The sequence below is a fragment of the Phascolarctos cinereus genome, unplaced genomic scaffold, assembly GCF_003287225.1.
Source record: "Phascolarctos cinereus isolate Bilbo 61053 unplaced genomic scaffold, phaCin_HiC Scaffold_726;HRSCAF=1367, whole genome shotgun sequence".
Lineage (NCBI taxonomy): Eukaryota > Metazoa > Chordata > Mammalia > Diprotodontia > Phascolarctidae > Phascolarctos > Phascolarctos cinereus.
In genome coordinates, this window is record NW_027556098.1 from 282087316 (window position 1) to 282375673 (window position 288358).

The 288358-nt window shown below is 38.3% G+C and overlaps 2 protein-coding genes and 1 pseudogene across 2 annotated transcripts; all 3 read right to left on the reverse strand.

Moving 5' to 3' along the window:
* Positions 1-80783: 80783 nt before the first annotated feature.
* On the reverse strand, positions 80784-99322 carry LOC110218179 (uncharacterized). Its single transcript, XM_021000747.2, has 5 exons — positions 98855-99322; positions 97850-98085; positions 94171-94297; positions 92975-93043; positions 80784-86171 (listed from the first exon to the last, which is right to left on the reverse strand). Exons 2-5 carry the CDS (start codon positions 97880-97882, stop codon positions 84703-84705), a joined length of 1698 nt encoding a protein of 565 aa, XP_020856406.1. The 5' UTR covers positions 97883-98085; positions 98855-99322; the 3' UTR covers positions 80784-84702.
* Positions 99323-121692: 22370 nt separating this feature from the next.
* Positions 121693-202957, reverse strand: SLC36A4 (solute carrier family 36 member 4). Its single transcript, XM_021000749.2, has 11 exons — positions 202724-202957; positions 172351-172474; positions 166989-167079; positions 164538-164626; positions 163099-163194; positions 153331-153415; positions 140837-141061; positions 138410-138508; positions 131771-131940; positions 130287-130456; positions 121693-122182 (listed from the first exon to the last, which is right to left on the reverse strand). The coding sequence occupies exons 1-11, from the start codon at positions 202770-202772 to the stop codon at positions 121875-121877; spliced, it is 1506 nt and encodes a 501-aa protein (XP_020856408.1). The 5' UTR covers positions 202773-202957; the 3' UTR covers positions 121693-121874.
* LOC110218055 (mitochondrial inner membrane protease subunit 1 pseudogene) lies at positions 202936-237328 on the reverse strand (annotated as a pseudogene).
* Between the last annotated feature and the right edge of the window lie 51030 nt (positions 237329-288358).

Below are 288358 nucleotides of genomic sequence, written 5' to 3' on the forward strand. Positions count from 1 at the left end.
ATTACTATTTCTGATGGTTCAGGGTGGCCTGACCTGCATGAACAAGCACAACTTCCACATTGTCAAAAAGTCTTCCTATCCATCACCGGAATCTTAGTATGAATCTTAGTCATTGTGTAAGGGCAGGCCCTCAGTCGATTTAGTCACAGAATGCCCAGAATGCAATCACAAAGAGTTAATGAATTACAAAATGTTTATAGAGATGCAGCCACATCCTGATTCCTTAGTGGGGGAGTTTTGTTTGGGAGCTGGGGGTGGGGGGAAGAGACCTCTGTAAGATTGAGTCAAGAAAGTGACAACATAATTGGGTGAGCAAACAGACTCTGAGAACTTTAATAGCTCAGCCCTATCTAGATTTCAGAGTTTGAGTGAAAGGCTTAGAGTTATTATAAACCAGGGGATCTCTGTGAGGGGGTGGGAGTGAAGATTAGGCGAAGTGAGGAGGAGATTTTTTCTTTCTTCTCTGCACATTGGCTATGTAGGCTATGAAGGAGAGCTAGTGGCGTGGAGTGGTAGCATTAATAAATTATAAGCATTAATAAATACTTGTTGTTTGATGATGGCAATGATGATGAATACAGTTGGTTACCAGAGGGAGAAAGCAGCTTCAAGAGACACAAATCCTGGTAGTAGAATCAGACTGTGGAAAGGTGTAGATCCTGGGAATCTAGCTGAGTGACCCACCCCCAGAGTCGCAGCATCCAAGGGGAACTTCCAAAGACTCTAATGAAAGCAAGGATTTCCAGGTCCGGTAGCCCTAGGAATAGCGAATTGCCTTTGCCACACATGTATCACTTACCATTTGTGAAGGAGTTCACTTTTCTTAGTTTGAACTCACTTTTCCCATGTGTTTGTGAGAAAGTACAGGTTAAGAGGCAGAATGTTTTGTACCTACTGTCCTTATTTTGCCACTTGAATGAAAATCTGTGTTAAGAGCTAACTGAGTCTACTGGCTTACTATTAATGGGAAATATGCTGATGATAAGTCACGGACAAGTGACTTAAAAATTCAGAACCACAAAACCACCCCTAGAACCTAAAACCTAGCTGTTGCCCTTTGGGGACTCAATGTGTGAGTATAAGCTAAGGGAGTAGGCCGAAGCCGGGACTACATTACTCTAGCTTTTGGATGGGAATTTGTCTTTTAAGTTTTATCTCCAGTTAAACCACAGAAAAGTAGAAATTGAACCTGGAAGAAGCCCTAAAAATTACTGGACCCAAACCAATTATTCTTTGACCCAAATTTTATAGATGGGCAAACTGCCATAACTCTCTTGGTATCAGTTTTCTCAAGGTAATACAAATAGTTAATAACAAAGCAGAGACTAGAACCCAGGTCTCCTCTAATGTTCTTTCCAAAGTCTTTATTCTCAATGGTAGGAATTATAAACATTAGTGAGCATGGATAGATTGGTGGTATGTAAGATAAAGTATCTCATAACCTTGATATCATACCACATAAGCTATAGCCAATTCCACCCATATGTGGACCTTTCTTAACCACATTCACATCTAGTGTATTAGGCTGTCAAACTCAAATAGTAATGGAGTCACAGATTGTCAGATGTATATTGACTTAGAAAACCACATATTAACATTTTCTATATTCTATTGTATTTTTATTTATTGTATTAAATATTTCCCAATTATATTTTAATTTGGTTCCAGCTATACTAGGGAATTGTGACCCTATGTTTGACACCTCTATTCTGCATAGAAGTACTATAATAAACTATTAGCTGATACGTATATAGAACTTTGAGTTTTACCAAGTGCTTTCTATGCACTATCTTTTTTGACCCTTACAACTTTGTGGGTAAATATTATTATCCCTAGCTCATTATTATCACATTTTATCCTCCTATCAACTTTGGAGATAGGGGTTACTAAGTATCCCCATTTTACAGATAAGGAAACCAAGGCAGATAGATTAAGTGACTTGCTCAGTGTCACACATATAGTAAATATCTGAGGCTGTATTCTCGGGTCTTCCTTACTCCAGACCCAGTGTTCTAACCACTGTGCTACCTGCCTCGGATTTGCCCAGGGCCACACAGTAGGTGTAGGAAGCAGGCTTTAAACTCTGGTCTTCTTGATCCAAAGTCCAGTATTCCACCTATTATGATGAGTCCATTCTATTCATTGAATTGTTCAATGAAAACAATGTATTAACAGGTGGGAGGTGAACCTAAGGTTAGGGATTATATAATGTCTAGCCCAAGCCTTTTCTTCTTCCTGACTGTCAACAGGTTGGCCTAAGAGCTTTTGCCTAGACTCAAAAACCTTCCCCATTCCAAGAACTCTCCAAGTTTTTCCTTAGAAACTAATTGCACTTCAGACTCAGCATCCAGATTGTTACTGAAGTCACTCCTCTTTGTAGCCTAGAAAATGGGTTTAGCCCCATTTCAAACAAAAGCTTCTTAATAGGCTGTCAATACATCATAGACTAATTATCTTTCCTCTTGAAGATTATGAACCATCATTAATTCTTTTTGAAGAGAAAGTAAGCAAACTACTTAATCTCTTGTTTGGGGGGGGAGTGTGAATGTCTAAATAGACACCTCACAGCCCCTTTGGTTGAAAGAAAAGCTAATTATGCTTATTATTTCTGCAGCTGGTTTTTAAAGGCCAAAGGAAAAAGGAAGTAGCAAACACACATTTTAAACTCTCTTTGGATTTCACATGCAAATACATATTTCTTTTCCCTCACTTCCCATTTGTGGGACATTCAACCCGAAAATGTTCTTCATATCCCACATGGCTGTCTTCCTCTGGATTTCTCTGTCATGCCCCAGGACCCTCTTCATTCTGCAAATCATTACCCTCTGGCCTTGGTATCCTTCTCTCTGAATCTCAGAGGGTGGAGAGCTCCTCCTAGAACCTCCATTTAAGGAGAGTAACCAGGTCAGCCATCTCTTTGTTTCCCACCGAGCTGCCCTTCTCTGGATTTCTCCATCATTCCCCCATTCCCAAACCCTTCAAGTACCTTCTCCTCCCCTTCAGTTCTCTATTTTTTTGTTGTCATATTTTGAGTTTCAAGTTATCTCTCTCCCTCCCTCCCAATCCCACATTAGAGAAGGCCGATATTTGACATACATATATGGAGCCACACAATGCATACTTTCATATAGGAGTACTTTCTCTGGAGGTGGATAGCCTCTTTTTTCATAAGTCCTCCATAGTTGATTTGAATGATCATATTATCCAGAGTAGCTTAGTCATTCAGTTGCTCTTCAGACAATATTGCTGTTACTGTATACAACGTCCTCTTGGTTCTGCTCATTTCACTCTGCATTAGTTTATGCAAGTCTTCCCATGTTTTTCTAAAACCAACCTGATCATCGTTTCTTATAGCTCAGCAGGATTCCATCACGATCATATACTACAACCTATTTATCTGTTTCACAGTTGATGGCCATCACTTCACTTTCCAATTCTTTGCACCACGTTAGAGATGCTATAAATATTTTAGAACATATAGAACATTGCCTTTATCCCTGATCACCTTGGGAAACAGACCTAATAGTTGTATTGTTGGGTCAAAAAGTATACACAGTTTTAGAACTCTTTGGGCACAATTCCAAATTGCTTTCCAAAACTGTTGAATCAGTTTACAATTCCACCAACAGTGCATTAGTCTCCCAATTTTTCATATCCCCTCCAGCATTCGTCATTTTCCCCTTCTATCATTTTAGACAACCCAATAGGTATGAGATGGTTCTTCAGAGTTATTTTAATTTTCATATCTCTAATCAATAATGATTTAGAGCATTTTTTATAAGACTATATATAGCTTTGGTTTCTTCTTCCACAAACTGCCTGTTCTTATCCTTTGATGATTTATCAATTGGGGAATGACTCATATTCTTATAAATTTAACTCAATTCTCTCTATATATTTGAGATATGAGGCCTTTATCTGACAAAATGGCTATAAAATCTATCCCCTGCCCATAGTTTTTTGCTTTCTCCTAAACTTGGCTATGATGGTTTTATTTGCACAAACCCTTTTTAATTTAATGTGATTAAAACTATCCATTTTATATTCCACAATGCTCTCTATTTCTTGTTTATTCATAAATTCTTCTCCTATTCATAAATCTGATAGGTGATGTTCCATGCTCCTCTAATGTACTTATGATATGTCCCTTTAAGTCTAGGTCATGTATCCATTTTGACCTTATCTTGGTAAACAGTATAAGATATTGATCTATACCTAGTTTCTGTCAGACTGCTTTGCAGTTTTCCCAGTAATTTCTACAAATAATGAGTTCTCATCCCAAGAGCTTAGATCTTTGCATTTGTCAAACATAAGGTTACTATAATCATTTATTACTGTACATTGTATACTTACTCTATTCCAGTGATCACTATTCTATTTCTTAGCCAGTACCAGATAGTTGCGATAATTATGGGCTTATAGTATAGTTTAAGATCTGGCACTAATAGACCTCCTTTGTTTATGTTTTTTTTTTCATTAATTCCTTTGCTATTCTTGCCCTTTTGTTCTTCCAAGTGAATTTTGTCATTATTTTTTTCTAGCTTAATAAAAAAATGACTTTTTAATGTTTTTTTTTCTTTTTGTGACTTTTCAAGTTACAAACTTCAGGGAAATTTTATTATGAGAAATGACATTCCAGGCATTATTTTAAGGGCAAATGAAATGCACCAATATCTATAACTGAGTTTGAATTTTGAGTTCACAAAAGTCACTAATACTTTGAAATGCTCACAATCTCAGAATCATAAATCAAAAAAAAATTTCAAATTGGAAGAGACTTCAGTGACATTTACTCTCACTCATACCCAGAAAGGAATACCCACTCTGACATATCAGACAAATTTTACCAAGCCTTTGCTTGAACTTCTCTAATGAAGAAGAAATTGCTATAACCTAAAACAGCTGACCGGATCTCTGAGAATATGCTTAAAAATGTGTTATAAACTCTGAGCAAATGAGGGGGTTGGACTGGATTATCTCTAGTCCCCTTATTTTCTATCCATCCTATTCCCACTATACAGACAGGTTGGCTTGGTAGATAGAGAACTGGCTTTGGATTCAGGAGGACCTGAGTTCAAATCTGGCCTCAGACATATAACGCTTACTAGCTGTGTGACCCTGGGCAAGTCACTTAACCCCATTGCCTAGCCAAAAAAAAAAAAAAGAGAGAGAGAGGAAGAGAAAGAAACAGACTCAGAGAGATTCAGTTTTTGGATAGAAGAGCTTTTATTACTTCCCTCACAGGGTTGTAAGGAAACATCTTGCAAAGTGTCAAGCTCTGTAACCTTGCATAGCTATTTCTCCTGAGCAGATGTATAGATAAAGATTAAAAATAACATTATTTGCTCCTTAGTCAAATTGTTGTCCAGGTCTGGCTATGTCACATTGGAGTTTGTTATTTGTTTGTTTTTTAAATAGGGATAGATGGTTGGCCAACACAATCTGCCCAGTATATTTGAAGAACATGGAGAGAAATAACACAGGATGAGAAGGCATATGTGCGTGTGCGTGTGTGTTGTGATCCATACCTACAAACAGAATACCCACATTGCTGATATCATGAATCTACTGAAGTATTGAACTGTTTTGTCGAGTTATACAAAATACTTTCATTAGTAGAAAAAACAAGAGCAGCTAAGTGGCATGATGGCTAGAGCTCCAGCCTTGGAGTCAGGAGAACCCAAATTCAAATCCGGCCTCAGACACTTGACACTTACTAGCTGTGTGACCCTGGGCAAGTCACTTAACCCCATTGCCTCATGAAAAAATTTTTTGAAAAAAGAAACCCGTTATCTCTATACTATTGGTTATTCTAGGGGCAGCTAGATGGCGCAGCGGATAGAGCACCAGCCGCATAATACTCACTAGCTGTGTGACTCTGGGCAAGTCATTTAACCCCAATTGCCTCACAAAATTAAAAAAACAAAACAAAACAGGATAATGAAGGGGAGATGCCAGAGACCATTACAAAGGCAAATTAATTGGAATGATTGCCCACAAGGGGAAATTTTTGCCTACTGTCTGCCATTATCTGCCTCAGGATTTCTTGTCCTTAACTCCAAAAAGAAAGAAAACATAGAATAGTATATATTTTCTTTCTTGATTTAATTTTCCTTAACTTAATTCCTTCCCTATCACCTCTAGCCTTTCTATTTCTCTTGTCCAATTACCTCTTCTTCACTCTTATTCCTTATTCTGCTCTTTGATTCTTCATTAAAAACAGGGAAGTATAGTACTCCATAAGACAGGTATAGTATTGCCATGTTGGGAGTTAGAAGACCTGGGTTATAGTCCCTGCATTCCTATTAACTCACTATATAACCACGAGCAAGTCACCACCTACCTAGGCTCAGTTTTCCCATTTTTTGGACTAGATGCTCCTTAAGGCTGACTTTCTAACTTCCAATGTTGCCTTCCCTCTTACTCTTTAAGCACACCTACTCTCTCCTATCTCAGTGCTTGCCATTTGCGCACCCTCCCACCACTATTTACATATCAGTTAGTCAACTAACATTTATTAAGAACCTAGTATATATCAGGCACTGTGTTAAGCAATGGGGATAGGCAAAAAACAAAGTCCCTAAGAGTGTGTCTCCAGGAGCTCATAGTTTTATGGGGGACACAACATACAAATAATTACGTATAAGCAAGATGTGTCTAGATAAAATGTGGGTAGTCTCAGAAGAAAGGCATTGAGTTTAAGGAGGACTGGGAAAGGCTTCTTGCAGAAAGTGAGACTTTAAAGTTGAAGGAAGCAAGGGAAGGCAGAGGCGAAGTGGAAGAACACTTCAGGCATTCATTTCTACCTTCACTAACATCTCTAGCATAGCCTCCCTTTTCTCATGTTGACTTGTCTCTCCTCCCTTCAATGCATCTTCCACTCAGGTACCAAACTGATCCTCCTTACAGTGCAGATCTGACCATGTCATCCCCACCCAATCTACTCCAGTGGCTCCCTATAGCCTTCAGGATCAAATATAAAATCATCTGTTTAGTATCTAAAGCTTTTCGTAAGCTAGCCCTTCCTACCTTTTCAGTGTTCTTACACCTTACTGTCCTCCAAGTACTCTATGATCCAGTGACATTGACCTCTTTGCTATTCCTCATGCAAAACAATCCACTTCCCCACAATGAGCATTTTCCATCAGTTATTCCCCATGCCTGAAATTATCTCCATTTTACAGGTGAGGAAATTGAGGCAGATAGAGGTTAAGTGACTTGCCCAGGGTCACAGAGCTAGTATCAGACACGGGATTTGAACTCAGAGCTTCCTGACTGTATCCACTGTACTACCTGTCTGCCTTTGTCTCTATTACAAAATGAGAAGATATTCCTCCTGCAGAGAAATGCCCACAATATTTTAACTCAGAATTCTAAAGTGGAGAACCATCAAAAATGTTGGTTACACCCAACTGCCAGGGTCATCGTGAGGATGAGATGAAATAATGTTTGGAAAGTGCTTTGAAACCTTAAAATGCTATATAAATACTTGCTATTATTATTAGTGAAATATTAAATTAAATAATTTAATTAATTAATTAAAATAAAAAGAAGCTGCCTTAGATTTGTGGCTTCCTTTATCACTCCAGGTAAGTATTCCAAAATTAGATGCATAATACTTTTATTTGATTTATAGGATTGAATTAAGAATTGAAGTACCTGATAGATGAAACCAGAATTAATTAATGTCATCTCCCATAGAAAACAGTCACAATGAGATGAAAAATGAAATTAGAGTAATAGATAATACAAATTATCATTACTCTTTCTCTAACAAGCAGAAAGAAAAGCAAATCTCTTATGTGAAGAAAGCAAACAGAGGTTGGAGATAAAGTCATCATTTTTTTCCTTTTCAACCCAATCCCATAAGTTTCTTGTCAAGACCATCACCATCCTTCTAGTCACCCACCTTCACAATCTTGACTTCTGAAAGCGGTCAGTGCTACAACATGGGAAATGAAAAGTGGGGGAAAGGTGTTGTTTTCTTCTCGTCTTTAATTTAGGGAAATGGTAAAAAATTAATGGGCAGCTAGGTGGTGCAGTGCATAGAGTGCTGGGCATGGAGTCCGGAAGACTCATCAGGAAGACAAATCTGGCCTCAAAAACTTATTAGCTATATGGCCCTGGCCAAGTCACTTAACCCTGTTTGCCTCAGTTTTCTCATCTGTAAAATGACCTGGAGAAGGAAGCGACAAATCACTCCAGTATCTTTGCCAAGAAACACCCAAATGGGGTCACTAAGAGTCAGACATGACTGAAAAACAACTGAAAAAATCAGCATTCAATCAGAAGGTTAGTGAATGGTCTTTCTGTATACAGAAAGCTGACTTTGGAGTGACTCCCACCATTTGTTTACTGTCTGACAAGTAATGTCAGTTTCATTTTTATGTTATTTTGGTAGTCTCCTGATCAGTGCCTTCTTAGTCAAGTCTAGAAGAAAGAATCATGATCCCTATAGGTGCAAGTTGTTTGAGTGGCCTAAAACCTTTGTTCTCTTTTGTTTCTGAAATCTGAGCCATATTCGACAACAACAATTTTGCCATTCTTCTGTATTCAACCTTTCTATTGAAGCCACAGAGAGTCACAATATATTTCCTGGGTTTGGAGTCTCTTGTCATTTCCTTCACTTTTTAGAACTGCTTCAACATCTGCAACATATTGGAACACAAACTGAAATTGCATTTGAAACTTCCTTTTGGCTTCAGGTTTCTCTTCATCATGAGAATGTCATTACTGATGTACAGCATGGCCATTCACTGGTCATTGTACATAGGCCTTCTATTAAGAATATCTACAACTAAGCTGATGTTTATAGATGGTAACCAAAAAAATTATTTTTTTTGTCACCCTATTTTCCACTGTGACTGCAGAAATGGAAGAGGGCAGCCCAAGACTTACAGCCGATTTTTATTTTTCTTTGTTTCATAGATTACAATGACCAATGACTGGTAGTGATGAGCATGTTCTAATTTAGCTGAAGATTAGCTCAACTGCTGCAAGGATGTTAGAACCTGCCAGACCTTCTGTTCCATTACTTGTCGAATGGGATGAACCCACGAATACGATCCAGGAAGCCAGAAGTGCCTTCATGACAACATGAGGCACTGGAAGAGAAATTTGTAGAGATCTCAAGGCACATTAACCTTTGATCAGCTTCCCCTCAAACTCACCGTCTAATCTGGAACCAATAATCTCTAATCCTTCTTCCTCCTCCACAAGAGGAATTGTTCAACTCCAACCCTGCACTCCTTGTTTTACAAGGTAGTTAAAGCAAATCAATCCTGACCAATCATTTGAAATGAATTCATTCAGTCTCATTATCCAATCAACATTAGCACAGCAGTAAATGTGGATAGAAAACCAGTATTTGGCATGGATTCATGGGAGAAAAGAGATGAAGAGGTTTGGGGGGACTGAATTATTTGAGGGCAATACTGTGTATTAGCTGCTTATCTGCCCTTCTCCCTCTTTAAATTCTTTCCGTTCTTAACTACAGGTTTAAAGTAGTGATCTCCAATTTTCTTTTTGCTAGGCAATGGGGTTAAGTGACTTGCCCAGGGTCACACAGCTAGTAAGTGTTATGTGTCTGAGGCTGGATTTGAACTCAGGTACTCCAGTCTTCAGGGCTGGTGCTCTATCCACTGTGCCACCTAGCTGCCCCCCAATTTTTTTTAATCACACATCCTTATTGGTAATATTTTTGAGCATGTGCTCTTCCCCAATTTGTGTATCATTGCTTATTTATAAATTATACTATTTATGTATTACTGTACTAATAATTATGTACATTATAAAATATGCATAAAATAACAAAATATAAATTTTAAAAGGATGAGATAAAGATAAAAAAAATTGATCCTACAGCCAATTGGGAACTACTAGCATTTGAGTAGGGGAATGACCTGGTCATTTCTTTGGGAAATCATTTTGGCAACTGTATGGAGGAAGGATTGGAGTAGAGGGCAACTTGAAGCAAGAGACCAGTCAGAAGGTTACTGCCATAGTCCAGATGAGAGATAAGGATGGACTGAACTAAGGTGATGATTGTATGAGTGAAAGGAAAGAGAGAAATATTAGAGTGAGGCTTTGAAGGTAGAAACCACAAGATTTGGCAAATAATTGGAATTTGTGGGATGCGGGAGAGTGAGTACTCAAAGATGATACAGAGATGGGTGACTGGAAGGATGGTGGAACAATAATAGGGAAATTTGGAAGAGTGGTGTGTGACTAGCATGCTTATCAAACTTGTAGATGCTACAAAGCTGGGAGTATGAAGGATCTCAGATAACTGAAGAAACACAGATATGTGCATTGCTCCCTCATTCTAGTACCAAAGGGGTAGGCTCCAAGGAAGACATAAAAACCCAAATCAATGAACACAAGGGAGAGATTTCCCAATGCCATGGGAGAAAGGGGGCTTGCATAATCACACAATTGGAATGTTGGTGAAATATGTGAGCCAAGTTTCTCAATGTCTCATTTTGAGCAGAAGCAAATACCCAGCTCCCATGATCAGCCAAAAGGTTTACCTGCTACTGGTTCTTACAGATTTTATCATAGATAGTGTTTTTATCTTAGCTGTGTGCCTAAAGCCATATATTCTCCCTATCTCTTTGGTAGCTGCCTCCCAATTTGTACTTGCAGATTTGTAGGTTGGCTCCCCAGAGCATGGCTGCTACTTTGGGTTTTGTGCTAACCCTAGAATTCATTCTTCCCTACCCTGCTACCCTGCTACATTCTTCCCTACTACGCTTCCTAGTAATTGTCAGCCAGTAGACTCAATTAGTTCCTGGCATAGGCTTTTGCTCAAATGGTATTAACAAGAACAATAGATAGAAAACCTTTCCCCAAGAAGCCTGGAGTGAACTTAACCACAAATATACCCAGTACCCATGGAAAGAGTGGCCATGAACTTGGAGTAGAATGGTAGTGAGTCACATGTATAAGATATACATACAGCAAAGGCAATGCACAATTGCTGGTATTTCAGAGCCTGGAAGACTTTTCTCTCATCACAGAGTACTCACAAGGCTCCCCTTGAGTGCACCCTCTCTGCTCAATGGATTGCTCCACTAGGTTCCCAGGATCTACTCCTTACCACAGGTTGACTCATCACCAGGACTAGCTCCTTAGACTGCTTTCTCTCTCAGTTGACTACCTTGTTGTCTGTGTATGTCCAGAGTGTATGTGTGTGTTTCTGCTTCCTACTGAATGCAATGTCTTCTACTGGTGCATCAGTTTTCCTTCAAAGATACATGACTGACATGGAGATGTCAGCCTGGGAATCCCTTCACCCTGGTCGCATGAGCACAGCACAATGCAGGGTGTGGGATGGATGGAAATAAACTGCTGTGATGATGGTTCATGGTGTCCCAACAATCAAACCTCAAAGAATCCAGAACCAAAATGTTGTCCACTGCCTGGAGCATCCATGCATCAGGCTAGGCAAAGCTGGTACCCACCCATTCAGGGCTATACTTATATAAGAACAGATATAAAAACTCATATGAGGACAGAGCTATTTCAGTACAGCAACAGACCATTCATCTCTTCCAGGTCACTCCTGAGGGCACCTTTATTGATGTGCATACCATTGGTTGATTCTGCTATGAGGATGACCTGCTTACCCTATCAGCTGTCTACCCTGAGGTACAGGGAGACAGCCAAACAGGCATGGTCAACTCCTACAAGGAGCCCTTCATTAATTCATTCATTAATTAATTCCCTAAAGCACCGGCTATTGGTATTCTATCGGGCAGAGCAGGAGGGCAGTGCCATGACCAAGAGGCATGGCTTCTTCCAATATTTTGATCAGCAAGGACAGTTGCACTGTGGAATATGTAGCTTGTAGATGAAAGTCACCTCTTTATCAAGTGCTCTGGTGAAGAGGCAGTGACACTACAAGTCACAGCCCCATCATAGATATTGGATGACATTCAGCCTTATTGAGATACTTCAAGTGAGGGCCCATACATGTCTACTGTAAGATCGTAGAATCCTAGCTCTAGATAGAAAGAACTCAAGAGAAGATCTAGTCCAGCCTCTCACACTTTAGAAATGAAGAAATTAAAGCCCAGGCAAGTTAAGGGATTTGCCCAAGGTCACATAGGTGATGAACTTCAGAAGTGGGATTTGAATCCAGGTCCTCTGACTCCTGAATGTGTTCCTTCCATTATGTCTACCTTTGCATCATTCATTGCCATATTTTCCCATTGCTAGGTCAGAGGGCCTGGAGTTGTGCTAAGTTTTCATAGTCTTAAATTTTGTTTACCTGTGGTTTTACAAAAGCCAAAATCAAGTTTATATTTCCCTAGTTATATTTATTTTCTTCAGTGGAGTAGATCTCTAGAAATTCCTTTTTCTTCCAAAGATTCTGGGAGATATCTATTCTGGGAGATATAATGAAGACAGATGCTGAAGTTCTATCCTTTTGAGATTTTGGTGGTCTAATTTCATTTTGATGCCTCTGGGATGATTGCATTTTCAGGGTTTTCTAGAGAAAGGCAAAAATTCATTAGCAGTTAAGTTTCTGCTACCCAAGGATAATTTGTCCACCATGACTGATTTAGCTCTGCTAATAGGGACAGACTATCAAGGCAAAATGAAATGTTCCAATAATTGGAAATCTCATTTTCACATTTCAGTAATTAAAATGTCAACTCCCTCACTAGACTTTTCTATAAAGCAATTAATAAATATAATTGGATTGAAAAAAAATCCTTTTCTTTTGGTCAGATAGTAAGACATTATATTTAGGGTTATTGTTTCTAGATCAATGGGATGTTCCTCTATTAGATCCATAAAAGAGACAGCTTCTTCTTTTCCATTAGCTTCATTGCTAGTGCTATTAAACCCAAATATTTATACTGTAATTAAGCACAACATGTTCAAGTTCATTTCCCCAAAAGACTTAGAATGCAAAGATCGGCAAACTGAATTGATTTGTTAGTTACAAACTTCATTACATTTCCTACTTGAGGTTAATAATTCAGGTGAACCTTGCAGTGTATTGGGACATACTAATTAATACATTAAAAGAATTAATGGAACTCAAGTGTCAAAACCAGAAATATTCAAGCAGGATGGGAGAGGCAGAGGCCCCCCCCAAAAAAGGGAAGATGGTTGCTCTGAAATCAGTGACAGTTGGAAAGAAGTACAAAATAGGCTAATAGTAAATAATTTAGATGGAGGTAGTTCTTTAGATAATGACTCTGTCTAGCTAATCTGGATTTTGAGCCATTAGGGCAGAAACTTGCTCTCTAATTCCTATAAAATATTGAGAATATAGCTGAATTCAGATGATTATCAATAGTTCTCACTGCTTGAGGAAATTGATGATGATACGTGAAAGCCATTGGTTTCATGACTTACCCCAGAGTTATCTATATATACACAAAGTTCATTTATTCTTGTGCTTCTGTTTTGCTGACTCTTCATTCATGTCATGCCCAATCATTGTGGGTCCTGAGCCCTCTTTTCTCCATTTACCCTCTCACTTAATGGTCTTATTATATCTCATGGATTCAATTAGCATACTTATATGCAGGTGATTCTCACATTTCCTTACCTAGCCCCAGTCCCACTTTGCCATATGTTGAACATTTGGAACTAGATGGAAGAAAAGAGAAAGATCAAGGCAGGTCACAGGGAGTTGATTCACAAGATAAATAAGCAGATAATATGTGCAACCCAGGATGATCTGGGCATGCCCAGTTTGGATAACATGGAGGCCTGAGTACCCTGCCACATGGATGGGTGTATATTTATTAGCTGCCTGTCTTTTTTATTTTTATTTATTTTTTGCCTTTGTTTTTAAAATCGGTGACACTAACACTGATCCACTCAGCCTTTTTTCAGTTGAAATCATTTCTGCCAACCTCTCTGCTGCACTCTTTTGGGTAACTCTTATCTGCTGTGTCCAGCATGGACATCATGAACCAAACCAGTGAGAGGGAAAGGACCCTCCTTCCCCTGCTCCCTGTATTTTAACATGGCACCAAGAAATCTGCTTGGAGTGTTTGTTTCTGTTCTGTGGTTTGCCTCAGTTACCAGTGCTATAAGTGATTCCCGTGGGACTAGGGGCTTGAAACCTGGTGATGTTGGAGCCAGGATTGCATCAAGATTCCATGTTACTCGACCAGACCAGCATGGGTTAAATATGAGAATAGTGAGAACTCCTTGATGAATTCAAATCATCTGACTCAAATGAACTACATCCTTGGGTACAGAAAGAAATAGCAGATAATTGCTAGGTCACTGTCACTGAACTCTGAAATGTCACAGAAAATGGGAGAGGTATTACATGAGAAGAGCAAATGGCCCAACTTTTTTTAGAAAAGGAAAGAGAGCAGTATCTACCAACAATAGGCCAAAGAGCTTAATTTCCATTCCTGGACAAATTTCATCTTTTATTCTCAAAAGGATGGTTAGTGAGCATTTCAAAAAGGAAGCAGGGGTTTCAAAGAGAGAGTATAGCTTTATTGAGAGCACGCCAGACTAACTTTATTTCCTTTTCTATAGGGTTGCTAAGCTGGTAGATCAAGATAAGGTTGTAGAAACAGCTTCCCTCGATTTTAGCAAAGCATTTAACAAAACAGGTTATGTTTTTCTTGTGGAGAAGATGGAGGGATTCAGGCTAGATAAGAAGTTCTTAACTTTTTTGAATTATAGAACCCTTTGGCAGTCTGGTAAACCCTTTTCTCATTATAATGTTTTGTTCCCTATATTCATAATTGAAGGAAATGCAAAATTTCAGTTAGAGGTTAGTGAAAATGAAAATGTAATTTTTCCTATTAAAGTTAATGGACCCCCTGAAATGTGTGCATGGATTATAAATTAAAACCCCTAGGTTAGATGATAGTACACTTAGCTTATTAGTTGAATGACTAAAACTAAAGGGTAGTCATTAATTTTTCCATGTCAACATGGAAGGAGGTCTCTAGAGGATTGGCCCTGTGCTGTTCAATCTTTTAAGCAATGACCTGGATAAAGATGTGGCTGGCATGATTATGAAATTTGCAGAATACACAAATACTTAATACACTAAATGAGAGTCAGGTTTCAAAAACATCTTGAAAGGCTGGAGCATTGAACTGAATCAAGTAAGATAAAATCTATTGTGGATACTTGTAAAGTTCAGTTTTTGAACCTAATGGGAGATGGGAGAGGCATGATTAGATAGCAGGCTATCTGAAAAATGTCTAGGGATTTTAGTGCATTGTAAGCTTAATATGAATCAACAGCGTGATATGCCAAGAAAGCTAATGAATTGTAGCCTTCATTAAGAGAGACATACCTTCTAGGGAGAGTTAATTATCCCACTATAATCTTCCCTGGTCAGACCACTTCTGGAGTACTATCCTCAGTTCTTGAAGTCAAATTTTAGGAAGGATACACTGGAGAATATCCATAGAAGGGCAACCAGGATGGTGAAGATTCTGCCATGTGAGGATATGTTGAAAAACTGAAGGGGTTGATAAGCAACATGGTATAGAAGATAGAGCGGTAGATTTGGAGTCAGGAAGACCTGATCATTTAACTAGCTAAGTTACCATATGCTAGTCATTTAACCTCTCAAACTCTTCATTAATTAGAGTTATTTCAAAGTGGAGACAGGATACGTTCAGGGAGGTAGTAGATTCTTCCTGAGGTCCTTAAGCAGAGACTGGCTAACCACTTGCTGTGTGTGTTGCAGAGAGGATTCTAAATCAGGTACAGGTTGAACTAGATGGTCCCCAAAGTTTCTTTTGATACCATTATTTTAGAATTATAGATCTAGATCTGGAAGGGGCCCCAGAAACCATCTAGTACTTCATTTTACTAAGAAGCAAACTGAGTCTCAGAGAAATTAAATGACTTGTCCAAAGTCACATAGGTTGTCAGAGGTAGAATTTGAACCCAGATTCTCTGTCTCCAGAGCCATAATTCTTTCCACTGTAGGAATATCCATGCAAACCTCTCCTTTCACATGAGGAAATGGAGGCATAGAGAGGCTAAGTGACTTGCTTAAGGTTATATATGTAGTAAACGTTAGAGGTGAAAGCAAATCTATGTTCTTAGTTACATATGGCAAATGTTATTGACTTTGGAGACAGTCATCTTTAGCTTTAAATCTTATGAGACAGCTATGTGGTGGGATGGATAGAATGTTGAGCCTTGGAATCAGGAAGAACTGAGTTCAACTCTGGCCTCAAGTACTTACTAGATGTGTGACCGTGGGCAAGTCACTTAACTTTTATTTGCCTCAGTTTTCTCAACTGTAAAATGGGAATCATAATAGCACCTCCCTCACAGGGTGTTGTGAGAAGCAAATGAGATGTTCGTAAAGTCTAGTACATAATAAGGACTTAACAAATGCTTGTTTTCTTCCTTATAATCTTAAGAACTCCATACTGGCCATTACGTTTCTCTATCTTGTAACCACTATACAGAAATAAAAGTGTTAAGAATCGCTAGTAATTTTGATTATTGTGCTCACCCAGGAAATACATTGCACCAGTATCATTTAGCTCAGAGGGTACATTCAATCAATATGGCACAGAGAAAACAGATTTAAATTGGAATTGGATTTAAGGAATTAATTCTGTAAGATGTGAGAGCTCTTGGATTAGATGGAACAATTCCATTTAATGTGTACTTTTAACCCTGACTTTGACCATTAAGAAAATAGAATTGCTACATTTTTTATGCATTTCCCTGGGCTACTAAGTGCTTTCATGGGGATCAAGATATTACTAGGAATTTTGCTGCAATAGAAGAGGAAAATGTTGGTTTAGAAAATGAAATCTACTTGCAAAGAAACTTCAAGGTTAGAGAAAAATGTAGGCAACACTCAGACTTTTCATTAAGTATCTAATGCAAGCTAAGGGCAGGAGTAGCCTGAATGGACTTTGCAGCCCAGGGCTTGTCCTCTAGCTCACAATAGCTACAGAGAGACTATGAAGCATGGTAAAACTGGTCTTGGTACCCCTCTCCTCCCTGTTACACAGACATTTGTTCCCTTGTGAAGCCCTTACCTCCCAATCTCCTTCCTCGCTAATGCCTCAGTCTCTCTCCTTAGTAGTGTTTTTTTTTCTCATGGGTCACTAATGCCCCAGTGAGAATCAATTTAAGGGGTTACTCATCCCAGCAATATTTGCATGTTAGTAGTAAGAGAGCCCAAATGAATTCATTGCTGGGAATGGAATTGCAGACAATTCAGTAGGGGGGCACTAGGATTGAAAAGGCCTTTTGAGTCATACCATCAGGCCACTGTTTATTCTACAAAAAACCTGTATGACCAGTCCTGGCCGTAGTTCTAAATTAACATAATCTAACATCTCAGTGCCGATGACCTTCAGATCCATCTATAACAACCCCAGACCTTTCCCCCAAGCTTTTGTCCTTCATCATTAATTCACTATTGTACTTTTCAAACTGGCTGTCCCAGAGATGTCTCAGACTCAACATTGTCTAAAACTCATCTTTCCTCCTAAACCTGCCCCTCTTCCAGGCTTCTTTTTTCTGTTGAAGACACTACCATCTTTCCAGTGTCTCAGGTTTGTCATTTCTGGCATCATCCTTAACATCTCACAGTCCCTACCCCCCGTATCCAATCAATTATCAAATCTTGCCATTTCTACCTTCCCTGTGTCTTTTTGTATCTGACTGTATCTCTTTACTTACAAAGCTAGGAATTTGCCACCTTAGGCAGCTAGGGAATGAAGTGGATAGAGCACTGAATCTGGAGTCAGGAAGACCCGAGTTCAAATCCAGCCTCGGACAATTATTAGCTAGTTGTTTGACCATAAGCAAGTCTCTTAACCTATGTTTGCCTTGGTTTCCTCAACTGTAATAGCAGTTACATCCCAGGGTTGTGCAGAACAAATGAAGCATTTGTAAAGCACTTTACAAACCTTACCATGCTATAGAAATACTAGCTCTTAGTATTAGTTCACTTCCTCATCAGTTCTTACCTAATTCTTGCAATAGCCTTCTAATTATTCTCTCTCTCTCAAGTCTCTCCCCAACCTAGTCAATCCTACACTCTGCTACCAAAGAAATTATTCTTAAGAACATATGTATTCATGTGATTCCCCTACTCAAACATCTCTAGTTGCTTCCTATTACCTCCAGGATAAAGTATTAAGTCCTCTGCGGCATTTAGCTTTTAAATCCTTACCTAACCTGGCCCCAACCCATGTTTCCAGACTCTTTAGAAATTACTTCACTTCCTGCACTCTGTGGTCATGCCATATTGGCCTCCCCTCACACATGATACTCATCTCCCATCTCTTTGCACTGGCCAATTCCCTGACTAGAATGCTGTCTCTTCTTACCTTTACTTCACAGGGCCTTTCCCTCCCTTAAAAGTACAAGCTGAGTACCATATCCTACATCAAGTCTTTCCTGGTCTCCCCAACTTCTAGTGCCCTGTCTCAAACTACCTTCTATTTAACCACTTTATATATATTTGTATTTATTAACTTTTATGTTTATGCTTTATGTATACACATACATTTGTTTTTACTTATTATCTCCCCCATCAGAATAAAAGCTCATTAGGAATAGGGATTGTTTCATGCTTTGTTCTTTGATGTTACTATTGTAATTGTTTTGGGGCACCATGAATCACTCCCATCTAAGATGGCAAACTTAAACAACAAATGTTGTGTACATTCTGACTGCTCTACTGACTGTTCCCCCATCTCTCTCCCTTTCCTGAGGCTCCCTATTCCCTGAGACACAGCAATATTGAAGAATATCCTCCACCAGCAAAAACCTTATGACCTCATGAAGGTTCAGAAGATGGTTAGCATTTTTTATCAATAAAATAATTAGGGTAGCTGGGTGGCATGGTGGATAGAGTGCCAGGCCTGGAGTCAGAAAGACTCATCTTTCTGAGTTCAAATCTGGCTTCAGACACTTCCTATCTGTGTGACCCTGGGCAAGTCACTAAACCTTATTTGCTTCAGCTTCCTCATTTGTAAAATGAGCTGGAGAAGGAAATGGCAAACCACTCCAGTATCTTTGCCAAGAAAACCCCAAATGGGGTCACAAAGAGTTGGATATGACTGAACCTGAATTTTTAAATTAAAGTATATACATTGGGGGGTTTTTTAGACACAGTACTGTTGCATATTAATAGACTTAATAGACTACAGTATATAGTAAACTTAACTTTTATATAGACTGAGAAACCAAAAATTTTGTTTGACTCATTTTATTGCAAAATTTACTTTATTGCAGTGGTCTAGAACTGAACCCACAATATCTCTGAGGTATGCCTGTGGATTGTAAGGACTGGTAGTCCTCCATCTCACTTGATGAATTATAGTAGGTGACTCCCTGCTTGTCCAAGTGGAGTGAACAGTCATGTTGTTTCTCTTTTCATCTGGCTAACTCCTGGGTGACACTGGGCTATGGGGAGGGATAGCATTATTGAAGGTTCTTCCCTAGAAAGAAAAAAAAAGTGAAAAGCAGGATTTGTTCCTTGTGCTGGTGAAAGAGGTGGCCACCAACATGGCATGCTTTAAGGAGTTCCAGGAGGTGACTTCCCCTCCCAACTGCTCCCAAAAAGACCAAGCTCAGGTCCTGCTCTGATATATTCTAGTTGTGTGGAAGAAGACAAATCTTTAACTTCTCAGTCCTCCAAGCATCTCTCTTTCTTTCTCTCTCTCTCTCTCTCTCTCTCTCTCTCTCTCTCTCTCTCTCTCTCTCTCTCTCTTTCTCTCTCTGGATTGGTAGAGGGAGTTTCATCCTCAAAGAGGCTTCTATCCTTTCCTACTATGGGTGTAACCATTGTTGAGATCTTCCTCTCCTCACTGCTGACTTAGAAGGGCAGTGCCAGCTGGAGAGCCCATACTGGAGACAAAGCCCAGCCAGGAGATAGGCCTGTTAATTAGTGGATTCTAGAGTGAAAGAAGGGAGAGAAAGGAGAATAAACCAAGAGAGGAGAGCAGCGGTTCCAGTGAGACAAGGAGACAAAGTTTTCAGGCTTTAATTTCTCATATTTTCAAATCGGGGAGGAGGCAGTGGGGGAGGGAAGAAGAATAACAGTAAACGATGGAGAACCAGGAGAATATCTCTCCTCATCAACTATAGTGCTTGAAACATAGCAGTATTTAATAAATGCTCATTCATTCATCTGTAATGTTTTCCCACTAAAAATCATATCTATCTTTTGTTTTCATAACACCTTCATTTCCAACAATAACCACCCCCTCCATCCCTACTCATTGAGTCATCATTTGTAAAAAAAAAAAAAATTAATGGGAAAAAGGCAATTCAGCAAAACTAGCCAACACATTAACTGAGTCTGATGGAATATACAATATTCTCACATCTCTGAAAAGAAGGAAAGGTCATGAAAGAAGCCAAGCTTGGTCAAAATTCAACAACATCCAGTTTCTTTTTATTGCTGTTCTTTGTGTTTATGTTGTTAGAGCCACTGGGCATATTGTTTTCCCTTGTCTATTGCTTTCATGGTGTATATTGCTTACTTCTGCATGAGTTTGTCTAAGTACCTTTGTATTCTTTATCTCATTTGATTCCTCACAACCCTAAGTAGTAGTTAATATAAGTATTTTAACTTCTATTTTACAGATAAGAAAACAAAGGATCAACTTTCTTCTGTCTAGAGAACCTAAGAGATCCAGGGTTCATACAGTAGCTTGTAAGGGACTTGTCCACAGATCACAGGTAGTGACAGAATAGGCTCAAACCCAGATTTTTGAATCCAAAGCTGTGACCTTTTTCTACCATAGACATTGCTTCCCCAGAAGATGCAAAGTCTCTAACTGTATACCCTTTGCCAGGGTATTTGGGGTTATGGGGCACTCCTCAAAGAATGCTGTGTAAGTAGCCTCTCTTTTACCTAGTAATGAGTCTAGTCTTTGCTTTCTATTCCTGGTGCAGAATGGATATATGCAGCTCCATCTTCATGTACTATTTTTCCTTCTCTACAGGCATCCTGAAAGTTTCTTTCTCAAGAGCAGTGAGGCTGACTGGAGTCATGCAGTGCCCTTCTTCTGGAGGGATGAGAAGATAAGCCATTGGCTTCTTCCAACAACATGAATTCCATACCCTGGGAAGGCAGGAAAGGAACAAAAAGGGTTACTCTCCTACAAAGTCACTCAACACTAATTAGAACAGAAGCCTTCCTGCCCCATCAAACAACAGAAGACCCAGTGTGTTCAATAGGAAAAGTCACCAAGACTAGTGGGCTGAGATTCCAGCCAAGTGTAAATTTATAACTACTGGTGGAGCTCTGCAGTTTGTTAAAGTTAGACTATGCCAGTTACATAAACCTCTAATTGAATCACTGTTGGGAAAAAACAACTGCTACCAAATGCTTGTCAGAACAAGATTTCTATTTCACTTCAAACTCCCTCTTTGCAAAATATGTGCATATCTATATGCATCTAACACATATGGGCTGTGTGACCCTAGGGAAGCCACCCAATCTCTCTGTGCTCTAGGCAACTCTCTAACACTTAGTTACAAAGATGCAACAACTCTGTAAAATAGATGTGATTATTATTCCCATTTTACAGATGAGGAAACTGAGGCACAGAGAGGTTCCGTTATTTGCCCAGAGTCACAGTTAAATGTGCAAGGCAAGATTTCAACTCAGGCCTTCCTGATTTCGAGTCTTGCATTCTATTCACTGTATCATCTAACTGCTCCAGATATGAGCTTTGTTGGTAGGTAACACATAGGTTGAAATTCTGGCCCAGTTCATGTCAAATTTTCATATATTTTAAACCATTAGTTTAAATCTGAAAAATTCTTCTGCTGTGTTATTAAGATATTTCACCCCAGACTTCTTTAAAAACAGCATTAAACATATCTTCTAAAATGTTAGGTGAAGAAAGTACCTCAGAGATCAATTAATTACTCCTTTGGTTGTGCTTTCCTTTTGCTTCTGCTAATTATGAAATTAAACTATTTTTTCCTATTTGAAGTGTTCACCCTCGATTAGCCAAAAAGTCAGAGAAGGGTTCATAGTTTAGCTGTTAAATTTTCACTGGCTGTCCTTTGACTAGAATGTGTATGCAATATATTTATTGAAGCTTTTTTTTTCTTTTAGAATGAGATATCTACTGACAAGATATAGTACCAACATGTAAGTTACAACCACTTCTCTCTACCTCTATACGATCTTGGTCTCTTAGACTTAAAGCAGTTTCTACAGCAGGTTTGCCTCTACCTTTGGCATAGCCACCGGCTGAACTGCTATAGCTCTCTTGGCTGCCTTTGAAATAGGACCAACTATAAAATCCTATGTGTAGTTTTTAAATCCCTTCATAAAAAGACCCCTTCCTACTATTCCAGTCATCTTATATCTTACTCCCCTACACTCTTTGATGCAGCAACACTGGCCTTCTTGCTGTTCCTCACACAAAAGACCCCAATACCTGACTCTGCATTTTCACTGGCTGCCCCTCCTACCTGGAATTCTAAACCTTTTCCTCTCTGCCTTCTAGCTTCCCTGGACTCCCCCAGGTCCCAAATAAATTCTCACCTTCTACATAGAGGTTTTCCTGATCCCTCTTGATGTTCTTGACTTCTCTCCAATTACCTCCAACTTAACCTGCCTGGATCTTGTTTGCATATAACGTTTTGTGTATTATTCTCCCCATTAGATCATGAGTTCTTTGAGACAAGGCACTATTGTTTTTGGTCTTTCCCCTTTATTTTCATCCCTAGTGCTTAGCCCAGTTCTTGGAGTATAGTAAGCACTTAATAAATGCTTATTGACTTAACTGGGTCAAACAGGTCAATTGGGATTTTACTACTCATTTTCTGAGCTGGTCATAAAATCCAGTGGGAACTCCAGCTCTTAAATCTCTGGTAGTTTACCATTCATTCTGACCTTTGTAGTTCAGAAGATCATAGTCATCTTTAACACTCCATAAAACAAAGACAGAAACAGTAGCAGGTGATGGGGTGCTCAGACCCTAGCCCTAGGATTGTGTCTCTCCCCAGCCCAAAGACCTTATTTCTGACAATAACTCATGCGTGGGCCCCAGTGAGGCAAACCATCCCTCCCTGTTACAAGAACAATCTGGCCTCTGTAGAATTTCCCTTGTATGAACCAGATGGACTATCTTGTACCAGCAGAACTATCATATACTGATTACTGATTCCCACAGTTACTGTATGCAATCCAGATGTCAAGCCATAGACATGTTCATGGTCACTTGGTGGTGGTAGTCCTGGTGAGCAGATGAAGGTCTGAGGTCTCTCCCCACTTGGAGGTTTATAGCATCCTCTGCTTCAGATTCACCTTCAAGTCTAGAATCATCTTTACCCTTCTAGTTCTGAGGGTCACTCTGGATTCCTGCACCTCTTACTCCTAAAGTAATTGCTACTTCCACACCCTCAATGAGACGTCCTCACTCAACAAATCTCATGATGGAGCGACTTTTTCCTCCTGTGCTCTCCAGGCAAACTCAACTTCCAAAATAGTGACCCAATCATAAGAGTCTTTTCCAGGACAACAATCATTTCCTTCCTCCTCTTCACCTAAACCCCTAGATTCTAAGTTCTTGAAGAGTAGAATTTTCCTCTACTCATCTTTGTATGCCCAGTGTCAAATCCACAAACAAATGAGATAATAATTGTAAAACACTTAGCACAGTGCCTGGCACATTTGTCATTATCGTCCAGTTATTTTTCAGTTGTGTCTGACTCTTTGTGATACCACTTTGGGTTTTCTTGGCAAAGATATTGGAGTGATTTGCCTTTTCCTTCTCCAGCTCATTTTATAGAAGAGGAAACCGAGACAAACAGGGTTAAGTGACTTGCCTGGGGTCACACAGCTAATAAGTATCTGAGGTCATATTTGAACTCAAGAAGATGAATCTTCCTGACTCTGGGCCTTGCACTTTATCCATCATGCCACCTAGCTGCCTACATAAAAGTTATTATTATTATTAATATTAATATAGAAGAAACTAGGTAGACAGTGGATCCAGTAGACAGTGGAACTTAGGAAGACCTGAATTCAAATTCAGCCTCACACACTTACTAGCTGGGGAATCCTAGGTAAGTTACTTTACCTCTGTCTGCCTCAGTTCATCAACTATAAAAAATATGGCTCATAATAGCACGCATCTCACAGATTTTTGTAAGGACCAAAAAGATATCTGTGAAGTGCTTAGCATAGTGCCTGGCACGTAGCAGATGCTTTATAAATAGTTGTTCCTTTTCCTCCTTCCCCCTCCTCTCAACCCCATCAGTGTTTATTGATTTAGACTTAGGTGATCATCACCAGTTAAAGGACCCTGATTTCAGAACAGATCCAAATCTGCCTTCAAGCCAGAGCTAGACCCTGTGATAGTCAGGGCGGGGGAAAGCCTTTGAGGGTACAACACACAGGATGACACAAGAAGAGCCATGATTTAGTATGACTTTTTACAGAAGCACATATTTTCAATGACAGAAAACCCCACTTCCATAGCATGCTGATATTTATGTTGTGATATTTCTTCTCTGATCTGCTAAGTCAAATTGCATACATTCTAGTTAAAGCTCAAAGGAGGAGGGAAGGAAAAAAGGCATATGGCAGGAATCCACGGAGGCACAATTTTTTATTGCAAGGTGAGTGGGGAAAATTTTTCAGACCTTGTCTAGGGCACACAAACTTCTTGTCCTGGGCCTGCTTCAGGCTGCTTTTACTTCTCTAGAAGAAATATAAAACAATGTCCCCAGAAACTGTCAGGAAGAAAATCACTACACATAACAACAATCACTCTATAGTGATTTAGAAATAGAAATATTGTTGGAAGGGAGACTCAAAGGCTGTAAAGATTTGCCAGCCATCTTCTTGTTGTTCATCCTTTGTTCTCAAAGAGAACCAATGACATCATGAGGGTGATGTCTTGACTTGTGAGTGAATTGGATACCAGTGGAGCAGAACTGCACAAAGTCATCAGTTTTACTCTCTTCTCCAGAGTCATCAAAGTCCAGTGGCAAGCAAAGGTCAAGATCAGTGGCAATGGCCTCTGCCAGCCATGTATACACATATGAAAGGTGGGGATTTCAGAAAGTCTAGGGAAAGGCAAACCTTCACTCTTGAGTTAGTTTTATTCTTTTGCCTTCTGCTCTCACTCATTAGCATGGGAAAATGAGTTTTAGAATTGAGTAACTAGAGGGATTCTAGATTTTGACAATCCTTGGCAGTTTTGATGAAAGAGTTGTTGTTTGCCCCTCATTTCAAAGATGAACAATGACATTATAGGGTGATGTCTTGACTCATGAATAATTGGATTCAGGGTAAAGTTGCACAAAGTCGTCGGCCTCACTCTCCCTTCCAGTGTCATCCAAGTTCAGTGGCAAGACAAAAGTCAGGACTACTAATGATGGCCTGGGATGCAGTGGATGACTTTGCATCTTCTGTGTCTGATCTACCTCTAAGTGCTCCACAGCACTTGCTTTAGCCACCCTCCTAGCCATTAAAACAAATTGTTCTCATCTGCCCATTCCACCAAGGAAAGTCTTCACATACTTGGGGTAGACACTCCCCTAACACTCAGACAGTTTTGAGGCTTGTGGGTTATCCTGAACCTGATGATGCATGCTATAGCTTCCTGGAGCCACGAGGAGTTTAGTGCCATGTAGATAGTGAAGGTGGATGAGCAGCCCTGAAAATGGCTCAGCAAGCCCCCGTCCCAGGGGTGCTGGTCATGCTTGAACACCCCATGTGCCCCATCATGTTCAGTAGAGTAGCAAGGAAGAGATTATATATGATATGAGTATGGAATCCGCTCAACAGGAGCAGTGATGGCATCACAAGAGGACATTAGTGGTTCCACAGCATCAGAAGCAAAGCTGTCCTTCCATGCAAGTGCCCTGACGATCTATGTTCATTATGTGAGTGCCGGTAAGTATATGTTTCCTGTGTGTTTCCATTATTTCTGCTGATAATGTATGTATTTGTATGAATGTGTATCTTTGGTTCATAGGGGAATTATTTTATTACTACTTTTCTCACTATTCTATCTCATCAAATTACTTTCATTTGGATTATGTCCTTTGGTTGACTAGTAGAGGTAAATGCGTGGATGGGGGCTTATGAACTATTGTTTTCATTCAGTGGGTAATCATTGAATACTTTGAACTTGGGGAAGTATTGTCTGGGGTACCCAAGGTGTGAGTTAGAGTGGGGAGGAAGGTAAAGAACAGATACTACATATCATTATCCTTGGAGACAGCACAGTGAAGTAGAAGGAATGGGAGTCAGGATATCAAATTTTTACATTTAGTAATTGTGAAAATTTGGGCAAAGCACATCACCTCTCTGGAACTGAGTTGCCTCATCTATAAAATGAGGTAGTTGGACTTTATCTCCAAGGTTAGAATTTCACAGAATCCTAGAGCTGAAAGTTACCCCAGAGGCTACATAAGCCAATCTATAGAATCATCTTTACAGCACCACCCCTCCCCCATGCACACATTCAAGTGGTCATCCAGCCTCTGTTGCTCTTTCAACTTTAATATTCCATGGTTCTATGTTCCAAATAGTGGATCTATCCTTGCCTTGTTCAAATTCTTTCTGTGAAAATATTTCAAAAAATCCCTTTTTACTTTTGAAATTTATATCAAAATGCCAATAAAGTATAATGATGGGGGGGGGATCTCTTAGCTTATGTTGTCTTTTCCTTTAGAATGCCACCCCTTTTGCCTCCACCCATCTAAATCCCATCTACCCTTCAAAGCCTAGCTCAAACCTCACCTTCTTTATGAGTTTTCCTGATTATTCAAGTCTTAATAATGCTTCTCACCTAAACAAGATACTACAGCACTGAAAGTCTGAACCATATAGATTGACACTTAATATTATTCTGTACCGTATTGTTCCCTAAGAGGCAATGGTGGCCTACTGGACAGAGAGCTAGCCTTGAAACCAGGAAGACCTGGGTTCAGGTCCTGCCCCAGCACATACAGGAGTGTCCCTGGGAACGAAGAGTAGCTAGACAACTAAGACTAGAAGTTTCAGAGAAGATGCCCACCTGTACCTTCTCTGTCCCTATTCCTACCATTCCCAAGTATTATCTAGTATTAGTCATCTCAATTGGACTGTAAGTTCCTTGAGGATAGGACTATGTCTTATATTTTTTCTGTATCTCCCATAGCACCTCATACACTTCTAGATTCATAGAAGTCACTCAGGAAATATTTGTTAATTGCTGTGTTATATGGACCATTTGTCTAAATGTCTGAATTGATCGGTATCTATGGACAAGTGAGTGTATAGGCAGGTAATTGCTCAAAATATAGCTCTTTCCAAATGCTAAATGATCTAATCTATAAGAGAAAAGAAAGATGTCAAAGACTGGCTGGATTGAAAGGTAAAAAGACACTTGAGACTATATATCCTAGGTAGAAATTGGTTTTTGTGGAAATGTAGAAAAGTGGAGGAGTCACTGATGCTGGCTAGTAAGATTGCAGATGAGTCCAACTCAGCATCAAAAGTCTCCATAAAATCTATAAATTGGGGGCTGTGGAGGAAAAAAAAAGAAGCAGTAGTGATGTATGTGTCCGTTGGGGAAAACACTTTGATGGCAAATGACATTAATTTTTTTAGTGGTATCTAATTTTCCCCTATGGCCAAGTTCAGAGGAAATGAAGTTGGATTTCTGTTTACAAATACAGTAAGAAGTATTTAGCCTCTGGAACTGAGTGGTTTATTATTAAAATGATAAATTCTCATCTAGAAAAGTAAAAGGATTCTAGATGTCAAGATATGAATTGAGGCTTCTGAAGCATGCTGAACATAAACCTGGTGTACAAACCTGTTGACTTCTGACTTTGAACACAAACGATTTCAGAAGGGAAAAAAAAAGTCTCACTAGATATTCAGGGCTCTTCAGCACAGACACTGGTATGAGGCACTCCATCTCTGCTGTGACCTCCTTCAGCTTTATTTTCCCCACTGGGGCTCATGAGGGCACTCCTTCTTGGTTTTTATATAGTCGTTCTATTTTGTCTCACTTTCCCTCTTCTCAGACTGTGAGGTTCAATGTTGGAGCAATCAGCAAACATTTATTATCTCCTACGTCCTAGGGCCTGGTAATTATAACCTGGACTATGCTGGGGCTAAAATGTAAAATCAGTGACATTTATCCTTGGCACACTTCTCCTTCCATTTTCAAGATCCTTCTCTCATCTGTTGGAATTGCCCACTTGTAGGGTCTTAGAGTTCTCATGCTAACCCCTGGCTCCCTTTCCTCCCTCCAATACACTGCATATTTTAAACCCGCTCCTCTCTCTCTGGGCAAGGCTCTATGCTCTGGATTTCTCTTTATTCTCTCTCTGTCAATAGGTTGGCTGGAAACCAAAGATAAGAAGGAGCTAAGCCAGCTAGGGAAGGGAAGATAGAGAAGGCAACCTGAGAATGTGACAACAGAAAGGGCTGAGAGAAAAATCTGGTCAAGAACATGGAGTGGTAGGGGCATCTACTGTCAGGTAATAGATTGAGGTACAGGCAAGTGGTCAGCATCAGGAAGACCCAGTAAGATTTATTGGGGGAATTCTCCCAGAAGGTGGGAGGAGCTATGATGCCAGAGTCATCTGGAGAAAGAGGGAAGGTTAAGGCCTGAGCGGATGAGTATCAAGGCTGAAGGAAGATGAAGATTGTAGCAGAGATGTGATTTGTAGAAAGATCAACAAGAAAAAGACCAAGTCCTAGAGGAACTGTCTCCCGGGGCAGGATACTGAGATGGACCTCATTCCCTAGTTCTAGGAAAAGAGTCCCTAACTTGTTCATTGAGAACTGGGGCCCAATTCTCACCCTCCCATGCCTCAGGTCCAAAGGAGAACCATGATCAAGGATGATTAGATCCTTATCCAACTCATCTATGTAGCTTTGCATCAATATATCTCCTCTGCCTAGGAACCACATTGGTCTCAGAACCTGAGGCAGAGCTAAGCTTGAAGTGGCCTTAATGTCACTTTACAGAAGGCTGAACAAAACATGTCTCTGCCTGAACCTGGCCAATGGAAGACCTTTATTTGTCTCTGTGTGTTATATAAGCCCTAAGTATTGAACCAGCTGGCAGTTAGGTAGTGCAGTGGATAGAGTGCTGGGCCTGGAGTCAGGAAGACTCATCTTCCTGAGTTCAAATCTGGCCTCAGACATTATGTGACCATGGGCAAATCATTTAACTCTGTTTGCCACAGTTTCCTCATCTATGAAATGATCTAGAGAGGGAAATGGCAAACCATTCCAATATCTTTGCTAAGAAAAGACCAAATGGGGTCATGAAATGGGGTCATACATGACTAAAATGACTGAACAACAAAATTGAACCAATGGGCAATATACTGGCTGTGCAAGATCTAGTTGCTAAGACTGTTCCTAGAAAATGAACTCAATATCCCATGAAAATTATTGCTTTAGGAAGCCTTCTGTATACATTAGACTCATGATTTAGGAACTTCCCATGCAGCTAAGCGCTGGGAATTTGATGGGGACCTTCCTTTGCTGTTAAAAAAAAAAATAATAATGGGAGGGGAGAGCTTAGGTTTCTATTATCTAATAATGTATGTTACAGCTGTTGTTGCCCCAGAGCTCCTTAGGAGCCCTGAAACTCAGACTTTGCTTGGTCAACATGGCACTAGCTGGAGGAATGCCAGAGAAGGAAATCAAGTCAGTCAATTATATTCTCTCGTCATTAAGGTTTGCCTGTCTTTTCTACCATTTTTCTAAGGCTTTATACTCATTGATTCATTAATAGTCAATACTTACCTTACTGTGCTGTCTCTCACAGGATCATAGATTTATTTTTAAAAATTTTAATTCTGAAGTTAACACCAAAATAAAATAGGTATTTCCATAAACATATAGAATGTAAAGAGGATTTTACATGAAACTCTATTATGTACAGCTTGCTTTTCTTATAAAGTATGTAATACATTTAATATGTAATTTTCATGCCATTCTGCTTGTCTATAATTCTTTCTGTCCTTCCTCTTGTTTCCTTCCATGCAGTGTAAAATAATGCTTCAATGACCCTCTTTTCTTCTTCTGGCTGCCCTATCTCTAATAGCTTCCTCTGCCCACCCCACTCCCCAACTTCTCTCCCCAAACTGAAAGAAAAAAATAGGGAAAGAAAGCCCTTGTATAAAATATTCACAATTAAGCAAAACACATTCCCATGTTGGCCATGACCAAAAATGTACGTCTGTATTCTTTAGCTTGAGTGCATCATTTCTCTGTCAGGAGGTGGGTAGAGTGCTTCATCTGGTCAATCCATTGATCAGAGTTCTTAAAGTCTATCAAAGGTATATGCATGTCTTTGTAATGCTATCATAGAAATTGTTCTCTTGATTCTACCATAGATGCATATTAATAGGAAACACTGACATTTTGGGGCAGCGTGAGAAGCTGGTGGAGAAGTCTTTCCATTTTCTAATCATAACACATGGCTGTTTACTGAGTTATCAGGCTGATCCAAAGTAAAGTAACTCCCTTGGAAATGCTGCCCCTACAAGTTGCTATGCAGGAGAAGTGCTATTTCTTTTTTTTTCTTTTTTTTGGTGAGGTAATTGGGGTTAAGTGACTTGCCCAAGGTCACACAGCTAGTACATGTCAAGTGTTTGGTCTGAGGCTGGATTTGAACTCAGGCCCTCCTGACTTCAGGGCCGGCGCTCTATCCACTGGGCCACCTAGCTGCCCCGAGAAGTGCTATTTCTTATTGTGGTCGTTCCTATTGGTTGTTCTTAGCTCCCTCTTGGTCCCAGTATTCAGAGAATCATAGGATATTGGAGTGAGGAGAGAACTGAGTCAGGGTTGCACAGCAGATAATACACTGGACTTGGAGTCAGGAAGACTTCGATTTAAATTTCACCTTAGATAGTTACTACCTATATGACCTTGGGTAAGCCATTTAATCTCTTTGAGACTGAAATGAGTTTTCTCATCTATAATGGGGATAATCCTCCTCATGGGATAGTATGAGGATAAAGTGAGATAATGTATGCAAAGTGCCCTACAAACCTTAATATGCTGCATAAACATGAGCTGTTATTATTAACTCAGATCCATTGGTCCAATCTCCTACCCACACAGAAATCAGACCTGCTATGTTAATGTCTGCCATCTCATCTTTGCTAGAACAATTAGTGACAGGAACTTAGTATTTAACAGAGCAGACTGTTCATCTGCTGTTGCTGTTCAGTTGTTTTAGTTGTGTTGGATTCTTTGTGACCCCATGTGGAGTTTTCCTAGCAAAGATACTGAAGTGGTTTGCCATTTGCTTCTCCAGCTCATTTTGAGGAAACTGAGGCAAACAGGGTGAAGTGGCTTGCCCAGCTAGTAAGTGTCTGAGGCCATATTTGAACTCAGAAAGATGAGTCTTCCTGACTTCAGGCCTGGCACTCTATCAGGTGAACTGTACCACCTGGCTGTCCCATTCCTATGTTGGGTACCTCTATTTTTAGGAAGTTCTTCCTTAGGTCTAACCCAAAATGGTTTTCTATAACTCTATCCAGTGCTTCTGGTTCTTTACTCTGGGGCTACTCAAAATACATTTTTCTTGTCTGGTTCTGTGAGGGCTCTTGAGAGGCATGAGAAAAGCTCAGCCTTTGGGGCACAAGAGAGTCTCAGGCCATTAGCTAAATGTTAGTAACGCCGTGGGGACTAGCCGGCATGAGAAAGTCTCAGCCTTTTGAGCATGAAGTTCTCACTGTCTGAATGGGGGCCAGAGTGGAATTTTTATACACTGAAGTATGGGTGGCCAGAGAAGGAGGCTGGGAAAAGGGTCTAGGTGAGAATTCCGATTGGAAGATCTGAGAGATTGAATAGACAATGGGAATAGCTAATGGAGGGAACAGAAAAGCAGAAGTTTGAAAGGCATCTGCACAAGAAAAAAGGGTGGGGCTAGGACTTTCAAAGGGAGATGAGGGGAATCAATAAGGAACCGTTTGAGACCACAGTAAGGCCTATCTGGGGCTCATAGACAAAAGGGGAGCCAGACTCTTTTTAGTGCAAGGGGCAAAGGCGAATCTGAATAAGATTAAAAGGTAAGGCTAAGGCTTTCAAAGGGAGATGAGGGGCTGGGGCCTGTAGACAAAAGGGAGCCAGATTCCCTTTGGTGCAAGGGGTGAAGACCTCTCTCTTGGGCCACACCCTATCAAAATAAATAGGAAATAATCAACAGAGGGAAGGCACTATAATTAAGAGGAATTTGGAAAGGCTTTCTGTAGAAGGTGGGATTTGAGCTTGAAAGAAGCCAGAGAAGCCAGAAGGTAGAGATGAGGAGAGAGAGCATGGGGGACAGCCAGAGAAAATGCCCAGAGCCAAGAGAGAGAGTGTCTTTAGATTTCAAAAGCTGGTGTTTGCTGATGATTCAATTCACAATTAAAAAAAAAAGAAATTTATTTTAAAACAGTTCACAGTTTTTTATACAACCTCTTTTCTTGCTTGCCTATTACATATATTTTGCTTTTACAAATATATAAATATATGGACATCCAGATATCTAGATATAAATATGCATATCTAGATATCTGGATATCCATATATTTATATATCAATGTTTATACGACATAGCTATATATCTACAAAAACAAAGCATATGTAACAGGCAAGCAAGAAAAAAACACACATGTGCGTATGTGTGCATATATATGTATATACATATGCCATGTGATGGTGAACAGGCAGCAGGTACCAGCAGGAGTAGCCTGTGCTGTCTCTGATAAAGACTTCTATCAAAAACATGGATATAAGAAATGATGTTAAACTATCTGTGGAGAATAAAATTGTAAATGGTGGCATTTGGTGGAAGTGTCCTTTCATTGTTTTGAATAATGATGGGAACTGAATTAACTGGAATAGAATGAGAAGCTATATTTCAGTTTCCTTATCTACAAAAAGGAAAAGGTTAGACTGGATAATCTTCAAGGTCCCTTCTTGCTCTAAATCCCATAATCCTATAATCCTGGAATGAGAATTGGGTTCATTTATTTGCACGAGACACCCACTCCTACTGGATAAGGCCACTTTTAATTTGGAGGCCAAATTACAAATCAAAAGGTTGCTTGGAAAGTAAAAATTGTTCTTAAGAAAAATTTCCAATAAGCCACAGTAGCTTCTTGAATCACCCTTTTCCACTGGCAATACTCCTGTCTAAAAATGTGGTCCTCTAAAATTAAAACGGTCCTATGGAGGGTATTAAGTAAATCTTTGATAATTGATATTGATTGATCATAATCTTCTGACTGTGAGTGAGAGAACAAAAATTGTTAGTTGAGAATTGAAACTAAGTAAATAACTCAATGTTTTGAGTTCAGTTTACCAGATCTTATAAGAAGCTGTAAATGTGACACACAAGCTATTTTTGTTCATCTTTGAAAAATCTTGGAGATTGAAAGAGATGGCTCAGTCCTGGAAGTGAGAAAATGTCTTTTTTTTTTTTTCAAAAGGGGGAACAAGGCAGCATAAAATATTCTGTCTCTGGCCCTTTTTCATAAGGAGCAGTTAATGCTAAAAGATATAGAAAGTGTGTTTTTGTTCAAAATAATAGATTTCTATTCCTTGTCCAAGAGTATGGGATATTGAGACTATTATGAACATTCTGATACCTAATAGGAGTAGAAAAATAACTTTGTTTTAACATCTGCTGTTTATATATATATGTATGCATGTGTATATATATACATATATACACAAACACATGTGCATATACACATATATACATATATGCACACATATGTGTGCGTATGTGTATGAAGAAAGCTTTCAGAAGGTATTTTGGATCATTTCAGAGAGAAAATTATTTGTAGCACAGCTGGGTGGTGCAGTGGATAGAACGCTGGATTTGAAGTCATGAAGAGTTGTTGTACCAAGAAATCAGCGAGCAAGACCCAGACGTAATTTAAAATGTGGATTTATTTGGCTGCAAGGGGTATGCACACCCAAATCAAGCAGCCCCAATCAGGGGTCAAGCTAGGGTTTATATGGAAAAGAGCATGGTAAAGAAATGCCAGGAACACTGATGAGGTAATCCAAAGGTACAGGTGTCTCTGGGGGCTATGGATGGGAAAGTACAGGGAGTACACCAGACAGGGAGGGAAATGACAGAGGTATGGATCTTTGGAGTCTGGCAGGAGGAAGAGTCCTTGGGCTGGCCAAGGACACCCCTCTCCCTCTGTCTTGATGAAAGAATGCTGTGCAACAAGGGAAAGCTTTCTCACAATACAGGAACTTACTAAGGAATTGGGAGGCTTCCAGAGACATGATCTGAGGGCTGGGGCCTCAGCAGCCCAGCTCTGTGTAGCTGTACCAGGGAGAGAGATAAGGGTCATGCTGAGGCCCATGCATGAATAACTGCTAGGCACAGTGTCCTTGGGCTGGGGCGTGGTTGTCAGAGACAGTGTTTCTGAGACTAGGGAGAATTGGGGCACAAGTACAAGCACCTGAGCACCCCATCATTACAGGTCAGAGATCACACAAACTAGACCAGGTGTCCTGGTCTCTGGTATAAATGTAATTATCTAAAGCAATTATATTGCAAGCTTTTTTATCCATTTGTGTTGGAGGTATGGGCTATGCTGAGCTATGCAAGAATACATTTCACTATTGTTTAGATTTAGGAGAAAGGAGGTCTGGGGCAAGATTAAGCAGTAATTTCTGCTTTCCATGACTTGAAGGGCCCTACTACCTAAATGGTAAAATAATGTTCTGCATTACAGAGTCACTTTGAAATCCAGCCTCAGTCTCTTCCTAATTGAGTGACAATGAGGAGACAATTAGTGTCTCTCAGGCTCAGTTTCTTCATCTGTAAAATGGGGATACTAATACTACCTATATCACAAGGTTGTTGTGAGGATTAAATGAGAACATTTGCACAGCGATTTTTTTTCAAATTTTAAAGGGTTATTATTTGAAAACTTGAATCTCTTTGCTAATAAAGTGGAGTGATGCTTTGCTTGTATGGGAACAGTTTAATGTTATAAAGAGGCAGAGAAAGATCCTTTATTAAAAATGAGAGAAATGGGAATGTGAAGAAACTAATCCAGGAGCACCAAAGAGACAGACTGCCTTGTTGGAGACCTAAAAGGGGCATTATGGGTACCTTCTCTAACTCACACATCCATATTTTATAATTAAAGAGGATAAACATAAGAAAATGGGAAATCATATAAACATTTGGAGATTGAGGCACAATCTAAAAAAGACTGTCAATTTGATTGGAGAAGTGAGTAGTTGTGATTTTTAAAGAAAAAGTAAATCATTGCAAGTCAGATAGCTTTTATTTAAAGCCAATGAACATAGCAGGGGAGGAGGGCAAGCTTCACAACAGCAGTAGCAGCAGCAGCAGAAGCTGAGAAGTTGAGGACATAGTAGATAGGCTGAAAAGCTGCTTATCCTGAGCTGTGACATTCAGGTGCAGTCAGCTGAGGGAAGGCTAGAGTTGATTGATGTCTGGTAGGTCTGAGGAAGAAATGACGTCATTGGTCAAGAGTTCCAGTGCTAGATGTTTCCCTGCACCACCACCCCAGAGTAGGATAAAGGTAAAGGTTTACGTAAGGGCTTGTTGCTCTCTGCTGCCACCTCTGACTTGAGAAGAAAAAGCAGGCAGAGTTTTACCGCTACTGTGGAGTCCTGCTGAGCAGGCTTAAAAGAGTAAACATGAATTGTGTTGCTGTGAGATCCATCCTGATTGAACAGTGCATCATCCAGATGAGTAAATAACTGTCTGGTCTGGTCTGTAGAGCTCAGAGACATTCAGTTTGATGAGCTGCTTTATAGTTCTTTCTTTAAAAGAATTGTAATTCACATTAAGAGCTAACACTTTCTAAACACCCCTTTAAAGATTATGATTAATTGAAAGAGTTTGTAAAGCTCTATGATCCAGTAGAGAAGAGGGTTTGCCCTGTTGAAGACTGATGAGGATCAAGAGTCAAGAAGTCCATGGAGAAGCAATTTTGTGTGGTGCAGATGTTCCCTAATGGGACCAATAATATTGAAGCCTACAGTCTACGGTTGTGAGTTACCCTAAGCTTTCTGCCCTCATGGGTTTCCATTCAAGGGTCGTATAAGTGTGGATCCACCTTCATGATAGCTATTGAGTGCGTTAGTGGAAGAGTGTAATCTGAGTTTATGTGGAGGTTGGAAAGATTTTTATTATTTATGTATTTGCTCTACTGTATTAGTATCTATACTTTAAGTAAATGGTTATGTTTAAGGTCTAAAAATGCCATTATTATGGTTGTATGGCTAGAAAACACATTGGATGGAGGCTCAATAGTTATAGTGGTGAATAGGGCAAGTATATTTTTCCTCAGCAATTATCCCTAGGATCCTGAGAGAGTCTGAGTGTAACAGATTAGAGAAATGGTTCAAACCCAGAAAGAAGTGTAGTGTTTTCACACATCTAGGTAAAAAGTGTGAGTTCCTAAGTGTGACAATATGAAAGTATTTACACTTCATGGTGTCTGTAGTGACTACACACAACTATGACACATTTGTGTTATTATATTGTGGAGGCACTGAAAGAGATTAAACATGCCTTAGAGGTTTTACAGCAGTTTCTAGACTACCTAGAGAATATATGGTGTTACATTGTCGGGGCTTTGGAGGAGACCACCCCATTTTTCTTATTATAATACATTCATTCAATTATACTATGGTGAATTTGACTTTGATTCCTGGCAAAATTATGGAAAGTAATTTCAGAAAGATGGTTGGAAAACTTTTAGAGAGTAGCAATCACTAAAAGCCAACATGGCTTAATTAAGAATATTGATCATGCCAAATTATCCTTTTTTCCTGTTGTGACAAGCTTATTCGACAACTGAATTTCATAGATATGGTATATCTGGATCTCAGCAAGAAATGTGGCAAAATCTATCAAAATATCTTTGTAGGTAAAACAGATAATACAACAAGAAAGATTTAGAACTAATTGAACACCTGGTCTAACACCTCTACTCTTTGGGTCCAATTTCATCCTGAAAGATGGTCTCTAGTGAAGTGGCCCAGAAATCTGTTCTTGATCCTCCTCTGTTCAACACTTTTATAAATGACTTGTATGAAGGAATAGATAGCATGCTTGCTAAAGAATAGCGTTAACAGGTGAACTACCAGAATGTTGAGGGGACTTAAAGCCTTACTACATGAGGACTGGTTTAAGGAACTGGGAATCACAGGAACATAGCTTTAAAGCTGAAAAGGATATGAAGATTCATCTTGCCCAAACCCCTCATTTTACACATGAGGAAAACAACTTAAGAGAAGCTTAATAACTTACATAAAATCAACAGAGTAATGGACAGAGCCGGCATCTGAAGTCCAAAATTCTAATGGTCAATCTGGTCTTTCTACAACTGCTGTCATATGGAAAGGAAATTACCCACATTCTACTTAATCCTAGAGGTCAGGAGTAGGGACAAGGGATAGAAGTTGCAGAGAGGTATACTTCAACTCAATATAATGAAAAACTTCCAAACACAGCAAGTAAGCTGTCTTGGAGAATAGGAATTTATTCATTACTGAAGGTCTTCAAACAGAGATTGTTTGACAACTTGTTTGACAACTGCTTTTTTGACAACTTGTAGAGGGGATTCCTGTTCAGATACAGATGGCTAAGGTGACCTCTTGGGCCCTTCTACTTTTGCAATGCTATGATTTCATTCTATAAATGCTTATCCTGTAACTTTCCTTTTTATATTTTCTATGCTGACCACTAACTCTCTTTCATTACAACATCATCTTGGACTTACTTCAGTAGAATAACAATGTTGGAAGTCTATAAAGTGCTTTATTTTTTAGCACTTTAATGGTCTAATAGGGTGAAGGTACATTATAACCCTTTGCCATTATTATTATTATTAACAGGAACTCTTGACATACTCTGGATGTGAAATCCTTAAGCATGAGCTTTTCCATTATACAAATCATGAATAAGTATTACTCATATGTATATAGTGCTTCATAAAGCACTTTTCTCACAGTTCTGTGAAATAAGCAGTGTAATTATTATTTCCATTTTACAAATGGGGAAACTAAGGCTGAAAGAGCTTGGTTGATTTGACCAGTGTTTCATGGCTAATAAGTTTCAGAGATCTGAACTCAGCTTTCCTGGTTCTAGGGTGTGAGCTCTTCCCCCTTTCCTCTCCTCATCCCCTTATACTATTTTGTTGATGTCTGTAAGTTCCTAAAACTGTATGTAGTATTGAGTTTACTTGCATGAGCTACATTTATAAATATTGATCCTGAGATCAAAATGCTCCATGCCAGCACCCAATGGTGCCCAGTACTTAGATCGATATTAGATAGCAACATCATCATAGAACCATACTGTAGTAGCTTTAGAATTAGAAGGGATCTGAGAAGACTCATGGAAGCTCAGAGGGGTGAACTGAATTACTTGCCCAAGGTCAGATCAGTATTAAAAGGTCAAGCCAGGCTTCTGTGATTAAACATAGGGAAAGGGAGAAGAACTAAACATCTCATTTCATTGGTATAGCTGCTGACCTAAAGGAGGATCATCATCCAGAGTAAATTTCTTGAGTCATAAAATTGCCTAGAACCCTGAGAGATTAAAGGAGAGAAACAGTATTCAAACCCAATCTTCTAGGTTAAGGCCAATTCTCTATCCAGTATGCCATGTTGCCTCTGATGATTAAATAATGTTGAGCAAAAAGTTAGTTTCCATGTTCTTTACCAATAGTTAGCATGACATCACCATGAAACTGAAGAGATCAGTGAATGTTATCCTTCAGTATATTTATTTAGTATTTTCTTCTTTTAGAAAAAGCTCATTAATTGTGAGAATAACACCAAAAGTAATTAGAGTTCTAATTGAAGCAGACTAATTAGATGTCTCAATGCTAATGAGATAATGCTCATTGTCATTCACTCAATCATAGCATTTGGGCTTCCTCAGTGATAATGCAAAGGATGAGTTCTATTAAATCCAGGAGGCGGGCAAACTTGTGCAGATTGTAAAAGCATTGTTCAGGATACATGGAGCAGGTCTGGGCAAGAATAGAAAGGATCTGGCTTCTTCTCAAAAGGTAAATTCTGTCTCACACTATAAGCTGGGCCTGACCCCCAGTGAGTCATCTGACGTCTGGCTGCAGTAGTAGGATGAAAGGCAGTTGGGAAAGGAAATCTGAGCCCCTTAAAGATTTAGTTAAGAACATTTGCTAGAGGAAAATGGAGATGCTTTGGGCTACCTGCCTCACAGATTTGCTTTGAGGAAAGTGCTTTGTAAATATTAAAGACATAAAATTGTATATATGTGATTGTGATGACTATTATTGTTATTGTTCCCATTACTACTACTATTACTACTAATATTTTAGTTTCTTTTGAACCAAAGGACTGACATCTCTAATTCCACACTCATGAAATAACAGGTAATTTTCTTCCTTTGCTCATTCAGAACAAACAAAAAGGAAGATTTATTTAACATCTATTATGTGAAGTTCTTTGGCCTAGGCTCTGTGAGGTGGGAGATACAGAGAAAGGCAGACATGGCCCCTGCCCTCAAGGAACTGAATATCTGAGGGGGAAGGGTGAATATTATTTGAACAGTTTCAATTGCCTGTCAGGGCAGGCTCTGTCTTTGGTACATTTAAGCATAGTGTAGTTAATCTGTCTGTCTCATACTGTTGGCTTTGTCTGAGCATATGCTCCCCTGCTTTTTTGTTGTTCATCTGAAGCACAGTAGATTTTGCTCTAGCCCCTCATTTTAACTCTGAGTGAATCTTTGTATTTCAAGTATGTCCTGTTTATATGAATTTGCATTCATACCTTCTGTTTTTACATTGCCCACATTTCCTCTTGAATTCACCTCTTTCTCTTTTGCCCTCCTAGAAAACTACACCTTATAAGAAAATAAATAAATTTACCAAAACTAAACATTGCATATAATGACAGATTTGTAAAATGTTTCACACTTGTAGAACTCTACTTCTGCAAAGCAGTAAGAGAAGCAACTTCTACTTGTTCTTTTGGGCCAGCCTTGATCTTTATAATTTCATAACATTCGATTGGATTATTTTGTGGTTGCTGTTCTTTCCATTTATGTTGTTGTACTCATGGTATATATTGTTTTCTTGGCACTGCTTACTTCACTTTGCATCAGTTCATAGAACTCGTTCCATGCTTCTCTGTCTTCCTCATGTTTGTTGTTTCTTATATCAGTTGTGTTTCTTAAAAGTCAAATACATATTATTAGATTCTGCTTTCTCACCCATTCTGCTACCACCCTCCATTTTGTGAAGGAGTTCATCCCATTAATGGTAACAGTCATGACTGTTAACTGTTTATTTCCCTCCATCCTCTCCTCTTGTACATTTTTTTTGTCTCCCACTCCCCTTTACTAGAGATCTGTAAATGATATATAATCTGCCTTCATCCCACTGCCTTTTTTCTCTTCCCCTCTCCTAATGCCAAATCACAGGTTCTCACCCTATCTTGTTTTGTTTTTAGTCTCTCCTTCATTTTGTGATATAGCTTCCAAAATCGGAGGCTGTCTTACTTATGACTAACCCTCCTACTGACTCCTAGGATCTACTTTCACTCTTAATCTCTCTACTCCCCATTCCTGCCTGAAGCTTCCCTGTTTAGTTTAATGTATTTCCAATACCAAACTCTGTGTGTGTGCATATGTTCATTTGTGTGAATTCAACCCTCCTTTGCCTGGTTTAGATATAAGTGAGATTCATGTAAATACCCCTTCTCTTTCCTCCATATCTATAAATCCTCTTCTTGTACTCCCTCATTAGGCAAGGTTATTAAGTTCTTCCCCTTCCTCCCAATTTCTTCCCTATTGTATTCCTTTCTCACTCTTTTCTTTCTTTTCCTTTTTTCTTCTTTAGAATTTTTTTACTTAAGAAAGAAATTATTTATATTTTTAAAATTAATTTATTTTTAGTTTTCAACATTTGTGTCCATGTCCAAAGACTTTGAGTTCCAAATTTTCTCCCCATCTCACCCCTCCCCCCAAGACATGCATTCTGAATACCCCTTTCCCCAATCTACCCTCCCTTCTATCACTCCCCCCATTTCTCTTATCTCTTTCCCCTTTTATTTTCCTGTAGGTCAGGATAGATTTCTATACTCCATTGCCTGTATATCTTACTTCCCAGCTGCATATAAAAACAATTTTTAACATTTGTTTCTAAAGCTTTGGGTTCCAAATTCTCTCTTTTCCTCCCTCCCTCCCTACCCTAATTCAGATGATAAACATCTCAATACAGGTTATACACATGTAGTCATGCAAAACACTTCCATAGTAATCATGTTGTGAAAAACTAACTATATTTCCCTTCATCCTATCCCACCCTGTTTATTCTATTCTCGTTTTTGACCCTGTCCCTCTTCAGAAGTATTTGCTTCTGATTACCCCCTCCCCCAATCTGCCCTCCTTTCTATCATCCCCCTCTTATCCCCTTTCTTCCTATTTTCCTGTAGGGTAAGATAGATTCCCATACCCAATTGAGTGTGTATGTTATTCCCTCCTTAAGCCAAATCCAATGAGAATAATGTTCTCTCATTCCCTCTCACCTTCCCCCACTTCCCCTCCACTGTAAAAGCTTTTTCTTTTCTGTTTCATGTAAGATAATTTACCCCATTCTATTTCTCCCTTCCTCCTTCTGCCAGCATAATCCTCTCTCACCCCTTAATTTTTTTAGATATCATCCCTTCATCTTCAACTCACCCTGTGACCTCTAACTACCTATCTATCTATACATAAAATTGTTTTCCCTCCAACTACTCTAATACTGACAAAGATCTCATGAGTTACAAATATCATCTTTCCATGTAGGAATGTAAACAATTCAACTTACATAAGTCCCTTATGACTTCTCTTTCTTGTTTACCTTTTCATGCTTCTCTTGAGTCTGGTATTTGAAAGTCAAATTTTCTATTCAGCTCTGGGGTTTTCATCAAGAATGCTTGAAAGTCCTCTATTTCACTGAATATTCATTTTTCCCCCTGAAGAATTATACTCAGTTTTGCTGGGTAGGTGATTCTTGGTTGAATCCTATCTCCTTTGCCCTCTGAAATATCATATTACAAGCCCTGTCCCTTAATGTGGAAGTTATTAAATCTTGTGTTATCCTGATTGTCTTTCCACAATACTTGAATTGTTTCTTTCTGGCTGCTTGCAATATTTTCTCCTTCACCTGGGCACTCTGGAATTTGGCTATAATATTCCTAGGAGTTTTTCTTTGGGGATCTCTTTCAGGAGGTGATTGGTGGATTCTTTACATTTCTATTTTACCCTCTGGTTCTAGACTATCAGGGCAGTTTTCCTTGATAATTTCTTGAAAGATGATGCTTAGGCTCTTTTTTTGATTCTGGCTTTCAGGTAGTCCAATAATTTTTAAATGATCTCTCCTGGATCTATTTTCCAGGTCAGTTGTTTTTCCAATGAGATATTTTACATTGTCTTCTATTTTTTCATTCTTTTGGTTTTGTTTTACAATGTTTTTATTTCTCATAAAGTCATTAGCTTCCATTTGCTCAATTCTAATTTTTAAGGAAGTATTTTCTTCAGTGAGCATTTGGACTTCCTTTTCCATTTGGCCAATTCTGCTTTTAAGGCATTCTTTCCTCATTGGCTTTTTGGACCTCTTTTGCCATTTGGGTTAGGCTATTTTTTAAGGTGTTATTTTCAGTATTTTTTGGGTTTTTAGCAAGCTGTTGACTTGTTTTTCATGATTTTCTTGCTTCACTTTCATTTCTCTTCCCAGTTTTTCTTCTACTTCTCTTACTTGCTTCTCAAAATCCTTTTTGAGTTCTTCCATGGCCTGGGACCAATTCATATTTTTCTTGGAGGCTTTGGATGTAGGAGCTTTGACTTTGTTGTCTTCTTCTGGTTGTATGCTTTGATTTTCTTTGTTATCAAAGTAAGATTCTATGGTCTGACTTTTTTGTGCTGTTTGCACATGATCCCAGCCAATTGCTTGAGTTTTAAACTCTTTGTTAAGGTAGGGGTCTGTTTCAAGTGTGGAGAATGTACTGTCCGAAGCTTCAGGGGTTTTGTGCAGCTATTTTCAGAGATACTTCTAGGGACCTACAAATTTTCAGTTCTTCCAAGGTGGTATGATGAAAGGCAAGGTGTTTACTCTTTTCCTGGCCTGTGCTCTGGTCTATGAGTTACCACAAGCATACTTTTCTGCCTTGCAACTGTGAGGAGGATTCTCTCTGCACAGTGACCACAAGCTCCACCAAGCCAGTGTTCCTCCTTGCCCCAGGACCACCACCCATTAGTTTGACCCAGATCCAAGCATGAGCAAAGCAAGAGTATCCTGCCTCAGCACCAGCAAAGAGATCCCTAAAATCCCCTTCTGATCAGACGCTTTATCCCCACTTCATCTGTGGGCCAAGAGCTCTGAAAGCAGCCACCACCCTGGGGCTGCACCAGGACTCAGGCCAGACTGAGTTCCTCTCTTATCAAGGTCCACAGACCTTTCCTACTGACCTTCTAAGTTGTCTTTGGCATTTGTGGGTTGAGAAGTCTGGAAAGTGCCACAGCTGCCCAAGATGCAGTCCCCTGAGGCTTGCTCCAGGTTCACTGAGGCCTAGTCTTTGCCTGTGTGTATGCTCCTCCCCCAGCTCAGCGCAACAGACCTTTCTCATCAACCATCCAGGTTGTGTTGGGCTGGAAATTTGTTTCACTCTGTCTTTTTGTGGGTTCTACTGCTCTAGAATTTGTTTAGAGCCATTTTTTACAGGTATTTAGATGGGTTTGGGGGAGAACTCAAGCAAGTCACTGTTTTTACTCCACCATCTTAGCTCTGCCCCCTTTTCTTAATATCATCAAAACAAACCACTCCCAGGACATCTGTCTTAAGGAACTCCAAGACCCATTAATGCATTAGGGTTTTGAGGGAAAACTTGTTCCTTCTTTCCCTGTTTGAATGTAAGCACTTAATTACCATATATTTGCTCCCCTTTCTATGTTTCTCTTGACTTCTGTTCTTGCATTTCAAAGTACTGACTCAGAAAACTTCCAAGTATTCCTGATGAAAACACCAGAACTATTTCATTAAAATGATGTTTTTTTATTGTGTTGGCTTATACTGAGTTTTACAGATTTAGTTATCCTTGGTTATAAGTCTTTATCTTTTTTCCTTTTGGAATACTGCATTTTAAGAACTTTCCTTTATGTGATACTGATGACTTCTTAATACTTGAACTCTCTCTCTCTCTCTCTCACTCTCTCTCTCTCTCTCTCTCTCTCTCTCTCTCTCTCTCTCTCCCTCTCCCTCTCTCTCTCTCCCTCTCTCTCTGTTCTGGCTGCTTGCAGTATTTTTGTTTCTTTGACTTGAAAGCTCTGGATTTTGGCTAGGTTATTGCTGGGAGTTTTCATTTGGGGGTTTCTTTTATCAGGTGGCCAGTAGATTCTTTCTGTTTTCCCTTTCCCCTCTGGTTTTTAATGGGTTTGGACAGTTCTCATTCATGATTTCTTGAAATAAGGTATTCAAGTTTCTACTCTGATCGTGGTTTTCAGGTAGTCTGTGATTCCATAATTATTTCTCCTTCAACTGTTTTCCAGATCAGTTGCTTTTGATAGGAGATATCAAAATATTTTCTTCTATTTTTTTTCCAGTCATTTGATTTTGTTCTAATATTTCTTGTTTTCTCATGGATTCATTGATTTCTTTTTTGGTTGATTCTAACTCTTATTTCATTTCTTCCAGGAATTCTAGTAGATCTTTAGGCAAAGCTCTATTTTTGTCTGAGTCCTTTCTTGTACATGCTATGGAGTTTAAATACTCTTCCTGGGTTTATGTCTCAGCTTTCCACAAATCCATGATTTTTCTTTACAACAGACATCTACTGTATATCTTCATAGACTCCCAAGTATGTATGTATGTGTATATATTATACACACACACACACATACATATATGTGTAGTTATTGTAAATGGAATTCCTATTTCTATCTCTTCTGGCTGTGTTTTATTGATATTATATAAAATTAAATTTAAATGTTACTATACAAAAATTAAATAAAAATATTGGCCTTATATAAAAATGCTGATGATTTGTGTCTATTTATTTTATGTCCTGCAATTTTGCTGTACTCATGTTTTCAATTAACTTTTCGTTTACTCTAAAGTTATGTACATTATTATATCATCTGTAAAAAGTGATAATATTTTTCTTATCATTCCTTATGTCCTCAATTTTTTTGGTCTTATTGCTTTAGTCAGCATTTTTTGGTACAATGTCAAACTGAAATGAGATAGTTGATGTCCTCATTTCACTCTTAATTTTGTTGGAATGGATTTTAGTTTTTTCTTGCATATAATGCTAGCTTTTGGTTTTAGATAGATTTTTCATTTTTTAAAAGGCCCATTTATTTCCATGTTTTCAAAATGTTTTAACAGAAATGAGTGTTGTATTTTGTCAAAAGCTTTAACAGGTTGATATGATCAGATGATTTTTTATTTTGTTGCATATGTCTTTGTTATTGATATAGTTAATTAAGTTTGTAGTTTTCCCAATATGAAACCAACCTGGCATTGTTGTTATAAATCCAATCTGGTCATAGAGTATAATCTTTGTATAAATCCAACCTGGTCATAGTGTATAATCTTTGTGATGTGATAATTTAGCCTCTCTGCTAATGTTAACATTTTAAATTAATGTTCATTAGAGATATTTGTCTATAGTTTTCTTTTTCTGTTTTGTCTCTCCCTCGTTTATGTACCAAGACCTTGTCTGTGTCATAGGAGGAATTTGATAGGATTCCTTCTTCTTCTATTTTTGCAAATAGTTTATGTAACAGTTCCTACAATATAATATTAGAATTTTGTGTTAGGTCTAGGTTCTGCACATTTCTAGGAGGAGAAGTAGGGTTCTGTTTGGTCTTGGATCTGTATTATCTGGAATCCTGCCACTGCTTCCTCTAGGTATAAAGGACTCTATACAAAGACATCAGAGACCACTCAGAGCACCAAAAGTTTGTTGTTTGCTGGTCTAAGTGATCTGATCTAGAGTAAGGTCTGATTACTGCCTCTCACTCTCTGCTTTTCAGGCTCCTGTCTTTGGCCCAGAATCAGAGGGATACAACTTCAGTCCCTGAATGTTCCAGGCTCACTCCCCCCACTGTGCTGGAAAGCTTCAGTGAGTTATGCTCCTGTGGTTTTTCTGACTGGCCCCCCTTCCCCAGTGCCTGCAGGCTTCTGGATATCTCTTTGTACATCTCTGAGATTAAAAAAAAAATGCAATTACAATTCAAGTTTCTCCATAGAGTATCATACTGAGTAATGATCAAGAAATTTTTTTCATCCTTATGGGAGTAGTTGTAAGAAATTTGTACTGTTCTGCTTTGATTTCCTCTGTCTTCTTAGTTGGAAGTCAGGTCCTTATTTCTTTAAACCTCAAAAACATTATCTTCCCTCTCCCTTCATCCTATTTTAAGCTGCAGGCTCCTTCCTTTTCACTAGCTCTTAGCCCCTGCCCTCTAATACACTGAAAGTTGCTATCCTGAGTTTGTGGAGATTAGAAGATTCTAATTTTGATCTTTTACTGCAACATAGTGTAGTTTGAACTAGATGATGATTCCTAGTTTACAATTTACCCTCTCAGTTTACAGAGGAAGAAACTGAGAACTGGCCAAAGAAGTAAAGTGATTTGTGGAAAGTAACTCAATCAGTAAGTGATAGAGCTGGGGCTGGAAGAATATGAAACAAGCAGATTGATGGTTTAGCTTGGAGAAGACTAGGACTGGGGAACATGAAAGCAGTCAAATCTCTGAAAGGCATGGAAGAGGGATTAGCCTTGTTCTGCATGGCCCCACAGAGCAGAACTAGGAACAAATTATGGAAGCTGTAGATAGGCAGATTTAGGCTTGATGTAAGGGAAGTTCCTAAAGGTTAAAGGTTTCCAGAGACTCTGCCCCAGGAGGTGTTTGGCTTTACTTCCCCAGAGTTCTTTACCAGAGGCTGGATGACTTTGTCAAGTGTGTTGTGGAGGCCAGTACAAATTGTACCAGAAGACCAACTGTTCTGTTCAACTCTGAGGTCCTGCAATTTTGTGAATTGTCCTTAGCAATTTTATTTTTAAAACTGTTCAATGAATGTGACATTGGGTGGTTTTCCTATAGGACAGTCCTATGACACTACATGCTGTATACACAGAAAGAAAAATTATTCCTGATCTGTAGAGGTAGACAAAAAGCCTCCTTTGGATGACTAGCAGGAGCTCTTAGAGTTGCAGACATGTAAGGATAGATGGTCTCTCCAAATATCCCTTGGCTTGCAATGCTACAACCCCAGAGAATGAAAAGCCTGTATTCCCTTTAATAAGATCTCTTGGCTGAACTGAGAGCTTATAGTAGCTAAAGAACTCCTTTATTCTTGGATATTCTTTGGTCTATTCTAATCTGTACAACTTCCCTGATTTCTACTTACTACTTGCTTTGATAAAGATATATGCTAGCTATTTGTGATGGCATTTTGCATAACCAGTGTTTGATTGGAGAGAGCTGAACAGGCAACAGTAAGCTAAGTATTACCCTCCCCTTGAGAGTAATAAGGGAAAAGTGGCATAGATACTGGCCGTCAATGTATCATATCCCTAGATTACCAATATTTAAGGTACAATGGACAGATAATTCTGGCTCAATATCCCACTTAGGGACAGGCAAGGGAAGGAGCAAGCACTCAGCCATGACCCTCTTCCTGCTCCCTACAAAGATGGAAATCTCAGCCTCCCCTTGGACACAGGGTTGGCCAGATCCCAGATCAATTATCAATCCATGTCACTTGTGACCTAAATCATCTTTACACTAGATAGCAACCACATCTATACCTCACATGAATTTGCCACTCTTCCTCCTGTCTTTGTTAAGAATATAATTAGCATGGTTAGATTTGTAGGATTGCTAGAGCTGGTGGAGCCTTAAATGAACATCTTGATCAACCTGCTTGTTTTACAGATGAAGAAACTAAAGTTCAGAAAAGTTAAGCAATTTGCCCAGGGTCATACAACTAGTTAATGAGGAAGGGAGGGAACTCTCTCAGTACTTTTCCCCTTAGAGCATCACAGTGCTCTAAATCTTGTGCCCATCTTTTCTTCTCCAGGGGAATGGTATTGGTTTTTACCTACTCTTTGTGGAAATAAGAGGAGGTTATTGTGGAAGGGGAAAGAATACCCACCAACTTATTCTAAGGTCAAACCTACTAAAGCTGTGGTAAATCCTAATGGATTCCCATGCAAAGCTGATGGTTTCCCATGCAGAAAGCCAAATAGACATTCACTGGGGAGACAAAAGCATTCATGCCTGTAGTGAAAAGCTACAAACAGAGCAACTGTGAGAAGATAATAGAGGCATTGTAAGTTCTCAAAAATAACACTAGCTTCAGGACAGAAACATGTGAGACAGCAGGCAAGCAAGGCATTTCTGAAAATGGCTACATAGGCATTGCCAAGGACAAAATCATGTGCATTTTTTGCAGTGGTATGAGACAGAGAAAAGGAGAAACAGAGGCAGAGAGATAGAGACAGAGTGATGAAAACATCAGTTTCCTTATATGTAAAATGAAGGGGAGAGAGTTGTTTAAACTCAATGGCCTCTGAGGGCCCTTCTAGCTGTAACTCTGAAACAAAGAGATTAAGTGACTTTTTTAGGGTTGCACAGCTAATGTCTGAGGTAAGATTTGAACTCGTCTTCCTGTCTCCAAGTCCAGTCCTCTATCCATTACATCACCTGGTTCACAATAGAGGAGTGGTTGACATCTTGTCAATTACTAACAGTCCACAATAGGTGTAATGATAACATATCCTAGAAATAATTAAACAGGCAGTGTACAGAAATAGTTGCTATAGAAGTTCATAAAGTATTTCCTCAGGGGGAAAGGTTTGTTTTTGTTTTTTTTTAAAGGATTGAAGTTGACCTTGATACTCAAGATGTCTGGATATCAAGGAACCTGAACAAGGGTCCTGTAGGATATGTTCAATATCTTACTGTCTAAAGTTGAAAACAATTACAAACACTGCAAATGGAACCAGCTTCTCAATGGGGAAACTAATGAAAGAATTTGTAGAATGCTTCTTTACATTCCAGCTCATCAAGGATGAGGGGTTTGTGAACAGAATGGAAGAGAAAATTGTGAAAGAAATCCAGGAAGAAAAAGCTTTCAAGTGGGCAGAAGGCAGGATGTAGCACACTCCATCTTACTTATCCTGTAGCGTTACACACAGTTTTGTAAGGCAAGTTATTCCTGATTATAAGCCTCTCCCTCTGCCTTTTAGAATACTGCATCTCAAGATCTCCTCTCATTTATAGAAGTTGCTGGGTCTTGTGTAATACTGACTGTAATCCTTTGATACTCAAACTCCTTCTTTCTGACTGCTTAGACTATGACGGATATGGGGTTTTCATTTAGGAGTTTCTTTCAGAATGTGATTGGTGGATTCTATCTTTGTCCTCTGGTTCCAAGAGACTGGACAGGTTTTCATTTAAGATTTCTTAAGGGGCAGCTAGGTGGCCCAGTATTTCAAGAAACTTTTTTTTTTCAAGGCAATCGGGATTAAGTGACTTGCCCAGGGTGAGAAAGCTAGTATCATGTATCTGAGACTAGATTTGAACTCAGGTCCTCCTGACTCCAGGGCCAGTGCTCTATCCACTGTTCCACCTAGCTGCCCCACATCCATTGTGTTTTAAATGGATCTACTTAACTATGCCTTTAAACTCAAATCATTCTGGCTTTAATTAAGTGAGCAAGCCTCTGCTGAAAATTGTTTAGGTTTTGATGGTTTAGAATGAGTGTAAATAGCATTTGTTTTCTGTTCTGCCCGAAGAGTCTTCCCTTCCCAGAATGATATCTTTGGGATGGAAAACTGGGCTATATTTGTCTCAATTTTTACCTAGCCCTGGATCATCAAATGGGCCTGGACTCAGACAAACTAGGACCTGGGAAAGGCCTTAATTTAGAAAGGCCAAGATCACTCACTGAATCCTGTGCCATTGCCAGTCCTCTTGACCTTTATCTTGCCAGTGACTCCGTGTAGCTCTGCCTCACTCTGATCCAATTGATGAACAAGTTAGGACATCACATTTGTGATGTCATTGGTCCTCTTTGAGAATGAAGGAGGAACAACAACAATAATCCAGCCAACATTCCTGTTTTAATGCTTACTTTAGCTTTTTGGGCTGCCTGGTCATACCATTGATGTTTATTGACACAAAACCCTCCATTCCACCCATCCCCCACCCACACACAATTTTTTCCACATGAATGCCCATAATGTTATATCTTCCTTAACCTGTATTTTGGTTCTACTTTTTTTTTCTTCCCTACACTATTAAGGAAAAAAAGAGACTATGGGTGAACAACTAGAATGAAAATGATTTACCATGAAAGTGACATTACCATTATGATGGAAAAGGACTTGGGATCTTGCCTACTGTATAGTGTCCTGGATACATAGAGAAATGATAAACAGTATACTGGAGAACATAATAGAACTTACACTTACATGGATCTTTTGAAAACTCAATCATGTACTTAGAGAAAAAGGAATCAAAACTAGGGAAAAGGAGTACAAAATTTGTTTCTCTAAGCAATTGACAAACATCAGTTCCTCACAGTAGTAATTTTCTTCAAGAAAGGAAATCAATGAACAGCAGCCCAAGAATAAAAAATTCCACTAGTCCATTTTGATTAGCAAATGTTTCTTTCCTCAAGTCATAGACATGAAGCAGTAATGAGTTTTATCACAGAAAAACACACTCCATCTTTCTACTCTGTATTTTTATTATTGATATCTTTCCTGTGCACAGTCATGATAAAAGCACTGAGCTGTGCCTCATTAATTATGTAGCTTAGTTTGAAATAATTCTTTATTTTTACTTAAAGAGCATAATCTCAGTATATTTTAAAACCTCTTGGATAATTTCTTCATTACCAATTTTCAAGGTTTGTACTGCTTCCTGCTGACAAGAGGCAGAGCTGTCCCTGCCTCGAGGGGGTGCCAAAGATAGGATTGACTGGAATGGAGCACAGGCTGTATCCAGGGGAAAATGGGGGCACATTGGCTGATACTCACTGTTTGCTACCAACTGTAGGTGAATGGCCTGTAAGTCTGGAAGACACAAATCTGACAAGTAAGTCCAAAGGCCCAGATACAGGGAAAAGTAAAAGTGCAAAGACTCTGTTAAAATCATTTACATGTGACCTGCAGGATTATCTGATCTTGTTACTGCCCCAAGCTTCCACTCTGATTCCAAATTCCTTTGTTCTCCAAATCAAACTGAAAATGTTTCTGATTTAATTTCAGTAATTTGGAATATGGAATGACTACACGTTCAGGTCAAAACAGCAAGATCCCATACACTTGCTTTGTGCTTATATCTGTTACTGACCACTTGCTCTGATTGTAGAAATATGCTATAAAATGATAAAGCAGGGACAAGATTTATACCAAATATGACAGGATAAAATATCCTCAGATCTATTTGAATTCACAGTTTTCCAACCATGCAGTATCAATTCCACCTCATAGCCAGACTCAGGAATAGCCAGGTGGCTAACATTACTTTTCAAAGGAACATAATGGGGAAACTGAGCCAGGAGGATCCATCTTAGATTGAGTCTAAAATTGTCCTCTCAGCTTTTCCTGATGCAGACCTCCCATCTGTATCACATTCTCTTTGAATAGCTTGTGGCATTTCTTTCAGATGATGGATTGTTGTTGAGTTATTGATTATTGATGGATTATTATGATCCATCAGACAACTCAAAATAAAATCAGTTACGATCCCAAGAGCTTTTGCCTCAAATAGCAAGTTTCACTAATTACAGCTTTGGGAAAAAATTTCCAGGACTTACATCTCAAATTTAAATTTGTCCTGGTGTAAAAGCCAATAGTTAGAGATCATTTTTACATACTTACAAATTCTCAGCAACCCAAGTTCATAGTTTAGAACTCTAAAACCCAAACAAGATGAGGTTTTCACCTCATCCCCTCCTTTCCATACACACAGTAATAAATTACTGGTTTTAGGTTTCAGCATTAAAACAATAACCAACAATCTTACAATTTTCATAAGTGATAGCCAAATTCTTTTTAGCTGTAACCTAACTATGAAAAGTTGCTTGACAAAACTGATATAAAAGTTTACCAATTTGAAACTTAAAACAAACCCATTACCAATTAGATGACTTCAATTTTGTTGAATGCATTTCCAAATTATTTTACACAGAGAATCGACATCTTATCATTAACGTGTTAAAACTACAACTTTAAAAGAGCAGGCTTACGCAAGTTCGGAGGCTGGCTAGTTTCTTTACTTTGACCCATCCTCCTTCCTTCTGTCCCCATAGCTGCTGGGGGTTGAGGTGGGCGAATGGTGGTGAGCCAGAAGTGCTGAACCTGGGTGACACTTCCAGGCTTTCAGGGTTGCCCCAGGGCCTAAGGCCATCACCAGTGGGGTCCACTGTAGCTGCTTCACCTCCCCCCTCCTTTTTTCACCAGGTCAGGGAGGGCGAATTCAAAGGTGGGGGAGGAAGAGTGAAACTCTCTTACCCTAGTCTGATCTGGGATGTGAGGAGTTAACATAAAACCCTGAGGCTGTTTGCAATCCCTGAACTGAGATACCCTTGACTCAAGGGAAGGAAGTGGAAGAAGGGAGTGACCAGGGTTGTAAGGAGGTGTTTCAAAACTCCTTGATGATCAATCACAAAACCTCCAGAATCTGCTAAGATGTCTTTAGCTGTTCTAACTTTTCCGTGTAGCCTCAATTTGGTCAGAGCCAGGGCTACAGGAAGAAGAATATTAAGGATTTTTCTTTGAACTTCTACAATTTATCTTGGTCTTCTAGATCATAGAGGTCAGGCATAAAGCTTTCCTTTTCAAGGTCTTGGGGACCAAACTTTTTTCCAGTTCCAACCTAGGGGCAAATCTCGGGGAAGTCCTGCTGGGTCTGGCTGCAAGGATCAGGTGGCCATGAGGCTGTGAGAGAAGGGAGATCTTGCAATCACAGGTGTGGGGATAGGGAGTCATAGGGTATGGGGGGAAGGGAGTAAGTAAGCCTCAGTGAACTAAAAAGCACCTGCAGTTTTCCCAATTCCCTAATGCCAACAGAATTGACAAAATTGGTCATACACTTCTGGATAGGGCATCTGTCTTTATCCTTTATGCTGGTGAAGGTGTGCCCAGGTCCATGGCCTCGAACCAAACCGATGGACTGAGAGCCTGAGACAGCCTCATAACTGTCTGACTTAAATTAGACCTGAGCATCAGGCCTGAAAAGCATCTCCAAGCCTTCCCAGGTGCTTGGAGAGTGACCCCAAATGCAGGTCAAGAAAGGGATAGGGAAAGAGGGGAGGCTTACATATCTTTCAATCTTGGCTGGAGAAGAGCTTGAGACCAGGCAGTTTCCCAGTATCAGGGAACCAAAATGTTGAGGTCTAGGGGTGCTGGGACCACAAAATTCAAGAGCAAGCGATGCAGGTTCTGCCTCAAATGAATTTGACCCAACCCTTCTTTCAGCCAAAGTCAGGTTTATTAAAACACTGGCTGGAATGGGTGAGATTTTAAGAATCCATGCTATTGGCTAGATTTTAAGAATCTGACCCTTTGTAATGAGAATACAACCGGGCCAGACTCTTAAGGGATCTGAGGATTTAATGGGGGCACTTATATACAGTGGTCAAAGAATGGCCAATAGTCTGGGTGACTGGGAGGTAACAGAGAAGGACCAGGGACTTGGGCCAGGTGGGAAAGTCTAGGGCCTTCTAGGGGTCCATCATTAATGTCCCATCACATCTACTATTGGAAATTTTGTGTGGGAAGCTCAAACATTAAAAGAGAATCACCTGCTAGACATGCACAGCACCCTATTGCACCTCCTGGGTGAATGACACAGTCACAGTGATCTTGGCTGAGTCTACTGTCATCCCTAATTGAACATTCTTCATAGACTCTCTCCAACACAATAACCACTGGGAGTTGCCATTCTGACTTTCTGTAACATTCATTTACTTTTAACTATTTTTAACTTGATATTTAATACCTGTCTAGAGGTCTGTTTATTGCCACAAGAGGAATTTTGTTTACATATCAATGACTGTATCTGGAAAGATCCCTTAGAAATCTCTGAGGCCATATTATCTAAGTTCACATATACTTGCCTACTCTTATCAAAGGCTAAGAAGATATATGGACTCTGTTGGCCTAGTGGAAACAACGTGAGAATTTTGGTCAAAGATCCAGGTTTTAGTACTGGCCATGTCACAGACCAGCAATGGGATCTTTGAAACCCAGTCAGGTCAGCCAGCCAATAAACATTCATTAAGTGCTTATCAAGTGTCAGGAACTATACTAAGCCCTTGTACCATAAAAGGTAAAATATAGTTTCTGCCCTTAAGGAGCTCACAATTCAGTGGGATCTCTTATCTGTTTCCTTATCTACAGATAAGGAGTCAGGTTACCTAGCACCTAACTTAAAGAGCTTTTGTAAAGATAAAAATGGTACTTAGAAGGATCTGTGATTTCTCTGCTGTAGGTACACTCTCCATTGCTGTTGCTGGCAAATTCTGATCATTTTTTGCTCTTGTGTGATTTATGGTCATGTCCTTTTATAAATTCCCATGGAGGATCTAGGTACCAAAGGTCATTTTATGATTCTTTTGCTATCTCCAGGGTACCACTGTTGTACTTGGACTGCCCATCCTTTGCTCCATGACTGCTCCACATCCATTACCTTTAAATAGCCACAACGATAATTTGTTTTAGCCTACTTATAATGGGCATTCAGTTTTTTCATTGCCCTTTGGACTACCTTCAATTCTTCTTCTGAGATTACAATGTTCTATGAATGATAGTCATATGGTACCATCAGGAGAAAGTTGGCATTAAAGACATAGACTTTTTATAGTAGTGAGAATGATGGAAAAGGCTACAGGATTTTCTAAATCTGACCCAATTTGATCCAGTTGCTTTATCTTCAATGATACTGTCTAATGTATGTGTATATATTTATGTATACATATATGTGCATGTACATGCACATATATACACACATGCATATATATTCTGAACTTAAACAGCAAATAAAATGGACATTTTCATACACAAAGTACAACAGGAAAAGATTTTACATGAAACTACATGTCTATATTACGTACAGCTTCTGCTTGACTATGCATGTCTTATTCTGCATCTTGAGGCTATCATTTCTTTGTCATGAGTTAGGTAGCATGCTTCATACCCAGTCCTCTAGACTTATAACTGGTCACTGTATGGAGAAGAATCCTTGAGTCTTATGTTGTTTTTATTTATGTTATCATATAAATTGTTTTCTTAGCTCTGCTCACTTCTTTGTGTCAATCTACGTATGGAAGTCTTCTCATGTTTCTCTGGAATTGTCCATTTTTGTCATTTCTAAAGATACAATATTTTCCATTACATCCATATACCATAATTTGTTCAGCCATTTGAGAATTGATGGTCATGCCCTTAGTCTCCAGTGCTTTTCAATTATAAGTGCTGCTACAAATATTTTTGTACATATGGGTCTTTTTCTGCTTTCTTTGATCTCTCTGAGGTTTAGACTGTGGGTAAAATTATTGACTTGTGAACAAAACAGAGCCAAAACCAGAAATTTAGAACCAAGTAGGGTTTATTGAGTTTGCCAGAAAGGGAGCCCCACCCACATGGTGAGACTCACAGACAGAACAAAAGACAAAGCTTATATAGGTTTCAATTTAGGAAAGTGGAGAACTGGGTATGGGGTATTTCTGAATTGGATAAGACTTCTTGCTGGGGGCTTGCAGGGTAGGAATAAGGGATATGGTATTCCTTGATTGGACAGATCTTATTGCTGGGGTTAGTAACAGGAAAGTGTCTTCTTCAGATTAGTTATCTCTTGAAACCCCACCCTAATAGATAGGACTATTTTGAACAGTTGCTGTCTCTGCAGAAAGGAAGGTGGAAGGAAGGAAGTGGTGTGATACAAAGAAGATCAGAACAAGATAGAGGAATTGCAGACAAAACAAGGTTGCTTTAGTTTTCTTGGTTACCTACAAGACCTAGTAGTTTTGTTGTTAATATGCAGAAATGCCAGTAATTTGTGTATTCATTTTATAGTCTGAAAATTTGCTAAATTAATTAATGCTTTCTATTAATTTTAAAAATATATTTATTAATATTTTGTTTTATAGTTTATATAGACTTTATTTTATATATTTTAATAGTTTATTTGTATATATAACAAATTGGTATGTTTATAATACACTTGTTATATACTTATACATAAAACCTATTTAAATATAGTTTATATGTTTTTATAGAACTGATTGGCTTCTCTAACTAGTCCTCTTTTTCTGTTCTGCTATGTAAATGGAAATGTTCATCTTATTTAGTGTTTTTTAAAGTTCAAAGTAAAAATAAATTTGAACAAACCAGTGCCTTGTTAATGGCCACTGCAAATACACAATAAATTAACTCTCAGTGGAGAAGTATGCATAGTTTAGTGACTTTTTTTCAACATATTTCCAAATTACTTCCCAGAATGGTTAGATCCATTCACAGCTCTACCAACACTACATTAATGTAGCTGTTTTCATGCAATTTCATTACATTTGTAATTTTTTTCTTGTTATTTTTGTCAGGCTGATTGATGTGAAGTAATGTGAAGCGCAGTTACTTTAATTTACAACTCTATTATTTGAAGCATTTATTTTTAATACGGCTATTGATAGTTCAGGTTTCTTCTTTAAATATGAATCAATTCCATATATAACATGGATGACACTTTTTATCAGAGAAACTTGCTGCAAAGATGTTTTCCCCAGTTAATACTTTCACTTCTAATTTTGACTGCATTGGTTTTGTTTGTGCAAAACCTGTTGGATTTTACATAATAAAAACCATCCATTTTATCTTCTCTAATTCTTTCTATAACTTGCTAGCTTATGAATAGTTTCCCTATCCACAGATCTGAAATGTAATTTCTTCTTTGCCACCCATTATGTCTAAGATGATGTTCAGGCTCTTTTTTTTATCACAACTTTCAGGTAGTCCAATAATTCTTAAATTATCTCTCCTGGATCTATTTTCCAGGTCAGTTATTTTTCCAATGAGAATTTCACATTTTCTTCTATTTTTTAAATTCCTTTGATTTGTTTTATTTTCTTTTTGAAGTGTCATAAAGTCATTAGCTTCTACTTGCCCAATTTTTAAGGAATTATTTTCTTCAGTGAGCTGTTGTATCTCCTTTTCCATTTGACCAATTCTATTTTTCAAAGAGTCATTTCTTAGGTGAATTTTTGCACATCTTTTTTCATTTTTTGTGTTTCTTTCACTGTGCTGTTGACTCTTTTTTTCATTATTCTCTTGCATTACCACATTTCTTTTCCCAGTTTTTCCTTCTACTTCTCTTGCTTTTTGAATTTTTTTATTTTTAACTTATATAATAAAAAAGCATTTCCATAACATAGTACACTAAAAAACATGATTGCACATGAAACTGCAAATTTGCTATGCATAACTTGCTATTCCTTTCAAATGTACAACAAAATTATCATGTACATTTCTCTTTTTTTTCCTTTTTTTCTTCCCTCCCCTTCCTGCCCTAGAGATGGCTGCCATTAGACACAAATAGGTACACATACACATATGTAAAATTATTCTATACATACTTCTATTTATCAGTTCTTTCTCTGGATGCAGATAGCATCTTTCTTCATATGTCCTTGACAGTTAATTTGGGTATTTATAATAGTCAAAATAACTTATTTATTCAAATTTATTCTTAAAATATTATTATTGTTACTGTATGGTATTCTCTTGATTCTGCTCATTTCACTCTTCATTATTTCATGCAAGTCTTTCCATGTTTTTCTAAAATCACTGAACTCATCATTTCTTATAGCACAGTAGCATTTCATCACAATCATATACCACAACTTGTTCAGGCCACAGAATTCTTCTTTGTCTTTCCTTCCCTCCTTCCTTCTGCCCATTTTTGGGGATTTCACAAAAAAAAAAAAATGAGTGTTTTAAATTGAAGTTAGGCCTAAGAAATGAGGGTGAATGAAATTTAAGCCTTCATAATATCCAAGTCATAATTCAGAATGATCTGATATTTTCATCTTCATTGTAGGCTTTATTTTCTAGTCATTCTTATTGTTTGTTCTCATTATTATTCTACTCTAAACACCTTCACAATTTGCACAAGACTGCAGAAGTATCTTGTGTCTCAGCTGCATGCCTTTCTGTACAAAGACAGAAAGCAACCTGCTTTGTTGGGGATAAGGGGATTATGTGCATTGGGCTCAGATACTGTTATATGGAAAGTTCCCTAAGCGGCCAGGTTATAGCTCTTCCTTATAGACTGACAATTTGACCAAATGATAAGAGTTACCATTTAAACATATCATGCTTTGGATCATTATGCTTTAGAAAACAAGTAGTGGATTTCCCCTCCTTTTTCTCTCCAAGCTAGTTCCTTTTTTTCTTCCCCTTTATGGTCCATTAAAGTTTTGATCTCCCAGACAAAACAGCAGCTACTTTATGGTATAAGACAGCTGACCTCAAAGGTTCATTTGCTTTTCTCACATAGTCTTAGGTATTCCTCATTCTACAGCAGAATAACTGTATTTTAATAGTTTATATAGCATTTAATTAAGAACTAAGGTATAATGGGATGTGGTTTATGAGACTTATAAACCATGCTCTGGAGAGTCTAGTTGACCTTGTGATATGCATTTTCATCTTTCTGTGTGAGTCTTTTAAGTGAATCTCATCTTCAGAAGATATTTGCCAAACTATTTTATTGTTTCTGTTCCATGAGCTTAATGCAAGAACACTGCATTTAAAAGCCACAATAAATATCTAAGATAAACTCTTAAATGGAATCTCCACTGATGGTACCCCTCAATCATAGAATTGCTTTGTGTTTTGAAATTAATGATTTCACATCCCAGGCTCACGAAGAACAAAAGCCACTCCCCCTCACCTCCAGCATGAGGACACCAGGTGCTTTTCATGGCTATTAGTGCTAATTTATTAGTTAGAGGTTGAGGAACAGCTTCTGCTTGAGCCATGAAATATTTGTTAGGCAGATGAATCAGTTGAAAGCTAGGCATATGTCTTTAGCTATAATGAGGGGGAGCACACAAGTAAATAGCTCTACAATGTCACAAACTTACCCTTCATCTACTTTACTCTCCTTGGCTCATACTTCCTTATTCTCTTTTGCATATACACTACATATCTTTACTAGCACTTAACAAGAATGGTTATAACCAGAGGTGTACTGGAACCAGCTCCTACCAGCTGGAAAGCCAACTGTTAAATTTTCAGTGTGAGTATTTATACCTTGGAAATTAGCAATTGCTACAAATCAGAGGAGGCAACTAAATGGTTCGGTGGATACAGCAGTGGGCCTGGAGTCAGGAAGACTTGAGTTCAAATCTGGTCTCTGATATTACTAGCTCTGGGGCCCTGTGCAAACCACTTAACCTCTGTTTGCCTTAACCCACCAGAGAAGGAAATGGCAAACCACTCAAGCATCTTTGCCAAGAAAACCCCACAGTCAATATTGGCATACTTATGGTCCACAGGGTCACAAAGAGTCAGACATGACTGAACAACAAATCAGGGCTTGGTTTATTGTTTCGTTGATTGTCCTGAGTTAGGAAAGTGATGGAGAAAATATTAATGATGCAAATTAAATTTTAAAGTGTGTCACATATCTATTTTTTTAGAGCTGGCTATGTTAAACATTTCCCAACACTCATAGGAACATAAGCAAAGATTATAGGTAATAGATATATTGTATGACTTAAATATAGTATCCAACAGGACCACAAATGACCAAGGAAAAGGCTTGAAATTTGGTGCAATGAGTTTATAGTTGGGTTATTCAGATACAAGCACAAGTTCACCATTCCTGGTATTTGGTAGATCTTTAATGTACCCAAATGTGTCGCATGAGGACAACAAAGTAGAAGAGGTTAGGATGAAGTTTCAGAGGCACCAAAGAGGTTTGACAGCAACAGTGGTAGAAGCTAGAGAACAGAAGTGATGATAAAAGAAGTGGAATATTCTTCATTACCATATCAGTTTTTAGACATAGCAAAGATTTATAAGTGGAGAAAATATTGTATAGAATCTCATAATTATAGCAGCTATAGGAGAAAATACATTTGGGATATCTGGATCAGGAATCAAATAGCAGAATTTCAATAAAGCTGGAAATATTAAAGAAAGTAGCTTTCATTATATAAATATGTAGCAAATGGGAAGTAGAGAAGAGTGTCCAATATTTTTTAAAAGCAATAGATACTGGATAAAATAGGCCATGGATAATTTAAAACATATGAACCCAGGGTGCTAGAAGTGCCACCATAATCATTGATAGGGCCTCTAATATCTGCAGGAGCCAAAATGGTTTGAATCTGTCTGGCTTCTCCTTTAATCTTCCAGATGCCTCTTTCAGGAACTATTTACATATAATTCTGAACCACCACTAGAGAGTAGTGTTCTCATAACTGAGAGCATCCACCTCATGAGTAAATTCTTAGAGCACATATTACTGGGATTTCAGAGACATTTACTCTTAATAGAGTTATCAGAACCTTAGGACAATACTGGGCTAAACCAGGAAAAGGGAGAGACAAGTGTGTTCATATTCGGCAAGCTGGAAGGCACTCGGGTATCTACACATTCCTGAAGATACTTAAGAGAATGAGGGAAGTAACCTCAGGGTTGGAAACGAGATACTCACCTTGCAGTACTGAACAAGGAAGTGTGGGTGAGCATGAGGTGGTTGCTGTCCTTTGTTCTCCAAGAGGACCAAAAGGACACCACTGTGCTACAGTCAAGTGTGTTCAACTAGGGGTGATCAGACCAACAGGAGCTTGGAATGTTCTACCACAGGTCGGGCACAAATAGTCCACGTGAACATTTAGGGCAGATTCTCTAAATTTGCACAGCCTGCATTTCCTTTGAGCTGTTTCAATTCTGCTTTGCTCATAGAGCGCAGCACCTCCTCTGATGTGGGCACACCATGCTAAGCAGTCCTGTGCCAGTGACTCCCACATCACATACTCAATTCCAAAGTTCTTAAGAGAGACCTTGAGAGTATCCTTGTGTCACTTCTTCTGATCACCATGTGAATGCTTGCCCTGTGTGACTTCTCCATAAAATAGTCTTTTTGGCAAGCATACGTTTTGCATTCAAACAACATGGCCAGCCCATAGGTGCTGTACTTTCTGAAGCAGAGTTCAGATGCTTGGCAATTTAGTTCGAGAAATTACCTCAGTGTCTGGTATCTTATCCTGCCAGGTGATCTTCACAATCTTCCTAAGATAATTCAAATGGAAGCGATTCAGTTTCCTGGCATGGTGCTGGTAGACTGTCCAGGTTTCACAGGCATACAACAATGAGGTCAGCGCAACAGCTCTGTAGATGTTCAGTTTGGTAGTCAGTCTAATACCTCTTCTCTCCCCATACTTTCTTTCCTAGCCTCCCAAACACCGAGCTAGCTCTTGCAATGCGTGTGTCAACCTCATTATCAAAGTGTACACCCATGGAAAGTATACTACCAAGGTAAGTGAAATTATCCATAGCATTCAAAACTGCTCCATTTGCTGTAAGCAATGGTTCCACGTGTATGTATGGTGTGGTGGTGGCTGAGAGAGCTCCTGTGTTTTCTTGGTGTTAATTATTACCACAAGCAGCAGAGAATCGATCCATACATTGTTGCATCTCAGCTTCAGAGGCTGTAATGAGTGCACAATCATCTGCAAACAGAAAATCATTCCCCAACAGTCCCTCCACTTTGGTCTTGGCTTGTAGCCTTTTCAAGTTGAAGAATTTCCTATCATTGCAGTAGTTGACCTTGATGCTATGTTAATCCTCATAGAAAACAGCATAGTAAAAAGTGTGCGAGCAAGCACACAGCCTTATTTCACTCTATTGGTGACTGGGAAAACATGAGAGCATTGTCCATTACCCAAAACCCATGCAAGCATGCCATCATAAAACTGACCTACAATGCTAATGAACTTCTCTGGGCAACCAAATTTTGCATAATTTTCCACAAGCCCTCATGACTGACAGTATCAAAGGTCTTGGTCAGATCTACAAAAACTGTATACAGACCTCTGTTCTTATCCTGGCATTTCTCCTGGAGTTGTCAGGCAACAAACACTATATCGACTTTTCCTCGGCCCTTTCTGAAGCCACACTGGCTCTCAGGTAGATTCCCTTCCAGGTGAAGGATCAGCCTATTAAGGAGTACTCTGACAAGAATCTTGCCATCTCTATAAAGAATGAGCACTAAGGATTATGCTGAAAGTGCTTTGCATTTAGTAGTGTCTGAATATCACTAAGAACAATGAAGCCCACAGGCAAAAACCTAAAGATCTTATGGACACAGGTTGTGTTTTCATCAGTGCTGATGATCTAAGGCACTAGAAGAAAAAGACAACTTTGGGAAGTGAACAACAGCTGCTTAAGAAGATGGCACTTGAGGACAGACTTTAGATTTCTGGACCACAGCTTAAAATGTAAGAATGGTGGATGGTGAAAATAAAAGTTATATATTTACATACATATCTATATTTATCTATATGACATGTGTATGCATATACATATATATATATATATATATATATATATATATATATATATATATATATATATATACATACCTACATTTTTTTCAAATCTTTTGAAAAGGATTTTTTTCTTGGTTCAAGATTTAAATTTAATTGGGAAATATTTAACAAAATAAACAAAAATACAACAGAACATGGATAACATTAACATACAGTTTTCTAAGTCAATATGAAGCCAATGGAGATCCTTAAATATGGCTTAGTGGTCCCTGTTTTTATTTAAATTTGATATCACTGCTTATAAGGATTCACAAATGGATATTTAAAAAATAATTTGTAATACAGTTTGCACAAAGTAGTTATATTGTTTTTAGGTGACTTCTCAAACTCTCTCAGTCAACATTTCTCTTGTGTATTTAGTATGTAGAAGAGCTGAGGAGAATGCCAAGAAAATGATATTTAGTCACCTCCCTCAGGGAGTTTACTATCTGGTGGAGAAGATAAAATGCATGGGGGAGAAACACTCAGGAACACTTATAAAGCAACATATAAACAACTATTTTTTTAAGTGAAAATAGTATGCTAGGGGTCTACATTCAGACTCAGTTATTTCTTTGGATATGGATAGCATTTTCCTTCACGAGTCTTTTTTTTTTTAACATTTGTTTTTAAAGCTTTGGATTCCAAATTCTCTCCTTTCCTCCCTCCCCACTCACCCTCTTTGAGATGGCAAGCATCTCAATACAGGTTATACATGTGTAGTCATGCCAAACACTTCCATAGTAGTCATGTTGTGAAAAACTAACTATATTTTCCTTCATCCTATCCCACCCCCTGTTTATTCTCTTTTGACCCTCCTCCGGTTTGCTTCTGATTACCCCTCCCCCAATCTGCCCTCCCTTCTATCATCCCCCCTTCTTATCCTCTTCTCCCCTATTTTCTGGTAGGGTAAGATAGATTTCCATACCCAATTGAGTGTGCATGTTATTCCCTCCTTAAGCCAAATCTGATGAGAATAAGATTCACTCATTCCCTTTCACCTTCCCTACTTCCCCTCCACTGTAAAAGCTTTTTCTTGTCAGTTCTATGTGAGATAATTTACCTGATTCTACCTCTCCCTTTCTCCTTCTCCCAGTATAATCCTCTCTTACCCCTTAATTTATTTTTTTAGGTATCATCCCCTTTCATCTTCAACTCACCCTGTGCCCTCTATCTATCTATCTATCTATCTATCTATCTATCTATCTATCTATCTATCTATCTATCTACATATATATATATATATATTTTTTTTTCCCCTCCAACTACCCTAATACTGATAAAGGTCTCATGAGTTACAAATATCATCTTTCCATGTAGGAATGTAAACAGTTCAACTTTAATAAGTCCCTTATGATTTCTATGTCCTGTTTACTTTTTCATGCTTCTCTTCAGTCTTGTATTTGAAAGTCAAATTTTCTATTCAGCTCTGGTCTCTTCATTAAGAATGCTTGAAAGTCCTCTATTTCACTGAATTTCCATTTTTTCCACTGAAGGATTATACTCAGTTTTGCTGGGTAAGTGATTCTTGGTTGTAATCCTATCTCCTTTGCCCTCTGGAACATCATATTCCAAGCCCTTTGACCCCTTAATGTAGAAGCTGCTAAATCTTGTGCTATCCTGATTGTTTCCACAATACATGAATTGTTTCTTTCTGGCTGCTTCAAATATTTTCTCCTTGACCTGGAAACTCTGGAATTTGGTTATAATATTCCTAGGGGTTTGCCTTTGGGGATCTCTTTCAGGAGGCGATTGGTGGATTCTTTCCATTTCTATTTTACCCTCTAGAATATCAAGGCCGTTTTCCTTAACAGTGTCTTGAAAGATGATGTCTAGGCTCTTTTTTTTGGTTTTGTTTTGTTTTTGGTAGGCAATGGGGTTAAATGACTTGCCCAGTGTCACATAGCTAGTGAGTGTTTTGTGTCTGAGGCTGGATTTGAAATCAGGTCCTTCTGAGTCCAGGGCTGGTGCTCTATCCACTATACCATCTAGCTGCCCCTAGGTTCTTTTTTGATTCATGCCTTTCAGGTAGTCCAATAATTTTTAAGTGATCTCTCCTGGATCTATTTTCCAGGTCAGTTGTTTTTCCAATGAGATACTTTACATTTTCTTCTATTTTTCATTCCTTTGGTTTTGTTTTACAATGTCTTTATTTCTCATAAAGTCATTAGCTTCCATTTGCTCAATTCTAATTTTTAAGGAAGTATTTTTCTTCAGTGAGTATTTGGACTACCTTTTCTATTTGGCCAATTTTGCTTTTGAAGACATTCTTTTCCTCATTGGCTTTTTGGACCTCTTTTGTCATTTGGGTTAGGCTATTTTTTAAGGTGTTATTTTCAGTATTTTGGGGGTCTCCTTTAGCAAGCTGTTGACTTGTTTTTCATGATTTTCTTGCTTCGCTCTCATTTCTCTTCCCAGTTTTTCCTCTACTTCTCTTACTTGCTTCTCAAAATCCTTTTTGAGCTCTTCCATGGCCTGGGACTGATTCTTAGAGGCTTTGGATGTACAAACTTTGACTTTGTTGCCTTCTTCTGGTTGTATATTTTGATCTTCTTTGTCACCAAAGTAAGATTCTATGGTCTGACTCTTTTTGTGCTGTTTGCTCATGATCCCAGCCATTTATTAAAATTTGAGTTTTAAACTCTTTATTAAGGTAGGGTTCTGCTTCCAGTGTGGAGAATGTACTGTCCCAAGCTTCAGGGGTTTTATGCAGCTGTTTTCAGAGGTACTTCCAGGGACCTGTAAATTTTCAGTTCTTCCAAGGTGGTATGATCAAGGGCTAAGTGTTTACTCCTTTCCTGGCCAGTGTTCTGGTCTATGAGTGACACAAGCACTCTGTTCTGCCTTGGAGCATGAGAAGGATTCCCTCTTCATGGCGGCCACAAGCTCCACCAGGCTAGTGCTCCTCCTTACCCCAGGACTGCCACCCAGAACTGTGACCTAGATCCAAGCACGAGCAAAGCAAGAGATTCCTGCCTCAGCACCAGCAAAGAGATCCCTGCAATCCCCCTCTGTTCAGCCACTAGATTCCCCTTCAGTCTGTGGAGCAAAGCATCCACCCTAGGGCTGTGTGGGGACTGGGGCTGGACCAAGCTCCTCTCTCACCATGGTCCACAGACCTTTCCTACTGACCTTGTAAGTTGTCTTTGGTGTTTGTGGGTTGAGAAGCCTGGAAACTGCCACAGCTGCCCGTGATTCAGTCCTCTGAGGCCTGCTCCAGCTTTACTGAGGCCCAGGCTTTGACTCTGAGCCCATGCTGAACTGCATTCCTCTCCCAGCCCAGCACAATAGACCTTTCTAATCAACCATCCAGGTTGTCTGGGGCTGGAAATTTGTTTCACTCTGTCTTTTTGTAGGCTCTGCTGCTTCAGAATTTGTTTAGAGCCATTTTTTACAGGCATTTGGAGGGGTTTGGGGAAGAGCACAAGCAAGTCACTGCTTTTACTCCCATAAAAAGGATGTTAAACTAAAAAGGAAAGCAGAGGGAAAGAAAGCCCACGTTATTGTATGTAGTGCTTTAAAGTTTGTATATCACATTACATATATAATGTTTGATCCACTAATCTAGATAACACAGAGAATATCCATGATTTAGAAATATGAATAGCAACAGAAGTATCTAGAAATTCTCAGAGGGCTACATCCAAGGAAGGAGCCAACAACAAAGAAAGCTCATGGCCCTGTCCTTCTATATGCAAGTGCACAAAATAAAGGGAACAAGCAGTATGAACCCGAGTACCTTCAGCAAGGAGGAAAATTACTGCTGGTGGAGTTGTGAACTGATTCTACCCTTATGTAAAGCAATTTGGAACTATGCCCAAATATTTATAGTAGATTTTTTCTGGTGGCAAAGAAATGGAAATTGAGGGGATGTCTATCAAGTGGAAAATAGCTGAACAAGTTAAGGTATATGATTGTGACGGACAATATATATTGTGCTATAAGAAATGATGAGGTAGGTGCTCTCAGGAAAACCTGGGGAGATGTACATGGGCTGACACAGAGTAAAATGAGTAGAATCAGTTAGTAACAGCAATATTGTAAGGTGATCAACTGTGACTTAGCTATTCTTAGCAATACAATGATCTGAAGAATTTATGATGAAAAATGCTATCCATCCCCAGAGAAAGAACTGATGGAGTCTGAATACAGAAGGAAGCACACTTTTTTTTTTTACTTTATTTTTCTTGGGGTTTTATTTTGGTATATATTTTCTTTTACAACATGACTAACATGGAAATATGTTTTGCATGACTACACACATACAACTTATATCAAATTGCTTGCCTTCTTCAATGGGTGGGGGTGGGGAGGGAGGGAGAGACTTTGGAACTCAGTTTTAAAAACAAATGTTGAAAACTGTTTTTACATGTAATTGGGGGAAAATAAAATACTAAATTTTAAATAATAAAAAATAAATAAAATTTCCTCAATTGAAAAATTAGGGTAATACTAGCACCTGCTTCTCAGGATTGTTGCAAGGATGAAATGAGATATTTGTAAAGTGCTTTGCTTTGCTCTGCTCCTAGAACATGGTAGTTGCATAATAAATGCTTGTTTCCTACCTTTCTTTGTCAAGTATTTTAGACGGATTAAATGGTCTCTAAGGTCTCTTTTAACTCACAGTGTGTGATAACAAAGGGAGCGTAGTATGGTTTCCTAGGGAATTCTGTGTGAAAGTGGGTTTGAAGGTTCTATGTGCGATTGGGGAGACAGTGAGTCAGGGCATGTTGGGTAAAGTGCTGAAATGAACTGGATTTGATCTAAACAATTATATGGGGACATTGCCATGGGGGAAAGGAAAGGGAAACAGGCATTGAAAAGAATAGATCATCTCTACCCTCTATACTTCATGCAACATCTATTAGCATGCTGTGAAGTAGGATGAAAAAACAAGATAGCTTAGATATAGCTTTGTATCAAATACCTAAATGGTAAGCTTGAGCTTCTTCCAGCTTCCATTCAGGAAAAGGTTGCCAGAAGACATATGGGGAGGACATAGCATGATGTGGGATTCAAGAATCACAACAACATCCATTTTTATGTTAAAATATTCTTTAGCAAAATACCTAACAGCCCTACTTCCTAGGAGATAAGGAATATAAAAATGTTACTTGGAACAATAGTTGAAATAAAAATGGGAATGTAGGCTCACTGGCTTTGTTTTTAATGTAGATAGTATCTAAACAAATCTCCTATTTCCTCAGAATCTTAAGATATAAGATGTCCCAAAAATCTTAGTTAGTTTTAAGCTTTAATAACTCCAGAATATAAATCCTGTGATCTTTACCCCCCCCAAAAAAATCACTTGAACATGTAATTCTTTTAATACTTTTATACATTAGCTTTGTGAATTTCAAAAAATGATTTTTAATTTTCAGTTCCACTTAAGGCTAGGATTACAAATGCATTTCTTTCAGGCACTATGCAAGACCTGGTGAAAGTTTTTACTGAGTTTGAAAGTCTGTTATAGCAGTGCACAGCACAAGGTGATTATGTTAAATCTTAACAAAAAATCAATATTTTAAATTTTTAAATAATTAACCTTTCAATTTTTTTGTAAATCTGTACCATTTGTACTTCTGAAGTTATTAAAACTCAAAACTGCACTAAGCCTTCTGGGACATCCTAGATGCCCTATTTTAGAACACTACCCAAGTGAGAAATGTTTTGCACATTAGCTTGGACTAGAGTGTTGTTTCAACCACATTCTTGACTCTCACTGGGGTTTGTATTTAAAGCCTGCCAGGTTAAGAGAACTTGGGCAGGTTATTTAAGTTCCATGGGCCTTGGTGTTTTTTAATCTGTCAAATGAGGGAACTGGAGTAGACGATCACCAAGGTCTCTTCCAAATCTACATCTAGAATGTAAAGCTGTTTCCCCAAGATGGCCCTTGTTCCATGACAATATTATCCCCCTATCTGAGAGAAAATGACCTGAGGCTGAAAGTATTTTATGGCCTTATGGTACATGTTTAGCTTGTTACTCGGGTTGTCAATATACCAGTGTTTGATAGGTTAGGCTGACATTTTATCCCAAAATTGAGTTGCATCTTTCCTATGTATGGTCTTACAGCTGGTTAATTTTCCAATTTGGAAAACCTACTTCTGATATTCTTGCAACTACTTCACAATTTACTCTTCTTCCTCAATTTGGGCTTCTGTATTGCTTTAAAGATTCTTTTGTCTATAATGTAATTTGTTTCCCAACCCTTTTATAAGTCACTTTGAAGGTCAATTTTAACTGGTTGTTGCTGATGGCAACTGTTTTAAGCCTGTCTCTTTTAAACATAGTGCTTTAATACTCTCTGTATGTTGAAAAAATATTGGCACTTTCCATTGAAAATAGTAGAGCAAGGTGAAAAGGGCCAAACTTCTTATGTATTCCTGAAAAATGCACTAAATAGAAGTACCAAAGAAAAGGAGAAAGCCTGCTAAAATTTACATGAGAGTTCTTAAAAGGCTGCCAAAACAGTTTGAAATATTAATCAGTTAAAACAGTATAGTTTTATTTACTACCTTAGCTTTGTCTACTACTTCCTAGGGTAGCAAGGAGTTTTCCACATACACCAACCCCCCAAATACAATACCTTTAGTTTGATACTACAGGTAAGGTCTAATCAAAACCCACACCATAGAAGCCACATCTAGGTGTGCAAGTCAGACCTGCTTATGTGAGAGCAAGTTGGAGGAGTGAACCAAATACAATAACAACTAGGGATGTTTAAGTTCCCAGAGATAGCTCAACATTACAATTATATTCAAACTCCCTCAGAAGCCTAGGGTAACTCTATTGATGGGAAACATACTCCCCTATTCACCACCCTATCCGATGAGTTTTAATGTCTATATAACCACTCATAAAGGATACTTTTAGATCTTAAACCTAACCATTTACATGATGATACAGCAAAAGCAATATTATAGACACTAATGTAACAAAACAAATACATAAGGAAGCAATACATCACAACACTCAGAAAAACCCATTCTACTAATGTATTTAGATATGGTGAAAATTGAACACACATGACTGCTTCTCTGCTTGCTGCTTGACCATTTAATCCTCTCCATTCTTCATTTAGAGAAATCTTCTTCTCTACTTGAATACAGTTTTTGCAAGCTCTTCTAATTAACTATTACCCTTAAAAAACATGTAGGAAGTGTGGACTCTTAATGTGAATATATCCCTTTAAGCCAGAGTTGTGAAATTCAAACTGACCTCCAGGCTATACAGACCAGTCCAGGCAGTTATTCAGTCACTTGCCGGCTGCTCTGTTTTCATCAGAAGGAATTTATATCATCACAGCTCAGGATGACTCTTTAAGACTGCTCCCCAGGATTTCCCCACAGCTATAAAGCACCCTCTACTTTTCCTTCTCAAGAAAGAGGTGTCAGCAGACACCATCAAGCCCTCATAAAAAACTTCACCTTTCTCTAACTCCAGGTGGTGCTAGAGGGCAATAGCTGTCAGTGAAACTCTTGGCCAATGAAGTCATTTATCTTTTGGAATATTAATGAATCTCAGCTGAAGCCCTCTCTCAGATGACTGCTTCTTACTGCCACACTGCAGGGTGAGCAGTTTATGAGCACTGCCCCACCTTCCATTTTTCCCTCTCAAGCTCTTCTTCCTTTCTTGCTGTCCTACCACTGATCCTGCTGTGTTTGCTCTTCCATCCCACCCTGGTGATTCTCAACCAGGCAGAGACTGTCCACAGACAAGAGAATGGAGAGGCAACTGATTAATAATAATTGCAACAATTTATATAGCACCTACCATATGCCAGGCATATGCTAACCACTTTGCAGACCTTTATGACAAATATAAGTTGTTATTATGGTTAATTAATGTGCCCTCTTTCCATTGAACCACTCTCCCTTCTAACTGGTTTGGGTAAACTGGGCAAAAGCAGCTTACTGGGATGTACCCTGAACAGCCCTTACTCCAAATATATTATATTTGTAATCTTTCCTCCCCTCTCACTATTATCACCATCAGTATCTCCTCTCTCATCCCCCAACATAGGTAGGAGCTGAAATCAACTTCATTATGGTCTTTTAGCATTATTTACTTCAATGAGAGCCATCCTTCAATTATCTACCCCATTCTTTTGTCTTCTTCCCTATACCCCAGGCTCTTTGGACATGACTTTCCTTCTGTGATTCGGCCAAACTGGCCTTCTCCTGGTTCCTCACACAGGACACAACACCATCTCTCCGCAAGCCTTTGCACTGTTTTACCTACAAGTCTAGACTGCATTGCCTCCTTACCTCTGCCTCACAGAATCACTCTTTAAGATACCATTTGTGGGAGCCAAGGAGGGCAGAGTAGAGGCAGCAACCCAGTCAAATTCTTCCAAAACATCTGTCTTTAAAATAATGTCTTAAATCAAATTTTGGAGCAGCAGAGCCAACCAAAGGTCAATGTGATTGATATTATCAATAGCTTAGAGAGCTGGTTTGAAAATCCACCCTTCTCTGATTTTACCCTACAAAATAGTTTCTTTAGAGTGCTATGGTCTTCGTCTTCTTTTTAAACATTATGCTTCTGCCAAGGCCTTCTTAGAGCTCTGTCCCTAGCTTAGAGTACCCTAGGGTGTTTCTTTAGCAAAGGTCCAGTTATGACATGGAGACTTGGAATCTTAATCCCTTTGTGGTCACCATAAGTGTTATAGTGGGATAAAATACTGAGTAGTTACATCTAGATAACAATTTATTTAGCAATGTATGTGGCTGCAGAAACAAATCATGTCCAAGGCTTTTGGTGGCCAAGGACCCTGACCATTGGTTTCTCCATAGCTAATATGTAATTTGGAGGGAGTGAAAAATAGGAAAAACAGGATTATAGGAACTGAGACTCCTGGTTTCTTATTGGTGGAGAGGATTGGGAGACACTGAGGTGAGAGGAAGATGGATGGTATTGTGACATTCCTTAAATTGAATAACAGTTGGAAGGTGGAGTAATCTTGTGACTTCTCCAAAATTAGATGACTTCCAAGAAGTTGAAACTTTACTTCATAAAATGGTGGGTAAGGGTAAAATGGAGTCACTAAGACTATTTTAATGTAACATATCCTCTTCATCTCAAAATCCCTTCACATACTTCACACTCTCCTTTTCTTCAGTGTTTGATGTGGGGGTGACCATGTTCTTCTCCAAGGTCAACTCTTCTATGTATTTCCTTGATTCGATACCCTTCCTTCTCCAGCAGAATGCCCCTTTTAATCATTCTCTTCTCTAGTATTCAATCTCTCCCTTTCCATTGACTCCTTCCCTACTGCCTTCAACATGTCCAAATCTCCCTGTACTCACAAATTATCATGCTATAACTTTCCTCCCTTTCTCAGCCAAACTTGCAGGGGAAAACAAAACAAAACAATTTGCTTGTTGCTTCCAATATTCAACCCTTTGGAGAAGATACTTTTAATTGGATTACAAAGTTGGAAGCCGTATTTCAAAGTTACCAGATTGCAGAGTTACCAAGGATTCCTTAATTGCCAAATCCAACTCTGTAGTTGTTCAGCCATTCAGTCGTGTCCAACTCTTCGCCACCCCATCGACCATCACATACCAGGTCCTTCTATCCTCTACTATCTCTCAAAGTCTGTCCAAGTTCATGTTCATTGTTCCTATGACACTACCTATCTCATCCTCTGCCTTCCCCTTTTCTTTTTGCATTCAATCTTTCCCAGCATCAGGGTCTTTTCCAATGAGTCCTGTCTTCTTATCATGTGGCCAAAGTATTTAAGTTTCAGCTTCAGTATTTGACTTTCCAGTTAATACTATAAATTAATTTCTTTTAGTATTGACTGATTTGATCTTCTTGCTGTCCAAGGGATTCTCAAAAGTTTTCTCCACCACCACAATTTGAAAGCATTGATTCTGCAGCATTCAGTTTTCCTTATGTAGTTGAACTCTCACAGCCATACACTGCTACTGGAAAAACCATAGCTTTGACTATACAGACCTCTGTTGGCAAGGTGACATTTCTGCTTTTTAGTACACTGTCCAGATTTGCCTCAACTTTCCTTCCAAAGAACAAGCATCTTTTAATTTCATGGCTGTAGTCACCAACCACAGTTATCTTTGAGCCCAATAATATACAATCCTGACACTGCTTCCATTTCTTCTCCCTCTAGGAGCTCTGGAATTTGGCTATAATATTCATGGGAATTTTCATTTTGGGGTGTTTTTCAGAATATGATCAGTGGATTCTTTTAATTTCTACTTTACCCTGTTCTAGGATGTCAGAGCAGTTTTCCTTGATCATTTCTTGAAATAAGATGTCTAGGCTCTTTCTAGTATTACTATTATTATCATCATTATGGCTTTCAGGTAGCCCAATAATTTAAAACAAACCAAAAACCTCTCCTGAATCTATTTTTCAGGTCAGTTGTTTTTCCAATTAGATATTTCACATTTTCTTCTACTTTTTTTTTTTTGGCTAGGCAATGGGGTTAAGTGACTTGCCCAGGGTCACACAGCTAGTAAGTGTTATGTGTCTGAGGCCGGATTTGAACTCAGGTCCTACTGAATCCAGGACCAGTGGTCTATCCTCTGCCACCTAGATGCCCCCATTTTCTTTTATTTTTACAATTCTTTCAATTTTGTTTTATTATTTCTTAATGTCTCATGAAGTCATTAGCTTCCACTTACCAAATTCTAAATTTAAAGGAATTATTTTCTTCAGTGAACTTTTCTACTTCCTTTTCCATTTGGCCAATTTTACTTTTTAAGGAGTTCTTTTCTTCAGTGAATTTTTGTTCATCTTTTTCCACTTGGCCAATTCTTCTTTTTAAGGCTTACTTCTCTTTAGTGGATTTTTGTGCTTTATTTACCATTTGGCTTGTTTTGTTTTTTAAAGTATTATTTTCTTCAATTTTTGTGCCTTATTTTTGTAACATTTATTTAGTATCTTATTTTCCTTAGTTACATATAAAAAACAATTTTTACATTTTTTTTTAAACCTTAAGGTCCAAATTCTCTCCCTTCCGCCCTCCCCACTCCCCCTCATTGGGAAGGCAAGCAATTTCATATACATTACATATGTGTAGTCATTCAAAACACTTCCATGATAGTCATGCTGTGAAAGAAAATATAGACCAAAAAAATCCTCAAAAATATAAAGAAAGCAAATGAAGTATGCTTCAATCTGTATTCAGACACCATCAGTTCTTTCTCTAGGGATGGATAGCATTTTTCATCATAAATCCTTCAGAGTTGTCTTGGATCATTGTATTGCTGAGAATAGCTAAGTTATTCACAGCTGACCATCTTACAATATTGCTGTTACTTTGTACACAATACATTTCACTTTGCATTAGCTTATGTGAGTCTTTCCAGGTTTTTCTGAGAGCACCTGTTCATAATTTTTTATACCACAATAGTATTCCATCATAATCACATACCACAACCTGTTCAGCCATTCCCAATTGATGGCCAACCCCTCCCTCAATTTCCAATTCTTTGGCATGAGAAAAAAGCTACTATAAATATTTTTGTACATATAGATCCTTTTCCTTTTTTGCTTTTTATCTCTTTTGGGATACAGACCTAGCAGTGGTATTGCTAGGTCAAAGAGTATGCATGTGCTATAACCCTTTGGGAATAGTTCCAAATTGCTCTATAGAATGGTTGAATCAGTTCACAACTCCACCAACAGGGCATTAATGTCCCACTTTCCCCACATCCCTTCCATTTGTTATTTTTCTTTTCTGTCCTATTAACCAATCTAATAGGTTTGAGGCAGTACCTCAGAATTGCTTCAATTTGCATTTCTCCAATCAATAGTGAGTTAGAATTTTTTTTTTATATGGCCATAGATAGCTTTGAGTACTTCATCTGAAAGCTTCATATCTTTTGATCATTTATCAGTTGCAGAATGGCTCTCATTTTTATAAATTTGACTCTTCTCTATATGTTTAAGGAATGAGGCCTTTATCAGAGAAAATTGCTTTAAAATTTATTTCACAGTTACTTTTGCTAAATGTATTTCCTTCCATCCTATTCCCTCCCATTTATTCTATTCTCTCTCTCCTTTCACCCTGTCCCTCTCAAAAGTGTTTTGCTTCTGACTACCTCTTCTCCCAGTCTGCCCTCCCTTCTATCACACACCCCCCTTCTCTTATCCCCATCCCCTTCTATTTTCCTGTATGGGTAAGATAGATTTCTATACCTGAGTGTGTATGGTACTCCTTCTTTGAGCCAATTCTGATGAGAGTAAGGTTCACTCACTCAGCCCCCCCATCTTCTCCTCCAATGTAAAAGCTTTTTCTTGCCCCTTTTATGTGAGATAATTTACCACATTCTACCTGTTCCTTTACCTTTCTCCCATTACATTACTCTCTCACCCCTTAATTTTATTTTTTTTAGATATCATCCCTTCATATTCAACTCACACTTGTGCCCTCTATCTATATATACTACTTCTAATTGCCCTAATAATGAGAAATTTCTGGAGGCGGAGCCAAGATGGTGGAGTGAAAGTAGTGACTTGCTTGAGCTCTCCCCCAAACCCCTCCAAATACCTATAAAAAATGGCTCTAAACAAATTCTAAAGCTGCAGAACCCACAAAAAGAGTGAACCAAATTTTCAGCCCAAGACAATCTGTATGATTGATCAGAAAGATATATCTCGCAGGGCTGGGAGAGGAACACAGTGTGGCATGGGCACGCAGGCCACAATGAACCTGGAGCAGGCCTCAGAGGACTGAATCACGGGCAGCCATGGCGGCTTCCAGACCTCTCAACCCACACACACCAAAGACAACTTAGAAGGTCAGTGGGAAAAGTCTGTTTCTGTGGTGAGAGAGGAGCTAGGTCAGAGCCAGTTCCAGAGCACAGAGCGCAGGCGCCAGGGTGGTGGCTGCGTTCTGAGCTTCCAGCCCACAGACTGAGGGGGAATCAAGTGGCTGATCAGAGGGGGATTGCTGGGATCTCTTTGCCAGTGCTGAGGCAGGAATCATTTGCTTTGCCCGTGCTTGGATCTGGGTCATGGTTCTGGGTGGCAGTTCTGGGGCCAGGAGGAGTGTTGGCATGGTGGAGCTTGTAGTAGCAGTAGAGAGGAAAACTTCCTCACAGTTCCAGGACAGAAAGGAGTGCTTGTGGTCACTAATAGACCAGAGCACAGGCCAGGAAAGGAGTAAACGTTTAACCTCTCCCCTTATCATACCACCTTGCAAGATCTGATAATTTACAGGTCCCTGCAAATACTTCTGAAGGAGGGACAGGGTCAAAAGAAAGAATAGAATAAATGGGGGGCAGGATAGGATTAAGGGAAATAGAGTTAGTTTTTCACAACATGTCTATTATGAAAGTGTTTTGCATAACTGCACATGTATAACTTATATTGAGTTGCTTGCCTTTTCAATGAGGGTGGGTGGGGAGGGAAGAAGGGAGAAAATTTGGAACCCAAAGTTTTAAAAACACATGTTTAAAAAAAATGTTTTCACATGCAACTGGGAAATAAGAAATACAGGAAATGGGGTACAGAAGTCTATCCTGCCCTACAGGAAAATAGAAGGTGAAGGGGATAAGAGAAGTGGGTGGGAGAGACAGAAGAGAGGGCAGACTAGGGGAAGCAGTATTCAGAATGCATGCCACCTTGGGATGGGGGGAGGGGCGTGATGGGGTGAAAATTTGGAACTCAAAATCTTGTGGAAGTAAATGTTGAAAACTAAAAAATAAAAAAATGAGAAAGTTCTTATAAGTTACAAGTATCATTTCCCATGTAGGAATGTAAACAATTTAACCTTATGAAGTCTCTTATGATTTCCCTTTCCTATTTACCTTTTTATGCTTCCTTGAGTCTTGTATTTGAAATTCAAATTTTCTATTCAGTTCTGGTCTTTTCATCAAGAATGTTTGAAAGGCTTCTATCTCATTGAATCTCCATTTCCCCCCTGAAGGATTATATTCAGTTTTGCTGGGTACCAGGTGATTCTTGGTTGTAATCCTAGCTCCCTTGCCCCCTGGAATATCATATTCCAAGCCCTCCGATCCTGTCATGTAGAAGCGGCTAAATCTTGTATTGGAGCTAATGGTGGTGGTGCTTGCTTTCACAGTAAGGTAGCAGGGTATTGTTAGCATGTAATTAGTGTGTAATTGCTGGCTTTCACATTAAAGTGTTAGCATGTTGTTGGTGTATATCAGTGTGTTGTAGATTTTGACGTTATGTCTATGAGTAATTGGTATGTTGTTGGCATGTAACTGGTGTTTTGCTCACTCTGAAGGTGGTACTGCTGGTGGTGCTGCTGGAGCGAGAGCTGTTGCTGCTGCTGCTGCTGCTGCTGGTGCTGGTGCTGGTGGTGGTGGTGGTGTTTATATGGGTGGTGTTGCTCTTGCTACTGCTGCTGGTGCTGCTGCTGCTGCTGGTGCTGGTGCTGGTGGTGGTAGTGTGAGTGCTGCCTATATTCCTACTGTTATTGCTGCTGCTTGTGCTTTTGCTGCTGTGCTGGTGCTAGAGTTACCCCTCTCACCCTGGTGCAACAGACCTTTCCTGCCAACCTTCTAAGTTGTCTTGGGTTGGAACATTTTTTCACTCTGCCTTTTTATGGGTTCTGCCACTCTAGAATTTGTTTAGACTCATTATTTGAAGGCATTTGGAGGGGTTTGGGGGAGAGCTCAGGCAAGTCCCTGCCTTTACTCTACCATCTTGGCTCCATCTCCCCCACAGTCTTTTTGTGCCTTCTTTACCAAGCTGTTGACTCTTTTCATGATTGTCTTGCATCACTCTCTTTTCTTTTCCCAATTTTGCCTTTGCCTCTCTTATTTGATTTTCCAAATCCTTTTTGAGCTCTTCCAGGAATTCTTTTATGAGGGCCTGAGACCTATTCACATTTTTTTTTGAGGCTCTGCATGTAACTCCTTTGACTTTTTTATCTTCTTCTGAATTTGTCTTTCGATCTTCCCTGTTACCATAGTAACTTTCTATGGTCAGGTTCTTTTTTGTTGTTTGCTTATTTTCTCCAGCCTATTTCTTGACTTTTAGCTTTACGTTTAAGTTGGCCTCTGCTCTTGGAATGGAGAGGGAACCATCCTAAGCTTTAGGCCTTTTTTGGCCTTTCCCAAGTTAGTATAAGATATAAAGGGTTCCAGAATTGGGCCCTAAAACAGAAACTTTCATTTTTAAAGGAATTTTGTTAGCAATGCTTTTCTTTTTCTCTTGTCACATTATCTACATTTGAAAGCCATCTAGCATTTTCCTTTGGCCATATCAGCCCAAAGAGAGAGAGTTAAAAAAAACAAACAACTTTCTGGCCAAGTTAGGGAGGCAGACAATAGAAAAACAGATAAGAGGGGCAGCTAGGTGGCACAGTGGATAGAACACCAGCCCTGAAGTCAGGAGGACCTGAGTTCAAATTCGGCCTCAGACCAAACACTTGACACTTACTAGCTGTGTGACCCTGGGCAAGTCACTTAACCCCAATTGCCTTAAAAAAGAAAAACAGATAAGAGAGATGAGGATCTTTCTCCCAATCTGCAGAAATTTATGACATCATAAACTAATCAGAGATGAAAATGTAAGTTCTCTACTGTGGATTTCCAAATTATAGTTTGAATATTTTTTATAAATGCTGAAATGTTTTAGTGAGTTTTAACTCTCTGTGGAATTTGTTTTAAGGAAAAATGAAGATTAAAGCTCGGAAAGTTGCAAAGAAACAACACTTAGATCTCTTATCACTCTTTGCCTGGAAAGTGACATATCCTTCGTTTTTGTGCAGGGGGAAAGTAATTTCATTGATTGGAGAAAAGGGAGCTGAAGCTAGGTTGAAAGTAGTATCAGTGAAATTCCAAAGTGAAGGGAAAAAAAATAGCTTGCAGTTTGAATAGCTATGGCTGCCTATTATTAACCCTTTCATGGTCCACACAAAAAAGTTTGTATAAATTAGGAAACAACTAAAAAGTAAATAAATATTATTAGAATATCCAGATACTTGAGAGTTTTGCAAATTTAAGTACACATCAATTTAGAAAGTAATATTTAAATTGGTGTGTATGTTCAGAAATTGGAGATTTTGCTGTAAGTTATATTAAAGTACTGATGTTAATTGGAGTGGATTTCAAATTGTCAAGAAGAAAATGAGACCCCTACCCATTTTTATGATAGACTATGTAGAAGTGCTAAGCAAATCACATGATGCAGAAATTATCAATTCTCCTTTTGTTAATCAATCCCTACCAAGAATTAAATGATACATCTATGGGTATATCTACGTGTGTTGCCTGGGTGGCATGAGAAGTGTATAGCCAACTCAAAAGCATCACCACAGGAAGGGAAAATCTGAACTACCCCACACCCCAAGGGGGATTAAACCTCTAAGAAGTCTTTCTCCCCTACTCCATATCCAAAATCACAGGTTAGAGAAGGGGAAGTCATTTTTGGCCAAATTCCAAAGCTAGTTTGTTTTGAATTTTAAGAACTGTCTTGCTTCTTGCTCATGGAAAGAGAAGTTTATTTAAGGGAACAACCTGAATGTGAGTCAAATTCAATTTGGAAAAATATAACAGAACCTAATTGTTTGGGTAAATTAGAAATAAGTTACCAAGAAGTATTGGATAAGAAGGACATGCATGAGAAATATTATGTGGTTATTCTTTATGATATGAAAGCTATAGTAATTTATTTGCAACATGGAATAATTTGAAGATAGTATACTCAAGGCGCAGCTAGGTGGTGCAGTGGATAGAGCTCTAGCCTTGGAGTCAGGAGGACCTGAGTTCAAATCTGGCCTCAGGCACTTGACACTTAATAGCTGTGTGACCCTGGGCAAGTCACTTAACCCCACTGCCTAGCCAAAAGAAAAAAAAGATAGTATACTAAAAATTCTGTCCTTGATGGGTCAATAGAAGAGTATATTTTAGTTGTTATGTGAGGAATATAAAAATCTCATGGACCCCAGTGGGGGGTGGGGTGAGAACATAAGACTTCTACTTTAAATATTTGGCAGTAGACTACCTGAGAATAGCAGGCCCTATAATTTGAAAACCTGGGAGTATATGGCCCTTGGTAAATTTGAGATTTTGATTTTGTAACTATAAATCCAGATTTGATATGGTAGATGTTTGAACTGAAATACATTATAATATAGTTTGGTATTAAGGCAAAATGCTTAAAGAGCATGGATTGAGGAAAATATGAGTTAAAAATAAGGTTTCTGTAAATTTGTTAACTAGTGACCTTAGACAAATTACCTTACCTCTGTTTACCTCAGTTTCCTAATCTCTAAAGGACATAAAACATAGCACCCACCTCACGGGATTGTTGTATGGATCAAAATGATATAATGATTATAAAATGCTTAACACAGAGCCTGACATACGGCAAGAACTATATAAATATGAACTTCTATTGTTACTCTTATTATTTGTTTAATTGAACATAATTATCCCTATACTAGGTAACTATACTGGATTTTAAATGTGATTAATATAAAATGCTAAAGGTGACAAAATGAATGATTTTCTATGTTAGTCTGGAATGCACTCAACTGAATAGATGTCATCTAACTGGTGATAAATTTTGTTTCATGATATTCTGAATATTATTATTATTATTATTGTTGTGTTTCTAAATTTTCTTTTATTGTGTGTTTTGGGAAACCATTGTATGAGAAATACTATTAAGAAGTTAATGCAACTGCATCATTAGAAAATTTAACTCTTAATCTGGAAACTGTGAAATCATTAAGTTATTGGAAGATACTGTTATGATGTTAAAAGCTATCACGTATTTAATTGGGTATATTTTAAAAGGGAAGAATAATTACTTAATATACGGAAAAGATAAAAAAAAAAAGAAAATGAGAGAGACTTTACACAATCTCCTTATTGGTAAATCTGCCAAGTTTCTTGGGACCATACGGGCAACTCCGTGAAATAACTTGTGATTTGATTTACTAAGAAAATGGGATCTCCTCTTCCATTACAAACACTCCTTGACAAAGGGGGTGGGAATTACAAGTCTATTTATAGGATGAGTGATTTATGTGATAATTTTTTAATTATGAAAATTATGAAGTTTTGCCTGAAATAGTATATACTAAAGTTATATCATGAGGCAAATTAGTCTTAACAGACTCCAGTCTTAAAGATTTAATTGTGCTGTAGGGATAATATATATATATATATATATATATATATATATATATATATATATATATATATAATACCCTAAGAGATGGATATCTGTTAGTCTGAAGATCCAGTGTTTTTCTGGCTAATGTTTTAAGGGGATGGTCAATCATATATTCACTATCTATGTGGAATTGAAGAATGTAATTATTTTCTTGATTTCTAATGATTTACTTTTTTACACAAGGATGAATTTAAACTGGGGAAGAAGAAAGAGAAGAAGAAAAGGATGTTGAGTGAATTTTTCTGAAAGGTCTGTTAAACTTGTATTGCACTGGAGAAGGAAATGGCAAACCACTCCAGTATCTTTGCCAAGAAAATACCAAAAATGGGTCATGAAGAGTAGTACATAACTGAAAAATGACCGGAAAACTTATTGCAACAACATGAGAGGAATAATAATTGTATCTAGCCTTAAATTACAATTAGTGAAACTTTGCTATTTGAGGTGAAATCTCATGGGACTGTAACCTTGCATTGTTCTGAGTTTTGAATTTAGGTATAATTGCTAAGTGATCAGTCAGTAATCCACCATTCAAGGAAAATGCTACTAGCTGCTCAAGGAAGTCCAGCCTGAGGGCTACTAAAGGAGAATGTCTGTATCTGGGAAAGGTTGAGGGGGATGTTCTTGGCACAGACTAAGGTAGAATCCTCTTGATTTAGTTTCCCCATTGTGTTATTTCCTTTCCAAACAAGCATATTTCCTACCTGGGTAATTTTAAGCCTGGCTATGATGCCCTGTGAATGATATGGAACTTTACTTTATGACTGGCTGTTTTAAATGGTAAATACAATTCTCACCCTAAATCAAACAGAAATAAGGATGCTTTATCTATTCTGTGCCATTAGGCTTAGGTCAGAAGGACCAGTTCTAATGTCATAATCATGTCCTTGCTTCTTCCTTTCATACTAAATCTCTCTAACCAGGGCATGTAAAACCGTAGCTTTAATACAATGAATTTTGTTGTTACAATACTCCAGCATCATTGCACTACTATATGAAAGGATCCAAGGCCCCTGAAATATTTTAGCATGATATGGGAATAATTACACATAGATGAAGAAGTTTGTGGGAAAAAGATATAATTCTATGAATTAGTAAGGTTAAAATCAGAAACATCTTTTGTTTGGTTATAACGAAAAGAATTTCCATGCAATCAGTTATCTTAGGGGAGAGTAACTTATGAACTACCTTGTGTTACCTCAAAGGGAAATCCAATTTTACTTGGATTTATTTGCAATTAACATCTGTGTGTAGAGCATGTCCTGAAGTGCAATTTACATACAGACTGATCATTTTGAGATATACACTGCTACACTGTTCTCTGTATACAATTTGAGATAAAGACCTTAGTGTATATGTGTGTGTGTGTGTGCGCGCCATCCCAAGTCTTTCGTCATTTGTTACAGTTGAATAAGCATCTTTTATTCAAGTCCATTTGTGTAGCCAATGAACCAAGAAATAAGAGTAATCTACTTACAAATGTACTGATAACTACGTATCCACGTTCAGAATTAGATCCCTAAAACATCTCATCCATCTAAAGGGAAAATTAGCTGAAGTGGAAAATTTTGAGAAAGCAATGAGAGCAGATTATTATATATGTCAAATGTAAATGTTTCTAATGGGATATACAGGCCTTGAGCATGTTCTAATAATAACTTCTAAACACTGGGTTTGGGACTTTATAAATAAAATTATATTGATCACCCTCTGCACAGGCCAAGCATTTTCTGTTTTGTTTTGGGGTTTGGTTTTTTTTAGTACTTAATTTTAAAAAGTTTTAGAGTTCTGCCTTCTGTGATATTTTAAAATGTTTAGTTTTTTATTTCTCAGTTGTTATTTGAATTTCTTAAATATGTCAACATAACAATTTGCTAACTTACATCACAGGGCAGTTATAAGCAAAGAAACTGAAGTTTTTCCCTTTATGAGGGTTAAATCTGAAAGAAAGAATAAAAAAAAAGAATGCCAGTCTTAAATAGTTAAATGATAATGGAGTCAATGCTAATTTAGAAAAGCACTCTTAACCTTTGCTTACATATCTACTTTGGTAAATGTTAAATCTTTAACCTGAAGGACTCATTTTACAACTCAGATCTTCATGAATTACAGAGGTCAGAAGGAAAATTTTAAATTCTCTTATGTTTCAAGTAAGCTATGAATTTCTCATTTAACGTTCTTCTTATAGCTGTTGTTAACAGAATTATTAACTCCCATCTCCTACAGACTAATCCCATTGCCTGAAGACTAATGCCATCACCTAAGAACCTTTGTCTTGTATCACATGTCTTGGCTGTGGTTAAGGAGTTTCAAAATGGGAGGTCTAAATGATGTAATCTCAATTCTATGTCATCAATAGCCAATCAGAAGAAGATACACCTATGTGGCTCAAGATTTTGCTTTGTCATCTCTATAACTGTTTATAAAGGACCTTCTCAGGCTTCAACTCAAGAAAGTACACTGACCCAATTTCTTGATTACTATCATCCTAATTAATAAATTGATCATGCTTGAAAATGTGTGCCTCAATTTGCCTTAATTTTTACTGTAACAACCTTTGAGACCACTGACTTTTCTATAAAACTTAGGCTCCTAGGGGGAAAAAATCATAATAGCTTACATTTACATGGTGATTTAATGTTTGCAAAGGACTTTATAAAAATTGTCTCCTTTGCCTCATGATAGAAAATGCTATCCACATCTAAAGAAAGAACTATGGAATTTTAATGCAGATTGAAGCATACTATTTGCTATTTTTTCTCTTCTGTTGAGTTTTGTTTCCTCTTTCTGGTGGTTCCTCCTATTTGTTCTAATTTTTACTTACAACATCACTAATCTGAAAATGTGTTTAATAAGAATGTATATATATATATAGTCTATAATCAGATTGTGTGCCATCTTAAGGAGGGTGGTGGGGAGGAAGGGAGAGAAAAATTTTAAACTCAAAAGCATATCGAAGTGATTGTTGATAAATCAAAATAAATTAATTTTTAAAAATTGTCTCCTTTGATTTTCTCATGGACCCTTGGAGGTAGGTACTATTACTAGGTAGGTACATATGGGGAAACTCAGGGAGGAACAGGGTAAGTGATTTGTCAAGGGTCCACAGCAAGTAAGCAAGAGAGACAGAATTTGAACTCAGGTCTTGGGATTCAGGGATAGCCCTCTATCCATTATGCCACCCCACAACCTAAAGAAATCATTACAAAAATGAATGACCAATAGATACAAAAATATTTATACCAGGACTTTTTGTGCCAAATAACACCATGAAAAGAAAAGTATCAATCAAGTAGGGAATGGCTAAAAAAAATATTATCAGAATGCCATGAAATATTATGGAGTAAGGAGAAACCTCAGGATTTCAGGAAAAAATTCTATCTGTTCTTAGGAGTTTATGTGCAGTATAAAATATGCAATGTTTAATGAGATCTGTGCTGTAAGAACTGGTCTTCCCACCTTAATTAGATCCATAAATTTTATCTCCAGCAAGATTTTTCCAATATACACAAAAGTATAAGCTCCTGGTGAAGCCTTCCCACAATCCTTGCTATTATAGCTTCTTTCCAGTGTGAATATTGTGATGTCTAGTGACCTACATCTTCCAGCAAAAGGCAGATCCTCATTGAACACATTCATATGTCTTCTATGCACTATTAATCCTCTGATACAAAGTAAGAGATCATCTCTGGCTGAAGGCCTTCCCACACTGAGTACACATAGGGCTTATTCACAAGATAAAATTTCTGACGTCTAACAAGCTCTGTAGTCCATTTGAATGCCTTTGCACATTTGTAAGAAGAATATGATTTCTATCTCATGTGAATTCACTGATGGGAAATAAGAGATGACTTTAGCCTGAATGCTTTTCCACATATATTATATTAATGAGGTTTTCCCCCTCATATTGATTCCCTGATGTTCAGTAAGGGAAGGATGTATATTAAAATCTTTATCACATTCTAGACACTCATAAGATTTCTCTCAAGTGTGGATTCTCTGATGTAAGTAACGGGAAGTCTGGTGGGTAAAAGCTTTACCACATTTGTGACATTCATAAGGTTTCTCTCCGGTGTGGAGTCTCTCATGTACAGCAAGATGGACCCTCTGTGAGAAAGCCTTTCCACACTGATTACATTCATAAGGTTTCTCTCCACTGTGGATTATCTGATGTTTACAAAGAGTGGAGCGGCATCTGAAAGCCTTTCCACATTGATTACATTCATAAGGTTTCTCTCCAGTGTGAATTCTCTCATGTACAGCAAGATGGGCCCTCTGTGAGAAAGCCATGCCACACTGATTACATTCATAAGGTTTCTCTCCGCTGTGGATTATCTGATGTTTACAAAGAGTGGAGAGGCATCTGAAAGCCTTTCCACATTGATTACATTCATAAGGTTTCTCTCCAGTGTGGATTCTCTCATGTACAGCAAGATTGGGCCTTTGTGCAAAAGCCTTTCCACACTGATTACATTCATAAGGTTTCTCTCCAGTGTGGATTCTCTCATGTACAGCAAGATAGGCCCTCTGTGAGAAAGCCATGCCACACTGATTACATTCATAAGGTTTCTGTCCAGTATGGATTCTCTGATGTGCAGCAAGATAAAAGCTCATTCTAAAAGTCTTTCCACACTGATTACATTCATAAGGTTTCTCTCCACTGTGGATTATCTGATGTTTACAAAGAGTGGAGAGGCATCTGAAAGCCTTTCCACAGTGATTACATTCATAAGGTTTCTCTCCAGTGTGGATTCTCTCATGTACAGCAAGATTGGACCTGTGTGCAAAAGCCTTTCCACACTGATTACATTCATAAGGTTTCTCCCCAGTGTGGATTCTCTGATGTCCAACAAGACCAGAGCTGCTTGTGAAAGTCTTTCCACATTGATTACATTCATAAAGTTTCTCTCCAGTATGGATTCTCTGATGTCGAGCAAGGCTGGAGCTCCTTGTGAAAGTCTTTCCACATTGATTACATTCATAAAGTTTCTCTCCAGTATGGATTCTCTGATGTCGAGCAAGGCTGGAGCTCCTTGTGAAAGTCTTTTCACATTGATTACATTCATAAGGTTTCTCTCCAGTGTGGATTCTCTCATGTACAGCAAGACGGACCCTCTGTGAGAAAGCCTTTCCACACTGATCACATTCATATGGTTTTCCTCCTCTGTGGATTATCTGATGTTTACAAAGAGTGGAGAGGCATCTGAAAACCTTTCCACACTGATCACATTCATAACGTTTCACTACACTGTGCATTCTCTGATGCCTAAAAAGATGTGATGTGTTGGTGAAAGCCTTTCCACACTGACTACATTCATAAGGTTTCTCTCCAGTGTGGATTCTCTGATGGTCAGCATGACCAGCCCTGTACTGACTATATTGAGAATAGTCATTCCATGAGGTCATTTTCAGCTTTGCAGTTGACTCCTTCACATCAAACCTGGTCTCTGAATCTGAAGAAAGCAAGCAAACATACATACATACACACATACAAACATACATACACATATGTTATAAATATATTGTCTTCCTTCTGTTCACAAAAAAATAAATTGAATGATGGGCAACTACGTGGCAGAGTGGATAGAATGCTGACTCTGGAGTCAGGAGAACCTGAATTCAAATCCAGCCTTAGACATTTACTAGCTGTGTGACCCTGGACAAGTCACTTAGCCCTATTTGCCTCAGTTCCTCTTCTGGAAAATGAGCTGGAGATGGAAATGGCAAACCACTCCAGCATCTTTGCCAAAAAACAAACAAATAAAAAAAAATGAGGCACCAAGAGTTTGAAATGACAACAACAACAAAAACTGAATGACACTCAATTTCCCCAGTCAAAAACAAAAGCTTTAAAACTTATATGGACAGATTCAACCATGTGAAATTGCCCTGGTGATCCCTTTTAAATTTTTGTTATTGTTGTTGGTATAGATGAGATCCCATCATAAGTGCTAAGCCTGGTTGGTTTGTTTTTTTTATTCACCTGAAGCATATTAGCTTCTGTTCTGGACCATCACTTTGTGAGGACAGCCATTATCTTTTTATTTTAAAATTTTTACCTTTGAATACTACTGTTCACTTAATAAAAAAAAACAAAACTAAAACCTAAAATCCTTATAATAAACACAATAAAAAACTATGCATTTCCCACGTCCAAAAATATTATTTCTCATACTGGACCTTGAAATCACCATTGTTCTGCCAGGAAGTAGATAGCATGCTTCCCTATTAGTCCTCCAACAACACTTCCCATTTAGGGGACTAAGAATACTTTGGGAGTTGGTGATGATGGTCCAAAGAGTTTGAGCTAAAAATTCTTTCATGGTATCTTAAATAATAAATAATGGTGCAATTTTGTTATTAATGCATTTTTCCTCTGGGAAAACAAGTATGTGAATATTTGAAGCATAATCAGTCCTTTTCTGCTGTGATTTCCAAACATCATGATCAAGCATACAGGGCTTTTGGTGTTCATGCAGTGAATGCAGCAAACTGTGACTGATTGCTTCTGACTATGTGCAACATATTTCTTCATTTTCTCAACCTATCAAATTGTTTCCAAACCCTCAGACACTCTGGACATTCATGTGAAAATTAATTCCCAATGGATGGTCACAGGCAGGAAAAGACCCTCATCTGCTTTTTGTCATTGTACCAGAGTACTTCCTTCCTTACCTTGTAATCACATTTCATCAGTGATGTAATCACTAGATGAAGATGTTACAAATATTTTTGTTCCTGCAGATCAGATGGCAAACTCCTTGATCATGATCCATGATCATCAGGCATGCACATTACAAGTCATCTTTAAAAAATCATGGATCATCACGAACATTCTGTGTAGACGATAAACATTATATTGCCTCTTGTTGAAGTGCTAAGGTTATTTTTTTTTATTTGACCTTATCTTCCTCTTAACATCACTATTCTACTGTGAGGTTGATTTTCAAAGGAACTGTTTGACTATCTGGGTCAGTCCCTCAGCAGTTTCTGTGAGAATGTAGCCAATGTTCCATGGTAGAAAAAGTCAGTTAAAGAGATCTTCTCTTTTTTAATTTATATATACATATATATATACACACACACACACACACACACACACACACATATATATGTACATATATATGTACATATATATATCATTTTTTAAAATGAGAAAACCAAAGCAATGTACACAATTGACTTTTAAGTGCATTTATCAATTAATACACTACTTGTCATTAGCCAATTAACAAAATACATTAAGTCACTACAGATCTTGTATATTGTAACTCATGATTCCTTTGTTGACAGGTTAGGAAACTATTAACAAAAAAATGAATTTCCATCTCTCACCAAGAAAGCTTATAAAATTCTCCTCCCATTTCCTACCTCATACACATGCACGTTTCCACTGTATTCTAGTTATAAATCAAAATATAATTGGTGGCACAGCAGGTACAGAGATGGGCCTGAACTGAAAAAGACTTGAGTTCAAGTCTTGACTTCAGACACTTATTAGCTGTGTGACCCTGGGCAAGTCACTTAACCTCTGTTTGCCTCAGTTTCCTCAAAGGTAAAATGGGGATCATGATAGCACCCTACTTCTCAGGGCTGTTAAGAGAATCAAAAGATCTAATTATTGTAAAAAGTTTACCACAGTGCCTGGTAAGGATCCAGAACTCCTCCCTTTTGAGAATCACTCCATTTTGTTCACACATATGTGTCTTTACTCTCCCATAAGTGCTTGCAATGCAAGTAACCCAAAATAGGATGTGACACGATAATCTTGTTTTGCAATCTGTTCTCAGAAACAGCAGAGAGCCCCCATATTCTATTATGCAGAAACCCCAAACCCTGAAACTAGATACAAGATTTATTGCACCAGATCACCCTCTAGCCCCAGCAACAAAGACCTTGACCAATCAACTTTTCCCCCATCCTCCTATCCTGTTCTTCACTCCCTAAAACCTGCATAAACCTTGTATACTGTTGATTCACAGAGTCTCTGTCTCTTTGGATCAGACTCCCTGCTGGCAACCTCAAGAAATCCTAGTTGGTCCCCGATCTGTTGTTTGCATTCCTGACATCAATGCTGGCATGTATTTAGTCATATGTAAGTGTTAGCTTTAATTGTTATTGTTATTATATTATAAAAATAATTCTTAAAGAAAGCCCAACATGAAAGTTTTATAATTATGTAATACTTATTTAATTTTATGAATTTCTAATTTTATGTTTAGTTTTTAAAATTAGAAGGATAATACATTTTTATGTTTTATAATATTAGAGTTTAATATAAGTACTAATTTGGAACTTGGGAGGTAAAATGATCAGTATCACTATTGCAAGTACTTAATGCATACATACAAAAGAATATTCTGAGTATTAGATTAAACGATGGGTGGGGATCATAACACTTTTTGTAATGGTTGTTGAAAACGATTCTAAGAACAAAAAATTTTAGAAGACATTACTCTGTTCTGGAGTCATGGCTGTTCTTTGCATTGATCAGTTTTGTTAAAGTACAAACTATTCTCCTGGTTCTTCTGCTCACTGCTCTCTAAATCAGTTCAGAGGACTCTTCCCAGGTTTCTCTGAAACAGTGCCTTTCAACAGTTCTTACGGAACAATAAGGTCCTATTCTATATCCTATTCTTATTCTAATTCCTCAGTTATTTACCAATATATGGTAATTACCTTTGTTTCAATTTTTTTGTAACAAAAAGAAACTGCATCTATAATTTTTTGTAGAGCCAATGTGCCTTTTCCCTCTTTCTTTGATCTCTTTAGTTTATAGATCTATTTGCAGTTATCACTGAATCAAAGGATATATAGTTAAATGACTTTGGGGGCATAATTCCAAACTGTATTACAAAATAACATTCCTTCATTTTAAAGTGGTGTGAGTATGTCAAGGGTTTCTTATACACAACATGTTGGGTTCTCCTTTCTAACGCATTCTGCTATCATCCTCAGTTTTTATCATTTGCATCTATTTATGAAAATGAATTATCTTTTCTCCATATCTTCATATCATCTTTATTATTTGCCCTTGTCTCCAGTTTTTGAAGGAAAAAAGTAGGTGGGGGAAGGGAATAGGATCAACACTGGTCATCTATAATTGAAATTGCATGATCCCCACCAGTCACCCGACCTTGTCTTCCTTTGATCCCAGTCCCAGATGACTGGTTGTAACTCTATCTTAAGAGGCTCTTATCTTTTAATTTCTCTTGTTGGAAGCATTCTTTAGGGTAGAAATTTATTTTCCACCACATGAGGCAGCTGGGTGGCCTAACTGATAGAGCAATGGGGCAAGAGTCAGGCAGACCTGAGTTCAAATTCAGTCTCAGAAACTTACTAGCTGCATGATACTTGGAAAATCACACTACTTCTTTGCCTCAGTTTATCTGTAAAATGAGGGAAATAAATAGCACCTGCTTCCCAGGGTTGTTGTGAGGATCACATGAGATAATATTTCTAAAGCTCTTGGCACAGAGTAGGTACAATATAATTGTTAGCTATTATTGTCATTTTCGTTTTGATTCTTTCCACTCTGACTATTCTCTCCTTCATGAAACTTCATTCTCCTCTCTCCTTATATTCATAGTTGTGTCTGTTGAACTTCATGTATTTCCATACCAAAACACTCTCCATTTCCTGCATCAGCTAAGAGTGAATTTCAGTCTGTTATTCTCAAACCATCTTCAAGTTTGTATAGTAGATTTTGAACTCTTTGACAGAAGGAACTGTCTTCTGCCTTTCACTGTAACCCCAGGGCTTATTAGCCTAAAGCCTAGAACATAGTAGGCACTTAATGTTTATTGACTAACTGACTGGACCTAGAACTCATATTAGGCCCTAACCTCTACCTCAATACCTGGATTCTGGTCTCTCTCCTAGTTGTCAAATGTATGGCTTGTTTCTCTTTCTTGTACCTTTTCACTTATAAATAGTTATCTTAATACAATTCTAACCCTGACAAGACCTGACCAGACTGAGTACAAAAGATAACAATGGCTTCTAGCCTCCTGAACACTCTCCTGCTATGGAATACCCAGGAGCCTCTGCCTAACCTTAGGGTGGTGGTCACCTCATGAATCTAGCCAATGATTCTCTAAGAATGGGTCAAAGATTGGGCCACAGAAACCAGGAAAATAATAAGGTTGATGACTTACACTTGATTGATTTCCAACTAAGACAGTGGCCTTCACTTCTATTCACATACTGATGATTGGAGATGGAGAAATCACAGAATCAGGCAGACTACGTCCAGAACAAATGTAGGTTACATACTCTCAGCTGGGCCCTCACTATGGCAAGGAAATCCTCTGCCAACTCAACACAGAGTTCTTCCAAATCTTTTCATGTTTTCTTAACCTCCCCGCATCATTTGCTCCCCCCTATACTCTCTAATCAGAACATGGCCTCATTATTTCATTGAAAAAATGGGACATTTACCTAGAGCTACCTTATCTCCTCCTCATTTCACATATATCTGATACATTCTTTTCCTTCTTCACCCCAGTCTCATGTGAGGAGGGGGCCCTCCTGCTTGCCAAAGCAAACTCATCTACATACATAAATATTCCTACTCCATCCAATCTTTCCCCCCAGAATATTCCCAATATGATACTTTCCCACTGCTTCTGAATATTTCTCTGTCTACTGGCTCCTGACCTAGTTCCACAAACAAAAAAAGCATCTCTCCCAGATCCATTAAAAAAACCCAACTCACTTGATCCCTTTCTTCCCAAGATATGTTGTCCTATATCTTACAACTCTTTTCATGGCTAAATAGCTGGAGACGGCCATCTACAATTGGTGTTGCCACTTGCTTTCCTCTTAACTTCTTCAAAACTCTCTGCAGTCTAGCTCCCAATTTCATTGTTCAACTGCAACACCTCTTTCCGAACTTACCAGTGATCTCCCAGTTCCTAAGACAAAAAGTCTTTTCTTAATCCTCATTCTTCTTGCCCTTTTTGCAGTCTCTGATAATTGTCAATCAACCACTTTTTCTTGACACTCTCTTCTCTTCCCTCTAAGGTTTTGGGATAATACACTCTCCTGGTACTCTTCATAATATATCCAAAGCTAAACTTGTTATCTTTTCCCCACTGCTCCCATTTTCTTTCTTTCCTATTACTATCTAGGGCATAACTCTTCCCAACATCTAGGCTCATAACCTACATGTCATTCACTCCTCATTTTCTCTCACACATTCCTGCCCCCTACATTTAATCTACTGCAAAGTCCCGTTGATTACACTTTTGTAACCTCTCTCAAATACATCCCCTTCTCTCCCAACATCACTCCTTTCTTGGTTCGGGATCAATAACCTCACACCTAAGACACTGCAAGAACTGACTAGTTGGGTACCTCACATCTCTCCCCACTCCACTCAATCTTCCAACCAGCTGTCAAATTCATCTTCCTACAGCTCCTGCCTAACCATATCACTCCCTACTCAAAAAACTCCAGTGGCTCCCTATCACCAAGATAAAAGATAAAATCCTCCGCTGAGCTGCTCAAGTACTTCATCATCTGCTCCTATCTTCCAGTCTTCTTTCACTTCACTCCTACTCCACATATTGTATAATCCAGTGGAGTACAGGCTTCCTTCTGTTCCATGAACAGGACATGCCATCTCCCAATTCCATGAGTTTTCCATGGCTGGCCCTCATGCCTAGAATGCTCCCTTCTGGCTTCTCTGAAATACAAGGTAAAATCCCACCTTCAACAGTAAGCCTTTTTCAGTCCTCCTTACCTTAGTGCCTGCCTCCCTTATCCCATAGGTAGCAGGTTTTACACAGTTGTGTCCATGTTGTCTTTCCCACTAGTCTGTGGGCTCATTGAGAGCAGGGGATATCCCTTCTATGTCTATATTCCCAGTGCTTAGCATGTGGCCTGACACATAGTAGGCACTTAATAAATACCTGTTGACCTAAGAAGGGCTAAGAAAGAATCATATTAGACAGCCTCAGCCCTTTTGAGATAGTTGCAGAAGAGTTCCAAGACCCAAAGTTCCCAGCAAAGACTTTTTCTAGGATCACTGATTTATTACTAGAAGGGAACTAAAAGTTCATGGAATTTAACCCCCTCCTTTTACATGTGAGGAAACTGAGACAGAGGGGTAGAATGACCTGACCAGGATCCCACTGCTAAAAATTGTCTGAAAAAGAATTCTTATACCCCAAAGTCTAGCACACCCTTTACTCCAACATGAAGAAGACTCTTGTGATAATAGCCCAGATATACCAGTTTTCACCTCACTCACCTGAACAGGAGTTCCTCAGGCCTTCTTGCTCAAAATGGGAGATCAAATATTCTCTGGGAACTGGAAGCCCTGGGCATGGGGAATAAGTTAAGGATGAGGATGGAGAGAAATTTGTAATCTAATCCTCATTAGGGAAAGGAGTAATACAAGCAAGGATCTCAAAGTGGTTCTAAGGACTACTCAAAGATAGTTTCCAGGGTGGATATTGCTAGGAGCCTTGGGGATGAGGTGGGGAGGGGAGGTTCATGCAACCAATCTGGAATCAGAAAATTCCAATTTTGTCTACTTCCTTCATAGAAAGATTGCCTCATTCCATAGCTTCCATTTTCTAGAAATTAGAGGCAGCTGATAGTGCAGAGGAGAGAGCACTGGAGTCAGGAAGACCTGAGTTCAAATCTGGCCTCAGACACTTAGTAGCTCTGTGCCCATGGACAAGTCACTTAAATCTCTGTTTGCCTCAGTTTTCTCAACTATAAAATGGGTATAATAGTACAAAACCAAAAGGTTTTTGTAAGAATCAAATGAGATAATATGATAAAGAAAGCCCTTAGCACAGTGTCTGGCTCATAGTATTATATATAAATACTTATTCCCTTCCCTTTCTTTCTTTGCATCTATACCAGAATTTGGGGAATGTATGAAAGAAGAACAGGGACACAGTTGCTATGTGCTCTAAGAGTAATACCATGAGCAGTGGGCTACAAATTTTTCCTTATTATCCTTATTAACAAAAAAGAACATTCCAAAGACAAAACCCTTCCCAAAGAAGAAGGATGGGGAGGAAGGGGGTTCCTTTCATTGCCCATCTTCAAGTGAAAGCTGCATGATCAGATCAGTTTTTAGACATTTGCAGACAAAATGCACTTCCAGGTAGAAGTTAAACTGCATAATGCCTGAGATTCATTCCAAGTCAGAGATTCAGTACCATTGGTTTGATTCTTGACCTGAAGCTGCCTAGAACCAGAAGGAGACATCTTCAGGCACAACAAAGGAAACTCCTAGCTCCCTATAACACAATGCAAAGATCTTTCACAGGAAAACCAGTCAGCAGGAGGATCTTGTCGCTTGGACACAGGAAACTAGCACTTTGGCCTTTCTAAGAATTGATAAATGCCTGAAACTCTGCACACTAGGGAGGCAATGAAGACACTCTTTTTGATGGCAGATTTAGAGTTGCCAGAGGAAATGGTCCTTACCCAGGGAGAGTAAGTTCTGAGCATTTTCTACCATGACATCCTTGTACAGCTCTTTCTGAGAACAGTCCAATAGACCCCACTCCTCTGGGGAGAAGTCCACAGCCACGTCTTTGAATGTCACCACCTCCTAAAACGTCAAAACCCATAGGACTTAAGAGTTGAAACACTTCAGAATTTATCTAGTCCAATGCTCATCAATTTACAAAAGAAAACTGAATCACAGAGAAGGGAATGGCCCAAAGGTCATACTCTTCATGAGTGTCAGAGCCAACACTTGAAACCATAGTCATGAAAAGCCCAATGGAATATTTAGAAAAGTATTTTATATTTTCAATTGGAATAAAGTTTTAATAATGTATAACTATGAAATGCTATTCCCTATGGAGTCAGAGAAGTTATGTCTCCAATCAGTGAAATACAAAGATCTCTGGGGGAGAAAAACAAGGTGATATGAAATTTCTTCCTCATCAGAACTGTCATAAGTGATATAGTTCCATAAGAGTTTGTAAGAAGCAATAAGTACTTGTTTTGTGGTGCTAAAACATTTCCTATGATCACTGAAGAGAGAGAGAAAAAAAGGAATAATCTAGTTAATTTCCTAAAAGTCAGAAATAACATCTTATCTAGAGAATATACTTAAGAGATATTAATCACAGTCTGGACTGAACTGAGTGGTATATGAAATTGTTTCCATCCAAGTGAAGAAGAGATATCTATTGTTCTACTGAAGGCTTGAAGAGTCTTTGGGTATGGGTCAGAGACAAAACATCTTGTGTAATACTTTATTAAGTGGGGTTGGGAATGGATCTAATTCATGAGAAAGACATTGTCAAGTTCTTTATGAGAAAAAGATAATCTAATGGTACCTCTAGAATCTAGAACACTGGAGAACAAGAGTCAAGAGAATGAGTTAAGACATAAGCTGATGAATGACATCACATAGTAGAGCTTGGCTAGATCTGAAAATACCTTGATACTTCGGAGGAGTCATCTACTTTCCCACCCTGCTATACACAGAACATGTATTTGGCCAATGCACTTGATATGTAATGCTCTACTATTTCATTTTCTTCTCCTTCTGTTGTAACTGCTTAAGTCATGGTTCTTTGTCTCTGAACTTAGTTCAGAGATTCAGCTGGTCTATAATGTGTTAAATTTAAAAATCCAGCTCTCCTGCTAACCACTAATCTTGCTTCAGGGAAAAACTGACCTTTGGGGACACAGGATATTAGGCCTAACATCTTTACACCACCAAGCTATCCTTCAAGGATGTCTAGACTGCTGTCCAAAAACCAGGTAACTTTTTAAAACTTGTACCATAATTTCAACACATATCCTTCACAAAGTTCTTCTTTTATCTTTCTAGCATTTTTAAAAAATGCTTTGACTGATGACAAAAGAAAACCTGTAGGACTAGAATAGTTCACTGAACTCATTCTCTCCTCTTAATCCTTAATCTAATAAGGCAAGTGGTAGTAGCTTAGCAAATGCTAATTAAATAACTGACTCATAAAGAAGATATAGTTTTCTTTCTTGTGCAAATACTCTGCTGAAGGCCTTTTTAACACTTTAAGCATCTTTTTTAAAAAATTCATCTTTTTTTTTTTTTTGCAATTGGGGTTAAGTGACTTGCCCAGAGTCACACAGCTAGTGTTATGTGCCTAAGGCCGAATTTGAACTCAGGTCCTCCTGACTCCAGGGCCAGTGCTCTATCCACTGTGCAACCTAGCTACCCATGTATCTTTTCCTGCAGAAGGGCCCTACCTGATCTCACCCAAAACTCTCTGCATAGCCAGTAGCTTAGAAACAGAGAGACAGACAGATACATAGATAGACAGATAGAAAGATAGATTAGATAGATAGAAATACAGACAGATATAGATATGCAGATATACATATATACACGGGTGTGTGACATCTATGGAACTGAAGGGCATTTATGTCCATCTCTTACTGATGATGTGGGTCACACTCTTGAATGGATAAAAAAAAGTGCAGTGTAATTGTCTGGCTGCATCCTGTGCTGCCTTACTCTGGCTGTCACTAGCAAGGACCCTGATAATTCTTGCAACAGGATCAAATGAGATACTATTTATAATGTGCCTATAATGTACATGGTCAGTGCATGTAACTAACCTGACCCTCTTTCCAGTCTTCTTACACCTTACTCTTCCTCCCCCTCATACTGCCTGAATGAACTCAACTCAAATCTTCCAGCCAGAGGAAAAGTTTATTTGTGATAAATCGAATGGGCCAGGTGACGCCCATAAGGACTAGCAGGCATGAGAAAGGCTCAGCCTTTTAGGCCTGAGATTCTCAGTATCTGAATGGGGGCCAGGGTAGATCTTATATACTAAAGTGACTCTGGGTGACCAGGGAAGGGTCTGGGAAAATGGTCTGGGAAAAGGGTGAAAATTCCGATTGGAATGTCTAAGAGATTGAACAGACAATGGGAATAGATAATGAAGGAACTGAAAGGCATCTGAATGAGATCAAAAAGGGGAGCTAGGGCTTTCAAAGGGAATAAGGGGAGTAGACAAGGGGAGTCGATAAGGAACCTAAAATGGGAGCCAGATTCTTTTTTAGGAGGAGGGGCAAAGGCGTATCTGAATAAGATTAAAAGGTAGGCTAAGGCTTTCAAAGGAAGATGAGGGGCTGGAGCCTGTAGACAAATGGGAGCCAGATTCCCTTTGGGGCAAGACCTTGGCTTGGGCCACACCCCATCATTCTGACTGATCCATGACCAATACCCTCTATATTCTGACTCTGTGCCTTTCTAATAGCTGTCTCTCTTGCTTGGAACGTTCTCTATCCTCAAACCAGGCCTCCTGGCTTCCTTTAAGTCTTAGCTAAAATTTCACCTTCTGAAAAAATCTTTTCCCTGTCTCTGAAACTGTTAAACCCTTCCCTCTGAGAATACCTCCCTTCTGTGTTGTATAGATCTTGTTTGCACATGTTGTTTTCCCCATTAGACTGTGAGCTCCTTGAGGGCAGGGACTGGTTTTTCCTTCTTTTGTATTACCAGTTGTTTAGCACAGTGCCCTTGCCCTTTCTACATGCTTGCAGACTAGACCTAAGAAATGTTAAAGCGGGGAAATTCAGAGAGACCTGGGAAGACTTGTGTGATCCAGGCTGAAGGAAATGAACAGCACCAAGAGGACAATGTCTGCTTTGCTGACAGCAAAGGAAGAGCTGGGGAAGCCTCCAGGGCTCAGCTCCAGGCTTGCTCAGACAAGACTCAAGTGTGAAGGGGTGTCCTTGACCTTCAATAGCTAAAAGGGAGAGCTTGGCCAAAAGAAATAAAGAGAAGGGGGGGAAGAGTTCTCTGTAGGGGGGCAGGGGTGTTGGCATGCATGAAGAGAGCAAAGACAAGATCCATATGGAATAGAAACTAAAGAGTGAGGTGGTTTTCCTTGTCAGTCAATTATAATAAGGGAGAACTTAAAAAACAAACACAGGAGAGCAGCAATTTGGGCATGGGGAGAGGAGTTAAAGCTCAAAATGCCAAAGTGCCATAAATCAGTTCAAATCACTGACAAAGAGAAAAGGACAGTGTTGTTACTACTGTATTCAATTTCATAGGTAAGAGAGATTGCCAGCTTCAAAGACAATCCTCTTTGTCTATAGAAATGGCCTTATTGGTTGATGTTGGCCATGTCAGTGGATGGACTGCACTTACCTGGGATGGGGGTCTGTGGCTCCCAGGTGCCATTCCCTCTGGCTCTGGGCTCCCTGCTTGGTACAGGCCTTGGTCCTCTGCAGACTGAGAACTGGGCAGGGAGAAGGATCCCAGGGGGGGAAACTTTGTTCCTTTCTCTTCTTAAGTGGAAGGCTGGCCAACTGAGATTTATGGAGAGTGATGTTGCACAGGAGCTACAAAGTCCCTGGCCCTGCCCTCAGAGGACAGACTCCAACCTACAGAAAGAAGGAGGCAGCAGGTAGGGTCAGGCTTGGAAAGGAAGATGGTCCCAACCCTCTCTTACTCCTTCATTTCTACCCGGCTCCACAACCCTATCCTCCTATAGAGACCTAAGAGGTAGAAGGGGCTTGGGATCTCAAATGACATAACTCCAGTCAGAGCCTCAACGGCCTCTGAGTCTCTATCTCTCTGTCTCTTTCTCTGCCTCTCTTTCTCTCTCTCTGTCTCTCCCTCTCTTTCTCTCTCAGTCTCTCTCTCTCTATATGCTGCTTTTCCAGGTTCTGGTACTTTGATATGTCAGTTCCAGATTCTGTCAGGACCTGCCCCCCTCCAGAGCAGCAGGATATCAAGAGGGGCTCATAACTTTGGGATGATTTGAATATGTCCATGTCCACTAGCCACAAGGTGGTATCTCCCCAAAACACTATAAAAAGGAGACTTCAAGCTCCCCCCGACCCCACCACAGGGTCCACAGCTGCCTAGTGCCCCTGCTCCAATCCCTCGTGATGCGAGTGATGCTTTCTGCCTTTTCCCCTTCCCATCCTCTCCTGTCACCATCCCATCCTCCACCCCCAGCTCGAGCCAAGCCTTCTGCCTCCGTACCCCTCCCCACTTTTCCATGCTCGTCTCCCGCTGCCAATTAAACGTTATTGCCAGCTGTTTCCCGCTGCCAATCATAGTCTTTCCCGTGTAGTCCCAAAGAACCAGGTGCGCCTGCCCCCTCCCCACCCCTTCCTTCATCTCATGAATTAATTATCCATTCACTTGGTGCTGTGAGCAGGATGCTGCACGGGAAACAACCTGGTCCAGCTAACGAGCCAAGCGGGTCAGACTCTTAGGAATTGTAGTGGAGAGGTGCAGACAGCCCAGGCGCGCCACCCTCTCGACTTCCTGTTTCCCAGAGGTCTCCGGGCTGCCTCCTGTCCCCGGGCTGGGGCGGTCCAGCCCTTCCTCTCTGCTCCGCGGGCCGCCCCGCCCCGTGCCTCGCCAGCCTGAGCCCTGGCCCAGTCCCTCCTCCTCCTCCCCCGACCCCAATCCCGCTGACTTGCCCCGCCCCCTCCTCGAGGCCCGGGCTGCACCCTCTTCCTCCCCACTTCCCAGAGACCTAGAAGGGCAATGTTGGTCCAAGAGGGGGCCGCGTCTATGCGCGTCCAATTTAGGGAAAAGGGGGAAGGTGCTGGTCTCGAGGGTTTCCGTTTGAAAAGCAAAGGAGTTGGGGGTACGCCTGTGTCTGCAATTCCGGCTTTTTATTCACTATGAATCAAGTTTTGGGGACCGAAAAATATTCTCTTTTTCCCTGCACTCCCAAAGGGTGTGAGAAAAGAAACAGGCTGGGCGTGGCCAGGTGCTCGGGGGGGTCTCAAAAGCCGGCCTGGGTGGTGGTCCGCTTTTTGTTTTTTGTTTTTTGTTTTTTTTTTATTCTGAACTTTAAAATAAAACAAGCTTTTCCATAGCAGAGTAGAATAGAAAAAAAAAATGATTGCACATGAAACTGCAAATCTATTATGTACAACTTGCTATTCCTTTTAAGTATTTAATAAAGTTAACATGTAACTTTTTCCATACCCGCCCTAGATATGGCTATTATTGGACACAAATATGTGTAAGTATATATATATATATACACACATACACATACATATACATATATGTATGTGTATATATATATATATGTGTGTGTGTGTGTGTGTGTGTGTGTGTGTATATGTATGTATATTCATGCTTCTAGTTATCAGTTTTCTCTGGAGTTAGATAGCATCTTCCATCATATGTCCTTCATAGTTAATTTGGGAATTTATAATAGTCAAAATGACTTAACTGCTCAAAGTCGTTCTTAAAACAATGTTGCTGTTACTGTATACAATGTTCTCTTGGTTCTGCTCATTTCACTCTTCATTATTTCGCCTAAGTCTATCCAGTTTTTTCTAAGATCATGGAGCTCATCACTTTTCAGAGGCCAGATAGTGTATCAAAGCAAGTCCGCACTTGAGGTAGGGAAAAGAGCCACAGGAAGGGGAAAAAAAAAGCCCCACTAAGGCTCTTGGTAGGGAATCTCCAGTCTCTGGCTGTGTCTCTAGCCCCACCCCTTCTGTTCCTGGAAAGTCTAGCCACATCCTCCTGCTAGGCTTCTAGCAAGTCTCACTGCTCTCAATACAGCCCCACCCCTCCTACTGAGCATATCTCTAGTCCAGGCCAGGAACACTATATTGTAGCGTAATGTAAGGTACCTTCCTTGGAGGAGCCCAGGAAGAGACTCAAGGCTGCCCAAGTGGATGAGGAAGCCAAGCCTATGTTCCTGGGAAGAGCCCCAGATAACCTCCATGCCATCCTCCTTCCCATGATGGCAGGCCCTGAGATCCTGTAGTCTCTGCTGGACAACCTGGGCTTTGTGGAAAGACACCAAAATGATCCTGAGCCTCAGGTATTTGCTACCCAAGGGAGTGGGGATAGAAGACAAGGAAGAGTTTAAGTGGACTAATAATAGAGGAAATGTTGACCTGGGACTGATTCAGTCTCAAGTGAGCCTGGCAAGAGGTGTGCAGGAGATGCTCAGGACAGAGAGATCAGTGTCAGGGAGCACAAGACACCATGTATTGGAGAACAAGGAATGTGGGCATCCCTAACTGGGTAGTCTCAGGCCATAGTCCCGAAGAAGTGTAGGCCTTTATAGATGTCATGCAAGATTAAAGGTATGGTGCTGCCAACACTGAAAGCATCAGAGGCCCCATTTTTGGCAGAGCCCCTGAAAGACCCCATAGAAACCCACTAGGCCTAAGGACACTGGACCTGCTCAGGACAATCAGCCTTTCATAGCATTCAATGTCCTGTGAGAACCCAGAAACCAGCAGCATTGGAGTGTGTGCTGCTGTAGACCAGAGCTAGGTCATCCTGGTCTTTGGAAAAAGAGAATTGCACGTGAAATAATTTCTATTATTTATTGCTTGATATTCATTTTGAGATATTAAAAAATTCAATTTGGCATTTTCAGATCTGCCCTGATTCCTTTTAATTATTTTTGGTGGGGGTGGGGGAGGGGGAAGGCAATCCTATTCTTAGTTTCTGTCAATATGCCAAAAATTTGACAAAAAAATTTGAAACAAAAGCACACAGTCAAGCTAAATCCATTTCCATCCCCAAATGTCCTCTTTTTTTTTTTGGCTAGGCAATGGGGTTAAGTGACTTGCCCAGGGTCACACAGATAGTCAGTGTCATGTATCTGAAACCGGATTTGAACTCAGGTCCTCCTGAATCCAGGGCCAGCACTCCATCCACTGCGCCACCTAGCTGTCCCCCCCAAATGTCCTCTTTATTCAATGTCTTAAATCCATCGCCTTTTGGTCAGTAGACAGGTAGCATAGAACTTTATAAGTCCTCTGGACTAGTGGTGGGTCATTATAATTATCAGAGTTGTGGTGTCTTTCAAAGTTCTTGTCTTTAACAAAGTTGTTATTGTTAACCATTACTCCTTTAATGCTATGCGGTTCACTTTGCCTCAGTTCATATTACTCTTTTGAGTTTTCAATGAAATTGCCTATTTTGGATGGTATATTTGTGTTCAATTCTATTCATATACCAATGTTTGTCCAGCTGCTATGTTACAGTAGAACATCACACCTTAGTTCCTAGTTCTTTGCCATAATGAAGGAGCTCATGAATATTTTTATATACTCTGTCTTTGACTTAAGGGAATACACATACACACACACGTCTCTGAGTCAAAGAATACTAGTCACTTTTTGGATTTCACACCTTCACCAACAGTAAATTAATTAAGGGGCACATAATTATTAGTGAATTCCAGCATACATGCTTCAGCTTGTTTTTCATTGAATTTTTTAAATTAACATTCATTTTCTCCCCCCTCACTTAATCTCCCCAAGACTCATGAAATTAATATGTAGTCAAGGAAAATAAATCCCCCCAAACAGCTGTCATTTCATGAATGTGATGAAATATTGTCCTGTTAGAAATGATGACAATGAGGGTTGCAGAGAAACCTGGGAAAGATGCATGAACTCATGTAAAGTGAACAGAACTGTAACACCTTACAAATAAAAACAATATTGTAATGAAAAATGAATCTGGAAGGCTTAAGAACTCTGATCAATGAATGCAATGAGCAAACATATCTCCAGAAGACTAAAGATGAAATGTGCTACCCATGACCTGATACAGATGAAGGACTCAGAGTGCAAGATGAGACAGATAATTTTTCCTCTGATACAGACAATGCAGGAACATTATCCGTCAATACACATGTTTGTAAATCCCTCCAATATTTGTGATTGTCATTTTCTTATCACCTTTGTTGTTGTTCATTCATTTCAATCATGTCCTATTCTTCATGAGCCCATTTGGGATTTTCTTGGCAAAGATATTGGAGTGGTTTACCATTTCCTTCTCCAGCTCACTTTACAGATGAGGAAATTGAGGCAAACTGGATTAAGTGACTTGCCCAGGGTCACACAGGTAGTAAGTGTCTGAGGCTGGATTTGAACTTAGGTTTTCCTGACTTCACACCATCACCCCACCTAGCTGCCCCTCTTATCACCTTTACCAATCTGAAAATCTTTCTAATTATTGGAATTTAGATTAGTGATTACAGATGTGGAGCATTTTTATATGGTTGTTGATAACTTTTTTTTTTTGAAAACTGTCTATTCATAGCTTTTGACCATTGGTATATTGTGGAATGGCTCATTTTTATAAATCTGTATCCATTCTTTAAAACCCTTGGATAGAGACCTTTATTAAAGAAACTTACTGCAAATCATTTCCCCATTTAATAGTTTCCCTTTTACATTTGAGATGCATTAGTTTCTTCATGTGATAAATCCCCACCATTTTATTTTGTATGATCTTCTCCATCCCTTATTGGGTGACACACTTTGGTGACTTGGTTGAACACAGGGCTACTATACTCATTCTCTTTCGTATATTACACAAGTAATCTGTAGGAGCTCTCTGTTTTTAAGTAGTATAAGAGAGTTTGAAGAATTACCACTTTCTGCTTCACATGGTCCTGCTAGGCCTCCATCCTGGAACACTGAAGAGGCTTTGAAAAGAGACATATGAACATACTTTTGATGAGAACACAGATTTAAAGTTGGAAGGGACCATAAAGGCCACCAAGTCCAACCTCTTCATTTTGGAAATGAGTAAACTGAGGCATAGAGAGGTTGAGGGACACAGCTAGAAAGCATCTGAGGCAGGGTTTGAATATACTGTTCTGAATATCAATTTGAATAAAAAGAAAAGTGATTAAGCTATCCATACCTTTTAGCCCACTGACTTTGCTATGAAACTTAAGATCCTAGGAAAAACAATAACAATAAACAATAAAGTTTGCATTTGCATAGTGATTTAATGCTTGCAAAGGACTTTACAACTATTGTCTGATTTGCTCTTCTCATGGATCCTTGAAGGTAGGTATTATTACTATCCCTACTGTCTAGCAACTTCCATCTTCCAGCAAAAGAAATGTCCTCATTGAGCATATTCATAAATTTTATCTCTACTATGCATCTTTTGATAAAAAGTAAGAGATGATCTCTGGGTGAAGGCCTTCCCACATTGAGCCCATACACAGCTTGTTCACAAGATGTATTTTCTGATGTTTAACATACTCTGTACTTCATTTGATTGCCTTTACACATTCATTACAGGGATATGATTTCTATCTTATGTGAATTCACCAAGGGGAAATTAGGGATGACTTTGGTCTAAATGCTTTTCCATATAGATTATATTAATGAGGTATTTCTTCTAGTATGGATTGTCTGATATGTTGTGAGAGGAGATTGTACATTAAAAGCTTTACCACATTCTAGACACTCCTAAAGTTTCTCTCTAGTGTGGATTCTCTGATGATAAGTAAGACTGGAGCTATTTGTGAAAGCCTTTCCACACTGATTACATTTGTGAGGTTTCTCTCCACTGTGGATTCTCTGATGTTGAGCAATATTGGACCTGCATCTGAAAGCCTTTCCACACTGATTACGTTCATAAAGTTTCTCTCTACTGTGGATTATCTGAAATTTACAAAGAGTGGATGAGCATCTGAAAGCCTTTCCACATTGATTACATTCATAAGGTTTCTTTACGTTGTAGATTCTCCGATGTTTAGCCACTGTAGCCCTATATTCACTATACTGGGCATAGTCATTTCATGGTATCATTTTTAGCTTTAAAGTAGACTTCTTCACTTCAAAACTGGTCTCTGCAATGGATTTTTAAAAGTCTGTTTTTTCTGATTTTTCAAGAATTATAAATGAAAACTGAACAGGACAAAAAGTAAATTGTCCTAGCTTTTTGGGAAAAAAAATAAAAGCAAATAAATAAACAAATTTTAAATCTAGCCTCCAAACTCCCAGAATATCTTCTTCTTCTCTCTTACATGTGGACACATGTTGATAGTTAATATAACAATGTCAATAATAGAATATTGTGGGGTGTGATACAACATGCAAGAACAAGGTCTCACATATTTAGAGGCAGAAGGGAACTTGGAGGTCTCCCAGTACAGTACATTAAATTTTGATAGGAGGACAGTGAGGCTGAGAGAGGGTGACCTATTAAAGGTCACACAAGTGGAAGTGGCAGAGCAAGGACTCAAACCCAAGCCCTGACTCCAGAGTGTGCTCTTTTAACCATACCATACTTACTGGATCAGTCTTATCAAGCTAGGAGAGACTACCAAGAAGGACTCACTGTGACATACTGTGTGCTTGTCTTCTGTGGCCTAGCTTGAAGAAGTTCTGCATCAACATTGGCTATCAGATGGTGAATCGAGTCACTACAGCTCATGCAAAACAATTTAAAGCAAAGTAATAATCATAACCTCATAAGGCGTGCTGGAAGGGACCTTACAGGTCACCTAGTTCAACCCTTTTATATGACAAAAGGAAAAAGAAAGAAACAGGGTCAGAAAGGAATTAGTAATATTAATTGACCCTCACTCAAATCTTTAGGACCTCCAATCCAAGACCACCATGCTGTTTCTCATTCAAACAAAACATTAAGTGTAAGGGACTGGTTGGGCCTCAGTACTAAAGGGGGTATGTGTGGAAAGATATTATCTTCTTCTTCATAAAAATACTTTAGGCTATGTGACTCTACTCTTTGCCTCTCTGAGGAAAATTAATGTTGGATTGTATTATTTATTATCAATATTCTATGTGATTCCATCTGTTTCCTCAGACTCACAACCTCTGAAGGTTGGGCAGTTTTTGAAGGGTGTAACTGAGTATGGTAAAATCTACTTCAAGCCCCCAGAACATCTACCTGGGCTCAACAGCAGTAATTTGTATCTAATATTCCCCTGTGCTAGTTTTATCTCAAGGGCTAGCTTGATTCTTCAAATCCTTCTTTGTGCAATACTTATTCTACAAATATACCCAGTTTTTCTTTTACAATTCTTAAAACATGACCTTCTTTCAGATAGTAGAAATATCTAGCCTGGGCCCTAGGCTTAGATTTTCATTTTTCCTTATCTTTTCCCTCATAGATATGGTGGGCTGTCTCTTTTAACTCATCAATTCCTTTTTCATGCCACCCTAGGTAATTCTTACAAAATTAGTTTCAGAGCCCAATTAAATATGGATTTATAATTTCTAATATTTAAAATCCATTTTACTTAGGCTTTTAAAAAATAAGCATTAAGTTTCACTCACCCTCAAGTCACTCCTTGATTTAAACAAACTTTTCCTTTCTGGGTCAAGATGAATATTCATATTGTAAACTGTCTTTGAAATCTTACTGAAACTGACTTCCAGGGGTCTGCCACCTTTGAAACTAGAGTGGGAAAAAAACCCCTCTTTCCCTAAAACAACAAAAAGCAGTCTGTATAATCTTTTCTTCTCCTAAAACACACTCTGCAGTTTTGAGATACCACAAAAACCCAGCATTTACAAGTACACTTAATTCATGGCAGTTTAAGGCTGATTGTATTCTATGCTTATGCTTATGCTTACTTTTCACGGCCACAAGAAAAGTTAACGTGCTATATCCCAACATAGAAACACAAAAAAAGATATAACACAAATAAATATAAACACAAAAACACAGGCACAAGACTGATTGAATTTCTTTAGGTGTTCCCCACAAGTCCTAGTGAAGACAAAGAATGCAAGGATTCCCCACTGAATTTGGATAAGCTATCTTTCTATTACAATTTTGGATCTCTAAAAAGATCATGCTCCCTGGGACTGCCCTGCTATATGTTCTGCCAAAGTTTTAATTGTTTTTAAAATAGAATAGTATGAGAGCAGAACCTGGAGACCGTCTTTCTTTTTATGGTAATCAAATATAAATAAAATGAGGAATTAATGCTACAAGACAGACAGGAAGACATTAAGCACCTCTTGCACTTAATGGAGACCACCACAGCAAAGATGCATCCGTAGTCACCCTCTCTAGTATGGATGCAGCTTCCTTCATGAGGGTTTGTGCCTTTATTTATTTGTTTGTTTATTTATTTTGCTATATCTGTGCATAGTCTTGCTTGTTAGCTGCCACTCTGAAGCTCTGTTGACTTGCTTTATATACTAGTAATTATTTAAGCTAACAGTAAGCAGAACCAATATTAAATCTTTGGAGTGTTGAATTCAAGAGCTTCTTGACACTAAGTACAAAATTTGTGGCCTTGTGAATGACTTGGATGTGAAATAAACATTACAAAGAGGCCAGAGGAATATTTGTAGTCAACAAATTAGCTAAATCAAATTAGCTGATTCCAATATCCCTAAAGAGATTGAAGTTGAGAAGAATACCTGGAAACTATTTACCCTGCCAGAGAGAGGACAAAGCTCAAGATTCTTGCAGAGGGAGTGATAGTAGGTAAGGAAAACTAATGGTCTATCTCAAGGCACTCTCAAAGTTTATGAATGTGGCCTGATGTCAGAGAATGCTGAGTACAACCAATCCGATATATAAAAATAAAATAAAACTGTGTAATAAAAGAAAAGTAGCAATGAGGAGTCTGCACAGAGTTGGTGTTCTATTTCTTAACTCATTCCATCATGAAGGAGAAAGTGTCCCTGAAGAGAGAAGTATAACTTCCTACTTACTCCCCAGGTAGATTCCACCAAATCACAAGACCAAAAAGACTAGAAAACTATGAGGGTCTCCCTTAAAGCTGTAGCTACATGCAAGTTCCAGTGACTTCAGAAGACTCTTAGGGAAGCCTAATTGGCTACATGGTGATAGAAGACAGAAAAAGAAGCCACGTTACTCTGGAGTTCGTCTTTTCTGACCAAGTCAGGGTAGAGTGAAGGCTAACTGCTTTTACACACCTGATGGCAATGAGCAAAAGATGGAATTGAAAACACTGGGAGTAAAGACAAAGCAGGGACCAGATAAGACAAAAACAGGAGAACTGAATCTGTAGAGACTTGAGGACAAATCAGGTGCAAACAACAGGTGTGTTGTCAGTGGGATATCTCAAATCTAGTCAATGTTTCCTTTGCTATGCCTTCTTACTTGTGAGTATATTCAGAAGGGAAAGAAAGAAACAAGGGAAGAAAGAAAGAAAGAAAGAAAGAAAGAAAGAAAGAAAGAAAGAAAGAAAGAAAGAAAGAAAGAAAGAAAGAAAGAAAGAAAGAAAGAAAGAAAGAAAGAAAGAAAGAAAGGAAGGAAGGAAGGAAGGAAGGAAGGAAGGAAGGAAGGAAGGAAGATCACAACATACCTGGTTGCAGCCTTTTGTAACTTGTGCGTTTAAAGATTTATTTGCATTTCTATGTTACTTAAAGATTGAATTAAATGGTGAAGAAATTAATAGATTAACAGGGTTTTATTAGTAATTATTACTTACTAGAGGATAATTTAGAACATACATATATCTTGTAGGAATAGTCACTGCATTGAGCTCAATACTATAATGCTTTTTTTAAAGGTTAATTCCCTCTTTCCAACAGCAGCACCTCCCACCCAAACCATAAGTTCCTGTTTCCAATAAGCTTCATAGGCTGGTAGTAGCAACCTCTTAAAAGACTGCTAAGACGTACTTCTCAAAAAAAAATTCACAAATTGATAGACATGAGCTCTAACTCAATAAAATAGGAAATCCTGTAGTTATCCCATCCTAGAAATGCCCCATTATGTCCCCAACATGCCCAGCAGGCCAGTATTGGAAATCAACCTACTTCCCTGTTCTTGTTATGCTACCCTATTCTTGTAAATGATATGAGGAATCATTAATATCATGAATATGTATTAATCTTATGAATATAGCTTCTCTTTTTTACTATAAAAATGAACTCAGAGCAGCTAGGTGGCATGCTGGATAAAGCACTGGACCTTGAGTCAGGAGGACCTGAGTTCAAATCTGGCCTCAAGACACGTAATACTTCCTAGCTGTGTGACTCTGGGCAAGTCACTTAACCTCAATTGCCTCACAAAAAACCCCCCCCAAAACCAAACTCTCTAAATCATCCATTTGTTGCTAATTACTGAGGGATTTGTTATTGCATCATTTCAGTCATGTCTGACTCTTTGTTACCCCATCTAGAGTTTTCTTAGCAAAGATATTAAAGTGGTTTGCCATTTCCTCCTTCAGCTCATTTTATAGATGAAAAACTGAGGCAAACAGGGTTAAGTGACTTGTCCAGAGTCAAATAGTTAGTTGAGTGTCTGAGGTCAGATTAGAACACAGATCTTCTTGTTCCATGTCCACTGTTCTATGTGGGAGCCTGAGTCTTTATGGAAAATCTCTGAGTCCTTATAGACTTTAGGGGTCAGTACGTATAGAGGCTTGCCTCAGGATAAACGCTCCGGTGACTCTTGCCCTAGCTCCATTTGTTCTGGTTTGTTGATTCTAAGTTCTTACTCATGCCCATCCTTGAGACTAGGTGGCTGACTCCGGTAGACAATATTAAGAACTGGGCAGGAAAACAATAGATATGAAATTTGGCATTGAAACTATTTTCTCATGAGATAATGAGGATCTTTAGCTGCTTAGATTGTTTATGTTATTAATTAGCGCTTGTAGATCATTTCTCATGGTACAAAGCTGTTTTCTATATAATCTTGTACCCCCTGAAAATAAACCAGTCTTATGAATATCAGTCTCAGACTTGCCTAGCCCGACTTTTCTTTCTCCAGTTCCCCTTCCCCTTTTTCTTTCACTGTTCTGTCGTACATTCATGTCGGTTGTTGCCAGTTCTAGCCGCTGTGCCACCTAGATGATATCCTAAATCTTAAATTCTGTAATTCTAGGATTCAGTGAATTCTCAAGATTTTCAGATCTACTTTCTTTTTTTTAAGCTTGGGTCTCCTTATCTTGCCCAGGTTGGAAGTGAGGCAGCCACTCGTGGGATTGATCCCACCACTACTCATCACAGAAACTTTGACCTGTTCCATTTTGGACCCAGACCACTTCTCCCTTCCATAGGCAGCCTGGTGAACCCCACCTAGGGGTTCACCGTATTGATTCTACACTTAGTGTGGTCACTCAGTAGGCTTAGCCCTAGCTCACAACTCCTAATTTCGAGCAATCCACTAGCCTCAGCCTAGCCTCAGAACAAGGATTACAGGCATGCTTCACCAAGTCTGGCTAGATCTCTCCTCTGTGTGTGTGTGTGTGTGTGTGTGTGTGTGTGTGTGTGTGTGTGTGAAACTCCATGGACTTTTTGCTGCATGAGATTATTTAAAGTCATAATTCTTCATAGGTAGAAGAGGAGAAGCAATGTCAAGATCAAAAACACCCTGGATGACTCCAAAAGTTGAGAGTTAACACAGCTCGTACTTATTTATGAAAGGTCTAAATGTGAGTAACACTTGTGAACCTGGGCTATTAGGCTACATCCTCCAAAACCCTCTGAAGATGACCTGATGGGTGATAGGTACATCACTATTTTATAATGTTGGTTCATTATGATTGCAACAGGAAATCTAAATTGAGGCAGATGCTATTATTTCCCTTCCAAAACAACAGCAACAGTTCTAAGATCAAAGCCTCAAATAAGACAAAAAAGAACTAATGGGCCTCTGTACAGTGTGTTCAGAAACATAAGAGCTAATTAAATGATATTTCAATCCTTCTATACTTCAAACCTGTAGCCATCTCATTGTAAAAGTCACTCCTGTAACATGATCAAGTTTCTGAAACTCCACCAACAAAGATTTTTATTTCAGACTTTTATTTTCAGTTTGGAAATAACTTTTTGTGGGGAGGGGGAAAAAGGAATTTTTGTTTTTAAAAAGTTTTGTTTTTTAAATTTCCAAGTGGCTTTGGTTTTACTTCTCCACACTTTGTAGGTAAGCCAGAACCTTGTCTCCATGACAATAATAATGGTGATGACAGAGCCTTTGTCAAGTGAGTATGTGCCAGGCACTGAGCTGAGTATTGGAGGTACAAATAGAAGCAAGCAACACAGTCTTTACCCTCAAGTAACAGATTCTGATGGGGGAAGACAATGTAAAGAAGAGGCATAAGGAGAAAGCAAACCAGATTTGGAAATGGCCAGAAAGTGATGTGGAAGCCTGGTTCCAGAGAAGATAAGGCAAAAGCTAAAGGTGCATGGGATGGGGAGGCAGGAGGTAGAGATGTGGTGGGAACCTAGGGTCCCAAGCTCTAAGGGGAGAGAGATTAAGAGCAAGGCTAGAGTTGGGGCACCTAGGTGGTAATGGTGAATAGAGCACTGGGCTGGGAATCAGGAAGACATGAGTTCAAATTCGGCTTCAGACACTGACTAGCTATGTGACCCAGGGCAAGTCAGTTAACAATTTGTCTCAGTTTCCTCATCTGTAAAATGAGCCGAGAAGGAAATGGCAAACCACTCTAGTGTCTTTGTCAAGAAAACCCCAAATGGGGTCATGAGGATTCAGACATGACTGAACAAACAAAACAAGAGTTCAGGCAACATGGTTTGGAAGTGGCTGGAAAAATGACTCAGAGGCCTGATTCCTGGCAAAATAAAGTGAGAACTCACCTATCAAATCTGAAGATAAGGTACACCAGCATATGTCTCAGTACTATGACAGACGCTGTGAGGAATATTAAAAAGACAGTCCCTGCCATTGAGGAACTTAAAATTTACATTTTTCCTTATAGTTGTAGAGAATCCTGCTAAAAAAAAAAGGCGGGGGGAATATCACAAAAACAAAATAAGGTAACAGATTAGAAGTTGTATAAGGTACTACCCGAATAAAACTCTGAGCCTTCATAAATTGAGTGTTCAGGTGAATAATACTGACGACCTACAAAATTCCTTGTTGGTCTAAAGATGGGGGTAGGGGTTGGGGTGTGGGAGGGGTAGAACTGTGATTTAATCAGTGTAGAGCTTCCTCTACCAGTTTCAGTTGGGCAACTCAGCTCCTCCTCTCTTCTCTCCTCTCACAATCTCTTTTAGTCTTAGAGAGTTGCCTGAGGGCATCTGAGGGGTCAAGTGATTCGCCCAGGGTGACAACAGGTATTAGATGTGGGATTTCATACCTAGATCTTCCTGACTTCACGATCAGTCCTCTATCTGCTATACCACATTGCCTTCATTTGAAACATTGTGGATGTATCTTCTGTTGAGATTATACTTTCCTTACAGTCACTGAATTACAGACTGGTAGAGCTGGAAAAGGTCTCAGAGATCATTCTCATCTAACCCTCTCATTTTACAAATGAGAAAACTGGGGGCCAGAGAAGGAAAGTGTCTTAATTAGTGGCTTTATTATGATGCTGAATATTAATTTATCCTCGGACTCAATTTTAAATATGAGGAATTTTTGTTTCAGGGTTCCATCACCACACACTTCTTAAAGTTTAAAAAAGATTATTTTTGGTATGATAATGAGTATGTTTAGCAACTATGTGACCATCCTCATGGTCTATATGGTCTCCAAAGAGTAAAATAGAAAACTATAGATCTTCATTCCCACCCAAAAGCTTTCCACTGGTAGGACTCTCATAGTCAAAATTTATTTCCCCAAACTTAGACTAACTTGGAACTATGATCAGGGTCCCTACTCTGTTGTAACTGACCATAAATGCTCTACTCCACTCCTGGATCTGTGACACAGAACTGCTATGAACGATAAAGTTGCCAATCAGCACCAGCTATACCTAGTGATAGCAAAGGGTCCCCTGTAATCTCTGACCAGTTGTCCAACCCCCTTACCATCTCTGGGCTGAGAGCTCTTGGAAGCTGCTGCTGCTGGTACTCGACAGTCCTCCAGCTGTGTCACAGACCTCTCCTGTTGACCTCCTAAGAGCTGGGAAAATATCTTACCCTGATGTTTTGTTGGCTTTACTACTCCAAAAGCTGATTTGAGACATTATTTTAAAATTGTTTGGAGGGGAATGTTGAGAGAGTTCAACTAGGTTGCTGCCTCTAATCTGCCACCTTGCCTCACCTCATCCCTAGGTTTATTTTATTAGAAGGAGCTGTGGATGTGCATAACAGTTGAGAAAAGCACCAAATAGAAGAATCCTGCTAATGACAACAGTGAGCAGACAGAACATGTGTGCATGAAAGAGATCATCCTGCTGCTGAAAAAGTGATAAATGACAATAAGAATTGCTCATCAAGGTCAGTCACCTTATTTGTTGTAGGACTGTGTCCCTGCAATTGGGTAAGCCATCTCTCATTCCTAAATATTTCTTCCTTACCCCCAATTCATCTGAATCCTTTCCTTGTTCAAGGCTCAGCCCACATATGACCTCCTCTAAGAACGCTTTCCTGATTCCCAACTATTCATACTGTATCTCCTCAAATATCCTTGGAACTCCTTGATCTTTTTCTTTACCTATTAGTCTACATTGTACTGATTTGTATTCATGTTGTCTCTTCCTCTCTCCACCCCCACCCCCATGTCAATTCCTTGTCAAGAAGGTTGGTTTTGCATTCTCAGCACCAAGGATAGTGCCTGACACATGCTAAGTACTTGTTTATTTTCTTAGTATACACACACACACACACACACACACACACACACACACACACAAACTTTTTTTTGCCAATGGGAAGTTGGTGAGAATTTATTGGTAACCCCATTGAAAAGAGTTTTTTCAAGGTTTCTGGTTTGAGGCTCAAACCAAGAGAAGTGTATTTGGTTCTATGCATTTGACACAAGCACTACATATCAATTTTAATGTCTTTTGTAGTTTGTAGTTTTGCTCTACTACTTAATCTTCATAGGTACAGGGACTGGACCTATGATTTCATTGGTTGAGGGAACCTCTGTCATGAGGAAATGCTCTCTGATATTGAAGATTGCTATTAGGTTCCCCTTTCTAGCAGAAAAGGGGTTGACCAAAGGCTAAATTCCTCTTTCCAGTAGGCATAAGGTAAGTAATCTAATCTCCTAAAGTTAAGTTTCCCCTTCTGACAGCTAGAAGGATGGGAGTTGACCACTAGTTTATCAACCACAAACTATAAGTTTCTCTTTCCCAGTCCCAGTTTCCTTTTTCCTCTGACCCTCTGAATCAAGTTCCCCTTTCTAGAAGCTAAGAGATCATGTCAGTTGATTGGAGGGCCTCTTAGAATATATTTCTGGTTTCAAAATATAACAGAAAAGCAAAATATAACAAAAAAGACTTCTAGGTAGAATTAAGAAAATCTAACTAGTCAGGTGACTTCCCTTGTCCAACTAAATTATGTTCAAAACAAATCTCCATATTTTGTATTCCTCTTTATTGTTATAAAAATTAGTTCTGTAAATCACTTGGAGTCTCTGACCTCAGGGGAGTCAGGTGACCTGATTTGATATGTAAATGCTGGCTTTGCAAATCAAATTATAGATGATTCAGTGATTTGTCCTCAGTTCTTTGTTATTTCAGTTAATTAAAAAAATTTATTTTTAGTTTTCAACATTCATTTCCATAACATTTTGAGTTCTAAATTTTCTCCCCCTCTCTCCCTTCCCCCCTCCCCAAGACAGCATGCAATCTGATATAGGCTATACACATACATTCATAGCATACATATTTTCACATTAGTCACGTTGTAAAGAAGAATTAGAATCAATGGGAGAAACCACAAGAAAGAACAAAAAAAGAAATTCATTCAGACTCCGTAGTTCTTTTTCTGGATGTGGATAGTATTTTCCATCATGAGTCTTTTGGAGTCGACTTCGATCCTTGCATTGTTGAGAAGAGTTAAGTCTATCAAAGTTAGTGATTGCACAATGTTGCTGTTACTGTGTACAATGTTCTCCTGGTTCTGCTCACTTCACTCAATATCAGTTTCGTGTAAGTCTTTCCAGGTTTTTCTGAAGTCCACCTGCTCATCATTTCTTATGGAACAATAGTATTCCATTATAATCATATGCCACAACTTGTTTAGCCATTCCCCAATTAGTGGGCATCCCCTCAATTTCCAATTCTTGGCCACCACAAAAAGAGCTGCTATAAATATTTTTTGTACTTGTGGGTCCTTTTCCCATTTGTATGATCTCTTTGGGATACAGACCTAGAAGTGGTATTGCTGGGTCAAAGGGTATGCACAGTCTTATAGCGCTTTGGGCATAGTTCCAAATTACTCTCCAGAATGGTTGGATCAATTTACAACTCCACCGACAATGCATTAGCGTTCCAATTTTCCCACATCTTCTCCAACACTTGTCATTTTCCTGTTTTGTCATGTTAGCCAATCTGATAGATGTGATATGGTACCTCAAAGTTGTTTTGATTTGCATTTCTCTAATCAATAATGATTTAAAACATTTTTTCATATGACTATATAGCTTTATTTCTTCATCTGAGAACTGACTGTTCATATCCTTTGAGCATTTTATCAATTGGGGAATGAGTTGTATTCTTATAAATTTGACTTAGTTCTCTACATATTTTAGAAATGAAGTCCTTATCAGAGAGACTGGTTGTAAAAATTCTTTCCCAATTTTCTACTTTCCTTCTAATCTTGGTTGCATTGGCTTTGTGCAAAAACTTTTTGATTTAATGTAATCAAAATTATCCATTTTGCATTTCATAATGTTCTCTATCTCCCGTTTGGTCATAAATCCTTCTGTTCTACATAAATCTGACACATAAACTATTCCTTGTTCTCCTAGTTTGCTTATAGTATCAGCCTTTGTTTCTAAATCATATACCCACTTTGATTTTATCTTGGTATATGGTGTAAGATGCTGGTCTATACCTAGTTTCTGCCATACTACTTTCCAGTTTTCTCAGCAGTTTTTGTCAAACAGTGAGTTCTTATCCCAGAAGTTGGGGTCTTTGGGTTTATCAAACAGTAAATTACTAAAGTCATTGACTACTGTCTTGTGTACCTAACCTATTCCACTGATCTATCACTCTATTTTTTAACCAGTACCAAGTAGTTTTGATGATTGCTGCTTTATAATACAATTTAAGATCTCGTATGGCTAGGCTACCTTCCTTTGCATGTTTTTTTTTTCATTAATTCCCTTGACATTCTAGACCTTTTGTTTTTCCAGATGAATTTTGTTATTTTTTCTAGCTCTATAAAATAATTTTGGTAGTTTGCATAAGTAAATTAATTTAGAATTTTTTATTATATTATTTTTATATATTTTTTTATTATATTAGCTTGGCCTACCTATGAGCAACTGATATTTTTCTGGTTATTTAAATTTGAATTTATTTGTGTGAAAAGTGTTTTGTAATTGTGTTCATGTAGTTCCTGGGTTTGTCTTGGCAGATCTACAGTATCAGTTAATTAATTTTAACAGATGTTTTATACTATAATTGGAACAAATTACACAGGATGAAGGCATGGATAGGTTGTGCTCTGCATTAGGGGAGAATGAATCTGCACAAGTGAGATCACAGATTAATTGAAATGCCAAAGTAAAGATAATACTAACAGCAATATTGTACATAAGCACAGGAAAGGGGATCCTCCCCGAACTGGTGGCTGGAGAAGGGGAGGAAGGAATTCTGCATCCAGTTGCTTCCATTGTGGCAGAGGTAGGATTGTGCCATTTATGAAGCAGCAACAATAACAGCTGACCCCATTTTAAAACAAAGTAGAAGTCCTAAAGTGGGGGAGGGAGATGAGGGAAGGACAGTTTGCATAAATCATTTCTGCAGCTTAGAAACTTGTGTAGATATGTTCACTCTGCCCTCACCAAGAAAAAGCAGCAGACACATAACAGGAACTGGTCTTAAACATATGTTCCCTTCACTTTCAGATAAGGTCAGTTCTTAATTCTTAGATGTCCACTAAGTCTTATATTACTGTCATTTTCAGGCATGTTATTTAGCAATGCCCTTTAATCAAATAAAAAGATGAGGCAATAAAAAGTACACTACCCAGCAAATAATGATGTTATCTTTATTGAAATTCCAAAAACTTAAGTTACAGAACACACATAAATTCTCTTCTTTCACATCCAACCACTAAGAAGAAATGTAAGGGTGAAAAAGCACTGGCTTCAGAAAAATGATTTGATCTAGAACCATGAAAAAAATTCTCAATTGAGATTAATTTCCTTAACATTTAATACAGATGCATTTTCCATTTTTTTTTAAGGAAATCATCAACATAATTTTTGGTCATTAGTTTACAATGAAGCCTTATAATCCTCAACTAAAATAATAAATTGAAATCCACATAGTATACAGTGTGTGCACAGAAACCAGCTAATTGTGGCAGGGTCTCTTAAAAATCAGAATGAGTTGTCATTTTATTTTTCAGAGGAGTTTGGAATAGTACACCCTATCATTTCTTTGGCATGGTTTTCTTTTATATTGTCTTATCTAGAGGCCAAACATATTCATACATTTATTTTCATAGTGACTTGGGAGAAACTTGGTGGCACATGCCAAGGAGATCACATATTCTAGGACAAGATAACCTTTGCATATTCACTATAACGTTAGAAGCCTTTAACAGGTGTTCCTCAAACTGCGATGTAAGGAAGTTCCAAAGGCATCCTGGAGACAGGAGCCACACAGCTCGGCAGTTTTACTTCATGTTCTCATCTCTGCTCTTTACTTTTCCATCTTAGTTTTTCAATAGTTAACATTTACTGATCCAATACATGCATATCATTACGCTAATTTATCATTTATGATAACATATTTTATTTATGATGTTATTTATTTATTGTACCAGCTTTCCCCATTAGTGTTCCCTTTTCTGAGTGTTCAAAAGAAAGTTAGAGGGGCAGTTAGGTAGCACAGTGGATAGAGCACCAGACCTGTAGTCAGGAGGACCTGAGTTCAAATCCAGCCTCAGATCAAGCACTTGACACTAACTGTGTGACCCTGGGCAAGTCACTTAACCCCAATTGCCCCCCAAAAAAAGTTAGAACTGTTACACAGACTGTTGGCAAATGGAATAATTTTGCAAATTTACAAATTAAAGTTCTGTTTGCAGTTTTATGTAAGGGACAATAATTTATTAGTTTAGAAAAGAACCTATGCTTGAGAATATTGAGTACGACTAGGCCCCTGTTACAATTTGTATGAGTCTCACAGAACTAGGAAATTTAAGCACAATGGCTATAGAGGAAGTAATGACTCTAACAAAGATGGAGACTTCCATGAGGAAAGAATTGTAAAGATGACCCTGAGAACTGAATTTACTAATGTTTGTGTAGGATGTGATCATCAACTTGGTCTGATGGTCAAGCCATAATATTCCCAATTCCTAATTTCCATAATTTCAATAATGTAGAATTCTACTTAACTTTTTTCTTCCTCTTTCAGAGGACAGGAATGATAAAGAATATAGTAAGAAAAGGTAAAGCTTCTGAGTAAAACCATTTGAGAACCAGTTTTAAAGTAAATGCAATGTTCTGGAAGGCTAATTTGGAAATCAGTGATACCTATATGAATGTGTAGGGTTAGTCTGATTAGCTCTTTCACCCAGAAGGGGTAGAGGATATGTAGATACAGCCAGCTAGAGTGACTGATGAACAACTCAGTGTAGGTCCTGACTCCAAAGGAATTATAACAATGTCTGGGTTTTAGTTTGTTTGACCTACTTATGTTTGGAGTATTCAATGGCAGCTAGAGTTTGCTTACCCTAGTGCAGCCAGCCCACTTCCTTCTAGATTGCCAGCAGTTGTTAGAGTGCTATTGGGTTTTATACTGGGGACAGAGAGGCAGCTTCCTGGACACTGCGTACCACCTGTGGCTTAGCCACCTACATGTCTGGCTTCATTTCCCCAAACTAGGACAAAGTGAGAAACCAGGATTTAAAACAGAAGGCATACAGGTCTTGTACCCTTTCTGTATGAGTACATCTACTAAGCTGGTTTGTAATACTATCAGTAGAGAGCATAGTTAAATCAAGTTAGTGTGAGGCTTTTTCTGTTTCTTTAATTCCCCAAATCTGAATACCTAGTGACTCACCACTTACACGCAATGAGGACTGAGTCACAATAATAGATCTAGAGAAAACCATCAAGATTCTCAGGTCCAACCCCATCAATTTCCTGGTGAGGAAGCTAGAACCTAGAGAGGCGAAGTGACTTGCCCCAAATCATACACCCAGTAATTGTGTGCCAGGACTAGGACCTGGACTCTCCTCAGCATTATTCTAGTTGTTGTTGTTTTTTTCTCTCCATTACTCTATGGTGCCCAGAGTTTAAGTGATTTAATCTCTGCGGCAGTCCAAGTTTCTCATGTGACTGAACATGGCACTTAAGCAGAACATGCATCTTTTCGTTTTTCCAGAACATGAATCTTCAACATGATACACAAAAGGCCAAAACAACTTTAACCCAACAGGTGATATACAGGAGACAATGGATACAAATGGATTTGGCACATGCATTCATTCATACTCTCACAGCAGTGAGTACCAACAAGCAAGTGAAATCTTCACAGAAAAAATTTATCTAAAAAGTCTTTGTCAATCCCCCAAACTGAAATTTTCACAGAAAAAAACTAACATTACTGTCCAGTAAATTCCACTGTAAAGAATACATCTCTGTTTTTAATTTTTAATTTTTTTTTTTTAGGCAATTGGGGTTAAGTGACTTGCCCAGGGTCACACAGCTAGTAAGGTCTGAGGCCGCGTTTGAACTCAGGTCCTCCTGACTTCAGAGCTGGTGCTCTATCCACTGTGCCAACTAGCTACCCCCAAGAATACATCTTTGTTACAAACATCTCCGCCCACTCCCATCTTTTCTTTTTGCCAGACCTGTTGAGTTCGTTGGTGGAGTGTAGGGAATCCTAAGGGAGGAAACTGCATTTATCACTGCTCATCAGCAACTTAAGAGTCTGAAAAAGTAGCCAAGGGCACTGAGAGGTTAAATGAGTTGCCTAGGGCCACATACTGAACGTCAAAAGTAGGACTTGAATCCAGGTCTTTCTGACTTTGAGACTGGCTCTCTACTGCCAATAACATTCTGTCTTTCTTATCACCTACCTTTAATAAATAATGCACTGGTATATCTTTATTGGACAAAGACATTTCTTGCTAAAAAGTCAAGTTACCCTCTTACTCTTGACTCCCTATTTATTTGCTTTTTACCTGTTCCCATTTAAAACACTGGCTAATTTAGAGGACTTCATAATGGAATATTTAATCAACAAAAACTCTTTGTCTATGGGTACCTCTCGAAACTATATAATTTTTGTATGTGCTAAATTAGAAAATAATTTATTGCTGGAAGTTCTGTTTCTTGATCAGAAAAATACCCAAGGAATGGGATAAAAGCTTAATAACGAAAAGAGGGCAGAACTGTGTTAGAATTATCTATTTTCAGAAGGCAAGGAATAAATACCTAACATTAACTTACATTTAAAAATGGATGAAAAGTAGTGGTTTTCTGGTTATCTACAGTAATAAATATTTATAAAAGTTGGCATTTTCATAATAATAACAGAATCTACTTTTCATAAAAGTTTCTTGTTTTATTTTTGATAGCCTTTTCAGTTCTCATTCTGAAAATGATTTAAGATTCAATTGAATCTTACTACAGACTACACTGAATCTTAAATGTAGTGCCCTCAATATAAAATATAAGCACAGCAAACTATTATTTATTTGATGATCTTAGCACAACTACAAATACAAACTCTCTCATGAATAGCTATCAAAATAAGAGTATGATGTGTGTAGTGTTGCACTTACTGAGAATAATGTTATGAGCAAACAGTCCTTAAGCCATGTCAAACTTACAAAAAAATAAATCAAGACGGAGTAAATGCACCATGATTGTGACCTTGATAGTTCCTTAAATAATGCTATTCCATCAGAGTATTTGCTACTGTGACAAAAAGTATGAAACCTTTTAAAGCATGAACCACACAAACCAGGAGGATAATCACATTTTTCATGCTATGTAATCATATTCCATCCTTTAATTTTCATCTTCTATGTAAATTGAAAGATTTTTTAAAAAATGTCTTTCATAAACAATGCTTACAAGTTATCAAGCGGGGAAAGCATTTCTTTTTCTTTATCTCATAAATTTCAGAAAATACTTGTAATTTGATTCTTTTTTTTTTCCTATAAATGACTACTTTAGCAAGAATAAATCCTTTTGTCATTAGTTTGTTCTACATATTCCAGTTAATGAAAGCTTGGGATCCAGCCAGGTAGAGGGTTTGGAAAAAGTCTGGGGACCCTGGCAGTCCTATTGGGGGCTACAAGAGGAGGCAGATGCTCCAAGTGAGGAAGGGCTAGCCTTAGACTTTGAAAACTGTCTTAAGACTCCCCAGGACGAACAAAGGAAACAGAGAGAAGTCCCCAGGTGCAGAAGAAGCAGCGACAGACTCCCGAGAGGGAAGAATGACCAGAGAAGCTGGCAGAGTGTAACTGCAGTCACTGTGCTAAACAGCAGTCACACTGCCAAAGGCGTCCAACAAATGAAGAGTCAATGATGGCCTGGATTTTTCCCCTCAATCATTCAAGTTGCCAAAGTTTAGGCCTTGAAATTCTCTCCAGCCAAGGCCAACCTGTACTTAGAAGAAAATACTTCAAGGAAAAGTGGATAGAGCTACACATCCTTATCTCTGTTTCAGAGAAGAAAGCAGACATACATTACTGCTTTCCTGCACACACAGGGAAGACAACAGTTTTCATCAAAGGTACAATAACCTCTTATTTGGCATAGCTGGATATGGGAATATTGTTATTCACTGAATATTCAGGTTAAGTAAGAGTCTTAAACATAGACTAAAATAAATATAATTCTTACTCCAATGATCCACTTACATTATTACTACGGATTAATAATAACTTTGATAATTCAGAAGGTATTTCAGGATTTTATTGGGAAGTCATAATTATTATCATTATCAATAATAATTGTAAAGAACTATAAAAGAAATTATATATTATATATATGCTTTTTGATTGCTTGAATTTTGGACAAATAGGAGTTCATTGCATTTTTTTAGCCAATTAATAGTAAATAATTAATAAAAATAAAATCATAATCTTTTACATTCTTTACAATGTATGTGCTAATATCCACTCTGATGGTTTGGGGAAGATATTTCTTTATTCTTGGTTCTTGGTTAACTTTTAAGGTATTTATTATTAAAGTCTTATTGTTCCCGCAGACAGGATAACAGCCAAGCATGGAACAGCCTATCTCCTAAACAGAAAAAAAAAAGTCTGGCTTGAAAGGCTTCTGGATGAGGTAGGGTATAACAAAAGAAGGTTAAAAAGATACATTAATTTCTAGATCTTTTGATTTTCTTCGAAATTGTTGACACTGAATGGTACAGTTTCACCAAAGTAAATAATTTTAATATACTGTTACTAATAAAGAATGGACACTTGTTACAATATAATATTGAAAAAATGTAAAAAAAAGTGTTCTTAAAATACGTTCTCTTAGTTTTCATCTTATAATACATTTTCACAGTTAAACAAAGAGTAGAAGGCTTGCAATCCTATCACCACTACTTGAAACCAGACGCCACAGAGGTTGAATTTAGACTTACAGCTGGACCTTGCGTAGCATTAGGCAATAGTGTAGTAGCAGGATAAATAATTTCTTCAATAGATACATATGTGCCTACTAAGAAACCAGCAATTCCAATGACTAATATCAAGATATCTTTGAGAATCATCCACAGGCTGAAACTTTCCTTGTAAAATATAAGAATCTCAACTAAAGGTGGCAGAATGAGTGCCAATGTACTGCTGCTCACAGCTCCAACGAGGGAAATCACTATATCCAAACGAGGAATCAGGATTGCTACGAGACCTGTGAAGAAAAGAACAGAAAACACCGGCATGAATGAATTCACATCAAAACAGATATTTTCAGTAGGAAAAAAACCAATATTAAGTGTGGGCATCTTAAAAAAGGATATTAAATTAAACCAGAATGTGGATCTAACCAAAATGGCTAAGCTGTTAACCTTAGGGGAAAAAAGGGCTTTAATATTTTATTTTGAAGCTCTAAGTGAAAGACAATAAAAATGTGATCTACATCTCTTCATTCAATTAGAGCAGCCATAAGGAATCACAGATAGCTTGCTCTTCTTATTTTATAGATGGGGAAAGATAAGGCTTAGACTGATAAAACACTTTGCCCAAAGTCACACCACACTATGGAAGAACCAGAACGAGGCCCCAAAGTTCCAGACTCTGAATCTAGTACCTTTCTATATGCTATACTGCTCTTTATATCTAAACAAAAAGCAATTTTCTTGGAGAAGAGGATGGTGGACATTGCTGCTTCCTAGGAACCCTCAGTCTTAGCCTAGAACTGGGATTATTAGCCTTTTTGTATGCCATAAATCCCTTTGGCAGTTTGGTAAAGCCTATGGAGTCCTCAGAATGATGTTCTTAAATGCATAAAATAAAATGCAGAGGAGTACATAGGAAGCCAATTATACTGAAATACACATCAAAATATATATTTTTTTAAAGTTCACAAAATTAGGGTTAAAACTCTTGGAGGGGCAGCTAGATGGCACAGTGGATACAGCACCAGCCCTGGATTCAGGAGGATCTGAGTTCAAATCCGGCCTCAGACACATAATACTTACTGTGTGACCCTAGGCAAGTCACTGAACCCCATTGCCTAGCCAAAAAACAAACAAACAAACAAAGAACTCTTGGAATAGAGGCTTATACAATGTAGCAGAAAGAATAGAGCAATCTGGGTTGGACACTGGTTCTGACACTGTGTAAGCACAGTCAGTCAATCAACAAACATTTATTTAGTGCCTAAGATTGTGTCAGGTCCTGTGCCAGACCTCTGGAGATTCAAAGACAAAAATAAACAATCACTACTCTCAAATTCCTTAGCCCAAGTTCCAGTTTCTTCATCTCTAATATGGAGATAACAGTTGTGTCACCTAAGTCTCTGGGTCATTATGACAAAAATGCTTTAAGAATCATAACATATTATATAAATGTAAGGCACTGTTAGTTACATCATTCCTTCTTACACATTCCTTCTACAAATCTGGTTCAGGTGAGTGTACACAGAAGTCTGCAAGAAACCTTCATCCTCAAGAACTCGTATTTATTTTGCGTTCTTTGAGATCATGATGCATCCCTGCCTTTTTTTTTTAGCTTCAGCTGAAGCAAAAGAGATTCTGCTCCAACCCCTTATCTTTTCTCCGTGTATCTCTCTGCTTCAAGTGTGTTTCTTGTAAATGAGATATTGTAGGACTCTGTTTTTTAATCCACTCTGCTATCCACTTCCATTTTATGGGTGCATTTCATCCTATTCACATTCATAGTTATAATTACTGCGTACTTCCCTCCAACCCGCATTTATCCTTCTTTCTGTCTCCTTTCACTCCATCCCTCCTCCTAAGTGTTTTGCTTCTGACAACTGCCTCTCCCAATCAACCCTCCTTTCTGTCAGCACCCCCTACTTTTCTTATTCCCTTCCTCCCACTTCCCTGTAGGTTAAGATTGATTTTTATGCCCAACTGAGTATGCATATTATTCCCTCTTTGAGCCAATTCTCATCAGAGTAAGGATCAAGTGTTGCCTGCCTTTCTCTCCCTCAATTCCCCCTCCACTGTGAAAGCTCTTTCATGCCTCTTTTATGTGAGATAATTCTACCTCTCCCCTTCTCCTAGGGCACCCCTCTTTCTCACTCCTTAATTTAATTTTTTGAGGACATTATCCCAATACAGTCAACTCACACCCATGCCTTCTATGTATATTCTTAATAAAAATAAAGTTCTTAGGAGTTACAAATATCATCTTCTAATGTTGGAACGTAAGCAGTTTAACCTTGTAGAATCCCTTATGATTTCTCTTTCCTGTTTACCTTACCTGTTTCCTGTTTCTCTTGAGTCTTGTATTTGAAATTCAAATTTTCTATTCAGCTCTGGTCTTTTCATCAGGAATGCTCAAAAATCCTCTATTTCATTAAATATCCATTTCTTCCCCTGAAGGAAGATACTCAGTTTTGCTAGGTAGGTGATTCTTGGTTATAATCCTACCTCCTTTATCCTCCAGAATATTATATTCCAAGACCTCCAATCCTTTAATATAGAAGCTGCAAAATCTTAAGCCATTGTGACTATGGCTTCATGATATTTGAATGGTTTCTTTCTGCTGCTTGCAATATTTTCTCCTTGACCTGTGAGTGCTTGAATTTGCCTATAATAGTTCTGGGAGTTTTCATTTTTGGATCTCTTTCAGGAGGTGTTTGGTAGATTCTTTCAATTTCTATTATGACCCCCTTATTCTAACATATCAGGTCAGTTTTCCTTGATAATTTTTTTAAATGTGATGTCTAGGCTCTTCTTTTGATCATAGCTTTTAGAAAGTCCAAGAATTCTTAAATTCTCTCTCCTAAATCTATTTTTCTAGGTTAGCTGTTTTCCCAATAAGATATTTCACATTTCTATTTTTCATTCTTTTGATTTTGTTTTATTGTTTCTTGATGTCTCATGGAAGCATTAGCTTCTATTTGCCCAACTGTGATTTTCAAGGAATTATTTTCTTCATTGAGCTTTTGTGTGTTCTTTTCCATTTGACCAATTCTACTTTTTAAGGAATTTTCTTCAGTGAATTTTTTGTACATCTTTTTCCATTTGGCCCATTCTGCTTTTGAAGGCATAAGTTCTTTTCTTCAGTGAATTTATGTGCATTTTTTTTCCAATTTGGTCAATTATACTTTTTAAGGAGTTCTCGTCAGAGGACTTTTGTGCCTGTTTTTACCATTCAGACTATTCTTTTCTTAATGTATTATTTTCTTGAGTAATTTTTTTGTGCCTCCTTTACCACGTTGTTGACCTTTTTCATTCCCTTTGCCATTTTTTCTTCTACCTCTCTTATTTGGTTTTAAATCCCCTTTTTAGCTCTTCCAGGATTTCTTTTTTGGTCTTGAGACCTATTCATGATTTTCTTTGAGGCTGTTCTGCATGTAACTGCTTTGATTTCATTGTCTTCTTCTGAGTTTGTGTCTTGATCTTCCCTGTTACCCTACTAACTTTCTATGGTCAGGTTCTTTTGTTATATTAAAGTTGGTCTCTGCTCCTTGGGTGGAGGGGGCAGTGTTCCAAACTTCAGGCCTTTCTTGCTGTAGCCCCTCAGAGATAGTTCTGGGGGTCTGTAGGTTCCCAGTTCTTCCACAGTGGTATGATCTAAGGAGAGGTGTTGTCATTGCTTTCCTGGTCTGTGCTCTCATCATGAGCACTCTTTTCCACCATAGAACTGTGATCAGCGTTCCCATTTTTGCTTCTCCTCTCCTTAGGAATGAAACTTGGAACTACATATAAGCAATGCAACAGAGTCCTGTACCCAGTGCCAGCAAAAGGCCCCCTGTAATCTTCTGACTAGTTGTCCAACTCCCTTACTGGGCTAAGAGCTCCAGAGGCCATTGCTAACACCAATTCAGTCACTCAACAATGTTAAATACTACAGAGAGGTCAAGAAAGATGAAGGCTGAGAAAAAAACCAGAAAATTTCCTTTTTAAAAAAATCTTTGATACAACAATTATAGATACAGAATCCTTGGGGGGAGGGGAGGGTGGGGAAAACAATTCTGAGTCTGAAAGTCAAATTTAAGTCAGTAGGATGGCTCAGACCTTATGGGAAAAATAGGAACAAAATGAACCTTGTATGAAGCCTAGCACCTCAAGCTTAGAATGTTGAAAAATGAGCTCATTATCATTCTCTTAAAATAGGCATCCATTCCCAATTTCCCCAATATCACCACCACTTGGTTCCCAGGCTTGAACACTTAATATATTTTTTACTTTTTTCTTTTTTCTATTCTAGATTACATATGCAGAAAGATACTCACTTGTTTTATATTATTCTACCATTTGTTCCTGGAATTATTTATTTGTGCCTCACTCTACAGTATATATTTAGTAATTCTATCAATAGTCAAGAACGTGAGCATAAAAAGGTATTTCACAATTTAAGCAAGAGCAATATATGAAAATTAATCAAACATTAAGTACCTACTTATATAAAATCAACTGTACTAGAATCTAGGGCTAAGTCACATTACTATCTTTCAACATGCTTCAAATACAGATATACAAAGGAATTAAATCAGAAGGTCTAAAGAATTACATCAGAAATTCACTCAATAGATTCACATTTTGAATCTTTTGTACAGAATGCTTCCCTGAAGCATTAACTTATTATTCAACTTATACATTCAAATTACAGACTACTCAGGAAAATACTTATTTTGTAAAATGAATACATGTGAATTTTTATTGTCTTTTAAAATATAGTTGGAGAAAGACAGCAATGCTATCACTAAAAAAAAAAAGACTTAAATTATATAGTTAGTAAGGGTCAGAGCTAGAATGACCATCACTGAAAAATGATTTTATGAAAGTCATTTAATCTATCAAGGCCTCAATTTCCTCATCTGTAAAATGAAGAAGTTGAGTTAAAGGGACTATAAGGGTCCCTTCCAACTCTAAATCTATGAACTTATGAACTTTGAATTTAAAGGGGAAAAAATACACATGACTCAGCAAAACAACAAATTCCGTAACTAAATAAAGCTCATAGGCAAAGTAGTTGGAAAAGTCAACCTAACATCAATTCTAACTGTATAGACATCATTGATATTTCTTAACAGTCTATCTTGGATTTAGGGTATAGATGCAAATGTCAGTGAAACACTTAACTATCTTCTTATCTTTACCTAAATAAGCTGTAGCTAATTTAAATACATGAAATTCTAGTGTGCCTTCTACAGTATTTTGACTTTCATTTCATTGAACAGATTTTTTAAAAATTATGCTTCCTGGTCACATACTTTTGAGATGGAGCTTCCCTATCTCCCTGGAAGTAGTGTCCACTCATGGGCCCAATTCCACTACTGGTCAGCACAGGAGCTCTGACCTAGGCTAGTTCCCTCTTCCTCAGCCAGCCTAGTGGACCTCCCAGTCCTGAGGCTCACCATATTGGTTCAGACTTAGTGTTCAAATGTCTTTTCCTACTGTAGCTTAAAACTCGAGCTCAAAAGCCACCAGCTGCAGTTTCCTCAGTAGCAAGGGTATACCACCATCCCTGACAATGTTAGGAACCAAAGTTTCTCCTTCTTCAAATATGTATTTTCAAAACAGTTTCCAAGAGAAAAACAGCAAAGATGATTGGGCAACACTTCCCAAAGAATCCATGATTTCACAGGTACAAGGACACCTTGTACTTATGCAGATCATTGCTAACCTTTTCTACAACTTGATAGGCTCTCTTATTGAATTATTGTTGCTAAAAAAAAATCTTTCAGCATAAGAAGCTTGTCATAATATAAGTTTAGACAAGAATCTTATATGATATACTGTGATAATTTCCAAATGGATCACTGACATAAATTTTTTAAAACTGCACAATTAAAAACTGGAGGGGAATGAGAGATCCTATTTTTTATAACTGTAGATGGGGAAACTACTTATACATATTGGGGAAACAAGCCCATACAAAGAACAAATTGTAAGAGACAAAAGAGACAAGTATATAAAACTAACAAAAACATAAAATGATATCATATTTCATTATACAAATTTTCACACAAAAGCAATGTATCCAGAATTTTTAAAAGCTATGGACTTTGGAAAAATCTTTGCATTAAACATTTATAATGAAAGTTGAATGTCTAAAATCTTCAGGAAACTGACCCATAAGACTGAGAGTCATTCCACAAAAGATAAATTGCTACAGATGAGCTGATAAAGAGGATGAAGTGCAGTTTTTTAAAATAAAAAATTATCAAAAATCACATGAATAGTATTTAGCATCACTAGTTATAAGAAAAATATGAATTAAAACAAGTCTAAGCTATTACCATTCACACATCAAATTGAAAAAGACAGTAAAAGAAAAAAAATATATATATATATAAAATGTTAGGGTTGTGGCAAAAGCATAGTAATTCCCTATAGGTGGAGTTGTGAACTTACCTGAACCATTCTGGAAAGCAACATGGAATTAGAGAACAGAAATTGCAAAAATATTCCTACCCTTTGACCATCGATTCCACTATTTTTTTAATACCCTAAGAAGGCTGACAGGAAGAAAAGACCTATCTGTATAGAAATATTCATAATAATAATGTTTTGGCGGCCCTGGAAAAGAGAGGAGAAAATTTACTTCCCCATGGGTTCAGGATGCTACATGTGAAGTTACTAGATTTGGCTACTTAGATTTGGCAATTAAGAAATTAAAATTTGGAGAATGCAATTTGGATTGAATGATGAGGTCAGAAGCCAGACTGTAGAGATTTAAAATGAGAGGAAGCAGAAGTACCTATTGTAGATGGCCTTTACAAGGACTTTCGCCACAAAAGATAAAGAGAGTTATGGGATGACATGGGGCTACATGGATTAAATGAGGGAGTTTTAAAGATGGAGGAGATATGGGCACGTTTTCAGGCAGCAGAGAAGTAGCCAATAGACAGGGAGAGATTGAACATAAATTGAGAGAGGGTTTGGGGGTAAAAATAATGAGTTCAGTTTTAGACATGTTACATTTGAGATGTCTACAGCACATTCAATTTGAAATGCCTAAGAGACAGTTGGAGATACAAGACTGGAGGTTACCAGAGAGATAAGAGATTTATAGATAAGTAGATTTGAGAATCATTAACATAAAGATGATAACTGAATCCAAGGAAGCTGATGAGATCACCAAGTGAAATGAATGGAGGGAGAAAAGATGAGGACTCAGGACAGAGTCCTGAGGGATAACCAGAGTAAGCAGGTAGGACCTGGAGAAAAATCCAGAAAAGAGACTGAGGAGCTGTAAGATAGGTAGGAGAACCAGAAAAGAATAGTGTCTCAAAAACCTAAAGAGAAGAGAGTATCAAGGATAAGAGTGTGACCAACAGTGTCAAAGGCTGAAGAGAGGTCATAATAAATGAGGACTGAGAAAAGGTTATTAGATTTGGCATTTAAGAGATCATTAGTAACTTTGGAGAGAGCAGTTTCAGGTGAATGATAGGTTTGGAAACCAGTCTGTAGAGAATTAAGAAGAGAAAGTAAGAGGAAATGAGGTGGAGTTATGTATTGTAGATGGCTTTCTCAAGTAGCTTAGTCACAAAAGGTAAGAGAGATATGGGATGAGAGTGAAGATGGATGGATCAAATGCGACTTTTTTGAGGATGAAGGAGAAATGGACATGCTCATATGCATTTGGAAAACAGCCAGTAGATAGGAAAAAAATTGAAGATAAAAGAGAGAATGAGGATGACAGAGAGAACAATCTCCTGGAGAAGACGGGAACACAGAGGGACTATGATTACCCTATTCCCACAAGCTAGGATTGTAGTAGCTTTTTGGGCTGCTGCCAAAATTCTGTTGAACCCAATTAATTGTATAAATAAAAAGGGATGCTACTTGTAGTACCTGCCTCAGAGAATAGTTTTGATAAATAAAATAATAATGTATGTTGTAAACCTTAAAGCATAATGTAAATGTAAGCTATTACTATCATTAGTTACAACTGAAAGGATTTTTTTTGTATTACTGTAATTACTAGGGCAATAAATAATCTTAAAAACAAGAAATAAGAATGAAATAAATTTATAAAGATACTATATTCATTTCTGGGCAACACTCAAAAGAGTAATGATTTTGTTATGATACCAAAAGCCTAAGTGTGAGTAAAACAGCTTTCTTTGTAGAATATCAAAGGTTAGACTAGTAAAAACAATTACTATATAATGAAAATGCCCATAAGGGATCAAAAAGTTAAGATGGCAGTTTTGAATTTGCTTTAAGTTATAGAAGTATTGATTTGTAATTTTAGCATGAAATTATTTCAGATATCTCTTAAAATCCTTATTTATAGAAAAATGTAAAGACTGTATGAAGGATTAATGTCAATATAATAATTCAATTAAAATATGTATTTATACTTACATGTAATAAAAACTAAGAAAGTCCTAATAATGAGTTCACAGATGAGCTTTGATTTATTTTGAAATTTGGATGTGATTCCTGGAATGATGATTTCTGCTGGAACGTAGAACTGAATTGAGTAAGTCACAAAAATTCCAAAGGAATACAGAATTTTCACTGATTGATACAACCTGTCAAAAATATTTGAACAAAGTTCAATTATCACATAAAATGCAATCTCTGGCTTACAGCACTTTATATCTCTCCTTTGCCATTATCACAATTTACATTTGTGTAAATATCATAGATCCCTTCCCCTACACAACCAGTAAGACTATAAGCTCTCTGAAGGTATGTAGTATGCCATTTTTCATTTTTTGTGTCCCTATATATTGTAAAAGGTATGTTCATAGCTTTTCAATTTCTGAAGCTCTTGACTCTGTATTTAGTATTTCAAGATACAAAATACTTTGTGTCTAAAGATGATATAAATCTTCAGTTAAAAAAAAACAAGCCATCTGTTTCTATTTTTATATTTTGACATCTACTATAATTCCTTCTTAGAATGAAAAATCTACATTGTTAAGGGTGGTCTTTCTCCTGATTTCAAAAACATTCATGATAGATCACCTTAGATTATAATATACACAAATTCTTTTTCAACAGATAGTGCTTGCTATTGAGAATCAATCTGAAAAAGCAAGGGAACAGGAGGAAAAATGTACAGAGAAACAACGAAGACATTTATCAGTGATGCAATTTGTACATGGAGGAGGAAAGAGTAACAGTTGTTTCTTTACTACTCTTTGCTATAAGGAGAGGAGAATGTAAGCTCCTTGAAAGCAAGGATAGTCCTCTTTTTGTCTTTATACCCTTGCACCTGGAACAGTGCATTACCCATGTTAGACTCCATCTACCATGTCTGCTGCACTGAAGTCACTGTGGAAGTCAGGTTCAAAAGTGTCCTTACTGGCAATGGTTATGGAAGCTATTAATTGGTAACGGGAAGAAAAAACACAACCTATTTTTTCATAGTACTCAGAGAAGATATATTTCCATAGATCATATCTATAATAATTAGCTCCTCAATCTTACTGATAAAAATCAGTAACGATGTGGCAGTGGCTCTGCTGTTCTCTCTGTTTTCCTCCCATACACCCAGTCCTTCTCCACTGATCAGTTCAGGCTCTGAACAAACAAAATTTACTTGGCTCCCTCTTTGATCTCAATTCTTTCCCCATATGCCAAAGTCCTACTCCTCGATTACTCTATATTTAAATTAAAATATTTTCCTTCTTTATATGCAAAAGTAAATCATAATCAAAACTTCTTGTCTTTCTGTAATGGGTTAAAAATGATGAAATTTTGTATGTCAAATTGAAAAAAAATGACAAAGAATGTATTTTTAAAGTTAAAATTTACATTTACCAAATTATAAATGTAACTAATTTATATTAGTATTGAAATTACAATAAATGGAGCAAAAATTATATATGTCTACTTACCATTCATCTTGAGGAAGATTTAAAGTTATGCTGCCTTTGATTTCATCTTGAAAGCGCATATATCCTAGGGTGGCTAATGTTATGTACAGAGTAGTAACAATCCCCATGCCAATGTTCAATGCTTCTGGGAAGCGTTTTGTTTCTTTCATTTGATTTTCTAATGGGAGTACCTGAGGATGGGGAGAGATTAAAAAAAAAAGATATGCATAATAAAATCATAGAATTTTAGTGTTGAAGAAGACCTTAGAGGACTCAAGTCTAATCTCTTATTTTATAAATGAGGGAACTGAAGTAAAGAAAAATGAAATGATTTACTAATGTTATAGATTCAAAAGTAGAACCCAGATGGCCTGATTAACAGTATAGGACTTTACTTTCAGTTTTACTGATGCCTTTTCTTTTTTATCAGTCATTTCTGGTCATACCCTGTCTCACCCAGTGAGCCTTCCTTTATAACAGAGAAAGAATCAAATAAAACCAACTGACATAGTTGGCAGCACATTGGCCCTGGAGTCAAGAGGACCTGAGTTCAAATCTAACCTCAAACACTTCCTAACTATGTAACTCTGGACAAGTCACTTAACCTTAGTTTCCTCATCTGTAAAATGAGCTGGAAAAGGAAATGGCAAACCATTCCGGTATCTTTGCCGAGAAAACCCCAAATGGGGTCACAGAGTCAGACACGACTGAAACAACTCAACAACGACTGACATAGACCATGTCTGACTATACAGATACCATTCTGTCCTCACCTCTCCAAAGAAAGAATGGAAGTACATTTCATCTCATCTCTTTTCTGGGGCCAATATTAATCATTATAATTACGTATCATTTGACTTGATTTTACTTGTGTTTGTATATGTTATTGAAGTCACTGAATATATTGTTTTCCTGGTTCTGCTTACTTTACATCAGTTCATACAAGTCTCCTGATGTTTTTCCAAATGCCATCATAACAATCACTTCTTATGGCTCAATAATATTCCATTACATTCATATACCACAATTCATTCAACCACTCCTCAATGAATGTATACCCACTCTGTTCCCAAGTTTCAGCTACCACAAAAGTGCCACTACAAATATTGTGACCTTTCTTTCTGTCCTTGATTTCCTCAGAGGTCTAACATGAGGATTTCTGAGTCAAAAAGTATGAAGCTCGGTGACTTTTCAAATAATTGTGTGTGTATACACACACACACAGAGATAAATGGTTCTTAAGTTACATAAAGTCACATTACACAAATTCAATTTTATATAAAAAATTCTGGAAAAAGAATACACATTTCAAAAAAACCCACCTATGTCAACTTTACTGCACAATATTGTGCTCTCTTGCCAGTCCTGACCTTCAGCTCAGTGCTCTGTAGTTTCCCATCTACCCCACCCCCACAAAAATTCCTTTAAAAAAAAAAAGCACTCTCTAAGGGAAAACAGAACAGACTTCTGGAGAAACTGCACTGTTGCCACCAGACCTCCAGCCCCAAGAGAGGAGAACTTTGCCCCGCTCCTTCTACCCACCTGCATGTCTGTCTTCTGTCAGTCCATCCTCAGGTACCATGTATCTGTCCCTGGTCCCTGATTCCTCCTCCTGCTATTGTTTCTCTGTCTCCAGCCCCTACATGTCCTTGAAGCGTGTGCCAGCCCATTCCTGCCTCCTTTCCTCCCATCCTTTTCCACATTAGTGGGCAAATTCACATTACATAAAACTCAGTTTACAGAGAGGTCTGTGGAACAGTCCACTTAACACAAACCAAGAACTGTCTGTATACCTGTTAGTTCCTTATACACATTTTGGATATCAGAAATATTTGATGCAAATAATTTTTCATCAATGAAAGTTTTCCTTATTATCTATATTGCTTTTATTTGTGCCAAAAAAATTTAATTCTGTGTAGTTGAAATTGTTTTGCTCTATTTTGGGTGTTTAAAAGAAGATTCAATGTCTGCCTTGGAAATTGGTACTTAAGGGGAAGCTTGAAAGAAACAAGGCATTCCAAAGAGCAGAGGTGAGATGGGAATGCACTGTAGGCGTGAAGGACAGCTTGGAGATGGATGCAGCATTGTGTGTGAGGAATCTCAAGGCCAGTGTACTTGAGTAATAATATGCATAAAGGGGAATAATGCGTAGTAACGTTTGAAAGGCAGGTAGGAACCATGTTGTAAAGGGCTTTAAATGGGAAACAGGTAAGTCTGCATTTGACCCTAATGTTATTAAGAAGCCACTGGAGTTTACTGAGCAAACGACATGGTCAGACCTGTCCTTTAGGAATATCTATAGGGAGCATGGATTGGAGTATGTATAATATAGAAACGGCCGTGGGGATGGGATTAAGGGTAGAAGTAGGAGGGATGTTGCTGTTAGGAGACTATTGCAATGGACTAGGCAAGGGAAAATGAGGGCCTGAACTAGTTTGTTGTCTGTGTGAGTACAGAAGGAAATGCATATAGGAGACATTGTGAAGAAAGAATAGATAAATTAGACTTTTCTTTTTACATTTTGAGTTCCAAAATCTTTCCCTCCCTCCCACTCCTACTCAACCAATGAGAAGGCAAGCAATTTATCAATTTTACAAGTGAAATTATGCAAATTGTATTTTCACATTAGCCATGTTTCAAAAAAAAAAGCAAGAAAAATAAAATGAGAAAATTATACTTCAATTTGTACTCAGAGTTCATCAGTTTTCTCTCTGGAGGTAGACAGCATTTTTTTTTCATCAAGAGTCCTCTGGAACTGTCTTGCATCACTGTACTGATCAGAGTAGCCAAATCTTTCACAGTTGATCATCATTACAACATTGCTGTTACTGTGAACAATGGTCTCCCAGTTCTTCTCACTTTACTTTGTGTCAGCTCATATATGTCTTCTCAGGTTTTTTCTGAAACCATCCCCCTCATCATTTTTTTTAGCACAATAGTATTTCATCACAATCATGTGCCACAATTTGTTCAGCTATTACCTAGTTAATAAACATCCCCTCGATTTCCAATTCTTTGCCACCACAAAAAGAGCTGTTACAAATATTTTTGTATAGAGGCCCTTTTCCTTTTTCTTCCATCTCTTTGGGATACAGACCTGGTAATGGTATTGCTGTGTGAAAGGACATGCACACAGCACAGTTCCAAATTGTTCTCCAGAATGGCTGGACCATTCACCATACAAACAGTTCATTAATCTACCTATTTCCCTCTCATCCCCGGTAGCATTCGTCATTTCTGATAGGTGTGAGATGGTACCTCAGAGTTGTTTTCATTTGCATTCCTCTAATCAATAATCAATTCCTCTAATTTAAAGCATTTTTAATATGACTATAGATAGCTTTGATTTCTTCCAAAAACTGCCTGTTTATATCCTTTGATCATTTATCAACTGGAGAATGGCTCTTATGATTATAAATTTGATTCAGTTCACTACTCAGTATAGATTTCAGAAATGAGGTCTTTATCAGAGAAACCTGCTTTCTCTGATAAAAAAAATTTTTTTTGATATTATTTTATTGTCTATGCTAACTGAGCAAAATGTAGTTTCCCTGATTATCTCTTCTGATTAGGTCTATTTTTGCTTTTGCTTTGTCTGAGATCATGATTGCTACTGCTGCCTTTTTCACTTCAGGGGAAGCATGTTAGATTCTATTACAATCCTTTATTTTAACTTTGTGTGTGTCTCTTATAAACAACATTGTTATATTCTGGTTTCTAAACCATTCTGCTATGCACTTCCACTTTACAGGCGAGTTCATCTCAATCACATTCACAGTTATAATTACCAACTGTACATTTCCCTCCATCCTATTTACTTCTGTTTAATCCTTCACCTCTCTTTTTATCCTAACCCACCTCTAAAGACTACTTTGCTTCTGACCACTGCCTTCATTTATCTGTCCTCTCTTTTATCACCCTCACTTTCTCTTATTCCCCTTCCCTCCTACTTCCATGTAGGGTAAGACAGATTTCTATTACCAATTGAGTATGTATATATAGTTTCCTTCTTTGAACCAATTTAAATGTAAGTGAAGTTCAAACATCGCCCAACCCCCTCCCCCATTTTCCCCTCCACTGTAAAAACTCTTTTAGGTGAGATAATTTTCCCCATTCTTCCTCTTCCTTACCCCTTCTCTCAGGGCATCCCTCTTTCTCACCCATCTACTTTTAAAAACCTCATCCCAATATAATCAATTCACTCCCATACCCTCTATTTAAAATCCTTTGAACTGCCTTAATAATGAGAAATTTCATAGAAGATACAGGTATCATCTTCCCATACAGAAAAGCAAACAGTTTAACCTTACTGAGCCCCTTAAGATTTCTCTTTCATGTTTACCTTTTTATGCTTCTCTTGAGTCTTATATTTTAAAATCAAATTTTCTACTGAGCTCTGGTCTTTTCATGAGAAGTGCTTGAAAGTCCTCTATTTTATTAAATATCCTTTTTTTCTTGAAGGATCAGACTCAGTTTTCCTGGGTAGGTTATTCTTGGTTGTAATCTTAGCTCTTTTGTCTTCTGTAATATCATATTCTAAGCCTTCTGCTCCTTTGATGTGGTAGCTGCCAAATCTTGTGTGATCCTCACTCTAGCTCCAAGGTACATGAATTGTTTCTTTCTGGCTGCTTGAAATATTTTCTTTTTGACCTGGAGGCTCTGGAATTTGGGCATAATATTCCTGGCAGTTTTCATTTTGGGATCCCTTTCTGGAGGGGATTGGTGGAGTCTTTCAATTTCTGTTTTACCCTCTGGATCTAAGATACTACAGCAGTTTCCCTTGATAATTTCTTGAAATATGATGTCTAGGCTCTTTCTTTGATCATAACTTTCATGACAATTTTTAAATACTCTCTCCTATCTTCCAAGTCAGTCATTTTTCTGATGAGATATTTCACATTTTCTTCTATTTTTTTAATTATTTTGTCTTTGTTTGTTTCTTGATGTTTCATGGACTCATTAGCTTCCACTTGCCCAAATCTAATCTTTTTTTTTTAGTTTTTAAATTTATTTTAAACTTACATACAAAATAAGAAAAAAATGCCATTTACATAGCAGAACATAAAAGAGGATTCAATATAAAGCAATAAATTTCTATTTCACGAAAACCTATATAATGAATATTAGTCTTCAAAGCTGTCCATCTTTTCTTTACTTCCTTGTATGTTTTCTTTTGTCTTCTGCTGTGCACTTTTTACTTTTATTTTTTCCCTTTCCACCCCCTCCTCTCCAGCTATAATTAAGCACAGACACAGACGCAGAGACACAGGCACACACACACACACAGATACACAGATATCCATAAACATACAAATGTATATACATATACACTCAAACACATATATGTAAGATCATATTATGCATATTTCCACTTGTCATCTATTCTCTCAAAGTGGATAGCATCTTCCTTCATAAGTCCATGTCTTTCCGTATTTTTCTAAATCTGCCAGCTCATCATTTCCTATACCACAACAATATTCCAAGCCAATCACATTCTATCTGGGAGATTATCTATGAGAGTTTTTCCCCCCCAATTTTCTGCACTTCTGTCTCCACCACTTAGTCCCACTACTGGTGTTTCATCCACATGGGCACTGGGCAAGACTCTTCCCCTGTGCCACAGATTTCTCTTTCTGACTACCTATGTTGTCTATGTTGTGAATGTCTCACTCTGACCTTTTGCTGGCTTTGCCACTCCAGAATTTGATTTCAGTTGTTATTTTAAAATTGTTTGGAAGGGAATGTTGGGAGAGCTGAGCGGAGTGCTTTTTCTCTACTCCTCCATCTACTTCCCTATTATTGTTGAGGGAACCAACATCCTCCTAATCACCCAGGCTCACAAACCTAGATGTTACCCTCAATTCCTTATTGTCTCTCACCATTCATATGCAATCTCTTGCCAAGGCCTGTTAATTTCATCTTTTAACATATTTCACATTCACACTCCCTTCTCTCCTCTGACACTAACCAATCTGGTATAAGCCCTCATTATCTCATACTTAGACTTTTGCAAATGCTTGCTGTTTGGTCTGCTCGCCCCAAGTTTCTCCCTACTTTAGTCCATCCTCCATTCAACTGTCAAGCGATCTTCCTTAAATACAGTTCTATGTCATCCCTGCTCCATACACATTTCAATAAACTCCAGTGGCTTCCTATCACCTCCAAGATCACACGTAAAACCATCTGTCATTAAAAGTCCTACATAACATGCCCTTCCCCCTGCCTTTCCAGCCTTCTAATACCTTACACTTCCCATCATGAACCTTGGGATCAGTGACACTGCCTTCCTGGCTGTTCCTTGCACAAGACATACTCTATCTTCCAACTCAGTGCTACATGTGTATGTGTGTGTGCATGTATGCATGTATGTATGTATGCATGTATGTATGTATGTATGTGTGTATGTATGTATGTATGTGTGTGTATGTGTGTATGTAGGTATGTATACATATGTACATACATAGCATAGCCTTTTATACATGTATATAGCAGATGTGTACTGAAGTAATATTTATACTTTGACCTCCTGCAATTTTATCCATACAGAAACCTATAATCTAATGTGGAAATAAACAGTCTTAAAATAATAAAATGAAAATGGAAAAATAATGCTCATTTAAAATACTTTTTTATACTTAATGCTTTAAAATAAATTCTTACCACTCCAATGCCCTCAAAAGCAAATACAGCTGTACCAAAAAAGAGTGGATATTTCTTCCAACCAGCCACAGCTGGAAGACTTCGGGGATCTGGTATATCCTGGTGATTGAAGAAAAAAAAAACTTTCACAGATAGGTAGGAATTCTTAATTAATCCAATGAAATTCACAAAGAACAAAATCAATTACCTCCTGGTGCTTCCCAAGTTTTTCAAAACATATAATTAATAATTTTTGTTTTCAAACAAAAATGACTGCAGTTAAAACAGACTTACTCTATCAGGTTTAAACTATCAAAAGCTGCTAATCCCCTGCCCACACAAGCTGTCCTGGGAATTAAATGCTTCCAATTACTTCCTTCTACCAGCAGAATACAGGGTAACTAATAACAGAATTGAATCCTAAAGAAAGAACATGAAAACTCTAGACCTCAGGCAGAAAGCTACCCCAGTTAATAGGTCCTCATTGGTACTGGCATTTTTGGTTTATTTCCCAGCTTTCCTTGCCCTACCCTTTTACACCTTGGGACTTCCTAGTATCTGACAAATGTCTTGGATTTTTACGCCTAAATCCAGATCTTCCTTATGATATCTGTGTGTTCCTGGTTCTTGTCAACCTGGCTTCTGATTTTATTACTTTAATCATTATTTTATACTGATCTGGCTTGTAAGGCTCTTGGCCATGGTCTTGTCCTAACCTTTCATATGAAAATTCTATTGAGACCACTCATCTAGTGCTCTAGTTTGACCACTGGCTTCCATTTTCTATTCTAGTCTGACCCACTTCCATGACTGTTCTCTATCACATGGTCACAGATCTGTCTCAGACCCAGTTTTGTTTTACCTAATGTCCTGCTGCCTGCAGTGCTGGTTCTGACATACTTTTGTTTTTCACAAGTGTCTTGAATTTTTGTTTCCAGACAGCACTTAGTACGGTGCTATATACACAGTAGAAATTTAAAAAAAAACTTGATAAAATGAATGGACACAATACTAAAAAAGTATCAGAAGAGGTGGATTTTTTTCTCTAGCTTTTTAAACTTAACTGTATGATCTTAATTTATAAATTCAAAGCTGGATATTAATGCAGGAGTAATATAACAGGGACTATAAAACTGGGCACAAGTATTCCTTACTTAGTCTTACATAGGTTAATGAGTTGATGCTTAGAGATCCTTAGATAAAAAAGTTATGAGAAACCAATATGGATCCAATAAGATTCCAACTGTTGGGGCAGCCAGGTGGTGCAGTGGCGGGGCAGCTAGGTGGCACAGTGCATAGAGCACCAGCCCTGAAGTCAGGAGGACCTGAGTTCAAATCCAGCCTCAGACCAAACACTTGACACTTACTAGCTGTGTGACCCTGGGCAAGTCACTTAACCCCAATTGCCTAAAAAACAACCAAACAAAAAAACACAAAAAATGATTCCAACTGGCATGGGGGTTGCCTTATGTAATTTCTTTTAAAAAAAATGAAAGTGGCATTTTTGGATCCAACAAATTATAAAATCATTTGAAGGCTGGTGCCAGAAAGGGCAAAAGTGGAAAGAACCTCAGAAGCCATCTAGTTCGACCCGTACCTGAACAAGAATCTTCATTACATCATACATGGCAGGTGATCATTCTTCAAGTCTTAAAGACTTCCAATGAGGGGAACCTGTTTCCTCCTAAGATGGCCCTTTTGGATAACTCTGATTATTAACAGGTTTTTTCTTACATAAAACCTAAGTTTGCCTCTGTAAATTTCCCAAAAGAAATACTTTTACAGTACTTAAAAACTCCTATATCCATCTAAAGGGCAAATATAATAGTTATATTATATATGTAAACCTATGTGCAAACCTTATCTGACTTTTGGTACCAATTTTTAAGCTGCATTTTTGTAAAATAATGAAGTAACCTAAAGTAGAAGCTATGTGATTTGGTAAATGCTTTATGATTTACATGAAATTTTTATGAAGCTTAAATGTTTACTTAGCACCCATGAATTAAAAGACTGTATGTTAAATGTTGTCCTCCTCTGGAAAATGAAAAAATTATCTTGGACAATCCCTGAAGCCCCTTCAAGCTCTGCTTTTTTATGTGCAAAACACTAAGAGAAAAATTATATGCTATGATCATCAAGAAACTTCCAATTTTTCTGGGGAGATGAAACATATTATTATAAAAAATGTTTAGATAATGCAGTAATTGATTCAAGAGTAACTGGGGACCTGAACTAAAGTGGTGTTAGTATTCAGGACTGCATTATTAGCATGAAATAAAACAGGAAAACATAAAATTTGGTAGAATCATCTATCATCAAAACCCATCCTTAAAAAAATGGAATGATATAAAAACCGTAAAATATTTTTATAGTTTGTAAGTTATTTATGGTATTTTTAAAGTAACAATTAAAAACACACACTAATTTAAGATGTGTTATACTTACTCTAATAACATATTGGTAGATTATTATAAGACTGATGGCCATGGAAAGATTTGCAAGGAGTGAAAGGACAGACAAGCTCTTTAGTTCACGAACGAGGACCAAAAGAAATATAAATGGGAGAAAGCAAAGCATATACATCCTCAGGTCAACACTTCTTCTCCCATGTAGCGCTGCTTCATCAGTACCATTCAGAGAGAACATTTTCTCTGAAATTCCTTCATGAATCTATAACAGGATTAGGGGGAGAAAGGAGAAAATATAGAGAAAAAAATTTTTAGACTTTATTATTTACTCAATTTTATACAATAAAAAAATCTGGCTAAGATAACATAAAGGAGTATAGAGAAATCAATAACCTATGGTACCTTGTACAATAATTACTCACAGTAATCTGTAGGTGAACAAAAATATAGCAGCATCATTTTAAGAACACTACCCTCCCAGAAGCATAGATAATCAAATCTATTTTTCCCTAATTTTAGCTGGAACTATTTTTTAAAAAAATAATTATTTTTTCTTACTATGAAAATTAAGTACAATAAAATTGTTTTTAGGATGAATTGACTCATTCATTTTGAAACTTCATGAAGCACCATACTTTTGAACTCTAACAAGACTTGACATGCATTTGGAATATATTTATTTTGAACATATCTAATATAGCAGCTGAGTGTACTAACATTGTATAGATCCAACCTGCAAAAACCTATTTATTTCCTCTAGTATTTAATATGCAAGTTGCAATTATTTTTCAGTGCCAAAATAAATTATTTTAAAAATCATAATCTGCCATTTAAAATATTTTATTAAACAAATAATATCAAATTATATTCAATAATTACATCAAGAACTTAATGTATGGTACCACACTAAGTAGTAAGTACTATATGACTTCACTTTAAACCTGGAGCAAGTAAACTATTTTACAAAAAAAGTCAATTAATCTTCAACTGTAATAATACTTTGTTTTTTGGTAAGTGCAATTACTCTTATGAATTTGATGTCGTCTTAGTGCCCACACTAAAACACTGACAGTGGGGGGGCAGCAAGGTGGCACAGTGGATAGAGCACAAGCCCTGAAGTCAGGAGTACCTGAGTTCATATCCGGCCTCAGACCAAACACTTGACACTTACTAGCTGTGTGACCCTAGGCAAGTCACTTAACCCCAACTGCCTAAAAACAAACAAAAAACCAAACCCACTGACAATGAAATGAGAAAGGATTACTATACAACTTTGGAAATACTTTCAACAAAAATGCTAGTTGGACAGATCACACTAAGTTTAAATACCACTAAAATAAATCTGCCAAATCCCTTCCCCTGTTGTCTTGATTTAGATCACCTGCAAACTCCTTTGTATCTCTGACAGTCTATGATTCTACAAATCACCCATTAGTCAGAAAATTAAAAACCTGAAAAACTTTTCTCTGTGGTATTTCTGTTATGCCTTACTAACAAATTGGGCAACTGAAATCATGACTATTTCTACATGGATAACAGTTAGCAATAGATACTTTGGAGTTTAAAACTGTACTCTCTTAAAATCTTTGGACTCAAGAATATTGTACCAATCTTTCACTGTTTTATGACATACACAGCACATGTTTAACTTGTGAATTATATCAATCTATCAATGACCACAGATTTCATGGGTGCAAGAATTTCCCATCTGAAAACTCTATCTACCAATGTAGACTGTAAACTTGTCTATAGCAAAGCACAGAGAATTTAACCTCCATGAGGTTAAACATCATGTCTGTGGTCACTCAACTAATAACTGTGAGAAGTGAGATTTGAACCTAGGTATTTCTGTCTTTAAGTCCAGCAATCCATACAATAAACCACACTGGTTCTGGCTTACAAATTATCCTCCTAAAATTAAATGTTATATTATTTAAATGGAATAGGAATAAAGTTAATTAATACACTTAACTTTTATTCACATATTAACTTTATTTACCTGATTTGCAAAGTAATCAAACTATTTAGGGCTTTGTAGGTGGCAAAGCCCTATACTGCAATAATTCTAAAATAATCATTACAACTGTATACTAATGAGGAAAACTTTGATAAGAAACATAACTTTAAAGCTAAGAATGTGGGAACCAGAAGGGAACTTAGAGATCATTTAGTCTTTATGCCATCATTGTACAAATGAAAGAATGAATATCTAGAAAAGTTAAGTAACTTGATCTAAATGTTAAGGCTATCCACCAAGTTGCTGTGTTCTGGTGAACTTTCTGTTACATTTTGATGGGTAAGCTGGCTAGACAGAAGCCTAAAGTATCAGGAAGTCTAATAGTGGATCTGTCACAACTTCCTTTTAATTTACTGGTTTACTTCACAAAACTCATAAAGATACTTACATAAATAATCCAAATAATGAGAATAATACAGATACATACCTAGACCTACATTTGCATTCTTTATACTCTTTGGTGCCCTCTACAGTCAGAGGTTGATTATATAAAATGTTTGTGTGTGTGTGTGTGTGTGTGTGTGTGTGTGTGTGTGTGTTCATGTCAATGTTTTGCCTTATGTAAAAAAAATGTGTGGAGATATCTATCTATCTATCTATCTATCTATCTATCTATCTATCTATCTATCTATCTTGTGTGGAGCTATATATATCAAATATATTTAGCTTCACATGTCATCCATTGTACATATGTATACATATATACACATATATTTCCACATGTATCTATACACACCCCCCCCTCCAAATATCATATATATTTTTTACCCAAAGGTAAAACATTGAAATGAACATGTAACACATACACACCTTTACTTTTCTGTAGTTGCCTATCAATGATGGGAAGAAGGTTAGAATAGGAAGAACTTTTTGAAGCCACGTACCTTTCAGTGTGTGTGTGTCTGTGTGTGTGTGTACGTGTACACATAGAAATATGCTATATCTGTGATATAGCAATCACAGATAAATTTGCTGTCCCTACCTGCACAAATGCTTAATAAAAGGTTTTTAATAATGAAATACCATACATTCAATTTTATGTAGATAATGACACTGATCACAACAACAATATTTAATTAAAATTGTGTTTAAAATTATTAGGGTTTGACCAACAATTTCATTTCATCTATTTAGTCATTCAAACGCTTATTAAGCACCCACAACTGGAACTGGCCAGTTCAGTCCCCAGGTTGTTGTTCGTCCTCTGTTCTCAAAGAGGACCATGGCATCAGGAAGGTGGTGCCATGATTTGCAAGTTGTTTTGCCCAGAAACCCTGAGGGTTTTCCCCTCCCAGACTGATTTTTTTTTTGGGTGAGGTCACTGGGGTTCAGTGACTTGCCTAGGGTCACACAGCTAGTAAGTGTCAAGTGTCTGAGGCCGGATTTGAACTCAGGTCCTCCTGACTCCAAAGCCTGAGTGCTATCCACTGAGCCACCTCACTGCCCCGTGTTTTTTTTTTTTTGACTAGGTAAATGAAACCATTCTCCGTCTCATTTCTTACCTAGCCTTAATCACTGAATGGGCATTTCCTCAGTCAAACTGAGACCTGGGAAAGACCTTAGCTTAAAAAGGCCAAGGTCTCCCATTGAATCTGGGGCCATCTCCAGTCGTCCTGATGACTTTGGAGGAGAACTCCTTAAATCCAATTCACATGCATGTCATGACGTCACCTCCCTAACATCATGGTCCTCTTTGAGAACAAGGACAAACAACAAAACACCTACAACCGCATTGTATCAGGCACTGGAGAGATACCGAGTTAAATGAGGCACAGTCCTTGCCCTTGAGGACTTTACACTCCAGTAGTGGTGATGGAATATACACATAGGATAATATAAATGAGAATACAGAGAGTGCATAAAAGAAGGACAAGTAGGTTGCTATGAAGTTTGGACAGGGGAGTAGGGATTAATGACTGAGGTGACCTTTGGGCTGAGCTTTAAAGAATGGGTAAGAGTTTAATAAACACAGTGTGGGAGTAGAGCAAAGTGAGTATTTAAGGTATAGTTAAGGGCATTAGCAGAGAAAGCAAAAACATAAAACAAAGTGCTTCTGAATCATCACCTACAATGTAAGAGAGAATAGGTGAGGGTAAAAGTGTGAGAAAGGAGCGAGAAAGTTAGGCAGGGTGCTTAATAATTCTAAGTTAGCTGCTATTAAATTCTCACGAGCTTTTCTACAGGGAAAAAAATTCTTGATCTTTTCCCCCACATGCTCTGCTTAGTTGAATCTATTTACCATTACTTTTAATTAATTTTTTCCAGTTTTGACTGTATACTCTCGTCCAATGATACCTTGGAAGTACTTACACTTCTCTATATACTGAAGAAATCCTTCTACAGAGCCAAGATGGCGTAGTAAGAAGTAAGTTGCTCACACCCTCCCATACTGACCTCTAAAAGCCCAGAAAATATCACCCTAGGAAAAACCCTGGAAGAGCTGAGCCAGCAGAAAGACAGGGTGCGGCAGTCTCGTAGCCCAGGACGCTTGGGGAATTAATGGGAAAGGCCCCTCTTGCTCTGGGGGAGGGGGAGCAGTACAGGAAGGGAGTCATCCCAGCCCGTGGCAAGCCCCACTTAAGCAAACCAGGGGGAGATCCTGAGCCCCAGGGTGGTGGAGCTGGTGAGCACCAACACTAGGAACCCTCCACCCCAACCCCCCTGAGTGCCTCAGCACAGGCAGGGGAACTGGTAAACACCAGCTCAGAAAACCACCACGTTTGCTGGCATTCTCCAGCTACCAAATTTCCCAGTGCTTCAACACAACCCCAGGCTGGCAAAATCCTCCAGAAGCCAAACAACTGAGTGCCTTAAAGAAGCCCGGGTGAGCAGGCATCCTCCAGGGGCCAGATTCCCCACCTCTACCCTGACAGCTCCAGTGCTGCTGACCCCAGCTCAGCACCAGGTAAGCTGCCAGACCCTTACCGCCTCCAGCTGCCAGCACCTGGGGCCCCAGCACACAAAGCCAGTGATCAGATCCTGGGCTCCTAGCACAAGAAGCTTGGGTCAGTGCCCCCTGTGCTCCAACATGAGAGATCAACTTTAAAAGTCAGAAAAGAGGCAAACACCATGAGCAGAAAGCAGAAATGGACAATAACCATAGATTCTTTTTCCAGGGACTGGGAAGATCAAGGCACAAATTCATCAATATACCCACATCCAAAATCTCAAAGGGAATATGAACTGGTCTCTATCCCACAAAGCCTTCTTGAAAGAGCTCAAGAAGGATTTTAAAAATTAAATAAGAGAGGTAAAAGAAAAATTAGGAAAGGAAATGAGAGGTATGCAAGAGAGAGTCAACAGCTTGAAAAGGAAGGGCAAAAATTGACTATAGAAAACAAGTCTTTAAAAAATTGGCCAAATAGAGAGAAAAAAAAATATACTGAAGAAATCAACTCCTTAAAAAGTAGAATTGGCCAAATGGAAAAGGAGGCACAAACTCACTGAAGAGAACAACTCCTTAAAAAGTAAAATGGGCCAAATGGAAAAGGAGGTACAAAATCTAATAGAAGGAAACAATTCATTAAAAATTAGAATTGGGCAAGTGGAAGCTAATGACTCTATGAGATCAAGAATCAGTCAAACAGAAACAAAAGAATGAAAAAATGGAAGAAAATATAAAATACCTCATTGGCAAAACAAATGACCTAGAAAACTGATCCAGGAGAGAAAATTTAAAAATTATTGGTCTACTAGAAAACCATGATGAAAAAAGAAAGCCTGGACAGCATCTTTCAGGAAATCATCAAGGAAAATTGCCCTGAGGTCCTAGAACCAGAAGGTAAAATTGTCATCAAAAGAATCCACTGATCACCTCCTGAAAGAAACCCCAAATTGAAAATGCCAAGGAATACTGTACTCAAATTCCAATGTTACCAAGTCAAAGAGAAAATACTGCAGCTGCCAGAAAGAAACATTTTAAATATCATGAAGCCAGAATCAGGATTATACAGGACCTTGCAGGTTTTAGATTAAAAGATCAGGGGGCACAGAATACTTTATTCCATAAGGCAAAGGAGCTTGGATTACAACCAAGGATCAATTACACAGAGAAACTGGCCATACTCTTTCAGGGGAGGAGATGGACATTCAGCGAAATAGGAGATTTCCAAATCTTCCTGATGAAAAGACCAGAGGCTCAACAGAAAATTTGATCTTCAAATACAAGACTCAAGAGAGGCATAAAAAGGTAAACAGGAAAGAAAAAAAAAACCATGTTATTAATAAGGGCAAAGATGACACTTGTAACTCCTGAGAACTGTATCATTATTACAACATTTAAAAGGGGTATACAAAGACAGAGGGAGTGGGTATAAGTTGACTTTGATGTGATGATAAACAATCTAATTAAGTGGTGAAAAGGGATTGTTCTGGGAGAAAAGGAAAGAGAAAAGCAGACAAGGGTATATTACATCACACGAAAAGGCATAAAAACCTATTACAGTAGAGGGGGGGAAAGGGAGAGAGAGATCAGCATTGTTTGAACCTTAATCTCATCAGATTTGGCTCAAAGAGAGAATAACATAGTCAGTTAGGTATAGAAATCTAACTTACCCTATAGGAAGCAGGAGGGGAAAGGGAAAAGAAAAGGGGAGGGGATGGAGAGTAGGGAGGGAAGAAGTAGTAAGGGTAAAGGGAAAGAAAAGGGAGGAGGCTGATAGAAGAGAGGGCAGACTGAGGGAGGCAGTAGAAAGCAAAACTCTAGTGAGGAAGGAAAGGGAGAAAGGAGAGACAAAAGCATAAATGAGGTGGCAGTGTGGGGGGGGAATAGGATGGAGAGAAAGACATAGTAATTGTAGATGTGAATGTGAATGGGATGAACTCTCCCATTAACAGAAGCAGATAGCAGAGTGGATTAAGAATCACAATCCTATAATATGTTGTTTAAAAACCTGGAAAGACTTATATGAACTGATGCTGAGTGAAATCAGCAAAACAAGGACAATATTGTACTCAGTAACAGCCACATTGTGTGATGACTGACTTTGATACACTCAATTCTTCCCAGCAATGCAAAGATCTTAGACAACTCCAAAAGGAAAATGCTATCCACATCCAGAGAAAGTGTTTGGAGTCTGAATGCAGATGGAAGCATACTATTTGTTCTCCTTTTCTTTAGTTGTTTTGTTTTGTTTCTTCTTTCTTACGGTTCCTCCCAGTAGTCCTAATTCTTCTTTACATCATGACTAATGTGAAAATGTTTAATATGAATATATAAGTAGAGTCTAGATCAGATTGCATGCTGTCTTGGGGAAGGGGGAGGAGGAGGGGAAGAAAATAAAACTCAAAATCTTATGGAAGTGAATGTTGAAAACTAAAAAAAAATAAAATCAGCCCTCTCAAAGGAGAAGAACATATAAGTGGAAATAGAGGGTTTTAAAGTTTTTTTTATTTCATTAAATATTTTCCAATTATATGTAAAAAAAATTTAACAATAAAAAAAGAAATCCTTCTACAAAGCCCCTTTTTATAATAAATGGAAATTAGTTGAATTTTAAAAATTTCTTTATCATTCAAAAGTAGTCACTAGTCCTAAAGATCATATATAACATAACTTTTATTAAATTCTCCATTACGTTAAATCTACAAGTTTTATAGTTCTACATATGTAAAATGGGAAAAAGTCTTACTGGGAATAATAACTCTATTATTGAGGTCTTGTTTGCAGTTCTATTATGCAACAGTTATTTGTAAGATTAGGTAATGCTTATGCTTTTATTATAAGCATCAATATGCAAATATTAATTCAAGTTATGGTCCTGACCAAAAAAAAGATTTATGAACTGTGAATGTACTTACAAAAATGAAACAATTTTTTTTTCAACAATATAAATGGAGATAGATAAACTTAGTTCAGATAAACAGATTATCCCAATCAGAAACCTAATTAGAGGATCACATAACATTCAGAATTAGAGGGGACCTCAGACCATTTAGTCCAACCTGTAGTAGAATCTCTTCTTCAATATACTCAAGATATCCAGCCTTTGCTTGAAGAGACTCCAGGAAGGGGAAATTCACTGCCTCCTAGGGAGTCAGTCCCTTCCACATTGGGAAGACTATAATTGTGAAGTTTTTTCTAACCTCATAATTTAATTGCTCTTAATAACTTTCACTTAATTTTGCCCTAGGGAGAAGAAGTCTAATCTCTCTTTCACGTGACAATCCTTCCAATACTTAAACATGGTTATCATAACCATCCCCTCAAACCCTGACTCAAGTGTTTTCTTCTCTAGATTAAATCTCCCTAGTTTATTTGACCATTATGCCTATAGCATAAACATGAAATCCTTCATTATCCTGACTGACCTCTACTGGATGCTCTCTAGCCAATTAATGACCTTCCTACAGTGTGGCACCCGGAACTAACCATACCACTCAAAGTATAGTCTGATCATGGAAAAAGGAATATCAATTTCCTAGTCTTGGACATCATGTCTATCTTGAAGTAGCTGAAGCTCATATTAGCTTTTTTTGCGCAACACATCCCTGGTCCCCTCTGATCCCATCCCTGATCTCACACCACCTCAACTACAACTACTCTTCCTCCCAAAACTATCTTGTATTCATTTTGTATATATTCTGTATAGATTTATACATGTAAATGTTGTCTCCCTTGTAAAAATGTAATCTCCTTGAGGGCAACTGTTTTACTTTTGGTTTTGGATCCCTGGTACTTAGCATAATACCTGGTACACAGTAGCATTCAAGAACTGCTGATTGGTGATTTATCGTGAGGTTGCAGTTTACTAAAACCCCCATATCTTTCTGAGACAAATTGCAATCTAGCAACTCTACCCCATCTAATATTTGTATAGATAATTTTAAAACCAGTTTAGACTGTCAGTATTAAATGTTATTTTATTAGATTTAGTACAGTGTGGTATCCTGATTCTGTCATTCCAATGTATGAGCCATGCTTCCTGGTTTTTTATTATTTGCTTATTTGATAAGCCTATCAGTTATGCCTTGATCCAAGTCATTGATTAAAAATATTAGATGGCATGAGGCCAAGGCCAGACACCTAAGGTGTTTCTTCCCCCAGAGACCTTCCTCTGAGGTGACATCTTATTTCCACCCTTGGGTCCAGTTGTTTGTTCAGTTGAGAACCCACCTGACTGTACTAACATTAACCAGATCTCAGCTCTCCATCTTGTCCCCAAGAAGGGCATAAAAGCCTTTATTAAACATTCTGCTAAGATACAGGCAAACTACATCTACAGTATTTTCTTGATAGTTTTGTATGAACATTTTAAGGAATCTGTCAGTTTGGGAGCTACTAGCACCAACACTGATCACAAGCCATGCATACTTAATAGATAAAGTCTTAGAGAACTGCGAGTGGGTAAATGAATTTGTTGTTGTTGGGCATCTTGTACATTTAAATCACAGAACTTAAACCTAACTCTTTCTAACTTCAAACTCAGCTCCCAAGCTGTAGCACCACAATATCTCTTTTCATTTTACTTACCCTGTCAATACAGCTGAGTATAGCTTGACTTGATGAAGCCACACTGCCACGTTCTCATCCCCCTACATGTTTCTTAACCATACCTTTAATTACACCTTCTAGAATTTTGCCAAGTCGAGATCAAAGACCTACTTGGTGAAAATTCCATTCTTTCTCTTTTTGGAAAGTTTCACTAAACCTGTGAAATTTGCTCTCCCAATAGGCGTGAAAGAGAAAGGATTTCCTTTCCTACAGCCCTATCCCCAATTCTAAGATGGACTGGTCTCTTTCCTCCATGTTCTACTTCCTTCTGACTTCCTTTTTGGTCAAAATTAGTCCAAAATAACAGGATCCCTTGTTGCTTCCCAAGGAAAAACCAATATATTATTAGCTGCTCTGCTTTAGGCACAGTGAGAACTCCAGCAGATGTTTGTATAATAAAATTCTCCTCCTCATTAATATAGGATATTTTGCCATGCTAGGCCTGTGACTTAGCAAATTTCTCATCTATTTCTTCTTCGTAACCAGGTCTATGTGACAACATCATTTCCATTTTTGCCTCTATTGATCTTTATCTAAATCAGGTTTACTTAATAAATCAGTTACTTGTTCTTCCCTCCTAAAACCATTATCTCTTTTGTCTTAATTTATGGCATATAAAGACTTTCTGGAGACCCTATGTGTGCGTATAAACATGTATCTATCTATCTATCTATGTGTATCACCCTATATATTTGCTCTTATGCACACACATATGCAAAATGTATGTGTGTGTGTACATAGAATGATTTACATATATGTATATAAAAATGTAGGAGATGGTATGGTATGGTGGTATTGATAAATAGTCAGTTCACGAGACAGCACTAGGCTGGTTTACCCAAACCAGTCCACTACAGCTGTATGACCACCTCCACCCTAGTGAACCAGATACCTTGTAAAGGCTGAGTATAGGTTGAAATAATTTAGGCCTCCAGACCTTTATTTTTCACTGTGATGGAACAAACTGCATGACAAGTGCCAGGACTGGAACCCAGGACCAAGAAGACCTGGAGACCAGCCCCTCTCTTGCACACATTAGCTATATGACTCTGTATTAGTCACTTTAGCTCTTAATACTGTAGGTTGCAGAAAAGCTACTCATTGGTATCAGCAGAGACATTTTACTCACTATTAGTTCCCTAATTAAATTACACTAAGTTAATAAATGTATATATATGTATATATATGTATATATATATGTATATATATGTATATATATGTATATATATGTATATATATGTGTATATATGTGTATACATACATATATATACATATATATATAAATATAATCATTCTATATGTATTTTTATTTGACACCTATCTCCTACTCTTTTATAAAGCACAAACATATGAGTGTATACACAGATAACTCTTGCTGTCTGTAAGTGGACTGTTCCATAGACCTCTCCCTCCCCTGGGGAGCTCTGGATGGCCTTGCCCCACAACCCAGCTTCAGTGCCTGGGACCCCCTAAGCGCCAGAGCAGCTTCAGTGCCTGCTACAAAGGAACCCTGGCTGGGGGGCAAGGTGGATCAAATAACTTGGTGGGTTCAGCTATGAAAGTAACATTTGCTGTAATTACAGGTAGAAAAAGGGCAGTCATGGCTCCTTTGTTGCCAAAATTCTTTCAGTAGGAGTATGAAAAATAACTTTAGCAAAGAAAAGTCAGGCTAAAAAAAATCTTTTAGGGCAGGACAAGGAGGACCTGGGTGAGGATTCCTGGACAAAGACAGGTATAGCCAGTGTAGGAGAAGCCACAAGTGTAACAAAAAGCTTACACAAGGGAAATAAGGCTGGGAAGAGCAAAAGTCATTCAATAAAAAGTAACTCAGCCACATCCAGACATAATTCTATGTGCTAAAGAAAAAAAAATATGATAACAGGAAAAACACTGGCCTGGAATCCACTAAAGAGTATGTTCTAGTGTCTCTATCACTGACAAGCTGAGTGACCAAGAGCAAGATAATTCACACAACCATCATCTCTGGGCCTCGGTTTCCTCATATGTAAAATGTGAGGGTTAGACTAGATGATCTCAAAGGTCCATTCCAATTTGAAAATCCTAAACTAGAGGCTTTATTAGTTATGGATGTTAGGCTCTAGAATAGAAAAGGATATAGTTAAATGTAATATGTAAAATCTTACATAAGGTATATCCTTTCATAAACATATTCCTCTTTATGCTTTATATCATATCTAAAAGGTGGGAAACCATGTATTTATATAGCACTTGCTACTACACCATGCATATGTCAATCAATCAACATTTATTAAGCACCTAATATGCAAGTAAAACTTATAACTGATAATGGTGACAATAATAATAAAGAAGAGAAGGAAAAAGAAGATAATAATAATAAAGACTACCTACCAGTTACAAAGGAATGTGGTTTGGCATTTTTTTGGGTAGAGCTCCAACTTCAGTGCTTGGCATGTTTGCCCAAATAGGCAGTCAGTCTCTACCAAGGCTGAAGACCCTTTAGAGTCAACCTGAAACAATATCCCAACATAAAGGAGAACTACCGAAAATTGCCACACTTTGATGGGGATAGTACCTATTTATATTCAATGATCCTTCAGTTCTATTGATGTCCACTTCTTTACTTTCCCTTTTTCAAGTGAAGCCTAGCAACATTCTTTTCAGATGTTTACTCAAAGAAATATGCTCCCAGAATCTTTTGGTGGGGCTCTAAGACACCAAACCCAAAGGACTAGATAAGCTCTGAGGTCCCTTCCAGCTTTATATTTATGATGCTATGAGAAGAATCAACTTTATGTTCTGATCTGACAAGAGAGAGGAGTCAGTGATAACAAGTCAAGAGAGCTAACAGACCATTTAAACTTAAGAGTTGGAGACCAACTTGCAGAAGTGAAGCCCAAGGGAAAGCAATGAAGTAGCACTCTCCATGGAACAAAAACACTTCCATACTAAAATAGAATTTCTACAGAGGGAAGGGAAAGATAATAGTAAAATAAAGATAACTGAGGAAAACTGTCTTAATAATTGAAAGAAAAATACTCACTTGCTTCACATTCTCAGCTAAGAAGACAATGTAAGCACTACAGAATCCCAGCTGTGTTATCACCAAAAAAATGTCCACAATATTCCTGAAAATAGATACATATAATTTAAGGTCATCTTCCTAAAATGACAATTTTTTTACCCCTTTTATAAACCATGCTAATAAATTTGAAATAAAGTGTTTTTATTTTTCCCAAGTGAGACAGTAAGGAACAGAATTAAAATATCCATTTTTTATAATGTATAGACATTTACAATTTACAAATGAATAAAACAGAATAAAAGATCCTGCTGTATGTGCTAATAATCCCCTCTCCCTCAAAAAGGCACATGACTCAGTAGAGCAAATATCATAGGTTTATATTAAGAAGTAGCATGCTTCTCAGTGTTAGAGGACTCTGGATTCAAAACCCAGCTGTTATCACTAGCAGCTGCATAAGCCATTTCATCTCGCTGAACCTCAGTTTCCTCATCTGTAAAATGAGAAGTTTTCAACTGGATGACTTCCACTTGTAGCTAGCTCTAAATCCAGGATATGATAGTAAGATTTCCTAATAAATACAAGTACAAAGAGTAATTGCACTCCGATTGCTGTGAAGGGAGACATAAATCCTCCACCCTCACAGAGGACGTCCTATGCTGTGTCCAACGGCACAAGGATGCCTGGGACTGTGGAGTCAGAGCAGGCTGGACCCCTAGACATCATTTAGTCTAAGCTCGCCATCTGACAGGTGAGGGAACTTTGGCCTTCAGGCCAAACAGGCAAAGCTGTGTGAGCGAAGTCACAGATGTAGTAGCAGACAGAATGACCTGAATACACATGGCTGCTGAGCTGAGCAACCCACCCTCATTCTTCTGTCGGCACACTCACCATCTACCAATGCAGGGCCTCTTACTTACTATAGCCACTAGGGCGTCAAGTTCAGCCTCTGCTGCTTGAACATGGGAACTTAGGCAAGGCAGAGAAACACCTTGCCCAGAGTGGCCGACCTACCACCAACAGCAATAAGGCATCAAGAACGACCCACTCCCCTGAATAACTAAGACCAAGGCCCATCCCACGCCCATGCCTTACCCTCAAGATCAAACATATTTCAAGTGTCAATTATGAGGGACTCAGTGTCTTTCTGTCAACTTTATATATTTGTTACTGGTTCAGATTAAGTGAATATACCCCAGAAATCTCTTGTTATTGTATTAATCAAAATAATCAATCGATACCCACACTTCAGTGTGGACCCAGAAGATTAAGTAGGGAAATACCAAGATATCTGACCTAAATATCACTTGTCCATCTCTCCTCAACTCCAGCCCAGCTATACAATAGCACTGGGCATTGTTTAACATTTTTAACCTAAAAAAGATGTTAAGAAGAATAATATTAAATATCTAAACTGTATTTTTCACCTAATGGCTCTACCATGATTTTTATTAAATATTCTCAAGATCCTCCAAAAAATAAATAATTATACACTTTAAAAGAAGCCAAGAGGGGCAGCTAGATGGCGCAGTGGATAGAGCACCGGCCCTGAAGTCAGGAGGACCTGAGTTCAAATATGACCTCAGACCAAACACTTGACACTAGCTGTGTGACCCTGGGCAAGTCACTTACCCCAATTGCCTTAAAAAAAAAAAGGAAGCCAAGAAATACCTAAATTAAGGTGATTCAAGTTAGTTTATATAGGATATGTGGCAAAGCTAGGATTGTGATATAAAGTTCCTAGGACATACTATCTCCCTTTAAAATTCATTATTTTCCAGCTTTTAAGTTCAGAGTGATATTTCCCTAATTATTCTATTCTTTAAAATACAATAAAGCATGAACTATACATGTTAATTTAGGTATTCAGGTTTCATCGATCAGAACATCTGGTTTCAGTGTATACAATGTAAGTCTGATAGAATAAGGTCTTATCACATTTTGGCATCTCCCAGTACTGCTACAGCACCCTGTAGCTTGCCCAGGGTTGCATAAAGGCTGAGTAATTAGACAGACATTTATAGCTCCTGGTGCCCTTCACACTGTGAACAAAACACCATGTTTACATACAAAGTTTAGACAGAAAGGAATTCTGTGTTCTCATGGAGAATACCGTCCAATAGGAAAATAGAATATACCACAAATAACCATAATATATTTAAAAAAAGGCACAAAATAAAAATAAAATTGAAATGTTACACTAAGTCTGAGCAGGAAAGGTCATTCCTAACTAGGAATCATCAAGGAAAATTTTCTGAATTCAGAATCTGAATTGTGTTTTAAAAAGGATGGTTAAGAATCTCCAAAGTGGAATGGAACACAGTAGCCATAAATCCAAGAAGAACAAAAACTCACTCTATAACACACCTAATCATGCAGCCTTTACCTGAAAACCTTTAGCGCAGTAATGTCCACTGCCTCTTAAGATAGCTGGTCCCATTTCTAGATATCTCTAATTATTAGAAATTATTGGCGGAGCCAAGATGGCGGAGTAAAAGCAGTGACTTGTTTGAACTCTCCCCCAAGACCCTCAAAATATCTATAAAAAATGGCTCTAAACAAATTCTAAAGCAGCAGAACCCACAAAAAGACAAAGTGAAACAAATTCCCGGCCCAAGGCAGCCTGGATGGTTAATCAGAAAGGAATATAACGCCAGGCAGTGAGAGGAGCGCAGTTCAGTGTGGGCGCGGAGGCCACAGCGAACCTGGAGCAAGTTTCAGAGGACTGAATCACGGACAGCTGTGGTGGTTTCCAGACTTCTCAACCCATGAACACCCAAGGCAACTTAGAAAGTCAATGGGAAAAGTCTATTTCAGTGGTGAGAGAGAAGTGCAGGGTCCCAGCCCCATTCCCAAAGCACGGCCCTGGGGTGAAGGCTGCCTCTTGAGCTTCCAGCCCACAGACTGAGGGGAAATCAAGTGGCTGATCAGAGAGGGATTGCAGGGATCTCTCTGCTGGTGCAGGATTCTCTTGCTTTGCCCATGCTTGGATCTGGGTCACAGTTGTGGGCGGCAGTCTTGGGGCGGGGAGAAGTGCAGGCATGGTGAAGCTTGTAATGGCTGTGGATAGGAAACCCTCCTCACAGTTCCAAGACAGAAAAGGGTGCTTGTGGTTACTCATAGACCAGAGCACAGGCCAGGAAAGGAGTAAACACCTCTCCCCTTATCATACCACCTTGGAAGAAGTGAAAATTTACAGGTCCCTAGAAGTATCTCTGAAAAAAGCTGCACAAAACCCCTGAAGCTTGGGACAATACATTCTCCACACTGGAAACAGACTCCTACCTTAACAAAGAGTTTACAACTCAAGTAATTGGCCGGGATCATGAGCAAGCTGCACGAAAAGAGTCAGACTATAGTATCTTACTACGGTGACAAAGAAGATCAACACACACAACCAGAAGAAGACAACGAAGCCAAAGCTCCTACATCCAAAGCCTCCAAGAAAAATATGAATTGGTCCCAGGCCATGGAAGAGCTCAAAAAAGGATTTTGAGAAGCAAGTAAAAGAAGTGGAGGAAAAACTGAGAGTGATGCTAAAGGAGACCCCCCCAAAAAATAGTGAAGAAAATAACACCTTAAAAATAGCCTAACCCAAATGGCAAAAGAGGTCCAAAAAGCCAATGAGGAGAAGAATGCTGTAAAAAGCAAAATTGGCCAAATGGAAAAGGAAGTCCAAAAGCTTACTGAAGAAAATACTTCCTTAAAAATAAGAAGGGACCAATTGGAAGCTAGTGACAATTTGGGAAATCAAGGCACTATAACACTAATCCAAATGAATGAAAAAATAGAAGAGAATGTGAAATAGCTCACTGGAAAAAACAACTGACCTGGAAAACAGATCCACGAGACAGAGTTTAAAAATTATTGGACTATCTGAAAGCCATGATCAAAAAAAGAGCCTAGACATCATCTTTTAAGAAATTATCAAAAAAAAATTTTTTTTTAATTTTAAAAAAGAAATCAGCAAGGAAAACTGCCCTGATATTTTAGAACCAGAGGGCAAAATAGAAATTGAAAGAATTCACCGATCATCTCCTGAAAGAGATCTCCAAAGGAAAACTTCTAGGAATATTGTAGCCAAATTTCAGAATTCCCAGGTCAAAGAGAAAATATTGCAAGCAGCCAGAAAGAAACAATTCAAGTACTGTGGAAACACAACCAGGATAACACAAGATTTAGCAGCTTCTACATAAAAGGACTGCAGGGCATGGAATATAATATTCCAGAGGGCAAAGGAAATAGGACTACAACCAAGAATCACCTACCCAGCAAAACTGAGTATAATCCTTCAGGGTAAAAAATGGTCATTCAATGAAATAGGGGACTTTCATGCATTCCTAAGGAAAAGACCAGAGCTGAATATAAAATTTGACTTTCAAATACAAGACTCAAGTGAAACATGGAAGAGGTAAACAAGAAAAAAAATCACAAGAGACTTAGTAAGGCTGAACTGTTTACATTGCTGCAAGGAAAGATGATATTTTTGTAACTCATGAGTCCTTTGTCAGTATTAGGGTAGTGGGAGGGAAAAAAATTATATGTATGTACAGATAGATAGAAGGCACAGGGTGAGTTGAAGATGAAGGGGTGATATCTGGAAAATAAAATTAAGGGGTAAGAGGGGATTATACTGGGAGAAGGAGAAAGGGAGAAGTAGAATGGGGTAAACTATCTCACATGAAACAAACAAGAAAAGGCTTTTACAATGGAGGGGAAATGGGGGAAGGTGAGAGGGAATGAGTGAATCATATTCTCATAGGATCTGGCTTAAGGAGGGAATAACATACACAGTGGGGTATGGAAATCTATCTTACCCTACAGGAAAATAAAGGGGGAAGGGGACAAGAGAGCAGCAGGTTGATAGAAGGGAGGGCAGATTGGGGGAGAGGATAATCAAAAGTAAACACTTCTGAGGAGGGACAGGGTCAAAAGAGAGAACAGAATAAATGGGGGGTAAGATAGGATGATGAGAAATATACTTAGTTTTTCATAAAAGGACTACTATGAAAGCGTTTTGCATGACTACACATCTATAACCTGTATCAGGATGCTTGCCTTTTCAATGAGGGTGGGTGGGGAGGGAGGAAGGGAGAAAATTTGGAACCCAAAGTTTTAAAAACATATGTTAAAATTTTTTTTTAAATCCTAAAAAAAAATTATTTACTCATATCACAATAAGTAAAAATCTGCTTCTCTGCTGGTTCTAATTCTGTCTTCTGGAGCAAAACAGAAGAAGTCATCCCTCTTCCACATGATAGCTTTTCAAATATTTGAAAATAGCTTGAATAGCCCCAGCAATTCTTCAGGGTACCAGGGAAGGAGAACCTTTGGTCGGCCTCTGTGTTCTGCAAAGTTTGGATTAGTCAAAGTGCCACACTTGAGGACCCGGAGGGGGCCACACGTGGCCTTGAGACCACAGGCTCCCCACCCCAGTAAGCATCCTCCAGGCTGTGAGTCTTCTTCAGGCTAAGTCCTATTAATCACATCCTAATAGAGCATAATCTTATGGTCCTTCATTATCCTGGTCACTCTCCTCAGCATATTCTATAGCTTATTATGTCCATCTTAAAACATGGTATGCAGAACTGAACAACAAACAATCCAGCTATAGTTTAATGAAGGTGGAATATAATAGGCCTATAAGCTCTTACATTCTGAACCCTATGTCTCTCTTAACATAGTCAAAGTAAACATGAGGTAGCTTGGGGGACCCAGTTTTTTTAGCTGTCACATTGATTTTGCAGGTCACTAAAAGCCCTGGATCTTTTTTAGACAAACTGCCATCTAGTCATGCCTTTTCTCTCTTGTACTTATAAAAATTAATTTTTGAATGTGTTTATATAAAATAACTTTTTGAAATATAAGAGTTTATTCCTATTAAATTTCATCTTATTAGGTTTAGGTTCAAAACTATTGAGATCTTTTGGAATCTGACTTGTGATCCAAGTTTTAATCAGCCAAGGTAGTTTTGAGACATCAGCAAATATTCATACAAATAAGTCTATCATCTATGCCTTTATCCAAGTCACTGATAAAAATATTCAACAAAGTAAGGCTATATACTTGGGACAATCCACTAGAGAACTCCTTCCAAAGTTGACATCCAACCATAATAGCTATATTTCATGTCTATTTACAAATATAGCTAAATGTAGTACTGTTTAGCTCTCAGCCTCACAAGAATAGTAGATGACTTTATTAAGTGACTTGCTAAAATCTAGGTAAATTATATCTACCGCATTCCTGTGATCTAAAAGAAATGAGGCTAATTTGGCATGGGCTGATTTCATGAAGCCATGCTGACTCTTTATGACCACTGCATCCCTTTTTTTCCCCCTAGATCTTTACTAACCATCCCTTTAATAATATTTTTGAGAAGTTTACAAGGAAATGAGTCAAGTTCACTGGCCTATAACCTGCAGACTATACTCTTTTCCCTTTTTTTTAAGAACACTGCCTGGTTTTCTCTATTCCCACAGCAGCTCTCCTGTTTTCTACAATCTTTTGAAGACAACTGATGATGCTCAGCAATCACATCTACTAGTTTTTTCAGTACTGTGGGATGTGGCTTGTCTGGGCCTGGCAACTTGAACTCTTAACTTTATAGCTAGGTGCTCTCTTCCTCTCTTCTTACTTATCTCTAGTATAAATTCCCCATCGTCAATTTTGTTCTGTCATTTCTAATCCAAAAATGATTTTCCTTGGCAGAGAAAACAGAAAAATTGAATATTTCTGCCATCTTTCCATTGTCTCTTATTATTACCTCATCCACCCTTAGTAGCCTTTCCTTTCTTCAATCTTCCCCATCCTCAAACCCCAGAAAATCTTTTTTTGTTGTGCTTAGCACTTGTCTATTCTTACAGGACTATCCCACCCTACTGTATTCATCTTTCAGTGTTTATGCTTAAATCTATCTTGTACACATCTTTAAAAATCTATGTAACTCCCCATTTTCCTTCTCAATCAAATTGTTTTTCTTTGCACCTTCAGATTTTCATTGTTGATAATTTCCCATCCCTTCTGAACTGTCCTCCCCTGAAGAATTTTAGTCCATGGGATCTTCCCAATGTTTTCTCTGAACTCTTCAATATCTTTCTCCTAAAATACAGCATACTCTTAAGACAATATCTGGCTTTCTTCTCCTGTTTTGAAAATTCTAGGATGGAGTGCTCATTTCAATCCAACGTTCCCATAATTTATACTTTAGCAATAACTTCTTCCTTACTGGGCAGAATCAGGTCTAGAACAGCAGTTGCCCCTTACTGATTCTTCCACATTTTGAATAATGAAATTATCATTTAGACAAACCAAAAAATGATTAGCTTCTGAGAATGAATGAGAGACAGAGAGAGAGAGAAAGAAAACATACCAACAGATATTCAGATAATTAAAGACCCCCATGACTGCTATATCAAGCCTCTGTGACAGGATTATGATCTGTTATCTGAAATCACATCCTCTCTTTTCTTCCTGTCTAGGAATTCTCTAGTATGCTTTGATGACAATATAACATCTACTGCCTCTGTTGGTCTTCACCCAAATGCTCTTTACCATATATTCACCCTCTATTTCCTGGATTTTCTCAGATCCTTTTTAATATATAGTGTTACTATACCACTATTAGGCTTTTACCCCAAGAAAAATCAAAGATAGAGGAAAAGGTCCTTTATACACAAAAATATAATAGTTCTTTTTGTGTTAGTAAAGAACTACTTTGTCCATGTTTATGTTTGGTTAGAAAAGAAAAAAGACAAAACCCAACACTATTATTTATATCCTTCATTAGACTGATAAGGTCCAGGAGGAAAGAAAATGAGGTTTTTTTCTCAATTTATTACTTACACAAGCCCTAAGCACTATTCTCTGCACACAGTAAATATTTAATGCATGTTTGTTGAACTGAACTGAATATCTGCACCACAATGAGGCACCATGGCATGGTTCTAAAAGAACAGTACTAAAAGTCTGGAAGCTTGGACTCTAACTTTGAACAGGGCACTTACTAGGTGACCTAGCATTTAAACCTTCTGGGTGTTTTTTTTTAATTAATATCTTAAATGCTAAATCTAATGGTTTTTCTTCAATACTCATACTTGTAGCAGTTGACTAATTTCTCCTCCAGATACTCTCTCTGAGTTTCATAACAAGGCTTTCCTTTGGTTATCTTCCTGTCTGTCTGAAGACTCCTTCTCAGTCTCCTTTACTAGAACTTCATCCATGTTATAACCACCACATTAATTTAGGCTCTGAAAAGTCTTGAGACATCAGCAAATTGCAATAGCCTTAACTGGTTTCCCCTGCCTCAAGTGGCTTGCCACTACAATCTATCCTTTACATTGCTGCCAAAATGATTTTCTTAAAAGTATAGCTCTGAAGAGGCAGCTAGGTGGCACAGTGGATAGAACACCAGCCCTGAAGTCAGGAAGACCTGAGTTCAAATGTGACCTCAGACCAGACACTTGACACTTACTAGCTGTGTGACCCTGGGCAAGTCACTTAACCCCAATTGCTTAAAAATGTGTAGCTCTGTCCACATCCCACTCCTTTCCTGACTCAACTTCTTGTGGCCACATTTTACTTCTAGAATCAAATACACTCTTCTGTTTGGCATTTAAAGATCTTCACAACTTGACTCTAAAGTATCTTTCCAGTATTCTTAATACTTTACTCCCCTCCATGCACTCTATGGTTCAGTTATACTGGCTGACTTGCTGTTCCCCATCCACAATGTTCCAACTCCCCTCTGAATGCCACTGTCCTCTATGCCTGGAATGCTCTCTCTCCTCACTTCAGCCTCTCTGAATTCCTAAATCCATTCAAGATTCAGCTCAAATGTTGCCTCTTCAAGGCCTTTCCTAATCACCCCAGTACTAGTGCCTCCCCTTTAAGGTTATCTTATAGCTACTCTGTAGTTATCCTGTATACATCTATGTTCATGTTTGTCTCTCCCATTAGAATATAAGCTTTTTGACAGCAGGGCTTGTATTTGTTTTCTAATTGTATCCCTTGTACTCAGCACAGTGCCTGACACATAATAAGGGCTTAAAAATATATGCTTATTTATTAGTTGAAGAATTTCTTCTTTTAGGGAGATAATGAGTTTAGCTCAGGGCAAGAAGAGTTTGAAGTGTTGGTCAAACATTTGGATATGTTGACCTAAAGCTGAGAGAGGTCAGCGATGTGTTTATGTGTAAAAACACACACAGAGACAGAGAGAAACAGAGACAGAGAAAGAAAGACAGAGAGAGAGAGAGACGGAGACAGAGACAGCGACACTCAGGAATAATAGGACTAGCTATAATAGATGAAGTTGTGAGTAGCAGCAAAAGGAGAGAGTGTAGAGAAACAAATGAATACGGCCTACAACACCACTTTAGGATACAAATTTTAAAGTGTCAGGAAGAGGAACCAGAGATAATGAATTCTTAGGTAGAAGGAAAAGCAAGGAAATGTAGTGTTTCTACAACCCAAGGAGAAGTAGGTAATCAACAATATTAAATTACATTGAGAGCTCAAGGAAGATTAGGACTGAAAAAAGACCACTGGATTTTAGAAGTAGGAGATAACTTTTGAGAGAGCAATTTCAGCAGACTCCTGGGGATGGAAACAAGGCTGCAGGTTGACAAAGTTAATAGATAGTGAATAAGTGGAGATGCTGCACCTGTGTCATCTGGCAGGGATACCATCACACAGCAATTGAGGCCTTTGGAACAGTCTGCTTAACACAAGGGTTCTTAACCTGTCTGTGTACTTGCAGATAAAATGATATATTAACAAAATACTCACCCTCCCAAAGAAGATTTTTTCTGGATGCAATTCCAAGGACTTACTTCCATAGCAAAACAAACAGTGTCACTATAACCTAATGAAGATTTTTTAAACCTGAAATGTAATAATAAATATGTAAAAGAAAAACTTAAGCATCTATAAGTTCTCATTATTACTTTTTTAAGCCTTAAAATGCAATATAAAATGATTTGAGGGGGAGAGGGAGCTGGATGTGACTTCAATGCTGTAGAGAACTCAAGGATAGGAGACAATCTTTATAAATGTGTATCTACAATTGTTTTGCAACTGATATTTTTTAAGAGCTAAATCACTTATCAAGTATCAGGAGTAAACTTGTACCCAGGTCTTCCCGACTCTGAATCCAGATCTCAATTCATTATGTTAGACTGCTTGGCCAAATGTGAACTGTTATTAGCATGCCAATTCAACAGAAATTAATAAGCTGGGGGAAATTCTGAAAATGTCACTTCTCCCTTAAGAAGTACCACATATGATAGTTAATATGCAGTTATTGTTTTTATATTCATTGATATAAATGTTAAAAATCACATCCCTATTAAAACTAAATTGACATTAATTCCAAGTTTATGCTTTACACATGAAATATTTCACATCTCTGAAATTTACAGCAATTATTGTATACAAAATCCAAATCAATCAATTCGTAAACTGCTATTCTTTAATACTTTCCATGTGGAAGCTCAGTTTACAAAATTAGCCTCAGAACCACCTTCTGAGGTGGACAAGTAAACTATAACAACATTATTACTGTTTTTTTTGTTAACAGATGAGGAAAATAAGACTTAGTGTTTAAGTGACTTGCCCGAGGTTACACAGAGTAGCAGTAGAGTCTAGATCTTTTATGAACAGTTGTGTAACATTTTGCTACACTACAAATTAGGCATTTTAGACTCATGAATAAAGAAGAAAAAATGAAAATTGCACATTTAGAAAACACATTATAGTTTACAGAAATGTGATTTTGCTGCTTACGTCCCAATCTCACCACAATAGAGCACTTTCCTAACCGTAAAGCTCTAATACAAATGTTAGTTATAATTTTTGTTGTTGTTATTATCATTATTATTACAATAAAACCCACAAGACCTTATGGGACACAAAGAACAGAACTACTGACAAATGAAGCTCACTAAACCAGAACTGCAAGTATTATTGTTCAATTTAGGCTTTTCTACTTTCTTTTATTTCTCGCCTCTCACATTAAGCAAGAAAGAAAAGTAATTTATTTTTCTAATGAGAATGTGTCTAAAGAATGGCAAATTGAATGACATGAGTTGAATGACATATATGAAAAACCTGTTTTGTTAATAAAAATATAATTTCTAATTAGAAAATGCAGTAGCAAAAAAGACTACCTGGAGGTTCTAAAATTCTTTAACAAACATGTGAATTAGATTGAACAACTTCACATTTACCTCTGACAGAGAAAGTGACTGCAACGTACCAACATGTGCATACAATGAACAGATATAATTCCTATAAACACAAGACTGATTGGTCCAAGCTGTAAGAGAAAGAGATCAAAACATAATTTTCAAATACTGAAATTTTGAACAAATATAAGTCGCCTTATAAACAATGAGAAAACTATTTCAATAAATATTTGGTTAATTGAATGATGAAATAGCTTATTAAATGAGACAAAAACTCAAAGACATAAAAATTTTTTAGCTGATATTTAAAGTCCATCTCCCATTAGCTACCCCAACCTATAGTATATCTATGAAAGGAATGGCAATGATGTAGGCTAAAAAAGTACATTCTATTCAAAACCACATGGGAAGTCAAAGAACATCACAGCCTACTATCAAAAGAACCACAGTGTGGTGGGATCATTCTCATGCTAAATTACCTTAAAAAGGCTGAATACTGTGGCAAACTGGTATATTAGGCAATGCATGCCAAAGCAACTGAGACAGCATTTCTCTATCTCTACCTCCTCTTCTAATAGACATGTTTAAAAATCAGTCTAAAGAGCTGTATCATAACATCTTAATAATCAAAAACATAGGGGTTTTCAAAAAATAGTCAAAGCATCTTCATAATTTCACATTTATTCATATAACCAAAAGAATGAAAGTTGCTCTAGATTAGAGTAGGCCAATCTGTCAGACAAATCACTTGTACAGTCAGATCATAATATTTTTAAATAATCAATATGCAAAAGTCAAATATTATTCCACTACTTCATAGATAATTTCCCCAAAATATCCCTAAAATAAGCATCAGCTTATTTCAGCTACATGCTAAATTACAAAGAACCACAACCTTTCTCTTTAGTAGACATGTGTTAAACATGATTCTTGGGCAACAAAACTTCATGTTTATAATTTAAAAAATGTATAGTTTTACAATACAAATAATCTGCACTTTTTAAATTTATTGGATACATTCTCTTTACTATTGAGTTACTGTTTAGTCATTTTTTCAGTCAAGTCTGACTCTTTATGACCTTTTGGGGGGATTTTCTTGACAAAGATACTAGAGTAGTTTGCCGTTTCCTTCTCCAGCTCATTTTGCAGATGTGGAAACAGAGGCAAACAGAGTTAAGTGACTTGTCTAGGGTCACACAACTAGTAAGTGTCTGAGGCTGGGTCTGAACTCAGGAAGAGGAGTGTTCCTGACTCCAGGTCCAGTACTCTATCTACTGTGCAACCTACCTGCCTTACTATTATTGTACCCTTTTCTTTTTCCTTGAAAAAGGTAAATGACCCAGTTGAGACTCTTGGGTTATATACAATCTAGCCAAGAATACAGATCAATGTATATCACAGGTTATCTGTGAAGTTAGCAGATATCTATTTGAGGGAGAGCAATCTCAGCTAGCCACAGCCCATAGACAGATCAGTGGGGCCTTTCCTGACACGTCCACTCTCCCTGAAGCACATGTAGGCAAGGCTTATGCCTTAGAGTTTCCAATTCCACTAACAGAAATCACAAAGAGTCACAAATTTCACACAAAACAAGACAGAATCTATAGATAATCAGAATCTGAAACTTTCTCAGGCCCAAGTCACGATTCATACACAGCATCAGAATCATGATTTCAGGTAGTTTGTTTCTTAGTAAAATTACCATGACCAGTCAACAATCAACAGTCTAATGCAGAGGTGGGGAACCTGCAGCCTTGAAGCCACATGTGGCCCTTTAGGTCCTCAACTGTGGCTGAATCCAAACTTCACAAAACAAGTCCCCTTAATAAAAGAATTTGTTCTATAAAACTTGGACTTAGTCGGAAGGCCACACTCAAGGACCTAGAAGGCCACATGTGGCCTCGAAGCCCTAAGTTCCCCACCCCTGGTCTAACGGAATGCTCATATTCCTTTTATATGTTGCTTGCAATAGCAACAGGTGACAAAAGACTGGTAGTGTACATTTCCTGATAACATATGCTTGCTCTCACAATCTGGTTAGCAGCACAAGCAAGGTGTATGCCTACCATGTCAGCTGTAGATCAATACTGATTACCGAAAATGATAGGCAAACTGTTCAGCCTTATGGAATCTAAATTGTGTTACAAGCATACTTTGAAAACATCACTTTTTTAAACATGTTCAGTGTTAACTTCAGTTCAGTTCCGCAATTATGGTCTGCTTTATGCAAGGCACTATAATACCATAAGTAAACATCCAATGACAAAGAAATATTAAAAACTATTTTCACAGCTTGTTTATGCATTATTATTTATAGTTTCCATAATTTTGGTGAAATAAAATATTGCATCAAAATTGACTTTTAACTGGCCAAAATGCATCTGACCAAAAACATCTGATATTATTAGCTTGGACATTATCCTCTGACAATTTTTTGTTTACAATTTAGATCATTCAATGTATCTTAACTTGCCACTACAAAAAAGGTCTTACCACAATACCGGCATTTTTTATTGCCAGTGGGAGTCCTAGAAGGCCAGTTCCAATATTTCCTTTAAGCAGGTGCATAAGGGTTTGTATAAATCTGAAAAGTGAAAATTACAAGATTTAAATATTCAAAATCAAAAAAAGCTAATAGATCACAAAATCTTTTTTTTTTTTGGCAGGGGGTGGGATGGGGTGGGAAGAGGTAATTGAGGTTAAGTGACTTGCTCACCCAGAGAGTAAGTGTCTGAGGTCATATCTGAATTCAAGTCTTCCTGACTGCAGGAGTGGTGAGCTATCCACTGTACTACCTAGCTCCCCCCAACCCCCCACCCCCTACCCTGCCTTTTTTTTGGTAGAGAGGAATCTTCAGTAATCAAGACATCAACATTTCCATGTTTCAATGAAATTTTGTTAAAGGGATCAATAAAATCTGCAACCTAGCATTCATATGGTACTTTTAAGATTTGCAAATCATTTTACATATGTAATCTCATTTGATTCTCACAACAACTCTGTAAAGTATGTGCTATTATTATAGCCATTTTACAAATATGGAAACTGAATATAAGAAATGTTAGTACTTTACTCAGGGTCACACAGATAGTAAATGTCTAAGGAAGGATATAAATTCAGGTTTTCTTACTCCAAGTCTAGCACTCTGTCTTCTATGCCACCTAGCTGCTTCAGAACATCATATTCTAATTTTAAAATCATTAAGCCTTGTTCTGACATTTTGCTTGATATTAATGGGAAACAGAAATAACCCCAAGTAACATTTGTAACAAAAGTAAAAAGCCCAGCATAAAAACAAGGTATCACCTTTTTTCCATGCGTAAGCTAGCTTAAGAAAGTTAATAAAAAGACAAAAATAGTATGGATAATATAAACAATAGTGCTGATAATTCAGATTGTGATTCTTGGAATAATACAACCACTCTGAAAACTGGTAAAATTAAAAGAATTGCCCCCTGACTTTAGTCTTGAATCTGAAATTTTTCCTTATTACCATGGCATTACCAACTTTGCAACACATTTGCTTATCCCAAGTAATATTTCAACTATTTCCAAATGTTTTGTTTTAGTTTTCTTAATCATTCTGTTTTTAAACTGATATTTTTTATGTCATGCTACTGTAAGATATTTATTCTATATGTGTAAGATATCTATAAGATGAAAACAGAGTACTTTGATTTGCAAAAGACTTTAAAGAAGTGTATGCTCAGGCTACTGAACATTGTCTGCATTTTCACTATATTAAACATACTTGATATATGATTCTCTTAGAAGATTTTAACAAAAAATAAGCAAATAAAAAAGTTGAAAGACTAGTTGCAACAGAGATAATAGTAGTTTGAGCAGATTTTCACTGTGTGGAATTGTCCAGAGACCATTTCAAAGAAAGGTTTCCAGTTAACCAATCAGTCAACCAATGAGTACATAAGAACCTACTATGTGCCAAGCCCTGTGCCTGGACTAGCCACTGGGGATACAAAGGTCAAAAATGAATAAAAATATCTTTTCCTCATCTCTTTGGGCTCACAAATTAAGAGTTATAAGAAATCTCAGAGGCCATATGATCTGACCACCTCATTTTACAGATGAAGAAACAGGCTCAGAGAAATTAAATGACATATCCCTATATCAAGCAGGAAGTAAGAACTAGAGACAGGATTTGAACTCGGGTCCTCTGATTCCAGAATCAATGCTCCTTCTGCAGTATTTCACTTGTTCTCAAGGAAATTACATTCAATCAGAGCAGATGATAAGTTAGTAAGTCCATAAATATTAATTAAGCACCTACTATGTGCCAGACAGTAATACAAAGAAAGACAAAAGAAAGTCCCTGCTCTCAAAGCACTCATGGTCTACTGAGGGAGACAACACGCAAACGACTATGTACAAATAAGTTGTAGACAGGACAAAGTGGAAATAACCAACAGACTGAAGGCACTGAAATTAAGAGAGATTGGGAAACTCTTCTTGTAGAAGGTGGGGTTTTAGCTGGGACTCAAAGGAAGCCAGGAAAGCTAGGAAGCAGAGATAAAAAGACAGATTTCCAGATACAAGGGAAAGTAAGTGAAAACGCCTGGAGTTAGGAGATGGAATATCTTGTTTGAAGATCAGCAGGGAGGCAAGTCACTAGACTTCACAGTATATGATGAAGTTTACAGGGTAAGAAGACTGGAAAGATGAAAGAGAGCAGGTTATAAAGGGCTTTAAAAGCCAAACAAATTCATATTTGATCCTAGAAGTGAAAGGGAGCCAATGCAGTTAAGGTGGTGGTGGGGGGCGGGTGTAACACAGTCAGAATCGTCCTTTTGGAAGACGACACTTTACTTGTCTGTGTTGGATTTGAGATATGTCCAGGGGATTTAATTTGAAATGTCTAATAGGCAGTTGTTGATGTGGAACTGGAGCTGAGGAGAGAACCTGGGGCTGAATATATACATCTGGGAGTTATCTGCATCATTATAATAATTAAATTCATTACGAGCCAATAAGATTACCAAAAAAGAATATAGAGAGGAAGAGATGATCCAAAGGAAGAGTCCTGGGGTACACAGCAACAGTGGGAGGGCAGGATATGCATCTGTATTCATTAGAAGTATAGGCCTAATGTTATGTTTCTCAAACTCCTAATTTGATACACTGGTTTGTGGAGACTGTACTCACTTGTAGACTATAGGAACAATCCTACTACTAAGTTTGCTACTGTATTCATTCTCATGATCCTGAGTACTAGAGTAAGCCATAACATTATGTTTGAATATTTTCTCATTAATTCATGAAATTGCAATTTAGTTTTCATTATTTAATAAGATAACTTAGAGCCACCAGGAAAGTTTATTGCTCTTTGATATCTTAATTGCCAAATCTGATGCCCTTTTCTCAGTCCACGTCTTTCTTGACTTCTTTGTTGTATTTGCTGCTATTGACTGTCCTCTTCTTCTAGGTACTTTCATCTCTGAGTTTTTCTGAACTGTTTTTTCTTGGCAATTAAGATGCAAAAAAAAAATTGAACAAAATATTTGAAATGTTACTATTTACTATTACCATTTTTATTATTATTAGATTGGATTTATGTCAGGAATGAAAGATGGTTAAATATTAAGAAAACTACAAATTATAAGACTGTATTAATAACTAACAGAATCACATGATTATATCAACAGCTGTAGAAAAAGCTTTTGACAAAATTAAACAACCACTTATGACCAAGTCACTAGAAAACAAAAGGAAAAATGTATTGTTTCTTATTTAAAACCAAGAGCTAGTATCATTTGTAATAGAGAAACAATAAAGATCTTCCCTGATCAGGGATCAAGCAAAAAAAAAAAGATATCAAAGAGCAATCACTTAACTGACGCAGTAAGAAGCCAGATTACAAATTGTTGAGGTGTGAGATGAAAGAGAAGTGGAGGAAACAAGTACTGACATTTTTTGTAAGTGTTTGGCTAAGAAAGGTAATAGATTTAGAATGATAGCTAGAAGCTTTTTTGGTGTTTGTTTTTCTTTTTTAAAGTTCAGGGAACTTTGTAAATGTTTTAAGGAAGTAGGGACAGAACGTGTAGATAAGGAAAAAGTGAAGATTGCAGGGGTGTTTTGATTGAGGAGGCTACTCTCTGTAGAAAACAAGAGAGAACAGGAGAGATGTTGGCTTTGAGAAGGAGATGGGCCACATTTTTTTCAGAGACTAGAGGAAAGGAGTAGAGAACAGTATATGATGACAAAGGCCTTGGAGATAATTAAGAGAAACGAAGGAACTCATAGCAAATGACCATAATTTTCTCTCTTTAGTAAAAGATAAGATTATGGGGGGGGGTTGTTGGTGGGGCAGTGGATAGAGTGCTGTGCCTAGAATTCAGAAGTCTCATCTTCCTGAGTTCAGATCTAGCCTCAGACACTTGGTAACTGTAACCCCAGGCAAGTCACTTAACCCTATTTGCCCCAGTTTCCTTATCTACAAAATGAGCTGGAGAAGGAACTGGCAAACCACTCCAGTATCTTTGCTGAGAAAATCCCAAATGGGGTCACGAAGAGTCAGACAGGACAGAAACGACTGAACAACAACAAAAGATTATCAAGAAAGGGTGGGAGGAATGAGAGGTGTAGAACAGTAGAGGTTTGGAATAGCATTCCTAGGGAATGACACAGGGAGAATTTTAAGAGAAGACAAAGAATAGTCTTGTTTTAATAGATTACATAAATCTGTAGGGTACCCAGTAGAATACAGATTAAATTCAGGGTATGACAATCCCTATGTGTGGCTAAGGTGGAGTGAAGGAGTAGTTAATGGGAACTGAGAAGACTCAAGAAGTGAGATGCTAGGGGGTTTAAAGAAGCCTCAGTGTGAATGCTGAAGTTCCCTAAGAGGAGAGAAAGACTATGACTCAAGTACTAAACTCCTTAAGAAGGGGGAGAGGGGACAGGGAATGCTATTTGAGAATAACCAGGGACCTGGAGTAGACAGCAGCCACCATGAACTGTATGTGATGAAAGAGTGAGGAAAGAAGGAGAGGATGCTAAGTGATGGAGGCAAAGTGAGAGTCTGGAAGTGGCAATGATAAGGAATGTTCCAACTCTCCAGGATCAGTGTAATGGGAGGATAACAGAGAAGGTATGACCTATGTGAAAGAATGACAGGGGATACCAGTTAAAAAGACAGTTTATTCTCTTAACCAAGAAAGGATAAATATTACCAAGCATTAGGAAAATCACAGAAATTAAAACTTTTAGCAACAATGATTTTTAAAAAAATAACTGTACAGTTTAAGTAATTTGTAAAAAAAAGTTAGAAAAAAGACTGGGTTAGTGACTTAAATTGTGGCATGTAAAGAATGGTGAGCACAAAGAATTGAAAAATCCAAAGAAATGTGGGACTCATGAAGCAATGCAGAGTGAAAAAAGAGATCCAAAAAATTTACACACCAATTACATCTATATAGAAGAGGACAACATTAAACTGAAAACAAAACTACTGTGGGTCAGCTAAAATGGACTCAGTACAACCTTATTAAAGTTAAAGCACACCTTTCTTTTAACAAAAAGTAAATTATTAAAGTGTAAGACTACATAAGTCAAATTCACTTCTTTATGCTATTTTGCTAAAATGTTTTCAGGAAATATGTTTTGATCATTTTTGTGTGCTTTGTAGGCTTGTCTGATGTGGCAAAACCAAATTTATTAATAAAAATAGTACAATTTACAGCTGATTTTAAGATATTTTAATCACCTTCCCAAAATTAATTTAACTGCTATGATTTGCTCAATCATTAATTCTATTTAAAGAATTCTCCAAATCAGTTTAAAAGTATAAAAATAAGAGTAAGTAAAATACAAAGAAAGGTCTTTAAAATACTATACTTACGAAATGCCATCTTGACTATCAATTTGGTAATGCTTCTGAACAGGCAATAGTTCATGTTCATGCTCCTCATCAGATGTACCATCTAAATTTTGTTCATCTATCAAAGGCTTCATTACTTCCATATCTATGAAACAAAACCAAAGTATTTTAGCAATAGAATGAACATCTGTAAGCTTAGTAAGAACATTAATTAGGAAACCTAAATTCTAATTCTACTTTTAGTAATTTTCCAAATTGCTAGGGTCACATAAAACTTAAAAAAAAAAAACAGAACTAGAAACCAGTTTATTCAAGTTAAAGGACACATCCTTTTTGTTAACAAATATTATGCCTCCCAAATAGAAAGTGACATGTACCATCAGTTGCAACCATTTTTTAAGTAGTTTTGCTTACTTCTTGTAGGAAACATACTTTGGGGTAGAATGGAGGTTATTTGTTGGAATGGGTCTATTAGATTAAAAGTAATCAAATAAAATTTTTAAATATGTGTAAGAATGGGGCTGGTTGAATAAATTAAGTCACCCATTCCACTTAAAGTAAATGTTAAGATGCTCTGATACTTTAGTGAGATGAGAGAAAGTCTCAACCAAACAACCTGCATACTCTTCTTTTGAACATTACTAGTTTTTGATTGATTTGCTAAGGAAAGTTGATCATGCCTTGTGAATGGTCTAAGAATTTGAAGACCAGTTCAGAACCCAAGTTATTCTAGCATCTGGTGGAAATAGAGATTCCAACGAATGGAAAACGTGGAGATAGCATTCCAGGTAACTCTCCACCCCACCCTGCCACCCCAAGTCATTTGTGGGGAAAAGAGTACTTTTGCCTTGCCTTAATATCCTTTCCCTTCCCCAACGAAAAGAGAAGCACCTCACGAACTTCAGAGGTCTAGAGGTCTTCCCATCTTCCCATCCACATTCTAGCAGCACTGACAATTAACTATAACTTCATCAGGAGTAAAAGATAAGATGAATACAGATTCACATCTCCACAAAGAATACAGCAAAGACATTACATCACCTCTAAAGGAACTTATTGAACACCTCATAAAGGGGAGAAAAGAACTCCCAGCAACCAAGAGCTGTGAATTATTACTTTTCTGCGTGTATTCTCTAAGATTGGGCTCACTTTTCTCTTGTTTCTATATGTACTGATAATACAGTGTGCCAGGGTTGGGGTGGGGGCTATTTTGTACAAACTGTTCCAACTGTACCACTTCAGTAAATACTTCTTTCTAAAAACTACTAAAGGTTGGCTGACTAAACTGATTCTTTTTCTCCCCTTTTTTCTTTTCTTTTTTCACATTTAATAGTATTTTATTTTTTCCAATCACATATAAAGATAGTTTTTAACATTCATTTTTTGTAAGATTTTGAGTTTCAAATTTTTCTCCCTCCCTTTCTCCCTTCCCTCCCCCATCCCAAACATAGCAAACAATCTGATATAGGTTACACATGTACAATCATGTTAAATATATTTCCACATTAGTTATTTTGTCAAAGAAAAATCAAAACAAAAGGAAAAAACCATGAGAAGAAAAAAAAGCAGAAAGTGAAAATAGCACGCTTTGATCTGCATTCAGACTCCATAGTTCTTTCTCTGGATGTAGACAGCATTTTCCATCACGAGTCTTTTAGAATTGTCTAAGATCATCATATTGCTGAGAAGAGCTAAGTCTATCATAGTTGATCATTGCACAAGGTTGCTGTTGCTGTATATAATATTCTCCTGGTTCTTCTCATTTCACTCAGCATCAATTCATGTTAAATCTTTCCAGGTTTTTCTGAAATCCACCCACACTCATCATTTCTTACTGCACAACAGTATTCCAATAAATTCATATACCGCAACCTGTTCAGCCATTCCCCAATCTGTGGCATCCCCAAAATTTCCAATTCTTTGCCATCACAAAAAGAGCTGCTATAAATATTTTAGTACATATGATCTCTTTGGGATACAGACCTAGTAGCGGTAGACTAAATTGCTTCTTAATGATTATGGTGGGAAGTTTACTGGTAGGGGCTTGTAAGCTAGAGCATTAGAAAAACATTTCCAATCCTTCAAGAGTATTCCCAAAATCCCAAGGAGACCTAGCAGCCAAGTTCTGGGGATCCAACTTAAAGTGGGAGTAGGAATTTGGATTAGAACTGACAGCATAAGCTACAGATGTAATAAGCAAAGTAATTTGCTGCTTTGATACTGAACAATCTATGTTACCACTGTCTAGTTTTATTACATTCAAAATAAGGGCTTATTTATGCATAAACTTTCATGTTAACTTGCTAGGCTTCCACACCATTTCCCAGGCAGCTCTTCACCACACTGTCTATTCTCCAACCTCCAATATTATATCACCTCCACTGCGACCTTGTGCTCTCAAGCCTCTATCTTTGAGCTTCCTTAACTCAACTTTCCCCTTAGCTTGCTGCCACACATCACGCAAGAATTGTTTCATTTACTGCATTATAATCCCATAAATACTCTGTTTATTGATTGAACAGGAAACCTAAAGAAATCATCAAACAAGAATCAGACAGAAGTACCCCAAAGCAATAGAAGTATGAATGTCAAACCTATTTCTAAAGATTTCTAAAGAAGGTATATTTGAATTTTCATAAATTAAACTTTCAGAAGTTTTCTTGTATCTAGCTAGTTGTACTCTCCTCATGGAAACAGTAAAACCAATTGTAAGTAAATAATCATTCTAAAAATTGTGTGCATGCGTGTGTGTGTGTATATGTATATATGTATGTATCTCCATCCTTCACTGCTCTATGTAATATTCCATTATTGCAGACTTTGGGAAAGTGGGGATGGAGGGCTTGAAGAAGAAATCAGTTTTAAAAGGACCTATGGTAGTAAAAATTTTCAATTTGACCCTAAACAACAGCAGTCCAAAGCCTGGTAGATAGAGAATATAGTTCTAAGACATGTGACATTCAGTATTAGGCTTTTAAAAAATACTTTTAACTAATGTTTTTCAAATAATTTCTATTTTTGATTAATAAGTTCTCTCATGTAAATGTACAAAGGAAAAGCTTAATCTAAATGTGAATTATCACAAATTAGTGAGGTTTTTCTAAAAAAACAAATTCTTTTCCTTTTCGGGTCATTTTTCTGTGACCCCTTTCCAAGTCCTCCTTATGCCTAATATGTAAGAAAGGAGAGAAATAAGGGAAAGAGAAGGAAGAAAAAGGCTGATATAATAGAACTATCTCACCATTCTGACTAGTACCATATTTGCATTATGTGGGAAATGAACCCCTACCTCCCACAACACAACATTCCTTTTCTGGTACACTCAAAATAACTTGTTTCTTCACTTACAGATTAATAATGATAATAATAATAATAACAATCATAAGTATTATCTTCAGATAATATAAATGATAATACCTAATCAAACAATAAACCAACAAGTATTCATTAAATGCCTACTATATGCCAAGCAATGTGGTAGGGATTAGCATTGGGGATACAAGTAAAAAGAATGCAACAATCCTTATTCACAAAGAACTTACATGACAATGTATAAAACAATGAGGACATATTAAAATATATATATAACAGAAATACAAAGTGAATAAATACAAAGTAAATACAAGGTAATTTGGGAGTGAGGGTACTAGCAACTGTGGGAATAAAGAAAAGCTTCATGTAGAATGTAGCACTTGGCTCCATTTTAAAAGAAGAGAGAAACTCTATGTAAAAGAGGTAACACACTGCATTTCAGCCATGAAGGACAAAGTAATAAGGCATGAAGATAAAAGACAGAATTTAGTGTGTGGGGAACAGAGGGGCCAGTTTAACTGGAGTGCAGAATGCTAGAGGGGAAGTAATGTATAATGAGTTGGCAAGAGGTTGGGCCCAGGTTGTGAAAAGCTCTAAAAGCTAAACAGAAAAGTTTATAGTCAATCTCTAGAGGCAACAGAAAGTCACTAGGGGTAAACAAAGTAGATGAGTCACACCATTAGCTCTGTGTTTAAGGAAAATTACTTTGGCAGCAATGTATACAGTGGATTGGAGTTGTGAGAGACTTGAAGGAGGGAAGTTGCTGCAATAATCTAGGTGAGAGGTGATAAGAGCTTGAACTGAGGTGATAGCTGTATGAGTAGAGAGAAGGGGTACAATGTTGTGAAGATAGAAATAGCAAGCTTGTCAAATAATTAGATGTGTGGAGTGAGGGAAAGTGAGAAGTTAAGGATAATGCTAACATCACAAAACTTGGAAACTGGAAGGATGGTGGTACTTTCAACAGAAATACGGAAGTTTGGAAGAGGAAAGCGTTTGTGGAGAAAGAAAATAAGTTCAGTTTTGGACAAGTTGAGTTTAAGATGTCTACAGGACATCATATCTGAAATATCTAGTCGGAAATATAGAACTGAAGCTCATAAGACAGATGTACATAAGATAAGTGTATTTTTACACAGGTGTATATAAATATATAATATATGTGTATATACATTCATACATAATAAGATAATTTTAGGGGGAAGAGGGCTCCAGCATCTAGAGGGAGGACCTGGCAAGATTTGCTCTAAAAAATGTTATTTGAACATTGATTTGAAGGAAATAAGTGATTCGAGTGCATTCAAGGCACAGGGAATAGTCAAGACAAAGGTGTAAAGGAAGATGAAGTATCATGTGTAAGACAGCAAGAAAGTCGGTTTGGCTGGACTACAGTATATAGGAAGGGTAATAATATAAGGTCAGAAAGGTAGGTTGGGGTCTGTTTATGAGGGTTGTTTAAAGTTCAACAAGAGTTCATATTTGATACTAGAGGCTACAGAGAGCCATCGGAATTCATTAAGTATTTATTCTTTTTGGGTCTCAGTTTCCTCACCCATAATAGGAGTTGGTTGAATGAAGATATCTCCAAATTTCATAACAACTGAAGGGTTTTGTGATTCTCGGATTTTTTTATGGAGCTAATTTGAAAACAAAAAGTTGCTAGCAATAATGTCTTATACAACCTTTGTCAGTATTAGAGTAATTGGAGGGAAAAATTATATGTACGTATAGATAGATAGATGGATGGATAGACAGAGCACACAGGGTGAATTGAAGATGTAGGGTGATATCTGGAGAATAAAATTGAGGGGTAAGAGAGGATTATACTGGGAGAAGGCGAAAGGGAGAGGTAGAATGGGGTAAACTATCTCACATAAAACAGACAAGAAAAAGCTTTTACAGTGGAGGGGAAGATTAGAGGGAATGAGTGATTCTTATTCTCATCAGATTTGGCTTGAGGAGGGAATACCATACACACTCAATTGGGTATGGAAATCTATCTTACCCTACAGGAAGGTAGAGGGGAAGGTGGTAAGAAAGCAGAGGGATGATAGAGGGGAGGGCAGGTTGGGGGAGGGCGTAATCAAAAGCAAATATTTCTGAGGAGGGACAGGGTAAAAAGAGAGAATAGAATAAATGGGGGGTGGGATAGGATGAAGGGAAATATAGTTAGTTTTTCACAACATGACTACTATGGAAGTATTTTGCACAGCTACACATGTATAACCTGTATTGAGTTGCCTGCCTTCTCGATAAGGGTGGGTGGGGAGAGAGGAAGAGAGAAAATTTGGAACCCCCAAAGTTTTAAAAACAAATGTTAAAAATTGTTTTTATATGCAACTGGAAAATAAGATATACAGGCAATGGAGTATAGAAATCTATCCTGCCCCACAGGAAAACAGAAGGGGAAGGGTATGGGAGAAGGGGGGCAGGGATAGAAAGGAGGGCACAGTGGAAGAAGGGGTATTCAGAGTGCACACCGTCTTGGGATGTGGGGAGGGACAAGATGGGGAGAAGATCTGGAACTCAAGAACTTGTGGAGGTGAATGTTGAAAACTAAAAATTAATTAATTTTTAAAAATAGGGGCAGCTAGGTGTCACAGTGGATAGAGCACTGGCCCTGAAGTCAGGAGGACCTGAGTTCAAATCCAGCCTCCGACCGAACACTTGACACTAGCTGTGTGACCCCAGGCAAGTCACCTAACCCCAATTGCCTAAAAATTTAAAAAAATAAAATAAAATAAAATAAAATAAAATAATGTCTTATACAAGCTTTTCAGAAAGCTATTTTTTTTTGCATTTATAATAGATATATACTCAATATTACAGTAAAAAGTGTGAAAATGCTCATAAGGATAGTATTAGACTTCTTCATGTTGCCAATTAAGTCCTTAACCTACTGGTTGATATAACTAACAGATACCTCTTCATAAGAAGCTCTTAATGTAACAAATATATGTTGACACTGATATGGGAAACTGCTTATTCAATAGTTCCAAAGACTAACAGGGAACATTATGTCATTTTGATGAACTGACTACTCTAAACCATTAGTTTAAATTTGAGATGTAAATATTGCCTTGAGGAGTTAAGCTGTGATTCACATGGTCATAGATGACTTGACTAGACATGAGGCTTTTGGAAGCTTTACTTTGGAATTTATGATGTCTGGTCTAAATAACTCTAGAACTTGTGTTCATTTTACAATCCAGTTTTATTCCATATTTTCCTCTCATACAGCCTACTTTCCAGGCTAAACTGGACTATTCCCCAAAGTCAATACACTGTCTCCCACCTCCATGTATTTGCAAAGGCTGTCCACCCATTCCTGGAAGACACTTCTTCCTCATCTCTCTGCTTCTTATAACTTGTATTACCCTTCCTTCAAGGCTCAACTTAGGTGTGCCATCAGCTCTGTGAAACCATCCTTGAATGTAGCCCCTCTAATAAAATTGTTTTCTAGAACCTAAAACTTTCTTTTTTTTTGATAATTTATTTATTTTTAGTGTTCAACATTCACTTCCATAAGATTTTGAATTTTAAATTTTCTCCCCGTCCCACTTCTCCCCCACCCAAGACAGCATGCAATCTGATACAGGCTCTACATATACATTCATGTTAAGCATATTTTCCCATTAGTAATGATGTAAAGAACAATTAAAACTAATGGGAGGAACCTCAAGAATGAAGCAATAAAACCAACAAAGGAAAAGGAGAGCAAATATTATGTTTCCATCTGCATCCAGACTCTATAGGTCTTTCTCTGTTTGTGGATAGCAATTTCCGTTGTGATTTCCATCTAATTTTGGAGTTGTCTCAGACTCTTGCATTGCTGTGAAGAGACAATTCTATCAAAGTCAGTTATCTCACAATGTGGCTGTACAATGTTCTCCTGGTTCTGCTCATTTCACTCTGCATCGGTTCATGTAAGTTCTTCCAGGTTTTTTTGAAGTCTGTCTACTAATCATTTCTTATAGCACAATAGTATTCCATTATACTCACATACTATAACTTGCAGAAACCAAAATTTTCTTAAGAGCATTTTGTATTTCATTGTTGTCCTTATCATACCCTACCTAGTACCATACTTACCTTTGGTATACATCAAGCCATCTTATCTCACATCTCTTACCAGTAAAAGATAAGCTCTTAATAGGTAAAGGGCCACCTATCCCAGAACCTTGCTTAATAAACATTTGTTTCGATTCTTAATTTAATTAAGTTCATTTCTGACAACTCCTCCAAAATGTCATGGTTATTGGAAATTTAATCTTTCTGCCTATGGGCATTGAGCACAGCGTTCTGGAAAATATCTAGTACACTGTACCCTCACAATGTAGATAGTCATCACCACTTAACATTCCAGAGAAGCCAGCAATCCTATCATTTGAAGCACACGGTCCTGTAGATCACATTGGCTAAAGAAACCTCCTTAGGAACAAAGGTATGTTTTCATATATTTTTAAAGAATATGGACACTAAAAAAGAAAATTATTTTTAATATTCTTTATAAGAAGGCCAGAAGGCCTAAAACATCACAAAAGACATTTAATATTAATACAATATCAAAGCTGAAAGTCAGCAATGTAGTTTTTGTTGTTAATGGATGTCATCACAAAAGATATATATAGCCATAGAAAGCCTTTAAGATGAAGGTCACTCAACTTCAATTCATGCTTAGAAAACTACTAAATTAAGTACAGTTTTATTCAACAAAAGAATCACCCTAGTTGATCAATTTTATTTTTTCCTCTCAGGGATATTGTTGAGGAAACAAAACTTATGTCATTTTAAAACAGAGCTTCTAAGGCATATGACTTTGCATCAAAACAAAATTTGCATTCCTTAAATATTTTTAGCTTATTATTGCAGAGATAATAATTCTGTGTAATTACCAGGGAAAACAATCAAAGGATCCTGTCCATCAAGCTGAGAGAAAACTGTATAATATATAGGCACTTGAAAGTCTAAATACAATCTAAAAAGTAAGGTACTAACAAGTGAATAAAAAGTATGAAAGATGCATTTCTTGATCTTTCTGCTCATCATTAATGATTTAGAAATATTTTATGCAGAACTTAAACACCAAATAAAATGGTTATTCTCATACACATAGTAGCAAAGAAAAATAATTACAAATGGAACTCTAGATATCTATTGTGTAGACCTTCCTTGCTTTTCCTTTTAAGTTTATAAATTCAACCTGTAGTTTTCAAAACAATCCTGTTTACTCATACTTTTTTTCTAGCCTTTCTTCTGCTCTCTTTCTTCTCTGAATTTTCTAAAGACACTTCAGTGAACCTCTATCCTTTGTTTTCTTCCTTTCTTCTTTTCTTCTTTCTTTTTCTTTCTTTTTTTGGCTACCCTACCCCTCTTGCCCTGCCTCTTCCACCTTCATTAGAGAAAAAGATAAAAGAAAAAACAAAGCCCTTGTAATAAATTTGCAAGTTCAAGCAAAACAAATTCCCACATTGCTGTGTCTGGAAATTATGTATTATTTGCCACCTTAAGTTCATCAACTGTCAAGAGATGGATAGTTTGAACATACCATCCATTCATCTCAGTCCTCTGGAATCATGGTTAGTCACTGCACTGGTCAGAGTTTTCAAATCTCTTAAATTTGTTTTTCTTTTTAATGTTGCTGACATTGTACAAATTGTTTTCCTGGTAGTACTTACTTCATTTCATATGTATCACTTCATAGAGGTCTTCCCAGGTTTCTATGAAACCACTAATTTCATCATTTCTTATGGTACAATAATATTCCATTGCATTCATATATCATAATTTGTTTAGCCATTCCCCAATAGGTTGGAACCAGTTTCCAGTTCTCTGCAAATTACAAAAAGACATGCTATAAATAAATTTTATACATTTGTATAAAAGGGCCCATATGGGTTCTTTTCCTCTTTCTTTGATCTCTCTGGGGTATAGGTTAAATAGTGGTTGATACTACCAGGTCAAAGGACAAGCACAATTTAGTTCCTTTAAGGGCATGGTTCCCAAATGTTTTTCAGAATGGCAAGACCAATTCACAGTTCCACCAACAATGCACTCGTCAGTCCCTCTAACATGTCTTTTTCCTTTCTTTGTCTTCTTTGCCAATTTGGTAGGTAAAAAGCAGAACCTCAGAGGTACTTTTATTTGTGTTTCACTCATTATCAGTTACTAGGAGAATTTTTTCATGATTATTGACAGCTTGGATTTGTTCCTTAGGAAACTGCCTTTTCATATCTTTTGACCATTAGAGAATGGCTCTCATGCTTATAAAATTGAATAATTTTCTTATATATTTTGAATATGACATCTTTATAAAAAAAAAACCATAAAGATTTTTCCCAGTTTCTATATCCATTCTAATACTTGTTCTGTTTGAATTTGTCCTATTTGTGGAAAATCTTTTAAATATGACTAACAAAAATTGTCTATTTCATCTTCTGTGATTGTCTTTACCATTTGTTCAGTCATAAGCTCTTCCCCTATTCATAGATCTGAAAGGTTAACCGCCTCTTTGACCCTCTAATTTGTTTACAATGTCACTCTTTATATAATTTATCCTTTTAGAGCTTATTTTAGCATATGATATAAGATGATGATAGAAATTTAATTTCTGCTGTTCTGATGTCTAGTTTCAAGCAGTTTTTTTTTTTGGGGGGGAAGGAGGGTCAAATAGTGAGTCCTTATTCCAGCAGATGGGATGATTTGGTTTCTTGAACACAATACTACGGTGTTTCTCCTCTTCTATATGTTGTGTACCTAGTCTGTTCCACCGATCAGTCTATCTTTTAACTAATATCTAATCATTTTGATGATTGCTTCTTTATTGTATAGGTTGAGACCTTATACTCCTAGCCCCCCTTTTCCATATTTTTTCATCATTTCTCAAAACCGTTAAACTTTTGTTCCTCCAGATGAATTTTATTATCATTTTCTAATTCTATAATCTTTTGATATTTTAACTCTATGGCACTGAATAATTATTTTCTGTGGTACTGTCATTTTAATCTTTCTAATGTTACTGGAGCCTATTCACTATTATTTTGTTGAATATTTTTGATTCACTAGCTCATTAGGGACACTGGTCTACAGTTTTCTTTCTCTTCTTTGTCTCTCTCTGGTTTTGGTATCAAGAATTTGTTTTATCAAGTTTGGAAGAGCCCCTTCTTTTCTTATCTTTATAGCTGATGTGTTATTGGAATTGTCCTTGGAATGCTGGATAGAATTACTTTCAAATCTATATGGTCTTAGGGATTTTTTTTTTGAGAATTCATTTACAACTTGGTCAATTTCTTTTTCCGATATTGGGGTATTTCATTTGTTTATTTCTTCTTCTGTTAATCTGGATATTTGTATCTTGGTAAGCCTTCAACAATTTCTTCTAAGTTATCAGTCTGATTGGCATATAATTAGGCAAAATATTTACCAATAGTTTTACTTCATTTTCAAGTGTTTTGAAATCTTTTTTAATTTTTAAAGGAACATATAGTTTTATTCTTTTTAAAATCAGAGTAGCTAGCTATTTTCTTTATTAGGCTTAAAAAAAAAAGAGCTAGCTCCTAGTTTTATTCATTAGTTCGTTTTGTGTTTTCAATTTTCCTAATCTCTCCTTTGATATTTGAAATTTCTAATTTGGTTTTTAGTAGAGGAAGTCATTTTTGCTTTGCTAGTTTTTTTTTTTTGGTTGTTGTTGTTGCATGTTCAATCACTAATTTGTCTTCTTAGTTTTGGGGTTTTTTTGTATGTTATCTCAAGATTTCCTTTGATGAAATTTCCTATTATTTGTATGATTTGTTCTTTGACCAATCAATTATTTGCTATTAAGTTATTTAGTTTCCAATTAATTTTAAGTTTTCAGAGGCCTTTTATTTGATATAGTTTTATTGTACTGTGGCCAACAAAGAATGTTCAATATTTTTATTTTTATTTTTTAATTTGTTACTGAAGCTCGCATGTCTTAATATAGTCAATTTTTGCAAAGCTGTCATATGTAGTTGGGTAATATGTAAACTTTCTGTTCCCATTCAGTAATTACTAGAGATCCAAAGATCTATTATCTCTAATTTTCCTAAAGGTCTATTCAGGTCTTTAACTTATTTAATTTTTATCATTTTCTTAGATCTCTTCAAGTCTGAAATGAGTACACTGAGATCCCAACATATTATAGCTTTACCACTTCTCCTTGCAGTTCAATCAATTTTTCCCTTTAAGTATTTAGATGCTATACTATTGAATGTTATACATATATACATACACATGCAGACAGATACATATATATATACATAACACATACACACGTGTGTTTATTTGTACATTCATATTTATATGACAGTGATCCAGTATGATGCAAGTGGAAATGAAGAAATGAAATACTAACAGATTCTATAAATCACAAGTGTAAGGAAAACTCTTTTATTACCTTCTTATTCTTTGAAAATATGGGAATGTGGACAAAGGGAGGAAAAATATACATGAGAATAGGAAGAAAATACACAATTAAAAATCAGTCTCATAATTGTCCAGTTCAGATGAAAGTGAGATTCCCTACATCCCTTTCTCCATGTTTGTTATTTCATATAGCCTACTATGTGAGCTAGATTTCCCTTTCCTTTCTCTTCCTTTTCTCCCCAGTTAAGCATACTATTCATCTAATTTCCTTCTTTTCCTAAGACTATCAAAACAGAACAAAACCACCCCCCCAGGTACATTCTTATTTAACTTTGCCTATGACCCTTAAAGACATTAAAGCTCTGACAAGAACTTGTTTTTTCTGCTCCTTTCAGCATAAAAACAATTCATCCTCAAACAGTGTCTTCCAATTGATCATATATATGTACCTTGCTATGTTTTTCCTATCATCTATGTTTCCATTTTAAAGTATGAATCAGTTCTGGATTTTTCAACAGGAGGGCTTAAAATTCCTCTATTTCACTAAATATCTTTTTTCCCTTTTTATGACTTTATGTAATTTTGCTAGATAGATTATTCTTACTTACAAGCTTTTATTATTTGCCTTTTGAGTATTATATTCCAAGCTCTCTTCTGCTAGATAATGTTGGGTGTCAAGTCTTGTGTATCTTGACTAAGGTTTCTTGGAGCTAGAACTTTTTTTTTTTTGGCTGCTCACAGTATTTTTTTTTTCTTTTATCTGAAACCTATGGATTTGGGCTATGATGTTCCTGGGAGTTCTCATTTTGGGGTTTATTTCAGGAAGTGGGTAATCATTTTATTTTCACTTTTACCTCTAGTTCAAAGAGGTCTGGGCTGTTTTTACTTGTTACTTCTTTTTTTTTTCTGAAGGTGGTTGTCAGTTTTTTCTTTTTTTTTAATTAATGTGTTTATTTTTAGTTTTCTCTTTTATTTATTTATTTGTTTGTTTATTCAACTGCTCATTCACTCATTTATTTATTTGAGTGCTTGTTTATTTGTTTGTTTATTTATTTTGCTGGGCAATGGGGTTAAGTGACTTGCCCAGGGTCACACAGCTAGTAAGTGTTATGTGTCTGAGGCCACATTTGAACTCAGGTATTCCTGAATTCAGGGCCGGTGCTCTATCCACTGCGTCACCTAGCTGCCCCTATTTTTAGTTTTCAACATTCACTTACACAAGATTTTGAGTTCTAAATTTTCTCCCCTCTCATTCTTCTCCCCACCCCAAGACAGCATGCATTCTGAATACCCCTTCCCCTAATCTGCCCTCCCTTCTATTTTCCCAACCCTTGTCTTATCTGCTTCCCCTTCTATTTTGTTGTAGGGCAGGATAAATTTCTATATCCCATTGCCTATATATCTTATTTCCCAGTTGCATGTGAAAACAATTTTTAACATTTGTTCTTAAAATTTTGGGTTCCAAATTCTCTCCCTTCCTCCCTCCCCACCCACCCTCTTTGGGAAGGCAAACAACCCAATACAGGTTATACATGTGTAGACATGTAAAACACTTCCACAGAAGTCATGCTGTAAAAAAAACTATATTTCCCTTCATCCTATCATGCCCCCCCATTTATTGTATTCTCTCTTTTTACCCTGTCCCTCCTCAGAAGTATTTGCTTCTGATTACCCCTTCCCCCAATCTGGCCTCCCTTCTATCATCCTCCCACTCTCTTATTCACTTCTCCCCTATTTTCCTGTAGGGTAAGATAGATTTCCATATCCAGTTAAGTATGTTATTCCCTCCTTAAGCCAAATCTGATGAAAATAAGATTCATTCATTCTCTCACACCTTCCCCTCCACTGTAAAAGCCTTTTCTTGTCTGTTTTATGTAAGATAATTTACCTCATTTTACCTCTCCCTTTCTCCTTCTCCCAGTATAATACTATCTCACTCCTTGATTTTATTCTCCAGATATCACCCCTTCATCTTCAACTCACCCTGGACCATCTATCTATCTATCTATCTATCTATCTATCTATCTATCTATCTATCTATCTATCCATATAATTGTTTTCCCTCCAACCACCCTAATACTGACAAATGTCTCATGAGTTACAAATATCATCTTTCTATGTAGGAATGTAAACAGTTCAACCTTAATAAGTCCCTTATGATTTCTCTTTCCTGTTTACCTCTTCATGCTTCTCTTGAGTCTTGTATTTGAAACTCAAATTTTCTATTCAGCTCTGCTCTTTTCATCAAGAATGCTCCAAAGTTCTCTATTTCACTGAACGTCCATTTTTTCTCCTGAAGGATTATACTCAGTTTTGCTGGATAGGTGATTCTTGGCTGTAATCCTATCTCATTTGACCTCTGGAATATCATATTCTAAGCCTCCAGTCCTTAATGTAGAAGCTGCTAAATCTTGTGTTATCCTGAGTGTTTACAATACTTGAATTGTTTCTTTCTGGCTGCTTGCAATATTTTCTCCTTGACCTGGGCTCTGGAATTTGGCTAAATATTCCTAGGAGTTTTCCTTTGGGGATCTCTTTCAGGAGGTGATCAGTGGATTCTTTCATTTCTATTTTACCTCTGGTTCTAAATATCAGGGCAGTTTTCCCTGATAATTTCTTGAAAGATGATGTTTAGGCTCTTTTTTTGATCATGGCTTTCAGGTAGTCCAATAATTTTAAATGATCTTTCCTGCATCTATTTTCCAGGTCAGTTGTTTTTCCAATGAGATATTTCACATTGCCTTTTATTTTTTTAGTCTTTTGGTTTTGTTTTACAATGTCCTGATTTCTCATAAAGTCACTAGCTTCCATTTGCTCCATTCTAATTTTTAAGGAAGTATTTTCTTCAGTGAGCTTTTGGACTTCCTTTTCCATTTGGCCAATTCTGCTTTTTAAGGCATTCTTCTCCTCATTGGCTTTTTGGACCTCTTTTGCCATTTGGGTTAGGCTATTTTTTAAGGTGTTATTTTCTTCAGTATTTTTTTGGGTCTACTTTAGCAAGCTGTTGACTTGTTTTTCATGATTTTCTTGCATCACTCTCATTTCTCTTCCCAGTTTTTCCTCTACTTCTCCTACTTGCTTCTCAAACTCCTTTTTGAGCTCTTCCAAGGCCTGGGACTGATTCATATTTTTCTTAGAGGCTTTGGATGTGGAGCTTTGACTTTGTTGTCTTCCTCTAGTTGTATGTTTTGATCTTCTTTGTCACCAAAGATTCTATGGTCTGAATTTTTTGTGCAGTTTGCTCACGTTCCTAGCCAATTACTTGAGTTTTAAACTGTTTTGTTAAGGTAGGGGTCTGCTTCCAGTGTGGAGAATGTACTGTCCCAAGCTTCGGGGGTTTTGCGCAGCTGTTTTCAGAGATACTTCTAGGGACCTGTAAATTTTCCATTTTTCCTAGATGGTATAATCAAGGGCAAGATGTTTACTCCTTTCCTGGTTGTGCTCTGTCTATGAGTGAGCACAAGCACTGTTTTCTGCCTTGAAACTGTAAGAAGGATTTCCTCTCTAATGCCACTACAAGCTCCACCAAGCCTGTGCTCCTCCTTGCCCCAGAACCACCACTCAGAACTGTGACCCACAAGCACAGGCAAAGCATGAGATTCCTGCCTCAGCACCAGCAAAAAAATTCCTGCAATCTCCCTCTGATTAGCCACTCTATTCCCCCTCTGCTGCCACCCCAGGGCTGTTCCAGGACTGGGGCTGGGACCAAGCTTCTCTCTCACCGAGGTCACAGATCTTTCATACTGACCTTCTAAGTTGCCTTTGGCATCTGTGGGTTGAGAAGTCTGGAAATTGCCACAACCGCCCATGATTCAGTTCCCTGAGACCTACTCCAGGTTCACTGAGGCCTGGTCTTTGCCCATGCCCACACTGAACTGTGCTCCTCTTCCAGCCCAGTGCAATAGACCTTTCCAATCAACCATCTAGATTGGCTTGGGCTGAAAATTTGTTTCACTCTGTCTTTTTGTGGATTCTACTGCTCTAGAATTTGTTTAGAGCCATTTTTTACAGGTATTTGGAGGGGTTTGGGGAGAACTCAAGCAAATCACTGCTTTTACTCCGCCATCTTGGCTCTGCCTCTATTTGTTATTTTTTTGAAATATGTATCAGGCCCTTTCTGTTTGATCATGACTTTCAGTTAGTCTAATGATTCTTAGATTATTTCTCCTTGATCTTTGTTTATGGCTTACATTTTCTTCTCTGTTTTTTTTCTTTAATTTTGCCTTAATGTTTTATTGTCCCAGGTATCATTTTCTTTTTTGGCCCTAATTTTCAGGGAGTTCAATTCTTGGATATCATATAATACCTAATGTTCTAAAATTAATTCTCCTTAAAATTTTTCCCTCCTTAACTATTTTATTTTTATCTTATCTTGGTTCTTCAAGGTATTTATTAGTCCATATGACCAATGCATTCTATTCTCAAGCTTCTGTCTATGGTTTTTCGTCACTATATCTGGAGTTTTCTTTTGTTCACACTATCTCCAGCCTCAGTTTCTGGATGAAGGGCTTGGGCTTGGGTCAAAATGTATGCCTGCACTGAAGGGTGCGGGCAGAACCTGTATGATCTTGGCTTTGGTGGCTACAAGTAGGCCCTGCCTTTTGCAAGAATTATCTGAAATTGTGTTCAACTATGTTTTGGGCCCAGAATACTGGGATACTTACCTAGTCCTACCTCCTGCAGTGGATAGGTTACCTTCAACACACTTCTTGCCCTAGCTTGTCTCTGCTTTGTGCTTCAGCATGATTCAAGCAATCTTTTTGTATAGTCCTTTCAGACTACACTCCTTTCAGATACTTTTGAATCAATTCTTCTAGACTTTAATTAATCAACACTCTTATAATTACAATGACCCCAGCAGCAGCTCCTTTATATACACTTGCTCCAAACTAGATGATTTTTCTATCCTTTCTCTTTAGTACTATTTCTTCCTCCTCTATAAGCACATTCAGGACTATGATGTTAGATTCAAAGTGCAGTGGGTACTCTTCTCTTGATTATGAAGAGTTTAGGACAAAAAACTCTGCAAACCTTTTCCATCTTCTGTCCTTCCAAATTCATCCTTAAAAGCCCTCAGGACAATGATTATGTTTAGCTAGCTCTTTCACCAAACTTTCTTTAAACTGGCTTTAACATCAACTACTTCTCTGGGTTTCATAAGGCAATCCTGTTCATAATCTACCATCATCCTTCTCTTCAAAATTTCACAAACGAGGCTACATTCTTTTTATTCTTTTTCAACCAATCTATGGTTTCATAGGTATAGGGGATTCCCATTAATGAAACTTCCTCTATTAATGCAGAGCAGTAACTGCTTTGCAACTTAAGAGCTTGGAGAACTTCCTGAGGTATTGAGAGGTCAAGTTATCTGGGGTCATAGAGTCTTCTACAAATTCAAAACTGATGTTACCCATGGCTGCCATCTCTCTGTGTTTGGGAAGTAGGCTGAGTGTTTGCTCATTAAGCAACTTTTTAAGCTCTTTTGATCTCCTTATTATAGTTCCTGATTGACACTGGTTTAACCTCTGTATAAAATTTTTGCCATTGGTATCGATATAATTTTTCCATTTATACCCATTTTAACACTAGTAATTTATTTGGGTCAATTTGAAATAATTTTAAACTTTTTTTTAATTTTTATTTTTACTACTGGCTTAGGACTAATTTTTATCACTCCTTTAATGAGGTAATCTGACTGTGTATATAATTTTCAAGTCAGAAATGATTTCCACATCAAGAATTAACTGTTCATTTTCACTCTATCAATCAATTTCATTTTTTGGTGGAATTATTCAGTGTTTACATCTAACACACCAATTCTTCTCTCCAAAAAGCATTCATAAGGCTTCTATGTAGTCTAAAATAAATTGGCTTCATTTATTCCTTATTCCTGAGTCATATTTTCCAACATAGTTTTAGCTACCCACCTATTCTAATCTTTGCATTAAAGTTACCAAGTATATTATATGTTAATTTAAGTTAGAAGGCCTTATAACATGCTTCACAAAATTTCTCTACATCATTAATAAGTGGTACATAAGCTAGTTTTTTTTTTATAAATACTTATGAAGGGCATTACAATATAAGGTGGCCAAATATCCCATGAAATGACTTTTTTTGTTACGTCTTGATAACTCTGGGAGCTCCTTTATTTTCTTCTCTTTAGCTGTACATCTTGTATGTTCTAGTTTCAATTATAGCAAGAAGGTCAAGATTAATAATAAAATGAATTATTAATACAATTCAGTTCTGCTAATAGTATATCTTTGGTCATTAGGTATAGATCTCACATTATGAGTTATCAATAGCTAAATTAAATGCTGTAAATAGCCTAATATAATTTTTAGCCCCCTCTGCCACTAATGCCACTATCACTGAAAGAGAAAGGGGCCTCATGAAGTTGAGGGCCATTCTGTACTTCTCCTTGTTTCACTGGGTGCCACAGTCAAGAATTCATCACTAAGTGGTCAGCTTATTGGTGATGAGCAACGCTATACTTAACAGAATGAGCCATGAGAAAAAAAAAACCCTCAGATTTCTGCAACTACACTCAAAGATATCCATGATAAATTTATCAACTGTCAGAGCTTACACTGTGCTAGCAAGACCTAAGAACCCAGGTTCACTTCCACAAAAGGAACTTTGTCATATCTTTCTAGTTAAAGTCTAGAACTAGAATTTTGGAGGTGGGAAGGTCCTTAGAGATCAACCATTGATTGATTTGACTGGATGCAGTCTTTTGACAGAATTCCAGAACAAATCCTTTTATTAAGGAGATTTGTTCTGTGAAGTTTGGATTCAGTCAAGGGGCCTCACTTGAAGACCTAGAGGACCACTTCATATTACTCATAAGGAAACTGAAGTTATTAACTGCTCAAGTAACTTACTGATGCTTAAGCAGCCAGTTGGTGAAAGACCCATGACAAAATTTTTGATTTCTAGACTCCAAGTCCAGTGTTACCTTCATAACGCTGACTAATCCGGGTAAGGGAAACAGCCAGGGTCAGTTTGATTAGCGAAGTCTAAATCGTGGATTTTTAAAACAGAAACATAATTTTATTATCTATCCAAAAAGCTATGTGGAGGTTTTCCTTGTTTTTTGTTTTGCTGTTGTTGCTGTTGCTTAGCAGTTAAAGCAGGGATCTTAACCAGGGAATTGTGAACTTCAAAAAAACATTTACGATTATTTTATTATAATTTGTTTTCTTTATAATTCCATGAACTTCATTTTGTTGCTGTTGAGTCGTTTTTCAGTCATGTCTGACTCTTTGTGACCCCATTTGGGGTTTTCTTGGCAAAAATAATGGAGTGGTTTCCCATTTTCTTCTACAGCTTATTTTACAGATGAGAAACTGAGGCAAAGTATTAAGTGATTTGCCCAGAGTTACACAGCTTAGAAAGTGTCTGAGGCCAGCCTGGAACTCACAAAGATGAGTCCTGACTTCAGACCTGGCACTCTATCCACTCTATCCACTAGCTGCCCCACATTTTACTTTAGGAACTTAAAAATATTACTCTGAGAAGGGATCCACAGATTCCAAGAAACTGCCAAAGGCTTTGGTCAATGTCACAAAAAAGGTTAAATACTCTTGATTTAGAGGATAACACAGAAGACCATGAATGGAGGATTTATGGAAAAAATATGAATAAAAATTACACAAACTAAGAACGAATGAAGAGGGGTTATCATCTGTACAAGTGGAAGGAATATTGATTAAAACACAACTTTTTGAAAGTAAAGTTCAAAAGCTTTATTCCAGTCATGCACAAATAATGAGAATTAGTTTAACAGTATCCCACATTAGAAATCTTAGAGGATTTGCTTCCACAGCTAATTCTTTCCATCCTTCATCAGCTGCTTCTAAAATGCCTGAAGACATTTGAAAATTTTCTCAAGTTTAAATACTCTTGGGGATTTGGGCAGTGAAGCCAAAATAGTAGAGTGGAGGAAGCTACACAGATGAGCTCTCCCAATATTCTCCTCCAAACAATTTTGAAATAACACCTTAAATCAAATTTAGAAGCAGAAAAGCTATTTTTCCAGCCCAAGACAACTTAGGAGGTCAGAAGAAGAGGTCTGTAGTGTAAGGGCTGGCCCAGAGTACATGAAGTGGCAACACCAACTGAGGGCCTTGGAGGAAGCTGTGACAGCAACAAAAGCAGAAATTTTGGGAGCTCTCTGTCTAGAGATGGTAAGGGGATTATACAACTGGTCAGAAAGAGATTACAGAGGGCTAGCAGAGAGCACAGGACTGAGAAGTGTTTGGCAACTCCATTGCCCATACCCACTTCTGGGTTGTAGTTCTGGGGTAGAGAGGAGTACTTGTGATCACAAAGGAACAGGGGTCTGAGGAATGATAGTGCTTACAGTTGCAAAGGATCATGGGCAGACCAGGAGAGCAGTGACCACACTTCTTCCAGGATCATACCATCTTAGAAGTACTGAAAACTTCCAAACCCCCAGAACTAGCTATGAAAACAGAAGTGCAAAAAAAGCATGAGGCTTGGGACAATATCTCTACCTTGACTAGGTGGAGCCCAACTCTCCCATAAAGTTCAAAGGCAAGAAATAGGATAGAAAAATAAGCAAACAATGAATAAAGAACCTGGCCATAAAAAGCTATGATGGTGACAGAGACAATCAAGACAAAAACCCAGAAGACAATGATGTCAAAAGAACTATAAGCAAAGCCTCAAACAAAAAAAATGCAAACTGGACACAAGCCCGATAAGAATTCCTGGGAGCTTTAATCCCCCCCCAAAAAAAAAATTCCTCAGAGGGCTAGAAAAAGAGGGGAAAATATTTTTTAAGCCAAGTAAGAGTGAGAGAGGAGAAACTGGGAAAATAATGAAAAAATAATTAACAGCTTGGTAAAAGAGGCACAAAAATATGGAAGAAAATAAGATCTTAAAAAACAGAACTGGCTAATCATGTATAACTGACATCATATTGCTTGCCTTCTCAATAGACAGGAGGAGTAGATGTAGGAAGGAAGAAAATTTGGAACTCAAAAGTTTTTTAAAACTTAAAGATTTTTGAAAAATGAAATATTCTTTATTCTCTTCCACTTTATTAATAGGGACAATAAAGTGTCCAGAAGAAAGATCACAGAATCTCAGGTTGTAAGAGACTTAGAGGTCATCTAGGCCAAACCATGTCTGAACAGAAATGTCCTCTAAAATATCCCTGACAAGCAGGTGCCTTCACCTGCTAAGACCTTATCTCCCTCAACTGGCCCAGACCTACTTCAAAAAACAGACCTGTGTATCCTACCCAGCAAGGTGACTTATCTATGATTGTTGCTGGTAACACCAATGCTTTCTATTCTTTCTATTTCTTTAGAAATTCTTTTTTGGAAATTCTATACTGTGGCAAGGACAAGATTTGAGGCTATATCTGCCAAAGGTGTTTGAGAAGTACTGACTTAAGGGAATAATGCATACTTCTAGCGATAATAAACTCAGTATCTCCTCTAGCATAACTATTTTACTTTTCACAACACTTGTAATTATTAGGTAGATTTTAGGTCTACTCAAATGTCTCATCTTGGCAAAGAGGTGACACAGTAGAGATCAAAATCTGGCAAAGACCACCATGCTGAAAAGGCTCCAAGTACCTGTCTTCTGAAAACCAGAATAAATCAGAAGAGCTCATCACTATGATGATTAAAGGCTGATGAATCTGTAAGTCATAATAATTCATGAAAATATATATACTGAGACAATGAAGGGCTGCAATCTGTGCTAGGGGAGGAACTACCCACTTTGATATTATAATTTCTTCAAATATTGAAATAATTATTATGTATATTTTATTCATATGGAACCCAAAGTCTACCTCTCTTTTTCTCCCAGTGTTCCTGGTTCTGCTTTTTGGGACTAAGGAAAATAAATCTAAACTCTCTACTACCACAGACTTTCAATTATTTGAAGAAAGCTATTATGGCTCCTGTTAAGTCTTCTCTTCTCAGCACCAATTCCTTCAATTACTTCCAAAATAAAATGAATTCTAACAGTTGCCTAACCCAGTGGTCTCAAAACTTTTTTGTTCATGCATTCCTATGACTAACAAGTTGGGAGAGGGCAACACATATGTTCAATTAATATATGTATAATTAGGGACTGTACCTGGGATTTCATTGCCATGAAATACTAAATGAGGAAACTCCATCTGACAATATAGATCAGTACCTTCTCTGGAACTTATAATGTTAAGAAGGTTGTCTAGAGTACTGAGAGCTTACATGACTTGCCAAGGGCCAGTACATGTCAGAGACATGAACCCAGGGCTTTCTAACTCCATCTATCCATTAGGCCATTATTCACATTACCTCTGTGTCCCTCTGTACTAACATATTAAGTACTTTAAAATTACTAGAAAACTTATACACAATAATCATAAATATGAAATAAATATCTGTAAATTCCATTTTTATTTACTTACTGTAACTTATTAATAGTATTTTAGTGAGAGCAATGCAATTAAATGTGTTTCATTATTTTTAAAATTTTTGGTTTAACATTTTGTGATACAATGATTGGAAGTCTGGTTCTAAGTTCAGTTCATGTCAATACTTAGTTTCAATGGTTTTCATCATGGTTTAAAAAGATACTTCCAAAGGTCTTTAAATCTAGCTGGAAGCATAGTACTGGTTGCATTTACTGAATTATGATATTCATTTTTAAATCCCACCCACAACATCTTGGGGCACAGAGGACTAGCACCTCTGGTATAAGGGCTTGCTTAAACCCTTTTCAGGGTTGCTCATCCACCTTTGGTGTCCACCTGATTTACCACCTGTTGCTCCAAGAAGCTGTAGTATGCCCTGTGGCCATACCCCAGCAACCCAGCTAGGCAGACAGGCTAAACCAGGTTGAGGTCAACTGACAGGCCTCAAACCTACTGGTGAGTTAGGAAAATGTGTACTCCAAGCATGTGAAGATTTTCCCCAGTGGAATGCGCAGATGAGAACAATTTGTGCCAATGGCCATGAAGGCAGCTAAAGCAGGTGCTATGGAGCGCTCAGAGCTTGGTCAGGCCTTAAAGACTCCAAGGTCATCCATGGCACCTGGGCCATCATCAGTCATCTTGACTTTTCTCTTGCCACTGGACTCCAATGATTCTGGAAGAGAGAGAGGCTAACAACTTTATGTAACTCTACCTCATCTAAATCCAATTCACTCATGAGTCAAGATATCACCCCCTGATGTCATTGGTTCTTTTGGAAAATGAAGGACAAACAACAAGTAAATTTCCATCTTCCCTTATATCTCAATTATTTTTACAAACTAGTTGGAAGGTGTTACATTTTTCTAAGTGAAACAAATGTTCAAAACCTGCTAAAATTTTTTGGTGGGATGAGATTTTAAACAGGTTAGAAAATGTTTCCAGGTCTTAAACATGCAAATATTATCAGGTTTGTTTAAAAAAAAAAGTGACATATCCTTTTCAGCAACAAAAGCACATAATGATGAAAACAGTTTTCAGATAGCCTTTTCCAAAATGTTCTCCATATGTAATGAATTTCTTTCAAAAATCAGCTTTCTCATTTGTGTTATTGCTAAAATGTCACCTTCACAGTAAAAGGATAGATTAAGTATGTATATGTGTGGAACAAAATGTCACTCCCCATCTCATTACAGAGTACTGTAAAAAATGCATTTTTTAAGGGTCTTGTTTTTATATAGATTAACCACATCAGTGACAACCTGGGACACTTTGGACACTTCTGGCTTCCCTTTCTTTGCTGCAGTGGCCTGCCTCTGAAGGATGTAGTGAATGCCAGAAATGTTGCTATCTCTAAAGCCACAAAATCTTTTATTCTAATTAACACAATGTTGTTCCATTAGTGGCTACACTTAGACAGTAAAACAATAAAACACTATTCTCACCAAAAAAAAAAGTCATTTACCATTGAGAATACTTTGGTGCTAGAACATCTTTCCTTTAATGATTCACAAAAAAAGGTACTCTTCATACAGTTCATTACTGAGACAAAATCTAGCAAATACCATAAGCTGAAATATGTTAGAAACATCTGTACTTTCATCCAACTGTACAGCAAGCCTCCCACACCATGTAATTTGTTGGAAAACATGTTCCTTCAAATTTTCAGGAATGTTTTTTAATGTGTCTTCCAATAGTATTTCTGACAAAGGAATATATTTTAGTCTACCACCCTATTGTTTTCAATATTTTATTTTGGTCATTTTTATTTCATTAGAAAGGATGAGTTTTTCTTTTTATCTTTTTACTATTTTTGTCTTATTAAGAAAACTCAAAAGAGGCTTTTAAACAGTTATCTTTAAGTTAATGAAATTCTGTAAAATACTAGATTGAGTAACATGTCTTTAGACATCACAGAAAAATTATAGAGATCTTTCTTCATGTTCTGAATGGTTGATTTTTAAATGTGTTTCTAATTATGATGGCTGGATACTATCAGTAGCCAATATCTCAAAGAACAATAATACTACTACTTACAATAGCTAACATCTAACCCTTTAAGGTTTGCAAAGTGCTTTACATATATTACTTCACTTCATCCTCACAATAATCTAGCAAGGTAGGAGCTACTTATTATTCCCATTTCATGAATAAGGACTTAGTGGAACGCATTCCAGTTGAGAAGGCCCTGGATATTCCCATGTGGTGAACACTCCTAAGTTCCTAGGCCAGGCATTACCTATATATTTTTGTATTTGGTATGAATCACAGAATAATGAAGAAAACTTGGAGGTCATCCAACAGATCAAGTCAGACCAACCTCATTTTCTTTTTTGATTGGTCCTCATAGATCAGGGGGATGCTGCAGGCACAATTTATCTACATTTTGGCAAATCATTTGAAAAATTCTCTGATGCTACTTGGGGGACAGAAAGGGGAAGAGAAGGGAAGAGATAAGGGTTAGATGATACTACAATTAGGTGGATTCAAAACTAGAAAAATGGCCAGACCCAAAGAATAATCATTAGTAGTTCCTGAAACTTGTAAAGAAGTCTCTGATTAAGTGCAAAAGAAATCTACTCCTGGCACTGAGTGATTAACATTTTTACCCATGAAATGGATAAAATCTTCAGATGTCACAAATTAGGGAAGGAAAGCTCTTATGACAGGATTTTAAAAGATCAACAGACTAGATTATAAGGTCAAATCTAGTAAGGCAAAATTTAACAGAAATAAATGGAAAGTTTTGCACTTGGATTCTTAAAAAAAAATCTATTTCACAATTTCAGGATAGGAAAGGGATGACTAGAAAGTAACTGAAAAATGACCTTTTAATTTAGTGTACTGCAAGCTCAATACATGGCAGTTCACAAAAAGAGAACGTAATTTAAAGAAGAGAGTTAGTGTCCGGGAACACATAGGTGACAGGCCCACTATGCTCTATCCTGATCAGACCACACCTCAAGTACTATGTTTATTTAGTTCTGCAGGACATATTTTCGGAAGAATATTGATATGCTGGAGAACATGCAATGTGCAGCAATAAGGATGGTGAGGGGTCCTGCGAGTATTCCCTTGTGGACTAAAGGGTATGAAGATGATTAACTTGGAGAAGAGAAGATAGGGAAGGGAGGAATGACTGCTATCTTCATATATTTTCAAGTTTCTGAGGGTACAGATTTGAGAAACAGCTGGGAGCTTCAAAGAGGCAAATTTAGACTTGTAAGGAGAAACTTCCAAATAATCAGAACTATCCCAAAGCCTTGTAAGGTAGTGGGTTCCCCTTCACTGGGGATCTTTAGGCAAAGGTTGGAGAGCCACTTCTTGGGATGTTGTAGAAGGGTATTCTGGTATGAGTTGGCCCGAATGGCTTCCGAGACCCTTCTTGATTCTATGATACTGTGATTTCGTTTCCCCCACACCACCTCCACCCTGATAAATCGTGGATTCCATCTAAGTCCTTTGACAACTTGACATCTAGCCTCTATTTGATAATTGTTTCCATTTTTCCAATTAATTTTATATACAATAATGATTTTTTGGTCTGGGACGTCAATGAAATTTAAGTCTTTCTTTTGTACTCATCCACTCAATCACCTTCCCAATCTCTTAATCATGGCATTCTTCCAAGAGTGTTTCTTTTGTCTCCACTCTTCTCTCTTTACACCATTTCCCTTGGCCATCTCATTCCTTTCGACATTTCAACTACTACCTTTAGGAAGGTAATTCCTGAGGCCGATAAAGCAAAGCAGCTGATACAGGGTGAGACCTTGAGTCTAGAAGACCAGTTTTCAAATCTAGTCTCGGGCACTTACTACCTGTGTGATGCTCAACAAGTTAATTATCCTCTGTCTGCCTCAGTTTCCTCATCTGTAAAATAGGGATAAGCACACCTACTTCCCAGAGTTACGAAGATAAAATGATATATGTATAAAGTGTTATGTAAACCTTAAAGCACTATATAAATTCTGGCTATGATTATTATTATCATCTATGTCTCCAGCCCTTACCTCTCCTGTGAGATTTTTAACTTCAACTTCCTATCAAAGATCCCCATTTAGATTACCCACTAGCACCTCAAGTTCAGCATTTCTAAAGCTAACCTTATTACCTTCCCCTCAAAATCTCCTCCTTAATCTGACTTCACTATTTCTGGCACCACAATTCAAGTGGTTTCCCACATTATGAATCTTAGTGTCATCTTTAACATTTCCCTCTTCTTACCATTCATATGTAATTAGTTACCTAAGCCTACATGATTAAGACAGTTTTGAATTAAAAAGGAAGGGGAAAGGAGAAAACAGCCCAAATATACTAAGCCTAATGCCATAGAGAAAAGCTTAGGAAGCATAGCAGTAAAGGCTAATTTCAAAGGAAATAACATCCAAGAAGAAAGTTAATAATAAAATCCCTCTGTCTACTCAGATGTCTATAAACAAAAGCACAAAGTACAAGTATTAGACATCATAGATTATAGATGAGAGTAATAGGCAAATCTGACTTCACAGGTATACTAAGCACTAGAGAGATAGAACTCATGACAAGAATATGACTCTGAAAGAGCATACATTATTCAACAGGAAGAGGATAGATTAAAAAGGGGCCATGGAATAGTATTATATTTTTAAAAGATATACTCATGAGGAAATCCAGAAATTTCAGAGAAGGCACGTGGCAGAGTGCACTTGGATCAGAATCAATGGAGGAGCAAGAGAAGGGTCCTCTTAAAAGCATTTAAGGATGAAACTGGAAGGACAATAGATAAAAATGGAAGAAAAAAGGCTTTTAAAGGGTTCTTTTCACTATCAAGGACACTAGAGAAACTACAGTTGATTCTTATCATTATATCCCTAGATAAACTTAGAGAGAAAATAGAAATGGCACTGAAGAAAACAAATATAGGAAAAGCAGTTGGATTAGATAAAGTATATACAGACAAGGTCCATGCTGGAGATGACATAATTTTGAAGGCAATGAGGAAACAATTCTCAAGGTATCTGAAGAAGATACCAAAAGCATGGAAAAAATTTTGACTTTATACTGTTAAAACAGATAACTAAGAAAACATCAACAGATGTTGACCCATATGCCTATAGGTTCATCAATATAAAATTTTTAAAAGAATAATCTACACATGTAAAAAGGGCATCCTCAATAAGAGCATTAGAAGGGAACAGGGAGTCTTTTATAAGGGATATTCCACAGGAGATTTATCATAACAATTGACTTAAAGATATAGAAAATACAAGATCTCACTGAAATTACTGTTTGTTTACTGTGGTTTTTTTAACACCTAATTTAGTAGAGTAAACCACTATCTTAAAGTTTCCTCCAACAAGGATGGATGTGAAAATTATACACAATTCCTTGAAATGAGTAACAGAAGCTATGCTAATTCAATTATCCTTTGATCGTTAATATTAAGTGAAAAATAAATAAAGGAGATACACATTCCCTAAATTCACCACTGTCACAGAGGAGATCCTACATAACACCTAATGACATTCCAGTGATTATATCAAGCCCTGGAAAACCGCAAGGCTTCCTAATTGAGATCCACGGTCCCTCAAAAAAAAACCTGGCCTAACAACCCATGTGCAGAAAATAAGTGGATAAAGAATATCTGCTGCCAGACTATAATAGGCAATAGGACGGACAACCTATAGAGCTTTTCCAACTACATGTCTCGGATAGTGTAAATAGACAATGACTTGGGCCACTTACTGAAGAAAAAAAGAAACCTAGATAACCCTTGGGAAACTGAATTTAAAAAAAAAAACCACCACAAGATTCTCCTTGAAACAAAGGACCATCTTTTTAACACCAATATTATATCAATGTCATATAGCTGTGAGTAATGAAAGACAACAGACTCTGAAGAAATGAAATGTAAAATAATGACCCAAGGGTACAGAAGAGGCACAGGGAAGGTGTGACTACGTTGTAACACATTACAAAGAATTATGAAGAATAAGAGTGTAAAGGTTATCATCAAAGAAACATGAAAAAGACAACGAGCTAGTGACACAGCAAGTGAGGCTCATGTATTCTACTAGTGTAATGTCAAGAAAAGCAAGGAAGGCCCTCAACACATTGGATGGACTTTCTGCAGCATATTTACAGAGGGGATGGATGAGTCACATATGACAGGCAGGTAGGAATGGATGGACTGTGATCCATTATCACTAGAGGGAATAATCACACTGTTAAAATCTCAGATCCTTTCAGAGGGTTCAGAGAAAGAATAAGTAGGGTCCGAAGGGTCTGAAGGTGCAATATCTTGCACGGAGAGTCAGCCCAAGAAGGATGAAAAGCTCCTTGAGAATTTAATTCTGAAGACAGAAGAATTTATTGCAATAAGGGAGAAAAGGCAGAGCTGCCTAAAGAGAATGGTGTAAATGTACAGAGAAATTAATCAATCAACCTCGATTTTTTAAAGACATTTGCAGAAGATGGAAAGGAGCAACTGAGAATAAATATGAAAGAGAATCAAAGTCCTGTAAGAATAGCATGAAAAGCTCAGAATGAACTGAGGCTGGTGATAAATACTTAAGTCTAATACAAAGAAGACTCAAAGAAGAAATAGAATAACATATAGTGAGAAGGCTGAATTGTTTAACTCTATTTTGCTTCTAGGGCAGCTAAGTGGTACAGTGGATAGCTGGGCCTGGAGTCAGGAAGACCTGAGTTTAAACTGGGTCTCATACACTTACTAGCTGTGTGTCCCTGGGTAAGTCACTTAACCTATTTGCCTGTGTCCCCACCTGTAAAATAAGCTGGAGAAAGAAATGGCAAACCACTCTAGAAAGAGTCAGACACAACTGAACAACAAAAATGGTTTAACAAAGTCCATTCTCATTTTATTATGTAGGTAGGAGGATTCATTTTAAATTGTCTCCAGCATATTTAATCAAGAACTTTATGACACAGATGAGAACCACAATCATTTATCTTCATTTCCCAAAGCACAGCAAAGAAAGATGGTTTATAAAGAAATCATAATTCAAGTGTTTGGTAGAAGCTGAAATGGAAACCTCATCAGTTCTCAACCCAATGAAGTAGATCACCTTTACTTATCACTATGTACAGTAATCATAAGATAAAAGAATTATTTTTATATATAATCTTATAATTTTATATTAATTTTAATTAAGATAATTAAAGTTTTTTTTAAAGACCTTTTCCTGTTCTATTTCCTAAAAGTTATACTTGATTAAATGAGATAACTGTCAAGTGTTTACTTAGCCCAGTGCCTGGCACATAACAGGCCTTATATAAACATCAGCTACTATTGTTATTATCAATGATGGACTAAATGGACTTTTAAAATTTATTGTATTTGGCTAGGTAACAGGCCATTTAACCACAAAGAACTGGTCCTTAGTTTTTTTTTTCTTTTTTACAGCTGAGTCTCATCTTTATCAAAGGCTAGCCAACAGCAGAAGTCAATCCACCCTGCACCACTACACACATACAAACACACACTTTAAAAAAAAATCACACTTCGCGTATTCACTCAAGTCACTGGGTGGTAAGAAAATGGACAATTCTTAGAGTTGCTTCAGATGGCCAAGCAAAATTCAAAAAGAAAAACGAAGGCTTCTTTCAAAGCCTCATCCGAAGAAATGGTGGGGTCTCAGATAAGATTTTTTGCCTTCAGTTTGAAAAAAACAAAAGCCTGCTATATTCTGGTGGAGGCTGTTTACCAAGGCCCAGTTCACTGCCCTCTGCAAACAAATGGCTCCAGTCCCGTCCTGGGCCCCGAGTTCAAGTTCATTCTTGCTGAGGACAAAATCCGGCAGGGTTTGTTTGCTTTTTCTCTTTTCACACCCAATCTTCGTTGTCCCCGAAAAACTCCGCTCCCCCTTCTCACCAAGGGCCAGAAAACGAAGCCGGGTCCGAAGGAGAGCACAGCGGGGAGCGAGCAGCACCTCCGCCTCCTCCCCTCCAGTCCGCCCGAGCCCCAGCCCGGGCCCCAGGGCAGCCCGCGCATCCTCCTCTTGGTCCTTCCCCTCCCTTCGCGCTCCCTCTCTCCGCCCACCCTTCCACCTACCACCCCCGCTTCCCAGGATGGTAGGTTCCTAAGAGGCCGCCACACATTCCCCCCCCAGGGAGGTACCACTCGGAGGAAACAGGGGATGATCCCAAACAATGGCGCCCACCCCCCACCAAAGGCCTCGCCTCGCCTCCGCCCCCGGCACGCGCAGTCCTCCGGGGAACAGCAGAACTGCCGCCCCCGCAAGCACCCACCTAGTTCTTCCTCCACCAACCGGGACGACGCCGGCGCCTCCGCTTCCATCTCTCTTTGGTCTCCAGGGCGCCGTCGCCCTTGCCGTCTGCTCTTCTGCCACGGTGGAGCCTGAAGCCGGATTCGGGCAAGAGGGTTCCTCCGGCGGGGATGAGGAGAGCCTTTCTCCCCTCCTCCCTCTCACTGACTACTGAGCATGCCCAGATCAGAAGGTTCACTGCCGCACGGAGGAATTCCAGGCCAAGGGTTCCGCGGCTCCGGGATTTTCCTGCAGCTGGGGTGGGGATGGCCGGCTGTGGGATGTGGGGGAGGACCAGAGCATCTCTCCGTGACCATAAGTGGGAAGTCTGGAAGGGGGGATGCCTGGTGGGGACGGATACAAAAATAGTAACAACTAGTCTATTCTGAGGTCATCCCTTTGGGGACTACCTCGCAGTGCCCCCCGAATATAATCCACCCTAGGGAATTTTTATCCACGCCCTCCCATTCATCCTGGATTGAGGGAGGCGGGACCCAAATTAGCATCACAGACCCCTGCAGATTACTAGCTGTAATCTCGAGCAAAGCATTTAAACTTTTTAAAGCTTCATTGTCCCCAGTTTATCCCAAAATTCCTTCTAACCCTGAATCCAGGATCCGTAGACCTTGGGGGTAATTTTACATTTCGTGGCTTCCAGTACAGCACCCAGGTTGTCTATTTGTCCACTCCTGGCCTTTCTCCTTTTCTGATCATTCGTTTCTTGCATAAGTCACACATTTGACTGGAGCAGATAACAAAATAAATAAGATCTGGTCCTCAAAGAGTTTACAGTATAGTAATAGTAAATATGGTTTAGAGTGATACTTGGTACTTTTATGTACCTATCATGACCTATGATATATGTCATGGTTATCTGTGAATGTGCTGTGTATCCCTATGAGATCATGCCTTTATCTGTTTTCAAATCTGCTATAGTCTAGGATCATAGGAAACCTTTGACACCTAAACAGGGTTTGAAACTGCTAAGATAAACCATAGGGTCAAGCAGGCCCACCGAGCCATGAGGCAATTCCTTCAATCAAATGTCTTTAGGAAAATGGTTTCATTTGGGGTCTTGCAGCATCCCCTGCAGGATATAATTATTAATAAGACTTTACTAAACATTGGAATCATTTGATAAAACCCCTTATCTCTAAGGGTCAGGAATACGATCTTAAACCATTGTTGATTAAAGTTAGGAAAAAATGGCACCATGTTCCATAGATAGAAACAAATGTTGATGGTTAGACTGCATTGTAAGCATTTATTAAGCACATACTATATTCCAGTCACTGAGGATATTAAAAAAAACAATTGCTTCTAACTGAGGTCTGTTCCAACTCCATTAGCTGCTTTGGTGTGAGTTCTTTCTCCCCTCCCCCTTTCAAGATTCTGTTGCTATCTAGGGGTCTTGGGAAGCCAGAAATGCAAGGGTAAAGGGCGTTGGGTCTGCCTCAAAAGAATTGTCCCACTCATGCCTTTTTTCAGTCCAAGTTGTGAGTTTGGTAAAACTACTGGAGTGGGCAAGATTGTCAGTCTGCTATTTGTGATACCAATATAAGCTCTCCAGATTTTAAGAATATGAGCAATTTAATGAGGATAAAATTGGTACTTTTATACAGAAAGACTGTGGGAAGATCTGGAAGGGATTAAGAGGTGTCAAGTAGCCTGGGGTGGGGCCAGGTGCAGACAATAGAGGGAGTTAAGTGGCAAGAGAGCCCCAGTGAAAGTGCAGTTAAAAGGATTATTGACTGGAATGGGCCAGGGCCAGGTCCCAAAGACATGGTCTTTTCCTTTTAGGGACCCCTCTTAGGGGTCCAGATCCCATCCCCATCAGTTCCCTTTATGTTTTGTCTTCCTCTATCAGAATATAAATTCCTTGAGAGTAGGGACTGTCTTGTTTTCTTATTTTTGTATCCCCATCACTTAGCACGTAGTAAGTGCTTAATAAATGCTCTATGTATCTGTCTCTAGCTGCATTCTAAGTCCCAAAGCCAGTGGCATGAGTCTCTCTCCTCATTGGTGGAGATCAGTGTGCTGCACCTCTGTGAGGAGTGAGGTGGAGTTGCAGAGAAAAGGGGAGAGCTGCTATCTCTTCAAGTCTGCAGTCATTTTGGATGCTTCTGTCTGCCAGCTTCAAGAGAAAAAAATGGGCAATGCCAACTCTACTTCAGGTTGCTGAAGAGAGAATAGGTCTCTGGGAAGAGGCCAACATGAGAGGAGCTAGCAATCTCTATCCTGTCCCTATCCAGTTTGCTACTATTCCCCCTTAGGTGAGATAGAAGACTCTGTCTTGCTCTCTCCAACTGGGGAGATCTCCTTCACTCTGTATTGTCTGGTATAAATTCTCCTGTGTATACCTTCTCTGATTTCTGTTTTGCTATGTACTTGGATAAATGGATTTCTTTACTACTTGGTGTGTGTGTTCCTTGTAGAACTGGTATTTGGTAGGAAGGGAATCAAACCTTGGATATAAAACTTGGGTCCTTTTTCCCCTATTGATGAAACAGCAATTAAAATTTTGCTTGAACCCAAAAACTACATCCTCTAGACCAGTAATGTTTAAGGGAGCAGGTAGCTGTAATTCTAGACCAGTTCTTCTCTTTGAGCAGAGCCAAGTAGTCAGCCTCTGCCCTCAACTTTCTGCTTCCTCTCCTGGTGGAGAGAATCTGTTCAACAAACCCTAGGAGAAGTGGGGTGGGGGTGGAACAAGAGGCTAGAGATGTCTATTCTGTCTCCCTTTGAGCCATGCAGGGCACTTCCTTGCTACATATGAGGGACAGCCTTGCTACATATCATCTATCTGTAAAATAGTTCCTGCCTTCAAGAAGCATACATTCCAGTTGGAAAACAACATGTAAATAGCTAGGACTAGGTACACTAAAAATATCTAGAGAATAAATGGAGAGTTATTTGAAAGGGGAAGCATTAGCAATTGGGGGACCAGGAAAAACCTCCTGAAGAATGTAGTACTAGAGTTGAGTCTTGAAAGATAACAAGAGGGAGAGGTGAGGGGGCAGAACATTCCAGGAATAAAGGATAGCAGATACAAAGGCATGGAGATGAGATATCAATAATAATGGTGATGATGATAACAATACTTACAGGATGTGTTGTATTCAAGGAAATGCAAGTAGATCACTGACGCTGGAGGGAGTTCATGGAGGAAAGTTAAATGTGAAACAAGAAAAATAGGAAGGGGCCAAGTTATGAAGAGCTTTAAATGCCAAACAGAAGACTTTTTACATTTTTATCCCTCAGGAAATGGGGAGCCACAGGAATTCATTGAGCAAGGGAGATAAGATGATCATATCTATGCTTCAGAAAAATCACCTTGGCAGCCAATGGAGAAAGACTTGAAGCAAGGTAACTGTTGTAGTCTGAGAGGTAGTGACCCCTCAAACACTGAAGTACATGACGGGGTTGTCTAGAATGAATTCACAGACCCAAGCATTCTTTAAGTCAAATTGGCAAAAAGTTTATTGTTATACTTTTCAGTGGGCAAGGATTCTTAAGGATCCTGCAACCTTAAAGAGGTACAGTTAAAGTTTATATAGGATAAAATACAATAAAACATGTGCCAAATATGCTAACTAGGTGATTAAAGGTGGGATTAGGGAGTGGCTAAGGAGTGGTCAGTTCTTAAAAGAACATGCACTTCTTGTGCCTACTGCACAGGCGTTTCACCCAGAGTTCACTAGGAAAAGACCACAAGGGGGGCCACATGAAGGTGTGGTTTTAGGCCTGCTACTAAAACCTTCACTAAGTTAACTAGCGTTCAGGGACAACTGAGAGTTGTCCAGTCTGCCACCAGTCAATGTCTTGTTTGACAAGATAAATGTAGGGAGTATACATATCTCTTAAGTCTAGAATACAGTTAATGAGGAGTCCAGGATGTAGATAATGAGGTAGGGCGGTAGTATAGATAGTCCAGTGGGTAAGAATGTCTTTATGACCCAGTGCAAAGCCAGTTTAAACTAATAATTCCTTCAGGTACTGTTTGTAACTGTACCAGGGAAAGAGATAAGGGTCTTGCTGGGGCCCACTCATGAGTAATTGCTAAGCACAGTGTCCTTGGGCTGGGGAGAAACTGTCAGGGATAGTGTTTCTGAGGCTAGGGAGAAATTGGGGTCCAAGCACAAGCAGCCAAACACCCATCATAACCAGTTACAAGACTATTACAGCAGCCCAGGTGAGAGGTAATGAATATCCAAACTAGGGTTGTTACTCTATGTATAGAGAAAAGGGGGGCTTATATGAAAAATGTAAAAATAGCAACAACAAGATTTAGCAATGGATTGGATGTTTTAAATGAGTGACAAAGAAAAGTCAAGGATGACACAAAGTTGTCAGAGAGCCTGAGTAATTAGGAATAATAGGGAAGCATGGAGGAAGGGTTTATGTGGAAAGGTAATATTGAGTTTGAAATTCCAAGGGACATCCAGTTCAAGATGTACAAGAGAAAGTTGGAGATAAGTGACTATCTCAGGAAAGAGACTAGGGCTGAATATGGAAATGATCTGCATAGAGGTGATAGTTGAACTCAGTGGAGCTGATGAAGCAATAGAACCTTGGTAATAGTAGATATGACATGGATGAAGAATAAGCAAAGGAGACTGAGAAAGAAGGCTCAGAGCGACATAAGAAGCACCAGAAGAGAGTGATGTCATGAAAATCTAGAGAGTATCCAGAAGGATGAGAGGATCAACAGTGTCACATGCTGGAGAGAGATCAAGAATATGTGGACTGAGGCAAGGCCATTGGATTTGGTAATCAGAAATCATTGGTAACTTTGGAGGGGGCAGTTTTGGTTGAAGAATGAGACTGGGAAGCAGATTGCAGAGAGTTTGGAAAGTAGAGGAAAGGAAATAGAAACACCAAAAAGTTTAGCCACAAAGGGGAGGAGAGATATGGGATGATAGCTAGTGGGGATGGTCAGATCAAGTGAGGGTTAATTAAGGATAGAGGAGACACAAATATGTTTATAAGCATCAAGGACAAAGCCAGTAGCTAGCAAGAAGTTAAAGATAACAAAGAAATGGGGAGAATGGTGGGGGCAATTTGCTGGACAGTTCTGGAAGTGACCTAGAGGAGTCGGCCATAGCAAAGAGGATGGCCACCTTTTTATCCAAAACTGAAGTGAAAGAGGAGTCAGATAGTAAGGAACGATGTCTGAATGAGAGGAGAAAGAACAGCTTTCTGCAAATGTACTAAATGTTTTTAGTGAAGTATCATGTAAGATTCTCAGCTGAGAGGTTGGGTTTAGAGTTAAGAAGTGCTGTGGGAAGCTTGAGGAGAGATGAGAAGGTTTGGAATAGAAATAGTAGAATAGTAGAAAATGAGATAGTGAATTGAGTAGTCAAGAATAGACTGTTTTCCTTCTGTATTGAGGGCCCAGTTGAGGCTACATAAATTAAATTTGTTGTAGGCTTAGCTTGTTTGTATGACTTCTTTCTGCCTCATTAATTAGCATATGAATAAGAGCAAAGGAGGCAGATGATAGGAGTAATCCCAGGCTGGGGTTTGGTAAGGCATAATTTGCGATGGGATAAGGGAGCTGGGGATTCTAGGATAAAGAAAAATGTAGAGTTAAGTTGGTTCACCAAGGAATTCGAATAATTAAGGGAGGGAAGTGTAACCCACTTAGGAGTGATAACTTGGTAAAGAACTGAGGGGTGTGGAGGAAATGGAGGTCAGAATGAGAATGAAGAAAAGGGTTAGGGATTGTACAACATAAGGAAATATGGAATGATAAGAAATTATGATAAAAGGATTTCAGAGTTCTCAAACAAGGAAGTGTCTAAAGCAACAAGTATCAATTAAGCGCCAACTATGAGCTGTGCTAGGCACTGGGAATACAAGTATAAAGAATGAAGTAATTCCTGTCCTCAAGGGACTTACATTCCAATGAAGGAAGAAATAAATATTTAAGCATATGCAGCATAAATATAAGGTGAAACACAGATATATACAAAGTAATTAAATGCAAGATAGTTTGGGAAGATGGCGCTAACCATTCAGTTGTGGAGGAAGTACAGGAAAGGCTTCAAAGAAACAGATGGCAAAAAATGCCTTGAACTGGATATGGATCCTCCTGTATAGATCTGGTAGTGGCAGTCCTTTACTCAAAGATTGCTTTTAGAACAAAGTTCAGATCCCTTTGCCTGGCATTTTAGGCCCTTCATAATCAGGCAGTACCTTCCCTTTTCCTCTTTTTTTCTCATTTACTCTTTTACGTGCATGCCACAGTCCAGCCAAACTGCACTGCCGTCTCTTGCCCCAAATGTAACCTCTGCACTTTCCATCTCTGTGTCTTTGCTTATTCCCAGAATGATCCTGAACTATGTCCAGCATCCCCTTTTTTCTTCTCTTTTTTTTATTACATTCCTAATCATCCCTTACAATCAATCCAAATGTAAACTCCTTAGTGAAGTCTTTTTTGATGTCCCTAGATTGTAACAAGAAGTTCTGCTACTGTATGTAATATTTTGTCTTATCAGGAGGAAGGATATCATGGATGAGATACTGAAAAGGAAGGCAAGCACTCAAGGATCACTAGTCAGGCATTTTATTAGTCAGACGTGTAAACATAAAACTTCCCAGCCCTTCAGTCCCTTGAGCAATCACTGGCAGCAGTAGAAGTGTAGGGTGGGATGTATACCCAGTTCATTGCCCAGAACTCTGTGTCTCTGTCCTTATATCCCATTGCTCTTGCTGCACAGATTCACAGGGACCAGAAGGGGGACCTTGGGAGTAGCCGATGACCAGACTGCCTCACCTCCCTCTCCCTTATCAACAGCAAGGGTGTTGTGATTGGGAAAGGTTGCTAAACTAGTTATTATTAGGAGAGCCTTACTTTTATTTGCTGTTGTTTTGTTGTTCAATCATTTTTTGGGTTGTGTCCTACTCATCCTGACCCCATTTGGAGTTTTCTTGGCCATTTCCTTCTCCATGAATTATGTCTATCTGCCCTCTTAAATATTATGAATCTAAGGGATGTAATTTTAAGGTTCAAGATGAATTCCTGATCACTATTTCCTAATGGGAAAAGGAGGACCCCAGGTTTTATATCAAAGGCTTGACTTACTTCATACCATATGCCAGTTCCACAGTGAACACACACAGGAAATAGCAAAGAAAACCACGTATTCAAGTTGATAGCAAAACCATCATACTAGACACATACTAGGCAATATGGAATGAAGGCAATCTCCCATTGGTAACAAGGTAAACCACCTGAATGGAGAGAGTCTCAGATCTCACACAAAAGGAAATTTCCCTAATGTCTCTAGCATAGTGAGCTGAGAATAAGGACATGATCATAGTTCTGTACATCAGATTTTTTGGCTGCACCATTTGGATGTCGTGATCCAACATCAAAGTCGTAAACCCAGAAGCTTTATCTCCCTTCAGCAACCTGAAGAGAGGTTAGCATTGCCCATCTTCTTACTTGAAGCTGGAAGCCTGAAGAGCCCAAAGGGATCAAAAGCCCCAAAAGACTAAAGAGAATATATCTCCTATCCTCAGTCTCCAGCCCACCTCCACATGGTGGCAAGACTTTGATAAGGAGGAGAGAGTCCCATACTTGATAAACCAGCTACTGGGTACATAGGACTTCGTGGTATGTAGGTGAGTCAGTAAGTGATATGACACAGTCACTTTTGGAAGCTAGGGTGTAGCAGTAGGCCACTCCTCACACATACTTATATGTGTGAACACTTATCATATGTTATAATTATTTGGCACTTCAATCAGTTGGCCAAGTATTCAATGACTATTTAGGTGTTGGTATACAATGACAAAAATGAAAGCACACCTGCCCTCAAGGAGGTTACATTCTGTCATGTGTACCTATGTGTTATGTGCACATATATAAATAAACGCAGAATATGTGCAAAATAAATTCAGAGTATTTAGGGAAGGAAAGGCACTAGTAACTGAGAGGATCAAGAAGAATGATGTAGAGATAGTACTTCAGCAAAATTTTGGAGAAAACCAGAGATTCCAAAAGGCAGAGGTTAGAAGGGAGAGTCTGAGCTCAGACACAAAAGGTGGGAAAGGGAGTGTCATGTGAGGAATGAATGAGGAATAGTTAAAAGGCCACGTTGGCTGTGCCACAGAGCTCAGGAAGCAGGGGTGATCTATAATAGCTTGGTGGCAGGTTGTGGAAGGCTTTAAATTCCAAACAGAGGAGTTTTTATTTGATCCTAAAGACAACAGAGAGCCTTTGTAGTTTTATCGAGTAGGGCAATGACATGGTCAGACTTGTGCTTAAGGAAAATTATTTGTCAGCTATGTGGAAGATGAACCAAGAAAGGAAGAGACTTGAGGCAGAGGGATCAATTAGAACACTATTGCAATGGTCTAGATGAGAAGGCCTGACCTGAGGTAGTGGCCATTTATGAAAGAAAAGGGGTCAGAGCCAGGAGGGATCATAGAGGTAGCATCCATAAGACTTGGTGACTGATTGATGGCATGACAGAGAGTGAGAATTTACAAATAATGCTGAAGTTGCAAACCTGGGACCTTTGACAGAAATTGGGAAGTTTGGAAGAAGAGTAGAGTTAGGTAGAAAAATAGTGAGTTCTGTTTTAGAAATGTTGAATTTGAGATGTCTCTAGAATATGCAGTTTGAAATGTCCAATAAGCAGTTGGTGATGTAGGACTGGAGTTCAAGAGAGACTAGGACTGAATTTATGAATCTAGAAGTCATCTTCATTGGGATGATCATTAAATCCGTGGGAGGAGCTGAAGTCAGCAAATGAGAACATGCAGAGAAAAGAGAAGAGGACCCCCGACAGAGCTTTGGGGTACACACAAACTTAGGGTCTGTAACATTGATGAGGAAGCAGCAAAGGAAGCTGAAGAGTCAGACAGGTAGGAAGATAGCCAGAGAAAAACAATATCACAAAATTCAATAAAAATTTGAAAGCAGGAGAAGACAGTGTCTGGAGGGTCAACAATGTCACTTGCTGCACAGAAGTTTAAAAAAAAAAGAATGAGACTAGAGAAAAGGTCATCCAATTAGGCAATTAAGGGAGCATTGACAACTTTGCTGCACAGAGGTTAAAAAAAAGAATGAGGGCAGCTAGGTGGTGCAGTGGATAGAGCACAGGACCTGAAGTCAGGAGGACCTGAGTTCAAATCCGGCCTCAGACCAAACACTTGACACTTACTAGCTCTGTGACCCTGGGCAAGTCACTTAACCCCAATTGCCTAAAAGCAAAAAAAAAAGAATGAGACTAGAGAAAAGGTCGTTAGATTTGGCAGTTAAGGGAGCATTGACAACTTTGGAGAGGTTATTTCCATGTGAGTAATGACCAGACTGAAATGTTTCCTCTCAACAAGCCTGTGAGATAGCTAATGCAAGTGTCAATATTCCTGTTTTATAGATTAGGAAACTAAGGCCTGGACAAGTTAAGTGTCCCTGTCAGCTGTAAATCTTGTTAATCCTGTCATTTAGCCATGGTCACAGAGACAATAAATATCTGTGCTGGGACTGAATGCAGGATTCTGATTCCACAAGAACAGAAGAAGTAGTAGGGAGATCATGTGTGGATGCAAACACCGGATCTTAGGTCCCATACAGACAGAGTTACAGTTTAGGAAGGAGATAATAACCAATATTCAGATAATACAAAGTAGGTCATGATAAGAGCATTAAACAAAGTAGGAGGTGTTATTCAAGGCCATGTTTCAGTTCTGTTACCGGAACAGTCAGCTCTCTGAGGGCAGAGAAGATATATTATTTTATTTGAATACCTATATGTCAGCTCCTGGTTCAGTGGTGGCACAGTGTATAAAGCACTGCACTTACACTCAAGAAGACCTGAGTTCAAATTTTACCTCAGACACTAAATAGCTATGTGACTCTAGAAGAGTCACTTAACCTCTGCCTACCTCAGTCTCCTCATCTGTAGAATGAGGATATTAACCACCTCCCAGTATTATAAGGATCAAATGAGTTAATACTTGTAAAGTGCTATATAAATACTATTTATGGTAGTAGTAGGTTCTTAATAAATATTTATTAAATTAATAAGTATTGAATTTTAAAAACCTAAAAGGAAATTTAAATAATCTCATTTTTCACTCTCTACCTTCTGGTTGGATCCCTTCCTCCAAACACTTAAAGTGCTACTTTGTACCTCTCTTGTGGATTTACCACATTTCGCCTTACAGTTTTTTGAGTAAATGTTTTATCTTCCCTATGAGATACTTTATTTACCATTGTATCCCTTTGGAGCTTCACACAGGACTATGTACAAATCATGTTCTGAAATTAGAATTCCAGATAGGTAAAATATAAAAACAGGATAGAAACTCAGCTATGTGGCATAAAGGATCACTTCCCCTTATTCTATTCTTAATGGAAATAAAGTTGCCCCCTCTATTCTGTCTATTGATCCATGACAAACAGTGCCTTGATCTGGTAGTGAACCTAGTAAAAGTTACAAATAGTATTTGTATTTTTAAAAAGTATCTTTTATTTGTATATCACCTTAATTTTCAAGCCTTTCTCTCTTCCTAACTTACCAAAAGGTAGGGGTTACATCCCTTGTAGCAAAGAATTTTAAGAAGAGTTAAAAAAATTAAAAAAAACAATTCAGTGTAATTCTAGTTTCAAGCCTGAGGTATTTTGTATGCTGCTACTTAGGCGTGACTCAACAGCAGATTGGTAGAGAGAATGATAATTCATCATGTCTACACGGGAGCAGAGTTGACCTGAGAATAGGGATGGGGAATTTTACAGGACTTCACAGAACAAATCCCCTTAATAAAAGGATTTGCTCTGTAAAACTAGGGCTCAGTCAAAAGGCTGCACTTGAGGACCTAGGGGCCACATGTGGCCTTGAGGCTGCAGGTTCCCCACCTCTGCCATAGAACTTTGGAGTAGTGAGACATTCTTCATTCCTGCTGAGAGAAAGTGAGTGAGTGTGTGTGTGTGTGTGTGTGTGTGTGTGTGTGTGTGTGTGTGTGTGTGAGAGAGAGAGAGAGAGAGAGAGAGAGAGAGAGAGAGAGAGAGAGAGAGGAGAGAGAGAGAAGAAATACATGGTTCCATATTCTTTTCTGTGAGAGACCCTTGAAGAGACAGACAGAGAGAGGAAAAAAAAAGACCAGAAAAGTGGTAGACTTTGCTCTTCATACAGGCATAGAGAAAATCATCATTCTCTCTTACCAGTTTGGGGAGTTATGACTAAGCAGCAGCATAATAAATGCCTCAAGCTTGAAACTAGGGTTAGATCAGCAAAACTAACCAACACGTTCACTGGAAATGGCAGTATATTCTGTGTTCTACACTTTTGCAATAAAAAAGAGGGAGGTGTATTTTCTCATCTTTTCTTCAGAGCCAAACTCGGTCAACATGTCATTGTTTCATTTGTTTATTCTTTCCATTTACATTGTCTTAGTGTGACTTACGGCACAATAATATTTTCATATGTATCACGGTTTATTCAGCCATTCCGTAATTGATGGGCACCTACGTTGTTTTCAGTTCTTGGCTTCCGCAAGAAGCATCACCACAGATATTTTGGTGTAGCCTTTCTTTCTGTCTTTGACACTTGCAAGTCAATCAAAAAGTATTTGTTAAGTGCCTGTTACTTGTCAGGCACTGCACTATGTATCGAAAATACAATTACAAGAAGAAAGAAAAACCGTCCTGCCCTAGAGAAGCTTGCATGCTGATGGGCGAAGAAAACACATAAAAGAGAGCTGAAGGCGTGGGAGGTTGGGAGGAGGGGGATGAAAGTCCCTGGATCAGGAGCATGATAGAAAAAGTCCTGTGGCAATGAATCAGCAGCGCTTCCTGGAGAGGCATGAAGCCCTTGAGGGTATATACTTAGTAGTATGATCTCTGGACCTGAGTCAGGCCAAGCCCCTGGTGGTTTAGGTTTGATATTAGAATGAAACGAAAAGAGAGACTTAGCTATAGCCAAGAGGAGAAGATTTAAAATGATAAGCATTTGCTCCATTGATTCAACTGAGCAAATCTACTTTGCATGAGTTGCCCATCAAGATCCACCAGCCAAATGTCAGCGTGCCTGGGAGCTTCCTGGATGCTTTGTACTCTGGAGATGAAGCAACATCAGCTGTCTGAGCCTCTAGTCCCCCAGAACCAACCAAGTTTCCAGGAATGTCCCACTACCTTTAATGAAAAACTAGCCTGACTTATAAGGGAAGAGGAATTAGGATACTGCTCCTACCACAGACTCAAAGAGTATAACCTTTTTAGTCATTTTAGCATAATTCCAGATAGCTTTCCAAAATGGTTGAACTAATCTACAGCTCAACCAATTAGTGTCCACATTTGTCATGCACTTATCTCATACAGAGATTTTTTCATCACCATCAATAACTGTTAATGACCCTAGTTTATTTACTAATGGCATTATTTTATCTTTTTGTTTATGTACAAAGTGTGTTTTGTTCAGTTTTTCAAGATGCAATGCAATAATACTGTAACTCACATTTATAAAGCACCCAAAAGATTCAGACTATTTTCCTTATAATAACCTTGTGGCATGTGGAGCAAGTATTGTTCTCTCCATTTTACACTTAGGTTCAACAAGGTTAAGGGACTCACCAATTGTCAGCAGGCTAGGAAATTTCAAAGCCAGGATTAGACATTTAAATTAAGTAAGGCAAAATAAACATTGCCAATCTATGGTATAATGAATTTGAAAATGCCAAAATAAAGAAGTTACATGATAATTTTTTAAAAAGTCACTTTGCTGATCTGTAGTTGGTTTCAAGGTTTACGGTTTTACATTTTTATGTTGTTATTTCTGCAAGCTAGGGAAGGAATAGTATCTGCACCACAGATCTGGTGACTAGGCAAGACTTGGAAGGAAGTGGGTTGCCTCAAAGTCTCTTTATTTAAAACAGTAGTGGGAAACTTTTTTTTAAAAAACAGCATTTTAAAGGTGGAAAAAATGAGGGCCACATGCAAGAAAGAACAATTTAATTTAGTTATTGGTGAAGGGAAATTTTGAGAAGAAATGAAACGGGTGTCTCGCCTAGTTTTAAAAAACAGAGAGTAAAAATCTTTATTCAACAATACAACAAATGGGGGGGCGGTGCGGAAATGCCCCCATATTATGGCCATGTAAGACGAGACACATTATGAGGAAGAAGGAAGAGGAAGAAAACTTTGGCAAAGAGAGGCTTCTTTCTCTCCAACCAGAAGAGACAGTTCTTCCCCAAGCCGTCATAGAAACCACGCCATGGTCAATGACAAAGGGTGAACTGTAATATTAAAATATCCTTAACATATATCCAGGGATGTGCTGGTAAATATTTCAAGACCAGGCTTTCAAGGAGAAAAATGTACACAGACACTTTTAAGTTTAATCTTCATTATTGACATTTTCTCTATCACTTTCTTAAATCAACCATCAACAAAACAATAAAACTAAGTCTTTGTTTGTAGAGTTCACAGATTTCCTAGGTGTAAATGCTTACATTGAAAATTTAACAATCTGGGGACAGCTAGGTAGCAGTGGATACAGCACCGGCCCTGAAGTCAGAAGGACCTGAGTTCAAATCTGACATCAGACCAAACACTTGACTCTTACTAGCTGTGTGACCCTGGGCAAATTACTTAACCCCAATTGCCTAAAAAAAAAAAAGGCTAAGAAAATATAACAATCGACTTTCTTGAGGTTAGGGCTAGCTCCACTATGCCACTGTGTATCTGTATCTTTTTGTTGTTTAGTCACTTTTCAGTTGTGTCTGACTCTGTGACTCCGTTTGGGGCTTTCTTGGCAAAGATGCTAAGTGGTTTGCTATTTCCTTCTCCAGCTCATTTATCAGATGAGGAAACTGAGGCAAACGGGAAGTGACTTTTCCAGGGTCACAGAACTAGTAAGTAAGTCTCTGAGGCTGGATTTGAACCTGGGAAGATAAGTCTTCCTAACTCCAGGCCCATCGCTCTATCCACTATGCCACCTAGCTGCCCCATCTATATCTTTGTTATCTATACGAGACCTGAAATCAGGAAGACCTGAGTTCACATCTGATATACCCCAACGTGAGCATCAAATGAGATAATATTTGTAAAGTTCTTTGCACGTTGCTCGGCACACAGGCGATGCTATAGAAATGCTATTTTCATTTTTCTGTTCACAACTAAGTCTCTGGGAACCATCCCCAATCTTATCTTCATGGAGAAGTAGGTTTTTTTTTTCTTTTGTCTGAGAGCCTTATGTCCTCACTAACATAGCTAAAGCTCAAACCCCGAAGCTCTAAGTGAAAAGAGAGTTGATAGAACTTGGTAAAGTGGTAGGGCCCCTACTAAGGACTCCAGCCTTAATGACCAAGTGCTCAATGGAGCAGTGACTAACTACAGCCAGAAGACCAAGAGAAGGGCATCTAGCAGCAAGCTAAAGAGCAGGGGAACATCACCTACACGTAAGACCAGCCAGCAGCTCAGACTGAATCAGGGGTGAATTTCTCCTGCTCCTGTGCTCTGTTCACAAGTGAATTGGAAGGGACTGTGGTAGCCATCTAATCTACCTCATACCAGAAAGAACTTCCCAATATATGTATATGTGTATGTATATATGAAGACCTCAGTGATGGGGGAAACCCTACTATCTCTTGAGGTAGCCCATTCTACTTTAGGACAGCTATAATTTTTAGATTTTTCCTGTCATCAAAACTAAATTTATCTTTTGGCAAATTCTACCCATTCCTCTTGGCTCAGCCATCTGGACAGAATATGAGGAGCAGCCTAGCTTTAAGGGAGGGTGATGTAGGTGGTCTAAGTATTATTATCCTCATTTTATAGGTAGTCAAACTGAGGCCCAGAGAGGTTCAATTCCTTGCTCAAAGGAACACAGTTGGTAAAGACTAGACTCAAACCCAGGTTTTCTGACTCCAAGTCCAATTCTCTTTCTGTATCATAGTGTCTCTCTAGCTTCATAAAGTATTATATTCAATTTAGACTATAACATACTTTAAATATGTGTATAATATTACATATATATATCCCAAGAAAACTTGCTTATAAGTAAACATTCCCTCCCCCCCAAGTTAATTATTCCTTTTGGAGATAAATACACACATGTAAGCTTTAACACATCTAGTGAGTGATGAAAATACTGAGCTCCTCACCTTCTGTACTATTCCAAAGATTTAAAGGAATGCGGATGCTTTCAGAAATAAAGCTATTTGTTTCCATTTTAAGCATGATGTATAGCTTAAACATCAGCCTAAAAGGAAATCATTTGTTTTTCTTTTTCCACTCTGATGAAACTGTTATGTTTTCAAAAGCACAAGTTATATTTTCTCTTGGCCACCAAGGATTAATGATACACACAAAAGATTAGAATCATTCAGTATTCTGTCTCCCAATTTTGGAACTCCATCAAGGTCTGATTATGAGGCTTTCTCTGATAGGCTGTCAGCATGAGTTTTTGTGTAGCCTGCCTTTCATCCTAGGACTGATCCAGGGGATGTTCACAGCCTACTTGCAACAAATGGGTTACCACTAGTAATGCCATGCAGAAAGAATCCTGAATTCTTCAATACTTGGATCACTTACCATAGAGATTCAAGGAGCCTGTTCACAATACACTCAGTAGGCCTGTTAAATAATAACAGAAGCACTGGGGAGGAAAAAGAGCTTTCCCTCATGTTGAAGATTTGCCTAGGAGACATAGGTCCCCAGTGGGCCTCATTAGAAAAAAACGAACAAACAAAAAAAACCAATATAAAATATGCCAGCTGGTAGAAGAAAGGAGAAGGAGGAGTGGAAATAGGAAACCCTCTGCCCAAATGGTGGAACAAATGTGGGAGCCTTACTCTGAGCAGTATTCAGAAAAGATTTGAAACCAACAGAGAGCAGTACTGCTTTAAAAGCTAAGTAACAGCTCCAGCCTTTTTCATTTCTAGCTAATCACAAGAACCTATCTGACTAGTTGCTTCTATTTATCTTCATGTTGCTTCACTGTTTTCCAGTCCATTTGTTTGTTCAGTGATAATAACATCTAATCACCAAACAATTAGATCTCTCATTCTTAATCTGATTTTGCAATTAAGACTGTCTGATATCTGAAGCTAGTTATCTCAATGGATGCACAAATTTTATCAGCTGAATGAGATTGATCTCACTGATTGCTGAGAGAGGCTCCTTACAGACCTGGCCTGATTCCTGATCTAGTTTGCTGTCTATCATTCTCTAAGTCTTATTGTTTCAAGAGCGGGTTATGTTTACAGAATTTGAGCACCACCTCTCATTTACAAATCTTACTTTTTAAAGAATCCTAAATAGCCAGATCACTTATTTTTCTCAGCCACTGAAGGGTAGTAGTCAAGCTTAGTTATTAATTGTTTGGCTCATTTAAATTTTAAGAACCAAAAACCCAGTTCGAGGATACAGACTTTCTCCAGGGGTAGAGTTTGACTTTATGTCAAGCAGCAGTCCAAGAGTCAGCCCAATGGAGGCAGAGAGACCTCTTCCCTTCATTCTACGATGACAGGTTGTTAGCGATCTTTTGAGATTGATCTAAGTAAATAACTTCCTAGTTGTGCTAAATTGTGACCTTTAATGCCTTGAAGAGAGATGATGTAGTTAGCTTTCAATCTAATTCCTCTATACAAAGCATGAAAAAAAAATGAAATCTGTCTGACTGTACCCAGAGCTAGGCTGAGTGCCACGTGGTAATAGCTAAAGAATCAAGGAAATCGAGATAAAACAGATCTCAGGCATTGTAACCCAAGGTGACAAAAGAATGTATTGTTAACTGTTACTTCCAGTGGATTAATTCCTGGGAGGGCAGTTTTTGGAAATTAATGCCTTGAATAATGTTTACACACGTTTTGCTGCTGAACTGTATAATCTTTTGTAGACATCTCATTTTATTGATAAGACTGTATCATAGAACACTGAGGTGTTCCCTAAACAGGGCTTGCCAAAAGGCTATTGAGAAGGGGAAAAGAGACACACTCTTTCTTTTCTCCCTAGTGATTCGCAAACCCATTTTAATCCTCTATTCCCCCACAGTTATCATAAGCCTTAATTTAAGGCAAATCTAATGTACTGCCTTGTTAGAAAAGTAGTGGAGATTCCTGCTCAATATGTAGCTCAACCAGGTAGAAAGGATTCAATGTAATCTCAATTAAGATTCAGTAATCTCAATAAAGAATATACTGCAGACACATTTTGTCTGGCATTTTATTTCTACTGATCCAGATCTGCAAAGGAAATAAATTGCTTCTATGAGGTTTACAGAGATGGTAATCAGACATTTCCCCCAGAAACCTCCTGATTGCTTGATAAGCAGAAGATTGTGTGCACTGATATTTGAGCCAGAAGATGGCAGAAGAACGTCTGCTGTAATTTCTGTATGTTACAGTTATATAGCTACATTGAAAGGTTTGCAAAATGAGCGTGCCAAGTGGAGCAAGTTGTACTTAAAGGTGTCAGATGTCAAAGAAGCCAATGTAAGCATCAAGAGGCTGGTTTCTGTAGTATCTCCCTTTCTCTGTAAGTATATAAGTACTACAGGCAAGTATGTAAGTACTACAGGAGTCTGACACTAGAATTAGAAAGATGTAAATGAAAGTCCTTTCTCTGAGATAAACTGACCACATGGTCATGGGCAAGTCATTTAACCTCTCAGTGATCCAAGCAATTCCCTAAGTTGCAGATAAATTGACAATCTGTATTGGTGGAATGAGTTTTCATAATGAGAGTTCCCTGCGTTTACGAAATAATAGATCTAGACCAAATAGATCCTCTCTCTCTCTTTCTCTTTCTCTCTCCTCTCTCTTCTCTTCTCTTCTCTTCTGTCACTCTGTCTTCCCTGTCTCTCCTCTCTCTCTTCCCTGTCTTTCCTCTCTCTCTCTCTCTCTCTCTCTCTCTCTCTCTCTCTCTCTCTCTCTCTCTCTCTCTCTCTCTCAAAATGTGTACATGTATGTGTGCAAGCATAATTGATGTGGCTGGAAATTCCTACTAAGAAGTAAAGTGAATTACCCAGTATGTGTGAGAGGCAAGATTTGAACCCAGGTTTTCCTGACTCTGAAACCAGCTCTTCATTCTTTATATCACAATGTCCGTCTCCTCTCTAATTCATCCTCCATGTAATTGCCAAAGTGACTTTCATAAAGCACATGTTTGACCATGTTGCTTCCATATTCTCTACCCCTAAGATGAAATACATATCCCTCCATTTAGCATTTAAAGCCAGACACAACCTGACTCCAACTGACCTTTCCAGCCTTCTTAGACATTACTGTACTCTATGGTCCAGCCAAACTGACTCTCTTGTGACATCTCACATGTAACACTTATCTACATTTTTTTGTACAGGCTGTCCCAGTACCTGGAATTAATTTCTTCTTCATCTTTACCTCTTAGAATCCCTGGTTTCCTTCAAAGCTCCCTTCAAGTGTCACCTACTACATGAGGGCTTTCCTGATTCTCCTACTAGGCTAAGTGAACTGTGATTGGATTTCAACATCTCTTCCTACACAGTAAAGTAGCTCCAAAACTGGCCTTTCCCTTTCTGCTTTTCCCTTTCATATCAGAGATATCATCAAAGAGTGACAGTTATTTCTGAAAGGCTTCAAAGGCAAGGGCTGTTTAATCTTTCTTTGTAGTCTAGCACAGTTGCCTGTTCTAAGGTCCTTTTTTGCTTCATTTCTTACCTAGGCTTAATCACTGAATGAGTGTTGCCTTGGACAAACTGAGGCCTAGGAAAGTCTTTAGCTTAAAAAGGCCAAGGTCTCCCACTGCATCCAGGGTCACCTCCAGTTATCCTGATCTTGCCACTGGACCCAAGTGGCTGTGGCCCAGAGAATGAGGCTGGTGACTTTGCACAGCCCTGTCTCATTTAAATCCAATTCACTTGCAAGTCAAGACATCTTTCTGCTATCATTGGTGCTCTTTGAGAACAAAGGACAAACAATAACAACTACTAGTGCCTCCTCATTTCCCTATTAGCAGAAATGAATTCTGGAATTAGGAAATAGCCTCAAAGTCTACTGTTTAGTATTTAGTACTCCTCAATGTCCCTTTCAAATCAGACTTCCTATCCATCCTATTGCCTTGCCTGGTAGAGAATAGCTTTAGCAAGTGTGAGTGGTGGTGTCCTCCTTTCTACCCACTCTCAGTTCTTGTCAGAGGTTTACTTTGTGACATCTCTTATGAAGTTTCGTTTCCTGTCTCCTGAAATACTCAAGTGGTGAGATGATTCCTATTGCTGTTCACAACTCTCCCATTTTGCAGATAAAGAAAACTAAATCATGAAACATTTAGATGTCTCTGTTGAGAGCTGTTCTTTTCCATCAGCTGTTTTGTGAGTTTTATTTTCCTTTTATTTGAATTTTCTGAACTGTGTTCATGCAAGTTGAGTTGGTGATGACCAATGAGGTGGTGTTAAATAGTGACCTTTCTTTATGGAATCAAAAAGCCACAGAGATTAGAAGTCTCCCAAAGTATACTCGGGTCCTGCATGCCAAGCCAGGAGGGCCTTCACAAAAGACCAACTTTGAAGTTTATCATTACATATTTCTAGATTTATTAATTTTTGAAGTATTTTATTAATATCTACTATGGGAAAGGTATTGTAGTAAGCACTAGGAGTAGGAACAAAATAAGTCCCTGCCCTCAAGGAGCTTCCATTTTATTGTCAAAATATAACATATACACAGAAAAATATAAAACACATACAAAGTAAATATAATGTTATTTCAGGGAAAAGTAACTAAATGGTGGTGGGGGCAGAAAGTAAGATCATTAGAAGTTTCCTATAGCACCTGAAATGAGACTTGAAGGGAATTAAGGATTTTAAGAGGCAGAAGTGAAGAAGAGCATTTCAAATATAGAGGACAGCCTGTGGTAAAGATATGGATATAAGAAGTGAAGCGCTGAATTTGCAAATACCAAGTAGTCCAGTTTGCCTAGAATGTAGATTGTGTGAGGGGGAGTAACCTGAACTAAACCAGGAAAGGTATGATGGAGCCAGACTGAAGGACTTTAAATGCTGACAAATGATTTTGTATTTTACCCTAGATAAAATAGGAAGCCACAAGATTTTTGAGCAGAAAAAGATATGGTGTTTTAGGATTTTCAAAGCAATTAAAATATCACTAAGAAATAGCAGATTCTTTGTCTTTCTGCATAGGATGATGGAGTACTAGTAGGCTGCAAAAAGCACAGGATTTGAAGTCAGAAAATGTAGGTTTGAATCTTAATTATGTCACTTACTAGCTAGCTTAGAGTTACTCAACCTGTCTGCCTCAGCTTGCTCATCTGTTTTGTTTTTGTTTTTTTGTCTAGGCAATGGAATTAAGTGACTTGCCCAGGGTCACACAGCTAGTGAGTGTTTTGTATCTGAGGCTGGATTTGAACTCAGGTCCTCCTGACTCCGGGGCTGGTACTCTCTCCACTGGGCCACCTAGCTGCCCCTGCTTGCTCATCTGTATAATTGGGATAATAGGAGTGCTTACTTCCCAGAGTTGTTGTGAGGAACAAATGGGAATGGGGGTGGGAAACAAGCATCCAAAGTGCTTATTAAGTGCCAAACACCACGCTAAGTGCTGTGCAAATATAATCAATGTGATGAGAGACATTTGTAAAGTACTTCGGAATCTTAAAGCTGTGTAATCTATATGAAGCTGCATAACTTCCCTAAGGCTCAGTCTCCTCATCTGTCAAGTAAGAATGCTTCCCAACCTTACTCATGAGGTTGTTGTGAGGGTCAGATAAAATAAATGTATTTGGAAAGCCCTCTATGAATGAGAATTGTTATTACTGTCCTTCATTCTTCCCTTCGATGAGGTAATCCATATCTTATTTAGCTCTGGCTTGTTTCCAGTATCCCTAAATAGAAGTACCTGTGTGTTGTTGTTGCCTGTTTATGATGTGTGCCCAGAGGCTCCCTTCCCTCTTCCGCCACCCCCCCTTTCTACAACCAGGTGTAGTCACATTCCACATGCAGTCCCAGAGGTGGGTGTTCTGTGGAACAGGGCCCTCACTTTGCCTCCATGTGTGACATCTGAGAAGGTCAGTATTCTTCAGAACTTGGGTGCCTGCCAGAAGGTATTACACCAATTTGTATCCATTCAAAAAGATCCTGGATTAAAAGTAATAATAAGGACTTTTCACTGTGTTACTTTATGCTTGTCCAAGTATACTGTCACTGGGACATATAGAACTTTGATCCTTCCCTCTTATCTTGCTCTACTCCACCCAACACCTTTACTAAAATTCAGGTCTGCGCAAGCACCTGCCCACCTGCCCTGACTCTTTTTTCTCTTGGGTAATACTGAGGAAATGGTGTTACAAAAAGGAGAGTACAGGGGAGGGGGGAAAATAATAAGCTGTACCAGGCTACACAGCCATCTCAAACTCCAGTAAATGCCAACAACCTTCTTTTCTATCCCTAATAATTCACCTGCGTGCCGATGCTGTTTTCAGCAAAAAGGGCACTCGCTGCATGGATTTGGTTCTCTGAGCTCGTTTGTTTGCCTGTTTCAGATGGCTAAGGCAAAAAATATCTGATGTCAGGGAGGGGGGTGGAGCATAGGATCTAGAGCTGAGCTATATGGACTATTTGTGCCCAACCTGTGGTAGAGCATTCTGAGCTCAGGTTGGTCTGATCAGCCACAGTCGTTCACACTGTGACATTGACCCCCACAGCGTAATGTCATTGTGGTCCTCTTTGAGCAGGAAGCTGAAAGGAACCTCAAAGACCATCTAAACTAACCCTCTCATTTTATAGTGGAGAGAGCTCCTCTGTTAAAAAAAAAATCGAGTCAGCCAATCGGAAAGCATTTATTAAGGCTGCTGTGTGCCAAACAATATGTTAAGTGTTGGGGATACAAACGCAAAAAAAGCCCAGTCCCTGTCCTCAAAGAGCTCACAATCTAACAGGGGAGTCGACATGCCAATAAACATGTACAAACAAGCTATAGAAAGGATAGACTGGAAATTATCAATAGCAGAAGGCACTAGAATTCAGAGAGATTGGGAAAGATTTCCTGTATAAGGTGGAATTTTAGCTGGGACTTGAAGGAAGCCAAGAAGTCCAGGAGGCAGAGATGAGAAGGGAGAACATTATCTATCTATCTATCTGTCTATCTGTCTGTCTGTCTATCTATCTATATATATATATACACACGCACACACATATGTGGTGTATATGGTAGTAGCCAGTGAAAATTCCCAGAGTCAGGAGATGAAGTTCTTGTCTGAAGATCAGAAAGGAGACTAGTGTCACTGGATCAAAGCATACATATGCAATAAGAGGAGGCTTATGAGGTTATGAATGGCTTTAAACCAAACAGGATTTTGTTTTAGTGGTTCTCCAAGGTCATAGACCTAAATGTCAGAGATGGGATTTGAACTCTGGTTGCTCTGATCCTGGAGTCACTGCTCTTTCCACTGTACCATGATGCCTCTCCCAAATGTGTGTGTCAATTCACGCACCATTTTGATCTTTATTTAGCTCCAACAAAACATGCAATGTAGATAATGGGTTTTATATGGAATTGCTATTGCCTTGTGTCTAATCAAAAAAATACAAATTGATTTGAAAGGATTATGAAATTTATGGTAGTTTTTTTAATCATTGTGTATTTTTTCAACCCAAATGATACTAATAATACAACTGCTGTTGTGTGAACATCTATAAATTTTTTTTTTAATTTAAAAGAGGTCCTTAGACTTGATTCACTTAGTACACTACCTGGCACATAGTAGGTACTTAATAAATGTTTACTGACCCGACTGACTGATTGACAAGAAGCCCTGGTGTAGACATAAAAAACAACCTGACCTTAACCTGACAGGTACTAGTTAAAAGCCAACATTAAATCAATCATCCAATCACTTTTATTAACAATAATAGCTAGCTAGCATTTGCATAGGTCTTTAAGGTCTGCAGGGCACTTTACAATTATTAGCTCATTTGTCCCCATCCTCACAACAATCTTATGAAGTAGGTGCTATTATTACCTGCCTTTTACAGATGAGAAACTGAGACAAAAAGATGTTAAGTGACTTGCCCAGGGATATACAGGGAATAAATGTCTGAAGCTGGAGTTATACTTAGATTTTCCTTATTCCAGGTCCAGCACTCTATCCACTATCACACTTAGCTGCCTATTATTAGCACATATAAGTAACATTTATGTAGGGCTTTAGAGTGGGGGGGAAAGCATGTAACTTCTTAGAGAGAAAAGCAATTTGGTCTTAGCTGCAGGAATAAAGATAAAAGTTGCCAGCCCCATCCTTCCCCATCTAATCTTAATAAGTGAAACTCCAGGGTAATCAGCAGGGCTCTAGGGTTCGCTGCCAGAGGCATGATGGGAGTTGAAAGAAATTTACTCACCCCAACCCAAATATCAGGTAGGCCTGGGGTAGTTAGTGCAGAACAGGAAGCAAGAAAGTTCAAACCAAACAGATCTGGTCTGAGGAACTCTCAGTATGCTAGTTAAGTTTTTATTTGTTCTTTTGTCAACATCTGCAATTTCATTTCTATAGGAAACTGCCTATGAGGAAATGGCATCTACTTAGGCAAGTATTCAAGACTGTAAGCTGCAGAACAGTTGGTGATCTGTATTTATGGATCTATATATTCCCCCAAAATGTAATGGTCACTCAAAAAAACTATTTTTTGTTGTCATTTTTTCCAGTTGTGTCTGACTCTCCTTGGCAGAGATACTGAAGTGGTTTGACATTTCCTTCTCCAGTTCATTTTACAGATGAGAAACTGAGGCAAACAGGATTAAGTGACTTGTCCAGGGTTGCACAATTAGCTAGCAAGTATCTAAGACCACGTTTGAACTCATGGAGAGGAGTCTTCCTGACTCCAGGCCTGACATTCTATCCACTGTGCCCCCTAACTCCTCCCAAAAAAACCCTCTATTTTTTATGCCTATAAAAACAAATTTTATGCCTAAAACAATGACCGAGGCTACACAGTACAAAGGGTTACATAAAGCACTGGAAAGGGCAATTTACTCAATATTCTCTCCTGCTTATGTAACTCTCTACCTCTACTCCCACAAATAATTTTAGAAGAAAATGATGCATTTCTCCTGCTGGCTTTCTTGGGTTATCAGCAGCCTCCCATAAATGTTTGAAGGGGAAAGAAAATTATACTCACCAGCTACCATCCTCAGAGTACCTACTCTCTCAGCCTAGGACAATTTATTCACATAGTCACTATCTCCTCACCTGCTCCATTATCCCTGTTCCCTCCCTCACATACATTCTTTTTTTAGCAGCAAACTATCAGTTGTTAAAAAAAAAAAAAGGTAGAACCTGTGGATCCAGAAGAAGAGGTAGGTGGCTAGACGAATCACTTGGGTTCCCCCCCACCCACTTCAGTTAATATAGCCTCAGGAGTCCCAGAGTATAATCACAAGGTCATAATGAGATGATAAATTCTAAAGATGCCTCTGGGCCCAGATCCCTTTATGAGGTGCAAAGGCCTCTTTGAGTCCAGGAGGAAATAGCAGTGTTTGCTAAGCAAACAAATTAGTCATGAATATATTTTGTCTATAGGCATTTAAGTACGTTATCTCCCTCCTTTCCTCCAAAGGAAGATAAACTCTTTGAAGTCAGGGACTGTCATTGAGGAGCTTACTTTTAACTAGGACAGATTATGTTTATATACAGTATTGCCAGACAGAATCCAGATCAGATGTTTTTGCTTTGTTTTCATGCTTTGTCCCAAAAAAGGGTTCAGTTTGGCGAGCTGGGGTAGGAAATAAAACTAAAGACGAAAGATGTCAATAAAGTTTATTAAAATATTTATGTCAAGACACCTTTTTTATGGCAACAGAATGCTATCTATGGGCAGCTAGGTGTTGCAGTAGATACAGCACCAGGCCTGGAATCAGGAAGACCTGAGTTCAAACTCAGCCTCAGACATTTACTAGCTGTGTGACCCTAAGCAAGTCACTTAACTCTATTTGCCTCAATTTTGTCATCTGTAAAAAGAGCTGGAGAAGGTAACGGCAAACCGACTCTAGTAAGTTTGCAAGAAAACTCCAGATGGAGTCATGAAGAGTTGGACATGACTGATACAACTGAACAAGAACAACAAAATGCTATTTATTTCCCTTTCTTACATAATAGCAGAATCTCGGGATTGGAAGGGACCTCAGAAGTCATCCAGTGCTATGTTTAACTGAACAGGAATTTTATAACACCAGCAAGTGATCACATAACCTTTGTTTGAAGACCTACGGCGATGGGGAACTCACTGTATCCTGAGGCAGTCCATTCCATTGTTGGACTGCTCTACCTTTGCTTTACCTTTGCTCACCTAGGTCAGGTGCTGCTATGGATTGAAACCATCTCCAAATGATGAATTTGAAGTGAGCTACCATAAAATAAATGGATACATGTGACTTGAATGAAGGACCAATTTATGTCTTTGTACTATCATCAGTCTATCACTATGCCTTCCATGTAGTAGGTGCTTAACAAATGTATGATATTGTTGTTGTTGCTGCTGCTGCTGCTGATGATGATGATGATGGTTTTAGGACTATGTTGAAGATATTTCTGAATCAGGTTCATTACGGAGGAGGAAATAGCTTATAGCTATTACGTGCAATGATGCATGGCTCAAGAACTTTATTTTGTCCCTAGGGCAAAATTGCAAAGATACAAGAAGTATGGAGGCACAGAAGGGATTTAAGCAGAAGTATAAGACTGACCCATTTGCATGTGGTTTGGAGATTAGTTTGTGCTGTCACTGCATTAACATAAACCCTCTGTTCTGGTAAGATCTCTTTAAGGTCCCCCTTGAATATCAAAGTCATTTAATGTGCTCATTTTCAACTTTTAACTTTGCTCATATTGGTCCTCCCACAAATAAACCCCCATTTTCCTTTCTGCCTCCCAAACTTCTAATGCTGCTTCAAGGTCCAGCTTAAATCCCTTCTCTTTGAAGCCTCCTGACGTTCTAGCCCGTAATGACCTCTTCTTTCTCTGAACTCTTATGACAGTCAACTAGCACTGTATTGGGAATAAGGAAATGCTGAGTTCAAATGTGACCCCAGACTCTTGCTATTTTTATAATCCGGAGCAAATTAGTTTATCTCTCCCTCAGCTTTCTCATCTACAAAATGGGGATGGTGAAAATAGCACCTACCTCCAGGGTTTTTGTGAGTATAAAATGAGATAACATTTGTAAAGCATGATCGTTGGAATACAGGGGTCAGGAAAAGGTGGACTGCTCCACAAGCTATTGGTAGGATTATTAAGGCTGCCACCACATGTGTTCTTGAAGAAATAAAATTATCACCAACATGACTGCAGCACTAGAATGTAAGCTTCCTGAGGGCAGGAACTCTTTGATGTTTGTCTGTGTGTTCCCATAGCCTTGTATGTTAGTAAGCACTCAAAAATTGTTTATTGATTGAAGGAAAAAAGTATTTATTAAGAACTTATCATGTGCAAAGCCCCATTCGAGGTGCTGAGAATACAAAAAAGAAGTATAGGACATCCCCTTCCCTTAAGAAGCTCACATTTTTATAGGGAGAGACAACACAGGTAGGAGGTTTCAGCTTCAAATCAGATGGAAAGACTCAGCAGTCCTTATGGTGCAGAAACAAAGCAGATGGTACATGCATCTGTTGTTTACAATGACAAAATCATGTCTGTTTCTGATGTCCAAACATTTGAAAGAGCGAAGAACTTTAGCGGTGATAACCTTCTTTTCCAGGTCTTCAGCAGCTGGAGCTGATAGCAGGGTTTGTAGTCTGCAAGGCCCTGTTATTCCCCACGCTCTTGGGCTTACCTGTCTATTGCTTGTCATTGGTTGGCCTTTGTTGTTGGTGGTCACAGGGATGTGAGGGCTCCCTCTTCCATGGGGAATGGGGTGGGGGTGGGGAGTGCATTTTTAATAGGATTAATTATTTTATTTAGCTTAATCAAATCAACTTAACAAGCTTAAAATTACTGGAGATTTTAAGAATTAAACTTTCTTAAAGGTGTCTAGAGAAGGTGATTCTGCAATACCCTTCAAGTCCCTGTATGTAAGTGAATGACACAGTATGCATTGCTCATGTGGTTACAGAGAAGGAAAGCCAGAGGAGATTATGTATGCATACCTTAAAGAGTCATATAAATGTCAGCTCTTATTATTGTTATGAGTATACAGAGGAGGAATGGATGACTGAATATGAAATGAGGCAGTTATGTGGAAAGAGAATTGAGCAGACAGATGGGGCAGGTGGATATGAAGGAGAAATGGGCAAATAAATAACAGTATATGGCATATTACTAGAATTCATAGTGTGGTGGAGTGAACATTGGATTGAGAATCAAGAAATGTAGATTTTAGGGCTGGCTCCGCCACCAACTAGCTGTGTCCTTGACCAAATCAATTTCCTTCTTTGGACCTCAGTTTACTCGTTGTCAAATGAAGTTAGATCAAGGCTCTTAGCCTGCAGTCTTTGAACTTTAAAAAAAAAATTGGTGATTATTTCAGTATAATTTATTTCCTTTGTAATTCTATGTGTTTTTTAATTTTATGCACTTAAAAACATTATTTTAAGAAGGCATCCATAGGCTTCACTAGACTGCCAAAGAGGTCTACATCACAAAAAAAGAAGACTCCCTGGATTAGATAATATTAAGTTGCTAAAATTCTAAGTGTCTGTGATTCTGGTTGCCAAAGAAGAATATGGGAAGGTAGGAGAAGATGTATTTAGGGTTAGAATGAATTACTTCTTTCTTCATTGTGGTTCTCAGAGATCTGCACAGTTTTTGTTTATGATTTCTTGAAATATAGTGTCCAAGCTATTTTTAATCATGATTTTCAAGGAATCTAATGCTAATTATAGCACTAACCTAAAATAGTTTGTTGTAAGGATCAAATAAGATAATATTTATAAAGTGCTTAGCACAGTAAAGCATACATAGTAGGCATTATATTAATGTTATTTCATATATGTACATATACACACATGTTGTAAAAATATAAACATCTTCAAATATATCCTAAATATATAATTTCCTATTCCCCCTTTCTCTTTCTTCAGTGTGTCTAATTTGTCCTTGCCTCCCAATGCAGCTGCTGCCGTCAGCCATTGCTATACTCAGGAAACATTTCCCACATTCCACTGGAAGTCTCAGTTCTTCTGACCTTTTTGAAGTCTGCAAGGTCTTCCTTTAGTTAATGGACTGAGGAGAGTAGAGACTCTCTCTTCCCCACTCTCCCAAGTTATTCCCTCTCAAAGGCTAGGCAGAAACTGCTCCACCTCCAGTTTGACCTGCTATTGGTGTTGCTGTTCTATTTAATTTCCCAAGATGTGACTGATGTTCTTCAACCAATCCCAGTACACTTCCTATGCAGCCATCTCATTTCATCTACTGGCTGTAAGCTTTTCTGTTCTTCCAAACTGATTAAGGACTTTTCCACACCTACCTTATACTTTTAATTTCTTGATAGCTTTGGTAGAGGTGTCTAGAAGCTTTTCACACCTATTTTCTGCCCTTGCTTGATTTACAGGCCTGTCTCACCTGATAAAGGTATCAGCCATATAGCATTTGGGGAGGGAGGAGGGGCAGAAGTGATCAATTGATTCAGGGGAGAAGCCCAAGCCTTTTGTGTTTGATTGGAGCGGTATGGATCCCTACTTCTCTGCAATATTATTAGAAAGAGGACTCTCTTCTGAGCAAAAAATGAGACATGAAACCCATACAACCCAGAGATGGCCCAGTGAAACTGGTGACTGGCATGGTCTCTGCTTTCCCAATTAGCTTCAATAGCTAAACAGCAACAACTATGGAAATTACAGCTTTCAGGCTGAATTTCCCTTCATTTGTTTACTTCTTTCAAAGATAGTTCTTTTTTCCTCATCATAATTGTTAAATAAGCATTTTCATTGGAAGTCTTAAGATGTGAAAGCTTGAGTCACAACAAAATTCCTAAAGAAAACTTATCAGTCTGCATGAAAGTTCTCCCTGTTCTTATCATTGTTACCCTACCCCTTAGTAAGAGGGGTATTGTTTGAAGACAACTGGAACTGAATGGATCTGGAACACTATTGTGTGGGACAGCGACCCCAACCCAAATTAAACTGAGAGACTTCTCAAGGTGGAAAGTAAAGGTTACCTTTATTACAATCTCAGGAGATGGCTGTCTGTTCCTCCGATACACGTGGAGAGAGGTGGGGGAGGGGAGAGGGGGAAGAGGGGGAGAGGGGGAGAGGGGGAGAGAGAGGGAGGGAGGGAGGGAGAGAGGGAGAGAGGGAGAGAGGGAGAGGGAGAGAGGGAGAGAGGGAGAGAGGGAGAGAGGGAGAGAGAGAGAGAGAGAGAGGGAGAGAGGGAGAGAGGGAGAGAGGGAGAGAGGGAGAGAGGGAGAGAGGGAGAGAGAGAGAGAGAGAGAGAGAGAGAGAGAGAGAGAGAGAGAGAGACCGACCTAACAGGGGCCACCTTATAAAAACAATTCTCAGCCCACCATGCAAAGTCTCCACCCACTATGCAAACAAGTCTCCACCCACCACTATCCCTTACTCCCTTAACTGGGGGTGGGCTTACATTCTAACTGGGAGGTGGGGCTTACATTCTAGGCACGAAATTCAAAGACAAGGAAAGAGGCTGGGCACCCAGGGCAAACAGCTCAGGTTGGGGGTGAGGCAGGGCTTATTCTTTCTGTTAAGTGCTTAAAAACAGGGTCTGAGTGGGGGAGGATTTTGAAAGTCATAATCAAGAATTATTTGACCCTTTGAGGAGCCTTCACTTCTGAGAGTTCATTTCTCGCACTACCTTCTGAACTCGTTACCTTAATTACACTGTGAAATCTTCACTGGGACATCCCATTCACTATGAAAAATGATGAGATGTAGTGAAAAGCATGACTGCTCAGTAGAAGGCAAGACAGCAGGAATCTGAACAGTTTTTATAAACAAGCACTACCCTGCCTTGACCCCAACATCTTTCCCTTCTGTCCCAAAAGAATGGGTTTCTCTCTTTTCTGATATTCAGTTGACTTCCACTATGCACAACACCCCACCCCCACCTCCTTCCAGACTTCTCTCCTACAGTTATTCTTAGCTTCTCAAGCATCTTCATTGTCAGACTCTGCTTGATGCTTCTTCCCTTTCTCAGGTTTTCCTTATGTTTAGGTGCCTACTTACATCTGGTTCACAATGGGGATTTGATAAATTCTTGTTTATTGTAATCAAGAACAACAAAAAGCAAATTTCCCTACCCATGCTAGTTACTATCTTCTTTTCCCCCTTTCTTCAGATGGCAGTTTTCACTGATGACCTTCTTTAATGTTTCATTATGGTGTGAAGGTGACCTTAGGTTAGAGATTCTGCCAGTGGAGCAAAAGCTCTGGCAGGTCCCATCAAGTTGGAAATTCTTTAAATATGGGCTTGGTGAGGGACTATATGTTTTTCTTCTGAGAACTAGCCTAGACAAGTTTGGAGAGACTCATCTCCAGATTAGTTACAGGGCAATGAATTATTTTGGCCATGGCAACTTCCAAAGACCTTCCACTAAATTATTAAGAGATGGCTATCTGCATTGGTGAAGTGAGTACTCACACTAATGAAACCACAATTTATTAAAGTATTGAAATTATGGATGTCAAATTTTTCTTTGAGCATGTGGTCTACATTTGTCATCTTGTTCTTAATTTTGCCAATCAATGCTAATTATCCATTCCTTTTGTTGTTGTCATTCAGTTGTTTCAATTGTTCCCAACTCTTTGTGACCCAATTTGGGGTTGCCTTGGCATAAATACTGGAGTGGTTGGCTATTTCCTCTCTAGCTCATTTTACAGATGAGGAAACAGAGACAAACAGAATTAAGTCACTTGTCTAAGGTCACACAGCTAGTCAGTGTGTGAGGTCAGATCTGAACTTATGAAGATGAGTCTTCCTGACTCTAGGCCTAGCACTCTATCCACTGCACCACCCAGCTGTCCTTTAAGCCACTGCAATTCTGTCATCAACTTTCTTCCTTTATAAACACCTGGGAGCACCCCCTGACTCTCAGAGTAAGTGCCCCACGTTCAAGGTATTCCATGGGTCTGTAATATCTAGAATTTTGCTCTCAAGCCCCAGTAATGTGTTTACCACTGGTAGCTAGATGACACAATCAATTCAAAGCACAGGCATTTAATGAAATGACATGGTAAGAAAAGTAGCAATCAAATACTTCCCTCATGAAGATGGGACATTGTATCCCACAACACATGACATTAGTGGGAAGAGTACAAAGAATGTGTGTGTATGTGTATATATATATACATATATATGTTTATATCTGTATGTATTCAAACACATATGCATAAACATATGCATATATGCACATATGTATGTATGTTTATGTGTGTGTTATACATATACATATATATGTATGTATAAAGTTTCTTTCCTCAAGGAAAGTGGGAAAAGACAATACACACCAAGGAGAGAGTGCAGGAGGCTGATTTGGTGGGGGTGGGGAGGTACCCACTCAAGGACGTGGTGTCATACTCAGAAGCAGAGTCAGCAGAGGTGGTAGGGGAATGAGGAATAGCCCTTTCTCAAAATAGAATCCCTAAGAGGAACTCACCAATGGGATTAGTGGGCCAGCATTTGCTGGCAAAGGGATATTTCAGGGTGAGGCAGTGCTGAGGTAGATAAAACATGGTAGAGGTCCAGGCAGACATGTGGTAAGCATCAGGCATGTCTAATTAGAGCCATAAGTAGAATTTTTTCTTCTGAGACAACAATATTTCAGGTAGGGGTGGGGTGGGAAGAAATTAAGAGATGGTGGCCTATCCCTTGCCCCTCAGGGATTGGGGAGCAGGGGAAGCAGGCATGAGAAGGAGAAAGGCATCCTTCAATGGGACCCTGTGGGGTGGTGATTATGCCACATAATGGAACCAACTGTTCAACTCCCATCTAGATATTCTTCCATAACCAAAAAGCAACTGAGGGAAGAAAAGAACTGTCATAATTTTTAGTTTCTTCTGTCATAGCAGATATTTCCCAGGACTTCTTTTCCAGGGGTGAGTACTCTGACAAAGGTAACCATGTTTATAATACACATGCATATATATATTATATGCATATATGTACACACATGTATACATGTATGGGTATAGGTAGACAGATAGATACAGATATAGATAAATAAGCTCTACATTATAGAGTACCACAGTGTTATATCTAATTCTCTTCTGCTATTCTTTCTATAAGGAAATAGTTGCTTGTTCATGCTTATAATATTAATAAGATAATTATTAAATTAAGTTATTAAATATTAAATTATTACAGAAATTAAGAATAAAACCAAAGGTATGTATGAATTTATTTTCTTTTTTTCACTTTGTAAATATGAGATATTTTATTAATAATATCTATCCTTCCATGCTGGAAAAAGTAAATGGGCATAAATTGCAGCATGAGCAATTTGGGTTAGTTATAAGAATAGAATAAGATCCTAATTATAAAGCTAAGCAAAGAGTTTGTTGGTTGGTTTTTCCCTTCTTTAGGGTGGGGAAATAATCATCTGTGGTCAGGAACCAAGCAGTGCTTCATAATGATATAGTATAGACAACTAGCCCAGTCATGCAATTTAGGTAATGGGTATTTATGATTTCAGTAAATCATTTTAAATGGGATTCTTTCTTTTTCTTTAATTCTAAAAACAGCATTCTTGACAATTTCTGAATTTGGAGTACAACGTTATTGGTATCTTAAAACCAATATTTTCCTGTCCCATTTCTTACCTTATAATTGTGAATTTCATAGATGTCACTGTAACCATTAAACAGTTTTGTATTTCTTTATATTTAGTTTTCTGTGTGTAACACAGGTCAGATCTCATTTTGGAGAATCCCAAAAGATTGCTGAAATTCTTTTGTTCTTTTTGTTGAGTAAGTAGTCCAAACCCAGGTGTTGACAACTTTTATTAGGGGAAGTTTCTGTTATAGCAAGATTTGACCTATAATTAAAAATAAATGGTCACCACCCTCCTGGTTATTGTAACCAAAGGAAAGTATAATTGAGAAGGAAGAATAGAATTTCTTTGGCTGGGTGTATAGAACACATGAAGTCCAACTGAAAAGTAAAAGAACTGTGTCTTTGATCTAGATATCCAGCTATTTAGACCACAGAAGATACCAGGATGGTTTTAATCTTCCCTTCTTTTAAATCTACACATTTTTACTTTTAGTAGGGGGTGGAGGAAGAGGGGAAAGGGGAGAGTGATATGAGAGGATGAGAAAGACAGAGAAGGGAGAGGAGAGAGTGTATTATGTATGTAAAACTTCAGTAATAGATTAGACTCGCTTTCTTCTTTGCTCCTATTTGGAAATAAAATTCAGTATCAAATATTTTATTTATAAATACATGCTTTCAGTGATTTAGTAAAAATGTTTCTTGAGGAATATGATATGATAATGAAGTGATTCGGTTGGCCAAATGCTAACTTTTCATCAGAAAATCTGTGATCATTGGGGCTGTTAAAAAGAAATCGAAAATTGTTCAGAGGCTTAATCATCAAGCAAATATGTCCTCTGATTAGTCAACATGGAATAGGTCCATAGTACTTGGAATCTATAGAATTCTGGAGATTATCACCCTCCAGCCAAACATGACCTCTTGGTATATAACCAAGGCATTTAAGGTAATCTGACAGATTGTGAATGGAAATTTTATCTCCTTCCAAATCAATTACTCTTTTACAAACATTTAATTTAGGATCACTTGGACTTTTGGCAATTGTAATGTAAGCTCTTTGGACAGCATATACATGTCAGCTAAGATTTTCTGCAGACGATGTCAGAATTCTGGATTATAGGCTCCATTGACGGTCCAGAATACAGAACACCACCACCACTATAGTTAAAGGCACAGTAAGCTATATGGCCATTCTGAAGAGTACAGCAGAGAAGCTGAGAAGTTCTTCCCAGAATACTTTGAAGCACAGTTCTATGCAGACTCAGATGCCACTGGCCTTCCTACCCTTAAAGCCAGTTCTTTAATACATTTAGTTCTTGTGGTGGTATCTCCAGAAAACCACATGCTAAAGTCTTCTCAAAACACTTGTGGACAATCCATAATTTCAGGGAATCAAAATTTCTGGGAAGCAGTCTTCTGGGAAATCATGTCCTTCACACCCTGCTGATTGGCAAAGATGACAATGTTGAAGTGGCTGTGGGAAGAGAGATGCAGGGAATATTTTGGTACAGTTATAAATTGTGCGAACCATTCTCAATGTCTCTCTGGGCCTGGCAGGTGTCCACTCGTCCCTGAGCCCAAGATTATTTTCAGTGACACTAGAAATCACTCCAAAGCTTTAAAAAGATTACAGAGGAGGGGCAGCTAGTTGGCATAGTGGATAGAGCACTGGCTCTGGAGTCAGGAGGACCTGAGTTCAAATCTGACCTCAGACATTTGATACTTATTAGCTGTGTGACCTTGGGCAAGTCATTTAACCCCAATTGCTTCTCCCAAACAAAGAAAAAAGATTACAGAGGAGATGAAATTTGTCTTTTATTATTCTCCCCTTTCCTTTTTGCATGCCTCTCCTACCTTCCAATGTTCCTTTCACCCGGGTGCTCAGTAAAGTCACATCATCTTCTTTTTCTCCACAGCCTCCTACTAACATATTTGGACTCTCCTGAAGTGCTTCCACATTCACAAATCAGCCCTTTCCTAACTCTTCCTAATCAAAATTCCCCTTCATGCCTTACCTCACTCTCCCATTTCCACTCCTGAAAGAGGAAAGCTTTTATTAAAATCACAAAGAGAAGTTTTTCTTCATTTCCTTACTACTCTCTGACCTAGCTATCCATACAGTGGGGAAAATAGTTAATGGGGCATTATGATAAGACAGATCATTAGAGCTAGTCAGTCATGACCAGGCTTCCTGGTCACTGCCAGCTGTCTCCTCATCATACTGTTTGCTCTCCGGCCATCATATTATCACCATCTTCCTCTGACCAGAGCCTTAGCCTCTGATCCTTGTTCCCCTGGCTCTGTTAGATGAGCCTTATCTTACTGGGGACTAGGCCTCTATTCCATTTTTCATTCTCTGCATTTACACAATACAATGCCCACTCCCCTCTGTCTTATATGTTTTCTTTTCCCATTAGAATGTATAAGTTCCTCCAGGTCAGGAACTATTTTGTTTGCTTGTATTTGCATCCTCAGCATAGTACAATTCCTGGAATATGGTAAGCACTTAGTAAATGCTGTATGTATGTATGTAAGCATGTATGTATGTATGTATGTATGTATCTGTCTATCTATCTATCTATCTATCTATCTATCTATCTATCTATCTATCTATCTATTGACAGACATTGTAAAATGACAGTGAGCTAGGCTCAGAACCAAACAGTCTGGATGGTCTTTGGAAAATTGCATAGCTTTAAAAATGTCACCTTGAAACAAAAACCTTCTTTAACAAAGGCATATTTCAGTGATCTTTTAGGATGCCAAGTAATGGAGTATTATTATCTCAAAAGTTGAGGCTGAGTTACCCAAAGAGGGATGGAGAGGTACATGGTGGGCACAAGCAGGCTGTAATATACTACAAATGGCTTATAAAGGAGAAACAATGTCAAAAATGTCATCATAGGGTATATCACTGAGAAAAAAAAGGATAGTTTCTCATAGAGAGTAAGGGATAGTCAATGGGAAGTCCACATGCTACATTGGTATCCACAAATGCCGAAAGATCCAGAGCAAGGTCACCAGCAGCTCCCAAATGCTTCCTAGGATGAATTTATGGAATAATCTGGATTAGAATCATATAGGTTGGGCAAGATCTCATGGAGAGCTCTTGAGCTGAACATTGATGAAACCACAGGTCCCTCGGGACATAGAAGTATATTTGGAACTTTAGTTTTGTCCTAAACTCAGAGTTGATTTTTCTAAGTTTCATTTCAACCAACGAGGACCTCAATGACACCTTTTGAATACCATGTAGTGGATGAGAGAGCTAGTTGCAAAGCTAGGAAGTGCTGGATTCAAGTCTTGTCTCTGAAACATATTGGCTGTGTGACATTAGGCAAATCACTTGACCTCTCAACTCTCTAAGACTCTATATTGCAAAGAAGGTATTGTTCTGCATAGGTAGATGGAGTTTCTTCATCTGGGAATTCACCATAGTAATGAAAAAACAAGTTCATTCCCTATTACCTAGCCTAGAGGCAGCTAGGTGGTGCAGTGGATAGATGCTAGGCCTAGAGTAGGGAAGACCTGAATTCAAACTTGGTCTCAGATACTTTATAACTATGTGACCCTGAGCAAGTCATTTAACCTCTATTTGCCTCAGTTTCCTCAAATGTAAAATAGGGATAATAAAAGCAGCTACCTTCCCGCAGGACTGCCATGAGAATAAAATGAAATAACATATGTAAAGTACTTAGCACAATCCCTGCTTAATTTATTCACTTTTCCATACCAGGATAAGATTGTGGTGACCTTAAGATAGTCTTACAAATGAAAATTGATGTTTTTTAATAATTAGTTCACACAGATTAAAAAGCCATTATTTCGCAGTCAGTCCACATGAGGTACTAGTATAATAAATGTATTTAATTTTATAATTTTATGAAATTGTCATTTTTGCTCTTCTTTTGGTATTACTAGGCCTGAGCCAAAGGGCAAATGACTGTTTGTAAGTGGGCCTTAGGAGAAATTCTAGATTTTAATGACAATCCCTGTAGGCAGTCCTACAGCTAACCCTTTTAAGGTATCATTGAGGTATGCTGGCTGGCCACTGTGGGGGAGAAAAAACCAACTTATTCTGTTTCTGACAGTGATAATGTAGAGCCTAACAGATCCTTTTCCCACTCCTTTCCAACAGATCATTTCCCCAGAGATCCTTGGAGTCATTAGCAACTCTCTTTCACTGACTGCACAAGTAATGTTAAGCAAACCACTTCATCTTTGGATATCTCAGTTTGCTCATCTATCAAAAAGAGATCATAATTCCTGCCCTGCTTACCTCACAGAGTTACTGTTAGTGTCAAATGAGATCATATATGTGAAAATTCCTTGAAAAAAAATTTTTTAAGTCCTCTACTGTGGAATACAGTAAGATTTCTTTTTCAAAAATCTATCCCATCTAGAGTTGACTTATCCAAAGCAATTTGCTTGAGGGAAGGTTCTTGAAATGTGAAATCAGTTGACCTTGAACCTTGCTCAACAATCTTTCATCCGAAGGCCATGACTATTAAGCTCACACTTGCTTAAGACACAGTTTTAAGGTAACATAGCCTTCCAGGACAACTGTTTTATTGATTTTTCTTTGAACAATGCACTGATGCCATCATCACCTGTGTATTCAACTTCCCAAGTTGATACTGGGATTATGTTAAGAATTTGTGCTTTAGCCTCATGATGGAAAATGCTATCCACATCTGAAGAAAGAACTATGGAGTTTGAATGCAGATTGAAGCATACTGTTTGCTTTTATTTTTTTCTTCTGTTGTGTTTTGTTTCCTCTTTCTGGTGGTTCCTCCTGTTGGTTCTAATTCTTACCTACATGACTAATGTGAAAATATGTTTAATAGGAATATATATGTATAGCCTATATCATATTGCACATCATCTTGGGAAGGGAGGTGGAGAGGGAGGGAGAGAAAAATTTTAAACTCAAAAGTTTATGGAAGTGATTGTTGGTAATTCAAAATAAATTACTTTTTTTAAAAAAGAATTTGTGCTTTAGTCCTTTAAATGAGCCAGGTTTGGGGCAGCTAGGTGGTGCAGTGGATAGAACCTCGGCCCTAAAGTCAGGAGGACCTGAGTTCAAATCCAGCCTCAGACTAAACACCTGACACTTACTAGCTGTGTGACCCTGGGCAAGTCACTTAACCCCAATTGCCTAAAAAAAAAATGAGCCAGGTTGTCATTTGTGTGAGGGCTCTTTCCTTGGTCCAGGGTTGGGGAACCTGCAGCCTCAAAGCCACATGTGGCCCTCTTGGTCCTCAAGTGTGGCCCTTTGACTCAATCCAACATTCATATAACAAATCCACTTAATAAAAGAATTTGTTCTATAAAACTTGGACCCAGTCAAAAGGCCACACCCAAAGACCTAGAAGGCCACATATTACCCCAAAGCCACTGGTTCCCCACCCCTGGTAGACCATAGCCCCTGAGTAGATCCCCAATTATATGTGCTCCTCTAATTCCATTGTTGATGGCATACCAAGTTTGGTAGGGCAGGGTGGAGAGTAAGGTGGGAAGAGGAGATCCAAGCACAAAGTTATCAACCTCCACATATAAATATACAGGTCACCCCAAAAGGTTATTTCCACGAGTGGTGCTGATGACTTGTACTCTGATGCTGATGGTTCAGGTATGGTTCTCTCCAGAAGCAAGGAACCAAGTTAGATAAACTCTTCGAAGCCCTTCTAGATTTCCCACATAACATTCTTCTGTGAAACAGCCTTCAACCATCGCTTATGCTAAAGTGTACTTTACATTTCCCCAAAACCACACATGTTAAGGTTGGCTGAGCTTTCTTTGTTTCTACTATTCTTCTTTTCTCTGCTTATTAAAGCTAGCCCTGAACACTCCCGTCCTAGAGGAATTAATCATCCATGAAATGGTTTTCTACTGTTCTAATGACTACTAAGGTAGAATATCTATGATCATAGACTTTTGGGAGCCTGAAGGGATCTTAGGAGACCTTCTGATCCAATCCTTAACTGATAGCTTTATAAGGTGACACGGCAAAAAATAAATCAGTGGCCATGAGTCTTTCTAACACTATTGGTCCTCTTGCATAGAGATAAATCCATCAGTGGGCTCATACTTGTACCTATCAAGGTTGACAAGCCCTCCAAGAACCTTCCCTGTTCTGGTATAGCTTCCAATCCATCCCATGGAAAGAAATCAGAGAATGACTCAAGAGAAGGCTAGAATTGATGGTTGTCAGTGATATCTATTAAGTCAACTGAGTAGCTCCACAGCCCCAAAGAGCTACCATCATTCTTTTTCTTTTTTCTTTTTTTTAAAGCTTGGAGTTTTCTTTTTTCCATATAGAGGATAGGATCTAGATGACAGTCATTGTTTTGGATATCCCAGATTCCATATGGATAGGAAGCAATACTTTTCAGAGCTGCAAGGACTATTGGCTGTCCATGCTTGAATATTTTCATTCTGTGATTTTGTCAGCACGTTGTAGTGTAAAGGTTCTGGATTTGGAATCAGAGGACCTGGGTTCAAATCCAAGTTTTTCCACTTACTGCTTTTGTCCATTGGACAAGTCATTTAACTCCTCTGTGCCCTATTATTCATTTATAAAATGAAACAGTTAAAATGGAATCTCTAAAGTGCCTTCAAATGCTTACTAGGATTGTACTCCCTCTACTAAACCTAACAACTATCTATGGCTGGTATCAGGGCTAGACAAAATCATAACCTTCTGGCCAATCTAATTATAGGCTTCTCCAAACTCAGACTGGTCCCAGGGTAACATAAAAGCATATCACTGAGACCCTTTTGGAAGATTTCCATGAGAGTGCTCACCATAGCTTACATTCTACCAGCACAGTCTTTAAGAAGCCAAAACCATTCTTCACCACAATAAAGCATTGGAATGGGATTTTAGTGGAGGACTATTATTTATCAATGGATGAAAAATTATGAAGATTTTACTGTGGACTCTGCTGTCACCTAGTGGAAAATTAAATAATAATGTGTTCTTTAACGACCATCAATTTTGGGAATATTTGCTATGCCTTAATACACATGTTCTTGTAAAGTAAGCTTTGCAAATGGAATACTGTTTTCACATTGGTGCCCACTGTAAAATTCATCATGCATTCTTCCACCTGTCATTAATAGTATGTGTGTGTGTGTGTGTGTGTGTGTGTGTGTGTGTGTGTGCATGTGGGTTAGGTCTATCTTTCATGCTAGCAATTGAGCATGAGCATGAGTTTGCATTTGTATATTTGTGTATGTGTTATTACCCTATGTTCCTTCTTGTTGTTCCAGTTCCCAAATTAGGAAGTCTGAATATCACCTCTCTTGCACCCTAGATGACTGAGTATTTTCCCTGGGAGAAGAGGCACTCCAGAGAAAAAGTGGTAAACATGGATATTCCAGCACCATGTCTATATGTCATAGGACCACAACAGGCACAGTCAGTACTATGGGGACCAACTTTAAAACTCAGATCAAAATAATCTATGCTGTGGAGCCCATGCTGTTGGGGACTGCCTCCCTGTGCTGCCCACACAGGAACCAGGAGTCTCTACAGAAGGTGTGGCAGCAGCTGCGGTGGGTGTTTCTTACTCCATCGCTTGCTGCTTTGGGGATTGATTATAATATTCAAAGTCTGGGCCAGCCTTAGCTCACCACCAGGTGTCGTGAGTCCTCAATCCTTGATGAAATTTCTCTGAATGATCAGAGGCAGATGGAGTTAATCATCTCACACAGGATAATGCATATTAATACCCTTTATAACCATAAAAGCACTATAGAAATATGACTGATAATCAATGTAATCATCATAATTCAATATCATTAATTATTTTTTACTTGTAATAACTAATTAAGTCACTCTGGAAAAGCCAAGCCTTGAGTTGAAATTGGAAGAAGAGCAGGAGGCTAAAGGCAAAGGATAGTGAAGATGGGGGCAAGAATAAAATGTCACATTAAGAGGGTGTGGGTGTGTTGGGCAATATAATTTCATTGAATGGCTATGCTCAGTGCCCTATGCTGGGTGCTAAGACTAGATAGAAAGGTGAAAATTGCGCAATCCCACGCCTAAAGGAGATTACCTTGTAATAGAGGTGGAGGAGAGGTGAACCTTGTGAACAAATGACTATAATGCAAGTTAGATTTTGACAAATAAATAGAGGTCAGAGAGAGGGATAAAAGACTGACAAGGGAGAGGTCACTTTTAGCTGGGCAGGGGAGCATCATGGAACCGTTCATGCAGGAAAGGGCATCTGAACTTGATCACAAAAAAAAGAAAAATTGTAGCAGACAGAAAGGATGGGACATCATTTCTAGGCTTTGTGCAGATGCACAAAGATAAGAGAGGGTAGGGTGAGAAAGGGGAACAGTTAGGTGTCCAGGTTGCTTGGATCCTAATGGCTAAACATAACACTAACTAGCTAAGCAAGCAGAGCCAAAGAGGCAGCCTTGTCTCGAAAGACAAAAGGTACCACCACATCATTACATTTCTGTGAAGTCATTATTTCTCACAAGGTTTCCAACCTTGACTTCTTGTCACCTAAGACAATTAGACAGCTGCCTACTGCCTGCAACTTGCTCCCTCCCACTCCTGGGTGGCAGCTCTGACAGGGGCTCTGGGGAGGTGACAGGGAGAAGAACTATGAAGGATGTGCTATGGGTGCTAGGGAATTGGCAGGGGTCTCTAACTCCCAGGTCGAACATGCTGATTTTGAAAAGAATTGCCCCAGGGACCTACTAGCAGGGGAGAAAGTGACAAGGTCAGATAGCCTGGCAAATGTGATGGTTTTGGCAGCTGTATTTTGAAGGCACTGTTAGTGAGGGGAAAAAAATGGTGGTGGGGGGAGGGGTGAAGTTAGTGCAAGCTGAGAAAAAGCCAATAAAGAGAAGGTTCCAATTAGAAGCAGCCTCTTTCTTATTGGTGGGTCAGTTCGAGCCTGGGCTGACATGACCAACATGGGGATTTACTAGTCCAGCAAGCAATGGGGGGAAAGAGTGGGGTAGGCATTATACTTGTTGGTTATGTTATAAATGACATAGATGATTTGGGTAGGGGTTAGCCTAGATTGTGATCTCTGATGATCTTCTAGGTTTACAATTCCATGAGAAAATAATTTGTTATTGTCTTCAGCATCATCATTGTCCTCCTCCTCCTCTTCTTCTCCTTCTCCTCCTCCTCCTCTTCTTCTTCTCCTTCTTCTCCTTCTCTTCTTTTACTTCTTCTCCTCCTTCTCCTTCTCCTTCTCCTCCTCCTCTCTCCTCTGTCTCTCTGTGTCTGTTTCTCTCTCTCTCTCTCTCTCTCTCTCTCTCTCTCTCTCTCTCTCTCTCACACACACACACACACACACACACAGTACAGGAGTAAGGCACAATGCAATACTTTTTTATCCCCTACATGGTACCAGTCCTACATCCAAAAGATATCTAACCATTTTCTCACGTACCTTCACTCTAAAATATAATTCCTTGTTCTCACCTTGAAGTGAGCCCAAGAATGATCCCCTCCTAGGGGCTGCCAGTACCAGGGAATCTTGGAGAGGGATCAAAAGTGGTTCTTCCCCCTTATACTCACCAAAGAGGATGCATTATTAGAGCCTCACAAACTAATGAGGAGAGAGAACATGCTAAGCCTGTTTCCCTCCTTGATTTCTAGCTATTACACCATCTACCTCACAGTGGCAGTGTGAGACTTAATTAGTTGAAGCTTATGGGCTAGGAGTATGAAAAGTATAAAATGTATTTAAAGTTGGTCATAGAATTTCAAAAGACCAGGCTTCTCCTCTTGTCTTTGTCACTTAAATGCTTGTTGACCTTGGGCAACTCATTTGACCTCACTGTGCCTCAGTTTATTCCTTTGTGAAAGGAGGGGAGGCTGGAATTTAAAACTATAATTACTCTTTCTATATACTTGGAAGTGGAAGGTAAGGTACCCATAGAATGTTTTATTAAGGCAACTTCCTAACTTATATTTCATTTGGGTTTTGGAGCTTTGAAATTATTTTATGGAAACTCAGATGCTTCTTATGCTCCAGATGGGTAACAAGTACCCAGAGAACTTTGGAGAGGAAGGTGGCTCTAGATGTATGCTAATCTCCAACTGGTATTCCATTAGCCCAACTATAGACTCATCATGTTTTATTTTCTTCGCCTTCTTTCTTTGTTACATCACAAGCTTGTCACTGGTGCCAAGATACCATGGCAGAAAAAAATTCAAGTATAGAGCTAGTAGCCTGGACACACTGATGTGCAAATGACCCCTGATTGAACAGATGCAACATAGTGGGCTCTCTGATAATTTAGGTGTGGTTCTCCCCAGAGTCAAGGGACCAATTGAAAGACCTTTCAAGGTTTCTTCCAGATCCTCCATGTAGCAACTCAATCAATAAACATTTATTAAGTGCCTACTATGTGCCAGGCACCTGTGCTAAGCCCTGGGGATACAAAGAAAAATAAAAGACAACGCCTGTTTTCAGGGAGCTGACAGGCACATGAGTAAGACAACATTCAAACAACTATGTATAAACAAGCTATATGGATCAGGATCAGGAAGGGTTTTTTGCAGAAGGTAGGCTTTTAGCTTTGAAGGTAGTCAGGGATGCCAGGAGGCAGAGATGAGCAGGGAGAGCATTCTAGACATGGGAGACAGCCAGAGAAAATGCCTAGAGTCAGGAGATGGAGTATCTTGTTTGAGAATTGAAAAGGAATCCATTTTCACTAGATCACAGAATATGGGAGTATAAGAAGATTAGAAAAGTGGGAGGGTCAGGTCATGAAGGGCTTTTATTTTATTTCGTTTTTTGAGAATTTTATATTTGATCCTGGAGGTAATAGGGAGCCACTTGAGTTTATCGAGTGATGGTGAATTGAGGCAGGGGTTGGGGGAGGAAGTGGGGTTGAGAATATGATCAGACCTGTGCTTTAGGAAGATTACATTGACAGCTGAGTGGAGATGGACTGGCAAGGGGAGGAATTCGTAATAGGGAGACCAACACTCCAGGCTTAAGGAGATGAGGGCATGCACCAGAGTGGTGGCAGGCAGTGTCAGAGGCAAGAAGGGGGCATATGCAAGAGATGTTAAGATGGCAAAAATTAAAGGCCTCAGCAACAGATTGGATGTGGGGGTTAAAAGAATGAGTTGAGGATGACATTTAGGTTATGAGCCTGACTGATGTACCTTTAACAGTAATAGAGAAGTTAAGAAGAGGGGAGAGTTGGTAGGAGAGATAATGAGTTCAGTTTTGCATATATTGAGTTTAAGATGTCTGTGAGACATCCAGTTCAAGATGTCTGTCATATGTTCTAAAGTGCACTTTCCAGTCCCTCTAAACCACAAGTTTTAAGGGTGGCTTTCTCACTCTCCATTATTTTTCTTACTCACCCCCAACCTCCAACTCACTCATTCAGGCAACCCATATCATCTTACTGGAGAAACTAATTTTTTGAGAGAGTTTCAACTGCAATGTATATTCTGATAGCTGTTAAATTAGGGAATCCTGTGATTCAATAGCATTGTATAATTTTTGAGCTAAAAGAAACTTTAGTGATGAGTTGGTCCAATTTTCTCAAGTCACTTCACTCTTTTAAGATACCCAAGATTGCACAGTTAATGAGTGATAGAGCCAGGACAAGAACCCAGGTTTTCTAAGACCTGGTGCTAATAAGTCAAGTCCACAAGCATTAACTGAGCAGCCTCCATGCTAGGCATTGTGGTAAGGGCTAGGGATGCTGCAAAAGAGAAGAGCGCTGCCCCAGTCTGAAGAAACTCAAGCTCTAATGAGGGAGACAATATGTAAATAAGATAAATGGCAAGTTATATCCAAGGGAAGGGAGTTGAGGGAGGGACTTGAGAAAAGCCTCTTACAGGAGGTGGGATTTGAGCTGAATTTTAAAGGAAGCCCAAGAAAGTAGGAGTCAGAGGTGAGGGGTACAATACTTTTTCCAGAATGTATCATGTCAGGGGCAGCTAGGTGGCGCAGTGGATAGAGCACCGGCCTGAAGTCAGGAAGACCTGAGTTTAAATTCGACCTCAGACCAAACACTTGACACTTACTAGCTGTGTGACCCTGGACAAGTCACTTACCCCCAATTGTCTAAAAGCAAAAACAAAAAAAAAACAACAAAAAAAACCCAGAATATGTCATCTCCTTTACAATTCTGCACTTCCACTTATCTCTAAGACACCTCCACTTGGGTGTTATGATGACACCTGCAGTTTACTTTGCTCTGAAAATTGAATTCATGAACTAGATCCTCCCCTGCAAGTACCTTTCCAATGTCCCCATCAACCTCAATAGCACTACTATTTTCAGTTTACTGTTTTATCTTAGTGTTCTTTAACCCTTAATAAAGTGCTTCTCAAACTGCTCTCCAGAGACCTAGTATTACATTAATGTGATGTCCCATGAGGAAACATTCCATTAATGTTATGGATATTTTTCCTTCTGATATACAAGGTATCCCAAAAATTATAGTGCAATTTTAAGATTTATTAATTTCAGAGATATAAATGCTATAATCTTACACCCAAAACACCATAATTTCAAAGTTTAGTTATTTAAATTTTTGACACTTAGGTGTATGAATTATGAATGGTAAATTTTTTATTTTAAATTTAACATGACGCACCCTATCATCATGTATTGAATATGATGTTGTTCGTCCTTTGTTCTTGAAGAGGACCACGACATCCGAAGAGTCGTGTCTTGACTTGCAAGTGAATTGGATTTAAGTGACGCAGAGCTGTGCAAAGTCATCAGCCTCACTCTCTCCTCCAGAGTCAATGGGGTCCAGTGGCAAGACATAGGTAAGGATGACTGGCAATGGCCCTGGGCGTGGTGGGAGACCTTGGCTTTTTTAAGCTGAGGTCTTTCCCAGGTCTCAGTTTGTCTGAGGCAACACCCACTCAATAATTAAAGGCTAGGCAAGAATGGAGGCAAAAGATTGCCTAGTTTGCCTTTGCAGAAGAATCAATCCGGGAGGGGAAGACCCTCAGAGCTTTTGGCCAAAATAGAAACAATTGCTATTTACATTCACTCTCAGCCATCTGAACTCAAACAAACAATTTGAATGTACTGCAGTTTTTAGATGACACATTCTCAGACCCATAGTAGAAGCCATCCTCTTGCTTGGCCACCTCAATCGCATCAGTGGTCTCCATTACACTTTTTCTTGTGGAGTCACATTAAAACTGTTTTGTATACACCAAAACTTCATTCTTTGATGATCTTAAAGCTGGGATTACAAATGTAATCCTTTCAGTCACTGAGCAGCAGCTGATGAAAGGTTTTACAAAGTGTAAAAATCAACTAGAATGAAGTATAGCACAAAACAATAGGCTGACATTTAATAAGGAACTTATCAATGTTTTAAAAATGTGAATAATTTACCTTTTAAATATTGTTTTTATATGCTGATAGTCATTATATTTCTGATCTTATTGAAGCATAAAACTGCAGTAAGACATTTGGGGCACCTTGTATTAAATGTGAAACTATTTGCCTACCAAAAAGTTATCACTCATAGCAAATTTTCTGGAAAGAAAAAAAAAGACTCTATGTCAACAGACACCGTGTCTAGCATTATGGATTCCACCAATATTTCCCAAGCCCTGAATGTGGCTAAATTAGTTTGAGAATGCTTCTTTGATACTTTTGTGCCTCCATTTCTATCTCAAGGTTCTTGAAAGTGGTTGTTATTTATTATGGGATAGAACAATAGAAAACAGTGGGAAAACAACACTATGATTAGGCTGTAGGGGGAAAATGAAGTAAGATAGAAAATAAGGTTAAAATGGTGACAGGTAAGATTCATCTATTCCTTATTATAAAAGGGTATTTCCTTCAAGGGTAGTGCTGACACTGACACAAGGGAAGCTGTCCCTCTGAAGGTAACTTAGAGGAAGCTGGAAAGCAGAACTGACCTCTAGTCATGAAGCATAAGAATACTCATGAACCTCTAAGACCGTACAAACTGCAGATTATCTCAGCTCCTTTGAGAAACCTAAATCCTTCTTATAAATCCTTATTCATTTTGCTTCTTCTTTCTCTTCTAAGGAGAATGAACTTTGGATTGTGAAAGGCTAGGATGAAAATGGTCAATGGGGAGTTGAAACCACAGATTACTGAGAAGATGGTAAGAGTACAGAGCCCTCAGGTACCCTCAATTAATTCAAAGCATAGAGATCCAGAAAAACTATAAACCAGGATACTGGGGGGAAACTGCACCCCTCCCCCCAAAACCCCCCCCAAAACTAGAGAATGGGATTACAGATTCACTGCTGGTGATCTTGGAAAGATATTGGAGATCAGGAGGCATGTTGTAGAACTGAAGAAGGGAAGAAAAGGAGGACAGTAAAGTCTGAAAACCAAAGGTTAGCTAGCTTAATTTTGATTCTTGGCAAAAATTCTAGAATGTTATTTTTTTAAAAATTACTTTTATTTTTTATTAAATATTTCCAATTGTGTAAATTTTTAATAATTATTAAAAAATATTTTGAATTCTAAATTCTCTCCCTCCCTCTAACCCTTTTCCCGAAGTTAAGAAGGCAAAAATTCTAGAATGTTATTTTTAAAAAAATTACTTTTATTTTTTATTAAATATTTCCAATTGTGTAAATTTTTAATAATTATTAAAAAATATTTTGAATTCCAAATTCTCTCCCTCCCTCTAACCCTTTTCCCGAAGTTAAGAAGGCAATTGTACATGTAAAATCATGCAAAACATTACCATATTAGCTATGTTGCCAAAGAAAGTACAAAGAAAATAAAACAATGAAAAGAAAGCAAGTTTAAAAAAGTATGCTTCAACCTGCATTCAGAGTTCATCAGTTCTCTCTCTGGAGATGGATAGTACTTTTCATCATGGGTCCTTCAGAATTGTCTTGGATCATTGTCTTGATCAGAGCACAGTTGACCAACATACAATATTGCTGTTACAGTGTACAACATTCTCTGGTTCTGCTCACTTCACTTTGCATGAATTCATATAGCTCTTCCCAAATTTTTCATTAACTTCCACTTGCCCAATTCTAAATTTTAAGGAATTATTTTCTTCAGGGAGCTTTTGTACCTCTTTTTCCATTTGGCCAGTTCTGCTTTTTAAGGAGTTATTTTCATCAGTGAATTTTTGTGTGTCTTTTTCCATTTGGCCAGTTCTGGGTTTTAAGGTTCTAAGAATTTATTCTTAGAATTAAATTCTAAGAATTTAAGAAAATTCTGCATTATTTTGTGCCTCTTTTATCAAGCTGTTAATTGTCCTTTTCATACCTTTCTTCTTTTGCTTTCATTTCTTTACCTAATTTTTCTTCTCTTGCTCTTATTTGATTTTGAAAATTTTTTTTGGCTTCCATGAAATCTTTTTGGGCTTGTATCCAATTTGCATTTTTCTTTAAAGCTTTGCTTGTAGCTTTTTGGCTTGATTGTCTTCTTCTGAGTTTGTGTCTCAATCTTCCCTGTCACTATAGTTGCTTTTTATGGTCAGGTTCTTTTTTGTTGTTGTTTGCTCATTTCTCCACCCTATTTCTTCATTTGGAATTTTATGTTAATGTTAGACTCTGTTGCGTAGGTGGGGTTGAGGGCAAGAGGGGTTCTTATCTCAAGTTTCAGGTTTTTTTGCACAGCTATTTTCAGAGATAGTTTTAGGAGTTGGGAAGTTTTCAGTGATTCCAAGGTAGTGTGATCTGCAGAGAGGTGCAGTCACTTCTCTCTTTGTCTTCATGCTGGTCCTTACTTAGGAAGGGCTCCTAATCCCTTAGGATTGCAATTATACTGCTCCTCAGGGCCCCTACTCCCTTGGGATCAGACATGATACTGTACCTCAGGGTCCCTGATCCCTTAGGGCAGAAGTGATACTGCCACTCACAGTTTCCATTCCCTCTTGACCAAAAGAGCTCCTCTCTGCCCTTGAACTATGACAAAGAAGTGGATATAGGCAATGGAGTGACCAAACAGTGTCTGGCCCTGCATTCAGTACTAGCACAAGGATAGCCTGTAATCTCCTTCTGATAAATTGCCAAGTCCCCTTACTATTTCTGGCTTGAGAGCTCCCGAAGCTACCGCTGCTTCTGTCTCGACCACCTAGTCCCACTATTGGTATTTCATCTACATGGGCTCCAGGCCAGCCTCCTTCCCCATGTCACAGATTTCTCTTTCTGAATTCCTACGTTGTCTTGAATTGGAAAAATATCTCACTCTGACCTTTTGTTGGCTTTTCCACTTCAGAACTTGATTTGAGTTGTTATTTTTAAGTTGTTTAGAGAATAATGTTGGGAAATCTCAGCACAGTGCTTTCTCTCCTCTGCCATCTTGGCTCTGCCCTCAGAAGAGGATCACTAGACATTAATCTAGAAGATGTCTTCTCTCAAAAACATTATTGAAGGAGTAATTTGTAAACATTTTGAAAGGGAGAAAGTGATCACCACATTGCCAACAGGGGTTCAGTTAAAGCAGTTCATGACAAACTATTTTTCTTTTGTCATTTTCTTTTAATTTTTGGACATGACAGCTGGACTAAAGAAGAAATATTTCTTTCTGTGCTTGAGGATATGATGGGAAAATATGGGCTAGACAATAATAAAGTTAGGTGATTAGGTAATGATAAATAACAGGTTAAATTTTCGAAACCCTAAAGTAGGTATCAATGGTCTTGCAATTTGTAAGAAGGTCTCTAGTAAAAGGATGCAAGGATCTGTGCATGGCCTAATGCTATTTAACGTTTGTATTCATAATTGGATAAAGGTATAGAAGGCATGTTTATTAAATTTGCAGGTTACACAAAGCTAGTAGGGTTAGCTAATACAAGACTAGAAACAAATAAGATTGAATTTGATAGTAAATATAAAATGCAAATAAATATAAGTTCTTGCACTTGGAATATTTTGTTCCATTCTGGTGCCATATTTTAGGAAGGACATTGACAATCCGGAGAATACTAAAGAGCATAACAGAGGGACTGGCTGAAGGAATTGGGGATATTCTCCAAGAAGAAGCCTTCCAGTGTAATGCTGTACTATTCTAGTGTCTCTTTCCAATCTTGAATATGGAACCTTTCTGCCACAGATATGGCATGTGACTTCCTCCCTCACTTCCCAATTAATAGTTGAATTTTGCTGCTTCTTCTTTGACTCCCCATCCTATAGTTACAGAAGGGAAGTGGAGTTAAGTCATTACATTCTCTTATCAGTGAAATATATACAGTCCCTTGCCAGCAGATAGAATCCATATGAATGTGAATATGTTTGTGTGTGTGCATTATTAGCATCATTACTAAGCATATAACAAAATTGCAGGTAATTATCCTCTCTACAAAGCAAAATACACATGCAGGCACCCACCACATAGCATCCATACTAGAATTATATACAGCTAACATTAATGCCTTTGGCCAACATAACACAGAACTTGCATACAGCTATCAGATATGGAGATTAAATGTGACACATACAAGCACATACACCAATGACACATACATGACATGTCACACTAACATAAATAGCAAATAAACTCAATACAACAATGAAAGCATATTGCATCACAAACACCTAGGTCGTACATAGTACATAATGCATTTGTTACATTTACCTACCAAGACTACATTACAGGCACTGCTACACTACATACAATTTGTCTACATGGGTAACCATTTCTTATGGAGCAGGGGTTTTTCTTGGGGTTTGTCTGTGAATTTGTTTAAAAAATAGATAGATAGATAGATAAGTGTATTCTAATATAAACAGTTTCCTTTGTAATCCTAATAGAGGCATCTATGTGACATGATGGCTAGAGCACTGCACCTCAAGTCAGGAAAACTTCAGTTCACATTCTGCCTCAGACATTTATTAGCTCTGTGATTCTGAGCATGTCAATTAACCTCTATCTGCCTCAGTTTTCTCATCTGTAATGTGAAGATAACAATAATACCCACCTTCTAGTGTTGTGAGAATCAAATGAGATAATAATTGTAAAGCAGTTAGCACAGTGAATGGGACATAGTAAGCACAATATAAATGTTATCTGTTATTACTTTTTGTTGATATTATTATTACCTGAAAGCTACGAACAAAAGAAGGTCCTGGACACAATATTTCAAGAAATCATAGAAAAAAATTGCACAGATATCTTAGAAGCAAAGGGAAAAGTGGAAAATGAAAGAATCTAGTGATTATTTACTGAAAGAAACTGCAAAATGAAAACTCTCTGGAGTATTATAAGCAAAATCCAAAGCAACTAGATCAATGAAAAAATATTAAAAGCAGACAGACAGAAAGAATTCAAGTACCACAGAGCACAGTCAGGTAAACACAGTTTATAGCCACCACTATAAAGTAACGAAAAGCTTGTACTATAACATTCCAGAAAGTAAAATATATGGGCTTGCAGTCAAGAGTAACCTACCCAGCAAAACTGAGTATAATCTTATGGGAGGAAAATGGATCTTTAATGAAATAGAAGACTTCTAAGCATTCCTGTTGAAAAGACCAAAGATGAGTAGAAAATGTGACATAAAAGCACAGGTTTCAAGAGAAGCATAAAGAATAACATGACTGAGAAAGAAAGAACAAGGAAGGAAGGAAGGAAGGAAGGAAGAAAGGAAGAAAGAAAGAAAGAAAGAAAGAAAGAAAGAAAGAAAGAGAAAGAAAGAAAGAAAAAGAAAGAAAGAAAGAAAGAAAGAAAAAGAAAGAAAGAAAGAAAGAAAAAGAAAGAAGGAAGGAAGGAAGAAGGAAGAAAGGAAGGAAGGAAAGCTTATCTATCACATAAGCACAGTTAAACAAAACATTTCAACATTGGTCATATTCAAAAATGCATTTCTTATTTTGCATGTTAGTGCATCCTCTCTGTATTAGGTGGTGGCCAACATTTTTCTTTATCATCCTCTGGAATCATGGTTGATCATTTAATTCTTATTTTTCAAAACTGCTCATTTTTGTAACACTGATACATAAATCATTGTCCTAATTCTGCTTACTTTACTCTGCATTATTTCATACAAGTCATTTCATATCACTTTGAGATATGTCTCATCTTTTTCTTCATGTCTTACAGCACAGCAGTTCTATGACATTTATCTACCACAGTTTGTTCAATAATTCCCAATTGTTAGGTAACCCCTTACTTTCCACCTCAAAATGAGCTGCTATAAATATTTTCATGGATCATTTTCCTCTTTTTTGGGGTCTCTTTGGTATATAGGCCTAGCAATGGTACCACTGAGTCAAAGGTTACTATTTACTATTTTTTTTGTGTGCATAATTCCAAATTGCTTTTAAGAATGGTTGGGGCAACACATAGCTCTACCAACAGTGTCCCATCTGTTGCCAAGAATGTACTTGAAGAATTAGGAACTTTGGGGCAGGTAGGTGGCACAGTGGAAGAGCACCAGCCCTGAAGTCAGGAAGACCTGAGTTCAAATCCGACCTCAGACCTGATACTTACTAGCTGTGTGACCCTGGGCAAGTCACAACCACAATTGCCTAAAAAAAAAAAAGAATTAGGAACTCTGATCAATACAATGACCAACCACAGTTCCAAAGAACTCATGATGGAGCATACTACCCACCTCCAGAGAGAGTGGTGAGGGACTCAGAGCGTATATTGAGGCATATTTTGTTTTCTTTTTTGTGGGACATGGATAATGAGGGAATTTGTTTTGTCTGACTTTACATATTTGTATTAGGCTTTGTTTTTCTTGCCTTCTTGGTGGATGGGGGAAAGGTGGAGGGAAGGAAAGAATTCAGAACTGAATTTTTAAAAATCAATACAATAGTCATTCATCATGATTCCAGAAGATTGATGATGGAGCATGCTATCTTACAGAGAAGTGATTGATTTGGGTGAAGGATAAGATATGTATTTTTTGTATGCGGCCATTGAAAGAATTTGTTTTGCTTGACTATGCATATTTCTTACAAGAAATTTTTTTTTCAATAGGGTTGGGGGCAGAAAGGAGAAAAATAGACTTCCGTTAATTTTTTTAAGTAGATAGGTTGTGTGGGGGAGGTACTACATATGTGGAGTGCTATATCCACTTTCTGATGAGATCATTGTATTCTTAATTTTACTTGATTGTTTTACTTTGTTATAAGAGTCTTTTCAGGGATTGAGGGAATATGTAAGTGTTTGTCAAGTAAAAATAAAATACATCAACAAAACTTAAAAAAAACCCCTAAGGTCTAGAGAGGCTAAGTGACCTACCCAGAACTAGATTGAAATCCAGGTTACCTAATACCAAATCAGGCTAATAATAGCTATTGAACACTTATTCTCTGTGAAGCATTATGAAAGTCTATAATTTCAATCTGGCTCTGAATGGGCCATAGCCTCTCTGGCTTCAGGTTGATTTAAAAAAAAATAATGCTTTATTTTCCATAATGGCTCACATAAAATAAGTATTCAGTAAATATTAATTATTATTAGCCAGATTTAGTATTGATTAGATGTTTCTTTTCCATTATGGCTTTCACAGAATAAGAGTTCAATAACTATTAGTTAAATCAGTGAATGAATATTATTCAAATTTCATCCAAGTGTCTGGATCTTTGATTTTATTAGTGTGGGGAGCTTCCAGTGAAGAAGATCTCTCCACTGCTGCAGATGGACAACTTTTCTGTCATTTTTAATTTTAGAGACTTGCAAGGGACACTGAGAAGTTAAGTGACTTGTCCTGGGTCACTCAGCCAGTATGTGTCAGAGCAGGACTTGAACTCAAGTATTCTTGCATCTGAGCCAAGCCATCTGTCCACTTCCCTCATCCTTTTCCTATAATAAATTAACAAACGTGCATATTAGAAGCAGCATGGCATCATGGATAGGTGCTTCATAAATGCTTGTTGATTGATTAAAGATGTATATATTAATAAATATTCATGGAGATTTTCCTAATTGTGAGGTATAGATAGAATCATTTCCAAAGAAATGGAGGTTCCAGGAAAGTCACACTGCATGGAGAGTTCTCTACTTTCCCCCACAATTTTTACATAGGGAAAAGATCAGGGACTAAACATGATGGAGTTGTCCAGAGCACTGAGAGTTTAAGTGATTTGCCCGAGATGATGTTACCAGTATGTGTCAGAAGCAGTACTTGAACTCAGATCTTTCTCACTTGGAGGCTGACTTAACAGCCACTACAAGGAACACTTTTTTCAGAAGAAAGTAGAATACTTTCAACATCAGGAATAGCACTGAATAGGGAGAATTGGTTCAGCCAATGGAGCCGTTAAACGTAGGCATCAGACTTGTCCAAGAGTTAGGAGGAATGGGCCAGGAGATGTGTGATTTGATCTTAACTATATGGAAGGTCAATTGTGGCCGCAGTTGCTATTTACTTCTTTCCCCTCCTAGTATCCTGAATGTATGACACTGGGGTGACCTCTCTGATTTGCTCCCTCCTTCCCCACAAGGGACAGCTCTGGACATAGAGCTCTCTCCACCCTCTACCCTGGGAAATATGGGGCTATGTGGTTACCCAGCACCCAAGCAAAATACCAACAATTAGTTGTGACAGAGCCATTACTGAAGGTGTAAGGGTTCAGCAACCTATATACTTTCCTACACGGTTCTTTCTCCTAAACCTGTTTGCTTCTGACCATCTGAGCCAGTGGATTAGGAAAAGAGTTCTTTTTTTTTTTTTTAAACTGACTGCAACTCAGCAGGATGCTTTTGATGGGGGAAGAGATGCACATGATTTTAAGCTGAGTAAACCTCTAGGGTCTTGGGAAATCTCCAGGGTACTTAACTTAAGATAAAAATGCAAATTGGCATAGCTCTAGCTCCTCATTTTTATGGAAGAAAGCACACCTCAGCAACATTTCCCTGACCCACATTTATACAAGAAATCATCATGGATTGGATTTACAAATAACGAACCTATTTCACTCTATGAATATCTCTAGCCAGTTTGGTCAAAAAAAGCACAAACTAATCATGTAGATGTTTCATTACTGTAATGTCAAACAAATTATCTGAATGGTGTCTCGCCTGAATAGGAGGCCTTTCATCTAGCACGTACTCAGTAAACATTTGTCAGGCCACTTGGACATCACATAGATCCAGCTTCCCTGGACTGGGCTCCTTAAATACTCCCATTTCCATAGTGCTATATGGTCTACAAACCAAAGGTCACACAACCTCACAACAACCCTGTGAATCAGTTAGGACAATTATCATCATCCCCATTTTTTGTATGAAGAAACAGGTTCAGAGGCCTACCTAAGGTCACACAATTTTCAAGTGAAGTCAAATGGCCAGACATCAGGCCCTGTGGTCTTTCCACTCCACCACACTGCCTCATCTGAGACAGCCCCTGGTTTTGCTTGGCATCTTTGGATATTACATTAATGCTCCAGCCACTAGGGAATTATTTAAGTTGACTGAAATAATATCTCTCTAAAGAGTACCCTGGTGGGTACTTCACTCAAGAAAAGTGCTCTTGTAGCAACATTTTGAATACCAAGAATGCTGATTTTACATCTACCAAGTGGTTCATTTAAAACTAGCTGTTAAAAGTTTGGCCTCTGCAGCAGGCTCACCCTTAGGGATAAGGAAAATGACTTCAGGAAGCAATGTCGTCTAGGCAGCAATTAGCTGTACCTTTGGGTGTTCAGCTCATCATTGGCCAATTCCCTATTGGTCTCTGTGTGCCTGCATCGTCAGGCAACTCGTCTATGTGGATGGACATAGACAGACAAGATGTGACAGAGAGGAAACATACTGTATAAGTGAATCTGATAGATGTCTCCTCTAGTCAAGAAGCCCTGCAGCAGGGTATAAGCTGTCATTTATTGTTGTTCAGTCATTTCAGCTGTATCTGACTCTTCGTGACCCCATTTGGGGTTTTCTTGGCAAAGTGATTTTCCATTTCCTTCTCCAAAGTTCGTTGTTGTTGTTAGCAATTTCAGTAATGCCTGACTCTTCGTGACCCCATTTGGGTTACTCATGGACGAGATACTGGAGCGGTTTGCCATTTCCTTCTCCAGCTCATTTTACAGATGAGGAAACTGAGGCAAACAGGGTTAAGTAATTCGCCCAGGGTCACATAGCTAGTAAGTGTCTGAGGCCAGATTTGAATTAAGGTCTTCCTAACTCCAGGCCCAGCACTCTATGCACTGCACAACCTAGCTGCCTCATGAGCTGTCATAGACCCCATATACACTCACATTATTGCCACTCATCTCACATGCAAACTCTAACTTCTATTTGGCATTTAAAACTTCAAAACCTGGCTTTCAAATACATTGCAGCTTTATTGCACATTATTCCCCCTTCCTAGACCATGTAGTCCAGTCAAACAGGCTTTCTTACTACTCTTCACACACACGACATCTCCTTTCGTGCCTTTACACTGGATATCCCTTATGTTTAAAATATATCCCCTCTTCACCTTTATCTTTTAGATATCCCTAGTTTTCTTCAAGGGCCAGCACGTGTGCTATCTTCTCCAAAAAGCCTCTCTTGATCCCTCCCATGCTCAGTGCCTTTACTCTCACAATTATTGTGTAACTTTATCACTATGTATGCACATATTGCCGCTGCAAATAGAATGTAAGTTCCTTGAGAGCAGGGACTGTTTAGTCTATGTCTTTGTGTCCCCAGCACCTAGCCCAGTGTCTGGCACACAGCAGAGGCTGTGATTTGCTGATTTTTTTAATGTGTTGATTGCTGGATAGGTCGGATTCAGAGACTACACGAACTCAGGATTTTGCCATTTCCAGCCAGTACTCTCTCATCATTGTTCCCCAAGGCAAAGGCATCATTGCTTGGTGAAGGCACTACAACTCAGATTCCCCATGCAGTCCCTCTCACTGTAAGACTTAGTAGAGAGCAGGAACATGCCAGCACTTCAGTACACAGACATTCTTCCCGGAAAATAGGTGGAGCTTGGATCCTTTGCATTCTCTCTTAGACATACTGCTCCTCTACTTCCTTTTATGCTGCTATTTCATCTCTCCCTCTTGTTTACCCTACTGTTCTCTACACTGTCAGCAACTCTTATTCCCAAACCTCTTTCCAGATACCCAGAGTGCATTTATTCTACTGTTTTTCATGAACACCAGTGATGAAGGTCCATCTTGCTGCTACCTAAATAGTCCTGAGGAAGTAACCAGTAGCTACTGCCAGCACTGTGCTCTCATTGCCTCTTGTGGATAAGTGTTTTTCCTCACACCAACATTCTCAAACTCTGACATGAATACAGAGAAGGAAAGGCAGTGGATCATTCCCCTGACCATGACCACACTTACTTAAAAATTTGCATTTTATTGGTGACTTTTTGCATCATAGTCATTTCCAAATATACCTTCCTTAGCCAACCCGGTAAATCTTCCCTTTATAATAAAGAAAAACTGTTAAACAAAACCAACAATGCAGAAACTGTGTCTGAAGTGTGTGAGATTCTTCACCCTGTAATACTTCTTTTATTTGGTGCAAAGATTGGCCCTTACAATTATGTAGCTGATGACTTTATTTTAGGGTTCCTTTGCATTATGGTAGTCATCATATACATTGTTCTCCCGGGACTATTCTCTCTGCATCAGTTCCAATAAATCTTCCCATGTTGCTCTGAATTGCTCATCTTTGTCATTTCTTATGGAATGATAATGTTTCATTGCAATCAATCATATGCCACAATTTATTTGGTCATTTCCCAACTAACAGATAACACTTTTCTTTCTACTTTCTTGCTCCTGCAAAAATGTAGCTACAAATATTTTGTTATATGTGAGAGCTTTATTTGTCTTTGGCCTCTAAGGTATATATGCCCAGCAGCATGATCAGTAGTCCAGAGAATGGCCATGCGAACTTGGTGCTCCTCTCTTTCTCGTTTACTTGTGACGGTAGTGGGCAGCAGACTCAGGATTATAACCCAGGTCTTCTGGCTCCGAATCTAATATTCTTTGCACCCCATCCTACCTTTTCCTCCTCTTCTACCCAAGGAAAAAAAAATAAAACAACATATATGCAAATCTATGATGTGCAAACCCTTGTGCTAGGTGCTAAGGACACAATTCTACCTTTTTTTTTTCTTTCACATTCTAGGGGCATGGGTAGGAAATTCCATCTGTTCAACACACCCAACAGAGGCATATTTAATTAAAAAAAACTGGCACATTTAATAAAGAAAAAAACTGAGAAAGTAATTTTTTAAAGTTTAGATTTATTTCGCATGGCCATTAATTAAAGCATGACATTATTCTGGGAAGAGGAACCTGACTTTGATCTGTTGCATATTCCTTGATTCACAGCACATCAGAGGAGGAAGAGGTTCAGCTTTGTCCACACCTTAGTAGTTTAGAACAGGATGCATGGTCCTATGCAAACCAAAACCTCCTTGACCTCCAGCTGTAGGAAGGGAAAAATATGTAAGCAGAGCTTAGTTCTAAAGGGAGTGACATAGAGAGGCACAAGATGATAGCTATACTACTGCTTTCCTCTGCACTCAGGAATGTCTTCAGGCTTGACTAGATTGTCTGGTCATAAATTGCTATATAATGATTCCCAAATTCCTCCTTCTAGGCATGTCACCCCACCATGACTGAAAGATCTCAAAGTTGATAAGTATATGTAAACTGTGTGTGTGTCTTATGGAAGATATATATGTTCACATGGTTTATCTAAATATGGCTTGCAGGAGACACTGATAGATTCTTCTGAAATCTGGCCACCCCTCTGAGACCATAACTCCTGCCTTAAGGTGAACAGAGAAACATTTCATGAGTCTGGGGCACTCTTTCCTCTAGTCTCTAAGAGAAATATTAGACTAGAATTGTATTTATCTGTCCCCTTACATATTGCTGATCTAGATTCAGAACAAAAAAATAACTGCTTGTCTGGTTGCTGTCATCTGACATCACCAGTTTGACTTCTAACCAAACGCTAACAAAAGACCATCACAAATAATTGAGTAAACTCACCCATCCCAGCAAATAGCAAACAGAAATCAGAAAATTCCAATTAGAACATAGTAGGAAAAACATAGGCTGAGAAAAGTTAGCTAATATTAATACTGTTATTAATGTGTAGACCATCATCCTTACCTTCTCCCTTTGCCAGTCATTTTTCATCCATTTATATGATAATATTCCAACCTAACTTTAAAATCGAAGAACATAATGGAGATGTGGTAATTTATTCTTACACAATTAAATAATGCCTTATATGATTATCTATTGTAGAGTACTTAGTCTACCTAATTTTCTACTTCCATCTCCATGGGATAAAAATGACACTCCTTCCCAAAGGGAACAAAGACCCCAATTGCTATCCCTATTGTAGGTCAAATTTTCCACCCTCATATAAACCCTCAGAGGGATCCCAACTGGTGATCCAGAAAATTATGTATCATTTGATGACAATAAAACTGGTGAATGAAGAGCCACTGAAGCACAAACGGCAGGAGAAATTAATATGTCAGACTAGAACAACAAGAGCTGGCATTTATATAGCACTTGATAGTTTACAATGGGCTGTGTCCATTACTGATATATTAGTTTGCTCATTGTGTTAAAGTAGAACCAAAGCTACTTTCAGCATCAAACTTCTCAACTCATTCACTTGACTGTGTCTTTTTTGAGTCTTCACTGTGAGAATAAATGGTTGGGAATTGGATTCAATTCAACAGTATTTATTAAGTACCGACTATCTTCTGGTTTTTGCTTTCCTTCATATCCTAATTACTCAAACGCAGTGCCTAGCACACAGTAAACATGGTAAATGCTTGTTGACTGACTGACTGATTCAAGGCACTGTGCTAGGCTAGAGGGGAAGCCTACAGATAAATAAGCTGCAGTCTCTGCTCTCATGGAGCTTATTTATAGTATAGTAGTGAGACAAATACTTCATCAATACTGAAAGAAATAATTCCTAATCAAGTCAGTATTGATTATCCTGATGATTTATTTTTAGTTGTAAGGCTTAATTCAGATAGCTTTTAGATGATGAAATATATAATTACTGTAGACTAAGTTCCTTATTTTTACAGAGCTGAGCCCCTGCAGCTGCGCTGAGCTAATATAAACATTTCCTCATTTCTTAAGTCTAAGTCACTTTCTGTGTTCAACTAAGTTAAAATTTTAATCACATTTACCACAAGTACCAGACCTTCTAGCTAGCTGGATAATTCCATGATATCAGCTGTAACTGATGTAACTCGATAGTCAGTTAGATAGACAGATCTAGATAGATGCCCTGTAACACCTCAACATGCTCATCACCCCAATATTGCAAATCAACCACGTTCTTCATTCTAATCTTAGTCAACCTCCAGCCAATCCCAAATCAATCAAAACAGATTCTGTAACTTTTGATTCCTCTTTATTTACTGTAAAAATGTTATTTATAAATCCCTCAGTTTTTCTCTACTAGGAGTCATTGACTTCATTTATTGGCAGTTGCTAGCCTTGCTAATAAATTGATTATGCTCAGAAGTTTATGCCTCAGTTTCCCTTATTGTGGATTTTTTAAATTGCTTTTTTAGTTTATAGATTGTTTATTTTTATCTGACAATATGTCAGGGATTTCAGCAACATGAGGAATCTAGACTTCACCCCACAGCCCTAATCACAGAATATAACCACCAGTTCTTTTGCATTCTGTGTGATTCTAAATCACCTCTTGTCAGAAACCTTCTGCAGGGGATTGGAGACATCCAGCATAATAGGAACTTCACTCTATACCTCTTGAAATTGTATGGATACCAATTGATCACAAAGGCTTTCCATCAACATATTTCTTGCTCTTTATTTTGCACCTGCCTACCTCCTTTGCAATTATCTACCTCTTTGATGATGGTATCCATATACACAAATAATTATAACAGATCATGATAATTATATCAAAAAGCTAAAAAATGTGCAAAGTTTTGGGTTTAGTAAACTAGGGAAGGCTTTGGGAAGCATTTTGAATGATGTTGTAGCTTTACTTCCCCATCAACTAAAGTCTACTATGCCTATCACACTTTTCAGCACCCTATAAGTCAATGTTTTATTCTCCTTATGGCAGAAAATAGAAAGTTTGAGATTTTGAAAATTTATTTGTTTATTAAATGCTAGTTTCCTGAGAGCTTTCAAAGAGGACAGGCAAAAGACCCAAGGCAATTTTGAGCTCTTCATTTTTTTTGAAGCCTTAGCTGGACAGCTTTCCTCATTTCCCCCTCTCTCCAGTGAATTTGTGCTGCCTACCAGGATGACAGGTGAAGTTTGCTTTATTGGCAAGCTTAAGACTACATAGATGGGAAGCTGAAAATCCCCAGTTTATTCCTCTGCTTTATCTTCTAATGCCAGGCAAAAGAGAGTGTCTGAAGTAATTTGCAAGGTTAAACAAGGATGACTGCTTTCCACCCCCAACCCCAAACCCTAGCATTAACTATTGATCCTCAGAAAAGGTACTTGTAAAGGGTTGCCTTTTATCTTATGCATCAAACCTGACTTTCTTGCCTTTATAAACTCAAAGGCCTGATCTGTTAGCTCCCTTATGGTGTTAGTCCGTGGGATACTACCCATCCTTTCTCTGAACCCTTTAAATCAATTTCCCCAAACCTAGGGTACATGAGAGAATATACAGCTTTCCTTTTCTATCACAAGGAAGTTCTCATTATTTCCAACACAACAACTAATTCATGAGAATCAAATTCAGAAGAGAATTTCCTCCTGTTTTCTTCACCTGTTGAAGAAGAAAATTACCATTAAGGTAATTCAATAAGTTATTAGCTGCTCCACATTTAGCAGAGAGAGAGAGAAAGAGAGAGAGAAAGAAAGAGAGAGAGAGAGAGAGAGAGAGAGAGAGAGAGAGAGAGAGAGAGAGAGAGAGAGAGGGAGAGAGAGAGAACAAGAGAGAGAACGAGAGAGAGAGAGAGAGAGAGAGAGAGAGAGAGAGAGAGAGAGAGAGAGGGAGAGAGAGAGAACAAGAGAGAGAACGAGAGAGAGAGAGAGAGAGAGAGAGAGAGAGAGAGAGAGAGAGAGAAGAGAGAGAGAGAACAAGAGAGAGAACGAGAGAGAGAGAGAGAGAGAGAGAGAGAGAGAGAGAGAGAGAGAGTTCTTGCAAGAAGTCTGTTTCATGGCCTTTTGAGAGGTTTGCAATCTCTTTCACTAAGTCATTCCATCAATAAGTATTTGTCAAGCACCATGTGCAGGCACTGTGCTAGACACTAGGAGTTGAAAGACAAAAATGACTGAATCCCTACCTTCAAATTTACAATCTGTATAGGAGATAATACATACATAAATAGATACATACAAAATATATACAGAAAAAGACAAGGTAGGTTTTCTTTCAAGGGGAGGAGACTGGTGGCCAGAGGGCAGAATTAGGAAAGGTTTCATGTAGGAAGTAGTACTTGAGCAGAATTTTTAAGGAAACGAGATATTCTAAGAGGCAGAGGGGAGAAAGGAGTACATTCCAAGTATAAGGATCATACAATGCAAAGGCACAGAAATCTGGTTGGGGTTTCATTGGTAGGAAACAGCAAGACAGGTTTGGCTGGATAATAGTGTATAAGAATTCCTCGTCTAATTCTCCTTCTCTTTACATGTCCCATGAGATATTCTGATGATAAAATCACTTGTTTAATCTCTCCATTGATCTCCACTATTCCAAATGTTCTCCACCATGCTTTCTCTCTCTGGTCCTGTATTTTTTCACAAAGGGATATCTTCCTAATATACAATATCATCCCTCTCCTACCCATATCCCATTTTTACCGGTTCTGTTTCTTTTGAATAAGATATGTCCTTCCAGAGGCATATTCTAGTCACAGGATCCTATCAAATCTTAGTGAGATCTATGGAGCCAAATTTGCCTCCTGGCCATTAGGACTTCTAGTTCATCATGCTTGTTGCCTAAACTTCGGGAATTTGTGTATAGACATCTAAAGCCATGAGTTTTACTACCAGCTGTGCTGTGGTGACAGTGCTGGCTCTGGGACCAGAAGCACTTGGTTTAAATCATGCTTCTGACACTATCTGTATAACCTGGGGAATGTCACTGAACCTCCCCGGGCCTCAGTGTCCTCACTTATAAAATAAGGGGCTTGGATTAAATGGCCTCTAAGGACCCTTCTGGCACCATGATCTTAAATGATTCAGCTATCATGTTAAATGATTCTTTCTTGGGTTTTGCCTCCTGTGAACATAATTTTTCAAATACAATTCATTCTGTTTTCCTCCTCCCAAGTAATTCTGGACCCAGTTCATGGTCCATCTGCAATGTCTGTCTGAGATATACGTACTGATGGACTAGTTTGATTATCTGTCCAAATGAATGTTGTAATCTAGGCAATTCACAGTCTTCATTTACATGTTTTCATTGTGTGAATTGCCAAAAGGCAAACCTTTTGGCGTAGCTATGGATCTCATGGAGGAGAGCAAACAGCTTTTCATCTACAAACAGGAGTGTCAGAGAGGTCCTCTCTGGACCTCTGGAAAGGCTTTGGAAATGGGTTCCATGACAGACAGTATGCCTGCCATCTAAAGACCAGCCCAGCCCAGTTCTGATTGGTTAATCATTAATGTCAGCTTCAGAGGAATGAATTGTTTCAGTTATAGCAACACACAAAAACCCTTTACTAAGATATAGAGGACTTGTGATCAGCACTAATGGGACAAAGAACCATACTAACAAAATCATAATTGTTTCAACAAATCAGTCAGCAGGCATTTATTTATTTTATTTTATTATTATTATTATTATTTTAGGATAGGCAATGGGGTTAAGTGACTTGCCCAGGGTCACACAGCTAGTAAGTGTCATGTATCTGAGGCTGGATTTGAACTCAGGTCCTCCTGAATCCAAGGCCGGTGCTCTATCCACTAAACCACCTAGTGCCCCACAAGCACTTATTAAATACTTGTTATATGCTAGTGTATAATAAGAGATAAAGAGCTGGCTTTGGGGACCCAGAAAACTTCCTTCAAAATTGACCCCAGGAAGACTTGGGTCAAGTGTTGCTTCTGGAAAATACTGTCTATATTACCCCAGGCAAGTTGCTTACCCTCTTATTTCTTTAGGCAATTCTCTAAGACTATATGTTTCAGAAAACACATTGACCTGCACAGGTAGAGGGAATTTCCTTATCTACTGTTCCCTGTACTAGTAAAATTACAGGTCCAGTCTCTATCCCTATGTACCAGGCATAAACGGAAATAATCCCTTCTCTCAAGAAGCTTACTTTCCATCAGGGGGAAAAAGTATGTGCACATATAAGTATATGTGAAGTATAAGGATAGGGACAAGACTTTTAGGTAGGTAGGTAGGGTGCATTGGCACTGGGGGAATCAGGAAAGGCCTTGTGGAGGCAGTGGATGTTGAGCTAAATTTTGAAGGAGACTGTCTTCTTGGGTCACCAGAGCCCAAAAGATTTTCATTATCTGGTGGTGATGAATACTTTGGCATGATTTTTTTAAATCAGAAAGGTAGCAAAGTCCCAACGGAATGAAATACTTATAGGTTTTGATGCAAAGTGGAGAAATTAGTTGGATCAGAGAGTGTGACAATACTCAGGAAGGACAGTGGGGTTCCCATTATGGGGTAACCTGAACAGCTATGGGGTAGCATGAAGTGAGCAGATACCTAGGACAGATATAATATCAGAAGAGGAGTAAGCATGAATAAAGGAAGAAGAGACGTCAAAGACTTTGCCTACTTGTTTTCCTGACTAAAGTGTAAGCTCATTGAGGACAGGAGTCACATTTCATACTTTGAAATTCCCACAATGACTTAGACGTAATTGATGCTCAATAAATATTGTTCGATAGGGATATACCATAATTTTGTCTAGGGCCAGCCAGCCCTATCTTTGAACAAAAAAGATACCTTCCTGATGACCTCAAATGGACTAGGGATCTTCAATCATGTTAAATCATGAATATAACAATTTCATAAGCTCACAATGACTATTATGGATAATGTTGCCCAATTTCACATCCATTACAGAGCATCTTCAATTTCTGTATTAGTGTAACAATATCTAAAAATCTGACTTGATAATTCCAACACATCCTTTTGTCCCTTAAAAAGCTTTCATTTTATCAGAAAGAGACATTGAGTTTTCAACTACTCTTTAAATTGAGTTTCAGTAATATATCAACTGAAATGTGACAGTTGAAAATATTTTTATATCTCAAAGCACATTTCTTCATCTCAGGATTTATAAAAACTGTCTTGCCACAGAATCGTTCCATTATGACCATACATCTTTATGATGTAATGTAACATGATTATGTTCATTTATTGAGTATTAAAATTCTAAAAAATGTTAGAAAGACATCTCTTTGAGTGATCATTAAATAAAGTTTTTCTTCTATTTAAAGTCCCATCCACATAAATGTCCCTGGTGGGTAATAGCTGTAGAAGTAAGGAAGAATCTTTCTTATGATCTTGAATCAGTTGCAATTTATGTGATACAGACACTCACTCAAAGCTAGGTCACTTATTTAGCAAAGAGGGTCCATCAGGGTCAGCATATTATCAAAGAACAGTTTTGTCTCACAGCAGGTATTCAACCTGATTATGAAATTTTTGTGCTAGCTGAGATGTGGATGGGTCAGATACAGTGCTCTGGCTCTACAAATGGGAACTTTCTCCTCCTATCCTATTTTCAACAAAAGAGCCATGAGGCAAAAACACCTGCAACCCTCTCTGGTAATTTGCACCACCTAACTATAGAGTCAAATTACTCTTGATGTAATCTGTGGGAAACTAAGTCCTCTTAGTCACCCAAATGCTCAGCTCCTCATTGGATAGCAACAACATGTCACTAGGGTCTTTCCAAATGAGATGCAGACACCAGGGTAAATCATTTGTGGATGACTATTTTCAACTTCAAGAGCAGCACTGAAGGTTGGAATGGAATAACCATAGACAAGACATAGACTAATTGATGTATATGGAAATAGCGAGAGAGTATCCCTCTCATTTTCCACAAGTGTAGTTGTAGATAGTGTGTTAGTAAGCCACAGATCTTTTCCTACCCAAGTCAATGAACCTAACTTCTTTTCTCTTTGTTCTCTATTTCCCTTGCATGGTACCTGGTCCAGAATGTAAGCTCCTTAAGAGCAGAGACTGCCTCTCTTTTTGTATTTGTGTCCTCAATGCTTAGCACAGTGCCAGATACATAATAAGCATTTAATGAATGCTTTTGTTCATTTATTTATTCCATAAAAGCTGGCACAATTGGCCAATTTCCCCAACTAACCACTTAGACCTGTTACAAACAAGAATATCTAAGAATAAAACATTAGATAGAGTCAAGATTTATTAAAGCTTGTGGGACATAACAACAGGGCCAATACAATAGGCCAAATAAGCCTGGGCTTACAATAAGCATGGGCTCAGAAAACAAGCAAATTAATCCTAGAACAAAACTCTGAGGATCTATTGCGAGGACTAAAAGGAGCTTGACCAAAGAATTGTACAATCCACTCCATTCTAGATGGAACAGGCCTTTTATTTGGTCTATTTTAAGGGAAGACCACATAACTTAATTAGAGGCACTCAAGGGATCAGAGAAGGGAAGGCAGAAGGAAAATGGGAAGGGTACTACAGCAGACTATTTATTCTACCTTTATATCAGGGCCAGTACTGATACCTCAAACCCAGGGTACGAACCAATTATTTCATATGCTGTGGAAGGAAGACAGAATCCACTGTTGTATAGGACTCTTTGGAGTCATGGCAACATCTAGATCAGGGCTGCCTAAGTGTATTATGAGGAGAACAAGGGTTTTACTGGGGCAGGAATGATTGGTTTTCCACACCACTGGTCACAGGCAGGGATATACCAATCAAGAAGGAAACTGAAAGGTTTTAGCCTAGAATAGAAGACTCTAGATATGAGACATTCTGGAGAAGAGGCAAGACAAAAAGAAGGTGGTACTGAGTAGTTGCAGGAAAGCATGATTAGAGAACAGATAACCCACTGGACAGAAAATGACTAGGCCAGAAAAACCAGAGGTTTTCCAGGTAGAAGGGACCTCAGAGGCCATCAAATTCAGCCTCTCCCCACCCCATTTTAAAGACGAGGAAACTGAGGCTAAGAGAAGCAAATGGATTTTCCCAAGTTCCCATCAGCATTTAAACATCAGAGGCTGGGTCCACTTATGCCAGTGACAGTTACCTTTCCACCATACCACACTAAGAGTCTACTATGTGTCAGGCGAAAGAAAGCAATCGTCAATGTCAAGTAATCCTTGATATAGCAAAAACATTTGATTGAAATGAGATTTAACCTACATTTCAAAATAAATTAAGAATCTCATTATTTCAGTTGTAAGGCTATTTTAAGGGTACAACAAAAATGTTAATGTTGTACATGCCTATTGAGTATATACACTCTGGCTTCTTGTGGTTAATTGCATAATCCCAGTCCCGAAGCCAATTGGTGTGGGAGGACAGAGGTGATGAGAGTGGGAAAGCTCTTTCTTTAGTCATCTTCAGGGCTCCTCAAGCTTCAAGTCACTTTGGGTGCTTTGGGTACTTCTGGCTTCTATCTTTGAGAAGAAAAGTGGAAGAGGCCACTGATGGAAGAGGTTATTGAAGGAAAAGATGTGGAGAAGATTTGAGAGGAAATGGTAGTCTCCATCATGTCCCTCTTTCCAGTTTGCTACATTAGAGAATTTGGGGAGTTTCCCATTAGGTGAGAGATTTAGGACTCTTTCTCTCTCTCTCTCTCTCCTTCTCTCTCTCTCTCTCTCTCTCTCTCTCTCTCTCCTTCTCTCTCTCTCTCTCTCTCTCTCTCTCTCTCTCTCTCATGAACTCAATTATCCATTCCAAATGAGAGAACTGCTTCACTCTATGTTGTCTGGCATATACCCTCCAATGTATACCTTCTTTGATTTGTTTTGCTACCAGTTTGGATAAATGAATTTTCTTTTCTAATTGGTGTAAATGTGTTCATTGCGGAATTGGAATTTGGTGAGAAGAGGGCCAAGCCTTGGATATAGAACTAGGGGCTCCGCTTCCTGCCAAATAATGGCACTGATCAGAAGTTAAGTTGAACATGATTATATCCCCTAGACTATTAATATTTAAGGGAACAGATAAATATAAATATAATTCTACCCTGATATCCTTTCTCTCTGAAGAGAGCAGAGTGGTAACATTTGACCCCAACTTCTTGTTTCTGCTCCTGGCAGGAATTAAAATTTCTTTTGGGAAAAGATCAGGGGAGAAGAGGCTAGAAATGTCTATTCTGCTTCCCTTTGAGCCATACAATGATACCCCCATGCTATATATGAAGGCAATACACATGGAGCCTCTCTCTGTAGTTGTAAATTCAGTGGGGCAAGATTTCCTTTTCTTTGTCTGTTTTAATCCATGAGGCCAGACTTTAATGTGTAACCCTTTGTCCTTGAGTGAAGAAGATCTAATTAGTTTTAACAATCGCCTTTGTAGCCTACAAAAACAAACAAAAGCACTGATCTTGCTTCTTTTCCTCTAATATTTTTGCTGCTGTTCTCATTTCACCTCACTAAAGGGAAAGCCTACACCCACATGAGATCAATAAAGTGTTTAGGAAGAAGTTGGACTGGATAAGCCCTGAGGTCCCAGGGGTGTGATGGTATATGTTTAACAACCAGATGTCCAGCACACTTTTAAATTTAATCTGACATTTTTTCCATTACTTCCTTAAATTTAGACAATCAACAAACCAGTAAATCAGGGCCTGATTTCTAGCACTAGCTGACTTCCGAGGTGTAAATGCTCGTACTGAAAATGTAACAGTTGGCTCCAGTTCAAGCTGGCTTTCAAGCACACCTCTGCCAGCTCAATCTATTATTCTATGAATGTGATCCTGTACTCTGGGAACACCAACCAGTTAAACTGGACACTTCTTGAAAACATGGACCAGCTCTATCCTCTACCATGTATCCTCAATGGCTTAGCACTGTCATATGGACTCTGTTAGGTACTCAATACTTTTTGATTCACTGACTCCCTACTCAAGGAAACATGAAACAGACTCATCTAACCTAACCAAGTGTGTATGATTGTGTAGGTAAGAGAATTGCAATATTGCTACTTTGAACCCTCAAGGGTGTCATTATAACTCTCTATTGGCCCAATGTGGAATTAAATTTCTTCCATCTCTTCTGCATCGTTGGTTATAGATTCATAGGTAGGTTATATGATAATTAAAATAGGAAGGGACCTTAGCAGTCCAATCTTCTGGTACAAGTGAAGAAACTGAGAGCCTGGGGAGAGCTGACATGTTCAAGGTCACACAGTTAAGTTAGGCAGAACCGGGAAACAAACCAGGTATCCCCTCTTCTGCCTAGTCCAGCACTCCTTGATTACACTACACTACAATCAAATAAACACGTATTTGTGATTGAATAAACATGGATTTGTGCCTAATGATTCCTAGGTATAGCTTGTCTCTTCTCTTTGAATTTTTGATCTAAAATAGAAAACATAACATATACACACATATGTATAAATCAATGTATGTATACATAATGTATGTATACATACACACACACACACACACACACACACACACACACACACACACTGGTATTTATAGTCCTAATGCTAACTTTCTAGGGCCTCCCTGATAATATTTATGATTATCAAAAAGTACGTTTATACATATGAAAAATATATCTACCACCACTGTTTTAATACTGACCAGTCACAAAAATGAGTAAATATTTCTACTGCATGCAACAATAGGCATAGATCACTTTTCTGTAGCAAAAAGTGTAATTTCAATCTTTATTGTCACTTTGAGACCTTCAATTTTTGTTTTAAAGTGGGCATTTATTCTTTTTGGTTATTATTTTTAAATAAGTGACATATTTCAAGTAGACAATGCTTTCTCTACCCAATCCATCCTTTGGCTGTCCATGTGAAGTAGCTATCATTCCCAACCAGGAAATACAAGCATTTTCCTGTCTACATGGCTAAAGGAAGTGTTTGACATTAATATGGAAGACTTGATGGAAGACTTTATTATGGTGAGGGGAACTTCACATTAAAGTTGTGCTAGTTCTCTGGGGCATCAAATGAAAGGAAGCATTAAAGGGGTAAGGAGTAGGGGAAGGGACTTCTGTCCCAGCACTGAATCTAAACTTACAAGGAACCAGCCTGAGTCAGACCTACCCATTAGCGAGCTTCTCAGTTCAAAGGTCCTCCAAGGTAATAGCCCTTCAATAACCTGAGAATAGCATGGGTGTTTGTGTATTCTCAAAAGGCTCTTTTGGCAATAGGAACCAGGCAGGGGGCGATTTTTCTCTGCTGCTGGGGTTGGATGCCTTGTCCTGTGCTTTTAACTCTACCTTGGAGCCACCTGAAATAGCTAGGTAGCACAGTGGACAGAGTGCTGGATTTGGAGTCAGGAAGGCCTGAGTTCAAATTCCACCTCCAACATTTACTAGCTATGTAATCCTGCATAAGTCACTTAACTTCTCTCTGCCTCATCTTCCACAACTATAACACGGGGATAATAACAGCACCTACCTTCCAGAGTTATTGTGAGGATCAAATGAGAATTATAAAGTACCTTGTAAACTTTAAGAGTTATATAAATGCTAGCTATTGTTTTTATAGTTTGTTCCTAACTCCTACTAGAATTTGTTTTATGAGTCCTGCTCCTACTTGCCTTTGGATGAATCAGAACTCAGCTGCCTTTGCAGTTTCTAATAATCACAGAATCTCATTTGAAGGATCAAATGAAGTACCTATACCTAGTGCTTTGCAAACTTTAAAGTGCTGTATAAATGCTAGTTTTTTATTACCCAGCACTTAGCATAGTACCTGGTGCATGATGCTTAATAAATGCTTGTTGACTTATCTTAACCTCAGTCCAACCAATCCAGTACTTGAACAAGAATCAAGAAGGCCATCTGTACCGCGCCAAACAAATAGCCGTTTAGCCTTTGAATACCCTCCAGTGAGGTGGTCCTAGGCAGCCCATTCTGTTTTTGAATAGCTCTAATTATTAGAAAGTTTTTTCTTACCTCGTGCCCGACCTGTGCTGCTAGCCCTCCCCTCTGGGGCCAAGCAGAATAAATTTAGTCCCTTTTCACATAATAGCCCTTCAAGTATTTGAAGAAAGCTTTCAAATCCCAACCTTAGTTTTCTCTTCTCCAGGCCGAACTTTCACAGTTCCTTCAACTTCTAGTCATTTGGTATCAATATAATATCTTTAACATCCTATACTCTCTTCTGGACCCCAGTTTATCAATGTCATTTCTAAAACGTGGTGCTCAAAATTTCTGCTTCTGGTGTGGCCCAACCAAGGAAGAATAATTAGATGATTAGTTTCTCATTTCTAGGCACCGTGCTTCTTTTAAAGTAGCCTAAGATTACATTAGGGTTTTTTTGGCTCTCTCATCACACTGTTCATTCATATTTGAGGGTGAAGTCCACTGAAAGCCCTAGATTGTTTTTAGCCTAAATATGGTCTATCTATACCTCTACTATCTTGTACTTGTGACACTGATTTTTGGAAGCCAGCAATATATTTATCTCTTTTCAATTTCATGCTATTCAAATTCAATATCCAGTGTGCTAAATGGGATTTTTTTGAATTCTAACTATCATCCAACAAATTAGCTATCCCTTCCAGTTTTGTATCATCTGTAAATTTGATAAGGATGCAATCTATGTTTTTTTAAAAGTCATCTATAAAAATGGTAAAGAGTGCAAGGACAGACTTACATACTTGGAAAATTTTATTGGAGATCTTCTAAGTTGATGTCAGAAGAGCAATCATATGTCAACTGTTACTTCATGACCGCTGGGAAGCACCTTACTGAGTGCACTTTCTCCCACGTTTCACACTGAGGAAACTGAAGCTTGGAAAGGGCAAATGTCCTTAACTAAGGCCAGAAAGTTAGTTCTATCAAGGCTAATGTCAAAGGCCCTTAAATACATTTAATCTCACAGACAACCTAAAGCATAAACCTAAACCTTGTACTGCTTAATGAAAAACCCAGATGTCTCCTTTCTCTGCATCATCACCACTGCTCACTGGATAAACAAACATTTGTGTAATGTCATAAAATCCCATCTCTCCAGAATTCTAGCTCTGTGACTGGCTAAGCTGCGCACTGATGAGGGAGTGAGGTGGGAGCGGACAGGGAGACACGGAAAAGGAGTGCTTTAAAAAAATAGACATAGAATCATTAACGACTACTCTTTGGGCCTAGCCATGCAAACAATTCAGAATCTATCTAATTGTACTACATTTTAGCCCACACCTCTCCATTTTTAGCATAAGAATGACTTAAGATATTGTCCTTTTAAAAGCACTTAGATTTAGACAGAAAATGATCAGTGGTAAAAATATAAAGACTTAAATTACCTTGATAAATATATAGAATGATGCCTTGTTTGTATGTGTGATGGTTTTGATGTTTTAAAGAGGCAAAGAAAGAACATTTATTTATTAATTACTCTAGAAATGTGAGTGGTACCTTTTATAGATGGTAGCATAAATCTGGTTATTCTTAAGCTCTTGTCTACTAGCCTGTGATGATAGTAATTCTGCATTTAGAAATGGTTATGAAATGGCAATTGCTTATGCCACCAGTTACAGAAAAAAACTCTCCAATAACGGGTTGAACATTGAGCTCACAGTCCTGAGCTAGAAAAGGTCTCTTCAGGGTGGCTTCACGTGTACTCTCAAGCCACATACAAAGGGATACCAGACAACATAAAGACATGATCAACCATAAGTGTTTATGAGAAACATCTGGAAAACAAATTCTTTAAAAGAATTTTTTAAAAATGTAATTAAGTAGAAGTAAGTCAGAGAGGGGTAGAAACCCCCATTTGTCAAGGCTGGTTTCAGCACTCCTGCTATAGAAGTGAGAAGCAAAAAACAAAACAAAACAAACCATTACACATTTGTCTATGCATTTAGAAGTCATCTCTCATGGTCTCGAAAAAGGGAACTACAGGGGCAGCGAGGTGGTGCAGTGGATAGAGCTCCAGCCCTGGAGTCAGGAGTACCTGAGTTCAGATTCAGATATACAACACTTACTAGCTGTGTGACCCTGGGCAAGTCACTTAACCCCATTGCTTAACCAAAAAAAAGAAAAAGAAAAAGGGAACTACAGATGTAGCAGCAAATGGCTGCCACAGTCATGTGGTTGCCATGAGACATCGGCCACCTTTCCATTAACACCCACAACACCCCACATATGAAAAACCTCTACTCTCTCTTCTAAGAGCTGATGTGTCAAGTTCCTCCTCTTCCCAAACTGGGAGGAATTACAAGTCCCTGAATTTGGGGGTTCAACCAATCCCTTGGCAGAGGTTGTTACACTATACCTTGGCTACATTTTGACCTGCTCTTCTGGCCTACTGTTCTGCCCTCAGCTCCTCTTTCTAATTGGACCTCCTTAGTAGCCTTAAGATTTTGACTAATTTATGACTTGTGATTTTTGCTCACCATTTCTTTCCCTTCATTAATGCTGGCTGTAAGAGAATCTATCAGCCATCTGGACCAGGCTGCTGATCCCACTGAAACTTTTTAAATGAAACTTGACTCTTGGTGCTTAACCTTACCCAGTATGGTAAGATTAATGTATAGCGTTTGGGGATTCCTCTGTAGGACGTAGATATAGAGCTAGAAAAATCCTTAGAAATTATCTAATCCAATTCATTAATCCAACAAACATTTATTAAGTAACAACTATGTGTCAGGCACTGGGCTAGGCTCTGGGGATATATAAACAAAAATGAAACTATTCTTGCCCCCAAAGAGCTTTCATTCTTTTGAGTGGAAAACAATAATATGCACACACATAAATAAATACAAAATATATGTAAAGTGAATGCAAATCTGGGGGAGGTCACTGGCACTACTTACTTAGGAGCAGAGTGGGGATCAATAGAAGCTTCATTCAGAAAGTGGCGATTGAGCTAAAACTTGAAGGCAGCTAGAGATTTTCCAAGGCAGAAATAGTAAGAAGACCGAGGGCCAGACTGAGGCCTAGATTAAGCAGTTCTTCACACAGGAAGACTGCAGTGTAGGGAGTCAGAAACTCGACTTCAGGTGGTCAGCTTGTTCCAGCGTAGACTTAAATTTGATCGGGTTAATCAGTTATTTTCTTTCTGATGCCACTGATACTCAGCCCCCTGAATTCAGAATCACAGAATATCCTAAATGGAAGAGACCTTAAAATTCAGCTGATCCAATTCCTTTATTTTGTAGGGAGACCTGAGGCTGAGCAAGGTGACATAACTGGCTAAAGGTGACACAGCAGGCTAGGGGCAGAGCCAGGATGAAAACCCAGGTCTCCTGGTTCATAGGGCAGTGCTCTCTCAACTATCCCAATGCTTCATGGAGGACATAACATTGAACCTGGGTCTTGAAGGGTAAGTAGGACTTTTACAAGACAATGCAAGACTGCCTAGAATTGTAAAATTGCTTGGCTGCCAGGAGTGAGTCATTCAACCCTGATAAAAGAATAAGGAAATCTTAATAGCTTTGAGATACTTAAGCCCATGGAATTTGAGTACAGACCATTAATGAAATCTTCTTATGACTATCTTCTTATCTTGTTTTGGCATAGTTTTGGTACTTTGCACTCCAATCTTTCAAGGACTTGTAACTTTATCATTGTGGACACATCTTCCACCAATGCATATCATGATCCCTCTACACCTTAGTAGTTTGTACTCTGTGAGCTCCTCACTAGATGACCAATCTTGTAGTGATGGAATTCTTTGGATTTATCTTTCTTGATGCCCAGATGATAGACATGCTGCTTGTTACTGGGTCTGCACTTGAAGTGTTTCCAGCTTGTTAGGACCTAACAAAGTTTATGCTTTGCTGGCATAGCCTTTGACAGTCTAGGATCACCTGCATATCACCAAGAGGCATTGGAGGCAGCCTTTAGTGGAGGAGACATTAATGTTCAGTTAAATTAAGTACCCAATAAATACATGTTGGTTGATTAGTGTTGATGTCCTCAAAGTGTTTTGGAGGGCTGTAGCCTTGCTGTTTGAGGCATTAGTACAGAAATGATTTATTGTTGAGATTTTTAATCAAATTCATTTCACTGATGATTGGAAGAAAATTTGCTTTCCCATCATTTGAATAATTGTCTTCTATTTAGAGCAGACCTCATCATAATTTATGACTACCTGATTTTTTTTTTATTGCTGACAGATTCACTAAGCCTATATGATGCTATTGGAAGGATTCCAGGAAGGTTCCCTTTCAAACATACTTGTCTAGGTGTTCTGCTAGGGTGTTTAAGTAGGGAAACCCTATGGCAAAACTAGAAAGCTAATGAAATGTGTTTTCAATAACCCTTCACCTCTTCTCTCTAAGCTTAGATTCAGCCCCAGAAACTCCACCCACCCACCTGCCCTACTTGTGTGAAATTATACATTTAAAGATTAATTCTTTTGGATTAAGACATTACCTCTCCAAACATCATCTTTCTCTTTTTTCTAGAATTAAAAAACATTTTTAATTGAATTTTATTTTAGACTCAAACACCAAAACACAAATACAGAATAGAAAAAGGAAAAAAATCATAAATTTAAATATTGAAACTTAATTATAAAGTAAGAAAAGAAAACAAAGCATGTCATGTGCATAGCAGAACATGAGAGGATTCAAAATATGTAATGATAAATTTTCATTTCAAGAAAGCCTGTATGATAAATATTACATGTTGTTTCGAGAGCTGTCCTTTTCTTTGCTTCCTTATAAGTTTTCTTTTATTCTCGGCTATGCACTTTTTTTACTTTGTTCTTTTTTTCCCCTCCCCCCCTCTGCCCCAGGCTACAATTGAGTGCAGAAATATATTTCTCTATAGCTGTAGATATATACATATACATATATACACATATATGTTTATATATGTGGACAAATACTTTGCCAAATAAATTCTACTACCAATCTTTGTTTTTGTGTTTGTGCATATCATCATCTTCCTTTTTAAAGAGTTTATTAATTGCTTTTTAAAAAATTAAACATCTTGATTGTTTTCCAATATCTAACCCTACCTCCACATTCCCCTGTAACAAAAAAACATAGTTAAGCAAAATAAACCAATAAAATGACATCATCTGACATAAGCAATCTTCTCAAAGCTCACTAGTGAGAAAAGGAAAATACATTTTATCATCTATTCTCCAGGATTGGTCATTGTAATTAAACTCTAATTAGCTGCCTGTTGGTGTTGTTTTAATGTGGAGTGATATAGCCATTGTGTATATTGTTCTAGTTCTGTTTACTTTGTTTTGTGCCTCCATTTACACATCTTCCTCAGTTTCTTTAAATTCCTTATATTTATTTCTTCTTTCTATGCAATAATATTCTATTACACTGATATTTCTTAATTTATTCAACTATGCACCAATTGAAGGTACCCACTCTGTTTCCTGTGCTTTACTACCATGAAAAAATACTTTGGGTATGAATATTTTGGTAGAAATAGGACCTTTATGTCTGGCTTTTACTTCCTTAGGGGTATATGAGCATCATCTTTTAAGAGGCACATTTTTCCCAAGGAAGAGCAGCTCTTCTTAAAAATTAACCTCTTAATGCAAACTAGTTGAATAGATGGATTTCCTCTTAACAGCCACCTAAGACCTAAGGCCCTAATTTGGGAGACTTTGGACAGAGAAAAAAGGAATAATGGGCTCCGCCCATGGAGGACAGTATTGAGAGGGTTGCCATCATGGAGGGCTCTAGCTAGGCACAATACTGGAAATCAGGGAAGAGGGAACCAAAAAAAGGCTCAATCTGTGCCCAGAGAGAGAAGATGAAGGGTCAATGAAAACAAATTTCATCAGGTTCTAGCTTTGCCTTAGGCTATCTCTGCTTGAACACACTGATAGAAACCCTGGAAAAGTATGTTTGAGAGCAGAGGGAGAGAGGAACTAAGCAAATGTACTCCCCTAGCATTCCCTGAGGCAGATTGATTGGTTCTTCCATTGGCCTCTAAAGAGGTCAAGCTGTGAGATTCTGAAATTAGAAGTGAAACTCTTCCAGTAAGCAGGTGTGGAGAATGCCAAAATAGGTGGTGAAATGCCCCAGGGGAAGTATGTGGGAGAAATATGTTCTCTGTTGTACTTTCCTGGATTCAAGAAAGGGAACTGGGCCACATTTTGCATGAGAGGAGGTATGATAATATTACCACTTTAAAAATGTAATTTCTAGATAATATGTTACTGGATTTATAGTTTGACATTGCTTTTGAGCATTTAGTTCATCATCATCTACTTACTCCCTTCTCAAAATTTTTGTTATCTTACCTCTACCCATACCACTCTATTGACACTCCTCCCTAAAAGGCCACTTTCTAGCCATCTACTAGTCACCTAATTCAATGTTGGATGCTCTCCTCCCCACCCCAGTCCTTGAGATCTTGTTATATTTGACAGTATTGGCCACCCATTTCTTCTGAGTAGTCTCCCCCTTGATTTTAGGGACTTTACACTCTTTGTGTTCTCCTCCTCCCTTTCTAACCACTCCTTCTGTCTCTTTTGGTGGATTTCTCTTTTTCCTAGCTCCTTCAGGTAGATATTTCCCAAAGTCTTGTTCTCATTCCTTTTGTCTTCGTTCTATATGCTCCTTCCCTTAGCAATCTAATTCACTTCCTACTGCCTTAGCAATCACCTCTAGACCAATGACTCCCAAATTTGGCCTTCACCATGTATTAGCTGTATCTTCTCTCTAAGGCTCCATTCTTAAATCTGTAAAATAATGATAATGATGATGATGATGATGATAATTTTTGTTCTAAGTACCTTAATGTTGATATGAATAAAATGATTTTGAAGCCTTAAACACCATAGAAAAGAGAATTTATCATTACCTCTGTGTGTGTCTCTCTCCGTCTCTATCTCTCTGTGTTTCTCTCTATGTCTCTGTTTCTCTCTAGCCCTAACTTCCCTCCTAAGATCCAGCCTGTTTCTCCAAAAACCTATAAGACATCTTTACCTGGCACACCTAGATCCAATGGGACTTCAAACTTAACATATTCAAAGCAAAACTTATTGTTTCCTGGCAATGTAGTATACCAGATTTGGAGTCAGGGGATTCAAGTTTGAATCCTGTCCCTTCCAGTCACTGACCAAGCCACTTAACCTCTCTAGGCCTTGGTTTCCTCACCTGTAAAATGAAGTGGTTGGACTAAGTGACCCCTGACATCTGTTCTAGCTCTAAATCTATGATTATATCATCCTGCCAATATCACTATTCATTCCATCTTCCATATTTGAAACTTTGGGATTATCTTCCAATGTTCTTTCTCCTTTACTTTTCACATTTTCTCTCTCTCTCTCTCTCTCTCTCTCTCTCTCTCTCTCTCTCTTCTCTCTCTTTCTCTCTCTCTCTCTCTCTCTCTCTCTCTCTCTCTCTCTCTCTCTCTCTCTCTCTCTCTCTCTCTCTCTCTCTCTCTCTCTCTCTTTCTCTCTTCCCCTCCATCTTTCTCTGTGTTATTGCCTTTCTGTCTGTTTTTGACTATGCCTCTGTCTGTGTCTGTTTCTGTCACTCTATTTCTCTGTCTGTGTTGGTCTGCCTCTATTTCCCTCACTTCCTCTTTGTCTACTCTTTTCTATTTTCACTGACTATATGCTCTTCATCAACAGCCTCTTAATTTTATCTGGGTTGGGCTACTGCAGGAGTCTTTCACTCTCCACTTTCTCTCCCCTTCCCTTCCCACCTCTGGAATTTTCCTATACTGTGATCTGGTCACCCCACTCTTCTGATCAAAACTCTTTAGTGGTTTTCTACAACATAATGAGTAGCTTATAGTCATCACCCTATCTTGTTTAATACTACTCTGATCATACCCACATGTACAAAAATATTCATAGCAGCTCTTTTTGTGGTGGCAAAGAATTGGAAATTGAGGGGATGTCCATCAATTGGGGAATGGCTGAACAAGTTGGGGTATATAAATGTAATGGAATACTATTGTGCTGTAAGAAATGATGAGCAGGCAGACTTCAGAAAAACCTGGAAAGACTTGTACGGACTGATGCTGAGTGAAATGAGCAAAACCAGGAGAAGATTGTACACAATAATAGCCACATTGTGTGATGACTGACTTTGATAGACTTAACTCTTTCTCAGTAATGCAAGGATCTAAGACAACTCCAAAAGACTCATGATGGAAAATGCTATCCACATCCAGAGAAAGAACTATGGAATCTGAATGCAGATGGAAGCATACTATTATTTGCTCTCCTTTTCTTTTGTTGTTTTGTTATATTTCTTCTTTCTCGTGGTTCCTCCTATTAGTTCTAATTCTTCTTTACATCATGACTAATGTGAAAATTCGCTTAATATGAACATTTAAGTAGGGCCTATATCAGATTACACACAGTCTTGGGAAGGGGGGAAGAAAGGGAAAGGGAGAAAATTTAAAATTCAAAATCTTATGGAAGTGAATGTTGAAAACTGAAAATAAATAAATTATTAAAAAATACTGCTCTGACCCCAATTTATTCTACAGCCCAGCCAAACTGGAATACTTGTCCCCTCAATGAGCCCCAAGTTTTCCTTCTCCCTTCTCCTTGCTTTTGCTTTACACTATTCTCCATTCCTGAAGTGCCCTCTCAACATGCTCCCCAGCCAAAAAAAGCTATTGAATTCCTATTTATTCTTCAAAACCAAACTCAATGCTTTTCTCAGAGAAGCCTTCCTTAAGTGCCCAGCTGGTAATCACCTACTAGGGTTGAAGTACTGAGCTATAGTAGGAATATAAAGGGGAAAAAAAGACAATTGCTGCTTTCTTAGGAACTTAAATAAATACCAGCAATACAATATATGTCTAGATTAGTATTTAGAGAAGATTTTACTACAAAATGGCCACTGAGTTGAGTCTTGAAGACAAGGATTCTGAGAGACACAAATAGGAGGGGGCACATTTCTGAATGGGGTCAACTTGTGCAAATACAGGAAGCAGGAGGTGGATGGACTGTTATTTCCAAGGCACAGCTGGTATTTTAGTTTGGCTAGTTATAGAGTCTGTGAAGAGAAGTGATACAAAGAAGGTTGGGATGGTATGTTGAAGACAAATTATGAAAGGCTTTATAACTCTGGCTCAAAAGGGCAATTATGTGGGACTCTCTCTTCATTGGTGGAAATTGATTACTGTGCTTGTGTATGGGGCAGGTAAGAGTGAGAGAGAAGATAGATCTGGTCTTCACTCTTTTTGGACTTTCACTCTGGCCTTTCACTCCTCTGGCTTCCAGCTTTGAGGGAGAAGATAAGCCATTCCACCTTCTCTTCAAGTTGCTGAAGGGAGAGAAAGACTCTGGGGAGAAGTTGACATTAGAGAAGCTAGCAATCTCTGTTATCCCTATCCCCAGCTTGCTATATTAGAGACTTTAGGGAATTTCTTCTTGGGTGAGATCTAGGACTCCTGACTGAGCTGAGTTACCTTACTCCCACCAGGAGTTACCTTACTCCCACCTTCAATATGTATTGCCTAGCATGTGTTCTCATATGTATACTATGTCTGATGTCTATTTTGCTATCAACTGGGATAAGTGGGTTTCTTTTCTATTTACTGTGTGTGTTTATTTTCGAACTGGTAATTTATGGTAAAAGAGTCAAATTTTGGATATAAATCTTGAGGTCCCTTTCCCCCATTAACAAATAGTGATCAAGACTTTAGTTTGAAACTTAAAATTGTATCCCCTAGCCTAATAATATATAAGGGAAGAGAAAGATATAGTTCTGACCCAATATACCCCCTCTCTAAGAAAAGTAGAGTGTCTAGCCTCTGGCTCCCACCTCCTGCTTCTCCTGGCAGGAATTAAAGTCTCTCTTGGAGAATGGTGGGGGTAGGAGACACCAAAGAGGCTTGTTCCTGCCTCCCTGTAAGCCACATATGTGATACCTCTCATTGTAGCTTTAAATAACTGGTTGAGTTTGTATTTTATCATAGAATCAATAGGGAGCTATAGAAAGTCTGAGTGGGAGTGTGATATGGTCTATCCTCTACTTTAAAAGTATCAATTTAGCAATCAAAGTATCAATATATCAATTATGGAGAATAAACTACAGAGAGGAGAGGCCAAGGGAGAATAAGCAGGAGGTTCTCCTACAGGTAGAGGTGAAAGGTAATAAAGACCTGAACTAACCATGTGAATGAAGAGAAAGCAACATATGCAAAAAATGTTGTGTTGGTAGAATAAATAAAACTCAACAACTTATTGTATTGGTCAGGGGCAGGGTGGGGGAAGAAGAGGGGGAAAGGCAAGTGAGAGTGAAGTCAAAAGTTACTCATAGCTTGCAAACCTGGGTGACTAAAAGTGTAGAAAGGTGGTAGCTTATGAAACAAAAGTAAGGAAATCCAGAGAGTAGTGCTTTTAGGGGGAAAGATAATGAGTTCTGTTTTGCCCTAGAAGGTATGGGAATATGAATGTGACCTGTAACAATGATTAAACCACTGTGTTCATCAGTGATAGCTTCTCCTTCTCTGCCAAATGGGGACAGTTACTGATTTTCAGGGCACATTTGTGACCTTTACTATAGCTGATTGCAAGTAGACAAAAGGGGCTAATGGAGTTATTCTTGCCTTTAAGTCCCAGGAAAACATTGCAAGCCTTACAACAAAAACAACAAAAAATTCTTAAAGTGATAATACAAAGTCTTATTATCAACGATATGAAGGTCAGGAATGCTCTCCATCAAGATGACCTCAAGGTTATAGGCTGTAGAAATGGAACAGATATGAGCTTATTTAGCTTATTAAAAGAAACAATTCAGAGAGGACAAGTGTCAAGGATATCCTTTGAGCTCAGCTTCCATTCAATTTAAAAAATCTGGAATACATCCAACTATGATCTTAGTGATATGGTCATGTAGTGCTAAAAGCCATTTCTGGGTCAGTAGAAACTGAAAAAACATATTTAATTGTCACCTGCACATAATATAAGAATGTATGTCATCCAAAGGTTAGCCAACTAATATAAGAGAAGGTATAGAGTAGGTGAAGTCATTAGCAGGTTTCAATGGAATTTTTTGGAACAATTAGTTACTGAATATCATGTAGAAAATAGATTTATTTGTATTATTTTCTTTACAATCTTCAGATTTTGATAAATTTATTGTGTATGAAAATGGCTACTGGCATTGCAAGTCACCTAGGAGTGAGGTTGGGCAGCTGCATGGAATCCAGGTTTCTTTAGCAGAGAGCAAGCATGCTTGAATTGTAATGATTAATAAATAACAATGATAACAACCCATTTGTATAGTTCTATAAAATTTTTAAATCCTTTTCTCACAACCCTGTAAAATAAGTAATACAAGTATCATTTTCCCCAATTTACAGATGATGAAACCGATTCCTGAACCTGTCCAGGATTGCATCATAGGATCCCAAGTGCCATGTTTCTTCCTATCAGTTGGCACCAGCTGACTTATGTGAATGGCACCATGGTATAAGAAGGACACTGATTAGGCCTAATAGCATGCATAAGACAGCATCAAGGATTCTAAAAGGCTTCAAGTCCATGATATATAAGGATCAGTTGAAGGAATTGGGCATGTTTAGCCTAGAGAAAGATTCAGAGGGACGATGATAGCTATCTTCAAATATTTAAAGGGCTATCACATAGAGAAGAGATTAGACTTGTTCTGTTTGGCCTTAGAGGCCAGAACTAGGAGTGATGGGTAGAAGCTACAAAGAGGCATGTTTAGACTTGATATCAGGAAAAACTTCCTAAAAATTAAAGCTGACCAGAAGTGAAACGAGCTGCCTCAAGTGGCTGTGAGTTCTATATACATTGAATAAGTATACTTATTCCCATTATTTTGAATTTTTAATAAAATGGATGTGAACTGTGTTTGTGTAACTTAACATATTTGAAAGGGCTAAATACTTGTAATCTGTTTTCTGTCAGGTTTACTATGAATTTGGTTTGGACTGTTGTGTTTAAAATGTCTATAGGACATCTAGTTCCAGATGTGCAACAGGCAATTGAAGATTAGGAATTTGGAAATTGGGAAAGAGGTCAAGAGTGGATAAGCAGATATGAGGATCATCAGCATAGAGAGGACAATCTAATCCATGGCAGCTGATGAGATTATCAAGTGAAATAGAATAGAAAGAGAGAAGAGAAGAGGACTCAGGACAGAGCCCCAGGATACACCCACAGTTAGCAGGAGTGAGCTGGAAGAAGGAACGAGAAGGGAGATTGAGAAGAAGTGGTCAGAGAAAAGGGGGGAGAATCAGGAGAGGTCAATATTGCAAAGTCCCAGAGAGAAAAGAGCATATAAAAGTGAATGACCTACAGTGAGAAAGGCTGCAAAGGGGCCAAAAATAATGAGGATTTTTTAAAGGTCATTAGATTCAACAATTAAGAAATCAATGGTAAGAAAATTTATGCCCAGAAAATTTGTGGACAGAAATGCTGTGTCAAAGGTCTCCTAGTAAGTGACCCATTCAGGGTTGAAGGCTAAGCTTCTAGGCTTCTAGTGTAGTGCTTTGGTTACTATGCTGTACTGCCTATTGTTGTACAGATATTCAGTTCAAAACAACAAACATTTGAACAAAAATATTACATACCTGTCATATGCAGAGCGTCATGGTTGGTGCTTTTGTAGGTAATAAGTTTAGATAATAATGTGAGGTTTTGTCTTTTTCTTTTTTAACAAAATACATACTTGAACAGAACTATGATTTAAAATGAATTGTATCTTTAACATGTGGAAAATTCCATTCTCAAAAGAAAATTAGCAAATTGACTGTACCTCAAGAGGAGATAATATTTGAGTAATTTTTACTAACCTTTTACATTAGGAAGTTCATTACATCTAACCTAAATGTTAATTGTTTCATTTAAAAGCAAATCCTTCTTGTTTTATGTTCATGGAAAAGGAGACTCCCTAACCCTTCCCCTCATGTAATAATTCTTCATATACTAAGTCACCGGGGTTAGAAATCTTGAGTCCCTCTCCTTTACCCTATCCCCATCCCATAGCCACTCTGTCATGAAATCTTCTGCATTTTCCCTTTGAAATGTTTCTCAGTCATCCTTTTCTCTCTATTTCCATGGTCACAACCTCATCATCTCCCTCTTCACATTCTACCTTGAATTACTGTAATGTCTTCTTCACTGGTCTCTACTGACTTTCCTCCTCTCCAATATATCTTCCATCTTGTACTGGTTTCTAGGTGTCTTGTGCAGAGTATAAGTAGAATGCAAAATCTAAGAATGAGGAGATCGCTGAGCATCCTACATCCTCCAAATAATCAGACTAAGCTTCCTTAAATATTATTTTCATAAATATTTCATCATTTCAATCTCCTGTAGAAAACTTATCATGACCTCCCATTCAATGATTATGGCCCTCTACAATCAAGCCACGATGTCCTTTTTATCTCTCTCCTCTCTAAGGAGAAACTTCTGCTTTAGTTAGGTCACTTACCTACTGCCCCTTGTACATGTCACATTAAATCCATCTTCTATATTTCACCCCTTATCTTCTCAGAAGAGAATGGCCTCCCTCCTATTCAAATCTTGAATCTTCAAGAGTTTGCCTTCCCTAACTATTAGAAGCTGCTCGCTTTCCTGAATCTGCTGACCATCTGCATCTCACCACTTAGCAGCTGCTTGCTTCCAGCTTCTCCCTTTCTCCAATGCATCCACAGCAAAGCTTCCTAAAACATAGATATGGCATGAAATTATCCCTCTGTGAAAAAAATCTTCAACAGTTCCCTGTTGTCTCTTAAAGAAAATATGAAATACTCAACCTAGAATGAAAAGCCCTCTGTTTTATGGCTCCTACCTATATAGATTCCCAGTATTATTTTATATTATTCTTGTTCATACACTCTATTTTTTAGCCACATTGAGCAGCTAGCTAGTCCCTGTACACAACCCGTCTTCTGCAGCCTACCCTCTTTTGCACAGGTGATTTCTCTTATCCGTAATGCACCTTTTAGAATGTCTGCCTTCCTGCTCTATCTCCTATTTGATGTCTTTCCTGATATCCCACTTATTAGTGAACCCTGCCTTTTGAAATTATATTGTATGAATTTTTATGTATATGGTTAATTCCCCAAAAGGTCAGCTCAATAAGGGCAGGGAATTGTTTCATTTTTTCTTTCTATTAAGTTCAACCGATTATATACTGTCTTTTGATGGTTTCTGTTTCATGTTAGATTTATTCGCCAAATTGGACTCCTTGAGGGACAGGGACCGCTTTGAGACATAATCATTCTTCATAAGATACTTAGGTCACTTCCAGCAGCTTTCATTGCTTCAATGATCTTCAATTTGCTCACTACTATTTTTTCCAGTAAGATGGGAGGACTATCTGGGTTCTAAGGATCATTGGTGGGACAGGACATCTTCCCTGTCAATGTTTTCTGCACACCCTCTGCCTCCACCTTCAGGAATTGCTCTTCCTTCTGCCAATGTATCTAAAGACCATAGCACCTTTCCATCTGCCTTATAGCACAATTCTCCTATATGTATAGTGTTGCTGTAATTGTGCAGTCATTTTCAGTCATGTCTGACTCTTTGTGACCTCATTTAGGGTTTTCTTGGCAAAGATAAAGGAGTAGTTTACCATTTCCTTTTCCAGCTCATTTTATGGATGAGGAAACCAAAGCAAACAGGGTCAAGTGACTTGCCCAGGGTCACACAGCTAGTAAGCATCTGAATCTGGATTTGAACTCAGGTCCTCCTGACTCCAAGGCTGGCACTCTATCCACTGTGCCACCTAGCTGCCCATATATGTGTAGTTGTTTCCCCCAATTAGAACATGAGCACTTTGAGACCAAAGACAGTATCAATTGTTTATTTTTATCTCCAGTGCTTAGCTCATGGTAAAAGCTTAAGAAATGTTCTATTCTTTATTATATTTATTAAGCACTTACTATGTTATATTGAATTCCCACAGTAGCAGTACCCAATGTTGGGCACATAGTAACTGCTTAAAAATAATCAGTGGATGGGGGGAGAGAGAGGAGAGAGGGAGAGAATTTGGAACTGAAAATAAAATTGAATTTAAAAAATAGTAATTAAAGGCAGACTATCATTTCCACTCTTCAGCTTCC

What these genes read in the sequence shown, in the direction of transcription:
- SLC36A4 (XM_021000749.2), bottom strand. Translation starts at nt 202,772, where the DNA reads ATGGAAGCGGAGGCGCCGGCGTCGTCCCGGTTGGTGGAGGAAGAACTA. An exon ending in GTTGGTGGAGGAAGAACTAG is followed by an intron (nt 172,475 to 202,723) that starts GTGGGTGCTTGC and finishes TTTGTTTCATAG; the next exon opens with ATATGGAAGTAATGAAGCCT. An exon ending in AAAAAATCTTCTTTGGGAGG is followed by an intron (nt 153,416 to 163,098) that starts GTGAGTATTTTG and finishes ATCTATTTTCAG; the next exon opens with GAATATTGTGGACATTTTTT.
- LOC110218179 (XM_021000747.2), bottom strand. Translation starts at nt 97,882, where the DNA reads ATGGCACCTGGGAGCCACAGACCCCCATCCCAG. An exon ending in GCCACAGACCCCCATCCCAG is followed by an intron (nt 94,298 to 97,849) that starts GTAAGTGCAGTC and finishes TTGACGTTTTAG; the next exon opens with GAGGTGGTGACATTCAAAGA. An exon ending in CCTGAGGAACTCCTGTTCAG is followed by an intron (nt 86,172 to 92,974) that starts GTGAGTGAGGTG and finishes TGCTTTCTTCAG; the next exon opens with ATTCAGAGACCAGGTTTGAT.